The 274,059-nt window shown below is 43.7% G+C and overlaps 1 protein-coding gene and 1 long non-coding RNA gene across 6 annotated transcripts; both read right to left on the bottom strand.

Annotated features, from left to right (window-relative positions):
* Nucleotides 1-52,593: 52,593 nt before the first annotated feature.
* Nucleotides 52,594-182,557, bottom strand: TPD52 (tumor protein D52). 5 transcript variants are annotated; one of them, XM_063327100.1, is made up of 8 exons: nt 182,001-182,557; nt 152,245-152,360; nt 150,418-150,566; nt 149,451-149,552; nt 148,397-148,423; nt 143,871-143,912; nt 142,437-142,485; nt 139,779-141,324 (listed from the first exon to the last, which is right to left on the bottom strand). In XM_063327100.1, the coding sequence occupies exons 1-8, from the start codon at nt 182,020-182,022 to the stop codon at nt 141,208-141,210; spliced, it is 624 nt and encodes a 207-aa protein (XP_063183170.1). In that variant the 5' UTR covers nt 182,023-182,557; the 3' UTR covers nt 139,779-141,207. The 5 variants fall into 5 exon arrangements, with proteins under 5 accessions (XP_063183171.1, XP_063183170.1, XP_063183167.1 ...); XM_063327097.1 differs by lacking the exon at nt 182,001-182,557 and adding an exon at nt 157,526-157,900 and having other exon boundaries at nt 139,780-141,324; XM_063327098.1 differs by lacking the exons at nt 148,397-148,423; nt 182,001-182,557 and adding an exon at nt 157,526-157,893 and having other exon boundaries at nt 139,780-141,324.
* A 71,204-nt stretch (nt 182,558-253,761) lies between these two features.
* LOC134510792 (uncharacterized) lies at nt 253,762-258,492 on the bottom strand. The gene is made up of 3 exons (XR_010069730.1): nt 258,330-258,492; nt 255,713-255,801; nt 253,762-255,600 (listed from the first exon to the last, which is right to left on the bottom strand). It is a non-coding gene; the product is annotated as an uncharacterized LOC134510792 (long non-coding RNA).
* Between the last annotated feature and the right edge of the window lie 15,567 nt (nt 258,493-274,059).

Here is a 274,059-nt window from a genome sequence, read left to right on the forward strand (position 1 = left end):
GGGAAGGGAAATGGAAGCAAGGACCAGGCTAAAGGTAGCAAAAGAGCTGCAGTTAAGAAGATAGAAACAGTCCTGCAGCCACCTCTAAGTAGCTAACAGATGATAGAAATATTCTGTTCCCACATTACATTTTTCATAAATCTATCCTTTCTGCAGAGCTGTAATTAAGCTTGTGTCAGCACTTCTATTACATCCACCTTTCCAGACTCTGTATTTTTGTTATATCACATCTCTGCCTGTACCATTTGCTTTTAAAGGACCAAAAGCCAGGTCAGTGGAAGGCACAGTGACATTGATGCCTTTTTGGCCTGCAGACTAAACATCAGACTTCTCCCACCCAGGCATGTCTTCTTCATACTATGGGGGAAAAATACACTGTAAAAGAAATTACTTGGTGTCAACCGTTCATTGCTTGTGAGTAGAGATCTGGCCACCCAGGTTCCCAGCAGTCAGATCCTGGAGCTGACCCCCATCCTTGGCTCCATGAATGACTGGGGACAGACAGTCTCCGAAGATGCTTTCGGAGCTTGTGTAGACACTGACTTCTCCGAATGACTTACAGGAACGGGCAGGTAGAGTGGAGCTGGGCCCCAGTGTGAGCAATTGCAGTTGGGAAGATAAGAAATGTTTGCCAATGTGTGGTTTCGATCCAGCACTAGGAGGAACAGAGAGCAAAACCAGCTTTAAATTACTGTTGTGCTTTTCTGGTACTGGGCAGGGCCCAATCCTCAGCGTTGGTCTAATTGCTAACCGTGGCCCAAAGTGCAGTTTTATTAGCCAGAAATTACCAACACGTTGAGACAGCACTGTCATGCACCTCTCTTGCCAGAAGGGCAGACGGGAGAGCAGCCTTTTGCTCACCAAAGTCCAAGGAAATGAAAATGACAGTGCACAAGAAGGCGGCGCTTCTCAAAAGTGCTTAATTTCAGACACCACTGTTAACTTCACAGCAACGAGGCCACAAACCTTAGGAGACGACAGCCTTCTCTCCTGTCCCCTACACCGCCACGGTGCCTCCCTTCCCCCCGCCTCGCATTACAGTGTAAGAAGCCTCTCGCCTTCTGCCTGCCCACCTCTTACTGCAGCCATGCCCGTGCCTCAGCCTCCCCACCGTCCAAACATTTTTGTCCCACAGATGCACCCCACACCCTCTCCTGTCATACACACCAGCACGCTCGCCTTCCCCCCACCCCCCGACTTCCCCATCACTTCCAGGTCTGGCACAACTCCGCGTTTCCAGATGCAGGCTCCGCAGCCGCATCTGGCTGCCCCAGGGCTGGAAGCAGGAATGGCAGGACAGTGTAAAGTCAGCACAGGGCAAAGCAGAGACTCGTCTTTGAAACACTGCAGGAACTGTTGGTCACGACTGTCCCTTAGAAGGGAGTGGTGTCAGTTTTTGTGTGCACCCCCCAGCGTTTTTCTTTGTTGAATGCCTCCTACAGTGATTTCGGTGCTAGTCAAAGTCCCACTGAAAGGGAGTTGTTTATTGCCACTGCAGGCTTCCCTCCAGCAGGGACCTGCCACTGCTGACCCTTGCTCTAGTGTGTGCGCTAAATTAACTCCCATCCCCTTCCTTTAGGTCTTCTCTCCCAAGGGAGCAAGTGCTTTGAAGAGTAATCCCATCAACCTGTCACCCCGAGTCCCGGAAACTTGCCGTTACTATGGTTACGGTGCCCAATTCAACCGGTGGCTCTGGCACTCGAGTTGCAGCCAGGCAAAAACATCGAGTCCCCCCCACCCCCACCAACTCCCCCCCACCCGCCCCTGCATACATCAAGCTGCAGCATCAGCTCTGCAAGCAAGAAGTTGCTGCTCCAAATCTTGTATTTTTCTTTACTGACTTCTGGCTGAATGTGTCGATTGTTGGGTGCCACTTGGCACAGTTCAAAACTAGTTATCATGGATCAAATGGAAGTGAACGGAGCAACAGAAGAGTTTTTTAGACTTCTCGTGTGATGTGTTAGCAGTACTGTGACTGTAAAGGTGTTCTCTCAGGAGATGAACACTGAAATTCACGTCTGCATGTCTCTGAGGTCTAGATACCCCATTCAGAAGTTGGGCTTGGGTGCACTCCAAGCACAGTGGACCCAAGTTCTGCTTGTGCAGATGCCAAGAATCTTTGTGCTGCTGAAGCCAGTTCTGGTTCCATCACAACTGCATTTCGTTCAGTCTCATCAAAGTTCGTTCTTCAGTGGCCTGACTCTTGGGTATGTAGGCATCTACGTGACATACTCTATCCAGGCAGCAATGTCTTGCCACAATGAGGCAGCCCAGATGGGTTTGCCTCTGCACTGCCAGTTGCTCCTGCTTCCATTGCTGTAACCACCCCCACAGAGCATTTGCCACCATCCATGAGTCAGTATAGAGATAAATTACTGGCCATTTTTCCCATTCAGCAATATCTAAAGCCAGCTGGATGGCTTTCACCTCTGCAAACTGGCTCAATTCACCTTGTCCTTCAGTGGTTTCTGCAACTCATCATGTAGGACTCCCCACAGCAACCTTCAACCTTCAATGTTTTCCTACAATACGATGGGACTCATTAGTGAACAGGGCATATTTCTCTTCATTTCCTGCTAATTTATTATACGGTGAGGCCTCTTCAGAATGCATCATCTCCTCCTGCAGTGATACTCTGAGATCTTTGCCTTCTGGCCAGTCCATGATCACTTCCAGAATTCCTGGGCGACTGGGGTTTCCCATTCGAGTTCGCTGTGTGATCAATGCAATCCACTTACTCCATGTAGCATCAGTTGCATGATGTGTGGTGGGGACCCTTTCTTTGAACATCCAGCCCAGCACCGGCAGTCGAGGTGCTAAGAGGAGCTGTGCTTCTGTACCAACCACTTCCAAAATCAGCTCGAGCCCCTTCGTATGCTGCCAATATCTCTTTTTCTGTTGGAGTGTAGCAGGCTTTGGATCCTCTGTATCCCCAACTCCAAAATCTTAGGGGCTGACCTCAAATCTCCCCTGGTGCTTTCTGCCAGAGGCTCCAGGTAGGGCCATTCTCCTCCCGCTGCAGCATAGAGCTCTTTTAACATCTTGTCTTGCCCAGACTAGTCCAAGGGCTACCATACTGCCACTGCACAAAGCTGGAGCAACCGCTGCCGCAGAAGAATATAAACATTACACGTTCATACTCACAGGCATCTGTAGTGATGTCCAGGTTCATCAAGTCATTTCTATCTTTAAGGTGGTCAAGGATGGGGATAATTTTTACATCAAAGTCCTTACTGTAAGCAGAATGCCTCAGCTGCAACACTTCTGCACTCATTTTTTGGAAGTAGTGCATAGCTATAAATAAGTGAGACTGGCACTGTCAGCATATTAGCAACAGCAGTGGAGACATTTCTCTTCTGGATGGCTCTGGACAATGCAGGTAGACTTTGCATTTACCTGATTAGGCTTCAGCTCATCTCGAAAACCAGACCTGGGCTATAGCTGTGTACAAGGCTAATCTGTGAATGCACGTTCAAGCTGCTGACAGGCAAAGCTACCTCATATTCAATCAGCCCTGTCTGAGGTGGGAACAGGCAGATTGGCTATTCTATCACTTGATTTCCTTTCCAATTGATTTTCTTTTTCTATGCAAGCCTCCCTCTGAGTCAAGGCTCTTACAGGTAGCAGCTTCCTTCAGACACCCTTTCTTCCATTCCCAAAGCACAGTCTGTCCTGTGCACTGAAGGAGGCCAAGATCCTACAGAGGGAATAACACCAGCTCATGTTAATTAATGGCTGTCTCATAATAGATGCAAAGGGGGGTTGACTTGGGGTGGCATTGTGCGGAAAATTCTGGTTTGATTTGCAACCGCCTTTGCTCTTAATTACAGGAAAATGACCTACCATCCATGTGTGTAAGTGTACCTCATGTGTAAAATCACACAAGAAATTCAGCAGCATGCTCTCGGCAGGAGAGCCTCTCTCAGCATTGCCAAATGGTAGAGGGGACAGTGGTCACAGATGTGTGTCAACTACAGACAGCATCCCACCAAGGTGACAATTTCACCACAGCTGGGCAGTTTATTTATCCCTGTGTTCATTCCTTGGTATCTCACAGTACAGTTTGCACCAGATATCACAGAGTAAAACCATGGTTTTCTTTTTGCTTTGGCCTGCTTTCAAGCAAGCCCTCTGTAGTTTGCCAAAATAGTTTTCTTCTGTTCCTACGGTACTTTTCTCATAATTGGACTGAGGAATAATCATACAGAAACTTGCTCTGGTTTCCTGCTGTCAAAATCCTCGCAGTCCATCAAGGAACAGCCTGACTAGCCATTCTTCCCATGAAATTTTGCAACTTCAGTGTTTTAAGGGCAGTGTTCAAACCATGCTTGGGGTTATAGAGTGATGTATGGAGAGGAAGTCCCTGCTCCAAAGACGTTACAGTCTGAAACCTACTTTGAGTTTTCTTTGCCAGTAAGATGCAGCTTTGAGAAAAATGCGTGTGTGCTATTCTTTCTTGCTAGGAAGCATAGGATAGAAAACAACTCCCAGACCTTCGGCTCCACACAAGCTGTTATTTAAAAGTATGTTATTTCAAGGGGAAAACCTGACTTTTTGTCAAATCGAAAACCATTTTTCCTAACAAGTTTCCTAGAACTACACTTCATTGTGCAAAAATAAAAATTAAAGTTGAGCTGTTGGTAAGTACAGTTTGGGATAAAGCAAATCAAAGTAATAGTTTATTGCTTTTGAAGGTACCAGCTATGAAAATCTTTGATGACAGACAAGTGAAATGAAAACAGTGCATATGAGCTACCTGACGTGTTGAGCGCTAACTCCTGGAAAAGCGTCTCTTTACTTTCTCTCGTGTGATAACTTGTCTTCACCTCACACCTTTCTGCCACAGCATTTACTAGACACCCGCTGTCCCACACCTGAGCAAAAGTTAGATCTGAGGAAATGAATGCTGCATAGGACACCCCTCAATCGCAGAGAAATGAACTGTGAGGGGAAGTTTAGCACATGGGACAAGAGTGAGAAAGTGCCAGGGATTTTTAATTGTCACAAGGCTGTCAGGACTTTGGCTGAGGTTTCATCACGGAGATCCCAGCAAAGTCACCTGATTTGTCTGCTTTAATTAAAATAAAGACTAAGCTTGACTGGTTTGAATATGAAACCTTATTCCAGGCAGGCAGAGTATTTGCACATTGGAGGATATCAAAATCAAATCCTACCATCAGTTGTCTCTTCCATTACATTATGGAATACCAGGATAAAAATAAACAGCAGAAGAGAAGTGCCACTCTGATTTTGCCAGAACTAAGTTAGATACTGATACTTTTTGTTAGGGAAACTTACTTCTTAAGTCATCTAAATGTGTATCAGCATCTGACCTGAACAGTTTCCGAATCCAAACTGAGGCATCATGCAGCAGCGGACAAAGAGAGTCAAGACAATATTGAAGTGCCACGAAAGCACAGTAACAAAATAAGCAATGGCCTGTGCTGACACTGAGGGTATTTTCCTGTGAGATGCCTTATTTCAGTCTTGCTCACAGTACTTAAAAGCCGCAGCATTCCTACAGGTTTCAGAAAAGTCAAGACTTGTGGACCCAGCAGAGCTGACCAGTATCGCAGTGCAGGACCAATAAATGCGGACCCACCCTTCTCAGAGTGACCTTCATTTCATCTGCTTTTAAAGAAGAAAAATTATTCCAGGAGAAATAGTTTAATTCCAAAATAGCGCCCATCTGAAAGATTTATTCCAGGTAATCTCAATTATATGGGAACAGGAGCTACCAAAGCAGCATGCCAGGACAGCTATAGCAGTAACTTCCCATGCGCACCCAGGCTTCTCTTTTGATCCATACAGCTGTAGTTGCCGTAAAAATCCCTTGTGTTTACCAGTTACAAAACCAATGGCTCTCAATACATAACTAAGCACTGTGATGCCGTGATGAGCAGCTCAGTATGAACACCTCCACCGTCAGTATTAATGACGGTGCTCTAAAGCGAGCGCAGTCACACGCTCTTAATGCTTAAACCACAGCAAATGTGTTTAATCCCACACAATAGCTCCGTTCTAATATGTTCTTAGAGCTGTGGTCGGCCAGGGAAGTGGTGACCACTTCTCACATATATAACGTATACCAAACATATTCAGCTTGGCAGGAAGACAAGAAGCTGGAAGTGTCACACTGGAGCCTAGCCCCCTGACAGCATGAGACATGTGCTTGTAAGCTGTCTCAAGGAGGATATTTGATTGCCCTCTTTCTTCTTCTGCCTCTCTCCCAACAAAAGCGGACTGACCTCCCCCATGACCTGGCAAGTGCTGAAATTCCCCAAACACATTTTTCTGTTGTGCCCCAACGCTGAACAAAAGGAAACGGAGCAGCCTCGATATACTTGGAGTATGGAATGAAAATAATAGCTGGCTCTTGCTCGGCCCGCAAACGCCGGTCTTCACCTCCTGCCCAGCAAGGTTTGCGCTGCCTCCGCGCTGAGCCGCTGTGCTGTTGGCAGCTCTTTCGTATTTATGCGCTTAATTATTTATTTATGCCTTTATTTATTTATTTGGAGAAGGGCAGAGTGGGGGGCGGGCAGGGGGGAGGAGGGGGGGTCTATGTAATTGCAGTTTACACTGCGTTCCCACGCTACTATTGTTTGTGACTTTGTTTCCTATTCCCATCACGTGTGCTAATTAGTTGGAGCTGCTGGCTAGCTGGGAGGCGTGTGTCTGGAGTAAAAGCAGAAAGATCACTTCCTGGAGGGATCTAGGCAATCTGAACAATTCTCTGCTTTACTTTCAGCCCTCTCCCTCCCCCCCTCCCCGGGCTTTACCACTCAGGGAAGAGAGAAGAAGTGCTGATTGTCAAACGCTAGCCACGGGAGAGGCACAGATTTTCTCTTCTGAAAAGGAGCAACCTCACAGAGTCAAAGAGAAACGGGCTGGAAAGAACATCTCATCTGTGTTAAACCAACCTGATTTTTATTTTTTATTTTTTTTCCTCCAGAAATCCCCAGTGTCTTTCTGTTGTGGCTAAGAAGGTAAAAGCAGCATTTTTAAAAATCGTCAGGTTATTTTAGCCTGCCCTGAGGAAGTGAGTCAGATTTTTATGGCAAGGCTGAAGCTAGCTCATGCCGTGGCTTGCAAAACAAAATGAGACCCAGAGAGAGAGAGAGAGAGGGAGGGAGAGGGAGAATTACCTGAGTCATGGCATTTGCTTATTTGTGCAGGCGTCAGACAGCAAGGCCAAGTCACATGGCGACACCAAGTACCTGTGCATGGATCAGGTTTTAGATTCAATGTTTGATTTGCTGGGGGTTTTTTTGTTGGTTTTTTTTTTATCATTTAGATCTCCAATTAAATCCCCCTACCCACAGCCCTGGTGCTTTTCAAACGCTGAGCACAGTAGACCCTCCTCAGATCGTGGAGGCAGCGTGCAGCCCGCACGAGCACGGGGGCTGGAGCCCCTCCGGCGGGAGCTGCCAGGGTCCCACCAACACCTGGTGTCACATCAGCAGCCTTAGCTGTAACCCATCCTTCTCATTGAGGCAGCAAGCCCCGGCAACCTGCTCTTCTGGCATTAATAGTCCTTGTCCCACGGGTCTAGAGTGGGTCTAGAGGTCTCCACGTTCTCTGGCTTCACAGGCTGAGGAAAAAAGTGGGGTGCTGAGAGCTGAAGGGAGACTTGTAGCTGGGGCTCTTCTCATTTCAACCACAGGCAAGTAGCGTGAAGTGCCCAATGCCTGTGTTATCATCGCTGCCAGGCTCAGCAAAGACACAGGCGTGCTCAGGGGGAGGCAGGTCCTAACCGACCACATGGAAGGGGGAGTGCTAAGTGCTCACCCAGGAACAGGAGAAGGTTAAAGACTACGTTTGCTTCTCTTTCACCAGGCATGATCTTATGAAAGCAGAGGTTTGCTGGCAATAGCTGTAGTCAGGCTCAGCGCAAGTAGGTATAGCCTGTGCTTTCCCCTACAGCTCCACCAATGTCTAAGGAAAAGCCCAAAATGATGGCTATCCGTCTGCCCTGCCGTTGTGGGATGCATCTAGGTAAAAATCAAAATTTCCATCCTCTGGGAAATTCCAATATTTCTACGCTTTTATTTTGTTTTTATTTGGGTCGGGGAGAATTGAAGTATCCTAAGTCTGTTTGGTTTGGGGTTTTCCCGTCCTGTGGGGAAAACAAGTCCTAGGTTTTGGAAAGAGTGAAACATTCCCTGTGAGTCAGTTCAGCTTTAAAGTGCATCTCTTTGAGTGTCATATTAATACTTGGATGTTGCCGTTTATGTCATCCCCCAACCCTATTTTTCCTTCGAGACCGGGCCCCCGTTCTGGGTTACCTGTCTCATGATACCCTCTTCAGCTTGGGGTACAGGAAAATATTTTGAATTACTGAAGGTACGGGCTGGTTGGCCCAGAGCGAGACTGGATAATTTTCCTGCCGTGGAAAGAAGTGTTTTATAGACACAATGTGCAAGGCTTCAGAGCTGGCATCCTCACACCATCATGCACATCCTGCTTTCTGTTCATAACCCCTTTTGCCACTTACAAACACTTCACATCCACGTGGTAGCTCCAATTGCTTTGTTAGGTAAATTGGGGAAATATTTGCAATCTAGCTTTCGATGAGATAAGGAGCTAGAATTTCGGGATAGATGTGACCAAGTAGCTGGTGACCCAGCCCTCTGCAGATGAGCAGGAGCTTCTGCTGCTCCCGTGTGTCACAGAGCACAGTCTGCCTTGGAGTCAGGGTCACCCACCGTGAAAGTGGAGAAGCCTAATGAGGCAAAGACCTGCAGAGTCCACCCTGCATCACGGCCTGCTTTAACCAGGAAACAGGTGGCCAGCAAGGAAGGCACCCTATAAAAATATGGAAGGCATTCGCATGTGCATCGTTAACTTCATTATTTCCATTAAATAACCCCTGACTTGTCCCCAGGTTTATATCTTTAGCAATCATGACAAGCAAATAGTCCTGAGCAGTGTCCTGTCAGATCTACCTTTGCCTGGTGGAAAGCATCCCTCTTCTTGGGAATGGCTACCGTATTACCAAGGGGAAAACTAGGCTTTAATGTAGCATTAACAGTCTATAGAGTCTGCAGCTTTTGGCACCTGAGGTCTTCCACTGGCCTTAAACATTAAAATTATTTATTTCTTTTATAATACATCTCACAAACTGTTCCAGCCACTGACCTCCCAGAGACATTGCTAATCAGGCAAAAATTGCACTGCAGGGAGTGGCGAGTGCTGTGTTCAGATATCTTTTAAGGATTTGTGAGGACCACCAACATCTTTGCACAAGTAACCTGAACCAAAGGAAAAATAATCTAGCAAAGCAACTCTGTGCACTGTAACAATTACAAAACTTCATCAGGACTTAATCTAGTTAATGATTTTTCAGTTCTTGCAACTCATTATTTATATTTAGAAATGAAAAAGTTCCAGCAAGGACAAAAAAAAAATCCCAGCCCATCAGTGAGTCATTCGAAAGCTCTCTGTTCTTTTTCCTGTTTTCTCACTGGATATGGAAAGCGGCTCATGATTCCTGTCCTGATATGCAAAGCTTATTTGAGACTGGTTTAGCTGCCTGGGGGAGCTTCACTCAGACTTCATGGCCACAGTTGCCTACAACAGCCACTGCAATGGAACAACACAGCTCCAGCTAAAAGAGAGGCTTCTGGGTGCATTGGTCATGGTGATTGCAAAATGCTCTGCGAAGATGCCCACCCCTTTTGGAACTACAAATTAAGTGAACGACCTCATTTCAACTTTCTCCGTGTGTGTACTGGTACAATATACTTGGTTACACACAAAAATTTAAGAAATGGTGCTTTTCCATGGTCAGCAGAATTAATCAAACCTTGTTTCTTATGGAGTAATGCTCTACATCCTGATACTGGCCCAATATCTGTACCTGCCACTTTGCTCCACGGTGCTGCTGCCTGCGCCCACAGGCTGGCATGTGGACAGGAGGCAGACTACGCTGCAGCGGGCATGAAGGCTTGGGGGTGCTGACTACACAGATCGATTGCCCTGGCATGGCCAATGGAAGACTAATCTAGGTCCCTTCTTCACCAGTTTTGCATAAAACCTGTAGGATCTGAATTAGTTTGAATCTGCCATTTGTCAAAGGCAGTGGGTGTTGGCCAACAGGCTTCAATGTTATTGAGTGGGGAGCGACTGATTGATAGACAGATAAAGAGCAAGGCAGATAAATCAGAAGGTTGCCCAGGCTTGGTTACCAAAGGAAATCCCTTTAAAAAGAGCCACTTTTGAGTACCAAAATGTTTCCCCATGGATTAGGAGAAAGAAACTGTTTGTCTCCTTAGAGGTAGTGGTAGCAATGATATTGCTGTAGACCTGATGGTCTAAATAAATGAGATGGAGGATTTTTAGGAAGAGTCAATATCTTTAGATCTAAGGTTTGTGTGCCCAGTTTATCCACTTTCTCAGCTATATCACCTGGTCTAGTAAAAGGTATTCCCTTTCTTTGCAAACTTTGCCTCTCTTAAGGATTTGGAAGGCTCTTAGACATTGGAGTAATGGGTCTCAGAGTAGGTACACAGATTAGATAGTTAATCAGTCACTTGCAGATTGTTTCCGAGATAGGAGAGCTTTCATATGCTCTCTTGGAGAGTTCTCAGATTTGTGATGACTGGAAATGGGGGGGATGGCTTCAGTACTGCATTTACAGCTACAGGAATGTAGAGCCCACCTTTAACTTGAAAATATTTGCATAAAGCATTCAGGTAATATAAAGGAAACTGATTACTTTATACCAGCTGGATTACAGCAAGCCAATATTGACTTCAGGTTCTGGTTGTCAGCAAGATTTATTTTACTCGAGGTAAATATTGACTGTGGCACAGCCAAGGCCGGTATTTACTTTGGAGGAATATCAATCTTGTGGCTCAAAACTGGAAGTCGATATCTTCATTGTTATACTTTTTCATAAATACTAAGGGGTTGGAGGGGGGCTTTGGCTAATGGGAAAAATATGTATGCATAATTTAAGAGAGTAGTTCTGGTGCAGTGAAAAAAAAAAAAAAGAAAATATGGAAAGATGGTTATTACCTTGGACCAGTAAAAGATGGGAGCTGCTGAAAGGAAAAAAACACTTGGAATATTATAACTCCCAGGCAAACACTCCCTGCAGATGCTGCTTGTTGACCTCTTGAAAAGTAAACAGCAAGAAATGTAAGCAGTAGCTGCTGTCAGGAATGGTATAATGTATGGAACAAGAATTTCTGTTCCCAGCCTCCTTTGAACCGTCAGTTGATTTTGTCTTAATACTCTGTAAGCCCTACAAAATACAACACGCCTGCTCTGTTATGGGATAAGTTTAGAAAGCCATTGAAATTGTGCTTATTGGAGTCTTTGTCACTTGTGTCTCTGTAAAGAAACACAGCATCTAAACTGAAACCAAGAGGAAGACAGGGAGTCTGTTTGGATTTGGGGGCACTAATGCAGAAAATGCTCTATGTTGCTTTTCACTCTGTTGGCCAAACTGTGGAGGACGGCATTAAAATCCATTACTATTATGTTATCCATGAAATCTCTTGGCACACGCACACACACACACCATCTTCCTTTAGGCAACGTACAACACTTTCCCAGTCAAAGTGCTACAAGAATATAAAAATAGCCATTACCTGCTAATGTTAGAGACAGTCCTGCTAATTACAGAGATAGACAAACAGCCTGCAGGATCCCGTGGAGATGGAAGAGGAGGAGTGCTCCCCAGCATGGAGCCTAGGTGTAACGGCATGCAGGAGGTGCTAACAGGTAACCCCAGCTGTGAAGAACCATCCACCATCTGGACAAGTCTACCAAGGACTATGGCTGGTTTCACAGAAGCCTCATTCAGCCACCACATTGCTGCTGGTAGCAGGAAGAGTGTGATGCAGGCTAGCTAAAATTAAAATACACCTTCTTAGATAAGAAGCACATGGACTGATTCCTAGCCAGGTATAGCTTGCAGCTTCTGGAGCTGAGACCTCCCTGACCTGGAGCTCAGCCCCCTCCAGATGATACAGGTGTTAATGGAGCCAGAATTGGATCTCTGACCTGGTAATGCAGCCTTGATGTGGACACCTCTTCCAAGTGGTGCCAAAGACAGCCTGTCAAGAGCATGTACCAGCAAAGGAGAGATACATGGCCCTGGGCTTCTTCTCACCTGCCAGCTGCAGCAGGAGGCACGAGCGGCAGCGAGGACACTCACTGAGCCCACAAACGTGACAGGAGTCAGGTCTCTGCAGCAAGCCATTCGCTATCTCAAGAAAATCCTCAGCTGGTGACTTACAGCTGGATTTGCCATCATCTTTTCTTGCCAGCGTTAATGTTTGCCTTTCAAAAGTTCTACGGACTTAACAGCTGTTGTGGCTATTGCTGCGAAGATCCAAGCTGAGCATGTGAGAAATGCCGGCCTCCTTGCTTCATGTGTTATTTGTATTTGTGTGTTGCAGATTCTCCAAAATGTAGACATCAGAGCTGAGAAAACTCATACCGGCCTTCCTGCATCTGTCCACTCCCTCGGCTTTGCTGTGCTTGTGGGAGTGCTAAGGGTCCAACATAAGCAGGTTCCCATCTAGAACCCTTGCTGGGGCCACTCCGTGAGCATTGATGGCTCCTCAAACAGTTTTCAGGGGACTCAAATACCATAGAGGAGTTGCCCAAGTCGTCCAGCAGCAATATTAGCTTAGGTCCGTCCTCTCTTGCAGTAAGTGACTCCCTATATATTTGGGATCAATAAAAGTCAGCCTGTTATGAAATGACTTAATGAGATTAACGTTACTTTAACAAGATAACATCAGGGTAACATGATCATCTATTGCCTTTGACCAGGCAAATTGCTATCTTATCAATTTTTCTTCTTCCTGTATTTTTATGGTTTGATCTAGAAGGTGGAAGAAATTTTGGCTATGGAATTTTACATTCTTGAGGTAATAGATGGGAATTTTGCCCCTCAATTCACATGAAAATAATCCACTCCTGACTGAGGCAAACGCCGAGAAACACAATGGGTTTGGAATAAGATACTCCCCTGCGTGACTGCCTCAGAATATTGTAGGAGGGAACTCTAGAAATTAATGGACAGCAGTCCTTTCATTACAGCATCTACAGGACATAGGGTTGTTTAGGAAAAGATAGTTGCCACGCAGAGGCGTGTGGTCCTCAAGATGAAAAACTGTCACGTGCTGAAAATTCATCTGAGAGCAGCTCGTCTTATGAAAAGCATTTGCTCTCATAGTGACAAGGGGCTCAGTTTTGGCTCAGATAATTGATTGTGTGTGTGTTCGCCTTGATTGGCTGTAACTTATGGATCTCACCTTTTTTTCCATGCGGACTTCTTCCTTTCATACAAAGTGCTGTTTCCAAGGGTGGGACACATCCAACGCCTTCCCGCATGTCAGGCCTTCAGCCTCAGTCTTAAAATAAACGTGAGTTCTCCCGGTGGGCTCATGTGAGGGGTAACCAGGCTATAATTGGGTCCCCCGGGAGGGCTTTACATGAAGAGGAGATGAGGTTTGTGGCTTTGTCCAAGCCAAAGAGCCAAGGGAGGAAATTAAGGGGGACCCAGGAGGAGCTCTCCCTTTCTCTCACCTCCCATGCCAAGAAAGGCATAATGATGCATTTTGGAATGAATATTTGTCTTCTGTTCCTGCTGTTCAAAAATATTTCGTGCCCTGTGTTTGTGTAGTTTTAAGGCTTCTTTGGCTTTAGTGAAATCCCTTCCTTTGCTCAGATTCATAACATTTTTTATAACTGGCCATGCTAGAGGTCTGGAACGCCGTCCGCCTCTTTGGGAAATAATTACCATTTGTGTGGTCTAATAAACGGTCCCAGAGGGTTCTACATGAAATAGCCAGGGTCTACAGGAAAGAAAACTATGTGGAAACTCACGCAGTCCCACTAATCTGCAAGGAACAAAACAAAGTTGTACCCTGGGGTAAGAACCAGTAGCGACTCGCTTAATTGCTACCATGTCAGCGTGTGAAACTACTACCTCCGCACAAGCTAATGCGAACCTGATGCGGTTAGATTTCTGATTAAGACCAGCTAAATTTCACTTCAAACGAGCAGATAATCCCCGCGACAGATCTGCTGTGCAGCCAGGGCTGTGTTTGTTATCTGAGCCTGGTGAGGCGGCTGCTCAGGGGGACACAGACACCCCAGGGCGGTCACCTTTAATGTGCGATGGGTATAAATAGGGCAGCCAGTGCCTCTGGATCTGTGTCCCTCCTTCATCCTCCTCACTCATCCTGCCCATGCAGGGGAAACTCAGACGGGGGGTGATGAGAGCAAAAGGTGAAGCCTCTTTGATTAGACCACAAACAATCCTCTGTATCTCAATCCCGCTATCTTCTTTCCCCTAAGAAGGTGTGCTTCAATGAGGGCAGCTTTACAAAGTCTCCCAAGTCCAGTAGCCTCCACCATGACCACACAAAGAGGGACCATGAGTGCAGAGGAGAATGGATTTGGGCTCAGAAAGTCATAACTCAAAACCCTGCTTTATTCCAGCGGCACAAGCCCCAGTGGGGCCGGTCAGCCCGCCCGGAGGCAGCAATGCCAAGGCCAGGATGATGCCTGTCTCTCCTCCAGCACAGGACACCCTTCCCATGGTGGTTCTTCCCCAGATCCTTATCCCAGACCGGGCCATCTGATGGCCTCGTGCTCCTTGGCTGGGATTTTAGAGAGCAGCTCATGAGCTGCTCCAAGAGCAAAGTCCTGACCCCATGAACACCCTGGCCGCAATCCCAGGGCATTGCTCCTGGTGTGCGCCGAGACGTGCTTACCCTGTCAGGCCCTTCAGCGCCTGCCCAGTCACACAGGAAGCCTGTGGTAAAGCCAGGAATAAAACTACTGCCAGAAAGACCTCCTGGCAGTCCTGCGCCTGCCTTAATCACTAGATTGCACTTCCTTTGCTTCCCCCGTTACACAAGATTTCTTCTTTTTTGGTATTTTTAGTGGGACACTCTCCAGTTTCCAGTGGGTTTTGGCCATAGTAAATAACAAGGCTGCTGTTTGTTTCTTTTAGGTGTACGTGAACACTTTCAGACACAAATTCCTGAAGTCTTTTCTTTGAAAGGAATCAAAATTCAGAAGTGAGGAAAGCTTTTCTTATAATGCTGTAAATCTTTACTATTTTTAACTAAATCTGCAGAAAAGTGCACATGACAGTGATGTAGTAGCTCCCATGTTACACCTTGCAACCCCTGAAGGAGAGATCCCATGGGTGCTTGGTGGTGCACCAGGCAGCTTTTAGTACATGGCAGAGGCGTCCTTATTGATCACCAGTGGAGATGCTATGGAGACATTGGGTAGGTGCAACAAAGAAGAGCAGTGCCAAGACATTGCCCAACTCTGCGTTCTGCATACACCGTATATTTTAAAGAAAATTAGTTTCTTGCACACTTGCATCTACTCGTTCGATGGTCTCTGAAGGCCAAGGCAGGTTAAACAGCTCATGGAGCATGCATTTGCAGATGTCCACCTTGATAAGCTGTTTCATTGGTGACCTCCTCCCCACCGCCTCTCTAAGACCCGCTTTCCTCTGTCAGCAGCCCACCAGCTCCGATGGGCATGCTGCCCCATGTCTGCAGCATCTCTTTTTGCCTACCCAGGAAACAACCTCCTGCTCTGCAACCTTCTAACGCACGCTAGCTAATCTCACACACCCAGCCAGCCGGAGCCGATAACAGAGTTGACATCAAAGGGCTGAACCCCATGTCTGATTTGCGCTGCCCGGCCATAAATTAACTGAACTCTACCCCCGGCACCCCATCCCTGTGACCTCTGAGGTGCTATATTTACCGGGGCACTCTGTGTGCTAAGTCAATGTGGAAATTGGGTTAGTCATACTTTCCTGGAAGTGTGATCTTGCCCTGCTTGGCCGCAACCCGTGAGCTTCTCCAACGCTACATGCACTTTCAAAACCGAATGCTTTTCCAGTGGAAAGCCTTCCTGCTCCATTGTGAACCAGGGCTGAAATGATTTGCATTGCGAGCTGGCAGGAATTCAGGTTATTAAAAAAAAAAAAAAAAAAAAGAAAAGAAGGGGGTGTGCTGAGGTGACTGAATCAATGTGTTTCACACAGAGGTTTGCTTTCAGCTGAGAAAGGAGTCAGTGGTTATGTGAGATAGGAGAGTCCTGCAGAGATGTCACAGGACTGGGTTGTTCACTTGCTGCATCTGTCATGAAAACTGGAGCAGCCCCAACACAAAACGCTATTGTCAACCCTTAAAGTACCATGAGAATTAAAAGAGAAATTATATTGCAAGCATGCAGCAAACAAGGAGAAAAGTTACCTTCTCCAGATAAATGAATAGTCAGGATCTCATCAAGCTGTGATAAATTCAAATTGCCTGAAGGACCACATCACCCTGTTCCTTGGTATTCCTATTTGGTGGGTCTTCTCTGAAGTTATGGGGTAACCTTTGGAGGACCCTCATGTTAAACATTCAGACTCCAAACTGAATTCTCAGAAATGTTGCCAAGTTGATAATATAGGAAAGAGTCGCAAGTATTTATTTAATAGCAATTCTATTTAAATTATGTTTTAGAGTAAATTAATAAAATATCAAAACTAAATTATATTTCAGTGACTTTGGCACAGCATATTCATTTCAAACTTTTAATAAATTGAATCCTTTTCTGGAAAAAGGTCTTCTGCTTTGAAGAACTTTTGTTTGCTGGTGCAAAACACTCCAGAGAGAGCTCCTGATGGCCAGAGTTTGTGGATTTACACTTTTTCAGCCCTGATAGCATTAGAAATTCAAAGAAGGTGAGTTATTTGCATTATATACCTTGGCCATCCTCTGCAGAACTGCAAATGGACCCCTGCCTCCTGCCCTGCCACACTGCATCAGCACCTTCTCACCCAAGGGCCAAAACCTGTCAAGATATCTGACACTCAAATGCATCTGTAGCTCTAACTTCTTACTTCATTTGATGGTTACCTCTCATGAAAGGCCATGAAAATAGCTCACAAAGTCATGTAAAGTTTTCTGACTTACACAGCATAAAAGTCTGCTTTTTCATAGTCTTTGTTGCTTTGTACAAGAAAACATCTTTCTGTAATGCTCCGCTGTCAACTAGCAGATTCTTCAAAAGAACTCATTTCTCTTTTTTCAGGACAACAAATTGCTTGGCCACATCTGTGAGGAGGTGGAAGGAATCCTGCTTCACCCTGCAGCCCTTTCACAGGGGTGCCTGCTGGTGTAGGCTTACCCTTGAGTGACAGCAGCAAGGACCAGAATCAGTGAGTTATTCAGCAAGTGAGCTGTGCCGAACCCCAAATCAGTCAACAAGTTCGAGAAGCACCTCCTCTCCTCCTTGCAGTCAAGGCTTTTGAGTAATGTAGCACTTAACAAAGTTTTCTACTCCCATGTATGGGTTCAACCCAAAAGAGTAATAACTTCCCTCCTGGGAGTCCTAGGCTAACCTGGGAGACTTCAACAAAAACCATCCATGTGCAAGAAGAAGCATCTTCCAGTGGCCAGCGCTAGCTGGAGGAGGCCTGGCTGTTGGCCGAAGAGTGGGCCACCTGGACCCTATTGCTCTCCTATAAGGCTGTGTCAGCTTCACCAGAAAGTTGGGTTGATCTTCTCCAGCAAGGTTAGGCCTGGCAAAATGACAAGATCAGGCAATGATTTTGGCAGTGAAAGCACAGCCATGCCCATGGCAGCTAGCAGAGCTTGAAGGCAGAGAAGGGGGAGACGCTGCCCTATGCATCTTTCAAGTTCTCGTTTTGTAAGTGTGAGTATGAATATCAAAACCACATGAATTTGGGGTTTGTTGTCTACCAACAACTTCTGGAACAATCCTTACCCTCTTTCCAAAGGTGAACAAACTATAAACAACCATGAAATTGAATGTAGCTGCCTCCCCAAATAATGTGGCTGACAGCACTGTAAGGAACTCTGGATAAGCAGTGAGAAACCCTGCGTGCACGCCGCTTGCAAGCAGCCAGGGCTCAAAGCTCCCTTCATGCTGAGAAACACAGACATCTCTTACAGAAGGCGACATAAATATCTGTCCATCTTCACGTGTCTTTCCCTGACCTTGGCTGGCCTGTGAGCAAGGGGACTGCACAGAAGATGCACCGCGGGGGACACTTTCCTCACAGAGTCTGCCAGGCTCTGTCTTGAGATTTAATTTCCTGTGACCCAAAGAAATGTCAGAGTCTGTTGTGTGGCAGGTTGTCTGTGAACTGGCAGTAGCAAACCTCTGCTGTAAAGCCCTGGGCTTACTTCTACCTGGACTATGTCTATACTAGCAAAAAAACAGACCAGGGCTCAAGAGGCCAAGTGCCACAACACAGCTTATATCCATATAGCTAAACTTTCTTCTGCATATTGGAGACTGGACTAAAATTGTGTGAGACAGCCCAGATAGAATGGTAGCCTGGAACCTGGAACATGGTAGAGTGGCCAAGCCCAGTGCCAGCCAGCTTGAACTTCTGGTGCTGAGGGACATCCTGCTGTGAACAGGGATCCTGCAGTTGGTCTGGCTGTAGCTGAGACAGCTGAAGCAGTTGCTGTTCAAAGTGTATCGTCCCTCCCTCCCACCCGTCTCAGCAGCTCTGCCACCATAGCCGTGGGCATAATTCATCCAGGCCAGTTCTGCCAAGCCCGCCTGAGTTTGAACAGTTTTGGTAGGAGGTTCTTTGAGGACCTGGGTCATTCAGAGAGACAAGAATTAAAGACTGATTTTGCAATCAGCTGTGATGTCTGTAGGAGGTAAAACGACCCAAAGCTGGGGAAGTCTCCCTCTGGCTGACTTGCAGGCAGGGGATGCATGGTGGCCTTCTGTGTGCCCTTCACACTGAACACAAGACATTCACCGCTTGCTTCAGTCTGATGCTCAGTGTGACAAAATGTGAAGGCGCCAGGGGTCTGCCTTTACTGGGAGCATCCTACCAGTGGAGACAGTAGGGCTCCAATCTGGTCTGTAAATCCCCGGGAAGAGCAAGAGAAAAATGGCTCTGGTTTTTATATTGCAGGGCCACTTGCTACAAATCATAGTGTACCTCTATGTCTTCCCCAGTTCAGGACCCACAACTGCGTGAGCTCGGCGACAGTCTCTCCCTGCTGCCAGCCACACTGGTTTTCTGGGCTGCACAGATCAGCCTCCCAGTAAGTCTCAGAGACTTCAAGAGCTACAAAGCATAGGTCTGATCCTGCCCCGTCGCTGGGGGCAAGCTGCCCTCTGGATCTGCAGAGTCTGCGGAGCCCTGGCTCCACTGTCAGGCATTGTCTCGCTCTTTGGCTTGCTTTTTATTTATGAGAATTAGCCTGGAGGTTGAGAAATTACAAACGGACTGGCCAGTGTTTGTGAGCAGAGTTGGGCAGAAAGGGGATTATGCAAAGCGTGAGACACTGGAAAAAATCAGATAAAAAATACTGTCCTGAAAAATGGGTTGCATAATAAAAATAACAATTAAAAAAAAAAATAATAATCTGGTCTCTGGACACAAGCCTTTATGGTCATTTTCTGACCCCTGCTCACCCAGCCCTCAGGGAGATGTGCAAACACAGGCGATTAAAGGGGAGGCGAGGAGGCTGCTGCTTCCCCGGCGGAGCGAAATTCCTCCCGCGGCGGGGTGGCGGCGGGCGAGGAGGGGTGGCTGGCAGGCGAGGAGGGGTGGCTGGCAGGCGCCGAGGTGCGATGGCCCCACAGAAGGCCACGCATTGTGCACGGCACGGCGAGCCGGCGCTTCGGTGCCAGCCAAGAAAACAAATGCCTTCCCGCTGTCTCCTGGAAATGCTTCCACCGCTCCTGCTGAGCGAGTTCATTTCAAAGCCAGCTGACTTTTTGCCCTTTCTAATAGAGCTTAAAATGTTTCTGTTTTCCAGCCCTCCCCGACCCTCAGCTCGGAGGCATTAATACCGCAGGTTTGTGAAATGCCAGCGGAGTATATGGCAAATCAAAAGGATTAGGAGGGCGATTGGTATCTGAGGGGGCCGGTAGGGTCTTAAGATTCTTCCCCACAGCGGCAGTGAAACGCTCTAAACCCGCAAATCTTAAAAGGTATCGCTTAAAGCCAGCAAAATCCCCTTTGGAGTCTGCCCCCCCCACCACCACCACCACCACCACCACCCCCGCCCCCTCCCCTCCAGCTGCGGGGCTGCCATCCCGCCTTTCCCATCCTGCCCTTTTCCCTTTTTTTTTTTTTTTTTAACGCCTTTTTTTTGTTTGTTTGTTTCTTTTTGGCTCTCCTTTCCCGCGGAGGAGCGAGGAGGGAGGGTGCGGAGCGGGCCCCGCGGGGCGCGGAGGAGCGGGGCGGGAGGGCGCGGAGCGGCTCCCGCGGGTCGCGCTGCCTCCGCCCGTGGCTGCCCCGGCCCCGGCCCCGCAGCTGCCCGGCCGGCGGTCCCCCGCCCCGGCCGTGTGTGTGTTTAGGAGGTGCCGTTTCCCACAGCTCTGATCTAATGCAGCTGTAATTCAATCTCCGTGTGACCGACACTCCGCCGGCGCTCTCCCACCCGCCGGCAGGCTCCTCTCTCCCAGGCTGTGTGTGTGTGTGTGTGAGTGTGTGTGTGTGTGTTACGCATTTACGCTGTCAATCTGACGGGCTCCCCTCAAACAACCCCTTCTGTAGAGATTTACCATGTCAATCAGGCGGGCTTCGGGGGCCGTCTGCGGCGATGGCTCCCGCCGCTCCCGCCCCTCCGCCTCCGCTTGCGCCCGCAGCACAGTCACCCTATACCTGCCACTCAGCCCCGGCAAAGGGACTTTTGTTCCGCGGCATTTGTGTGCGGCCACAAAGAGTAAAGGCAGCTGAAGCAGATAAGGCTGAGAACCTGAAACAGATGTAAAAGAGATCAGATCGAGTTTTCTGCGGATCCTCAACTCCTGTAGAGATTTATGACCCCTTTTAACCCCATTTTAAATAGGTTAAACTGGGCTTGTTTTATGCGGACGAAATGAGACCGGTGCTAGTACAGAAATTTACCCAGAGGAATGGATCAGCCCCCCCCGTTTTGCTCTGTTCCTTATCACTAAGCCAACCCATTCGGCCACTGCATCGCGCATCGTTTGAACACTTTTCTGTGATCTCATTATAACTCACATCCTCCGAAAGATCGCAAAGCTGCCAGTTGACCTTTAGCCCCTGAAGAGTCCTAATTTTGGGTTGGCAACTTGCAGCTCAACAAGCAAGGCAAGGCAGGGGGACAATAGCGGCGGCCGAGGACAGGGAGCACAGCACAACAATAAGCTGTCCTTGGAAGTGCTAGGCTGCGATTGTCATCCCAGACACAATCATGGGAGACTCGGTTGGGATCGTTTTCTTTTGGCAGACGGCTTTGAACTCTGCTTTTCCCTTCCTGCTTCTCCGTTAATTATAAGTTTCTGCTTCTTCCCAATGACAGATGGATCCGCCAGGGGTGAGAAAAACCAAAGGGACAAATTCTGCTCAGTTGGCGCTGCTGAGCCTCCATTGACTCACACCAGCATACTCCGGATTTACACCAGAGGGCCTGAATTGAGGGAAGAATATAGCTTAGTAGTTCAGCCAGTGGTTCGTACAAAAGGCACAAACCAGTTTCCCTTGCAGAAGGTTTGGCAAAGCGCTGTGATATTCACTACGGATAACAGCAAAGCTTTTCTGCTCACTTACTGCCACAGAACTGCCCTCCTCCTCCTCATCTTCCTCCTCCTCCTCTTCCCGCGGGCACCAACAGCACCAATTTCTAGAAGATCCTGAGGGTCATTTCTTGAGGGCTACACCAAAACTGGAGCCCCCAGTAAGACCCATTCTGCATGTCGCATCCTCAGGCTGGGACGCCTCCGGCTGAGCTGGGGCAGGGCAGTGCTGGTCCCTGGGCTGTATTTTGGGACCCACCAGGCAGCATCAGCATCGCTGGGCTGAGCCTTCTACAGAGCCCTCCAGCTCCTGCACTGCCCAATGGAAGCGGTGGTGGCTCTGCAGCCCCCTTACAACTCCAATACCATTGCCCTTACCTGTGAGGTGGCTTCATGATTTTTTTAAATAAGAGTATCAGAGTTCCACTGGTATCAGGAAGGGGGCTTTTAAAAAAGTGCTTTTCCCACTGTTCCCCTAAAATGGAGGCTGAAAACAAAGCAGACCTAGAAACACTATCATAAGAAGAACCGTGTCAATTATTTTCCTTTCATGGGTATTACTGACTCATCAGAGTTTTCGAGCGCACTGAGCTTTTGAAGCCAGCTGTAAGAGGTGAAACGTATTTCATTTGTGTCACACAGAACTACTTCTGAACCCCCATGTTTGCTGTGGTTGGGGATGGAGGTAAAAGAGGAAAGTCCTCTAACAGCGAAGCAAACAGGGTGCAACTTGTGGCGGTGCCTTGGCTCTCCCACGCATGCACCTGTGTCCCCAAGCCTCTAACAACAGCACCAGAGCTAAAAAAAACTTTGCTGTGCTCAAAGGAAAATAAGAAATGTGACCATGCAGCCCGGGAGGGAGAGAGAGAAAACTTCTAACTAGAGGTCATGTCTCAAGCCAGCATTAATAGGGCACATGCTACTGGAAGGGGCTCCAGAGAAGAAGAAAGAACACACAGATAAAAAATAGAAGTGTCATAAAATAGAAATGGAGGCATCTAAATTTTCCCACTTTTGGGGTGGGCATTTTCTGCTGAACTTCTGCCCAGCACCTGACTCACACTCGCACAAATGACCACAGAAACCAATACTTCTTCCCACATTTTGCACACACATGAGAGAATTCAACGTGCACCAAGGGGGCAGAAAACCTAGTGTTTGCCACAGCTGCTGGCGCTGTGGGTTGGTGTCCCCAGAGCTGGGGAGAGGAGGCTCCGCTGGCGGGCAGCTGCTCCCCGTGGAGGCAGCGTACCCTCCACAGACCCCCACGTCCCGCAGCCCCTGCGGGGAAGGGGCTCAGCCCAAGTCCCGGCCTCTCCTGTCCCTGGGGAGGGTTGAAGTTCCTCTGGCTTTGTGCAAGCAACATCCCAAGTCCAAGAGAAAGAGGGCACAAGGAGGCCAGGTAGAGCTTAGCCTAACTCCCTGCTCCCATCATCTCTGCCTCAGCCTGCGAATTAACACCATCACCCTAAATCCACAAGCTGAGCAGAGAGAGTTGTTTTTATTTAAAGGCAACATAAAAAGCCTATAAAAAAGGTTAAAAGCCCCATATAATTATCTTATTTTATTTTATTTTCAGTCCCGTGGTATTAATTAAAAAAACATTACCCAGCTTGAGAATTTGATTCCTCCTGCCTGATATGGGGAAGGAAAGGAATCTCTCTTGAGAAAGGTCTCCAGAGTCCTTAATCACCATTTAGGGGCCCTGCTCTTTGAAGGGCCATAGAGGAACAAAGTGGTTTGGGGATTAGCGAATGGCTTTTATTTCTTCCCTAATGATGAGAAAAGTGCAACGAATGCCTAGGGCAGATGATAAATTGAGTCAGAAAATGTTGCACGAGTGCCCTTTGCTAAGCTAGAGGATCAGTGTCAACAATATAAAAAAATGCCTCTGTTTGCTCATAAGAAATAATGTTTGAATCATTAAACAGTAGGGACGGTATTGCCCATATTTAACCGCCTCGTACCTGCAGCCCCTTCGCAAACAACCCCTTTGATGTGACTTCAAAGGGTCTGTGCACATAAGGAGAGGCTGCAGTACCAGCCACTTCATTGGGACTGTGGAGCAGAGCACAAGAGAGCGGAGCTGCCTCTGCCCAACAATCCCATTGAGGGATGGGAGTGAAAAGGAAGGCCATCCAAGAGAGAACATTTTACTCCAAAGAAGGGTTTCCTTCAGGCATGGGAAAAAAAAATAGCTAATTCTAGGAAAAAGAAAAAACTTAGAGTCATGATGCTCTGTAGCATGTTTCTGAAAGCATCTGTGGTGAGGGTGAGGAATCCAGTATGGAGCCAGCGTCCCCAGAAGTCACTGGAGACGCTCCCTGGTTTTGGAGAGTGCCAAGCCAGCCTTAAGTCGAGGCCAGCAGGCAGCAGGAGTCAGAAAGCTCTGGGGGCACGAGGGGTGCAGATCGGGAGCTGACTTCATAGAAAACAACCAAATCTGCAAACCAGACTGTAATTTTTTTCCTTTCATAAGGCTGAGAGACAGCTCCGTTTCAGGGTGCAGACAGGAATTAACCTACGGAATGATATGGCGGGATTTGTGGATGTGCCTTTTCTCCTTTCCCTCTCTTTATAGACAATTTTCCCCTGTGCACAGACACCATATGAGTCATAAAATTCAAACTGTCCGTGCTCTCCAGATAGGCAAAAATGGCATCAGGATGCTACAACTCCTTTTTTTTTTAACTTGGAGGAATGATACAAGTTCCTTGGGTAGATCTGGAGCTCAGATCATCTTCGTTGGAAACTAGTGAGATACTGAAAGGAGGTTAATTTTACATGCTCATTTTACCTCTTTGTTCATTAAAGAGAAAGCCTATGAAGATAAGATGCTAAAAACTGCAGTGTTTTTATGTCTGGAGTTATACATTTCAATGATATATACATTTCAAGTCCTTCTTCTACTTATTACGGCCATTCAGAAGGTTCAAAAGCACTTTCTGATGAAAGACACAATATAGATACATACTAAATGATTTTATTCTGCAAGATATTGTTAGTAAGAAATCCTCACCAGACATGTGTAAACGTTCTTCCTTTTTTAAAAATCTGAAACCGGTTTTTAGGTTTTTAGGTTTAGAGGATTTCATAAGGATCTTGGGCAGGATGAAGACTCAGGCAGGAACCTCAGGATTTCTGAGATAATTAGTATCTTTTAACGATGAAACAGCATGAATAAAAGTGCCAACAGTTTATCTCCATGGAGACAAATAAATTACCTGCTACTACAGAAAAGCAACCTGGTTAGCACCTTGGATATTTGTAAGGAATGAAAAAAAACAATGATAGGGCAAGTGCTCCCCAATTAACAGCTGGCAGACAAAGAAAATACGTTGTAATGGAGAGTGAAGGCTAGCAACATGCTTTACTGCACGTTACCCAAATACATAAAATAAACGCTGAGCTAGCATTATTATCTTCATTAAAATACTGATACTGTGCAGGTGACATAAATGGATGAGGCAGGAAAATTACTGAGGAATTTTAAATATAAAGAGCTGGAAAGCTTGTGTTTGCCTCTCTTGTATAAAACTAAACAAATGTGGGAGCGATAGCTTTTTGTTAAGGTTGAAATCGGAAGCAAATACTTCAAGTAAGCCAAGGAAGTGTAGAGATTAGGAAAACACTGTGGTCAAGAAATGTAAGGGTGGATGCTATATAGACCTCCAAAGATGCTGAGGAGAGAAATTTAGGAGATGGTTTTTACACATGCCAAGAATGTAACGGTGCCAGCCTTTAGGTCTGTGGAAAGGAAAAGTGGAAACATGTATCAGTGGTTCAAAAGGGCTTCTAGAAAAAAACAAAAATGTGGTCAAAAAAGGGTTCGGGCAAACTGCCGCGGCTGGGGGGAGAGGAGGGAGGAAGGGAGAAGGAAAGCTTCATGGTGAAAAGCAATGCTGCAGCTTATGAAGGCCTTGGGTCATAGGAGGGTGGAGGAATGGAGGCTTGATTCCCAGGGACCGATTTCATCATGGTCTCCTCGCAAGCCCAAAAAAAAGGGAATGCTGCCCTTAGTGAGGAGCAAAGTGTAGGATGTCTGCCTCAGACATACAACTCATGGGGGAGTAGCTGGAGGCAGCTTCAGCTTTGGAGCTAGTCTTAGGAAAAGGGATCTTTCTGCAAGGTAAGAGTTAACCCTGGTAGCACGTTTGTGATCCTGGAAACCGCAAACACATTGTGAATAGACAGAAAAGCTAAACACGCAAGGAGAGAGAGGATCCATAAAGAAAGCAAAATCAATTGTAGTAAAGTGGAGATGGGGATGAGGGCGAGAGGTTCAGTGTTGCTAAGTAAAGATGCAAGAGATTAGGATGAGCAATAAGCAGAAGGCCTTCCAACTATAAACAAGCTGGGGAAAGAGGACTCTGGGAAAGCCATACAAATAAGCAGAAGTGACTTAAAAAGATATTTGGAGGAGCAAAAATAAATCTTGAATAGAGTCGTCCTGAGAGTGCTTCATGGCAGCACCGTCATGCGGCATCAGGCGTTCAGAGATGGGCACGCAGCCCCCCCCACAGACCCCTGCTGCCGACAGGCAAGGCCATACGCTGGCATCCCTATAGAGCATGACTGAGGTTTGGATCTCATTTCTGCAGATGCCGGAGGTTGCGTGAGCTCTTAAAGAATAAATACCAGAAACATTTGGCTAAAGAAGGACAGCACAGGACAGAGGAGCTGCCTGGGCAGTCAGGTTTTGATTTCATCTGACTGAAAGTCAAATAGTGACATAGAAAAAAAAGAGATAAGCCAAATTTACTCTATATTTTATTAATATTTTGAAATGTTTTTTTAGATCGAGTAGATGAACACATTAATAGAAGACAAGCCAGGATATGAAGCTTTATGCTGTCAGCTACCGGTGTTTCATAGACAACTTTTCAGCCCTCCCAGTCATGATATTGTATGTATTTACATAAGGAAACAAGAAGTTGAAAATCCTGATAATTTTAATCTTCTTATAGCCTGAATTGCTGAAGAGAGAAAAAGGGAGAAAGATGCTTTTTCATTATTTCCTTTCGGGAGAAAATCAGATACCACATGGTCATAAAGCCCTGAATTGAGAGCGATAACAAATCCCCTTTCCCAAAGAGCTTACAATGTGGAGAGGGGAAAAAAAAAAGTGGGTTTGTGTGTAGAGGGGATAAATGGTCTTTTCATATCCAGAAACGCTTTATTTTCGCATGAGTCATAGCGGGTTTGAGTAAGTCCTTCAAAATGCCTCACATTTTGGCTCTGGGCACGGAAAGCCTCTGTCAGAAGTCAAGTTTCTTAAAGTCACTCAGGGGATGTATATTTGCTAGGGGAATTCAGAGCCGCTTCTGCCACCGCGGACCCTGTCCCAGGTCACTGGCTCTGGTGGCGCTGGGGACCCCGCAGCCATCACCACCATGGGAGCTTCAACACGTGCGTGTAAGCTGGCTTGGAGCACACCAAAGTGATACGGCTTTCAGATGTGAGCAGGGACATGCCGGCCCATCCATGGAGCTGGAGACTGAGGGGCACTAGCAATCCGTTTTGGGGTGTTTGAGTGGTTTTTTTTTCTTTATGTTGTGTTTTTGTCTAGAAAGCATCCCTAGGGATGGCAAGGGTGGCTCCTGTTGGGGAAGTCCTTTGTGCCAGCATTTAAACAGGATCTGTTCAGGATGCTCACACTTAATTCATACTGCTCCACATTTTCAGAGCCTTTTTCAGTCCTTTTACCTAAGCCTGAAAGCTTTCAATTGTTTCCTCAACATTTCAAGATTGGAATCAGCTCAGGTCTCTGGGTGGAGATATCCTCTGGGCCGCGGCATTGTTGGCCTGTCCCCCCCGTGAGCGGCCGTGTTTGCTTGGACACCCAGCAGGCCTCCCCAGAGCCACGCAAGCGCCACTACAGCCGCCATGGGGGTATGTGGCCAATTTCAGTCCGAGTTTGGGGGCAGGAAGGAAAACAGAAGTGATGGGAGGCTTTGTAGCCCTCTTGTCTGACTTTCCACCAGCCAAAAGCATTTGCCCATCCGTCTCCTTGGGAGAGGTGGGGGAAAGATGTGGGAAAAGCCTCCAGAAGCACGGCTATCTGCCACAGCTGTTGTTACAGGGCTTCTGAATCACTTCACATGTTTCCCTTTTATCATGAGGAGCCATGCCTGAGACGTGGAAAAGCACCCCAGAAAACCTGCTCCCAGGGCTTTCCTTCCACAATCAGAGTTGCTCTGGATTATTCTGGGGAGAGGGGGGTGGATTTTCAAGCAGAGACTTTGGAGACAGCACTTCAGATGATGAAAATAATTCCCTTACCCAGTGGAAGAGCTTTGCGCCTCCTCTTTGGCCTTTTAGACCTCTTCCAGGGCTGAATAAGAGTCATTAAAACTTCTGACAGTTTGCTGTAAGCCAGGCCCGATTTTGAAGCAAGGCTATCCCTGAGGATTTTATTGAACTACATATAAAAATAAATGATACAGTCAGTATTATAGCCCTGCATTGCCTGTTTGATGCTAAAAACAGCTTTGTCCCATCTATTCACCTTCCAGTGCACTTTGAATACATCTAATGAGAGATTTCCACCAGGGAAACGATGGGGAGAGGCTGTCCTGTCACTCAGACACCTTTCTCTCATTGCAGCCACCAGCCTATGGCTGGATTTGATCCTGACATCTTGGTGCCACGTCTACCACATATTCACATCCATTAATGAGCCTCTCTCCTATTCTGAATGCTACTTGTCACACGAGAAAGATGAATCTATTAGAAGGTAAGTCACAAAACAGTCAAGACCAAGCAGAAGCCACAGAGATTCCCTTAACATGCAATGGCCACAGGATGCAGCCAACAGAAGACAGTCTTCAGCAATTATAATGAAAAAATCATAGCCAAGACACCAGTTAGATCTGAATTTGTCTCTTTATCTCACTGCATGGCTCTGAGGCCATGACATCACCAAATTTAACCAAGTCCATGGTCACCCTGCCATTAGGCACTGGCGAGGAGCTGCAGGTACCCAGCAGGGCTCAGCGCAGCCCAGAGGGAAAACTCCGAGGGTGCCTTTTTGCTCCATTCAATCAAACCAATTTGCTGCCAGGCCAACATGCGTGTGACACACTTAAAAGCCCTTCGACCTGCATGCCCTAAGAGGACAGTTCCTGAGTTTATAAAGATATGGCACAGCCCAGTCCTGTTGGTATTTGATTGCCAGCACACTCTGTAGTAGGTACCACACACACCAGGTAGCCCCAAAACTAGCACCAGGGCTGCTCATCCCACGGGGCACCCCACCAGGGGATGTCCAATAGGAGGAAGCAAATTGCAGTTCAAACTGGGGGGTCCTGGGGGTCCTGTGGTTGATAAGGAGCACAGCCCAACCTGCCTCTCGTGGTGAAGAAATGGCTCAGCCTCCAGACCTGTCAGCAGGGTCAGGTAAGTCTCTAAATTATTCCAGAAAACAAAAATGTCTAATACAATTTGGAGAACAGATTTGCCAGAAATATAACAGAAAAAGCAGTAGTGAGGCCAGGACACCATCAGGTTTTAGGAACAGCCCAGCATGCCTTCGGCATCTGATGGGTCCTCAACAGCACTGGTAGTTTCTGATCTGACTTCCTCAAACCCTTTTTTCACAAAGAGGCATGAAAATGACCGTGCAAGCCAAACAAAGAAAACATCAGTAGATGACTTTTCTTCCAACAACAATGCATGGTTCCCATGTACATGTTTATATCTGCTCCAGTCTGCATGTGGGTATCACTGTGAGAGAGCATGGAAGGGAAAGGAAGAGCAAGGAGAGACCGTAGAAGGCAAGGCAGGCCTGAGAAGATTCTTTACCCCCCAAAGCATCACCTTATCTGACACTAACATCACCTCTCCTCACTTACCTGCTTTGGCAGAAATACCTCACTCTCCACCTTTAAAAAACCATTTGAATGAGGTAAGAGACCATCAGCCGAAGCTGGAGATTGGGGTAAAAAGAGGTGGGTGGGCTTTAGCCCCTGCTGGTCTATTGTAGTCTGTGGTGGTGGCCATGGTGGCCATCATGCAGGGTTGCCTGAGGTTAGGCATGGTGGATCCCAGGGCTGGTGCAAATGCCAAGCCTCAAGCCAAGATGGCTGACAAGAAATGGTGAAGCAGCCAGCAAAGTCTCTGGGAGAACTGGTCTCCCCTGTCGTGATTGAGGGGCAGCAGTGGGACTTGTTTTGGTCTATAGGGGGGAAAAGAGAAAGACAGTTAGGTGAGAGGAGGATCAACCACATCGAGGAGTGGGAAGGAGAAAGGGGCTCTGCCTGAGCCAGGTGACTGCTGGATTTTTATGTACTTTCTCCCAAGTCTTGGCACAGTCAAGAGAAATCCTTCTCCAGACCCTGCAAGTTGAGGTGTTAATCAAGCTCCTTTCCATCCATCTGTTGACACACACAAATGGAAAGAAGTTTCAGAAAGATCTAGTTAAACTTGATGTAAACCACAGAGTCATATTTTCTACAAACCTCCCACAAAGCCTTTCAAACCTAACCTAAACTTAACGTTGCCAACTCTCCTGAAAGTTTTTCTTGATGTCTTGTGATAACGGGTGTTTTTCCTAAAGCCACAGCTCCCGAACGGAAATCATTATGTGAGAATCTCAGCTTTCATTAAAAAGTAGATTTCTATCCCTCAGGGCCATGAAAGAAAGCACAAAACTGAATCAAGCAAATCATACTGGCTTAGAAAACAGAAGGCAAATAAAAGAAGCCGGTGGTAACTACCGTGCCCACAGCTCAACATAGCTCCTGGTCCTGGATGGTTGGGGCAGTCACGGCAGGGCTGTGACTCCATTCTCGGGTGAACTGTCCTGTGCCACCATGACCTGCAAAATAAAGGTGTATAAGATTCAGTTTGGTAGTTGTTGGGTGATTGGATGCCTTCATTATGTTTTATTTTGGAGTGCACAGAGGTAAAAAGAGATTCACCAATACAGGCGCGCGCACGGGCACATACCCACGTATCAGGTTTGCTGGCGTACACACAGTCATTTCTGTTACACTGACGTAAAACCCAGAAAAATTCATCAGCCTCACAAGAGCCCCACTACAGACATTACTCAGCTATAACGAGGCTACAAAAACAACCCAAAGAGTCTTAGTTTTATTAGGAATAAATGTTACACAGCAAAAAACAAGAAGTGCTGCCATATTGCCTCCTGAGTTTTCTAACTAAAATCCTCCGAGTACAAAAAAGGAGGCAGAAAGAAAGAATTTAATCCTCGTCCTAAGGTGGAAACACATTCAAAAGGAGCAGGAAGAATAGGACCTGCAGCTTTAGCTTGGCATCTCTGTCAGTCTTTTACATAGAGATTTCGCTTCAGTGCATGCTTAACCTCTTGTATTTTAATTTTGAGAACATAAACATCTTGTTTTCAGTACAGAAAGAGCTGGTTGTTCCCAGCCAGGAATGCTTTGGTGATTCCTTTCGGCCAGTGAAGGGCAATGGTTTTCAGAGCAAGTACATCACTGACTTTGCTGCCCGGAGCCAGAGGTAGGTGCTGCACTCCTGCACTGCTGCTGTTTTCTTTGGGACGGAAGTGAACTGCTGTAGAAAAGGAGCAGGGAAGAAAATTTCAAGTTGATCAAAAGGGCAAAATGTTTTGTGACCTTTGAAACAGGACTGCAGCAAACCAACCCCCTCAAGCGAGCACCAGCCACAGCAGCACCAGCCGCACCAGACACAGTTTGCGTCGTGGGGCTCAGTCCGAAGGTTTGCTTGGAGGGGAAAGTGCTGGTTTAAAGGTTTTTAAAAGCTCAGCTCACAAGTGCGCACACCCTGCTCAGCAAAATATATTCTGAGCGCCTTTTCTCTTAACACTTCTTATTTTCTAACTAAGATAATTGAATGACTCAGTGAACATGGCTGGCATTAAAATCTTGGGGGAGGGAAAAGCAGAGGTAGCAAGCTCTAAATCCTCTGCCAAATCCCCTTTTCATAATTTATAGTCTGTCACCAGTTTATCACCGAGAACTGTCCCTCTTTTTCTCATTCTCCAGGCTCCTTTCCCAGTGGACAGTCCATGCCAGCTGTCTCGGCAGCAGGAACGTCCTTTTTTTCCCAAGCCTCGACCTGTGGGAAAATCTTCATTGGCCAGTAATTGATTCCACCCTGCCAGCTCCATTACTTTAGTCTACAGTCAAACTGCCAGCAAGCTGGAGACAGGCAGCCTCAGCCCTCCCCTGCTCCCACTATTGAAGTCCGCTCCTCGCCGGGCCGTTAGCTACCGGGGCTCCCAGTTGATGTGTCAGCCCGCCCTGCAATTAGCACTAATCTGAAAATTGGCCTTTGCTAGCAAAGCCAAGCACCTGACAGCTAATTGTTGATGTCAGATTGATGTGCATTTAATATGGAAAGGTTATTTATCAAAGGGGACTTTTTTTTTTTCTTTTTTTTTTTCCTGTTGGTCTTGGTTTGTCTCTGGATTGCCACAGGCGCTTACAGCCCACAAACCAATAAAGATCTTATACTTCATTTAACTTAAGGAGCCTTCTAAATACCCTTTTCAAACTCTCGGTGTAGGGCAGTGCAGTACTCATCTATTTATATTGTTTATAAAGAAACTGCCGCTAACCAAGCAGTTATTGTTTTTAGTCTCTTTTTTTGGAATCAAAATATTGAGGGGCGAAAAAAGGTTGATAACAGAATAGCAACTGCCGGCTGGCCCTGGGATTAAAAATGAATTAAGTTTTGACTCATCCCCAGAGTCTTGCCAGCCTTTCTTCACACCAGGCTACTTCAGTGTTTACAGTATCACCTACGCTTTCCCTGGCTGTGTGTATCGCAGGAAACACGCAGGGAAAAATATTGGTCCTGTTGATTTTAACGCAGGTTTTGCCACTCGTTACAACAGAGTGGGGACTTCCCTGGTGGCTTTGTGGAGACAAAGGGACACGCTCCGTCAGGTCCTGGCCCTGTGATCCGGTGGCAGAAGGCGAAGCTTCGTGAGCACGGAAACCCCCGCACGCTGTGGGGAGATTGGCTGACATCTATTTAGCGTAAAATGAGGTCTCTTGCTGACGAAGGCCATAGCTAAATGTTTTCCAAAAGTGTAGGGCAACCACTAGGCTAAAAAGGCACTACAAGCCTTACCATTGGTGCCTTACCATTATCTGCGTGCTGCTGCACAGGTTACCATCTAGCACCCCCATAAATAGCTTAAAAAAAGCAAACCCAGCAGGTATTTAAACAGAATCACGTTTTTTGTTCAGATTGAACACGCATGATGCAAGTTGTGCTAAAGTCCTGCTAAAAAAACCGTAAGGTTTTGCAACTGCTCAGAGGAAATGAATATATCCTACGGAGCCTAGGAGGTCAGCAAAGATACTAGTGGCACACATAAAACTCTGGCACACAAGCTACAGCAAGAAAAAAAGCGGATGGTTTTCAGTGAAGCAAGAGAGGACAGTCTCCAGCACCAAAAGTATGTATGAAAAGTGGTAAATCAGATAGGACACAAACACAACAACTGCTTGATACAAATCATATTCTGACAGGGAAACGAAAAGTACCAGTGTGAGCTGTGTGAAGCAATTGCTTGTATTCATTCCGCAGGTGGAGGGAAAAATTTTCCATGTGTATCGAATGTATCTCCTTTTTTGAATGAAGGTAGTCAAATATTTCACGGAGTCTCTGTCTTCCAAATACCATGTTTTAAAATATAAAAATACGTAATCTGTATTCTTCCGCTAACTTCATGCTTTAAAAATTTAAGCAGAAAATATTCAACTGTGCAGGATCTAGAGAAGGACTTTCGTACCGAAAAAAACCCAACCAACATTTAAAATAAAGTATTAATTAATTCACATTTCATCATTCATTAGGCTTTTCCTGGATAACAACACCTGTGCGTTACCTTCAATATTAAATCTTTTCCTCTGCGGCGAGGTGTTTAATAAACTTGAAAAATTAAAAATTGGGGGGTGAACGGAAAACACAGTGGCGTTTACTCAGAGCAATGAATGGAGCGACGTGAGCAGACGAAGTGGAGGTACCCGACGTACTGGGGCTGGGTGCTGGGGCGGGCAGGAGCCGCTCTCAGCACCCAGCAGAGCTGATGGCAAAGTCCTGCAGGTCCTGCTGGTCCCCGGGCAGACGCCTGACAGACAAAACTTTCATCACCGTCAGGGCTGCGGCTGTGCCAGGCCCGCTGCACTCTGCTGAGACCAAAAATCACGTCGCTTGCTCTGACGGGTCCCAGGCACACTGACCCTCTGGGGTAGAAATTCCCGGCCACTGCAGATTTAGGGAGAGCAGCCCCTGCCCGGGTGATGGGCCACCGGCAAAGGCTCGGCACATCCCACATGCATCCGCCACAACGTGTCCTCCCGACCCCAGACTCGAAGCTCCCTGCCTGGCATTCCTGCAAGCCGCATTTAAACTAAGCAAATGCTTCATTTTAAATACGTGCTTAACCTCCTCTGGGTTGGTCCTCGGCTGGGATTTAAAGATGTGTCGGAAAGTTTTGGCAGCGTTGGTTTCAACTTGGCCAGCGAGGAGATGTTGAAAGCTACATGACTGCATCCACACTGGAGTTTTGAAATGTGTTAATTAAGACATTCTGTTACCAGCCCTTTCCTTCCTACGCAAGACAAAACCCACCGGGTGATAAACGTGTCTGAAATGATTTGTATGTTTTAATGCTTTCCTGAATATGGATCAATTTTAACACTTTTTATGACGCTTGTATCCTAGCCAAGACAAAGCCGATGACTCCAGCCTGATTCAAGCACACGTTTAATGCCCTCCGCTGAATAGGTCCTAGAAGAGGAGAGAGTTCAAGAAGTCATCTCGCTCACTCCTCTGCTCAGGGCGGGAGAGCAGCCGGGTAGATGTCTGCCTGAGCTGTCCTTAAAGATTTCCAGTAACGAAAGCTGCGCAGATTCCCTCAGGCAATTTATCCTACTCCTTCAGTTTCCTTACTGATAGCAATTATTTTATGAAATCTAACGCAACGCTCCCCTACTGCAATTTTTACCCTCCCTTTTTTTCCTGCCTTCCATGGACCTGGAGAACGCTGCTTCCGGCAACTGACGCATACGTAGTTGAAGCCCTCATTGTATATTCGTTCGTCCAAACAATGCCGATTTTTCAACATTCCCTCAGAAACATATCCCAGGTGCCTGAGCACTGTTTTCTTCTGCATGCTCAACAACTGACTCACCTCCCTTTTGCAGCACTGAAACTAAAACTGCAGCTCATGTCCCAGTGGAGGCCACACCTGTGTGAGCAGAGCGAAAGGATGAGGCTGTAGGTCCTACCAAACTCTTCTCCCATCACATGTCCCAGTAGGACACTTGCCTTCCCTGACACAACGTGATAACACCAAATTGTTACCCTCTGTAATACAATTTTTGCAAAACTGTTGCCTCTCCTGTACCTGCACGTCAGTGCTTCACAGGTTAGGAGAGCCCAGTTGCTTACCCCTGCCCCTGTGTAGCACTGCGGTTTTGGGCAGAATTCCTTCAGACCTGCTATTCCCGAGGGGCAGCCTCTTCTCACCTGTCTTTCCCCAACCTGGATATCTCTCCACGCATCACCTCACATCATGGGGACCTCCCTCTCCCCTGCAAAAATGAAATTCCCACCCAGGTGAACCCTATCTGCAGAAGTCCCCCCGGCACCCTCCAGACCCCACATCACCCTCCCTCCTGGCAGAGCAGGATGGAGCTGACACAGAGGTGATGAATGTGTGATGTGACTGACCCACTAAGGTGTCCTGCGTGTGTAAAACCATCCCTGACTCCATGGAGGGGCTCTTTGGGAAGGGCCAGTTTCATGAGAGCATCATTACCTCTATTGATATCAAGGCAGAAGCACTGTCTTGGAGAGCATCCTCCTTCTGCAGAGCTGAGGACAGCCAGCAGACTCAAGAACTGAGGTGCACATGCAAAGGACATGCTGGAGTCTGACTCCACTCTCCTCACCTTTGAAGAGAAGGAAGCTTTGAGCCCAGCTCCCTGCTCTCCCACCACTCAGTTGGTGAACGCGGGCACCTCTGGGGTGACTGCAGGTGGGTTTCTTTCTAATTACTCCATGACAAGCCTCAAAAGATGGCTCTGGTGACAGACTGTCCTAGCATCATTCTTGTCTGCAATTTACATAATGTAAGCATCATTTAGCATACATCCTGGTATGGCGTACAACAGCTACTCATTCAGCAAGAGTTTCAGCCAAAAAAAGGGGAAATTTTCTATATAGAGTTTTGTCTTACTTAGGTATTAATATCACTAGCTAATACATATCCCTGTAATCCAGAACAAGGGTTTACTTCTTAGGATGTAAAAGCCTCTTTCTATCAGATTGGAACACATGTGTGTCTTGGTTAGCTTATATCTTGAGTTACTTAAAAAAGAAGGGAAAAAATGCAACCCATTTCATCAGCTAAAATGAGGAAAAGATCTCAGCCTGTCCAACCAAAACAATGACCTGATGCAGGACTCAAGTCTATCAGGTAATGCTCAAGGGAACATTTTAAATAAGGAAAAAGGAGTGGAAGTGGGGAAAAAAATATCATCATTGTATTCTTATTCGGTAATGTTCCTCCACTAGCATTAACAGCTTATCTTGCCATCTAAGCACTTCTAGATAACAGACTGGGTTTTATGTTGAGTACAGGCTGTACCAAGCCACTAAAACCCTTCTATTGTTAACGATTATGTAAAATGGTCAATCAAAGTGTCACTTCTTCCTGCCCGTCCCCCAGGCTGTTGTGTTGCATAGTTTCTTATAAAGGCCAAGCATAAAGAGGGAGGGCTGGGAGCAAAGTGCCAGAGAGGTAGAAAATGGCGCCGGCAGACACATGGGACATCCCACCGCTGCAGAGACACATTTCAGAGGGTTGTACCACAAGGTCACCTAAGCGAAGAGAGGAAAATATCCAAATTAAACTTGCTCAGGGAAAAAAAACATTTGTGGTTAGCAGTCTGTGCATCTGCAGCGCTGCTGAGGACCTTTCCATGGCTTGGCCGGTACAACTGGTCCCAGCACGACACAGACGTGGAAGATGAAGCTAGAATAGGCTCGGGAGAAGTACGCTTTTCTAGCATTTCAAATGAGATTTTTAGATATCTACACCAAGTCCATCCTTCAGAAATAAGTTGTGTCAGCTCAAAACAATGAAAAATAATGAAATCTGATAACTGAATTCAGAAAGTTGCTTGTGGCTTGGGTTTGGTTTTTTTTGTTTTTTTCCCCAAGTAGGTTTTCATACCTATTTTAGTGCAATTTTGAAGGTGCTTTCCAAGGAGACATTAACTGGTACAAGGTGGCAGCTGCAGTTTGGAGCTCCACAGACGGGGTTTAGGTGCAATGGGAACCAGCTCCTCTGAGCCAGAGCAATCCCGCGGGCATCACGAGCAGCAGGGCTTCGGGGACAAACTCCTCCTCCGCATGAGGGCGATGTAATCACCTCATCCATGGAAACACCTGCAGACCTCAGGGCAGCTCTCACTGAGGGAAGATCGCTCAGAAGAGTCAGCAGGAGCAGGGAAGTGATCGTGCCTCTGTACTGGGCACTGGTGAGGCCTCACCTTGAGTCCTGTGTTCAGTTCCAGGCCCCTCTGTACAAGAGGGACATTGAAGTGCTGGAGTGTGTCCAGAGGAGAGCTACCAGGCTGGTGAGGGGTCTGGAGACCAGGTCATATGAGGAGAGGCTGAGGGAGCTGGGCATGTTTAGCTTGGAGAAGAGGAGGCTGAGGGGAGACCTCATTGCCCTCTACAACTACCTGGAAGGAGGTTGGAGAGAGGTGGGTGTTGGTCTCTTCTCCCAGGTGAATAATGACAGGACCAGAGGAAATGGTCTGAAGTTGCGGCAGGAGAGGTTTAGATTAGATATTAGGAAGAATTACTTTACTGAAAGAGTGGTCAGGCCCTGGAACAGCCTGCCCAGGGAGGTGGCTGAGTCACCATCCCTAGAGGTGTTTAAGAAACGTCTAGATGTGGCACTTCAGGGCATGCTTTAGTGGCAGAGATTATAGGTGGTTTGGTTGGACTCGTTGATCTCAAAGGTCCTTTTCAACCATGAAGATTCTATGATTCTATGATTCTAAGAGGTGTGTGTGCCAGGCCTCAGAGAGGTGGGAGGTTTAGGTAAAGAGGACATCAAATTCAATATGCTGTGTCTTCTTTTTTTTTTTTTCCTTTTTTTCTGGGGCAGATGTCCATTTCACAGGCCAGCTCAAGCAAAGTGATTTTTCAGGCCGGTCACTGCTCCTAGGTTAAACGCAGGTAGGCATTGATAAATGCCTTGGAGGATACGGGGCTCTTGAAACACATCCAGAGGAATGGTGGGGTTAGATGAATGTCATGGATTAAGCTCAGTTTTAGCCAACAGCAGCCGGTTGACACAGCGTGTAGGATGTGGCCCAGACACCTCATCTGAGAGCAGATCCCCTGTTTGGGGTGGATGACCGAGACGAGAACAGCTGTACCGGGTCAGACCAGCATTGTCCAGCTTCCAACTGTCGGCAGATTTGCCTCGACCAGCAGCAGCTTCTGTACATTGAGAAACCCTTGACAGCTTTCCCCTCCTTTGATTTGTGCACGTTTTCAGCCTCCCCAGCATCCTACAGCAAGGAGATAACTATGCATCATCTGGAGAAGGTTTTTTTCTTCTGCTTGCTCTGAACTTGCCTCTTGCTGGCTTCACTGGATGCTTCTATTTCTTGCACTGGAAGAACAATCCATCCTTACAATAAAACAGTGTTACAGACCTCTCACACCTGCCCTCAGTCATCTCTTTTTCTCAGCATCAGGACACAAACCAGTTGCATCTCACCATTAATGCTCATATTCCTGGGAAAACTGAGCAGGCAGGAGAGCTGAATACATTTGTGCAGGGTTGAAATAAGCCTTTCTTAAGTATTTGCTTAACTTACAAATGCCTTTCACGTTTCAAGATAGACAAATCAAGCATATGTTCTAATTAAGGAAGGAATCAGATGATGCGTCTTCCCTCCAGCAGAGATTTTCCAAAATTTTTGCCTGGATTCAGCTGTGTATTCTAAGCACATGGATTGACAGGGAGGGGAGATGCATAACACAGGGCTTGTGATATTTGTGATGTGTGCTAAAGAGTACATCAAGAAAAGGAACAAGAAAAATAATTCCCACTTCTCAAATGTCCAAGGGCTGGTCAAGTCTAAATACAGTTTGTATCAACAAGAACAGCAAACCACCAGCACATCTCCTTTTCATCTGATAAATGCAGGGGCCTGACATGATAGAATTAAAGGAAACCTGTGTATCATTGCACCAGGATATATGTCCCCTTATATACAGCATGGACGCGCACACAGGCATAGCTATATCATGTGCTGGCAAGTAACGGAGAAGTTTAGCAAACATACCTGGAATAGCTCACATACTTAGAGATGCCGAACAGGCTCGTTACACCATTTCCAGAGGGTTTTTTTTCCCCAGCTCTCCGCACCCCCCCAGCCATTGAAATGACAGTTGTTCCTGTGGGCTTGCACTCTCACGCAGTCACCAATTAGAAGGCGACAACTTGAAAAACTATCATTTGTCATTGCAAGCCAAAACGAGCAGCCCTGCTCCTTCATGCCCAGCTCTGATGAGGAGCTTCCCCAGGCCTGGGCTTGCTCCAGGGCTGCGCCTGCTTTCACCCCACTGTCCCGTCCCTCTGCTGCCTCCTCCTCCTCCTCCTTCCCTCCCTGTCCCCTACACGCACTGTTGTACGCTGTCCCTGCTCTCCCAGGCTTTTGCAGGGAGGAAAGCTTTTTCTTTCCTCTTTCCTTCCTCTCCCCCTTGCTCCAACTGCGTCTGCTGGCAATCCGCCCTCCTGGGCACTCACGACGGCTGCGACAGCTGCCCAGGGAAGTGGTTGAATCACCACCCCGGAGGTATTTAAAAGACAGGTAGACGTGGTGCTTAGGGGACATAGTTTAGCGGTGGGCTTGTCAGTGCAAGGTTAAGAGCTGGGTTCAGTGATCTTAAAGGTCCCTTCCAACCTAGACGATTCTATGATTCTGCAATAGCTGAGTAGCAGCTACAAATACCCCAATACAACAGAACCACTGTGTTTCGGGAGCTTATTCCCCTCATTGCAAAACCACTCAAAACTGAAAGTCTAGTTCGTTCACAAAGAGTTGATTGATAAACAAAGAAGACTGAGGACCAAATCTGCTTTGCAGAAGAATCTGAAGGGCTTGTGGGGCAGAGAGGGAACCTGAGCAGAGCAGAGAGGGTGTCTGAGTGATTGTATGGGACAGCCCAGCTAAGGGTGGGGATAATAGGCTGGAAACAGCACAGAAAAAAGGAAAAGAGAAGTTGGGCTGTCATGAAGAAGCTTCTAGGCCAGGCTGGATGGGGCTTTGAGCAGCCTGGTCTAGTGGGAGGTGTCCCTGCCCAGGGCAGGGGGGATGGAACTAGGTGATCTTTAAGGTCCCTTCCAACCTGAGCCATTCTATGATTGTATGACTCTAGACAAGACAGGGAGTGGATACTCCTTTGCTTTAGTCATTAAAAACTGGACTGACGGGTGTGCTAGACGCCACACTGCAGAGAGGCGGGGAGGCTCTGAAAGACGGTGCCCTGCCAGCCAGATGGAGCTGGTGGCCTTGATCCCCTGCAGCGGGACTTGTGCCGGGAAACCTCTTCTCCTGCAAGCACACGGTGTCCTCTCCACCACCGGGGAAGCCCTCACAAAACCCCCCATCCCCAATTAGGGCCCGAAGCAGCCGTGTTCCCCTGGGGCAGGGGCTTCTCCTGCCCTGCCTGGGGGACACAGCATATGGGAGTCACTGGGTTCGGATTTGCAGTACAATTAAATAAAATAAAAAAAAAAGAAAGAAAGAAAAAAGCCCTAGCCCCCTCGCAGGGGAGGGCGAGGAGGGGGATGGTCTCCCTGGTAGCTGCCTAATCACTCACAGGGTGACGGCCCCGCTCCTGTCAGCACAAACTAGCAATTACGATTAATGGGCTGTGGCAATCGGATCCGGGCACTAACGGAGACGGCAGGTCCCACCATTTGCATGCAGTAAATTATTCAGGCTGTCAGCTGTTCGGATGTGAATCGGTAATGTTGCGGTTAAACGCTGGCCACATGGCTAATTTGAGGTGTGCCCACCAGCCCCGGCACTGGGGAGCGTTGGGTCCGTGCTGGGGTGGGCGGCACAGCTGCGCCACCGGCACGGCCCCGGCCTGACACCGGCTGTCACAGCACACGCACGGCTAATGGCACGTCATTCTGGGAGCAAAGCGCAGCAGGAAAAGCCCAACGGCGTCTCCTTTAGCTTAAGCTTCAAGGGACTGTGGGCTTGAGAAGACGGGAAGAGATGGATGCCAGAGAGCGAGTGAGCTCCAGTGACTAAACCTACCTGTGCCTGCAAGTGTTTCTCAGGAATCAAAAGCATGCCCGGACTCAAAATCGGAGTATTTCTATACTAAAAACGAAGCATCCTATCAGAAACTTGGAGTTTGTCAGCTAAACCTTATTTTTAAAAAGCCAAAAGTAGCGCTGCAGAAGAGCCTGCACTCAGGTGAGCACGCAGCAAGTACCTGGCACGAGCACCCACACACGGCTCCGGAGGAACTGCCCCTGCACTGCCAGCATCCCCTTCTGCCTCTCCAGCTGCCAGAGGTCTGTTTTAATGTACCCACCCCTATGGAGAAACTAATTCTTTCAGAATAACCCTTCAGGGTGGAAAGACTTGAACTCTCCTAAGCTCAGCTACTGGGTTTCAGGAGCGCAGCACAAAGAATAGCGAACGGAGGGCAGAAAGGAAAAAGTAATTTGGAAAGCAATGGGAAAAAAACTGGCACGGGCAGTTGTCTGCTGGCACATCCATCCAGTTCTTCATCCCTCTTTTCCCATGAAGAGAAGGGACAGCGAGGGATCCGACACCAGCACAAAGCCAAGGGCAGAATCACCAAGCCATTTCTTCACTAGCACCTCAGTGTGGACAACTGCATCAAAGTCCCATCATTTACATTCAAATCAGACTTGCTTTACACGGGGGCCTGCCCGCATTCATCGGTACGCAGCCTGAGGGGGACTATATTTCATGTCAGGAGCTTGAAACGGTTCGGAGTTGTCCCATATGGCTCAGTACCCCAGAAGTCCCCGTACCCTTGCTAAGCATCATCCCCCAGCGGTACTGGCAGCTTTCTTGGGAGTAATTGGCTTTTTCAAATACGCAGGTCTTCCAGCAGAAAGGAAATATTTGATTAAGAAATATAAATAGTGACAGGCATTCTTCTGAGGAAAAGAAAAAAAAAAAACGTAGATCAATTCTCAGACTTTTGGAGTTTGAAATGAAAAATGAAGAGAAATAAAAGGGGAATGGCAAATAGTAATACGCTGTAAGCACAGTGGCATAAATTGGTAGGAAAGTCATGATAATGAATAACAAAACTATGTTTAAGGGCATGAGGTCACTCTGCTAAACAAGTACCTACCTCTGAATGTACAGGTAGATCAAAGTGCCCGTGTCAGCCCAATCTCTTCAGCGCTGAGCTCACATCTATTTGAAAATGTCTGGGCATATCCTATTCAGTCTGCCTGTATTTAGGACAAGTAATTAAGAGAGCACGATTGTCAGAAGGTCAAGCTATTTCAGATCTACAAAGACTTAAAATGCATTCAAGAGCTCAAATGTATGCACCAAATAGTCCCATCGTGACCAAAGGGCCGTGTAGCAGCGTGGAAATTTAGGCAGCAGTATCGGTTTTTGCACATTAGAGCCATATTTTCATCCTCATTGAGGCCCAAAGTACTTATGCATATATACACTAGCAGTAAAACAACAGAGTGATCCTTTATGACAGTATGACCATAATCTAACTTGACAAATGCAATTGTCAGCATCCCTTAAAGTAAATTATAGCTACGCCCCTTTGGCTAAATCCTGAGCCCTTTCAAATAACAAAACAAACGGCTCTCTCCCAAGAGTTGTGTTCTCTGCATTGTATTTTCTGACATGCTTTCCCACCATCAACCTTTCATCCTGTTGAGCCAATTTCCATTGCAAGCGGCAGAAGGCAGGGAGGATAACTCCCTTTAACTTCACGCTGGTGAAGTGAGGGCCTGCCCGGAGGGAAGGCGGTAGAGGGGGCACATACCCATCAGGGCCGGCCACCAAGTCCCGTGTCAAGGAGCTTGAATAGGGTAATACGTACATACAACTGTGCTTTCCTACAAATAGTGGGTAACAGGAGCTGGGGCTAATGACGTGGAAAAGTTCCTCCCCAGCTGCTCACGATGGTTTGCACCGGTGGGGCATCACAGTGCGTAGTTGCAGCTCTTCCAGCCTGGTGCCCTCCCTGCCACCAGCAAATGAGGCACCCAAAATAACCATAGAACCATAGAATTGTTTTGGTTGAAAGAGACCTTTAAGATTATTGAGTCTAACCGTTAACCTAACACTGCTAAAACCAGTGCTAAGCCATGTCCCTAAAGGCCACCTCTACACTGTCTTCTAAATGCCTCCAGGGATGGTGACTCAACCACCTCCCTGGGCAGCCTATTCCAATGCTTGATAACCCTTTCGGTGAAGAAATTTTTCCTACTATCCATCCTAAACCTCTCCTGGCACAACTTGAGGCCATTTCCTCTTGTCTTATCGCCTGTTACTTGGAGAAGAGACCAACCCCCACCTCGCTACAACCTCCTTTCAGGTAGTTGTAGAGAGCAATAAGGTCTCCCCTCAGCCTCCTTTTCTCCAGGCTAAACAACCCCAGTTCTCTCAGCTGCTCCTCATAAGACTTGTTCTCCAGACGCCTCACCAGCTTGGTTGACCTTCTCTGAATGTGCTTCAGCACCTCAATGTCTTTCTTGTAGTGAGAGACCCAAAACTGGACACAGTAGTCGAGGTGAGGCCTCACCAGTGCCAAGTACAGGGGGACAATCACTTCCCTAGTCCTGCTGGCCACACTATTTCTGACCTAAAATAAGGTCAGAGACGTTGCAATTGGCCCTTTTATAGCAGGTACTTGGCTGAGCTCTGGATCTTACCACGATGCTGAAGGGAGATGCAGCAAGGTGCTGCCAGAGGCACTGCTGTGGCACAGCCAGAGCAGCACGCTTTTATCTTTCTGTGTAAATTGAGGAAATATGCCTTTTTCATTCTATTTTCTCCACCCAGTACCCATGCAACGTTTGTACTCCATGCTGTACACTACACACCTCTCTGGGCTGCACAAGAGACCACGCTCTTGTTCCACCCAGTTTTATGTCTGTCAGACTCAATCCTGCTCCAGGAAGACCTCCTGCCCTTTCAAAACCATGAAACATGGAACAGTAATGGCACTTCTTTCTCATGAAGACAGGACCCCTTGCTCTGTGCGTCCCATCTGGACCCAGCTTTGCCCTCCAGCAGGACTGAAATGGCAGCGATGCTCTCAGGGGCGCGCGGGTGCTTTATTGCAGGGAGACTTCCCGTGCAACACCATACACCTGCAGGGAGGGCAGATAAAGCCTGGGATGAGCAGGAGTTTTGTTTGCTATGTTTTCACTTTATTTTCTGTATTTTCTTTACTCTTTGGTTTTCACCCCTAAAAATCCAGCCTTTGCTTCCCTTCTGATTTGTGGGTCAGTCACAGCAATGTGTGAAGCTGTATTGACATAAGTATAACTCACAGAAAATTTAATTCCACGGCCTTGCCAGAGCCTAAGCAAGGCTGTCGGGGCTGTCACGGCTTCGATGGATAGGATGGCTCAAGGAAAATCATTCTTATAATTGGTGGCGGTAATTCATTAGGTGAAACCTTCTTTCTGCGTCAATGTTGGATCGCAGCCCCAGCCTGTGTGTGGTGACAATTTCAGGGGAAGATGAAGGCTTGGGGTCCTCCTCACATGTAGAGAAGAGCTCCACCAAGAGAAGGGCTGGACCTGCCAAACCCTAACCCTGGGGTTTCATCTGCCCCTCAGCTGTGCCTGGTGGCCTCACCCATGGGTGGGCATCCTCCGCCCCAGTGCTCAGCAGCGCTGTTCTCCTGGAGATGGAAAGGCAACTGCCCCAAAATCTTTCCAGATGTTCCTTCTTCCCTCCTTCCCACCCCCTGCCCCTGTAAGCACATCTGCCAAACACAAGCAACCAGAACGACCAACCAGCCTTGAATTGTACAAACAGCAGGGTCAAAGTTGGTTGGAAACTCACCCAGGAGTGATTTTCTGGGGTGGGAAGTAGCAGAGCAGCTCTGGAAGAGCAGCAGCCTCTCCAGATGGCTCAGCAGGAGCCCAGGGAGGATGTGTCCGTGGCCTTAGCGCACTGCATCTATCTTGACCTTGGAAATCATCTTAGTTACAGACCTCTCCCGCCCACATGCGTTGTGTGTGCATCTTTCAGCAACAGGATAAAAATCCAGAGGACTAACAGATTTATCAAGTCATGCTTTAGTCCCCGCTGTACATGTCAGCTACTGCTATCGCTGCCAAGAGACACGGCAAGAGGGTTTGTCAGCCCGTCCAGCTTCCAACTGCTGGCATGTACGGCAGGAGCAACAAAAGCACCCTGCCGTGCTGCCTCTGCATGGCCCTCACCCAGCCAGCCGCGGTGCACAGCTCCCACCCGCAGAGGACAAGTGGGAGTCACCTGAAATCCTTCTTCCTTGTCCTAACAGCCAAGGCTACACAAGACAGCCTGATGTGCGTGGTCACCGCTGCCTTTACCCCATCAGGGGTCTCAGGCGGACAGTATCCAGGCACAGAGAGGAGACCTTCACCACGTCATCTAAACAGAGCCCCGGTCAGAGATCTCGAAGACATAGGCCGCAGCTATCTGGATGTGGCTAACTGCAAGGGTGAGCCCTGACCAAAGTCAGGAGGGATTCAACCGACCAGCCTGATCCTGCACACCATCCCAGGTCTCCTTAGGTGACTTGGGATCAGCGGTGCCCACAGAAAGACTCTGGGGGGTAAACATTGACAACTGCAAGGCAGCTTCTGCTCACCGCTGCCTACAGGGCCTCAGCAGACAGAAAACAGCAGGTGCATTAAGCTCCAAAATAAGATCATAACATGCTGTAAATTAAAATACGCTCAGCTCTCCGCATACAATCAAATAAGGAATGATGCATGGAAAACAACGGGGGTTCACATTCGTCTCCGGATGATCATTCACAGGATGCACAACAATACAATTTCACACACAGAAATCAAAGAATCTCTCTGAAGTGAAAGATCTGCTCTTTCCGGATGTTGTTTTTTTGTGGGTTGTTTTTTTTTTTTTCAGTAAAGATTTCCAATGTGCTGAAACCGTTTATAATAATAATTGGTGAAAAAAAAAAAAAGTCTCTGGGAAATTATTGGCATGAACTTTCAAGGCTCTAAATTAAGGCCAGCCTAATTTTCCAATTAGGCAGCTTGATAGGCAAGATGACATGTGCAGAGTAGAAGGGCAGGCTCTAAACGGCATTTTTATGAACATTTCTCATGCCTGCAGCAGCCTTTCTATACCCAACAGCTGAGGAGTGCACTTTCCCATGCCGTCAGGGGTGAGGAGGTTACGACTCCAGCATTGTGCCCCTTGTTTTTCACACAAGAACCCGGCGCGCCGCAGCTCGCTTGAAAGGGTCCAGCGCCCCGGAGAGGGGCGGAAACCCCCCCCCCTGCCGTGTGTGTGTCCCCCCCCGGCGCACACTGCTGGCTCCCCTGCCTGCCCCCCGGCTCCCTGCCTGCACCCCTGCCTGCCCCGAGCCCACCACTCGCGCGGGCAGCTCGGTTTAACCCTCCATTGAGGCGGACGACTGGCAACGCTAATTGGGGACGAGGATGGGGAGGATGGGGGCTGGGGGGGCAACCTTTTTCAGAGTCGCTGAGTCGGTAAATGAAACTTCAGCTCCCCGGTGATCCAGCGTGTGCAAAGAAGCCGCGGCCCGCGGTGCAAAGGGCACGGCTGAAAGATTTTGACCGACGCTGCTCTTTCACAGCTCGAGCTGTCGGGCAGCCGCCCGCCTTCGCCAGCTCCGGCTCTCGCCTTCCCGCTGCTGGCCCAGCAGAGGGGAACCCCCAGCACTGGGGCAACGATAACACAGCCGTCCTGAGCTTGCTGAAGACCCCGCTGGCCCAAATGCAGCGGTGGTCTTCTGGGAGCAAACAGGAACCCAAATCGGCGTGAGCCTCTCAATCACAGACAGCAAAGTCTGGCCCTCGAGAGACAATGAAATCACACGCCAATGCCTGCTCAGCACTTACGTGATCCTGAGCAAAGCACACCAGGCCAATTTAAATGTCCTTCTCTTCTAGCAATGTCCTTGCTCTTCTAGCAATTCACCAGCTAGACCCACGCTAGCTTGCAACAAGCCAGGGGAGCCCACGCAAGGGCTTTGGGAGGTGGGGAAGGCGGGAGTTAGCAGCGACTAGCAGGAGTGGACATTTAAACATAGGAGTCCACAGACCACCGCCACTCTGAAAAACCCTCCTTGAAGAACAGCTATGCCAGCCGCAAGAAGCTTCTGGCAGCCACATTAACAAAATTGCCCTTTAACTTGGTGTAGCTGATGCCAAACTCTGAGCGTATGGACACCCTCACCAGATTGCACCTGGTGATTTACAGGACACTGACCGACAGGAAATCTAAGTTGTGCTGAACCTATTCTCGGTTTGCCCATACAGGCAGTAGGAATAAAGCAGGAGGAACAATACCTTCAGCAGAAGTGGGAGATGGCAGTAGCCACACGCAGTAGCCACAGCCTCCCTTCCATTGCAGGGAAGACCGCGCTGAACAAACAGCAAACCAGCCGGGAGGACAGGCAGAAGGTACCAATTTCTACCTTTGCCACTTCTGGAGAACCCCAATTCCCTGCAGCCCTTTATCAATTGGATCCCAAAGTGAAGAATGTGCCCACCCAGCTGAGGAGCAGATCATCTCCATGTCAGGGCACATAGAAGCTTTCAAAAACTTAGAGAAAAGAACAGGGTAGCACCAGAAATAAGATGTCAACATATCACAGAATCACAGAATGGTTGAGGTGGGAAGGGACCTCTGGAGGTCATCTGATCCATCCCCCTGCTCAGGCAGGGCCACCTAGAGCTGGTTGCCCAGGACCATGTCCAGACAGCTTTTGAATATCTCCGAGAAGGAAGGATCCGCAGCCTCCCTGGGCAACCTGTGCCAGTGCTTGGTCACCCTCACAGTGAAAATTGTTTCCAGATGATCACAGAGAACCTCCTGTGTTTCAGTTTGTGCTCATTGCCTCTGGTCCTGTCACTGGGCACTGCTGGTGTCCTCCTTCAGGCCCCTTCTGAAGATAGGAGTGAGATTTGCTTTTTTCCAGTCCTCAGGCACCTCTCTTGGTCACCATGACCATTCATGTTCAATGTGATGGCCATATACTCATTTGTGAGGCAGGTCAGGACATACCGTGAACGCTCTTCTCTAGTGTCTCTGTTTGTATATTTTGGTAGTTGGCACATTAGATCATAACCTTCAACTTCAGTTAGTTTCATGTTTTATTTGTATTCAATTTAGTCATTTTGAAGAGAAAATGACAACTCCTCTCCCTGGGAAGAGAAGCATTACGCCCTTAACTCTCTTCTCCATCCTAATGGACTGAGACCATGAAATACCACTTAAGTTCCCGTATGTGTCATGTCTTAAACACAAACCAGGTTTGAGGCTGAGAAGACAAGCAAAGACGGAACCAACCGAGCTGCTGTTATGTGAAGAGAAGGCAGTCAAAGGGGAACTGCCAGCTAACAGAGGTCATTATTTCACATAGTTCTTTGATTTCTCATTAACGTCATGAGAAAAAGAAAAAAATCAAGAAAAAAAAAAACAACACAAAGACCTTTTTCACTACTTTAGATATCAACGTTTTTAAAATAATTTAAATAAATTGCCACTTTCAGAAGTTAACCCAAAGCTGCAGAGTGACTACAGCATCCAAAGGGTTCCTTGGATGGATTAATCCATTTGGGAAGCATCACTCTTGGCTGTACTTGACACCCAGGCTGCTCCAGACGGGCAGCAACGTTAACGAATGGCTGATTGCCTCGTTACAGCTGCCCTGCAGTGAGGGCATCAGCCTGCTTAACCCTGATTGAACACGACACAACCCAGAAGGAAACAAGAACACTTTAAGAGTATTTAAAAACTTACTGATGTTCGCCTAATGCAGTCATATGAGGGATAATATTTATTTTGGGTTACGGCCAGATGACAACGTAATAACCTCATTTGGGCAGTCTAGACCCTTCATATGTGATAAATGCTTCCCCAGAATTCATAATTTACTAAAAGACACATGTAGGGTGCATGCTTGTATCTAGCAGAAACGCTCTCTAGCCAAAACTGAAGATTTGAAAAGCTTTCCCAGCATAAGGGAATAATGCTATCAGAAAAAAAGCTTGAACAACAATTTGCCTGATTTATAAATGTGACAGCATTAAGAAATGAGGAGGAACCCAAATTTTCCAGAATGCCCTAAAGAAAAGTAAAATGTGAAGTATTCTTTTCTTTAGAAACGAGCTCAGTGCCAAAGCTTTGGTGGCAAGATGCTAATTTGCTCTCAATAGGGAAGCCTGATTTTTTCAGCATTTCCCTTTTTCCCCATTTCATCACCTAAAGGCCTGGAATATGCCAGGGCAAACAAGCCCAGGGGGTTTCACCAAGTCTTGTTACAGCACATCAGCCATCAAAAGAACATTTAAGTATTTTCCTTTTTCTTCCAAATCTACCTTATGATAAAACTAATTTGCTTTCCAAGTATGCATAGGGTATTTCAATGTTTTGTTTGCAAAATAGAAGGTAGAATTTTAGAAAAATTTATTAAAGCCTTCATAACAGGAACTGAATAATACAAAAGCCAGAGTATTGCTTCAGCTAAAACCCAAACCAGCTTTGATTCAGTTCTTATGAGAGGTAACTTTGCTCATATGCAAAACCCAACAGCACTACAGACATTCGGGTATAATATTTGGCTGGAGCAAGAAATGGATGTGGGGTAGGGCGAAGTTCATGGGCGCTTCAGTTACAGGCCGAGAAAAAGTCAGTGTCCTAGCAGAACGTGCGTGTGGAAACGTTTCTTGTTTGTGTAGCAGTGAAGATTTGTACAGGCCCAACAGCTACTTGCTACTGAATCGCCCCGCACCTTATTGCCAGCGCCCCCAGCCCAGTGGGGATGGTGGGGCTGCGAGGGCAGCCAGCCCTCTTCCTCCTCCTCCTCCTCCTCCTCCTTCTCCACCTCCTCCTCTCCCTGCTGAGGACGCAGCCCGCGCTGGCCTCTGAGCACCCAGCGTTACATCTCCCAGTGTCAACTTTACTCTATACCGAGCACGAATTACAGCTACGTGAAGTGAATTTGTCACGTTCATCCAGACTTACGTGATAAATTTGTCAGCTAAGAGACGTGGGCGGCACGCAAAGCAGTATCTGATAGAGGAGGATGGAGAATTGAGTAATCTGCTAATGAACTTGGGGTCTGTGCTGTCACCTGAGAGTTTTCAGAGAAAAATAAACCTTAAAACACTTTCAAATATCAAGACTCTTACAGGAAAAAAAACCACCTCTGAAAAACAGACTGTGATCTGCTAGCACCAAGCGTCTTGTCAGTTGCATAATCGAAAAAATGAATTGTGCAAGATTGTCCATGTGATTTTATCAATTATCTTTGCTGATCCGGTCAGTGCTTCAAAGTAAGTCAAAATTACAACATTTAGAAGGAAACGCAGCATGGCATATAGAGAAATTCCTGATTTTGGCAGCCAGATGAACACAGTTGCAGAACTTGGCTTATACCAGCCTCAGGATTGTCAGCAAAATGATGGATTACGCTTACAGCTACAGTCTCGGTATGCTGAATCAGTGGCATTCATTTGGTTAATACCAGTAATACATGTAGTATGCTTAAGTGTTAAGAGTATTCCAGGTGGTGGTGCGGGCTAGGCACTGTGCCGCAGGAGCTGCTGGGGTGGCTTTCCCTTTCCTTTATGCTAGTAGAAACAACTCTCCTTATACATGAAATAAGAATGATCTCCAAACAAGAAGTCAGTTGCATGCACCTGCCCAAGCCAAGGCACATCCAAGGCCGCTCAGGAATCTGAACTACGTGGACGAGGAGACTTCACTGTGCATTGCTGAAGAAGAGCGTGTTGTACGTACCCTTGTGGGCGTTTGGCAGCAGAAAACGCAAAGAGAAGGAGCAAAAAGGCATTGGCCACAAAGAAAGAGGGAACTCCTGGGGACGGGTGGCAACCAGCAGAAAAGTGTCTTGTCTTTGTTATTCTTCTGTCTGGACAGCACTAGAAATACCTGTTTGCATTATCAATTTCTCCTCTGATAAAAGACTGGAGTAAAAGATGAGAACAGTCTTATAGACACAGGGCCGTGCAATTGTGCCACCGTGGTTGTTCAGTAATGAGCAACACTGGTGGTTCCTTACGTTGCATTAGGGACATGTAGTCTACACACATTCTCGGCATATGTAGGTATTACATATATGAAACACAACCCCAACAGCCCACCACAAAGGCATTTCAGAATTCCCTGCTTTAGCATGGTAATTCTGCATTTGGGAGTGGGATAGAATTGAGGCGATGTGTGATGGGCACAGGCTACCCCAAACAGAGTCTCCTCCATGGGCCAACTCTTGCCTGAACAGTTTAGAGGTCCAATAAATAACTGCCTTGAAGGTGACCGAAGACGAGCTGGGAGAATAACCGGTTCTCCCAAAGGCCAGAACAGCTAGTGGCAGCCTAAAGCTGTTGAAGGTTCAACCGCATGATTTGTAAGACTGGGTTGGTTTAGGTGAGCCTGGGGGGTTCCAAATAAAACACTAAGCTGGATTTGACATAGCAACCACTACAGTCTCCAAAAGCCACTTATCTAAAGGTTATCCAGATGAAGATTTGATAAAATCCCTATTTGATACTTTACTGTGAAATAACTCTTAACCTGCCCCCATAACGTTAACACATAGATTTCCTCCCAAATCACTCTTACTTAAGGTTGATCAAGCATGAGTTACATTTAGCAGTCAGGATTTCTCTTTGGTATTTTAAAACCCTTCTGGCTTCTTAAAAAGGGCTTCTTTTCCTGCTCCAGTGCTAAGATAACTCTTTACCTGGAGGCTAATATCCAATGAAATTCCTGTTCAAACTACTCTAAGATCACCGAGATGAATGAGCAAATTAAAGCAACAAAATAAGCTCATATTGCTTGTTTCCTCTCTCTTGCTTGGATCCCTACTGATTTCAGAAACTAAACTTTAGTTTGCAGAACTATAAAAGGATCTGCTAAAACATGCCCATCCCCTTCAGGATGATTATGCATTTTCCACATGACTCCTCCTAGTATTTTGGGCAAATAAATACCTTATATTAAAAATATGCTCCTTGACAGATCATGCATGAGATGTATTTTGGAGACTACCTGTAGCAGCTGACGCCTGCACTACGCCTCCCTTCTCAGTATTCCAAAAGGGCAGAGGTCGGAAAGGAGTTTCCTTTTGTCAAGTTTTTGCAGATCGCAAATGACTGTCCAGAATTCAGACTTGGATATATCGGAATCAAAAGAAATGCTCTCTGATAGCAAATGCTCCAAAAAAGGTATTGGAAACACCACAGAATGATTTTTTGGTTGCACGTTCAAATACCCATTATATATATCTTAAATACACTTACAGAAACCTAAGACCTACACTTGGCCCACGACATTGAAATAGTTTCTTTTCATTTATATGAACAACCAGGGAAAATTTATTAACATGCATTGGAAATGAGAGCTCCAATTAAAGCAAAGAATTATCTCTAGTTCTTCATGCAGATGGAGATAAAAGCACGATGTGTTATAACAGAGATTAAAACCAATCTGCAATAAACACTCTGCACTGCAACTTGGAAATCAGGAACCCTTGACGTTGTTCTGTATGAAACACCATACTGGAAGGAGCACCACGAGAGCAAGCTTTGGACCTCCTCCATGGAACTACAATGTCTTAGACCAACACCCCTTTGGGATGGAAAGACAAACTCTGGAATTCTTTATGCAAGAATATGTAAACATTCAGCTAATATTACTCACAAAAGCTCAGTTAACCTTTCACATTTAAATCTAAAGGCAAAGAGCTAGAAAGATGAGTGAATAAAAATGGAGCAAGAATCAGGTAAGATGTGCTTATTGACTTTTATTGATGACATTATTTACATAAACAAGCAGACAGAAACTTTTCATTTATTTCCTGAGGAAACATTCTGTTTGTATAATTTGCAATAGAGCACAAAGTGCATTTATTTACACAAAATTTACTCCTTTTGCTTTGTTTGCTTGCTTTCTGCAAGCCCTAAAAGCACCGCATCGGCTTCCAGCAATGTTGTATCAGTTGTTGCACCCAAGAACCTAGACGTGAGTTCAAGATCCAGCAGCCTCAGGCGCACTCGGGTTCCTCTCTGATATTTTCTGTGAAGAAAAGGGGAGAGGGGGAAGAAGGTAAGTTTTGTTAAGCGATGGTCTTGCATCTCCTAAGGCTGCAGCCCCATAAAAAAACAACTTGCTGCAATGCAAGTCCAACACTGTTGTAACGCATCAGAACTGCTGGGGCATGCTCTGTACCACCACAGAGCCAACCTCTGTTGATAGAGTCCTGCCCACGGAAGAGCAGACACCACCAGATCCTGCCGAGGGAATGCAGGCTCGAGAGAAAAGCAGTTATTATACAGGAAACTATTCGTGTCTTCCATCAAAATATTTTACTGTATCATCTGCTATCATGCACACAATTATCTGCAGGACAACGTATCATTAAAGGGGAGGACAAGTCATCATTAGATCACTGGTGACATTGCTATTATCAAAAAAGTATAATGCCAGCTAACTATGGTTTATATTTCCAACTCTGGGCCTCAGGCAAGGGAACTTCTCTTACCCCCTCCTCCAAAGAGCTGGTATCATCTGCAAGTTTTTTACCACATATAATTAAAAAGAAACCTCACAACTATTGTAACGAAACATGCCGCCTAAGGGGTCGGGGTTTATTGTTTTATGCTCTTTTTTTTCTTTCTTTTTCCTTTTAAGTCAGAAGATGCCAGCATTCAACATGTTTTAAAAACAGACCCTGTGTCACGGGGGTCTGCCAAATGCCAAATTCGCAAAATTTTTGAAATACTAGCATCTTTTATAATGCACCTGGAGAGCTACCGATCAAAGTCCAGCAATAAATCTGAGAATTATTCTTCTTTTGGAAGTTCAAGCCGTGCCCCTTTTTTCCTAGTCAAAGCATAAAGAGCTGAAGATGCCCCGAGCTTGACCACCTTGAGCAAAAGCAAAAGCAAGTTTGAAACATTCTCCAGTTACAGACTGGAGAAAATGTCACACGGAAATCTGGTTGAAGGCATTCCCACCTTGCTCATTTTCACCTTCAGCCTGGGCAGACAATCTTTACTGTCTGACAACTGTTTGCCAGCATAGAGCAAAACGGAACTGGGTTCCAACTTTCTTCAGCACAACAAAACAAGATCCTTTTGGAAAACAAGCAATGTTTACATTATAAGAAAGGATGCTGGGCTTGCTTTTTTTTTCTTTTTTTTTTTTCATTTTCTGTCAATTCTGTCTAATTTCCTGTGGCTCTTGGTTAACCCCAGGTAGAATGCTTGATTATGTTACAAACTGCAAAGGAAGACCATTTGATTCCTCCACTCCGAACAAGCAGCTTCACTGAGTACTGCAGTGAGCAAGGTTTCTGCCCACCCTCATCTCAATGAACTCTGTGATGATCTGCATGAATCAACACAGTGCAAAAATTGCATGTTTTCTTAAAAACATGAAACTGATGTCCTTCATCTGCCCAAAACGCAAGTAACCACCTACCAAAGACAGAGAACAGCTGATGTTTGGTTGTTACCTGCATAGCTGGAAAAGATCGATTCTGTCTCTTTATAAAAGAAATACTTACATTTCAATTGTTTCAACTTGCAATTCAACAGTTTCACAATTGATGACAGTAATTCATGAAAGCTAACGTGCAACATTTCAGAGGAGCAAGGCAAGGGCAAAACAAAATTAAAAGACAATGCATAAGATCTTAAAAATGGATGGTATTCTCCAGGATTTGTTACGCTTATTTAAAAGACGAAGTTCTCCAAAGAAGTCATGATGTTTTGAGCTAAGAAGGGGTATGAAGGGGAAAGTTCTTCACTCCTTCTAGCAGCCAAAAGTGGAACCTTAAATGAAGACGCCAGCTGACTAACGATTTTAGCCATTTGGGTATATGGGAGAAATCTACAGAAAAGTCTTTAGCATGAACCCAACCTTTCCCTAACTGACAGCCACAGGCTAGATCGGTTGTCTTAGCATACAACCATAAAGTTATCCTGATCCCTAATGCTGTTTTTAGCACAAATTATCAGACTTTTCGGCCTTTACCAATGTGTGTTAGGAGTGGGTGGGGCAGGAGAAAAGAAATTTAAAAAAATGAAAACGGAGAGAGAAATTACTTTTGAGAGAAGGCAAAAGAAGAGGCAGAGAAAGAAAACTGAGGAGCACTAGTCTATGGAAACAGAAAAGAGGGAGCTGACATCCTACAATGAGAAAAAAACGTGGCTTGGGAATATATGAAAGAGAATAAATGGTAAAGCCGGCGATGAGAAGGCACTGAAAACACTGTAGGCAAATAGTGTAGAAATTAAGGAAACAGTACACAGAGTAGAGACAAAGAGGAGGAAAAAGTCTCTGAAAAGTAAAGACTGCATGAAAGTGTTATAGCTTGAGTGACGCTAAACTCAGACCTTGTAAACGACAACATTCTGTGCTGCCTTTAGAAAGATGAAGGATGCATTTTAAATAAAACACAATACTAAAAGTAGTGGTTCTGTGACAAATTTTAAAGACCAGCAATCCCTCCGCCTTTTACTTCTCTCCCTTCTCCTAGAGGAAACACAGCTCACCAGTAACGGAAAGCGGGACGCTATTGCGAAAACTGGCTTCAGGGCCCAACACTTTCCTACAGAAGATCGAACGGAACGAGGTTACATTGAATTGGAAGTCTTCTGCCTACTCAACAGCACAGAGTAGCAGAGATATTAAGTTCCATCTTTGTCGCTGAAATACAAAATATTACTTTCGTGATGCAACAGCTCCTTTTGGGCTGGTTGCTAGAGGACAGTCGTAAGTGTTGTGCAAGTGAATAGATGAAACTATTTTTTCCTAATAAAATTGGTAAAAGTGCCTTTTAGAACCAGGACAGTCAACGAGGAAAATCAGTGAAAGAACTGTACTTCTCATGATTAAGAAATCTAATTTAATAATAAAAGAATAATCTTAAGTGCGACTCCCCCCCATTTTAGCATTACAAAGACTTTGCTCATTGTACAGTTTGCAGAGAACTTTGCTCAAACTTCCAGACGCAATTTAGCATATATTTGTAATACAAAATCCAAGCAATTGTATTTTCGTAAAAAGCACCACAATCTTCAGTGCTGCTTCCATAACTCAAACCAATTCCAGATGCTTTAACCGAACTTAACTCAATTATTAAAGAAGGTTTTCCAGTCACAGCACATCTGTTTACAAAGAGATCCTGAAGAACATCACTTTAAGGAGCTGACACAACTGCCAATTTGTGTGAATATAAACATTTGGGTTTGTGACAGATGTTCCCTACAGCTAAAACTCTTCTAAACGAGACATGGAAAACGTAGAAAAAGTAGAAACATGAACGCAACGTGCAGTGGTGGTCTATCCACCACATTTAAAGCAAATGATAGGCTGCCCTATGCATAGTAAGCATATTCTACCCACAAAGGTATTTATCCTTAAACCAGATAAACTATCCCACGGTTAAAGCAGAAGCTTGAAGCAGGACCCAGAAACAAAGCAGGCATTTTATTATTTTCAGGAACAGCGTCCTAGGAGACACAGGACACCAGCATAAAAGGAAAGAAACCGTCGACTCCATTTTGCAAAAGGACTTGCTTTATTTTTAAGTAACAATGCTGGTATTCAAGATCATCCAATCTCATGACCCTCCGCAGGAACCATTAACCTTCACCCAACCCCCAAGCACAGTGTTTGTCGAGGATGCACGTTGTTCTCCTCCTACCACTTCCTACTGCCAGGTAAGAGTATGAAGTTCACTTTGACGTAGACAAAGGTAGTTTGGTTGCATACGTAACTGAAGGTATAGGAATATTCTACAGAACTTAAAAAAATTATTCTGCAAGTAGAGACAAAGCTTTCTCCATTTCTACAGAATTTATTTACAAAAGCTACCAATATTAACCCTTTGGGAACACCAGTTTTGCATGGAAGGACTCCACCTAACATCAGCTTCAGAGGTGGGAATCCACCGGCTGTTGTTGCTGAGCTGTGAGCCTGTCTCAGGCCAGTGTCAGGAGAGCACCCACTGTCAAGAGAAACCTTCTCTTGAACTTCAGCCAAGGATCAATGAGCTCCAAAAAGCTTTCCTTAGTTTGAATGAGTGCTTGCAGGCTTCTCTCCATCGCTTCTGGAGAGGGCAAAGCAGTGGGTACAGGCACAACTTTCCTCAAACTTCCAGAAGATGACTTTAAGTGAAGTTGGAGGCAACCCAAAGAATTGTTTCAGCGCGCTTTGTAATTTTCGGAGTGTCATGGAAAATAATTTGAAAAGATGCAAGATGAAAATATTTTTTCTTATTTGAACCATAAGTCTGTACAACTGTACATCACCAGTATAATAGAGTACGAGCACAGAGAAAGCAGACAGTACAGCCTTACCAACGCTGCTTAAAAAAACTTTAAAAGCAAATAGAAAAATTAAAGTATATGTTCTCTTATTACATTAAAAGTGTGGCCTTTCATATTCGCACACAAATATCACACTACTGCCTCTTAACTTACATAAAGTAGGTCTTCTCTTTGCTGAACACACATAAATAGCACAGTGGGCACTTCCAAACTTAAGCAACTTGGAAGCTTCCTTCCGACTGACTGTATCCCATTTATTGCAATTTGGTCCCTCTCCTAATTCTTTCACTTTTGCACTGAAGCTTTAAATCTCTCAAAATCTTAACGATAAACTAAAGGAAACAGCCAAAACCCCACAAACTCTTCAGTCAAGACTTTAAACTTGTAATTTTTAAAAAGTAAATAATTTTACTATGTCCCCTTAAAACATATGCATAAACAGCCCCACCCCATCCCCACAAAATATTTTTACATAATAAAATTGGAGGGAGAGGGTATGGAATACTTATTTCAGTTCTTGCTAACTTTCAAGAAAGCTGGGGAGGAAATGTTCTTTTTTTAATTTAAAAGTCATTTCAGGAAAAAGGTTTACAAAGGGAGTTAACTTGGAAAGCAGTGAGCACGTAAAAACAAGGAGGCTATAACTAAAAATGTTTTTTTGATCCTAATTATACCATTTGCTACCAAGAAAATGGGACAGTAGTTTTGCAGGTGTGCAATTTCACATGTAGAGGAAGCATCCCCATTACTTCCCAGCATTAAGAATTTTATTCAAACTCTAAATTATAGGCATAAACATTAAAGCATTTTGTTAAACTATCCAATATTTAAAACTGCATGTGATCACAAATTAGCAAGCAGTCCTTTTTCTATTAAAACTACTCAAGTCATTATTTTAAAATTTAAAGCAACAACCCTTCTATTCTTGGAAACAGTGCTACAAAAATAACAACGTCACTACAGAAACAGTTAAGTCTCACCAGGTCTTGACTGGTATTTCCCACTCATTTTAAAAATGCATTCACAGATACCATTTATTCCATACTACAAAAATACAGGGCTGCTATTTTGAGACAAATGGAGTACTTAGACTTATATTCTCTCTATTTGGTTACTGGTTTTTAGTCTCCATTGCTTCCCACAGCACTCTCAGAGAATGCCATGAGAAGTCTTGACATCCTTCATTTTTGTACCGTGAGAATTTCAAAGGGGTTTTTTTTTCAGATCTGTTATTCACAAGGTTTTGTTTCAGTGCCTTAACAGAGTACAGTACAGAAGAGTTTAAGATTCTTAAGTGTCTCGTTTCCTCTTTTTTTTTTTACGTGGAAGACATCACATTATCAACCCCACAAACAAATACCACAACAAAAAAGGTAAGGAAGTAAATTTGACCATCACTTTTTCTCCAGATTTTTTGTTCATCATTCTCACCGCCACTCGAATCCACTCAAAATCTCCCTGTAGCTCCTCACTAGTGGTACCGAAACCAGAATGCATCCCCAGAGAGCAAGCCCACCTCTAACTAACCCCAGCCACCAGCAAAGCAGTGCAGTTGGGGTGGGAAAAAGCTGTGTCCGGAGCAATTCATCCTGTTTCTCCAAAATATTTTGAAGCACTCACAGATGCTTCCCAAGCCTACACTGGTCTCAACTTTATCAGGAAAGGGAGGCCATACGACCAGCTTACAGAGCTACCCTGGCACAGATGTCTATGATTTTTGTATAGACCACCCTCGGGTGCCCTACAGCCAAGGAGCTCAGCAAGAACATACCACTTCCCAGCAACCCCTCACTCACTGCCAATATATATAAAATTCTTCTTCAGAAGACATATGGACGAGACAGAGATTAGCAGATTGCTTTCAAGTAGAAGGCTGCGTAGTTTTACGCAGTGATCTACATTTTGCTGAAGTGGCTTTTTCCAGCGAGGTGCACATTGCACATCTAGTGACGGGGGGTGGCGGTGATCCTGCTTCCAGCAGCTCGATACAGCAGCCGTAACACCTCCCCCCGGCAGTATGAGCTCCCAGGCAATGCTGGGGCAAAAAGACCAAATCCCAGCTTTGTATGTATGAGCAAGACCGCAGAAAGTGGCAGCAGAAAGCTAGCGTGAATTCTGCACAGAGCAGAACATGGGATGGTAAAGAAGATACTAGGAGAGCGTGTAGTATCCTGCTGCCCACCTTTCTGCAAAGGCTATTAAAGAGAGGACAAAGAACATGCACAAAATGGATAACCATGTAAAGATCTGGATCTGTTAAGTTATTAAAAAGACTGAGCTGTCTATACCTTTACAGAAAGAAAATACTGGTATTAAAAGGCACTTAAATCTATCTGGGAAAAGCATGTACTGGCAGGAAAGTGAAGTCCAACAAATGCAAATGAGAATCGCAATTTTGCCCATAATATTGACGAACCACTAGAAAAAAACTCCAAGCACTGAGACTTTTCAGCCATTGACAGCTTCAACCGAAGGGATGTCAGAACAGATGTGTTAGTTCAGTTCAGGATAACACGCTGAAATGTCATGTCTCCTGATACAGTGAAGTCCTGAGAGATGACCTGAAGGTTCCTTTTGGCTTAAATTTCATTCATCCATTATTTTTTATCACAGCACCCAGTCATTCAAATGAAGGATGGATGCTCAAAATAGGATTTTCAAAGCATCTCTGTTCTCTGCAATCACACACTTCACAAAAAATGCTCCAAGGTTGCTGGTTATACTCCATCAGAAAATGTGATCTTTCTTCTCGTGACTCACCAACCCATTGTCACTTCAGCTGTATTTGTTTCCTACTCAATTTATTTTCCTCTTTCCATGAACTAAGCAGGCAAATATGCTCTCATTTCTTTTGAACATTTACTGTTTGTGACACCTGCTTAATAATTTTTTCAGAATATTTTTGCTCCTTGCGTCAAAACCATCCTTTCACAAGGAAAAAGGCTACATACTCTGTTAAATACAAGCAGAGATCTAGATACTCTGCTAGATAAAAGCAGATAAAAGCCTCTTACATTCTTGGAAGCATTTAGCAGAATGCTGTAAGCCCCTGTGAAACCATCAGCTTAAAGAACAGTCATTGTCACCTTGTGTTTTCAAACAAGAGTGTACAAGTAGAGCTTATGGCAAGCATCCTTAAAACCAGCAGGTGCTTTATGCACCCGAGGAAGTCCAAAGTTAAACCCCGCTTTGCTCTGACTGCTGCTAAAGCAGAAATTTGAAATGAATACCAGAAAGAGTTTGGGGATATTCACTAGATCCTCATGTGAAAAATACCCTGAAGCACGTGAATACAGCCCTGGCCAAACGGAGCTTCCAGAAGCAAGCGCGCACATGAACATCGATGTATATACTGACACTTAGTGAGAAGATAACTACCAAACAAAATAGTAGCACAGTTTTGGGGTCTCCCCATCATTAGGGGATAAAATATTATGCTTATGGAGCTGCGCAGAACCATTACACATTGGTCAAGCCCTGGTACCTTCATTCTGCAGGACCCAAGTTCAGGGACCTTGTCACCCTGCCAGCTATTGAGACGACCAGCAGCCGACCAAGTGTCACAGACGTAGGTGAATGAAACATGGAAGTTTCCATTCCTATAGCTAAAAGCAGGTAAATGCAAAGCCTGACAAGAATTGTTGTATCATTGTCACAGAAAAGCCCCGAGCAAATCACTGTGAAGACACTGTCAAGCTCTGCAAGTACAATGGTATCAGTAATCAATAGCATTTGTTTCTATGACAATGAAAAAATACAGTGAAAGGTGACAAATATTTAACTCTAATTCTGTTCCACTCAGTCGGGACATTTAGACTCCGAGTAGAATTTCTTAGTTGTGAAAAATTGCTAAAAAGTAACACGCTTGCCTTCAATTCAGACAAAAACCAAGTACCCAATATTTACTAGATGGACACAAAAAATCTTGTTGTAATTTTTGCTGCAGTCTCTGCAAGAATCGATTTGCATTCCCTAAAACTTTTGGGACAGGATCGTTCCCTTTTTAGAGTAGGAATCCACAGACTAATCTATATTTCAAAATATATCACATCAAAGATGAATGCTATAACCTTTTCTCTGTGGCATGGTGAGGTAAGCTTTGACAAATGAAACTTGCAATAGGTGGCTCCTGTCATCTAAGAACTTGTATCAGATATAGTTATGTCATCATACAGTAATTTATGCCATGTGCTTTCTCAGTCTATAACGTAAAACATACCCTTTAACTTGAGAGGAAACATCACTCTAAAGGAACCAAATAAAAGAAATCTGAGTCTTTAGTACAAATTGTTATATTTTTTTCTGCTCTTTAAACTATGCAGTAAACTATTTTCATTAAAATATTGCTTTGGAACTTACAAAATGCTAAAATATAAAGATTATTACATACCTAAATATATAAAAAATTTAGCCATTTATACTACAAAACATTAAAAAAACCCCACAGCCCTTCATCCTCACAGCCACCAGAAGCCAGACGAACTGCTTAAAAGATGAAAGAAGATACCTAAGTGAAAGAAAGCAAACTCATGCAAAGGATGCTCTTGCAGATACTCTTCTGTCCATCTTTCTGCAAGTGATGTCTATCTCAGCTCCAGTCCCTTCTCTTTCCCATGCTGGGAACTTGTCTGAGTCAGATACTTTTCATGTACATAGTCCTAAATCCTCGGCCTTCCAAATTTCAAACAGTTGCCACAATACTGTTCTAGTGTTCCTCTTCATACACGTGGTCTCAAATTTTACTCTCCTTTCTGTGCTTACTCTGTTTCCCTAGCACAGCTCCTCCTCTATCTCTCGCTGTCCCCCTGGGATCTGACCAGGTGTTTCCAGGTTTCTTTTTCTACCCCAGGAAAAGCTATTAGACATTTTTTCTTGTCCTCTCTTACTTACTGCCTCCTCACTGATCCTCGTCCCAGCCCATGTGTCCAGCCAACCTCATTCTCTTTTCAGTTTCTTACCCCATCACAGGTTTCTCTTGCACCAGTACCAATTAAGTTCAGTCGTCTTTTTTTTCTTGCAGTGCTTCTCAGTTTTCTCACTCAGCTGATTCCAGTGCCCTTGCACCAGCCATCCTGGCAGGTCTCTTATAAGGGATTAAAAATAGTAGGTTTCCAGAGACGGTTATTATCAAAATTCAAACCAGACTGTTTCTCCCCCTTGCTGTCTGGGAAATGACACTAGCTATGGGAACAATGACAATGCATTTAAAAACCTGCCCAGCCTTGGTGCTCAACCCTCAAGCTTTGTACAGCTTGGAGAAGCTGTCACACAGGAAAAACTTCAGCAAACCAGGATAATTCACGTACTGTCAGCAGGTTTTTGCAGACACGTCTTCTAACCCTGCTCTGATGCTCCCATCTGTGCCAATGGTAAGTACTGCCCATGTCCTTTCTCTGTCTTTAAACTCCATCATAGCTATAAATTGGATTTATTCTTCTCTTGGGAGAGCTGGATGCAGAAGACGGGTGGTGAGACTAGAATGCCTCATCCATTGGCAGTGCGTGCTGGTAACTGTGATAATGTAAGGGCTGGCATACACAGACAGACAGAAAACAGAGTTGCTGAACAGCTGAAGCAGATACCTGAAATCTCAGCTGCACGTGAATCCAACAGGTGAGATGGGAAAGGTGCTAAAGATGGGGGAAGGCTGAACACTAATGCTTTGGGGTCTCAGAGAAAGACTGGGAGAGGACAGTGGGGTCTGGAAGAGATACAGGTTGAGGAATACAATTTTGGAGAACGTGGGTGAGGTCTGTGGAGAATACTGGGTTGGTGAGAGTTGGTGGGCTAGAGCAAAAAGGAGGAAGAAGTGGATGGGGCCATAAGACAAGAGGAGCTGGAGGTACTGTATGGTTCCCCTTTATCAATAACTAAGGCTGAGGGAGGACTGCTGAAAAGTACCAGTCTCTTCCCTGAACCCCCTTATTCCCATGTCTCTCCCCAGCTCTCCTTTTGGCTGTTGGTGCCTACACAAAAGCACTGCCTGTAACATCTGCCCTCGGGCTTCCTCACTCACTCTTACTGTTCTTACTGTTTGGCAAAAGTCAAATCACATTTACCTAACAGTTAGTCTATAAGATGCAGCATACGCAGATTGCTCAGACAACTGCAAGACACTCAGTGAAGAAGTAATCAAAGATTTTAGCTAAAAATTTCTGACAGTATCAACACTATGGTCTGACAAAGCTGAAAGAGGATAAAATGCGATCGTGCAGGGAAAAAGCACCACTGTAACAGCAGATTTTAGACCTAACTATTTCCAGTGCATACAAACCATCTTGAAGCATCACTGAGTGGCAAATCTAAAATATATGCCTGCATCTAAATACCAGAGAACATTACTCAACATTTTATGGCACGTCAAATAATACTTCTTTAAGTTTTAGTTCCTTGCTAGTCTCCATTTAATGTGAACGTCCCAAGAACAATCTCAGCTACTTACGTTATGAATGAACAATACAGACTAATACTGAACAGACTTTTTGATGAAAAAGAGGTCATGGTGCTCCTGTAAAAGGGACATTTTCAGATTTGGTCAGGAACATTTCTTTGTAAGCTAACACTTGCATTATTCATTCAAATGGATTTCACAGTTAATAAAAGCCTATTCAGAAACAACATGAAAATCTTACTGGGGAGTGGCGCCTTAAAAATACAACTGGTTTGACATTGTCAGTTTGATTTTCAAGAACTGGCAAGGAAGAGTGTGAAGCATGGAGAAGGCTCACTTCTCTGCAGAATGCCGTGCACCTGTCTTTGAGAAAACCCAATATTTGATGGTTCCACTTTCTGCTAAAAATAACTAATGCTAAGAGATCTTAACTGGAGTCTGGAGAGGGACAGTTTTTGCAAAGGTGTGTTTCAGATTTTAAAAAAATGTGTTTCACGAAATACATTAAACAGGAAAACGTATAAAGAACATCCATGAATAACAGGGTGGGTCCAGGGAAGGAGTTAACAGTGAGACAGCTCACCTAGCAAACCACCGACCTGACGCACACCACAATGTCAGGAGTGAGCTCCGACTGCTAAGGGTAGCTTTTAGAAATACTGAAGGGAGGCAAAAAGCATACAAAATAGCATGAAACAGAGTATTACCAGACACTATTAAAATATTAGAAATTACAAAGGTTATCCTTATGCTATAAGGCTTGAGGTTAAGGAAATATCGACAATGACTAGGTTAAGGAAATATAGACAATCCCTGAATAAACTATCAAAAGGAACTTAGAAGAACTATCAAAAGGAACTTAGAAGGTCTGTCAGAAAAATTAGTTTTTGAGGCAATAAAGAAGAAATGAACAGTTGGGTACGTATCAAAAGAGACATGCAGGCAGTTGCAGGTTGGAAGCAGACAAAGAGGGATCTCCAGGGAAAGCTCAGAAAAAGAAACCATGGTGCCGGGTACTGCAGAAAAACACGTCCTGGGTTCCTGAAAGCAAAGGCAGCAGAAGGGTAGGAAGTGTTTCCAAAGGAAATTCTTTTCAAGAGACACCGATACAGAAACAGGAGCATGCTCATAGTTTTACAAGGAGGAGTGAAAGAAGAGGGAAAAGCTTAAAGTATGATCTAAGCAATTCAGTGGAACTGGAGAGACAAAGAAGAAATAGACCTATGGACTGAAAAAAGCTTATTTAAGAATAGTGAAAAGTAGGTGTAATTCATGATAGTAGATCCACATCCAGTATGTGGAAAATACCTAGAAATGAACTAGCAACAACTGCCATGACATTGTACCGGGAGAAGAACCAGCTTCCCAATCTACTTGTTTGGCTTATGCATTTTTTTATAACCACTTGATCATCTTCTGGTTGACAGAGAAACACTGCTAAGTTCTCATTAAACATGGTACACAAACACGGACTGAGAAAACACATACCAAATGAGGCCGTGGTTCTTTTTTTTCCAGATGTGGAAAGATGAAAGCTCCACAGAAAATTAAATCATTACATCTTTCTCCACAGTGAGGAAACTAGAGATAGATAAAAAGATCTGGGCAAAAAGGAAGGAACTTCTTCTGTCATTAGAGAAACAAATTGAGAAAGAAAGTAATTAATGGTTATCACAGAGAGTCGGGTAACTTCCTCACCTCCAAATTCTCCCTGCAAGCAGCTTCTTCAAGGAATTTTTCATCTATAAGCTCTTTCTTGAGACATTTTGAAATGGCGCCATACCTCATTTTCTCCATTTTAAACTGTGCAATCTTTCAACTGGATCTGCATGAGCAGATCTTTCACATCAGAACGTATTGATTATGGGGGTACAAAACTACCAATCAAAAGACAAAGTCATGACAAAATCTGTGCGCGTTTCAGGGATGGAAGTGAAAAATAACATGATATGGGCAAAAGGAACTTAATCTAGACCCCAGCTGGCAGACCTGTGTTTCTCTTGCTCGGTACCACCACCAACAGAAGAGCTGGATTCAGAGCTTTAGGTTGACAACATCATCAACTGTGCCCAAAGCAGCACCATGTTCTCCGACAGGCTGTAGCACAACAAACTATTTGAAAGGGCTATTTCCTCTTCTGTACGAAAGCTCAGGCAAACACTTCATGCTATTAGTTTTTAATTTTAAGTTGTTTTCTTAGAACCATTATAAAGAAAACCCTCAACAGATGTCCTAAAAAGGATTTAGAAGGTGGCATGTATCGTATCAGATCATCATACAGTTAAAAAATGCAGAGCTGAAAGTACAACAGCTCTATCTTCACAGTCAGATCACTTTTGTTAGCTCACCAACTACGGCTGGTAAGACTTCTACTCTATGCAGCAGAACTGCTGCCCATGCCTGGGAAAAACCCCGTGACCATCCAAACTATGCCAACCATACCTTGTACGACTGCTTGCCAAGGAGAGAGTGTTATTAGCCAGGCTTGGCTCAAACAATTCACTGCCCACAAAGCTACTTTAATGTACTGTCTCTACTGGGGGAAAAAAACACAGTAATCCAACAATACATTACGATACTTTCCCATCACTGCAGCAATTCCCACCACAGGCAACACTTTGTCTCCAACAAAGAAGCCTCACATTCTGCGCCGGCAAAAAAACCTATCCATACTGTAGGGGTGCCAAGAGGAACATCTGTGTGCTCAGAAGGACACAAAACTGGCTTTTTGTGTGCGTGTGTGTGTGTGTGCGCGCCTGTGTGAAAGAGATGGGGGCGGGGAGCTCACAGACAATAGCTTGTGTGACTGCCTGGTAAGGAAATGCTCTTTCATTCCCTTCCTCCTTCCTTTAATTTATTTTTTAATCTGAACAAGGGAGTCAAACAGCCACAGCAGTTATCGACTCCTTCTCCAAGCCCAGTGAAAAGGGTTAAGTTTCTTCCACATTACTAGTTTTAGCCTGGATTTATTTATTCCAAAAAGGATTTCCTTAGGTGTTAAACACATATATCTACTTTTCAACAAATAATCTGAGGATTCAGGGTCTACATTTCCCTTTAGTACAAATTATTATGACTGTAATGTAGATCTCATTCGTGAAACGCTGAACTACGGATTGTAAAACATCTCCTACAAGATGGATGCTTTCGTGGGCTTTGATTATGAAGAAAATGAAGTTTAAAAAGCAGGGGGAGGGGGGAATCAGACATAAAGAGTACAAATACTGCTGACTTTCTGAACGTTGGGTCAATCACTTGGAGAGCAGCATCAGAGAATGGGAACCAAGAACCTGCACTACCACAAAATTAAAGCTGTAAAGCAATGAAAACCAGCCCGATGGAAGGAAGTGATTATAGAAAGACCCTCTACAGAGAGGGCAAAGACCATTGCTTACCGATGAGTATTTATATTTTGTTTTTATAAGACCTACTTAATCAGCTATTTAAATAATCCAACAATTCTTTACTGATGGACTGAAAAACACTGTTTCTTCTCCACTTTAGAAGGTATTTTCCGGTGGTGAGACTGTCCTGGCCCAGTGACATTTAAATATGTTGAAGATCCTGGCTACATGCAAAAATCAGAAGAAACTATAAGTTCTTTTTCTGGAGTTATGCTTCCTAACACCATGTTCTCCTTTTCTTCCTGCCCTTTCTCCAGCTGCTCCTTCCCAACCTGTGTGGTGCAATCTAATCATCTGACAAGAGACCACTCACTTGGACTGCTTCATGCCTCATCTTTACTACCTCCAAAACTGGGAACAAGCGGCCCAGGAAATCAATTAGCAGCAACTTATCTGTTTCCCCAAATATTTGTAATTCTTTAACCAAGGGTCTGAAATTACATCCCCTTCCTTTGGGGAAAACGGAGCCAGGAGATGTAAATCTGGAACAGAGCTCCGCCTTTCAATCAGCCTCTCAAATACTCACCTTGCCGGGAACGTGCTCGAGCAACACCACAGGCAGGCTTTGACATACACATCGGACAAAGAGTTTGACATTTGCTGCTCTCAGCATGCAATGGTACCTGTGTGCGCCTTCTCCAGAGAGGAGACTCAGTTACAGCAGCTCCTGCAACTCCTGTCCGTGGGGAAAGGGAACAAACCAGCTGCATCATCTCAGAGAGATGTCCATGGCATTTTACTCTGGATTTGGAGACACTGGTCCAGCACTTCCACTTTAGGAGGCTCAGTGCAGAGGGGGCTCAACTCAGGCATGCACAGCTCAGCTCTAGCAGGGCTCCCTGGGTGCGAAAGCAGCCCAAGCACCTTTACTGGGCAGATCTTGACTACCGAACCATGCAGATCTAAACTGCTTCTCTATGGTGCCAGATCTGATATGGCTGCACTAGACACCATCAATTCCTGCACTATCAGGAACTCTGAGGAGCATAGTGAATGTGGCTTTGCAGAAAGCCAGCTAAGGACAAGAAAGGGTTTTCCGCTCATGTTTTGCCCAGACCTTGCCAAATCTAGACTGACTGTACATTTCTGCACTGGGCTCCAATTTCCAGAAGGTCTTATTGACCCAGGTTGAATGCTACTTGAACGGGAAGAGTCAGCTCTAGTTCAGCGTTGCACTTAAGCCAGCGTGTCCTGCTGCAACTCAGGATGCCAAGGGCTACAACACAGCACTGCAAGAAACCAGCCACTGTCTGAAGGGGCCCAAGGTGAGCGGGTACCAACATCTCCTGCTGACAGCATGGCACCACTCGGGTGTCCTTCCTAGTCCATTACGCGACAGCCATGAGATCCCGGCAAATGGAATAAACTGTGTGTCTCCACCTCAATCACCTCGGAAAAGAGGTGATGGCAAAGAATGTAGTTCAAACTAGGACTTATTTAGATAAAACACAACTGAATACTTGAACAAAGTTCGAGCATTTACTTGAGCTTAGTACTCTGTGAAAGAAAAATGTTTCACCTGTTCTATGCATGAATAAAAATTACCAAAGAATAAAAATAATTGTTTGATACAATCCCTGTGCATATACAGAAAATGTATTCTCATTCTCATTTGACAGTCTTGCAGGAAATGAGTTGATTTAAATGCTCATAAAACCACACTAAAAGTGGTTGAAGTCAGTCAAATAAGACACATACAATTTTTAGAGAATTTTCCTTTTTTTCCTCATTGTCACTGCCAAATCCCCAACCCAGTTTGAGAGTGTGACTGTACTAGGTTTTGTGCAAACATGTACAGACAGCAAATCCTGAAATATCTGCAAAGTGTTTGGATTCTTTAAGAGATCCGGTCCATGTCATTGACATGGATAAGCTTTCTGTGGGACTACATAGATAGCTGTGCAATACGCCTGCATGAGTGATTGATGAATTGAGGCTAAAAAAAACCAAACAACCCAGCCAAAATAATGAAAGACATCTAGAACAAAATAAGGAGACAACATCTCTCATTGGCTGGACTTTTTTCAGAGCAATAACTCTTCTTTACAAATGCAACGCTAGCATTCCTACTCTACTTTTCATATTTTCCTCCAAACTTTAGGCAGTCAAACTGAGACTCAGCATCTAATTTCCTTCGCCTCTCCTTATCAGCATGCATTTGCTTTAAAAAAAAGTCACCAGAAGTTTCTACAGCTGCTGTCACAGGATACAAGCATTCAGTGACATCGGCTCCTAGCTAATGCTCTCACTAAATCCTACAAGACCAAGCACCTTGGCCTATTTTCCTATATTACTAGAGTGCAAAAGGAAAGCTGTTAAGATCTGTCTCATTTTCTCTCTGTTACCTACCACTGCTCTACACTCTACACCCAACCCTTGACAATATGCAAAAAATATTCAAACCGGGTATCACAATCTCCTTCATTCATCACTGTAGTTCCTTTGTAGTGCCTCCAAGTCCTGATCTTCAAGCCCTACTGACAAACTCCTTGCTACTTAAGAAAATAAAAGTCCACATCTAGTTTGCATGCAGTAATTCTGCAAGGGTCTTCGCTTGTTCAATTAGAATCTATTTACACTGCAGCTCTGAAAGGTTTCCCACAAATTACCTGCAAAATCACAGGAACAGACTTCAAGCCTACTCCCTATTTTTCTTTTATCTGCAAAATATTCTACTGAACATTTATGTTTATATTCTTAAAAACACCAAAAAGATATTTCAAGGCTCTAAGGATTTCAAATGCTTATAAAATGCACTATGCCTTTTTATAAACACAGGAAACCATTCTACAGCAAACTGTAATTGGATGTTCCGTATGTTCGCCTTTAGTTTCTGACAAGTAAGAACAAGTTTTGTATTTTAATAGGTTTTGAAGCTGTTCAGGAGTAGTAAACTAAATACATCCTTCCAGTCAATTACTGCAGACTTACAGTGGTGGCACATATGAACGAAAAGGAGTGTTTTTGGAAATATTTGCAAAGCAGCCCAGCACGTCCACCCATCACCCTTCCACACGCTTCTCCAGGTGACGCGCTCTTTTGTTTTCCATTTCTAACCTTTTACTCTCTTTTTCTTTTTCCAAAGCTGCCTTGAAAACCTCTACTGTTTAACTTACCACCCTCAAACTCCTAGGAACTGTGCTGTAGAGAGCTGTGGTAGAGGCTGTGCATGCACCGGCTTTGCTGCAGTGCATTATCATAGAAACGTAGAATCAAAGAATGTGGTTGGAAGGGACCTTTAAAGGTCATTTAGTCCAAGCCCCCTGCAGTAAGCAGGGACATCTTCAACTAGATCAGGTTGCTCAGAGTCTCATCAAGCCTGGCCTTGAATGTCTCCAGGGATGGGGCCTCCACCACCTCTCTGGGCAACCTGTTCCAGTGTCTCACCACCCTCATTGTAAAGAATTTCTTCCTAATGTCTAATCTAAACCTACCCTGCTCTAGTTTATCTCAACAAAGCTGAAGCAGAAGGCTGCACTCATCTGCAGTTCTTATTTTTGTCCTGCCTTGCATGTAGCAGGGATGTTGGGAGTCTATGGGGCTGGGACTGCCTGGTCATACTCACAGACCTGAGTTTCCAGAAAGCTGAGCTGCTGAAAGGGCAGTCTGAGCCTTCTTCCTTCACCCCCACCCGACCACTCCTGATGCTGTCCTTGTGACAGTGCAAGCTCTCTGGCTGCCAACCTTATCACGAACTGGATCCATTTGACGACTAATAAAAGGAAAAGAAAAAGAGCAGTTTTCTTCTGCCTCAGCTCCCTGACCCAGCTCTAAATGCAGCTGCACAAGGGAGGTGGCCAGTGCAAGCAGCTGAAGATAATGCCAATGTGGACCCTGCCTGCTTCTGCTCGCAGCAGAAGACCAGACCATAAAAACGACTTGGGACCCCTCCATCCCTTTGTCCACCACTAACTGAGATCAAGAGGAACGAGTTAGATGGAGAATAGCATAAAAGACAACAAGCCTTGCCAGTGTATCTTATTGGAGGGATTTCATTAAAGCAAATGAAATTCACAGTTTATAAGCCTGGAAAAAAATGGGCACCTGAAATGTTAAAAAGTAGTCTTGTAGTAAAGGCCCCTGGTTTAAATGCCAACTTTGTACTAAAGACCCAGTAATACTAATAAAACAAAGAATGGTTTTGTCTTAATCAATGTTGAAATAAGCTTGGTCATTGAAAAGGGACCTGTTTATCACTTCCATCTATCTCAGAAGTCAGAGCCTGTGGTTGTGTTTGTTAGCAAAAGTAAGAGAGATCTCAAGACGGCTTCCGTACCTTTCACTTGTCAGTCTTTTCTTTCTCTCTATCGTTCAAGAACTTCAGCTCCTGCTATTGCTTTCCCTCTGGTGGAGTACGGTAAGACGCAATTAATCATGATAACAAAATCCTATTCTCGTTTGTGAGTAAAACTAATTGTGGTACAGTATTTCTTTTCCATCACCTTAGAAGGTGCCTTGCAGCTTTCCCACAGTATCGAGTTCCCGATACACGCACACACACAGAGAGCGCCTAGGTGACGACTCATTCCAGCTTAACCTACCTTTTCAAACAAACTTCTCCAAACAATGTATTATCTACATTTTAAATGCAGGGTGAAATTCTACCACTCTCTCTATAAAAAGGACAGGGAGCTTTATTGTACTCCACAAAAGATTTGAGGAAAGTATTGATGGTCCAAGCAATCCGTAATACTCTTGTGGTGGAAAGAATCGTTCTGAAAGTTTTCTCACACCGGGAAATGGAAAAAACTACATATAAACAATTTTGCCTATTAATGTGTCAATTCCATTAAAATATTCTATCAACTCTGAAAAAATTTACTTATGCATTTTAAAAGATCATGCCTGCAGTAAAACGCTTTTGAAGCCGCTGGTGTTAGTTATAATAATAATAATGACTATACAAGGCAAAAGCAGGCATTCAGTCACCCAGGTCAAATTCTCTTTCTCTTATGCTTGGGGAAAAACTCGGATTACCTGGGTGATAAAACACCCACAGAGCCCAGAGCGTGGCAGAGCACCAGGAGGCAGGTTCAGGTTTACGTTGCTACAGGACTGATCTTCAGTACCTGCTTGGCCATTTACCACCTGCAGAAATTTAACCTGCAGCCAGGACACACAGCGTACGTCCTTCCACAGAGAGAGGTACGGTCAGCACTGTTACACCACCGTACGGCAATGCTTATGGACCAAAACCTTAAATTTAACTCCAGTGAGGCTGGCAGTATTTCAGCAACTCATCTATCTACCAAGTTCTTTAAGCACGTTGGACTTGCCACCTTTCGGACCGTGTCTCACACCCACACTGTCCCATCTCAGCATTAACCACACTTACAAAGTTCAGTGAACTATTAGAAGAAACTTCGAAGAAAGCGTGCTGGTGAAGGTGAAGTTAGTTAAACTCAGTAGTGAGGGATGTGCACAACTAACACACAAAGAAAACTGTCAGTTAAAAAGTCACTATTTATTCCACACTGCAATTAAAAATTCTTAAATGGAAATGTTTAATTACTTGAACTGACTTTCCTTTTACAAGACATGATGAATTTGTTTAGCCTTTCATCTGTCGGCAGAACAGGTTCGAGCAAATCAAATCAACCCAATAATATGACGTGACTAAATAGGAGTAATTAACTAAACTTTAAAATATCACTTTTGCATGGGAATCATTTTAATATATGAAAAGTCATATTGTTTATAGTACCTAAGTAAAACTTATAGAAACATACATAAAATTTAATAGATAAAAAGTCAGACTTATTTAATGTAGGATTTTAGCAACATGCCACACTTAACACCCAATAAAACAGCAAATAAATGCAAGAATGTCGGCTTTGCTTCATCAACTGCAGTAAAAATCAGAAAGAAACCACAGAAGTTTAACAGTTCAGCTAGCACTGCAATTATTTGTTAGACGGGATTTGGAAACCCCTGGCAGGGGACTTAGATTTGTCTGTGCATTGGATTCTCTGCCCCAAGAGCAATTTTTGTGGCCAAGAGAAGCAGGAGCAGGATTTCTGAAGGGCAGCGGGGGACCAGGAGGCAGACTCACCCCCGCAGAGCCGGGGGAATGATAAGGCAGCAGCCACCGTAACCTCGCTGCTGCAACGGCGACAGTGAAGTGGCTCTGGGAAGTCCAAGGGTTCCCCTTCGCTACGTGAACAGTTAATTCCTCACACTCTTGACACGTAATGATACAGAGAACAGATTTAGCTCCAAATAATTATTTCAGTGGTTTTCTTCCAGCTTTATCAGGCGTAATTCTAATGTTTCAGCCTTACTTAAGAAACCAAAATAATTTTGCTGGAGCAACTGGAGAAGAGACCGGGGAAGTATTTACTGAATGTTCCTGGAATACCATTATCACAGTCTGCATGTCAAATACACACTCATCCATCTTTGCGATGGAAAAAGAACAACTCATAATAACACTTGTGTCATTTCATATTGCAGTATAAGCATCACTCTGACTACAAGCAAAATTTTATGTGCAAACATAATAAGTGCAAAGGTAACACTGGACTAAAAATGTCTTACAAAACCAGTATTTTGTAGAAATTTGGATAAAGTACAAAAAAAAACCCATAAAAAATGAGGACTGATAAAATTAAATAATTTAATATTCAAACACCCAGGTTTTATCCTTAGTTCATGCCTTGGATATTGCAAAATAAATGTTTCACCGCAAACTGCTTTGCACAGTAATTGTGCAGGCTGTGCAGCAATATGCAGGTTAGCTGTTTGACATCAGGTAACTAAACTGCATCTCCAAAACCACTAAAAATATTTAGATTTTTCAGTGAAGCAGTATAATAGTCTTAAAGATGCTATCCTCCAACTCAAGGGAGTGAGACTCTGCTGTAACTCAAGCTTCTACAGTGTGTAACAGTAAGTGATGGAAAAAAAATAACTCTTCAGCATTTTCAACATTTATTTCCTGATTTCGATATCTAAGTAACTTCTACGAAAATGACTCACTGATCCATTTGGCGATTACAAGATACCTTCTTAAAGAGTTTTCCTTTCAGGAGTCAACTGGTCTGTGCATGTGCACACATGCAAGCAGTCAAGCAATGACAGATTTTAATTAAACTATAGTGTGTGTGTAGGCTCATACCAAATACTTCAATATGATGGTGATACTGGGCGTTCACATGTTTTTCTATTTTTTTTCCCCCTAACATTGTCTAGCTTCAACAGAAAACAACCCAGGTACAAAGATGTAAGTACCATATTCATTCTTCAATAAAAACCACTTTTCTTCGTAGCACAGATGAGAAAACCAGGAAATTAGAGAGCCAGAAGTTGAGAAGGCACATCGCGAGGTTACTTCTTGTTAAACAGTGCAAGCTCTTGGTGAGCCAGAAAATATATATTTACTCAAGTTACAGTTTAGAAAAGCCTGCTAGTAAATTGTTTTAGAGATAAGGTCGTATGATTGACCACCTTAGCTTCTTCCAACAATTATCAAGCAAATGGAAAGGAATGAGAGCTAAGAAAATGCACAAAATGAAACTGAGGTGGCAGAATCAATTCTGGGTAATAGCTGTATCAGTATTTCAGCTACAGGCTTCCCATGTTAATCCTAATTATTTAATGGTCATTTACAAAAGAAGCTGAGCAGATTACTTTGAGACTGTATTTATGAGTACTAGTCATCCGAGTCACTTATAAGGGAACACAAAATCCTGGAAAAAAGACAGTATTTTACACGCAGCACGCAGAAATATTTATTTCAGGAATTTTGAAGTGTTTACTGACACCTACTGTATTGGAAAGCTGGATTTTCCACTGTACTTGCCTTAAAGTGTGTCAAAGCAAGTCATCTTCAATGATCAGCCACTTTTAAAATGCTTGAGCAAAGTCAGAAAAAGTAAAGGTGGGAGGAGACTTCCAGTCTTACCTTCTGCACTGGAGGAGGCTACCCCAGACAAATATTTATCTAACTTGCTTTTAAGAAACCTCTGTGAAGGAAAGCGTTTTTTAAACAGCCCCTAGGTAAGCCCTCTCAGAGTTTCACCATCCTAACAGTTGAACTTGTTTACCTAATATCTAAGCTAATTGTCTAAGCTAATTGTCTAAACCAAGACAACTTTTTTTTGTTCTTCCTCCAGCAAAGATCAAAAGATATGACTGAATCATTTTCTATACTGGAAATAGGTTTCGAACTGATTTTTTTCATAGGGAAATGATTAAAAAAGAAATGATGAAATACAAGACTTCCTTTAAGATTTTGTTAATTCTCGGATTTATGACATGAAGGAAAGCTATAAGAAAGTTAAGGTGGCAAAAACAAGCTTTCAAAAGCTAAAGATAGAAATTAAGGTTCTCCAACATTCGCAATTCAGTCCCTTAGGTATACATTCAAGTTTCATTCAATATAACTGGTTTTACTGCTAAAGGACACATATCATAGAGCAGAAAAAAGCACCTAACTTTTCTAAATCCCAGCTCAGTTTTCTCTTCTTCCCCTGAGAAGATCATCACTACTACTATCTGTTACTCTTGGCGCTAGCAGAAAACACCCCGTGCAAACTGCCTATTATCCAACACAAAAAATGATACTTGATTCTCTAATCATAAGACTGATGACTGGCACAGTGATCAAGGAACTGTGAAATGAAAATTATTCTTTTTCTGCCCAGGAGAAGTACAACATGAAGAAGTCCAGAAATCACTGTTTCTTCCTGACTACTATCCATCCTCCCTCACTGGGCCGCAGGACGAATTTCTGCTGTCAGAGCTCAAGTTGCCTTTGGTCTGGGAGAAGAGCCAGTAGACGCTAAAGGGTACTGAAAATAACGGAGAATTATCTGGAGATGAACATTGCTCAGAGAAGCTGATGCGTTTGAAGATCCTCACCTATCAAATCTCTACACATGTCCAAACACCTCCTATCTTAGCTCAGTCTATGTGGATTATAGAGCAAGTAGCACAAGGCACCTCCCCGAGGAAGGCTACCCCTGTCAAATTTCAAGGTTTTGCCCAGAAGCAGAGCAGGATAAAACCTCCATAAAAAACACCCACAGCAACATATTTCCAGAAATGCTTGAAACAGTTCTGCAATACAGAAAGTAAATTAAACAAACAGCAGACTCAAGGAAAAATGACAACGGATAATTTAATACCAAGCATTCAAAATCCAACAGAATTCAGAGTAACAGGAGATATAAAACACGGCGTATGAGGCAAGCTCGCTTAGCACCACAATCAGTTTTGCCTACATAGTATAAACAGATGTATTCATTTAACAATTGCTTGCTAATAATGAACTGCACTGAAGAGTTGCTTTGCTATGGGAACAACTGCCCCACATCAAAAGAACCTCATTTGTACATCAAAGGAGAAATTACACTCCATAATAATGTTTCTTTGAATTGACACCTAAAAATAGTGTAGGACAAACTTAACTTTTGGTCTGAAGACTTTTGAAGGGAGAAGAGATTTTCATTACAGCCAAAGAAAAAAAAGAAAACACTTTGACTCTGCATGCTGTAAGTATCATAGGAAAGAACAGAAACTAATTTTAACTATGTGGTGTGAGGAGGTGGGTGTGAAAAAGAGGAAGACTACTTCTTACACGTACTCCAAAACCTCTCAGCAACATCAAAGGGAAGCACGCCACGTTCTTCCAAGAGGTGTTTGTTTACCCTCCAAGAGCAGCTTATGGTGCGTAGGACTCCCAGACACATGGAGGAACGCGCTCCTGTCAACACCAAGATCCCCTCACGCTTTCCTATTTACTCCTCAAACACCTCCTTTATTCCACTAGCCCTACATGAAGGCTCGCTAGAGACTCAAGAGGTGCACAGTCTTGCGCCATTGAAGCCTGCTTTGCCCACTCACAACAGAATTTTAAATATTGCCTTGCTCGCTCGCTCTCCGCTGCTCTCCTCTTTCAAGAAACACTTTGGTGCACCCTGCAGAATTTTGCTACTTCATTCAACACCATCCACAAAGTCTGAAGTAGCTTAGTGGTGGGCTTTATGTCATTTACCAATGATGGCATGGCTTTATGTCAAACACAGCACTTTCAGGCTTTTCACTAATCCCCATTCTTCTTTTCTTCTAAGCCTTATGTTACTTGAGAATTTGACAGGAGGAAGTTTCATATGGACAAGGCCTTCCAAAACCAAGCTGCCACTGGCTGTTGATGACCAGACGAAATACAGCAGAGTAGAGCTTTCATCTGTCAAAGGCTGCACAAACCATAATGCAAGCTCTTATTCTTTTGCTCTAAATAAGGACAGAAGTAAAAGCTCCAGGTTCAAACCCATTTGAGTCTTTACGCCCCACAGAAGTACTCTGAACAAACGGACAAGTGCTGCAAGGAAGGATGGCCACACGCTACTCTCCATTTTACCTCTATGTGTATGGAAGTCACAAAAAAATGTTGAAACTTTTGTGGACAGATCCTAACGCCAATTGTACAATTAAAAGAGATAGTGTCACAAGATTTTAAATTCAGTATAAAATTGCAACTCAATTGGCTAAAAATAAGCAATAAAAACATTTCTGCTTAAAAAAAAAAAAATCAAGTCACAGGGTGACTTTGTCACCAGTCTAAACCCATAAAATGCAGAAGAAAAAAAATGGTAGGTAACTCCAACATACCCAATTACTTCCATTAATTGTTTACACTTCCTAACGAAATCAAACAGTTTCGCGGCCCTAAGCAATATAGCTTCGAGATGAAAAAGCCGGCCATACCCTCCTTGTTTTGAAGTCTCTCCACTCTCATGAGCTGTTCCTAGTAGGAAACACCCTTCCTCCAGCTGTAAGGGCAGGCGAGCAGCTGCCTTAATAACCAGTGCCAACTTCACATATTAATACATAAAAGCAGCTGCCTGCCTGCCTGCCTATGCAGCTGAAGGAAAAGCGCTGGAGGCACAGGCTAGTATCTAATGCTGGCACTGATTGCAAAGGCAGCTGCTCAGCTCATACAGCTGCAGGAAGAGTGCTAGGTATCAAAGTCAGAGGAGAAATGGAAGATGGAATGGCTCAAGCTGTGTAATCATAATTCCCAGAATTTATAATAGATACTTGCATCCTTAATCTCTGATCCTTAGCTGCCCATTTGTGAACTAGGATAAATATGTCTCTCTGCTCATAGGACCCTGAAAAACTAAATTAATTTGTGACTGTGAAGCATATTAATATAATGATATCATACCAATGCCAAGAAGAAATAGGGAATTCTACCTTCTTTACGAACTATTCAAAGCATGGCATAGCTGTTCATTACATAAATGCCATTCATTCTATGCACTAAACAATATTAAAGACTTAGAAAAATTCAAGATGAAAATTAAGCACAGGCAGGCAACTTAAGCACACATCAACTTCTAAGTGCTAGCTAGATTTTTGTAAACAGCTATAGGGATCTTTCCTCTTCGGTTGCTTTTCAAGCACATGTTTGTGCATGAGAAAGGAGTGCACGTATACACAACACTTACATACCCGAGAAACATGCCCTGGTTTCCCTGCTCTGACTCAGCAGGCATATGTAGCAGTCTGTACTTCACTGCATAACATAAATACTGTATGCAGCTTGTACCGCTTTTGGAAAAAGCCATGTCCATTGATATTCTCCAGCAGACAACAAACACCGAACGAGCTATATTCTCAAACCGGTACAGAAAATGCATGTAATTACTAGCACAAGGGGCTTTCAGATCCCCTTCCTTGTTGAAAGGGCAACTACAGGGCTAGCAGAACTGATCAGACTCTTTGAGTTAGAAGTGGGGAAGAAGTGGGAAGAAGAGGAGAGAACTGGAAGGTGTTTCAGAAACACAGGATCTTTGCTGGTGTGGACTTCAGCATATAAGGCACCAGGGAGGGACCAAACAAAGGACAAGAATCAGAAGTGGAGGCAAATCTAGGGGCACAAGATGGGATGAGGAGCTTTGCACAGCACAGGTTCTTCCTCTGTGCCACCTCTTAACTTCACGTCTCATTTCCAGAGTGAGATCAAGGGTTAGAAAGCTCTATTCAGGAGCAGAGAATCTCCAGTGCCTCTGTGGGACCCAGCACACGGCTGGCACAGCTGGCAGTCCATGCAGTCAGGTACCTCTGATTCGGGTCCACAGCACATTCTGCAGTATCAACACCATGCGTCCTCCTGTTCTCCAGAACATCCCAGACTTCATTTAGCTTAAGCTGAGATACCCACCCTTCCTGTCATTCTGGCTTAATTTCTGAACAAATGTCTGGAGAAAGGAAAAACAACCTCAACCATCTGGGAACTGCCACCTCTATTCTCAGGTAGTCGTATACAATTACTGGCTATGCAATGGTATAAAAGCAATTTAACAGCTACTACAGCTGCTGGCAGAATACAGTAACAGCCAATACTTGTATACTAACTTACTAGAAAGTGTCTCTCTCGAAAGTTCCCATAAGAAAGAAACACCTGACACACAACGGAAACCATCTACCTTCAAATCACCAGAAATGCTCTATATCCTCTTGGATTACTCCATACAGCACTATTAAGAAAAAATAAATTGATCAAAGATTTTTTTTGATAAAGAAGTCCTACGTTTTTATTCAAATACATTATTAAAAAAGACTAGCAGAAAAAAAATATAAAGAAAATGAAATGTCACAGTATTACTAACTACCCCTCCGCAAGTTCTCTAGGCTTTTGGTAAAGTTTAAAGATCAAACACTGAAAACGGTATACTAAGAAAGCGATCAAAGTTACTTTGCAGATACTTTGTAACCCAGCATTGGTCATCTGTAAAACATTCTTCCTCAATTTTACTGTAAAATCACTATGAGTGAGCGAGCTCTGCAGGCTGCTACTACAGCAATCCATGGCTGCTTGGTGACACATTGTGTAAACTACTTTGGCTCCTCTTGCTCATCTGCTGACAGGAATCACGGAATCACGGAATCTTCAGAGTTGGAAGGGACCTCTAGAGATCATCTAGTCCAACTCCCCTGCTAGAGCAGGACTGCCTAAAGCACATCCCTCAGGGCTGCATCCAGGCGGGTCTTGAAAATCTCCAGAGAAGGGGACTCCACAGCCTCCCTGGGCAGCCTGTTCCAGTGCTCTCTCACCCTCACCGTAAAGAAGTTTTTCCGTGTATTTGAACGGAACTTCCTATGTTCTAGCTTGTGCACATTGCCCCTTGTCCTGTCGCTGGGAACCATTGAAAAGAGCCTGGCTCCATCCTCCTTAAACCCACCCTTTAGATACTTGTAAACATTAATCAGGTCCCCCCTCAACCTTCTCTTCTCCAGGCTAAAGAGTCCCAGCTCTCTCAGTCTTTCCTCATAAGGGAGGTGCTCCAGTCCCATAATCATCTTGGTTGGCCGACGCTGGACTCGCTCCAGTAGTTCCCTGTCCCTCTTGAACTGGGGAGCCCAAAACTGGACACAGTACTCCAGTTGTGGCCTCACCAGTGCAGAGTAGAGGGGGAGAATGACCTCCCTCGACCTACTGGCCACACTCTTCCCTATGCAGCCCAGGATGCCATTGGCCTTCTTGGTGACAAGGGCACACTGCTGGCTCATGGATAATTTGCTGTCTACCAGGACCCCCAGGTCCTTCTCCTCAGAGCTGCTTCCCAGCATGTCCGCCCCTAACATATACTGGTGTTTGGCATTCTTCCTTCCCAGGTGCAGGACCCTACACTTGCTTTTGTTGAACCTCATTAGGTTCTTCTCTGCCCAGCTCTCCAGCCTGTCCAGGTCACGCTGGATGGCAGCACGGCCCTCTGGAGTGTCGGCCACCGATGGCAGCACGGCCACCTCTGGAGTGTCTTCGGGTTGAGCCCCACAAGAGGTGATGTTCTTTTCCCCAGTGGTGACACCACAGCATAATACCTTGGGCTATTGCTGAAAGATGCCACATTTCATAGGGAACAATAATATTCACTTGCCTACATCCTGCTCAAGAATACCATCACTGCAGATAAACTGGCACTAACATAAATGTTAACAGCTGTATACAAGATGTCAGTGAGCAGATAACCATGCTCACAAGTAACCACTGTGCAAACATGGTGCAACTCATTCCACTGAGAAGCCCTCCCCACCAAAATCTCTCAAGGGACAGAATTACAGAATCTCAGAATGGTTTGGGTTGGAAGAGACCTTTAAAGGTCGTCTAGTCCAACCCGCCCCATGTAATGAGCAGGGACATCTTCAACTAGATCAGACTGCTCAGAGCCCCATCCAACCTGACCTTGAATGTTTACAGGGATGGGGCATCTACCACCTCTCTGGGCAACCTGTACCAGTGTTTCACCACCCTCATTGTAAAAAATGTCTTCCTTATACCTTGCCTGACTCTACCCTCTTTTAGTTTAAAGCCATTACCCCTTGTCCTATTGCTACAGTACCTGCTAAAAAGTTTGTCCCCATCTTCCTTCTAAGCCCCCTTTTAAAGGAGGAGGGGGAAAGGCCACCATAAGGTCTCCCCAGAGCCTTCTCTTCGCCCTGCTGAACAACCCCGAATCTCTCAGATTGTCCTCACAGGAGAGGTGCTCCAGCCCTCTGATCATTTTTGTGGCCCTCCTCTGGATTTGGTCAATAGGTCCACGTCTTTCCTGTGCAGAGTGCTCCAGAGCTGGATGCAGTACTCCAGGTGGGGTCTCAACAAAGCAGAGCAGAGGAGCAGAAACAATTCCCTCAACCTGCTGGCCACGCTTCTTTTGATGCAGCCCAGGATGCAGTTGACCTTCTGTGCTGCACACGCACATTGACAGCTCATGTCCAGTTTTTCATCCACTAGTACCCCCAAGTCCTTCTTGGCAGGGCTGCTCTCCATCCCCTCATGCCCCAGCCTGTACCTACCAGGGGTTGCCCTGATCGAGGTGCACAACCTTGCACTTGGCCTTGTTGAACCTCATAACGTTCACACAGGCCCACTTCTTGAGCTTGTCGAGGTCCCTCTGGATGGCATCCTGTCCCTCAGGCCTGTCAACTGCAACACTCAGCTTGATGTCATCTGCAAACTTGCTGAGGGTGCACTTGATACCACCATGTCATTGATGAAGATATTGAATGGTACTGGTCCCAGTACGGACTCCTAAGGGACATCACTCATTACCAGTCTCCACCTGGACATTGACCACTCCCCTCCAGATGCGACCATCCAACTAATTCCTCATCCACCGAACAGTCCAACCACCAAATTCATCTCTCTCCGATTTAGACAGAAGGATGTTGTGGGGGACCATAGCAAAGGCCTTAGAGAAGTCTAGACAGATGACAACCATGGCTCTTCCCTTGTCCACTGGTGTAGTCACTCCATCATAGATGGCCACTCGAGCTTTATATTGTATAAAATTTAAATGTACATTTAAATGACTGTACCATGATGTATGCCTTCAATGCACTGTTTTAATACCAAACAAATTTTAACACTGGTATCAAATTGTGTGAACTTGTGAGGACAGCTCTTCGTTGTGCTGCTGGCTGTGTTTTTATGTTTCAGAACTGAAGCGCGCAGTAAACAAACCACTCGCGCTTCTCATTATGGGCCCAATTATACATGAAACTGGCTGATAATTAGTGTTTCCTACTCAATTCACTGTCATTCACACACTACTTCTAATGAAAGGGAATATATCAGTGTGTGACATGCTGCATTTTTATCAATACCCTATACACAAAGGTAAGATTAACTCACTACCAATAATGTTACCTTCCACTGCTCTATTATTCAAGAATTTCCTTGCCCCCTCTCCAATACTCAGGTAAAAGAAGAAATTCTTGAGATTTCTTCCCAAAATGCTAAAGGCATTTGCCTCTTTCTGGGATACACCAGTTGTGGTGAAAGCCAGTGTACACTGAAATAGCTGAGGAAATGAAGCAAAAACTCTCAAAATATCTCCAGACCCAAAGATTTAGAGCAGAAGAGAAATGACAAGCTACACAAGCTAAAAGGCAACATTAGTTGAGGAGGTAGAGGGAGGTGATTCTACCCCTCTGCTCTGCTCTGGTGAGAACCTGCCCGGCTTTGGGGTCCCCAGTACAAGACAGATAGGGACCTCTTAGAGTGGGTAAAGAGGAAGGCACGAACACGGTCAGAGGGCTGGAATACCTCTCCTATGCAGAAATGCTGAGACATGGCTTTGTTTAGCCTCGAGAAGAGAAGGCTCCCGGAAGACCTCATTTTAGCCTTACAATACATAAAGGGGGCTTATAAGAAAGATGAAGAGAGACTTTTTACCAGGGCCTGTACTGACAGGACAAGGGACAATGGTTTTAAAATGAAAGAGGGTAGGTTTAGACTGGACATAAGGAAAAAAATGTTTACAATCTGAGGGTGGTGAGACACTGGAACAAGTTGTCCAGAAAAGAGGTGGATGCCCCATCACTGGAAGTGTTCAAGGTCCAGTGGGATGGGGCTTCGAACAACTGACGTAGTGTAAGATATCCTGCCTGTGTCAAGGGGCTTGGACTAGATGATCTTTGAAGATCCCTTACAAATCAAACCATTCTCTCATACTATGATTCTCTCAGCTAAACACCAGACTCCTAACGTGGCAGCCAACACAAACCAGCGCTATGAAAAGGATGACTTCCACCATTCACCCAAAACACCAGTGAAGGATCTGGAGATTTTAGCACATTATAAGGTTTTCTTAATTTAGTTCAGTTTAGAGAAATAATGGCTAGAATATCCTGCCATTAGGTACTCTCCTGACTTTCTAAAGACTCTCCGTTTGATTCCTATCAGACAAGGAGTGGACCATCACATCCACAGCACCTGAGGCACAACAGGAAGAGTGGCTGGTGTCAAACTGGATGATGTACAGGATAGGGGGGAAATACAAACAAAACCCTCCTGCCTGTCTCTGAAACAATGACCGTCAGTAGAAAATGCAGTCCTAGACATTAAAACCTCACGTAAGAAATACTCCTAGATGTACTGTAGAGACGGAACAAATCCCCAACAACAGTGTACACAGGCAGTATGCACTCTGGGGAGAAGATAACAGTCTTAAGCTGCTACTCCTCTGTTGAAGGCATAATTACTGTGCCACTTCATACCGGTTGTTTTCGTTATATTCTACAAGCAGCAACTCCAATCTGTACACAAGCTGGGTTTTTCCGTAGGTACCATGTGTTTCTACATATCTCAAAGGAATCCAATACTATATTATAGAAAATAAAAGCTAAATAAGAAAGAATTAAGGTTTTAACAGGAACCTTTTCCTATGAACAAGTCATAAATAGAAAAAGCCCATTAAACATTTGCAATAGACAACACATACTGGAATTACAGGAAAATCTACTTTTTTTTTAAACATGCAATTCTCTATACATCTTTATCCAAAGCATAAGAAAAAAAAAAAATCTGTTTTCAGGACCATATACAGCATTTTTACCTTCACATTCAGCATTATCTGGTACATTAAGCAAAACACCAATCAATGTTTAACTTTAGCAACTGGCTGAGGCATGAGGATGTAACTACCTGCTTTTATGTATGTTATGCACATTAAACTGTTAATCCTCCTAATTTATTCTTACAGAGCTCACGTAAGCAAAATAAGAATCTGAACACTAAGGAAGAAGGATGTGTGGAGTGTTTCTTCTTGCTGCAAAGCAGAGGAGAAGAAACCTGCTGACACCCTCCACTACAGCACAGTTCTGCAAACTGGCAGAAGCAGAGAGGTAGATGCTTCACTAGCTCCAAGCTGCTCCACAGCCTGACTGCCAAAAAACAGATGTTGGGAAGCCATAGCAACATTTATGCCATTTATCAGAAGAGTCCTTTTCAATTATGATTTGAATCAACAAATTTCAGCCACCAAGAATACTGTCTCCTGGTTAAAATACAGAAATAACCAATTCAGTTACTAACTACTCCTGCCAAAAGAGTCTGTATTAATGGGTACCTTACAGTTTCTATGCTGTAATTTTTTTTTCTTTCATAAAACAGGAATAATAGTTTATTATAGCAGTGGAATGTTGAAAAACATGTTTCATTAATATTTATAATGGGATTGAGGATTCCAAAGTCAACAACAGAAGTTAGTAATCTGATATGACAACTTGAGCAGAGAAACATCGTATTGACGGTTATTCATACAAACTAGGATATATACATGCAACAGGCTGTTTCCCCTGTAATGTCATCAACCCTCCATATGAGCCTAAGATCATGAATAGGAACAGGACCTTATTACAGGGATGCACAAAGCAGGCAAGATGATACAATTCCTACACTGAAAAGCCTACAAACTTATTTTTGATGAAAAATTATTTCAGCTTAAAACAGCAGAAGGGAAATACAAGTGAAGATGAAAACCAGGCCATGAGGTTACTCAGGACCTATTTTAAAAAGTACAGATCATGATAATTCAGAACAATTTTAAACAAAATAAATACAGACTGAGGTTCATTGTAGGGATTATCCATACCACAAGGAGGTTACAATTAAAATGGTAGCAAAAAACAGTCCTAAGAACAGTCAATAAAAGAAAGGCAGAGAAAAGGTAAAAGACAAGGACAGAAAAAAACCCAATTTGTTTTGCAGTGATGGTAACTGGGCATATGTCTTTAGGGTTCCTATGAACGTGTAGCCATATATTTCTGTACTGCACTCTCTGCTGGTCTAATGTGACCTAAATATTCAGCAACTCACCCCGCAGGCCAACGAGCTCTCCTTAGCCTCCTCCCTAGTCTCCTGGTGGGAAAATGCCCTTGGACAGGAGCATCACTCTCGGGGGGTTTGGCTAAGTGGATGCAGTGGCTGCAGGTCACATCTCGTACAGGGCTGTGAAACCCAGCGAGTGCTGCCATGTTTCGCCTCCCATGTCCCCACTCCCACCGCAAGCTACGCAGATAAGCATTTAAATGAGTGAAAAGGGGTTTAACCTTCAAACACTGCTTTCCTTACAGGAAGCTTACAAAGGAGGGAACGCCGATACATTTTGTGAAGTTTGAAAAGCTATTCGCAAAATAATTGGGTTTTCAGGAAATATTTCAGCGTGCGGTGGGGTCACAATTTACAGCAAGACACCGCCGGTCCCAGGGGAAAGCAGGAGAGATCCAACACTTTTATCCACAACCAACTTGCTCGACTTGGCTAAACCACGACACTTGGCTTGTGCCCGCAGTGCGCTGGCGCGGCGGGCTGGCTCTCCTCGCACAACAGCACTTGTGTCTTCCCAAGGCTCCTCAAGTTCCCACCAACCTCTTACTCCACAGGAGAGAACAGCAGCGCGCTTGTTCACTTCAGCATGCTTTTTCATTAGAGGAGAAACGCTGATTTTGGGGGACGTCGCAAAAATGATTATGTAGAACAAAAGCATCTCTTCAGTTTGGGATTACTACCTATGAAAACTTTAAATTTCACTTCCGCGTGCCAAAACACAGACCATGTAGAATATGATAATACCAGATACAGTGCTTAGATTACAATTCAAATCATCAAAATTAAACCTACGTCTGTTACAATAGGACTGCTTCACTACAGACTTTAGTTTTAAATAAACTGTACTTCAAAATAAAAAAAACAAAGTACTGAAACAGGCAATCACAAGACCAGAATCAAAGCATACCAGCCTATGTAAAAAATTATTCATAATATTTTGTATGCCACCCTTCACCAGCCCCCCTGCTACGTCCTCTCCAGTTGCAACATATGTTTGCGTCTCTGCTTGAGATAATTTTCGATAGCAGGCAAACTAATTAAACATTCTTTAGAAGCCACAGGGCTGAAGTCACCGCGCGGTGACTAAACACTGCAGCTGTCAGGAGAGGCAAAGTGGGTTCCCATCCTAATCCCGCGCTGACCTCGGAGCCGAGCCTGAGAACCTGTCAGAAAGGTGCTCTCACAGCAGAAGACAGCAAGCAGCAGCTGCTTATGCTCAGCAGGCTGCAGCCAGTCTGGGTTTTTTTTCTTTTTTTCTTTTTTTTTTTTTTTTTTTTTTTTTACTGTCACTGCGGATACTGGCTGCACAGGGCTCGCACACGCACAGCCCCGCTCCTGGCGAGAAGGAGCCGCCCGTGAGCTCAGTTTTCACATGCTCAAAAGTTGCCCATGCCCAGACTGAGATGAAACCCAACGTCCTCTAGTCAAACTGCAGGCAGCGAACCTGCACCCACCTTGTGCGTGGGACGAGAAGCATGACAGCTATATTTAAAGGTATTTCCAAATCCAATTAAATGGAGGTATTTGACAATGTTAGTTCTTTTATGTAATTAACAAAAGTATTAAGCTTTTCTCCCCCCTTGAAAATAAAGAAAATTAATTTGTAAAGTACATCAATAAAATAAGCAAAAGGGAAAGAAGGATTCTTTAACTATACTCAATTAGTCACTAAAGCACAAATACGTGGCAGAATATCTATTCTATCTATAATTTGAAGGTGCGATTTTTTTTAAATACAAGGTAGAAGGCGGAGAGAAAGGAAACTTTGTTTGTATTTTAACTGAAGTGCAATGCAGTTATAGTATTAACTCACAGTGAAAAACATGACAAAAAGCCACACCTGCCAGAGACGGAAAACTTGAATAATGCCTCTGAATTAGGCATTCATTCAAACAAACGAACCTCAGTGATTCAATCAGGTATGGTCTGTCCACAAAGGCTCAAATCACTAAACTGACTGGAGGACAACAGTATTCTGTCTGCAGATCAATAAAGGAGGTGGTTTATCAGTGGTGACAATACTCTGGTCACTACGCTTCTCATCCCAGTGAGCCCCTCATGACACCTTAGAGCAGCCTAATTTTCTAAAATAAAAAAAGAATGCAAATGTGATCACCATTTATGGAAAGCTAATTCTGAAACCAAGAGACTGCAAAAGGGACATTTTTTTTTTTTTTTTGTATAAGTTACTAAAACATAGTTTAAAGAATTATTCGGCACCTCAGCATTACTCAGCACTGCTGCATCAGTTTTGCCTACAGTTTGCTGCAGAGTCTAGCCCACTGCACTGCAGAGACCTGTTCTCATCACAGGTATCCAAAATTTTCCTTTGGTACCGTGAGCCCATCCTTCCACCACCAATTAAACAACTCCTCAACTTTCCTTCCAGTTCAATCCTTGCAAGCATAAGGAAATAATGAAGAAGTCTAAAGGGATTTCAATCCAACTTTGCAAGTTTGCCCCATGTGTTTTCTGGTTTTGTACCAGTGGGGCATTTACTGACTGGAAGAGTAGATCCTGGTTTCAGTGAAGAAAAACTGCTCCACTACAGGTACCAAAGTCCCACCTGCACTAAGGTCTCACATAAAATTTAATATAATACTTAGTGATATCCATGACCAGATACTGAAAAGAATGTTGTGTCATGACTGATACTGGCCTGACCTCAGAAATAAATACATCTTCATTTCTTTACTTTAAACTAGACAAGCAGGATTACTGTCTTTTTTTGAAGTCCTTTTCAGACAGTCTGCCTTCTTAATGTTTCTCAGAGGTACCAGTGCTTAGATAACAGAACGGTTAGGCCTCCTCTAAGTGGTGGGAATTGAGGAGAGCACCTGAATTCCACCTTTTCCTCTCTCCCATGAAGAACCTTTTTCTGCAAATTTCTGGGACTGGACCAAACCAGCAATACTCAGTTTACCAACTGTCAGGGAAACCGGTGAGAATCAGGCACTTGGACAACAGCATCATCACTTCTCTGGGCATCAAGCCACTCTTGAGGAAACAACAGCTACAAGTTCCTGGGCAAAACAGGTTATCAGGAGCACATCAAACCCCGCTCTTTGATCAGCACACTGACTTATAAAAGAGCGCACTGTATTACAAGATCTTCATCCCTTGGACTCAGCAGTACTTCCAAGACACGGGGCTTGAATATAGAAAAGATCTTCTATTGGGTAGATTTCTATTATTTTAAAGTATTTTTGCAGTTGAAGCATGTGGAGTTACTTATTCACAAATCACAACTTAAGTCTTCAAGACACAGGCTGTTTTCTAAGGGCATACGCATGAAAAGAGAACCTACGTGAGAACCATCCCGCGGTACACCCTTGTGTTTCAAGCACAAGCTGCATTCCTTCAGCTGGGGCTCCTTCTAAGAAGTAAACTTAACAAATGAGATACGAATTAAAATCTGTAAAAACAAAATTCCGTATGAAATTTTACCCCTGGGAAAAGGAAAGAGAAACAAAGAGCGGATTGCATGCGACAGATGTTAGCCATGCCTCTCACAGCATTGCTGGAATGTACGTAGACGGTGATGGGTGCAGGAGACGGGACATTACCAGAATAAAACTCCACTGTCCCTAACCTACAGAAGGACACAGGCAAAATTTCGCTTGTAATCTTCAAAGTGCAGTTAGGATCATTATCCCATCCTACTTAACTGATATTCAAAGTGACTAAAACCTTAAGGGAATAGGTTCATAAACTATGACAGGCTGAGCCTGGATACACTGATGATACAACATGAGCATGAGACTCTCTGCTATGAACAGCCCATAAAATACTCATTAAAACTGTGTGTGAGAAGTTTTAGGTTTGATAGCATGAGTGAGAGCACAAGAGCTCTGTTAAATAAAAAAATTTTCTTGTCATAAGTGAGAATCCTGAGTAAGTACATAGACCAGTTGTTTCCAACCAGGGACTTTTAACAACCCCATTATCACCTGAATTAGAAGATGCCTTTCTCATGAATCAAAATTTTGACTGTAAAAATACTTTATTATCCTAGAAGTTACCTGATTTATTGATATGAATATTGGGGAAAGATTTTATAGTTTTGTCAGTACATGTCACTCAGTTCACTGTATAATTAATGCTTTCTGCTGGGATTAAAGTTGGCTACAAAGCAACCTTCCGCGAAATGACTAGAAGTTGTACTTTTAAATCAAGAAAGGAACAGGAGATGCTCCGTTAGGGGAATGATTGATTGATAAAATGGTACATTTGCTATATAGCCAGCTGCTCCAGGTGGCTGCCTTCAGAGAAAGGCTGTACCCAGTACCCACAGAACTATACTCATCTGCCACTGTATACCCGACAGGTGCCAATTTCAAGCCCAGTTAAAACAAAAGCATTCTTACCAGCAGTACTTCTGCGATCACTTCGTTCTGTCAGCTGCAGGATGCCAAAAGCTAAAATAAACTATTCAGGTAGAAGCTCGACACACTGCTAGACTGCATGTTACACGAATCAATTGTCAATTTGCCCGGCCGGAAAGTTTTGAGTACATTTAATGTTTTAAGGGGAAAAATAACTGATGGGGGAGGCAGTATCCGGGGGTGTTCTTTCCAAAATTTAACCTTCAGAAACCTGATCTTCTATTCATGGTATTAATTGCCTAATTACATTTTACCCCCCTTCCTCATCAAACAATAGCAACTCCTTACTTCATATCCTCACAGAAACAGAGTAGCGTTCTTGTTCTCCATCTGCTGGCTCTGCAGCAGCAGTTGACCATGATTTCCAGAATGCTCCCACTGCTGATAAGGCAGCGAGGAAGAGCAAGGAAACAGACACAAAGGTTTTATCCTATGCCCCATACCATTAATATTTGATGAAGTTGTGTCTGTAATGAAATGAAAGCAGACACAACAGAACCAGAAATAATCCCAGAACTAATCAGACAGAAAATATGAAGGTGATGACCTGGGCTTTATGACTGCAAAGAATTCACTGCTTTAATCATACACATTTCTTCTGAGCAAATTTACTTCAGACTGGATATCTGTTAAGAATGCTATTTATTTTTATTTACTCCATTATGATTATTGTGATCATCATTGATTTATATTACTGATCTCACAGCTTATACAGTGCCATATCCTGCAGTCCTCCTACTTGATATAAGTGTTAATTTAACAGTTATGTTCAAAATAATCCCACACAGAGAGCCCAGCACGAGAGCTGGTATGCAATCTCTTACCTACAGTTTCTAATAACAGTTTCTAAAACCAAGTTATTTTAAAAAGCTAATAGCAAATTAGAAGTTGTAGATATATATTTGCACCTTTGCAAGTATATGAGAGAGACACGTACTCCAGCACGCACACTTGCGCAGAGTGGGATGCTTTAGAAGATGGACTCCTGGACAGGCTAGCCTAAAACGGCAGCCAGCAATTAAATAAGGTGGCTTCGTTTATCCAACAGCCTCTGATATGCAGCATGATCAAACTCCCAGTGGAGTTAATGGGACTACTCCCAAGAAACAGCTTCTCCACCTTCCCCAAACAATCCCATATCATTCAACATCGCTCAAATTGCAGACAAGAACAGCCCAGGTGCCAAGAAAAAGGTTACTTTTAAAGAACACCAACGATCCCATTTATGTCCTCTTAAGTCTTCACATATCTCATGTCCCACTTGTTGGATTTACCTCAAATTTCGGTTTCCTCTGCCCCTAGCACTGGTTACTGTGTAAAACCAGCACAACCCAGTCTGGATGGCACACTGAGAGCCACTCTGGCTGCCACAGGAAGGAAGAGGGAGTCCTTAGATGCCCTCCTGCCGCTCTTTTCAGTGGGAAACCCAGGAGAGACTAGGCAACTGGGAAGAGATGGTTTGGTGCGAGGCTGAAAAGAGCAAAACCACTGACCTGTATCACTCCAGAATAGTTTACTTCGAGTTTTCAGAGGTTTTCAGAAGGTCCCTTCCAAGAAGATCATAAAAAAACACTCCACACTGAACACCATACTAAGTTGTCATAGGATAAGAAGGATAATTATCACATCAATGAATACAATGGGAAAGATGGGAAACAAAATGAATAAAGTGGTTAATTTTCTCAATAAAGGGAAGTGAAGTCCCATAGGAATCTAATACTGCAATCTGTATACAAACAGTCTCCCCTAAAAATGAATAAGGAGGTTACAGGATTTGCTCATAATATTATTTATATTAGTAAAAATAAAGCCAGTTGCAAAGAACTGCGTAAGCACCTCACAGAGTAGCATGAATGAGATATAAAGTGAAAAATTCAATTCAATGCAGATAAGTATGAGGCATTGCACATTGAGGGAAAAACATTCAAACTTTACACGCACACTACATTTACACTAAACTACTTTCTACTGCTCAGAAACAAGATAGCGGGGTTACAAGAGATGATTTAAAAGAAAACACCAGCTTCAGCCTCTGCTGCAGTCAAAAAGCAAATCGAGTATTTGGCTTTACATAAGAACTGAAAATTTTTTATGCTGCTGTACAAAACCATGGCCTTAAAAATTGTCCCCTGGATTCATCCTCTCTCCTGTAAAAGGATATAGTTAAACCAAGAAGTGTTCAGAGAACACTGGAGAAAATTAGCTAGGACTGTTCAGCCTCAAAAAAGAAAGGACTGACCAGGAATACATTTGAGTCTTGAGTCACGGAAAGCATCGAGTGGGTAAAAGTGTTCACTGTTATTTCTAATACAAGAATAAGTGGGCATTAAATAAAACTGGCATGACAACCTAAGGAAAAGTAACTTTATTTTATCACACAGGCTGTGATACTCTTGTCGTAAGTTATTGCAGATGCTAAAACAGACGACAGAAGTTCAAGGAGTGTTTTAGTGGGACAGGGGAGATCAGTGAAGGGCTATTAACCATGAGGACACCACCTCATGCTCAGGAACCCCCTGCAGCCACAAGGTGTTGGAAGCCGAACAAAAGCACTGCTCTGCTACTGCCCTGTCATTAAAGCTTCCCCAGGCATTGGCTGCTGCTGGAGACCAGGCACTGCAAGAGGTACTGCTGTCTTACCCAAAATAGTTGTTTTTATATTCGTGTTTCTGCCACCAGAAGCCACAGGCAACCACAACGAGAGGCTCGGTTTTGGGGGCAGGAGATCGGTCCCCAGGCAGGCTGGAGGATGTGACAGGAGACTGAAGTCTTCAGCTGGGAAGTTCCTTCCTTTCCCCTCAATTCTGTGTTCCACATCCATTCAAAACACCTTAAAAACCTCAATTATTTTCAAATATTCCCAGACATGATTTAAATAGTTGTGATCAGAGGGAAGTAAAGTCTTTAAAAAGTACCCTTATACTTAAACCAAAAATACTCAAAGACCAGGAATCTCATCACTTACCTGGAAGCAAAACTTAGTCACTGAAAAGGAAAACATAAGATGCCCTGGAAACCTTCTGTTGTTCAAACAAACATGAAAAGGTTTTAGAAATCATTGGTTTAAAAATACTGATGCAAAAAATAAGTCTGAATCTAAACTGAAGGTAATTCAGCAAAAAGTTGTTCTTTCTTCTCACCAGGAATGCAACCTTGCTTTAATTGGTTTAAATTTTTTTAAATGGTTTACATTTTTTATGCTTGTACAGCCTCATTCATTTGAAGTAATAAAACCCTAAGAAGTCGCTGAGAATTGCAACTGAGCAAACTTATTCCTTTCATGTATTTATACCTATTAAAATGCATGCAGCTGACTCAGCACTTGGTTAATCAAAACCAAGAGATTCTACATTAAAAATGTAGATTTTCTGTCACTGAATAGCTGTAGAAAAGAGTTTATCCAGAGCTAAATCTTTTCTACTGAAGGAAACCCCCAATAACATACTTTATACTTTTTACTATGAGGGTGGTGAGGCACTGGAACAGGTTGCCCAGAGAAGTTGTGGATGCCCCATCCCTGGAAATGTTCAAGGCCAGGTTGGATGGGGCTTTGAGCAGCCTGGTCTAGTGGGAGGCGTCCCTGCCCATGGCAGGGGGGTGGAACTAGGTGATCTTTAAGGTCCCTTCCAACCCAAACCATTCTGTGATTCACTGAAAACGCAACGTGACTGAATTTCATCAGACACGGCAGGAGGTCACGCACAGTATCAGTACTTCAATGAATTAAAACTGCTCACAGAGGGGCCTGAAAGGCCACAAAAGTGTCTTTTGACCAGTGACTATCTGTCCCGACTGCAGGATATCACAGATACATCGCAATGCAAAACAAGGCCAAGTGCTGGGTCCTGCACTTGGGTCACAGCAACCCCATGCAGCGCTACAGGCCTGGGGAAGAGTGGCTGGAAAGCTGCCTGGAAGAAGAGGTGTCAGTCGACAGCCGGCTAAATATGAGCCAGCAGTGTGCCCGGGTGGCCAAGAAGGCAGCAGCATCCTGGCTTGTACTAGACACAGTGTGGCCACCAGGACTAGGGAAGTGATCATCCCCCTGTACTCGGCACTAGTGAGGCCCCACCTCAAATACTGTGTCCAGTTTTGGGCCCCTCACTACAAGAAAGACATTGAGATTCTGGAGTGGGTCCAGAGAAGGGCAGCAAAAGTGGTGAGGGGTCTGGAGAAAAAGACTTATGAGGAGCGGCTGAGGGAACTGCTGTTGTTTGGCCTGGAGAAAAGCAGGCTGAGGGGAGACCTTATCAGTCTCTACAACTACCTGAAAGGAGGCTGTAGCCAGGTGGGGGTCAGTCTCTTCTCCGAAGTAAAAGGTGATGGAACAAGAGGAAATAGCTTTAAGTTGCATTAGGGGAGGTTTAGACTGGATATTAGGAAAAACTTCTTCACTGAAAAGGGTTGTGAAGCATTGGAACAGGCTGCCCAGGGAAGTGGTTGAGTCCCCATCCCTGGAAGTATTTAAAAGACATGTAGATGTGATGCTGAGGGACATTGTTTAGTGGTAACTTGGCAGTGCTAGGTTAATGGTTAGACATGATGATCTTAAAGGTCTTTTCCAACCTAAATGACTCTACGATTCTAAAACAAAGTCAGGACAATGCCACCTTCCCAATCCAACACGTTTAACAACACCTATGAATTTGTCCCATCACCAGGCCTAAGAAATCCTCTCAACAGAAGGACAGACTCACTGGTTTCACAAGATAAAATGCGATTAAGGAAATTATTTCATTTACCGAAACAAAACAATTACAACTATCATACAGTAAATTACAGTATACCTCTAAAAGTTTACAGTCACCTATGATAGGCTGAGTGAGATTCTATTAGATTTAAAAATTAATTAGATTAAACGTAGATAGATCCACTTATCGTCTCAAACTCTATTCCTTTTAATTTTGCTGTCCTTCCTTCACTTATCTGATTTTAAACAGAAAATGCTCTGGACAGGGAAGAATTCATTTTCTTTGTGGAGAGAAAACTTGCAGCAAGAGTGCTATATGAAATACTGTGCAATTACAGAACAAAGCCAAAGATCAAATGTTGAATTTTTTACCTATGAATTCACTTCCCCTTAACATTAACTAAAGTCACCCAAATACAATACTACAAACCCCACAGCTCTATGAGAGGGCCAAATCTGCTCAAGTTCATATGTTGTGAAGCCTCACTGAAGTTAAACAACACTAAAATTGCAATACCAAGACAGTGTTTCAAGTACTCAAGTTTGAGCCAGACTGGTCCCATGCTCAGTTATACCTCTAGACGTATTTATTCCATCAGTCTCTGAACCGTATATAATAAAACACAACATACATAGGAACCATAAAATGCAGAAGCACACTGCAGAAAGTACGCAGGCTCTTTGCCAAGAAATGTCTGCTGATGCTAAATACCCACACTGCACATAGGATCTTGATCCCTATTTCATTCTTGCAACTTGTTGTGCCCTGTTTTACCATGTCAAAAGTAGGTGAAGATGGCACTAAGATGTGTTTTCCACCCACCATCAAGTTTTACAAACCTACATGACTACACTGCTGCAAACCAAGAAATATGAAAGTGTGCAATGCCCATTGCAATTTAATAGTATAACTGACCTGTTCTCTTACCTGGCAACAGTTTGGCTGTCACCATCCTCTGTTCAACTGAGCTCAAAATAAAAAACAACATAACCCAAGAAATAATACCTGAATTGAATACATTTACATATAAATGTATATATGCACACATACAATTCCTAGCCAGTTAACTGTACTTCTAATACAACACAAATGATTTCACTACAACTCCAATCAATATATATAAAATGAGCAAATCTAGTTCTCCGACAAGTGTATCTAAAAAGCAAATGTTTTTGCAAATGCTTACTTTTCTCTTCAAGACTTTTTAAAAGTCAACCTCATTCCTTAACGTATTTTACAAGCTAAGGCTCAAATATGAAGCGTTCTTCCTGGTCATTACGAGCAAAAGGATTTTACTAAAGAGAGTGACATTAACCATCAAAAATATCAGTGAAACACATGTACTATATACGTAGTTTTCAAATAATTTAGACTTTAAATATTCATTATGCTTTCCAATATGTGTTTTCTCAGGTAGATGTTAACTGATCCTTAGCAGTCCTTTCATAAAACAACTGCTCTCAGATAACTGGGTCAAACTGTTATTTTTACAAGTGTCTAAATACAAATTTACACAGACACGTTACATTCCTTAGAATAAACAAACACACATGCAAACTGTCTACAGTAACATATTTGAGTATTGACTTTGCTCTTCAATTTCTATTTAAAATAATTGCACAAACATTCGGAAAAGCAGAGCAGATCATTGACTATCCAAATATTTCTCCTAGAAAACATATGCAGAAAATGTAAATGCACAACTCCTGCAGCATAATTAACTCTGCAGTAGCTGCATGTACCCAAGACAAGTCTGGTCAGAACAAAACATTTCCATGCTCAAGGACATCATCTATTTTCCCATGCAGCTTCTTTGGAAGGAATAACCCACGCCTTCACTAGGCAGGGAAGCGACACTTCAGCTATCCGTAGCATACAATTAAGTGCCCACACAAGAAGAGCTGGCTGTCTCAGAGGCATAATGCAGGTGGATAAATCCAAGAAGCTCAATTCCTTATATTCCAATCAGGTACACATACTGGGAAGTCTTCCATGGGACCCAGGATTCTTCACTATCTGTGTTTACTATAAATTAAAAGAGATCACCTTTCACAAGCAGAAGGTAACCCTTCTTCATGCAACTAGACCTAAGCAGGTGTTGTTCTCCAGAAAGAAGATCCTTCTCTTCTGAAGCAGCCTGCGCTATGATTGAATGCTACGGAAACAGGTCCTGTCCTCCGCTTTGCAGGATGGACTTTTACTGCTAGAAGGTCCTGATGTGTTCCTCTGAAGTGATGCATGATCCCAGGCAAAAAGTCAAAGTTGTAAGTAGAAAGCATAAAACGGGAGATAGTCTTTCCAGGGCCATTACCACCTTATTCCAAGAGCGTTTTTATCAGAGCAAACTGCAGACTGTAATTAAGAGCTGTTTTTTTTTAATTTAAATTTTAAATTTAAATAATTTTTAAATTTCTCTCCATATATCCAAAACCTACTCCAGCAGTGCAGAACAGGTCTGTAACGGTACCCATCAGCCTGGCACACACAAAGCCAACATTAGCATTGCTACTTACTCAATAGGCAAGGGTAGAGTTAGAAACTCAAAAAATGCTCCAGTGAGGTGTTAAAGTAACAGATTATTGTTATGCTGGCATGGATTAAATGACCATACAGTGCCTAACTAATTAGCAAGACTTCCACTCTGCTGTGACCTGCAAGCCTCCTCTGATGTGATTTACTGTGTAATGCAGAGTCACACTGAAGTTTGACTAGGTAAACACTAAGGTTTACCTAGAGATTTAAAGATACACACAAGTATGGTTTTGATTCGATTTTATTACTTATCATTAAATATTAATATCAGTAACAACTATTTTTGTTATTGTGGTTTTGTAGAGTCAAACTGCAATGCATTATTAATGTCGTTGTACCTAAAAGGAGATGACTTTCAGGCCTCCACTGACTGGATTTAGGTGATTAATTTCCACTGAAATTCAGTGAGGGACAGAAGAGCTTAATTGCTGTTGCTACCACTGAAAAATCCCTTAAGCTTACAACACATTTTTCTTCTTTTCAAATACAGGTACAGGGCATTTCAACATTCACACAGACCCCAAGATGCAGTCTTTTATGTTTGTGGTTTTTTTAAATTGTGAAAATACATGCCTTTCTACACACTTCACAAATATACCACCTTGAGGAGTACATACCCTACTGTCTGAATATGTGTCTCTACATACACAACGTTATCAGCTCAATTTTATCACATCTGTATCTCTGTATTTCCCATTGTAAGATACAGCAACCTAGTCCTGAAATTATAAGTAGTTTTATTTTTTCATTTTTAAATAACAGGTTTGATGTTTTGGTTTTTTTTACATTTAATCTGCGTCGTCCATCCTGTGACAGTATATCATTAACTGGGCAACCTGACATTATACTTTTCCCCATCAGGACTGTACATAAGCCATAACCTTGGGAAAGCAGTATCTACTAATAATTCTTACAAGTAAATCGTCATCATTCTTCAAAACAATGCAGTAATTCCCAGTTTGAAAAGCATCACCACAGGTCATCAACGTTTTAAAATCTTCTCAGCCTCAAACTTCAAATTCTTCTATTTTCCCATTTTAAGGCAAGTATTGGACTCCACAGTGTGCAAATCCAGATTTGCTCCACAGTTTTCACTAGCCCTTCCTTCAACTGCGGGCCACTATGTACAGCGAGTGGCCGCAAAAGCTGCTTTTATTGACAGGTATCTCCCCCCTCTCCGCATCCCCACATCCTTTCTTTTTGTGGCTACAATGGCGAAGCTGGATGGGAAAATGCTGGGCTGCTTTGTTTCGGGTCTGGGCAGCATCTTGCTTTCCCACAACAGGTAGGCACAAGCAGAGAGCGCTGCTGAATGCAGGAGACCTTGCCAGAGGCTCAAGCTACTAGTTATTGCTGTCGTCTCAGGCACGGCGTATTTTTTTTCTACTGACAGTGGCTCTTTGCCAAGCTCTAATTAAGACACTTCAGTATGTCAGAGAGTTAACCCTCTGCTGCACCTACCTTCTCCAGAAGCAACCAAGGCACACGCATCTTCTTTCTAGAAATACCTGAGCAGCTCTTACATTACCAGTACCGTGAGGGCTCCAAGCCCTCCACACATTTTTACCTCACTGATTCTATAAATGAAGATGAATTAATCAGGTAGTCAGTACTATGACTTTTAGCAGCGTTTCTAAAATCAAGTAAGCATTCCTCTTGCATTAATTTGGCGTGAACTGCCATGTCTCTCCTCCTTCAAAGAAAAACAGACAGATCTCAAATTATCAAAGAGCAGAAATTCCTTTAAAAAAATAAAGCAAGAACAGGTTGTTGAAAATTCTTTACTATCCAAGTAGTTTTTTTGTTTCATTCTTGAAGGCTGCAGAGCAACGATTATCTCATTAGGCTAGTGAGGAATTCTGAAGGAGCCAGAGCTCCCTTTCTGTTTTACAAGAGATCAAATATAAACACAACATTTGCCAATCTATCGATACTATCTATTGGTCTCACGCAACAAACAGCCACCACCAAACTGAATGAGGGGAAGCTGTGACAATAGCCAGGGCGGGTAAAAGGAAGCCCGCGTCGAGGCTGACTTGCACCAATTGTAATCTATATTTTCTTGTTCCAAAACCCTGTTTAACCACCGCATCCTGCCTATACATGGAAATCTTCCCTAATGAAAAACAGTAAGTTACGATGTGACTGAGAGATGAACTAAATTAATTTAATTCTAGTAACTGGGGAAAAAAACCACCCAACCTTAACTTGAATATGAGAAATGTCTACATGCAATAAAACCAATAGGAAAAAGCAAACTGTTTCAACTTCTAAAAAGTTACAAGACCAGAAAATTCAGCTGACTAGCCAACTGCCCTCATATTACTGAGTATAACGAGACATTCGTAATGGAGGCTTTGATTACTTTGGGGCAATAAATCTGGACTTTACACAGTCTAAATGAGATAATTTGTAATCCAACCCCACTTCTTTGCTCTTACTGTGCATTTGCCCCCGTGACAGGAAGAACAGCGCTGTCTTCCAAAGCCATTACTGATCGGAACTTGCTTGCAGAGTCTTCCTTTTCTGAAGTGAAATTCTCTGCTTTAGACAGTATGTTAACAACTCAAATACCTGATCCTCCCTATAGCTGTGTTTATGTAAAGCAACATCTGAGCTCTTCATTTTGACGCATGCAGAAAACCATGCATTACATGAACATGCTCCTAATGTTGTCTCAGCATTAGATAATATTGTAGACTTTTAAACTGAAATGAATAAGTACCTAGTGGGCTCTAAATGAATTAATATTTTTTTTTAATTTCACAAAAATAATTTCAAATGTTTTGCGCTATTCTCTGCTGAGATAAACACAGTTTTTTAAACCTGAAAAAACCTTTATAAGGAAAATTGTTAACATTCAGTTGTTTCTATTGGGAGCTCACAGAACCGCAAATCTTTTCCCACAGTCTGTACAAAGACAAATCCTAAAGGAAGCACCAGTGACTGGTTAGCCTTCATCTACAAGTCTTGTCCATTCCTACACTTCACTGCCGTATTTTATTTATCGCTGTAATCCACAGACGCTATGTATCGGAAAAGGGCTGTCCTACCACGTGCTATCAGAATGTTATTTCCAGTACTCAAAGGGTATGCCCTCAAATATATTTTTAGAAAGGTTATTTCAGTTTCCATAAAGTTCTTTTGAACTTGCTCAGGCAATGCGTGCCAAGCGTACTGTTGTTTTTACACATAGGTTATGATACCCTGGGGCCTTTTGTTGAAAAAAGTCAACTAATTTCTCTTCGAAACCTTTTTCTTTTTTTTGACTCACACTTCATTCTCCTTCTAAGAAACATACAGGAACTATGCCCATTTAGATTATAGCTATGTATGCATCATAAATAAATTGCATATATATGCATCATATTTAGGGCTGATTTTGCCAGTAAGTATACCAGTTTCAGAAAGAATATTATTCATTTCCATTTCCAATGCAGAAAGAGAGATACCGATTGACAGATAATACTGTTGCATTGTGAATAGTCTCACATAGGCTAACTCATATTTAACTAAAATAGAAACAGAGGTATACTAAAACTGAAACAGAATCTAATTCACTACATAAACAAATCTTAAAAAAAAAAATCAAGCAGAATTCTTTGTAAAAGGTATAATAAATTACTATTAGTTTTTCATTTGATACATGCTGCTACTGTGAAAGACAAAGGAAAACCTGCTAAGCATTGATCAGAGACATCTTGTTTCCCATTTAATCATAAGCATTACATACAGCCACCTCCAAGACAAAAAAAAAAAAAGAAAAAAAAAAGAAAAAAAGAAAAACCCCTCATTGTTCAACCTCAGATTTCAAACCCTCATGTTTCAAATAAATTGCCTGGTTTTACCTCTGTACGCTCTTACTGCTTCAAGAAAATTAATTAGACCAATGAAGTCATTATGAATTTTTCATTCTAGGAAAACCTAGCAGCCCACACTGAAGTTGTCCTCTGTGATGCCGAGTACACATACTGCATGTTTTCATCAGTTTTCAGTGCGTATCCAAGAAGTCTACATTCTCTGCTCTCTTATTTTGCCTTGAATTTTAAAAAGTTTGTCTATAATGCCTTGTTTGCTGAAGCATGAAACTAAGCTACATATGCCATGCAAGGTTTCCCCCCGATTACATTGATATTACTACCTTAACGCCCCAAACTACTGAGTGCATAATCATTTCTACAACTGGTTTTCAGCCTGCCTTTCATTATACAGCAACACCTTCCAAAGGTATAAGAATGCCGCAGTGGTTAGTACCTATTTCAGTAAGTCCGGTGACACGTCTAAAGAAGTCATCTTTGACTCTTTGAAAAACGCATTCTTATAACTCCTTTTGAATTCCCTAAAGAGACACTCAGAATTACAACTGAGATATCACAGAATGCACATGGCATCAAAATGGGAATACCCAATTAAAAAGTTTGCTCAAGTTTTACTTATTAGGTAAGTCAGGTAAAACAAACCATTTAGCCAGGAAGCTTCTTGATCTCTTTTGGGAATTCTCATTTCAAGTTCTTCCTGACTCTTCATATTTGGAGTGGAACAGGTTTCTTCTTAGTTATAAAAGTAAAATATTTTAAGAGTGCAAAGCACTTACAGACTTCTACAGGATAAGTCTTCAGTCTCATTTATCTCTTCTACAGGTAACACAGCTGAGAAGAATACTGTTTTAGACAACTGAGTCCTTTTGAGTCCTTATTTAAATATAATTTTTTGGTATTCCCTTTACAGTAGAAAAAACAATGGGTGGTGAAGAGGAAATACTCTGGTTTGAATATTTTCTTTTTTCTTTTCTTTTTTGTTAAGCAGAGAAATGGGCAAATGGTTTAGGAGACAGAGTTACATAGGTGAGAAACAACAAATTCCTAAGACTACCTAGTATTTTTATGAAGTTAATGAATCTACTGGGAAATGCACAAATAGAATTTTCTGCATATCTGGAAAAATTTTTCTCGACACACAGCAGCAAAGAGACTGTATATAGCCCTGGTACATCCTAAAAAAGTCCCTAAGGAAATTTACTCCTTCCTACAGCAATAAGTATTGGAGACACACAGGATCAGATAATTGTGAAGATGTAATTTAACTGTCTTTTGCTGGTAGATGGACTTGGTCTTTCCTTACTGCCCTGTGCCTGAAAAAGATGCTAATGCCAACACATTTCTGGATACATTTGAAATATTTTTGGGTTTGGCTTTTTTACCCTTGCTTCTTGCATAATAATCAGTAAGTTCTATAGAGGCCTGTATGGAGTAGAAGAGGCAGAAATCAAGTAAAAAACCCCCAAACCCACAGAAAAAGAGCACAAGCTAATTACATAACAAGACAATTTTAGAGATCCACAATAAACGCAGGTTCCCATGAGTCCGAGCAGACCAGCTTTTCTCCCTCCCTGCTCCATGAGTCAAGAGCTCCGAAACAGCGGACATGCCTTTGCAGGATAAAGTTTCACACTTTTAGCAATTACAGGCCTCCCATAACCATGAAGGATTTTTTATATATATATATTTATATATGTTATGTATTTGCCATAACACGTAGCACCTACTCTCCCTGTTGCATTACACACTGCATTGCAACAGCTCTTCAGAATAATTGGCTCCTAAGGAGCAGCGCTGGGATGCAAATGCAAGGAGCAGCAGCTAACCATTCATTCCTGCAGGAGATCCCTTAAAACAGGAATTTATCAGCTGGCTGCACTCCCCTCCTACCCTGCAGGCAGGGCTGCCCAGCACCCAGCCTGCTCCCAGCTTTGATGTGCCAGGGAAGTCACCCACGGCCCTGTAACCCTCTCTCCTAATTTCCATAGTGGCTGTTGTCTACCCCATCACCAAAAGTTGCACAGGCCAGAAAAGCACACTGTTTTAATCATTACGTGTGTTACGTAGAGACCTCTTCCCTCCCAGCAGAAGGGGGGAGCAGAGGGGGATGACAGAGAAGATGTGTCACACTAATTTACATGCAAATACTACGCCTCAATTTCAAAGTACATTAAAAGAAAAAGCAGTTGCCCTAAAATAATTTATGGCCAGCAATGTTTTATTACCCTTGTACACTTACCACTAAGTTTTGAAATGCTGGCCTATTGATAATGAAGGTTTGTTATCTGGAAATCCTGGCGACCCGGCCTCCAGGGACAAGGGCCATTGTAAGCCACTTGGTTTAGAAAAAAAAAAAAAAAAAAATTAGTTAACGTGGTAGCTGTTTGCAGAGCTGTTCTGCACAGACAAGATAACAAGAGTATTTTGCAGCCTCTCCTGATCTAAAACCGCTAAATAATAACTGGATCTAGAGGAGCCCAACCAAGCCTGCAGCTATGGGAAAAACCTGATGTGTAAGGTAGCAGAAATACCCAAGCAACTGCACTCGGACTTATTTCTGCCTACATGGATAAAGTATCCACCTTGTTGACCTGTCAGTCTCGCTAATCCACCCTCTATTTTCAGTTAATATCATTACAGTTCAGTGCTTGAGAGCCTGGAGGGAGAGGCGAGCGCCCCATCCCCTTTTTCCACGGGGCGGTAACCAGATGTCAATGGCCGCAGCTGTGACTACATAATTACCTGTTTGCATGAACGCGGCCCGCAGTTTAGATTTAATAGGTCAGACGACAATGCAGCAAAACGCATTTAGCCCACGATTACCCCTTTTCAAACATTCTCTTGCTCGCAACTTCGACCCTGGGAACATTGCGGGCACAGACTCGGGTCAATAAGAAACATTGGCCGGCACAATGGGGCTGGCCTCAAACAGCGCTGTTGACAGACACCGGCACAAAGGCGGTGAATAGAGTCCCCCTCAGTTCTCACACAGAGCGAAGAATGAGTCAGTGTACTGCCGCTTTGGTGCTCTGTTTGTACAGTGTATACAGCTTTTGTCCCCCGCCACTGTTTGCCGCTCAATGGGGGCTAAAGAGCCGAGGAAGTGAAGGCGGAAGAATGGCTCCGCGCTCGCCCCAGCAGCCAGCGGCGGATCCCGCCAGCGCGGGAGGGCTCCGGTGGGAAGCCCACGGTCGCCGGTCACGGGGCTTCCACCATCCCATCCCACCCCACCCCACCCCATCCCGCTTCTCACTTCTGGCCACAGGCGAAGCCTGCATACGAAGACAGCGTCGCGGTTTTACGGAATGTATTTTATCTCCTTCAAAAACAAAACCACCCCACACCCCGTCCCTCCCCACCGTGACACAATTCACGGCTGCGCATGAAAACTGAGCATGGGATCCAGAATTACAGCAGCCCTGCATCCCTTCAAAAGGCACATGAAAGGTGATAACAAGGTAGTCGTCATTTTAAATCCCCACTGCAAAGGCTTTTAAAGGAACTGAGAAGAGTAACAAAAGATAATCATAGTTATACATCTGTATTTCACACAAAATATTTAGATTGTACAAATAAAGGGTCAGGGAAAATTTATCATATACATAATATTGCATATGCTCCTGTATATTAGTTACCTATTAGCAGAGGAAAAAAACCACTTCATATAGATTACTGCTACTCCTCAAATAATTATTTTGTCAACTTTCCCTTTATGGAAGCCATGCTTCTATTACTTACATCACCATCCTTACAAGCATGTTTAAAGAACAAAAGTAGCCCTCTTGCACAACGTCACAACTGTTACCTTCACCTGCTTTATATACTAGAATATAAAACAAAATATGCATGCGTTATTCTAAGTCTTTGCTTGCAAAAGGTATTTAGACTTTAGAATGATTAGCATGAAGGTAACATGGGAGTTAGCAACTGCTTTAACTCATGAAGCCTGTACTACAGATAAAGTCATACATGACAAAGTTGAAGTGAAAGAACTGTTTAAAATGTTTTACAACTGTGAATTGGTTAAAAAAAAAAAGGGGGGGGGGGAGAGAGAAGAAAATTGCATTTTAAATTAAACAAATCCCTGGATTTCCATGAATGGAACACAAAGAACACTGTTCATTTTATCGCTAACAGCCAACATAGCATTAGCATGCTTTCTACTGCTCTTTCAATTTCATTTTTTAAGCTCAAAATACTGGAACATTGTTATTACATTAACCATCTACAGGAGAAAGCCCCAAAATAGTAAAGAAAAAAAAAAAAGAAAAATTAATATGTCTAATGCCAAGGAAAAAAAAATCCCACAAATTGAAAGTTTCATTATGTGTGAGCTAGTCAAAGATTTTGGGAGTCTGAAGCCATGACTTCCAACTCCTGGCAAGCGAGTTGTGAGCAAATAACCTGAAAGATATGCAAAGACCATCACCTTATTCTCAGATACTTTATTTTATAATGGCATAAGAATTCCTACTTTTTATATCAGGCCTATATATATATGGCCTTATTTAAATAAAGCAGGCCTGCCTGCTTTGAACACTAGCTATAAGACATATGACTGCACTTGAATATACTGGCACTGAGTGTGTAAAGTAGGTAAACATTTGTACGAATGCCAAAGCATGCCTGCAAGCCTACCAAGGACCTGATCAATCACAATCCTGAATGGACAGTTTTTAGTTCACTTCAAAGGAGGAAAATCCTCACCTTTCAACTACTATTAGGGTTATTACATACCCTGCCACAAGAATACTCATAGATCTAAAGGCTGATCAAAGCAGCTGGAAGAATTAACATCTAGCACAATTTTTATTTTTTTTTTTTTATATTGAATGGGAAATTCTCAGCAGAGAAAGACCTTTTAAGTTTTCCCTATGATGAGAGAAGAAAACTGAGCAATAAACTCTGCTCCACCAATTTTTTCAACAGAGTGATTTTAGATCACTGCAAAACTCCTTTTTTATTTTCTGTAAATTTATATCACTGCTTAGCAAGTTGAACCCAGCCTAACCTACTCCAGCCATGCGTTATTTCTTTCCACTGGCCTACTATAACTTAGTTTTAGCTAAATGCACCGCTGGTGCGTACACCAGGCCAAAGCTTAGCATATTCCTAATACATCTTGCAGAAGCAGAGGAATATTTCACAAACCTTCGCATTACAGCAATGTGTGAGTCAAGTCACTGAAATACTCAGAAAGGGATATTGTATTTGCTGCCACGCATCACCGCTGCTCTGTGTCCCGCCCCCCCATTCTCGCCCCCCGAGGCTGGCAGCAGTGGCAGCTCTGCCTCCTGCCAAGCGGAGGATCACAGTTTGTTTACCGAGCTCTGTCTGGAGGAAGGAGAGCGCATTTCAGTCTCATCTCCAGCAGCCCTGTCAAGCCAGCTGCCAAGAACAGTCTTGAAAGGCTTCGGAGGGAGCAAAATCTAGTATTTGGGTGGTAAGTAGACTGGTCTGGCACCAAAAGATGAGTGAAGGGGAGCAGGCAATACCTGATCTGAAAGATTAAAACACTTTTAGGCAACTTCAAATGTATAAAGTCATAGGAAAAGAAGTAACTGAACTCCCTAAATGGAAGACAGATTAGCAATCAACTTATAATTACCACTCAGATTAAGATCTCTACCTGAATACTTGAAGTTAATGAGTACAAATTGCAAATAAATTAAACTTGTATGCTACTTACATTTCCTTACGATATATGGAAAAGACCTGAAAAGTTTCATTGGGATTTCATGTTGTAGAAGATAAAAGTTTAAATAATTAAGTTTTTAAAATTAACACTCCATTACTTCCAGAAGATTTCAGCAGGGTTAAACACGTGAGCTTTGTGTTTCTATAAAGACATGCTTTATATAGCTTTACACGAACCGTGAAACTGGTTCATAAGATCTCATTGCCTTTGGAAGAGCCCGCTAACTACTATGAAAATAAAGAACAAAAGGTTTTACACAGAACAAGTAAGCAATCCTTCATTCCTTCTAATAAAATCATTAATCAAAGAAAAACTGCTTAAGCCCTTTTCCTCTTACCCTACTAATGGGAAGTCACCAAACACTAATAAGTGATAGGCATTTTTCATTGTACCCAATGGTTATTTCCCCGCCTTTAGAGTCGTATCTCAATTTCTCGGTTAAGTGGGTACGTGCTCACGCAGTGTGACCACATTATGCGCACTTTTCCATGTCTTCAGAGCCTGCCAAGCCTCAAAGCAGATCATTTAAAATACAGCTTCAGTATTTTCAGAACAATCCCTTCAGGATTTGAAGGACTGGGGGGTGGTTGTTATTTCTCGCCCAAGCTGGGTGGCGGGATTTTGAGTTCTTTAGATAAGAAATAAATTGTTGTAAAATGCTAAAACAGGAAAACAGAAAATTTGCCTCTCTTGACAGCTACCACAAAAGGAAAAAGTAAAGTGCTTTGGTTTAGTTAAAAAAAAAAAAAAAAAGAAAGAAAGAAAGAAAAGCCCCATGATTGACTATGATCATACTTCATACTTCAGTATCCATAAATCATGGCTGCGTTCAGCAAGTTCACAAAGCAACAGACATCTGCATCCCTGCTTGGCTGTTATGATGCTTAAAATGCTGACAGAGCCACGGCAGCAGTGACCACACACAGACTCCAAAATTTATTAAGGCAAGTTTTAACAGCTACTGAATACTCTTAGAAGAGTAACTCCTTTTTCTTTTTTTTTTTTTCTTCTTCTTTTTAAATACAGGAGTTTTTACTTACACTGCAGTTCTTCCAGCACAACAGCCATACCTGCCTAGGATTTTAAATTTAATCTTGAAAGTTTTAGAAAAATCAGGCAAGCAAATACAATAGCAGGGATTGTGCTGTCAGATGCTCCTTATTCAGTAAGAGCTATTACATACAACCTAAGTGTTACTTTAGCTCTTCCATTGCTTCTGCCTCTTCCTCCAAAAACGCTTCATATAAAAATTATACTCAATTGCTCTTCCCATCTTAGTTCCACACAAGTGCATGCAAAAAGAGAGGCGGCAAGGACTGTGTAGTTTTTGTTAGCGTATTAGTGAGCAGAAAAGGAAAATTAGTTTTAAATAGTAGACATGCAATAAAATGTTATTTATTTTTGCCTCTAAACACTGGTTTTTTTCTTTTTATTCAGATTTGCTGAGCTGCCTAATAATAGCAAAGCAGCTGAATCACCTACACAGCTCAGAAACACTCGGCCTTAACAGGCTTACCTTGCTTTGTAGGAATTTACCTGCTTTTGTGCCCTGGTTGGATAACGGCATCGAAATAGGCTGACAAGGAGTTACAGAAAGCATCAGGGGAAGCAAAGCATCTGTCAGGAGTTCGGTGTGTAGGAGTAACAGAATTAATTCTATCAGTCTTTTTGGGCCTATTCCAAGCGGCAGTCAACACCCACTCCTCCCTCTGATCAACCATCCCTCTGTACAGACAGTTGACCGCAAATGCAACTGCGTGACTGAATCCTCGATGGCCACCGCCTTCAGTTGGGCAGACAGGTCTTCTATCAAGTTATCATGTTAGAATCACAGAACAGCAGAGGTTGGAAGATGCCTCTGGAAGCCACCTGGTGAAAGCCCCCCCAGCCTGCTCAAAGCAAGGTCCTCCAAGACTATGTCCAGGCTGCTTTTACATATCTGCAAGGAAAAAGGCTCACAACCTCCCTGGACAACCTGTGCCAGTGCTCGGTCACCCTTCACAGTAAAAAAAAGGCGTTTCCTCATGTTAAGAGAGAACCTCCTGTGTTTCAATGTGTGCCCATTGCCTCTGGTCCTGTCACTGGGCACCACTGAAAAGAGCCTGGCTCTGTGCACCCTCCATTCAGGTATTTATACACATTGATGAGATGCCCCATGAGCCTTCTCTTCTCCAGGCTGAACAGTCCCAGCTCTCTCAGCCTTTCTCCACTGGAGAGATGCTCCAGTCCCTTCATCATCTTAGGGACCCTTCACTGGACTGTCTCTTGACCTGGGGAGCCCAAAACTGGACACAGAACTCCTGGTCTGGCCTCACCAAGGCTGAGTGGAGGAAAAGGATCGCCTCCTTCCACCCTGCTGGCAATACTTTGTCTAATGCAGCCCAGGATACCATTTGCCTTCTTTGCGACAAGGGCACGTTGCTGGCTCATGTTCAGCTTGGTGTCTACCAGGAGCCCCAGGTCCTCTCTGCCAAGCTGCTTTCCAGACTGGTGGCCCATGCATGTACTGGTGCCTGGGGTTGTACCCCTCCATGGGAAGGACTTTGCACTTCTCTTTGTTGAGCTTCATGAGGCTCCTCTCAGCCCATTTCACCAGCCTGTCACGGTCCCTCTGGATGGTAGCACAACCACCCTGTGTAACAGCTACTCCCCTGAGTTTTGTACTCTATGCAAACTTACTGAAGGTACACTCTGTCCCATCACCGAGGTCATTAATGAAGATGTTAAATAGGACTGGATCCAGCATTGACCCCTGGGGTACACTGCTAGTTACTGGCCTCCAGCTTGAGTCATCTTAATATTATATAGCAGACTGAGAAGAATTATCAGTGAAATAATTCTGTACAACATCTCTAGCTTTGCTAATATTAACAATTTTGTTATATCTTTCTGATATTTAGTGTGTTAAAGTCTTGGTTCTTGCAGTTACACTGTTACACAAGCAGCTCAATTGCCTTTTAAAAAAAAAATTGGTTTAATTAAAAATTCCTATTCTGCCAAGTTAAAAAAAAAAAAGTGATGTGAACCCAAAGACTAAAGAATCCAAAAAGAAATAAAACAAAAAAAATAAAAACTTTAATATCATGATTTGTGGGAGGCTTGACTCATGCCTTCTGAAGAGCTTGAGGTTGATATATTACCTGCAGAGTGTTTCCCTCACTGTGTTAATTCCCTTCTCAGACTTGCTTACTGAAACTATTCCAGAGGGATGAATAATTACCACTCCATGGTTATACGATAGCATTAATTTTCCTGAGTAAGATCTATGTTATATGAAGACTTATAAGACATTTGGTCCAAACCATCATTAATTCAGTTTCTCAACTTAGAAACTAAATAGCTTCTGTCTTTGGGCAAGTCTACACCTCTCAGTGGATTGCCATGCAGAGCCCATGAGCTACTTTAGACCAAGCTGGCTCCCAAAGTGAACTCAAGCGACCACACCAGCGCAGCGCTGCAGCTCAACTCATTATGCTAAAAAGAGGGTTTAGCGCAGTTACACCCAACCTAATAAAGTAGTTATACTGCTTCGGTAACCTGGACTGTTTTTTCACCTAGCCCTTACCTCTGTTACAGGAACAGGTCAAACTGAGCAGACTTAAAGCCAGAATCATCTGCACCTTGCTCTGCAGTTCAGTAACGTACAGCTCCCTGTACCCCTGAAGAGTATCAGACACCACGTCCCTACCTCATCCACTGTCAGCCAGAGTCAGTGAAACGTGTTGGGGAGCATTAGGGTTTTCACTAAAAATCTTCTGCATCTGGAATGGCTAAGATTCCTACAGCCTTTCCTAGCTATTGAGGTAATTAATTATACTTTGCTAGAAATATTTAAGTGAGAGAGCTCCTCCCCACATGCAAACTACCAGGCTTTCTCCAAAGTGTGTGTTGGGGGGGGGGGGGCGAGAGCGGGGGGAAGAGAATTTCCATATATGCTACATGTAGAGATTCAAGCCATTTATTCTCATCAACTTCAAAACAAAATACTAGAAACAATTTTAATTCTTCTGCCAAGTTATGAGTTTGTAATTCTAGTTCCTACAGTTCTTGACATCCAATACCTGAATTAGAGGAAGAGAGAGTTAACCTGCCTCATCTTCTACAGACAACACTCAAGCCTTCCAATACAGTAATAAGTTTCCCAAGCCTTTTTTTTTTTCCCTATCGTGTATGTGTGCACGTCCACATATGAGAAAAAGTGTGGTTTAACGAGTATTTACAGACTTTGACACTGCCAAAAAAGCTCCAGGCCACCTATGGACTGCTTTGTTCTCCCAAGACGTTTCATACAGCATATTCCATCTCCCATTTATCATGATGCCCTGGGAAGACAGAGCTGGCACAAAATTTTCACCAGTAAATGCTACTAGTTTTGTGTGGTTTTTCTCCAAAGGCAATCAAATTCCATAACTCTCTGCTACTTCAAACTCATGACAGAAGTGAAAACAAATATGGAAAAAGTGATTTGCAGGTCTGCATGCACTGGTGCAGCCATAATCCTAGGTCTACGCCGCATACTCCATACCAAATGCTGCGCAGAGTGCCTCATTAATATGGATTAGTTGTGCTTTTGACAACAAACACCTGTCCCATGCTATTATTACATTAACTAAACTCTGAAGTATTTATCTGGGATGAAAAATTTACAGTATCCATCCAAAAAAGAGACTGTGGGCTCTGGGAACTCTGGAAGCACAGTCTTGTGTGCTACAGAACCACACAAAGCCAACACCTCCATTTGTGGTTGAAAATAACCGCTGAAGAACGATATACAGTGGGTGGCAAAAACAGTCACAATTGTAAAGTAACCAAGCAAATAATAAGCTATGTCCATAGGGGATAAAAATGCTGTAATTTCCAAAATGCACGCTGCTATAAATAAGTTAAGAGGTTATTTGCTGAAGTACACAGATTAAGTTTGCAATCACACGGCTACTCTGCATGCTTATTTAAAAAAAAAAAAAAAAAAAAGAAAGAGATGAAATTGTTTGACAGCAGACAGAGTGGCACCGCGTGCATTGTTTGGGCTCGGAGCAATGGCGTATTGCGCTGTATGGAAGCTTTGTAGAAAAAGGAGTTCATGCCACCTCCTTGAATTTAGCCCTCTTCAATATAAACAATAAGGCCTCCTTTTTAAGTTGCAGTGTTGGTATGTGGGAACAAGACAACAACATTAGTCCCGCTTACCATTTCTCCTTGGAATTTGGGCAAAGTTTGAGACCAAAGGCTGACCAGAGTGCCAAAACCCAAGTTTGCTGATGACTCGTGCAAACCACCTTGGTCCTCAGAGAGTTTCAACATGACATTCTGGTAATTTTAATCACAGAAAGAGACTGGTTTTCACAGTGCGGAGACCAGCTGTCTGGTTTATGTTTTCCATAACAGACACAAACTGGAAGAGACTCAGGAAAGAGTGTGTGCACACTTTGTTTTATACTCCAGCAAATCTGACCAGGTCATAATTGACCAACAATTCAAAAATAATATGGTCTAAGTTCATCTTTCAAAATGCAGAGGAATTTTGCCCTCCAATAAGTAGGTGCTTACCTGATAGGTAGGACAACTTGGAAGCTAAGGAGGGTAAGGAAGGAGCAAGGAAGTATGAAGATTGCTTTGATTTCAGATACCTATTTAATATTACAAACGTATTAGTCAGCGATGTGGCAGTGATAGACTCAAATCATTTGAAGTTACAGACACAAAGGAAACCACTGTCATATAAACTTACCAAATTCTCCCAGGTTGCTTACTTATGCCACTACTATTTATTTTGACAGGCAAGAAATACTTTACAAACAAACAAAAAAAAAATAATCAGAGCTGATAACAGAAGAATATGACAAATTTTCTACGAAAGCCAGGTAAGTGTTCATGCTGACTAAATAAGATTACGTTAATAGATATTTTAGTAAGTTATGCAATTTCTGCTTTAATTATGCATAAATGAGCAAAAATTATTTATAAAACTTTCCAAAAGCATTATTAGAAGTAACATATCATATACTGCTGCAATACAGCCACCTCTAAAACACAGCGACTGCTTAAAAACACACAACAAAACTGCACATTCTAACAGTTCAGTGGGAAAACAGTGGTAAAAAGGTGAGCAATAAAGCTAAAAAGGCTTACTAACATGTAATACTGAATAGATATAATAATATAAAACTGCAATTAGTTATAAATGTAACTACATTATATTTATATTTGAAATATATATTAGCAATCAATATTGGAAAAAAGAATACAGAGAGCAGCCTGGAAGGGGTACAAACAGTTAACAGAGCACATGAACGAGGCAACAGCAGCAAAAGATGACGGAAGGAAGGAAGATAACGTGTTCCCTCTAAGAGGCTAGTTACACATTTTACATTCATCATCTTATGAGATTTTTTTTTCTACAGTGTGGTTACTACTAGAAAGACTTGTGAGAAAAAGACTGATCTGTTGGGAATAAAAACTACAACAGAAGAATAGAAGCAGCAAAGGAGGAAACCACTGATTTAATTCTGATGAGCGAACAGCAACAATTTGAACATACAACTAGAATAAGAAAACGCTGCTAGTATAGTTACTGTGTTCATGCTCCTCACTTACCAAAAGTAGCAGTTAGAACAGTTTTCCTCAGCAGACCTTCAGCCTGTTCTAAGCAAGAACTACACCATGGAAATCAAAAGCAATTTTGCACACCGGCCCAGCACCGTGTTCATTTTATCAGTACCTTCAACATGCATTAATAATAATTTCAAAAAATTACTAAGTTTCTACAGGTTTTCAATCTCTTTCTTATGACACGTTTTTTTCTGCATCTGCATGAGTTTGAGAATTGTACTTGCAAAAGCATCATTTATTATATCACTTGTACTGCTGGTTAGCAATTTCCTTCTTTCCCCTTGAGAATTACACATTACAGATAGATGCTATTTTGCTGGCAACAGACAGTAAAAAGGAAGTAGACTATCATAAAAACAAATGTAAAACTAAAATCGGCATTAGTGCAGCAAGAAACGTTTCCTTTATGTATCACATTAATTACCCCCCCCCTTTTTTTTTTTTTTTTTAGCAGTAATAGTTCCATCAACATTCCAAGTTTGACAGGAAAACTGTGGGATGTGCCAGGCTGCCAGCACAGCCCCGCTCCAGTCAGCAGCGGTACAGGAGGATAGGGAAGAAATACGTACTCTGACGAAAACATCAGTAAGTCACTCCACTGCCACCAGCTCTGTGTCCTACGGGTAGCCCCTACTGCTACTCAAAGACTTTGCTCCTAGTTAGTCACAGACACCAGGTTAAGTGTGAATTTGATGCTTGTGATTCTTCAGGCAAAGAAGGAGCAAAGGCCCCGAGGAAGAGAGTGGGGTACTGGGTCTCTCTATCAGGCCAGCCTCCTGACAGTTGTCCAGTCTTTATTCAATTTTAAAAGGAAGAGTTAGAATGATTATGTCTTTAACATCATCTCTCTAAACCTTTCCATAGTAATCTTGCACCATTACATACACAACAGTCAGGGAAACTAGGGTTCAGCACGCAACAGGTGAATTTACCACACGCTGACATCTTCCCTTCAAGTATCTTTGCCGCACACCGAGAGTGAAGTACCTTTGTGTGAGGTTGCTCATTCTGGTTGAAAGATGCACTAATCGTTCCAAGGAGCATATTCACATGGCATCAAAATAGAATAGTTAACTACAAACTGGAACCAAACCAAATAGTGTCTTATTGAAATCCTCCCCCCTGCAGAGCACCTCTCTCCATGCACCTCTTTTTTTTCAGAAATTGATTTTTTTTTAATCTTACAAGATCTTTCAAATAATTTCACCTTTCAATGTTAACTTAAATTGAAGACCGTCTTAATAAAATGAAAATGGTAGAAAACAGCCAGCCTTATTCACATTACCTAGTCTAAAAGTCTATTTTTAACTGGATTCCATTCTGCCCTTATCTATAAAATATTTAAAAAAAAAAAAAATAACAAAAGGAGAAGAATTTAAAATGTTTCCCAAATAAAATTCACCTTGGCAACCATTCAAACAGTATAAATATTTTGATACAATTTACAGAAACAGCATTAGGTAATGTTTTATGATGCTCATTAAGCTGTCATGTTCTAAATCACAACCAGCATCAAATGATTTCTTCCCTTCTCTACTATTTAAGTTTGGCAAATACGCACGGTATAAAAGGTGTCAAGTAAAATCGCCACAGGATATACTGGAAATCCCTGCACCAGCTGCATACTCAAACATAAAGGAAGTGTCTTTCTGATCCTACAGCCTGATAATACTGGAGTTGCTGGAGGGTTACAGCAGTCTTTGAAAATAAAGCTTCATTACACTGGCATGGAGAGGTGCAGTTTAATCCTCTTTGGAAGCTGGTCCCACAATCCTACATTTTAGAAAATTGCTGAAAGCCATTGTGCTTTTGATGGGAAATGGTCATTAACAGTACAGGTGCAGACCATGCAACAGGCAGTGTCAGCACAACCCCTTCCCACATTTTCTGGTTCTTAGGAATTCCATCTGATAATGGCAGAAGCAGGTTGTAACAGCACCTTTTTGCCATGGATTCGGTTGTTGTTCATTTGGAGATCTAAGGCAGACACTTTCCTCTTTAGGATTTAATTTCTTCGGCATGTTAAAAGAAAGAAAAAAAATACACCACTTTCTTCCTATAGCTGAAAAGTTACTGTACACTTACTTTCCTACAGACCTTTTCTCATTTGTATAAATTCTGGATGCTTTACAAAACTGCTATATGTTGTTAGCATAAACCACAAATTTAATACAGCATTTAAGTCAAAGTGTATCAAGAAACATGTTTTTACTAATTACAGTATATATTAAATAAGTACAGCACATATGGTTTCATGGTCTTATTAAATAAGTGTAATGAATACTCCTGTCATTTAAATAAAACCCAAATAACAAAATGCTGTTGACATTTATAACCAAATACATCCTTGCCTGACCCCAGGGAGGTTTTACCAACAATATCTTTGGTCTCTAACTAAGCTGATGCATGCTTCCAATCTCAGTACCATCAATGCCAGTAATGAAATCTATCTTTTGCATTCCTGTGAAACAGCTTTCCCGAAGAGGATACAAAGAAGTAAAACAATCAGCAAAAACCAAAAGAAAACAGCTAGCAGGTTCTTCAAATGTTTATTCAATTTAAATTTTGTATCATTACTGGTCTGAGGTTTCTTTCACTTAATAGTTTGTGGTGTTTCATTCCGTTTTGGTTTTGTGGGGTTTTTTTTCCTAAAAGGTTGAAGTTTACTTTAGAAGAACTGATGGGAAAATGTATTTATGTAGCTACTTCAAATTTTCCAAGTGAGGGACACCTATTTTTGTAGTTGCTTTTTTACCCAAGACAGTCTTGAGGGTGGAATCTTTTCTTATGGCCACGTGGTGGTAGCACTACAGAGTCTTTCCACTTGGACATCCCAAGAGATCACAACTGTTAGGATCAGGACTGAGCAATTTAAGAGAACAAGCTTTACAGACAAGAACCTCTTGTAGGATTTTTGTTTCTTTTCAAGTAACTTCTAGCACTTTCAAAGAGCAAAGGATATTATATAAGAAAAAGAAAACTGTATTACAGTATCATGAAAATAGTTCAGTCCTGGTGAGAAAAAAGCTAGATAATTGAGGAAATATCGAAAGCACATGTCCTCATGAAGATACCTTCTTACATAAATGGCAAGAGAGAGGAGTTTTTCCTTTAAAGATGCTAACCCAATATTTTGGAGGAGTTGACAAATACCCGAAAAGACAAAACATTAAAAACAAAGATCAGGATCAGAATACATGTACTAGAAGTGCCACGCTCTCAAGACTGACTTCCTAAAAATGGTATCATGAATTTCCATGTCAGAAGATTAAATCTGGCTCTTCTGTCCTGAACTGATGGCCTTCAAGAAATCCTCTGTTATCTGTAAATTAAAACGCCCATTCTTCCCCTTGGCACAAACAATAAACATTTTGCAAACAAAACAGTAAACAGTTCTACTGATTACACGCACGTACAATATGGTGCTGAAGTCACTTTTGTCAGCAAGTGAATTAACAGAAATAACAGTAACAAAGTCTTCCTGCAGTCACCAATGTAAGCTGATACAGATATAAATACACACTGTAAATTCTATCTAGTTACTTTCAAGCTTTGGTAGAAGATACTCCAGCCTTTAACCTTTATTCTGGTGATCAAAAGCAGTTATTGCCTTCCAAAGAGATAGAATCATAGAATTGTTGAGGTTGGAAGGGACCTTTAAGATTATCGAGTCCAACTTTTAGCCTACCCTGACAAGAGCCACTTCTAAACCATGTCCCTGAGTACCACATCTACCCGTCTTTTAAACACCTCCAGGGATGGTGAATCCACCACCTCCCTGGGCAGCCTATTCCAATGTTTAATAACCCTTTCAGTGAAAAAATGTTTCCTAATATCTAATCTAAACCTCCCCTGACGTAACTTGAACCCGTTTCCCCTCGTCCTATCACTTGTCACCAGGGAGAAGAGGTCAGCCCCCATCTCTCTGCAACCTCCTTTCAAGTAGTTGTAGAGGGTGATAAGGTCTCCCCTCAGCCTCCTCTTCTCCAGGCTAAACAACCCCAGCTCCCTCAGTCGTTCTTCATAAGGTTTGTCCTCCAGACCCCTCACCAGCTTTGTAGCCCTTCTCTGGACACGCTCCAACACCTCAATGTCCCTCTTGTAGCGAGGGGCCCAAAACTGAACGCAGTACTCGAGGTGGGGCCTCACCAGTGCCCAGTATACAGGGGGATGACCACTTCCCTAGTCCTGCTGGCCACACTATTCCTGATACAGGCTAGGATGCTGTTGGCCTTCTTGGCCACCTGGGCACACTGCTGGCTCATATTCAGCCGGCTGTCCACCAACACCCCCAGGTCCTTTTCTGACAGGCAACTTTCGAGCCACTCTGCCCCAATCCTGTAGCGCTGCATGGGGTTGTTGTGACCCAAGTGCAGGACCCGGCACTTGGCCTTGTTGAACCTCATACCATTGGTCTCAGCCCATCGGTCCAGCCTGTCCAGATCCCTCTGCAGAGCCAACCTACCCTCAAGCAGATCAACACACCCGCCCAGTTTAGCGTCATCTGCGAACTTACTGAGGGTGCATTCGATCCCTTCATCCAGATCATTGATAAAGATATTAAAGAGAACCGGCCCCAGCACCGAGCCCTGGGGGACACCACTTGTGACCGGACACCAACTGGATTTAACTCCATTTACCACCACTCTCTGGGCACGGCCATCCAGCCAGTTTTTTACCCAGCGAAGAGTACACCTGTCCAGGCCATGAGGAGCCAGTTTCTCAAGGAGAATGCTGTGGGAAACAGTGTCAAAAGCTTTGCAAAAATCCAAGTAGATAACATCCACAGCTTTTCCCTCATCCACTAAGTGGGTCACCTTATCATAGAAGGATATTAGGTTTGATAGGCATGACCTGCCCTTCACAAACCCATGCTGACTGGGCCTGATCACCCTGTTCTCCTGCATGTGCCGTGTAATGGCACTGAGGAGGATCTGTTCCATGACCTTTCCAGGCACCGAGGTCAGACTGACTGGCCTGTAGTTCCCTGGATCCTCCTTCCGGCCCTTCTTGTGGATGGGATGTGTTCATCAAACGACTCTACGCCTTCACAGTTACTAAGGCCACAGAATCATAGAATGGTTCAGGTTGGAAGGGACCTTAAAGATTATCTAGTTCCAACCCCCCTGCCACGGGCAGGGACACCTCCCACTAGACCAGGCTGCTCAAGGCCCCATCCAGCCTGGCCCTGAACACTTCCAGGGATGGAGCATCCACAACTTTTCCGCGCAGCCTGTTCCAGGGTCTCACCACCCTCACAGTAAAGAATTTCTTCCTAGTATCTCATCCAAGTCTACCCTCTTTCCGTTTAAAACCACTACCCCTTGTCCTATCGCTCCACTCCCTGATAAAAAGTCCCTCCCCATCTTTCTTGTAGGACCCCTTTCAGTACTGGGAGCATGCTATAGCGTCTCCCTGGAGCCTTCTCTTCTCCAGGCTGAACAACCTCAACTGTCCCAGCCTGTCCTCACAGGAGAGGTGCTCCAGCCCTCTGATCGTCTTTGTGGCCCTTCTTTGGACTCACGCCAACAGGTCCATGTCCTTCTTATGTTGGGGACTCCAGAGCTGGATGCAGTACGCCAGGTGGGGCCAATGTATGAAAAGATTGTACTTGTTTTGGTAAGGCAAACTTTACTGTCTAAATCAATGAGCTGCTGTCTTTACCATGGAGGCAGATCAAAGCAATTGTACAAGCAAAGGCATAAGTCTTCCTACTCCTTTTAAATAAGCAAGGAGATCCAAACTCAGCAGCACCTGAATACTATTGATGGCATACGCAGCTAGCTAAAACAGCAGTTGTCCATGTTTATTTTTGATTCCACCAGTACTTTACAAATTTTGTGTTAAAAATCCCAGTTAGAAATTGATTGGTACAACTATGTTATATGACACAGCACCTTATGACAAACTACAAGCTAAAAAAACAGAACAAAAGATTGCCCGTGACTGCAATTTTTTGTATATCCAGGTAAATTTTAGAAATTCCAATTCCAAAAACACCATGAATTGGAAAAAAGTGTCAGGGTCCATTAGATATAGAGTATCAACACTACTACTTCCACTGCCACTCCTCAACGTTGAGGAACTCCTCCTCAATGAGGAAGAGGAGTGGATGAAACCTTATTTAAAGAACCAAACACCACCTCACAATTGCAGGTGTTAATTCTCACAGGGGACTTCAGACGTCCTGATGTCTGCTCAAGTAGACATGGAGGGGCACAGGCAATCCAGAGTGTGTGTCCTGGTAACGTTTCTTTGACAGAGGTGCCAAACAGGCCAACTAGGGCAGGTCTGCTGGATGTGTTACTCACTGGCACGAAAGAACTGGTTGGGAATGTGGCAGCTGATGGCAGCCTCGGCTGCAGCAGCGACCAATGACAAAGCTTAAACCCTGAAGGAAAGTAAAAAAGGCAAGTGCCAGAAGAGACTCCTGAGTTTCAGGATAGTAGGCTTGTTTAGGGCAGGCAAGACGCTGTCCTGACATGAAAAGGTGCCCAGAAGAGGCCATTGATCCATAAGGACAAACTCCCCAATGCTCTAGATGCATCTTCCCCAATGTGCGTGGGGAAGTCAAGTGGGCCTGGCAGAAGGACAGGTAAGCTGAACAGGGAGCTTTGATCTGAACTCTACCACAAAACCAAAACAAACAGTCATAGATTGAGATGAATATAGAAACACTCCTCAGTCATGCAAGAACAGCATTGGGAAAGAAAAAGCTCGTCTCAGCTTAAAATTAGCAAGAGAATCAAAGAGCAACAAGGGTTTTACCACCACAGCAGCAGCGAAAGACTAAGAAAATCTTCACCTGCTGTCAAACGTGATAGGCGCAAAGGACTCAGTTTATCCTGAGCCATCAGTTACATTTGTTTTGAAATTCATAGACCCGTCAAAAAAAGAAAGTTGAGTATACAAATGCTCTGATAAAATACTATCACCAACTTGCACACAAATGTGTTGTTATTTCTAATAAATCTTTCCTTTAAAAAAATCAATCATTTCAGAACTGTTTATTGCAGGAATTATACTTAATATTTTAGACACAGTGATCTTGCAGATTAACAAAGATAGCAACAATGCAAACTTGCAAAGGAATCTGCATTCTAGACCATGATGTCTGAGCTACGCAGGTCTGTTTGTGATCATACTTTCATTCTGCACAATATGTTAACTTCCACAGTTTAAACCATAAAATTCATATGAATTACCCAAACTCAATCCAGAAGATGGTCAAGTGCCACTAGCTAAGCCTTTCAGTATGTCAGTCACATATAGTAATCGCTTACCGTAAGTTTATTACTTACTTTCCATCTACTTCTGGTCTTTTGCACACACAGTGAAACTTGCCACCAAAATCTATATAAAGATCATCTTCTACAACATGGAATATTCGACCAATGGCAATTTTATCTTTGGCAGGTCCCATCTGAATTAAGGGAGAGCGCCTCAACAGGGATGCAAAGGATTCTGATTTCTCTGAAGGAACCTACAGATTAAAAATAAAAAAAAATAAATCGCAAAACATACTATTTGGAGAAGGAATTAAATTAAACTTGTAACATACAAAAAGGGTTTTTTCAAGCCAGAAGAACTAAACAGAACAAAATAAACAAGCAATTAAAGGTTGAAAGACCTTTTGGCTTCAGCGACACGCTTTCCCATTAACTACCTCAAGTATATGCTGAAAAACCATCTATATTTTATACAAACAGAGAAAAATACCATAATTTTCCACTTGTACATTTGTAAACTTTTATTCTTGGGGAAGTAAAAACAAGAGACAGTTTTGAATTCCAGCTCTGCTGGAAGGCACAAACAGCGCGGGTTGTTCTGACGTGACCTGGCCCCAGGAGTTGTAAGCTAGAGATCTAACGTGTGGTAAATCTGCTGCTTCAGAAACAGGAACTGTTAAACGTAGCATCCCAAGGACAAGAGCTGAAGAAAATGCAACATGCACACATATGCATGCACACACACCACAAAAAGGAAAGCGGCTGCTGATGGTAAACCACCAACACAGAAGTAGGATTTTATACAGGAAAGCTAGTATCAGATAAGGTTCCAAACACAGGATTGTTTGAATGTCACAATGCAGTCTAAATTCAAATACGTGAAAATTAATTGTAGAAATGCATCCTGTAACTGCTCCGAGAATAAATGCAACATAGTGGAAGCAATAAGAGGGAAGTACTTAAATGAGATTTATCATACGAATTGAGGGGGCAGCAGCAATCTAGAAGAAACTTTAACTCAATGTATAAGCCATAAGCTAAAAGTAAATATTTCAAAATTAACATCCCCTCAAAATGACTCCGTCTGGGCAGGAGATTACAAATCAATCCTCATATTGAAATGCCAAAACCTGTTTTAAGGGAAACTGAGGTACACCAAAGTGCAAAATTCAGTGGTCTTCCACTGACTTTCTCCCTATGAACTCACTAGAGTTCACATAATCACTCAATTGCCTTGGAATTCAACTGCTTGCCTCTGTAAAGTAATAAACACTTTTCTGTCATCACTATGCTCATGAACATTGTTTTCAAAGATGATACATCTCATCTTAGTTATACCTTGTCACCCAACACCAAGTTACAGCAGTCAAATACAACGAAACTCCACAGCCAACTACTCTATCCACCGAATTAATCGTTCAATTCCCTACTTCCCTAACCAGCCTTATCCCATTTCTCCATCCTTTACTGCTGACCTAACTCAATTCGTCTGAGGAAGATGATGCCAATGAAAACAATCATCCAGAAAGTGACAGGAACACTCACAGCAGAGGATTTCCAGTGGATGTTCAGTCTCTCAAATGGAGCAGCTGAGTGCTACATAGAAAAACAACTTTCCCAAGTAAGAGGTAACATTATGAAGGGGGGATGCCTGCAGGAACTTAAAAAATACACATAATGTAAATACAGAAGGGCAGCATGTATGATACTGAAGGGACTAGACACATGCACAGTATCATCAACTGGCAGAGATGCTGCTTTTCAGAAACTGGTGTTTTGGAATAGATCATCCTTCCAAATACTTCACCTGCTCCATCCAGGAGACCAAACATCTGACAAAAATCTTTCTGGGGCCCTCCAAAAACTCTGTTAAGTCTTTTTAATTTAGGGCACAGGTCTGTAAGCGTTTAAATCAACCAGGCTGGTACTGCCACACCTCATCCTGCCCTCTCCACTCCCTCCCGGAAAGAACTCCTGTCCCCTTATGCCACCACTGAAACTTGTCCTAACCTGGAGTAAGCCTGTTTCAGGAATGTAACAAACAAAAGCCCATTTACTTTCTTGTACGGACAGTTTTCTGTTGGTCTAGTTTCCAAACTAAATCACCAAAGGACCAAGTGAGCATCAGGATGAACAAACAAGACTGTGAGAGTACCCACAGATAAGGGCAGAGATAAGAATACGGCAGCAACATATAAACTCAGGATGATAAGGACTGCTATCATTTCATCCCAGAATATTTTCAGTTGTCCTTCATAGCAAGGCAAACTAATAATAAAATTGGTTTAGGAAAAAAAACAAAACAAAAAACCCAAACAAAACCAAACCACCAAAAACCACAAACCACAAAGAAAGGCAGATGTTACCGTTTGTAGGCTAATGCATACATACTCCACAGCTAAGTTCAGGTCTCAGGTAAAAAGCAGCTTTGTTTTCATATTTCAACAGGATGTGAGGAAGTCCATTTATAGTTTGGATGAATTTAATGAATGCCAGTGGAATCAGACACTACACTAGATGACCCATTTCCAAAAACTGAACTGCCTTTTCTTATATGTAGATCAACTGGAAAAAGCCTGAGCTAGTAGAGAGGACCAAGAGACCTTCTGAGTTTGGTTTGAAGGAGACTTTCCCAAGTTATCTACAAAGATGGTATTAGTAATGGACATTGAACACACTAAGCAACACTGAGCTTTTTTTAAGCAGTAATACAATTCACAGTAAATTCCTTCATCTCTTCGCAATTACACTCGTTAAATGGCATTTACCTCACTCTTGCTGCCTTCACACAATGGCACACACAGTAGGCTACACTACAAAAACTTGTTGCTTGTGAAATTTTTATCTCCACATCATGAAGCTGGGTGCACTAACATCCTATGGATTTCCCATTTTTATGGCCTAAAAATCACAGGATCATAGAACAGTTTGGGTTGGGAGGGACCTTTAAAGGTCATCTAGTCCAACCTCCACCATACAATGAGCAGGGACATCTTCAACTAGATCAGGTTGCTCAGAGCCCTGTCCAACGTGACCTTGAACGGGGATCTCATTACATAGTAATTTATCTCCAACATTTAAAGAGATTTAATGACATTTTGAGTACTTTCCTCCACAATTTCTGAATGTCCTTAAGAAGATTCCCCACAGTAGCACTACAGAAAAACAGTAAGACAGTAAGATAACAGGGCAGCATACTGTATTAAGCACTCTACTTTTCTGATTCTCAAGGAGTGTTGGCCATGAAGCTGTGACAGATAATGCATCGATAACACATCAAGTTGCAAAAAATGGAGAATATTACAAAATTCATAAGCACAAAGGGCACATTCTTTTCAAGAACCTGTTGCCCCTCCTCCTTAAATGCCTAACTTGTTTGATCTTCCTTCTAACTTTTAGGTTTTAAAGTTGTTCACAAATATTTGGATGCCTTTCACTTTCCATGCATAGTTCAATAAAAAAAACAGTAGCTCTTTCAATAACAGAATACTCTTCAAGATGATATATACTAACCAGAAAGTGGAAAAAGTCATAGATTTATATCCCAGTAAAATCCAAACGAAAGAAGTAACTCCAATGGAGGAATGTAACATACTATTTCTGGAGCACAGCCTATGACTATACAAGCAGGGTGGTCCTATCCCACCCACTGAGCAACATGTCTTTAAAACCTTAGCTACGTGGTTTATGTTTGCTTGCAAAGGCAAGTAGCACACATGTTGGAATGCGAGAGATATGGATGAAACATGGAGAAGTGAGATGGGAGATTGGTAATCTGACTGCTACAATTAAGGGGTGAATGACATATTAACATCAAGCAGCATGCAAAGAATGCAACCCTCTGTAACTATCAAATTTGTTTTCCTCAGCGCTGTCATCCATAGCTAGAAAGATTTTTCTGTTCCAAGTTAGTTACACAAAACAACAAAATGTGAAAATTTATTTGCAATAACAAGTCAGTACAATGCCACAATAGCTAATGGTCCAATGGCTTAGAGATACTCAAAACTTCAGTGGAAAAGACCCTGAACAACCTGAACCAAGTTTGTCCTGCCTGGAGCAAAGTGTCTGAATAGATGCCCTTCTGAGATCACTTTCAACACGTATTATTTTATTTAGGAAAGACAGAAGACTGGGAGCCTGCTATAAAGAATATTAAAACAAAACCCAATACATTAAGCTACTCTCTGACCAAGTATATATTGATAAGGCACTTATTTCAACCAGCAACCTAAAAAAAATTCGCTATCCACTATCCCACCAGACCTTAATTTTCCATACCTTGTAACTACTAAAAGTGTGCACTGTTGCTTAGATATAAACCTAAATCCCAGGATTTTTTTAAAAATTGTTGTGGGCTTTACTGGGGTAACAGGTCACAGTAATTCATGCAGTTCATTTACTGAATTCCTCTCTAGCATACTTTCACTATTTTTTACTGAAACAAATGCAACAAGCTCTATTTAAGTCAAAACTCCATCATGCAGAAGAATATCACCTTAAAGGCAACAGGACAAACTCAGACAATAAACCGCAAAACCTGACATCCAACAGTTAATGCCCTTCCATCCAGAAGCAGCATGACAAGCATTGCCAACTCAAGAGTTCTCCTAAATCTATCAAACAACAAGCACCAAGCTTTGTTTTCACCACCACAGTTTCCCTGCACACTGAGTTTCTTCCAAGAAATGAGGGTGAAGCCTCAGAAAGAGCACCGAGAGGACTGATATATGACTACAGTGACTGACATTTCCACATAGAAGCAATTACAGCTCCAAGTAATTTCTCTGGGTGCCACCTTCTTTTTATACATTAAACTATTTGATCTAATGCTGATGACTCTTTATGGAGAAGTTCAGTATATCTTATTCTGGTCTCAATATAATCACTCAAGTTTTAGGCCTCATGCCTTTAACACATCTCAGAGATGAGCAGCACTCAGCCTCCCCTTGACCAAATAAGTTCAAGTACCTTCTATAACTCCAACTTTGAACATGTTCACAACTTTGTGCCTAGCAGTAATCAGTGATTTTAGAGCCTTCTCAAACCAAAAGCTCTGCTTCGTGTATTAGTAGGAAAGAAAAGTTTAGGAAAAAAAATATATATTTTTAAAGTTAAGAGCTGACATTAACGTTTATTACCTATTTACTCTAAAATACTGTCAACCTCTATTAAGTGCCTAATCTAGATTTCTTAAATCCAGTCTTGCATCTTCAGGCTCATTCCACCGTACAGCTATTGTTTACCAAGACAGCATTCCCACTAAACCTGCAGAGCCCTCCAAACCTCCTGCAGTCACAGACTTTTTGTCTCCTCTTCTAAAGTAGCTCTGCACTGGGCAAAATGCCCCGCACTGCCCACCTCAGGTCTCTACCACTCACATCTCTACCCAAAGGACAGGCTGACACAGGGCACAGGTTGCTCTTTTTCTTTCTTCAACTTTTTAAAATATTGTCCCCCGGTTTACATACATCCTGAGATGCAGAAAACAGCACCAGTAATTGCCTCAATATACAGCACTGACTACAGCATTATGCTACTCCTCTGCAGAAGGCTTGTGCCTACCATTATTTTTTCAGACAACACAAGCTATAGCTCTGCATGCCAGGGCTTCACCTACTTATTTATTATCCACAGATATGTAAATGATAAATAGAAACAAAATCTGATAAATAGTTTTAGTTGTCATATACAGTACATGACTTGCTTATATTTTGTAGTACTGGGAGAAATGTCTAAGATGAAATATGACTCCAGAGCATCACTTAGACTTTCATCTAAACAGTAATGTGAAGACAGGAACCACCTCTTCAGTACGATACATACCTTATCTTCTCCATCTCCGCTCTACTATTTGAAAAAGAGACATTTGCAAAAAATATCAAATTATCCTCTTACTTGCAAACAGCATGGATCTCAAGTAGTATTAAAGAGGACAATTTGCAAATTGCTAGCCAATACACATTATTTGCACATGGAGAAAACATACCATAGACACCAGCTTGATGCTCCAGTGACTGAGAGATGTACAAGGCTGTTTTAGCCTTTTTTGAAGCCTGGCGTTTAACTCTGCAATATGTACCAAGGCAAATATTAAAATGCTATTATTTAAAAAACCCAAATGCTTATGAACAAAGCAGACGCGAAACTATGCACACAGTAGAAAATGGGTAGATTATTCCTATATAGCTCTCCATAATGCAAAGTAGTACACAACTTTCAGCTAGTATACAAGTAAATACAACTGCCACAAAATTCACCTACTAAGGCTTCTAACTAGCTTCACATCATCCCACTCACAGGATGCAGTTATAATCAAAGACAGCATGAACTCAGAGATTGTTCTTTTAAAGTCCACTGTCTGTTTTACATTTTTCCCTACCATTATACAGCTCTTTTTCCTCCCCGATTAGTGGCCTGAGGTTTTGTCCTATTAAAAAAAAATAATAATAAAAAAATAATAAAAAAAAAAAATCAAATAACTGAAGTTCATACTGTTTCCCAACAGCTTCAACTTCCAATACAAATTAGGCAACCACAAAGACAAGGAAGATGCCTTCAGTTCCCTTTAAACAAGAGACTTTTCCATTTTATTCCATAAAAACAGATAAAAGTGAGGAACTAATATAAACTTCTTGCAAACAAAGGGTTTTGAAGATTAACTACTGTATAAAGCTGAAACAAAAGCAAGATTTGTGTTATTTAATAAAACTACTGAAGGAAAAAACAGTCCAAAGAGAAAGCATAAAAGGAGGATCCGTGATTCAAAGCAGAAATAAAAGCAGTGATTTAGAGAAAAATCTAAGATTAATGACTGCAAAGTCACAAAGGAGAACTCTGAAAGCAGTCAAGGAGAAAACTGGAAGCTTCCCTGCTAGTAAGCAAGAAGATATTTATAAAAAGCTTCATATGAGTCACTTCCCATGCACCAAATTTCTGTAGAGACAGTACTTGCACACCAGATTACACTATGATGAACTGAATTCTTCAAGGTAATTATTTTAGTTATAAGGATTCTAATGTATTCTAATATTAATTATTTAGTATCTATAGTCCAGTAGAAGAAATATCAGTATAACTAAAAATTCCAGCAAATACCATATTCATTAATTTCCACTCAATTACCCAAGTAATGATTTGAATTGCACCCTCAATGGCAGCAAACTCCAAATTATATAGTTTGGTATAAATATACATACTGTCTGTACCTATTTTTTTAAAGGTAAGTCTTGAAGAAAGCAGGAGAGGGCAGAAGAAAACAGAACCACTTTTTAACACAATATGGTACTACAAATCTGGTATTCAAGAAGAGCACAGTGAGCACTGAAAGCTTTCCCTCTCAAACTTTAAAATTTGTAGGAAAAACCCCTCAGATTTTATGATTGGAAAAAGCAAAGGAAAACAGCTCTTTTTGCCTAGAAGAGCATGAGGAAAACTGACTGCTATATTTTAATTCTTACATTTATTAAGTCTTTATTAACTTTCAGAAACTTTGCATACTTAGGGCTTTAATTGTCTAGTTATTTCCCATCATAGCCTTAAAACTTCAAGCACCCCCAAAGCAAAGCAAACTTCTGCTGTTTCAACCAAAAGAGGAATATCCATACATTCTCCTCAGCCCAGTGAAGAAAAGGGGTTTTATTTTAGAAAGACAAACAAACAAAACTCTTCAGCCAAAAAGGCTGGAAGTAAAAAGCTGAAATCAGGCATTTAAGCATCCCTTGGTGAGAAGCGGTGCCTAAGTGTTTTGGCAAAGCATAATTTAAATTTCACTGTAGATATTAGGATTTTCAGCAACTAGTTTACTGTGCGAGTAATAGTATTTTGTAAATACCTCTTCATTAAAACTCTGACTCCTTATTTTTTTAAATACTGCAGGATTAGGCTTTAAGGAGCACAGGTACAGAAGTTAAGATATCTCCATACTCACTGCTAACTTGAAGGCAAAATGCGTCAATGACTTCGCTGCATACAAGTCTCAGTGTCCCAATGTGACTTAGGAGCACACCTGAACTGAAGTCCCTGGAGAAGAGCACCCTTTGCCCTGTGGAACATTGAGGGAGCATGATCTATTCCATAAACCTTCTACGCAGCTTGGACAAAACAACCTGACAATATTTTAAACCTTAGTTGTAAACCGGAGAGCTTAAAGCTGCTCTTGACAATCCATTTGAAACCAGCTGAGCTATAAGCCCTTGGAAATGAAGAATATCTTCCTTTATTTTTCAATTTAGTCCTAAATAAACTACAATAATACTGAAAAAAGCCTCTAGGAAATCCCATTTAGATAGTTACATTAAGTGGATATCTAAGCTGCCCTCATAAGGCAGAAAACGCCAAAAGTAATACTGGAATAGAAACTCTGATGTTGCTTTCTTACACACAGGCATTACAATTGACATTTTTTTCATAGAATGGTTTGGGCTTGAAGGGACCTTCAAAGATCATCTAGTCCAACATGGGCAGGGACATCTTTCACTAGGTCAGGTTGCTCAAAGCCCTGTCCAACTGTCCCTTGAACACTTCCAATGATGGGGCACCAAGAGCTTCTCTGGGCAACCTCTTTCAGTGTCCCACCACCCTCACTATTCTTCCTTTTATCCACCCTAAATATAGCCTCTTTCAGTTTAAAACCATTGCCCCTTGTCCCATCACTACAGGCCCTGGTAAAAAGACTCTCTCCATCTTTCTTACAAGTGCTCTAAGTATTAAAAGGCCACAGTAAGGTCTCCCCAGAGCCTTCTCTTCTCCAGGCTGAACAACCCCAACTCTCTCAGCCTGTCCTCATAGGAGAGGCGTCCCAGCCCTCTCCGATCATTTTTGTGGCCATCCTCTGGACCCGCTCCGTCATTCTTGTACTGGGGACCCCAGAGCTGGATGGAGTACTCCAGGTGGGGTCTGATGAGAGCAGAGCAGAGGGTACTTATTTATTTTTAAGTTCACAAGTTTATCTGAAAGACAAGCTTGCTGGGGTAAGCACAAGGGTCTCTGGCTGAAATTCAGTGCCTTATGTCAGTCGAATAAGGCCTAGATGGCCACAGTGATCCTTTCCAGCCTAAAAACCAATTGTTTAATCTTCAGTTACCTAAGTACATGTTATACTTTTGACAATGCAGATACCATTTTTCCAACGTCTATGCAAGCAATAAAATCTTCTGGCACATGACTTGTAAAGAAGATCTGTAAGAGCTGCATTGCTTCACTGACTTCCACCTGGGAAGAATTGTGACTAATTAAGAGGCCACTACACAAAAATATCCACAAAGCTATTTTGAAATGCATGTAATGCAGAAATAACAGATTTTCACTGAAGAATATCTTCATTTTGTCCAAGTTACAGTTCCTACTTACCAACCTTTCTCATCCCAAAACGTATGAAAAGGACTAAACTTCAGTTTTACTAATAATAGGACTACTCATATTTCATAGCATTATCCAAAGGGAAACAAACATGGTTACAGGAAGTTGTAAGGGTAATAGTTGTCATACTTGGCAAAGAGCACTGGAAGATTTTGCTTGGCTACAGATGCAATTTTTAAGCCAACTTCACATATTAAAATGACACTTTAAAAAAAATGTTTAAATTGTTTTTTTATTAGAGATTCAGAAAGGATTACACTTATATTTTAAAACCAATGAAAGATTCATCGTGCAGTATTTTATATCAATTTGTGTTCATCAACATCCTTTCATCAAGCTCCATATTTTGGTACTCATTGCAATGCTGACTGATGAATATCATATATTCCAAACCTAACTTTATTTTTGCATACAAAATAGCTTGTAATTAAAAGTATCTCAGCTGTGCAGAGAACACGCAATATACTTGTATGTATATGTTTGTATATATATTGTCCTCATAGTAATGAACAATGTAATATTGTGACATAAGCATATTTTTAAAAGAGATGCAAATAACAATTAAACAAATACATGTAGCACTTAACTGGTAAAATACCATGGTGAAAACAATCTTTGTCTCTCATAATTACATTTTTCAAGTAGGATCATGCAGATCTCAAAAAACAAGATCACAGGAATAGGATTTGTACACTATGCATAATATTCAACAGGTTTTCCTGAATTGCACTTTTAATATCAAAATTTCGTTGTTATCTAGAGATCTCTTTATGTTGTTGTTAAGGCTATCTGCAGCTTTTTGAAGATAGATATTTCTTAGACTTACTGTCAAGACGCAGTACACGAACTGTTCTTCAAACTCATGAAAGAGCATAATTATTTAGAATACTTTGTAAGATGAGGTAAGTTACCAATGTCTTATTACATGCTGCTAAACCAGATGTAGCAATACTGTTCACAAAACAAATGTAAATTTTTTCAATTAACAGACTAACCTCCTATAACAAATACTGTGCTATCACAGTAAATCCAAAGATGGGTGATTTTTTTAGTCAATTAGGCTATGCCTGTCCCTTATTAGATGAGTCAAAGCTATATTCTATTTCGTTTGCGTCTGAGTTTTTTGGTATTATACACAGGGATACCCATGACTAAAATTTAAAATTATACTTTTTTTCCTGTGACTTTTCGCAACTGTGCTTAGGAGGAATAGCATAAATAATAGAGTACATCTCGTCAGGGGAAGGACATCACAGCTGTATCAAGAACATTAAGCACCTACAGCTGCTTCTAGACCCTTTTGTGAAAATTCATCAATCAGCCATTTAAAATGCCTGAAAGCAGCGAAGTCATATTGCGCACACATTATAATGCTACCCAAACCACCAAGGCTTACCCAACAAATCTTACAAATGTACAATCTCCTGCACTGGTTGACACAAGACCAACTTCTTTGTGTCTGTAGTAAAAGGAAGGCTTTCCAGTTATCTTCACATTTTGATTGGACATACAGTGCAGAAACTGCAAAACAAGACTTCTGTAAAGAGTTTCAAATGCAGCTTTGAAAATACACTGTTGAGTAGCCAGAAGGATCATTTACTAAACTAAGAATTTATTTCATAACACAAAATAGTAACTTTTTAAAAATTTTTTCTTGAATGTAAACAACTTCTACATATAGATAAATACTTCATGTTTTAAATTGTATCTTTCTTTCAAGGATTGTTGTATAGAAAAAAATTAGAACATTGCAATGGTAACTATTCAATTAACAAAACACAAAGCTTTCAGAGAGGTGGAAAGAAAGAACAAATGAAAACAAAGCTGTGAAGACAACAGTACAGATAAAAGTTCATTGATGTTCTGTTTTAAGGAATAAAAGGAGAGCCAAGTCTTACTGCAATTTCTTCACCAAAATATTTTTACTACTTTATGTAATATAGGGAAAGAAAAGAAAAAACACAACAAAAAAACAACAAACCAGAACCAAAAGGTGATTCTTACAGTGCCCTGAACCTGTATGTCCACAGTTTTTCATGCTTCTCCCAGCTACCTCCAATTCATAAACACTCCTCCCCTGTGCCTGCACCAGGTCCTAAATGTGCTGGGATCAGCTACTTCAGTGGCAAGATTCCTGCTCGCTCTGAGGAGCACACAACCACCAGGTCACCTGCTAGTGTGAGCTTACCAAAACTCACAGCCTGCAGAACACCCAAAATGTCCAACTCTCCAGTGCAATTCTGAACAGAAATCACCTAGTCTCTCAATCAGGAAAATTGGGCGAACCTACTGCACGGATTATGTCAAAATCACAGCAGATGAGCACATGCAGTCGGTGTTTTGAGCCCAGCACCTGCCTGTGCAGCTAGATTGCTTAGACAGAACTCTGCATCATTTCTCTGAGCAATTTAGGTTGCTGTACAGGGCTGCCATGCTGAAATGGCACACTGGCAATCCCACACAACAGCACTGTCTTATCTTCAGCCCAACAATTTCTCCACTTATCACCACCCTGCCCTTCCAGGCTCTTTTTTCTAGGCTCCTGGAGGACAAGATGCTGTTTCAATAGTCATATTCAAGAGAGTAACTGGGATCTCCCACAGCAATACTGGATGTCAATATCCTGTTGATAACAATAACCACTAGGAGGGACTTCAATTCCTATGTAACCTTTACATTATGGTTCCGTGCACCTTCTTTCAGATACCTCACATGCGGCCAGCCGATCAAGGGCAGGCAGCTAGCATTCACTTGTTTTTCTCCATGATACTGGTGGTCCTAAAACAGTTCGAATTTTGGCATTCCACTCTGACATATCTGGTAGGCATATCACATATGCCTACCACTCATGGACCTCCAGACATGCCAAAGCAATCAGGTGCTGACCCAGAGCTACCTGAAGAGGCAATTCTAGCAGACAACTGCAGACACTGTTCTTCGAGCACCTCAGTCTTCCTCACCCCGAGGACGGAGGTGTGCAAGGTGCTCAGGGCCTTCCCACACAGATTTGTGTTCCTGAGGCGCTGCTGCCCTCACAACTGTGCAGAATTTTATCGAACTATAATTATGTCCTCCAAAGGCACAGCATGCGTCATTTGTCTGCTGTTCACCAACAACATCCAAACTCCTGTCTACTTCATTTCCGAGAATGTTGTTCCAACACCATGTGAATTTTACAAAATCCCATCATGCAAGCACTTCTGCCATAAGCAAAACAGGTCATTCAACAGACCCAGCTGGGCCTACAGCTGGGACAAGTCCAGGTCAGAAGACCCGTTTTGGAGCATTCACAGGCTAAAACTGCTCCTTTGGAGAGGTGTCAAGGACAATCGAGCTCATTCCCGCTATAACGCAAACCAGCATTTCAAGCAGATCCAGCCGAGAGGATGCTGAGAAGTCCTTATCTAGCACGAGCATGAAAGCACCAGGACGCGTTCACATTGCAGCAGAAGCAGACATAACCCAAGTTTCTCAAACGCAGACGTACAAGCTGAAAAAGTAAGAGAAATTTCCAGGTAAAGAAAACTCATTCCAGCTCCTGCAAATCCCACAACTGGCAAGTCCCCCTCTCAGTTAGTCAGCAGTTTCCAGTACTTGAATGCTGGCCAGAAGGTAATCTACCAAAAAGAGTAATCTCTGTGCTTGGCGTACAGGTTTTTTTTAAAATCTTGTTACATTTGTAATCAAACTAAAAATGTTTTTAAGTTATTTACTAACACTGGAAAATCACTCCATCCACACAAAGATTATAGATGCCCTAAAAAAATTACACAATTGAAAATTACAAGTGAAAATTGCACTAAATATAACTAAGCATTTTTTTGTTCTCAAATAACTATAACTTCAGTTAAATTGTCTTCTAACTGTTAGCTTAGGTGGGAAGACAGAATGAGAGAAATACTTCCTATCAATAGTTACATTAAAAATAATTCTGATTTTTGTTTTAATGCCAAGATACTGCATCAGCAAAACAGACACACATCCTTTATAAAGAATACCCATGTAGCTTTCAGAAGTGTAATACCTTCCTTTAAAATTATCACTTGTGTTTTACTTTATAATGTCTCCCCTAAAACATAAGTAGATAAGGCAACTCTTTATATCACCTATTAAAATAGTTTTTATTTTCTTCTCCTTAAGAATATTGGTATTTCATTGTTTTAACTAGTGACAAGAAATTTAAATACACGGACACCCTCCTCAAATTCCTGAATCCTTTCAGGAAAGAACCTCTGGCTGAGTAAGCAAATTTAAAACAAAATTATTCTTCCAGAAATGTATGTAATTTCTCTATTTGAGAAATTAGTTATTATGATGTACTGATAGCAATCCAGTCCCTTCCATCTGAACCTTAGAAAAAGTCAGTTACAGTTCTTCCTAATAAATGCTTTCCCTTAAAACACATTATTCAAGGAACTAAATAGGAAATTCCTCAAACGTGCTATTTCTCCTGCGTCATCTAGAAACAAGCAATGCCCTCTGCTGTGCCGGGCGCGGAGGTTCACCTAAACCCCAGCACCGCATCTCTCCCGGCTGCCTCGGCGGGACCTGCAGCTGGAAATCTCTGCTTCTGAGCAAAGACTACGTTTCTGCTCATATCTCTGATTACTGACACACACCTGATGGTTCGTACCCTGTTACTATAAAGTAAAAAAACACTAAGAGAAGTTTTAACATGCTGTGCTACATACTGCAGCCCAGTGGCAAAGCTATCATACTGATAACCCATTTGTACCTAAAAATGTATTTGAGAAACTTCACCATTCATTTTTTCCACAATATTTTTAGACTATTTAGTTCACAGTGCACAAGAATATGCAGTTTATTCTTAATTAGTTACTTCATTCTTAGATTTTCTTCTTCTTCTTAGTTGGTAACCCAGCTAAGAACACAGCTCAAGAACCACTATTCTACCCATATCAACAAAAATCATCACACCCTACCTAAAAGGCAAGGTTTCCTATTTTGCTAGGCAGGCAACTTCAGTCTGCAAATAAAGGTAACACCTAAAGCATTTCGTGTCCTTCTAAAAGATTTCTTTATTTAATTTCATGGAGAAGAAAAGACCTTAAAACCTGTCTTTTTTTGTTGAGTTTAAGAATGTAAAACTGAAATGTTATAAAAATGCAAAAGGAAAAAGCAGCAAGAAGTAAGCTGCCTGCTGCAGACAAGGTTAAATATCATGTGGGTTTCTGAGATCATTTTGCTTACCATGTTGCTACATTTTTAACAATTTTAATCAATATTTTAAGTGCCTGCTCTATAAGTTTGAGTATTTGCAAAACAGAACAACAGTGAACCAAAAGTGAAAAATAAAACACAAGCCCCTAAAAAATTACCAACATAGCAGAGAATAACACCAGGCAACTACGAAGCAAGGTCAGCAGTATGCATTTGCTGCTGTTCCCAAAAATCCTAAAAAGCTACCTAGGAAAAATATCATCACGCTCTTTGAATTATCTTAGACAAATGCATGCCAACATGCCCATTTATCGAGTTTCCTGCTATTCATATAAAATAAGCCACTGCCTACCAAATACCACAGCATTCACCCAGTTTCAAAAACGAGGGAAAGCCAGCTGACAAAGGAAACCAGTGCAGAAAAGTCATCAACCCTCTGTATTTTTTTCCTAAAGAAACAGAAAGACTAAGGACCCAAATAACATCTCTACTCTCACAGGCCGTAAGTCGACCAGAAGCCAGACAGTGCTTTGTACTTGTCTATTTGCCAGCAGAGATAAGGAACACAAGCTTTCCTCCTGCTGTGGCTCAGGTAAGGGATGAGCAAGAGCATGTTCCTCCTGCTTGGAAGTGCAGATCCTGCAGACGCGCGGCACCCCAGAAAAGGACTGCAGCTAGAGCCACTGCACCCTCTCCTGAGGGGAGCATGTTGTTCCCCTTGAAATGATTTTCTCGAAAGGTCTTCTAATGCTTGGAGTTCTTCCAGCTGCATCCAGTACATCCTCCCATGAGTATTACCCAGCTCAGCGTTGCTCCCAGCTGTGGAAAGTTTATTACCAAATAATACACTTCCTAGCAATCAAAAATCAGTTAAAATTGGTGAAAAGGTGATTTCAAGAAAACTACGCAGAACCAACAGATTACACTGCGAGTCAGACCCCTTTCATCTTCCTCTTGTTTCAGTATCTCATTCTCACCAAAACCCACTCCCTCTTCTGCACACTCTTTTAAGAGCAAACAGTGAATAATCATCAATCACACTTGGGCTCACCAAACAGGGCTAAGAACAGCATGAAAGTAGGCTCACGACAATCGTCATCTCATTGTTATGTTTTTAACGTCACCATGTCACTGCAAAGCAAGCTACTGGTTTCCCCCCAGTTCAAGTGAGAAAGTAATTCAGCAGAGCATAGAGAAATCCAGAGCTGTAGTCCAGCTCTTCATTTTACATTCCTACTTTGATTTCTGTGTTGCAGTATTTATATAATATGTATATGTAATTCCATTTAGACACCACGTTGTGAATACTGTGTAACATTAGTTAGTTCAGAATCTTTAAAAGCTTGATGACAACGTATTTATAGATAGAAACAAAAAAAGACTACGTTCCCAGATTCTTACTTCAACAGAAAAAAAATATAATCAACCCCCAAATCCAGAAGTAGCGTTCAGTATCTTCTACAGCTTGATCACCTGGATCTCTTCTCAAACTCTTTTGTGGACATCCCCCTTGAACACCACCTGCGCCAGCAGCCTGGGTTAGACCGACCTTCGATCCTAGCACAGCCAGCCTTTTCAGTGTGGATATTAAACAGAAAACAATGTGTTACAGATTACACTGTAATTTAGATATCAGGTGACAAATGACAGAGGCATTTCTAGTTCTACACTCCCAGTACCAAACCAGTCCCGCACTATTAATCCACAGCATTAATCTCCACATCCTACCGGGCACACTCCAAGTAATCCCAGCCCCTGATGTGGTCCAACAGAAATGGAAAAGTTAGAAAAAGAAGAGTGGCAAGGATGAAGAACAGCATGGAACCACTTCCACCTGAGGAAAAATTAGAGGTCAGGGGTTTTCAGTCTGGAAGAGATATCCTGGGATACATTAGTACACACACACCACTTTTTTCTGTTTCCCTAGACGTCTGTTAACAGCCACTGGCACAGCGGACACTGGGGGAAAATCAGCACGACAAAAATCAACGCAACAGCCAGAGAAAACGATGGTTATTCACAAACTCTCTACAGTCATTTTACCCACTCACACTCATTCTTTTACAAATTTCATCCGCTCACATTCTCATACCCACAGACTCACAGGAGGCGTATACTGAAGTGTTCTAGGCAGGACCACTTGGGTGCAACACGAAGCACAAAGGATGGCAGTTATCACTGTCTTGCCACATCTCTCACATTCTACTTGTTTGGCAATTATGAACTATTTTTTGGACAAAATCCCATATACTCTTCAGGAGTCAACAGTTGTTTACAGGGTGGTCCTTTGCTCCAGAATCTCACTTCCTGCAGCCTCAATAAATAGCAGACTACTGCTTACCATCTATCTCTCCATTTTTGTTTTCACAGGGGAGTAATGCAAAAAGAAATGCCACATAAGATATGATACAAGCCTGTTGCCCTCCTGTTGTTGTTTGGAAGTAGGGTCTGCTCTTGATGAATTATCTATACTCCAGGCTTATCAAAGTGCAGGCCTTGACAAGAACATCATGATCCTCAATTTTACTCCTGAGAACAGCATCACAGAATTATAGAATCATTTAGGTTAGAAAAAACCTTTAAGATCATCAAGTCCAACCATTAACCTAGCACTGCCAAGTCCACCACTAAACCATGTCCCTCAGCACCACGTCTACACGTCTTTAAAATACCTACTCCAGGCACAGTGACTCAACCACTTCCCTGGGCAGCCTGTTCCAATGTTTCACAACCCTTTCAGTGAAGAGATTTTTCCTAATATCCAATCTAATCCTCCCCTGGCACAACTTGAGAACATCTTCTCTTGTTCTATCAGTTGTTGTTTGGGAGAAGAGACTGACCCCCACGTCCCCACAACCTCCTTTCAGGTAGTTGTAGAGAGCGATAAGGTCTCCCCTCAGCCTCCTTTTCTCCAGGCTAAACAACCCCAGCTCCCTCAGCTTTTGCTCATAAGACTCATTAATATACACTATTCTTTCAACCCCTGTCCTGCTGTTTCTTTTGACACCTTCACACATGTATTTCCAGATGCGTTTAATTCATACAAGACTTCCTATTTCCACTACAAATCTCTAGAGTACTGACCTAACTGGTCTTTGACCTGACTTGCCAAAATAGTTTTAATTAAAGATTCTCCACATCCTCCCTGCCAGACTGCAGTTTCACCCACAGAGCTATACTTCACCTTCTACGCACCCAAAACTACTTGTACGCTTTCTATGTTAGATTTTTGTAGGAATATGTTAAGAAAAAAGCATAAGAACTGTCCAAATTTCTGTGGGATGCTTACTAAGCAGGGTGAAGCGGTGAGAAGAGAGATAAATGCGCAGAAGCAACCAGGCAGGCAACCAGGAGGGCTGTGCATGGAGCCAGCGTTTCAAAAACATAAAGCGGTGGGGAAGCACGCCTCCCGCACGGGCCAAGAGGCAGAAGGCGGCGGTAGCGGGGCCGCAAGGAGGCCCTGCGGGGGCAGCCAGGCCAGGACCGCCCCCAGACACTGCCCCGGCCCGGCCCCCCCGCCGCGCCCTCACCTGCCGGGGGCCGGAGGCCGCGGTACCGCTGCCCGGCCGCTGTTCCGTCTGCTGCGGGAGGGCCCCGGCATCCGGCGGTCCCGCCGGCGGGGCACCGCTGCACCGCCTGACCGCCGGCAGCCGCGACCGCCACGGCCGGAGCCCTGCCCGGGCGGCGGCAAGGCCCCAGCTCGGCGCCGCCATGACTGTCCGCGTGGAGGGCGGTGCGTGAACTCTGACCCCGCGCCGCGCCCAGGTCACCGGCACGCGCCGGGCGCAGGCGCGCCGGACGGGACTGAGGCGGGGCGGCCGCCATCTTGGCTGAGGGAGCGGCCCTCAGGGAGCCGGGCGGCGGCCTCCCTCAGGCGGTTGCCTCCTTCCACCGCCCCGGGGGGTGAGGCCCGGCACGGCAGCTCTTACTGAGCTCTGCCGAGCCAGCTGACCGCGGCGCCCGCTCTCCTCCGCCGGCCTCCCGCTGAGGCGGCTTGTGGAGGTAGGGGGACAGCGCAGGGAAAGCCTTCCCCGGCCGCTCTGTCCCGCCCGGCGGAGGGGCGAGCGCCCACCCGCAGGGCAGGCGGCTGAGGGGAGCCGGTCTGGCCGGCCGGGACTGGAGGCGGCGGCCGTCCTACCGCAGGGAGCGGGAGGTGGATGCGGCCGCGATATTAACGCGCATAGCCCTGGACGTAAAACTGGAATTGCAACAGGCAGCCTGAGGCTGCTTACGCTGCCGCTAAGGGGGCTGGTGGATGAAGATGCAGCTGCAAAGCTGAGTGTGATGTGTTACAGAGCCAACGATGTAGCCACTTGGCTTTAAAAAAAAATAATAATAATTCCTAACCCACAAAGCCAAACTGTGGACTGGATGACCTTTCAGTTCATTAAAAAAATCGATACAGCAAGGATCACCTTCTAGAAGGACCTGCCTTACCTGCTACTGACCCTATAGAGGAAGATCTCTGTTCTCACTGTCATTCAGGTCTCCCTTCATTAAGGGGTAGCTGTCAGAGGCTGAGGGTACACTTCAACCCATTTTCTGAACTTCCCAAGGTAATCAGGGCGGTTTAATTTTATGTAAGCTACTAGAAGTCAACCTAGTCGTAGTCTTCTCTAGAAATGCCAAACTCATCCATGCAGATACCCCCTCATACAGTAGTATGTATTTATCAGCACTACTTTGAAACCAAACTTAAAGGACTTTTAATTAGAAATGAAAATTTCTTATTTATATAATCCTCCATATTCACAGGACAATACATTCCTCACATACAGGTTTTTATTAAGCTTCTCACATGTAATTAAGCATATATACTACATCTGACATGCTAACAAGGTTGTCAGGAGCCAAGATTTTTTTCCTCCAGACATCTGTGAGCGGCTGAAGTTTCATGGATTTCACACAAACGTTTCAAAACTTGTTTCCAGTTCTAATCATGGTGATAAAACACTTGCCAAAAGTTCTAACCTTACTGACACCATGTGTCAGAAACATACAAAATGCAAGAAATTTGAAGAGTACAACAGATAAAGCAACATGTAGGAGAACAGATCTTGTAAGAGAGCTATGCTGCGGTATGACACCGTGCACCTCTCAAAACAGACTTCTGGGGCCTTAAGCAGGAACAGCAGTGCGAGTGGTACAGGCTTTTCACACATCAAAAAAAAAAAAAAAAAGATGGTGTAACAGATGTTTTTGATGGTCAGCCTACAAGAGAAACAACGTTAGCATTTGAGAGCATTTCTCTTGAGGCTTAAAAAAAAGAACTATTGTGCTCAGGCTTATTCTTACAGTCCATGCTTCGTTAGTGTAAATGGGACACCACCACGTGTGAATTAACATGAATCTATTCACAACTGATCAAAAGTTCAGAATATCTTACCACATTAACATCATTTACAAAAAAAAAAACAAGACTGAAAATGTTATTGTAACTGAACCAAACCAGTACTCGTAGGTATCTTGCTTCCATTTGCGATGGTCAGAAGTTTCCTAGATGGACAATCCACAGACAAATTAGTAAATTTTAGATGTTACGTATTACCCTATCTGCATCTGTTGTATGAGGAACATGCTCGTGAGAGAGTACGCTCCTACTCATGTGTAATCCTGCTATGAATAACTTGTTTAAAGCCTGCTGAAGCAGAAGTCCTTTCTTTAGCTGGGAGTGATCCTCCTAGTCTGGTGTCCCCCATGCAGGCAACACTTAACTGAAATAATCACAAGGGAGTGAAGTAACAACCTTCATTTTGGCAGCAGCAGTAGATTCATAATGATTAAGTTCAGCAGTAGTTACAGATTCAAAAGAAATGATGTATCCACAGTATATGTACAGTATAATTAACTTCTCAAAAGAGTTTTTTCATTGCTATATTTTAAAGGTTGCCTTCAAATTACAGATAAGTCCTTTGAATGCTTGAAAGGCATAAAAATTCCCCTTCCCACACAAAACCCCAAACAATGTATTTTAGTTTCAAAAATATTTGGAACCCACGAACAAGCTTGGTATCAGTTAATCTGGTAAAATAGCTAAGTGCTAAATAAAAGCACATCTGGTGGAAAGAGCGCAAAGAATGTTACAAGTGTGCTTGGTTCTTGCTTGCAGCATCTGGCAGTGGGTAGCAGGACAAAGGCAGGAATCTCAGTGGGTCTCCTCCTGCGTCTGTTCTGCAATAGTTTCTGTGGCACTGGCATTGGCAGCAGAGTTGAGAACGTCACCAAAGTCTCCGCCGGAAGGTTTGCTTCCTCCAACTTTAGACTAGAACACAGAGAGAGCCTCAACATAAAATTGCATTTACTTGGCATATCAAAAACGCTTAACTGTATAAAACCAGTACCTCCGCATGAATAAGTTTAATAACTCTTTTCAGCAGAGCAGCTTTTCCAGGACTGGGCTACCCCCACAATACTCAGAAGCCTAAGCATCATGTGGAACACAAACAACAGCAGCAGTTTAACATAGCAGTCTCCCTTTGACTTTGAGATGCACAAAGCATGAAGCAGCCCCAATTCCAGAAGTTTGAAGGTTGACACACGCTCCGTTAAAAATGGATACCGGTAAGCAGCCTTTCAAGCCATTCAGGCTTTGAAAGATTCCAAGTTAAAACTCACTTCTGTATTCCTCAAGCAGGAACCCTGAACAGTTTTCAGTCTCAACAGCAATTCCTGAGATCTCTAGTGGAGCATGGCAACTATTTTACTTCTTCCAGGTAATGTGTTTGCCTTTTCACTTCCCTCTACAGTATATACCCCATGGGATGGCAGGACTGTTAATGCCAATTAGTTTGTAAAGGAATGCCTATTTCCCCATGCTATCACTTCATGCTTCTTCATCCAACCCAGCATGCCCACAAGAACAGTCAAATCTGGTTCCAATTACATGTATTAGTTATTTTTGAAGTGATTTTTTTTTATCTGGAGAAGCTATTAATGGTTGCTTCTAGCACTTGAAGCTTTTGTGAGTAAATTGTAAATTATGGTACAAAGGCCTTCATATTTTATGCCAGAAATAAGAGAAACATCCCAAGCTGTTCTCCTGTGTAGGATACTAGTCCTTAGGAAGGCATAAAAATAAAAGCCTAGACCATTTTGGAAACATAACAGCAGGTATATTACACTAGCTATTTGTGCAAGTTAACTAGCTGTTAGTCCTTCTAGGTAAAGGCATCCTCCTGTAATAGGTGCAGGAAGACCATTTTTTATTCTCAAATCGTTAGGCCGAGAAACCATTTCCACAGTACTTAAAAAGATGTCATCTAAGCACCTTCAACAGTTCACCAGTAACTAGAGAACAGGCTACCCAGAGTCCACTTCAGTCTTTTCTCCACATCCCCAGCTCCACAATCACCAAGGCATTTTGGTAATGCTTACCTTTAAGTTTTCAACTTTTTCCTCAAAAGATTTGAAAGTAGGAGAATTTCTAGGAAAATAAAAAAAGAGAACCACAGAATTAAAAACATACCTGGTTAGTCTTTAAATATCAAAAAACAAGCAGACAGTTGCTTTTTGCAATGTCAGCATGCGTTTGGTTTGTGTGGGGCTCTTTACTCGTTTTAAGGGTAGCCCAAAAATAGTTTAGATCTGGATCTCCCCAAGTACTACAAAACTAAAATCCAAACACCCTCAAGTTGCAGCTCATTTGTATCTTTGGCAACTAAGCATTGCCAGGCTCAGTGTTAGGATCTTTCATCACAACATGGAAGGGAGAACTGGCAAGTATTAGGTTTAGCGTATTACTGCCAGTGATTTCAAACAGGTTTCTGGCTTAAAGGATTTGTTCAGAAAAGCTTAGTCATCACTTTTGGTTAGCCTAGTACATTATTGCTGAAGAAAGCTTGCCATCAGAGGTTTTCACTTGTTATAGGAAAATTAGTTTAATAAGCTATGTGTTCAATCAACAAAACATGGTTTGCAGTGTCATTTTCTGCTAACGTGTTAAATTTAAGGGAGACTCCCCCTTGGCTTTTAAGCGCTGGAGACAGCTGTGATTACAAATGGTAAGTTCTGCATATGAAGAGCAGGGCAGCTTGGGATTTTCAATGCTGAGGGCCAGTGTATTATTTATTAGGGTCAGAAGAGTGGCTTAATGCTCTGACTAGCTGTCACTGCCATTTGCAGATTTGTGCAATAGCTTGTACACCTCTTCTGCCTTTATGCAGGATGGAAAATGCTTGCCTTCAGTGGACCGGACTAAGGATTCATAGCAGGCTCAAAAACAAATTATAGAGTTGAAAGACAGGAGGTTTTTTTTCAAAATAGGTCTTAAGCTTCCCATCCCTCTTTGCTTGGTATTTGTGTAGGTCACCCACACTTAGCTGCACTCTTTCGTTTGGGAAAGCACGCAGTGACATATATATATCAAACCAGACTCTCTCAGGAGATGGAGGGACACAGTGCCAAGCAAGGGGAGAGAAAAGGCAAGCACTTCAAGTCAGCAGGAGGCTTTCTGTGAAACCGCAGTATTTTTTACTCTTTTTCATTGTCCTAAAACAGATGCCGAGCTATTGCCTTTTGAACTTGGAAACATTTATTAACATTACATTTCTAACAGGCAGGGAAAAGTTGTTCTTGTTCTCCAAACAGCAGGGAAGTGCACTTGGTCACATTCCAGATGTGTGATAACCACCACCATTAAGCAGAAATAAAACTAATTTTATCCTATATGTTAGTACAGGAAACCCATGACAAAGTTGAGTGGGTTTTTTGGTTTTGTTTTAAATCTATGTGAGTTGACTTAAGTTCAGTTTGACTTGATTCCACACATGAAAATAAATAAACCCAACAGCTGGATTATGCATACATTACCTCATAATAGGCATGCTAATTGAATGTTGTATGGAGCGTATACTAAATGCCAGCATTAAGAAAAAAGAAAGCGAGAAGTTAGTTTAAGTGACAGACTGAGAAGAAATTGGGTTAGAGAGCTGACTTCTGGATACTATCTTTGGTAAATAGCTGAACAGTCTTACACAGTTTTACACAGTAACTGCTTGGTTTTGCTTTTTTTAAATTGCTTAGCCATGCACGCACACAAGTACAACAAAGCAAAAGCTGCAACAACTTATTTTCCTTTTTAGAAAGATTCAAGTGCCATGCTTGTTAGTACATATTCTGCTTAGCTGCAACAGTCTGTCTACTCGTCAACTTTCTCAAGCAATGAGAGACATGCTGCATTTACAGTTTTGACAATATCAAGTAGAAAGTGAATGCTCAAAAGTCTTATCAATCCACTGAAAGAATTATTCCCACATTCAGAAGTCTTCCATTTCAACTCAGTGTTAAGATTTCCATACTCATCAATACAAATCATCTACTCATCAATATAAATTATTTAGAGAAAGCAATCACATCAATCTATATTCAAGGTCAGGTTTATGCTGGGGACAGGGAGAAAGTCCTAGTCTCAACCTTGTTCCAAAATTCATGGAAGATTTCTGTAACCTGCCCATGTTGCTATGCAGTTACTGTTTGTTTAGTGGCAACACACATCTACTAGAAGGTGACTGGATATAGATTAAGGAGCTCCTAAATTACTTCAAGACCATCTGGAATCTAATGTAGTTCCACATTCTAGAAAAATCCCTGTTTACTCTTGATACAAATTAGTCTTATGTGTTACATGTTTCTTGTCAAATACCACAATAGTAAGTCAGAAAAACTGATGATCACATTTTTTCATAACTATATTTGAAATGTTAAATTTGACTGGGCTTTATAATGTCTTTCAAGGGAATACTTTCCAGACAATTGCTAGGGGGAGGAAAACAAACAAACAAACAAAACCAAACAATCAAAAAACCCCCTTCTCTCACATTTTATGTACCTCCAAAACTCCAATTAGTATTTCAGCACAATGGAAGATATGTTGACAGAAGCAAAAAGGTCCCATGTTATTGCAGAACAAATTTTAAGAGATTCTTTTGGGAGGCTCATCAGCAGAACACAGTGATAGGAAAAAAACTAGAGGCATAAAAAGTTCCCTTAAGGCTGGGATCCCTTAAGGCAGATGCACAACTGACATCCCAGTACCATGTACTGCGAACCACACATGCAAAGGCCAGAGGCTGTCCTGACACACATCAGTAACATGTGGCCGTGTTTCATCCCTTTCCCCAAACACACTTCTGCTGGTTTTCATCTTCATGAATGGTTTCACTTCCAAAACTTTTCCAGAGCACTTAGAAGCCGATTGTCTTCTGGAGCTCTGTGACGCAGGTTACTACAAGTTCTGATCTTGCTCTACGCCAAGTTTTAGTACAGAAGTAGGCTGATACAAACTAGTTCTCTTTGTCCAGTCATGCTCAGTCACTTCCCCTCACCCTGCAAGAAGTGCCTCCCTACATGAAGTTTAAGGCTGAAGAGGGTGAAAGTTACCTTCTTTTCCCCTTACACATTTACAACCTGTAAACCTGCCCACACAGAAAAGCAACAACCTATGGTGTATTGCAGATTTTTTAACAGGTGCCTAGGGTTATTTAGTTTAATCTCATAGAGATCATTTAATGGAAGAACTATTTGTACATTCGTGAAGGATTTACTTGCTGTTGCACAATATACAGTTTCGTACACTCAGTATCCGTTTTATAAACTGTCAGCATAAGATAGTATATACTTTTATCACAGCATGATCTGGTTTGCAGGAGAACTGGATTAGGTAAGTGCAGTTGATCTTTTTTAACATCAAATCACCAGTTCTTCAAGTAGTGCAAAGAAGCACGATGAAGCCTTGAAAAGCTTTACAAACAAAAGAACTTGTATTTCTTTCCACAAACGTCAGAATGCCACATCAAAGCACACACTCATAACTAGGCCATCAGGTTGGGCGGTTTGCAGAAGCAAAGCCCTTTTTTACAAGGCTCACAAGCAAACCCCTAGGTTAAAAACATATATATATAAAACCAAAAAAAGGCACAAGAAGTTGCTCTCCAGCCTTCCATGTATTTTGTATTCCATTAACAGCTTTCTTATCCTTTACATGATTATTTTTCTAGCTAGTACATTGCCTCACATTTTGAAAATGCACAAGGAGGTATGCCAGAGACCCTGTCTGGAAAACATGGCCTTAAGAGTGCATAAACACTAGTTAACTTGCTTTTATTAATAGGTTTTCAGCTGATATGCTGATAAATTATGATATTTAGGAGTCCATGATCATATCAGGTTTTCAAAGCAAGGAAAGAAAGTTATTCTGCAATCTCAGAACAGGGCAAAGGTGAGGACTTAATACGGATGCAGTGCAAGAGGAGCCAAGTGCAAAGTCATGATTGCTCAGGAAGTTTGAAGAGCGCTACATCTTGGTACTGCTGCTGGTTTGCATGTAATACTGATGTTGCCTGCACAAGGGTGGCTAGCTCATCAAAAGTTCCAAGACGTTCTTATAAAGGAGAATAAAGGTATTCAGAGAAACCTAAGAAGGAACAGAGTTCATTTTCAGCAAAACAAAAAGCAGAGGAAACAAACACAAAAAGGAAGCAACAACACACTGACTTCGCACTACCAGTCCCTTCTCTTCCTCTCTATTTCAGTACTTTCCAAGTTTACACCTCCACCAGCTGCTTTACTCCCTTTTGCAACTCCCTCCAAAATAGCTTTGCAGTGCAAGAATGAAGACCCACATGTGATGTTTGCTGCGTGGAACATGTGGAAATAGTCCAACACAGAAGAAATTGTGCCATTACAACTGAGAGGTCCCTAAGCTAAAACAAGAAAAGCGAAGCCACAATGAAACAGCCACACAAGAGTTTAAGAATAAAAACACACCTGCATATTCAGTGTTTGTTCAAGTAAGTATCAGGCCCATCGATTCTCATTTCCACGAAAGAACTTGGGCATGGAAAACTTTCTAAAGTTCAAACTTGAGCAGTCTTAAAAGCAGACACCACCTGAGTAGTCACATAACCCTGGGACCTGAATTCACTGGTTGAATCCCAGATGAACTTGGTCCTCATGAAAGCAAAAAACTCAAAGATTTTTAATCTCCTGTTTAAGTGCAACTAAGATCTTGAATGGCAGTAATTCTTCACGTTTTGTTTTGGTTTTTTAAACCCAGCTGCTCCTGAATTTGTAACCATGCCCTGAATTTCCATGGCCATGATTCTCCCCGAGAAGCACACCAACAGTGTGGGCTCCTCTGGCCCTGTTACATTCCCTCCCAGTGGCCCAGTTTCTGATACAGCGTACTCAACACCCACCGAGCCACTAACTTGATTAATTAGGACACTCTTCTTTTGAGGTATTACATTCCTAAAGCTAGAAGAGAGCTATGAGTCTGCGCTTCTCCTTGTCGAATGCAATAGTCTAAGACTAGCAGGGGAAAACCATAGCCTTAAGGAAGAAAAGTGAACCCTGTTAAGTGAGCAGCCAAGCATCCAAAAGGTATAGAGACATCTTCCAGGCTCCCTTTGTCTTACTGGTGCTAAAGGGGAGACGGTTTAGACAGGCTGCTATTCTTATACTTGAGCGAACCAAGCTCACTTCAGAGCCTGAGTTCTGACAGCATCCTGTGCTGCTGCCCATCTCCTCCCCACGCTCCTCCTGCCCCCGGGGCTACAGCTCCTCGTTAATACTCTAGGAGCCGGATCCCTACCTCTTCATAGAGATCCTACTGCTGTCTTTAGCTACTTAGTGAGAGGGCAGAAAAGATGAAGCCAGACTCAGAGGCGGGTATAGACAGGCTGAGAGGCAACGGACCTAAGTTGCTACACAGGAATTTTAGCTACTGAAAACTTAACATTGAGTATTTGCTTAGACTAGGCAGATAAAAGGCAATGCAGACAAGGTAACTAAAATACTCAGCGTCTTGGAACTGCTAAAGTAATCAACTCAAAGATATGGGCTGTTTCACTGGACAAACTATGAACAGAGAATGCATAAACTATTTTACATTTAGACTCTAGTGATTTGATTAGAGTCACAACGCTAAACAACCATTGGAATAGACACAAAAAAGGGAAAATTTCTACTCTGTCAAAGCAAAACACTGTACAGACAAAGAGAAGGAGGAATTCTGCATGCCATTGACCTCAAAACCATATTCTGTCTTTTTACAAAAAAAACTTGCAGAATCACTTTAACAGATGTCTGTCTTAGAAGGAAGAGAGACTAATTGATTATTATGTACTCTAAAGATTTCATGTTCTGTGATAGTTACCAGGTGAACATGAAGAAACATCTTCCCTGACATTAAAAGCGCTTCAGTTTTACATTAACTAACACTGGAGGAAAAAAAAAAAAAGAAATTACCTTTTACAGACAAAACTTATTTAAAGATTTTAATGGAGACAGTCTGACTACATGCTTAGTTTCATAAACAGTTCTTGCGCCCACCTTACCTAAAGGAATGTGAAAATGCCTGTAGTCTGCACAATGCCAGAGTAAGCATTAAAGAGAGAAAGGAAGTTCTGATAAATCTGAAGAAAAATATGTAAATGTGTAGCTGCACCTAAAAGGTGTTTTCTCACCAGACTTCAAAAAGCAAGAAAGAGGTTAATGGCAGCACTTTAAAACAGAGGGCTGATTTTATTACACTGCAGCAGTATTCTGTTATAATGTGTGATTTTTTTTATGTGTCCAACAATTGAAAAATAAGTTTGATCCACTATTCACAACAAGTTAGAAGCAGAGACGAGTGGTTGCATATATTCCAGTAGTAAAAATTATACAATAAAACAAAGAATTGTAAGCTAAGCAGATGATTGGATTGCATCCAGGAAGAGTTCTGCATGCAGCTCACAATAGTGCTAAAAATGATCACCAAACTTACCTAATTTGCATAAAGGGCTGTGTCATTAGACACAAAATCAAAATATGTTGTATGCCAATATTTAAGAATTTAAAAGTGCCAATAGTTTATTTGAAAGGTAATAAAATCAAGCCACTGCTATGACGTAGAACAGCTTACAAAGAAATAAAACACACCTGAAGGGAATCCACACACAAGACCAAAAAAAAAAAAAAAAAAAAAACCAACAAAAAAGCCAACAACAAAACCAAACCACAAACAGCTAAAGACATCAGTAGTTTAAATGTAGTGTTCCACAAGCTGAGAAAGTCAGAGAACAGAAATGACAGCGCTATGTGCATCACACAGAGGCAGAGACACTGCCACCTGCAATCCTAGCAAAAAAGTAAGAGTAGCGGTGAAGGTAATAGCATACATTGCTTCTCTTGTATATATAAAATACACACCACAGAACTCTTCTGCATCAGTGAGGACATACAAGCAGATTTTGCTGCAAGTTGCTCAGCTCACCTAAAACACATGCTAAGGGTTCTTGATAGATTAACTTTTAGAAATGCTAGATACGTTAACAGCATAAATTCATTTCAGTCATCACCTGCTTAAATCAAAAACGCAACTACTTGTGAAAAGCGAAAGAAACCTACCTGACATCTTCAAACTTCTTGGTTATGACTGAACCAACAGTTGAAAAAGCAGCAGAAGCCTTCTGACCAGCCTGAGAAAGGGTTTCTGATGTTTTCTTGTATCTGTGTTCAAGCAAAATTAACTCTGTAGTTATTTTAATAGAACACATAAGAAACATTTTAGTATATGTAAATTTGTATGAGACCCAGAGGTATACTTAAACTTCGGGGGTCAAACGGACAAGCTACTTAAGAGATTATTTTGAGCCGTTGCAGTCCCTTCTGGCTACAGCATCCCTGCCACCTCAGACTTCAGATGAGGTTCACCAACATACACGTACTACCCCACCCCCAGAACAGATGTTCTCTGCTATTGTAAGACTTAAAAAAAACAAAACCCAAAACAACTCAACAAAACAACACCATGCACACACACTTAAAAAGAACAGAGGCCTAATTTTTTGTGCCAAGTGTCTAAAATCTTACACCGAATGGTTTTGTCAATAAACTTCAACATAAGTAGTTTGAGGTACATCCTTTTACATTATGCGTAGTCATTAATTGCAGAGCGCATTTCACTCTAGACCTTAAGCTAACAGTTGTATTTGGCAAGAACATTAACTGTGACTTTGCCCTCTTCCTGCATAAGCTCAGTTTACAACAATTTTTCAGGCTGGAAAAGAAGGGCACTCTGTTGGACTTAGGGCACCTCTGTATCTCAGTAATGGTATCTCAGATCTGTCAGGCAAAAAGTGTATCAGAATTGCCCATATTATGGTTAATCGTTCTTATTTTGCATGAGATGGTATGGTTAATGTGGCCTTCTTGAAAGAAATCTATGTTGATTTATCCAGAAAAGTTTTAGTGCAACTTAACTCCGTGTTATCTACACTCATCTCATTGCACAAGAACAAAGGGTTTAGACATGACAAGAACTACATAGTTTTCACCTCAACAGCTGAGACAATCATTGTGAACTGATACATACGCTGTGGTTGATGTAACATCTTGCCAGCTTTTGGTAATGTTCTGCCTTAGTTCCTGTAATGAGTTAATTCCCAGCTTTCTCTTGATTTCTGCTAGATGCTTCTCTTTGGCAGCTAGCACTTGTGAGAGCGTCTGGATTTCCTCTTCCACCTGTGGCAGTGGAGTTGATGAGAGGCAAGTTAACAAGCGATATACCCAGCCATTTAACTATGTATTTATTAGAACAACTGCTAGACATTAGTAATGGGAGGGCTAACGCATTTTTAACATTACCTCACATTTCTAAATACTAAAAGGAAAATCCAACAGAGTCTACATTAAGAGCTAGGGAGAAAGTAATCTACCTGCAGCTATCTCTGTTACTGGAACATGCACAAGGAAGTTGGTAACTAAAAGACTGTATAGTTAGAAATCATTACCTTTAGACAACATTAGCCTATGTGAAGCTTGAAGATTAGTCAAACCTGGGACAATTGCCAAGCCTTCTTCCACGTCAGAAGAGACACCAATGTATAACCAGTATCAGGAAACTTAGAGCCTGTCTGATCTGCACACAAGTTCTGCCTCCTTGCTTAAACAGAGAAGTTCTTTTGTGGCTTAAGACAGCAACTGCAGGCTGGATCCAGCCACACGAGCGCCTTCCCCAGAGCAGGGGAAGAAGGGTGGCAGACTGAGTAGTTTAAAACAAAACAAAGAATGTCAAAAACAAAAAACCCAAAAAACCACAAGAAAACAAAAACACAGCACCTGCTCAGCAACTAGAAAACTGTATTGTTTGTACACTTCCTTCTTTACACAGATGGTCACTTAAGCCTCTCACAGAAAGATGACCAGATCACGATCAGAGATGTCAAATCCATTTTACAGTGCCATTCTGTGGGTTATATAGATGTGACAGAGGTACTAAGGTAATAGGTACAAAGGCAAAGGCATACATCCAACCCTACTTCCTCACCCAGACTGCACTTACTTTAAAGTATCAATCTGCCTGCTCATTTAAGCTCCTTTAAGGAAATAACAATATCTTCAATGCATCTTGGTTTTGGATACCTGTCCGAAGTCCAGCGTGATGTATCCTAGCAGGACCAGATCTCCCTCACCATCTTCAGCTGATTGGTTTGGCATGAAATAATACTCAGGACTACCAAACCCCAGACTGTATTAAATGTGCTTATTTCACAGCTATCCTTCATTTGCCAACCTTGGGCTTAAGTTAGGGTCTTCTATTAGGGTCCTAAAGTCACATAAAGCTAAAAAAGAAGAAAGACTGGCAACTCAATATAGCTTGGCTTTGACAACTTTTGAAATGCATGTATCAGGTTTGAATATTTAACTGTCCTTCAAAAAGTGCAACTTCAACTCGCTCTTAAAAAAAAATCTGCTATGTGAACTATGGGTGAGAATATTTACATGGTTAGATGTTAGCGAAAAAATGGATATTACTACAAAGCATCCTTCATGGAAACAACACCTTTAGTCACTGCAAACCAGTTGAGACAATACTTGGTTTTGGCTTTCAATCATGTTCTCATTGATAGCTTATTTACCCCCTTCTCACTTGAGGAAAACAAAAGGGCTAGACATTTATGCATCTTTGTTTAAGATCGGTACACTCAGCACTTCTAGCGTAATTCCTCATAGCTAGAACTGGCTGTTCTTTTCTCCTTGACACCCTCCCTTTTCCTCCCCGCAATACACAGGGGTGCCATACCCAGCTTTAGACACTCACAGAATAAATATGCAAAGCATTAACTGTATGTTCAAAGACAGCATTATCCCAGATTTTCATTCTCAAGAGCAGTTTAAGAGCTATTTGCAAGAAATTTACCTTAGCAAGCTCTTTTCTTAGCTCATCCTGTTCTTCTTCTGAGAGTGTTTCTGCCATACCAACTGTAGCAGCAGCATCCTCTCCAACCTCAGGTATAGAGTCACTTCTTAGCAGCCCTGGAGAAGAATAAACCATTAAAAGTCAGATCACATCTCTGCCAGATAGCAGCTAACGTTAATATACAGCCCTTTTGTGCCACTGCACAAAGAAAACTGATGAGAGGACACCAAAGTCACGCTCCCAGAGTGCTACGGTGTACAGGAAACCAGAGGCATTTTACTGGCTATTTTGTTCTACCAAATTGTATTAAAGCTCAATATAATTGCAACTGCTGCTATAATTGGAGGCTGGAAACATGTTGAGAACAATGGATCCCACTACTCTAACGGAAAACAAGGCGCAGAACGCTATGTCCCAACCAGTGACTCCAACACAACCTCTGCCCCTCTGCCCAGGAGTCGATGCACTCTCTGCTCTCTCTCGTTCATGTGGCACAGAAACTCTGGAAGCACTGGAGGTGCTCAAGACCAATGCAGAGGCCGCCCTCCCTCACTGCTCTCTGGATCAGATTTTAAAAAAATGCCCATTCTCGGCATACTGGGAACGGTCATCGCGATGAGCAAGTTCAGCAACAGCAGAGAAAAGGGCTGCACTGCAAGTACGAACTCTTCCCCCATACCCTACCCAACTTCTCTGTCCCTAATAACTGGTACCACTGTGGCTAGAAAGTCGCAGATATCATGGAACTAGAAGTAAGCTGCTTTTTTGCACCTGGATAAGAAGCACAGAGAAGGAGCTGGGGAACAAAAGGCCGTAATTTCAGACAAAGTGGTGGCACGCTGAGAAGGGACTGATGAGGATGCGCATCCACTCACAATGATACCTCTTCTTCCAAATCCAGAAACCAAAACTCTGCAAAAATCCTCTGTATGAATACCAAACATCCCTATGGTCTTCCTCAACTTTCACCTTCACAGCTTCAGGGAAAGGAAGGAGATTATTATTTGTATTACTAAAATACACTCACTTTAAGATTCCTTTATTCTTAGTCCTTAGTGCTTACGGTAAGATCACTTTAAACACCTTTTTACATGACAAACGTATTTTCCAGCAAAAGATTTCCCATTTTGAATCTCTGTAGCTGACACTTAAACATACAGTTTGCCAGAATTAAGGAATCCTGTTCTAATTTGCAAAGAGAGCAGTTTGCAGAAATACTGCATGCTGGAATGGTTGTGGATTCCCAGAACTAATTCTCTATTCAAGAGGTAAAATAGTTTTATAGATAGTAAAAAAATAAATAAGAATCTTAAAAGAGAAGAGAAAACCCCGTAAGGATTGATGGTTTGTAAGGAGAGAGGGTGAGAGTGTGCATACATATGTATATAAATATATAATTCAGATAAGTTGAGAACATATTAAGTAATGTTGCCTTACTAATCACTATAGTAATTAACCAGATAAGATTCCATCCTCATTTCAGCAGCTTCTGATGCCCCTGCACAATACCATTTGGTGTGGGAATCCAAAAACTCATTAATGTGCAATGAGACCACCACTATGATTTTGTTGTGAGACGCGATATCAAATAGCTACATCGCAATCAACAGAAAAGTCAGGGAAAAAAAGATTCTGTGAGTCTGTAATTAGCTGTAAGTGTTCTATGAAACGTACTCCTAGGAGCTGTCAAGCATAAGAAAAGAAGAGGCCTTGTCCTTGATCAAGTGACTGAACTCAGGAAAGCTCAATTCTACAAATTCTTTCCAAAACAGTGTATTTTCTGCCTGTATTTGTGCCCAGAATGCCTGTAGTTGTGTCCTCTAGAAGCACACTGCTACACGGGCAGAACATTTGTAAATGGTAAGTTACCACAGAGTACGCTGAGAAGAAAGCATACAGAAAGCAACTGAAAACCCATTCTGCATTTATTTGTGAAATCTATATCACGTTTTCCCAGAGATTTACATCTGTCTGCTACACAAACATAATGTAGTTCCTACAGGTTTCCCAATAAACTATTTTCTATCAGGAATGTAGGGCAGAAAAAAAAGTTCGAGTCTAATGCCCAAGCCAAAGCACAGCACTACAGCACCAGGAGAAAAAAAAAGGAAGAAAAAAAAAAAAAAGAAAAAAACCAAACCAAAAAAGGATTACAGCTCATGTCTCACAATCAGATAATTTAATTTTTGGTTTATACATCAACCTATTTCCTTAACATCAGACAGTTAAGAATGCAATATCTTTTTGTCAAATTGCTATTTATGCTATTAATTACATATGCCTATACTGAAGGAAAACTAATAATTTGAACTGCATTTTCCCCTGACACTCTACAACGCCCAGTACGTTAACCTCCAGCTCCTGACCTTGTTCTCCATCTGCAGCCCCTTCAGGGACTACAGAGTTTGCAGTTGCTAAAGCAAGTTCAGAAAGTTTGCAAGTACCAAAGACCACGCTGACTCCAAGAGCATTAGCACATCCAGCTGAAAGTCTGCTCAATCTGGTTATGAAGAGTCATCTGGATTATCTCACCAAAAATAGATCGAGTGAATCCAGCAGCAGAGAAACATGCTGGATTGTCTCCCGCAGCGATTGCTTCCATTTTGGGAATGTACCTTCTCTTTGGAAAACTGGTGTTTCAAGGGAGTTTGTGCTGCTTGTTGGCTACATCGAACTTAAGACACAATGCTAATAAGCAAGGGAATGATCTCTCCTCCCCTTCCCATTTCTAGATCTCTCAGGAAGACAGGCAATCACTGCTACTCAGAGTCCTCCATACCTCACCCTGTCCGTCTAACCATGCCTTCTCCTCACCTTCTGCTCCCCTCCCATTAATTACTTTTTCTTTAGCTCCATATGAAGTACGCAAACACCTTCCCATTGTTCTCTATTCTGGCACCTCCCCTCCCTTGTTTCTGTTCACCTTTCTGATCACTTTTTTCCCATTCCTCAGTTCACTTCAATACTTCCAGGACACGGGGTTCATCCGTGCTACGTGAAGGCTGTGCTAGGCAGCCTGACCAAGAAGCAAACGTCTGCACAGGTAACAACCCACAAACCTCCACAACAGTGTGGCTATAAGCCAAATATACCCCATAAGCTAGCGCTGACAAGACAGTAAGATCCTGGCTTTGAGCAAACTTCGTAAGGAAAGGTGCACAGCCCACCTTAGAAATTTTTGCAGTGTGTGGGACAAGAAACCAGGGACATAGCAATCATCCAACAAATGGAAATACTTCGGCTCAATCTGTTATTAAGAGAGCATTTCTCCCTTGTGGTCTTCTCTGTTTACCAGCAGAACCATTGTTATTGGCTTCCAACTTGTTACCTTTCATTACGTTAAGCCTCTTTATAGAGTTGCAACTCTTCATAGAGTTGCAAAGGTCTTAAAATTCAGTCGCTTGGTACTCTGATTGCTATAACCAAGTTTAGCTGAGCATTTTATGTCTCTCAAAGTCTTAAAAATTCTGTTTGGGGAAAAAAAAAATGGGAAGACTTATCTAGTATTGGAAAAACTTACTTAGTTTTAAGGTCAGTTTTTAGATGTCTGTATTTCTAAGATTAACATATTATCCCACCACTTTATTAGATCTACTTAAATGAACCAAATAAAGACATGAAGAAGTTAGTTGATTAGGATTCCACAGATCACATTCAGGGGAACGGCACTCAAGTCTCTATTATTCTGCCAGGGAAGGCAAAGCGTTAGAGTCATTCAACTAACACACAGGTTTTCTGGTTTGAGGTTTGCTTTGGTTGGTTTCCACCCAAGTTCGTGCTCTATTTTGACCAGAAGCTCCTACCTCTTTCTGGCCTGAATTCAGAGATCAGCAGTAAACATTATCAGTTTAAGGAAGTACCAGTCATTTCAGCTGAGGAGCCTTTGGGGTGGGGAAGGGTTACCCCTCACAAAGCTTTATCTTTAGACGGACATGCTCTGTGTTAGACACTCCGAATGAGCATTTTGGCTGTCACTATACAGTTGGCAAAGCTAAAGAAAGCGGCACTTGTTAAGAGTTCAAGAGAACAAGCTGTTATAAGATCATAAAATCACTCCAACATTTGACTAATGTACAGTGCTACAAAGGATATTTATTTTGCAATATATAAGAAAGATCAAGTTTAAGTGCTTCCCATTTATCTCAGTGAAAATGCCAAAGTGAGACATATTTCTTCAACTTGGGGGAGAAAGTTCTTGGGCTTCTCCCAAACACTAATCATACATTCATTCAAAGTGAATGAAAAAGGGGAAAAAGCAGCACAACAAAAGTTGGTGCTTATGGTGATGCATCACCACCACATACAAAGGACTGCTCCCCTGCCTTCAGGAGAGGTGGGAGATGCAGTAATTGCAGAAGTGAAAGCTGACTGCGGCTCCCCAGAGGCCCCGAGCTCATCAAGTTCACAGAGGGGTTTGTTTTAGTTCACACAGAGGTTCCCCAGGGGACACACATTTCTTTAAAATTTTAAAGAACAAGTCCATCAAAAAAAACCCAACTCGCCACCTTTGTAGCTTTGCTTTGTCACACCTGAAGTAGGGGCTAAGCTTTCTATATTTTTAATTACTCTGGAAGATCACGTCTGGCAGCACGGAATGGAAAGGAAAGGTGGTAAAACCAGAGCAGGATGTGTTGGGAGGCACAGCTGTAGGTGTTCTCTACAACAGGTTACCAGCTAGAAACAAGTAGGGTTAAGCAGCAGACGGATGCTGCTGCAGCACAGCACAGCAACAGCCGCTTCAGGGGAGCACAGGTACAGTTAGTGTCTGCAGGCAGAAGATCCACAGCACTTTAATTGCTAGGTGGAACAGAGTAAAGGTTTTAGAGAGCATTTTCGTTAATCGGTGATATTTTCAGTACTAAGGCAAAAGCAGACGTCAGACTATCCAGAGGTCTGAAATCATACTAAGCATGCAATTCCTACCTCCGCCCTCAAAAAGCTAATAGTCAAACTAGGCCAATTACTTCAGTCTTGTAGAAGTTGACCTTTTGTTAATAATTTTTTTTTTGCTCACTTCATTTTCCCTCAAACTGCCTTTCTACTGAATTAAGAAATAACAAATAGGGTAAAGCTGGTAAATGCATACCACATGAGGTATTACCTACATGACACACCAAAGCTAATAAACTACCGGAGTTAACAGCAAGTCTACTTTTACCTTCATTTACACCTGTGTTTCAGCCAAATTGTAAAACTCTTAATTTGAGAAGTTCCTTTTTACAGATATTAATCACTAAGCTTTCCATGTAAAGGTTTTGAAAAAGAAAGAGAAAGAAGTTACCAGACTTCACCAGTGTAGGTGATCCAGGAGGAGAAAGGTTTATGCTAGGCGACAGGTAAAGATAGTTTCTGTTCACTCCGGCATTGAAATCGAAGGGCGATTTATAATCCTCATACAGATCCATGCCAGAAAATTCAGAGCGCAAAGGCGTCCTCGTCTTCCACCAAAGCATTCATCTTCACTTGCTGGGACGACCCCGACAGCAGGATTCAGAAACCCTCTGTTTTCTTCACAACACGCACTATACCTCCTCAGAAAATTCAGTTCTCTTACGCCTCTGTTAGATTTGATAGAGCCGTCTAGCAGGTGATTTCTTAGCCATCTTGTAGCTGCTGCTGTTTACATGGCACAAAGTTAAGTTCCTGTAAATTTGTAACTGGGGCTGGAATTAAACAGACCGTTCCTTTAACAAACATTCACAGCGCACCATTCATGGCTTCTGGAAGAGCCTTGGTCCTCTGCAGAATTGCATCAAGAATTTTCAGTCATTTAAATAAAAAAAGGTCAGCTGACTGCAGCTACACCAGGATATCCTTAATCTTCTAGGACACAAAAGGATTACTAGCCGTAATCTATCCTATATACCATCTGTGTAGGACTTTTTCCTCTGATTAATGGAAAATTCTGCGTGCGTAACTATTTCTCCAGCTGCTTCCACCAGCGTAATAACCAGTAGCCAGAACCCAGTCTCTGCTGCCCAGGTATCCCACTGCAATGCAAGCTCAGAATAGGAGAAAGCAGCATCTCTGAAGGCTATGCTAGAAATGCTACCTAGGTTTTTTAATGAACGTGCTAGTGTGCATTATGATTTTTGCCCATAAAGCTAAACATTTCTGGGTATGAGGGGGTTGTTTTTTGTTTTGTTTTGTTTTTTTAAACATTGATGTGTACTGCCTTCAGCCACCGTCATTTAGAGCAACCAGTTATGCCGGGAACTGGTAACACTGGAATCCATCGCCCTGATGAACTGTATTTATGTTTTGACACGTATACCATGAAGGAAGATCAACTTATGTAAGCCATCTGAATTCATGCTGGGGGTATAAGATTTAGCCCTGGGAAGCAGAAGCTTCTTACCTAAAAAAGGCACTCAGCACAGTTTTGCAGTGCATCACTACTATTTTTTTTCTTCCAAGGTCAGCATCTTTCACTGAAAAAAGAAGTTTACTAGCAGTGTAGATAACCTTTAAAGCTAAGCAACAATTACCTCCCAACCCCACACCTTCACCTGGGCTCTTCACTGTAGCCTGCACACAGAGGAGCATAATCAAATGGAAGTTAATCTTCTCCTCCACTGTAAGAGTGATGTTTTAAGACAGAGCTGATCAGAGACATTACGCCACCCTCCGCTCAAAGCTGTAGAAGTGAAGGAGCCTTGCAGCATACCCAAGCCAAGCCTGTGCAATGTATTCTCCGGGGATACGAGAAGAAAGCATTCCATCTGAAGTTTTAACTTCCCACTTCCACTGCAGTCACTGGGTGCAGGAACAGACCTTCCAGCTAATTAAAGAGCAGTTCCTTTAGACTGCAGACCTACATTCGTTTCTGGTACAGACTACCTGCAGGCTCATAACAATGAGCGTGCCAGAGCCTGGAACACAGGTCTCTGCTATGTTCCCAACCCACCAAAAGAAAAAATACAATGCCCCTCTGCATTCCTGACATGTGGCTGCGGCATCTGCTAGAAATACTGCAAAGTTCACCTGACAAAGGTGAAAGCTTTGGTCACAGATTCTCGTTAAAGCATCCAGAGGCAGCAGAGAACTGTAACGTGGCTATAGTAATAATATACTCTCTATTAACCAAGCACACTAATATGCATAGCTACCGATTTTGCTTTGCAGCTTTCCCTCGTGTAGGGGGCTCAGCAGACGAGGGCTGCCTTGTGTACAAATGTTCAGGCAGTAGTTGTACTACCTGGATTAGGCAAAGTGGCAAGTTATCTGATGTGGCACACTGGAAGAGCTGGGTGTTTTCTACCATCGCTCTCCCAACAGAGAAAGAGAGTGCGAAGGTAAGGCTAAACCACCTAGGACTGTTTCCCAACACCAGAGAACCATTCAATGCAACACCAGTCCGTGCTCGCAGGCTACAACAACTGAAAGTAGCTATTATAGTAAAAAGAATCCTTTATGAAGATCTGTTCATCACTACTAACAATCAGGAATACCATCTCCTGGCCAAGGGTGTTTACTGGAGTCAATGCTTATATTCTTGTCATTGATGGGGAACTCCCTGCACTCAGTTTTACCCCATACCATCCATTCAAAAACATCCAACACTCTTCCTGTATCTTTATTGTGCAAAGTTGGTTTCATGTCCCTAGAGACATTTGGATTGCCAGTCTAAGACCACTGACAGACAGAAGCATGTATGGGCCAAACTCTCCAACACATCTTCAGTGTAGTCGGAGAGACAAGTACAGGACATTGCCCACCACTAGAACATACCTTTGGCTTACAGGGAAGATTTGCTGAGTTACAAATCCAAGCCCACACGTGAGAGGCTTAATTCTGCTTTTGCCCTGGCTTAGCCTGAGCACGAGCCCTGAAGTCACCCAAGACAATTCTCTAGATTTTAGAAATATTACTGTCCTAAGATCAATGCCAAGAGAGGGACCGCGGAAGAACTCCTTACTTACAACTACCCTCTTTGCTCAGATTAAACTATCTTATAGGGGCCATACAGCAGGCTTGCAATAGCACCTCCCAAGCAAGCCACCTAAACACATCGGACTCCTGATCTCTTACCTGCAGGAGTTTACGGAAGCGTCACTCCTCACACATTCTCAGCTACAAATCCTACCTGGCAATGAAAGAAGCTGTCTTGCTGAACAAGCTTCTTCCTCATCACCTGGGGAAGTTTGATGGTCTTCACCCTGAAGTACAAGCCAATCCGGCTGTAAGGAGAAAGGACTGCAGTCCACCCTTCCAAACCTGCTGTTGGACAACATCTAGGCTACCTGTCATCCCTAATTCATTCACTTCAGGAAAGACAGGTAATCCCCTGCCAGCTGCAACAGTCAGTTTATCCAGTTCTTGCGCAGTAGCTCCTTAGCACAGCCAGGGATTCAGGGCAGAGCAAGGCAGCACTGCCCCTACACTGTCTAAAGGCAGTCTGGGGATGGGCCCTGCGAGCTGTTAGTGTGGGGCATTTGGAAGAGGAACGACTTTCTCTCCAAGGGACTTTCCAAATTAAAGTGATGGTCCCAAGGAAACAAAGCAGGATGGGGATGACAGACAGCAGCCACACGGAACCGCAAAGAACGGTTTTGCTCTGATGCATGAAGCTTTTTGACAAGTCTAGCAGCTCTCAACGGCCTGAGTGGCAGTGGCAAGAAGCAAGATTTCTCAACACTATGAAAACAGGCTCATTACGAGGCCTTTCTAAAGGGCCCTCCCATGACCAAAATATCCCACCCCATGGCATCCCTCCTCCTCATGGTAATTAAGAGTACATGGAGCTGGCTCAAGGTGCAACTGAGGCCACAGAGCCATACCATGCTAGATGTACCCTGCCTTCCCAGTGCAAGACACACATTTTAGAGCTGAAGCTAAAGTTTAGATTTGTTATGTGGCTTAGAGTAGTTATTGTACGTGCTCAAGTACCTTTGTTCTCTGCCCTGTCTAGCAAATTCGATTGTTACAGGTGAACCTTGGTTCTTACTGCAGGTTATCAGCTCCAAGCCAGTACCTGAAGAGATGCTGAAGCCTAAGGATGCATCTGCTCCAGAGACAAGTAGCAGTGGGGTTTTGGTCAGTATGCAAGAGATTAAAACTGAAGATTTTGCTGTTCCAGAACAAGTGCTCGTTTGCCCTTAACAACTCAGGATAACTAAGAGGTTGGTACTTAAGTTATCTATGCCATTTTAGAAGCTGGTGTTTGAGAGACTGGTGTGAAGGTAGGTAACTTCTGTCAAGGATGCTTGAACCAATTATTGACAAGTTCAACTAAATGTCGCAAAGTGGCGCAGGAAGGCTTGGCAAGCCTCAGCAAAGCATTACCATCACACCTCCTACCATTAATCATGGTGTAATCTCCTCTGTTAAGGTTAGAGAGTGTGCTTAAAGCTTTCCCAGGTAACTATTTAGCATCAACAGTCAGCACAGATTGTGCATGTCGTGAATCATAAGGGAGGGAACTTCCTGCACAGCTAGAAAAACTGTTAAGTTTGAGCAAACACCGTTAACCAGATATTTGCCTGCCTAGTCTCAGACATTGTTCTTTCTTCAGATACCACCTGCTGCCCATGTCTGCAGCTTCCACCTTAACCTAAGGCTCTAGTAGCAATTTAAGTAAGGCAATATAGTATTACAGCACTTCTACCCTGTTGCAAGCTACATGAGGATAAGATGTTATGGTAACCTTGCAGAAAAGCTGCTTTTCCCACATTTAGGTCTAGCAGAACAATAGTTTGCTTATACATGAAAAAGTCATATCCCTCTTTCCCTAAAGAAACCAAACTCAGCTCAAGTGAATGCCATCTCTGCATTTTGAAGAAACTAAGCTATGTATTCAGGAGTGTTTCATACAAAGAGTTAAATTCAAAATTGAAAGGCTACCACTAATGCCTCGGGACTGGAGGAATGCAGAGGCTACCCTAGGACAAGATCCAAGCAATACTTTGGATAAAGATACCTAATTAACCAACCCACAAAATCTGTGCCTAATCACATTAGAGCTCTGCTGCTACATAGGCACCTTCACCACCTTGGGACATCCTGTGTTTGTGTCCTGTGTAAGCACAGAGATGCAAAACTTGGGCACCACAGCCTATACTTTTGTCAAGCCTACCATGACTCCAGCACTTAATTCAGCAAGCAAAAGAGGATGGGGGAAGATGAGGGAAGAGTTTGTTGCGAAAGAGGCACTTGCTGTTTTGGGGGCATAGCAGAAAGATTCAATCTTTTATTTCAAGGTTGATTGTTAAGATTCAGCTACCTGCTCAGCCTATACCTGGTTTGAATTTGTATCTTCTGCAGTCTGCTAACAGGCAAGACTGACTGGGAACCTTCCAGTAACTGCGGCTGGGGTAAAGACTTCCAGCCAGGTCTTCCCCCACCCCCACCTTTCAGAGGTAGATCCCAATCAGACAGCAACAGTCAGGCCCCTCTCCCCACCCCAACTGAGTTTTATAGGGCATAAGCCATTTTAAGAGCTATAAAGCTACTTAAGCATCTTAAGCCAATCTAGGTTCTGTAGCATCCATTTGATCTTCAAAGTCTTACCAGTTTACAGATGAGTAAAGCCTTTCAGCATCTGATCCACGGCCTTAAAACTGCATTAAGAGAATACATGCCATGAACCAACAGGACAGAATCCCAAACACTAAGCAAGCCTTTAATTAGTACATGCCTGCTCCTATTTCCACGTTGGGCTCTCTCCCCTGCCCTTAACGGCAGATACCTCCTTCAGCTGCCAAGATTTGTGCATGACATGAATGGAGCTGCACAGCTATAAGAGTTTTTGAACATTATGAATACAGGCTTCTACAGCACCGTCAGTAATGGTCAGCAGACTGTGGCTTAAGGGTTTAAGCATTTGCTGCCTTCTAGCAGAGCCCAACTCAACACCACCATATTAATCTCATTACTTCGGCCTCCCGCCTCATGCTTTCTCTGGACTAGCTATCCCTGATGCAACAGCATTGTCCAGTATGGTCCTTTGTAAAGAAATATCTTCTCCAGCATTTTCTTAAGATTAAATGCTGCCTTCATGTACTTATATTTAAAAAACAAACAAACAAACAAAAACCCACCAAACAAACAAAACCCTCTCAGAATGATCAATATTCTCCCCCAAGATGTACCACTCTACAACACAAACACTTATGTGTGCTACAGTTAAAGATTACAAGGTTGCTAGTATTGTACTTTTCTGAAACCAAAGTCTCAGCCCACAGCATTTCAGAGGGCCGACACATGTCTTCGCGAAGGCAGCAGTTCTGTTCTCTCCTCCTCCCAATCCAATTATAAACTCAGACTAATTTCCTGAGATCTTGTGAGGGAGTAGATCCGTGCTCCGGCATATTTTGCTGCCAGACAAGCTGATACCACAGTAAGACTCTTAACCCATTCATATCAGAAGTCTATGTATTTGCAGAGGTTCTCCACTACCTTTTGAATACAACTCCTCCAGCACTTACAAGATTCTCATTAGGCAGAAACCCCTGACTTACAGCAAAGCTTTGTGTCTCAAACAGAGGTCAAAGCAGTCACATTTGTCAACTCCATAGCAGGTGAAAAGCATTTCCAATCTGTGGGAAGAGTCCAGGTCAAAGGATGCAGTAGTCAGCACCCCAGAACCAGTGATCAGGTAGGGCATTGCACTGACTTTGGAAAAGTCAGGCCAAATTCTGCAAATACAGAGGAACATTTCCAAGTGAGATTAACAGGTAGATTTTAGAGGAATGTATTTAGTTATTTGACTTCATCCGCTTATCCCATTTACGCTGCCATTCTCTAGAGACTCCAATCCCTGGTAAGAGACTGAACCTGTCAAAAACGCTGGAGAAGTAGCGCTGAGCTGCAGCCAGATGACAGTTGGAAAAGATTAGGAAGAAAAGGCTATAGTGCAGAACGGGATTGTTTTAAACAAAGTTTTAGTATATAACCTTGCAATCTATTTAGAAGTTTTACTTGAATGAGTTTGATTGGAGCAATTCCCAGCTTCCCTCGGAAGAAAATTCTGCTCTTCTGCACTCTTAAAGCAAACCTCCCTCTTTCAACACTGCACCCCAAAGCTTCCACTTCTGAAAAGCAGCTCCAGAAAAGCCCACCATTCCCACTCCACATCATCAGGTCTCACCATTAAAATGATACTGAAGTTTTAAGAACAAAGCAGATCTGATTACATATTAGGCTGAATCACGTACTGTGATACCTGAAAGGATAATCACCAAAAAAGGCATCATCTGTAGTCTCAGCAATACCTTAATAATACCAGCAAACACACTTCAGTGCTTGAGGTACACACTAGCTCCTACCACGTAATTACCAAGTTCATGCCTGGATTTGGTGTAGCACAGAATTTGCACCATTTACTGTCAAGGACAGAAGTACAGAAGCACCTAAGCAACCAAGCAGCGCGCAATTTTATGCAAGCAACAGGGCTTAGGATAAGTACTTCATAAAATCCATCCTTGGAGATATTCAAAAGCCGTCTGGACATGGTCCTGGGAAACTGGCTCTAGCAGTGGAGTTGGACCAGATGACTTCTAGACATCCCTTCCCACCTCAACCATTCTATGGTTAAGACAATGGCTCACTCAGATCCTCCAAGGTCTGCAACCCTGAAGAGACTGCTCGGGAACACAAGGAGTCCTGGTGGCCAACCCTTCACCTTGTGAATTAGATTTGCAAATATCTACCTGCTGACAGAATAAAATTCAATTTTCTCCCATACTTTCTAAACTGAGGTACTTCACAGGGGACTTGGCACTTCCACACAACTCCCCAGTGTATGGCAGTTTTATGACAGCTGACAAGCAAGGCAACAGCATTTACGGCAGCAGAGAGTATTTTGATTTCAGTTTGGAAGGAGTCTGCAGGAAAAAAATAGCTTACCAGTCCAGTTGGGCCAGATTCTGGGGAAATAACATCCTGTATTTGCATAAAAGGGACTGACTGACGTTTTGCTTACAAGATGAATGAAAGAGCAACTTCTTGAGCCTGACACGTGATTCCAGACCTTTAACACAGAAGACGCTCCTGACTAGTATGTTTTAGAGAGCCATTTATTTCTCCCTGACCCCCCTTTCCCCAGCAGGGAAGCAAATGTATGCCTCTGCAGCCGGAGGAGTTCACTCTTGTATACAAAGAAAAGTCTGAAGTAGACAAATTAGCTCAGTGTCACTATGCTAAAGCTACCTTAGAAGCAGGAGCCTCTCCTCCTCTTACCCTTTAATCTATCGATTAAACAGAGCCCAGGGAAACTAGGCTGAAGTTAAGTCTTTGAATTCCCTTCTCAGACTCCTCAATTTATTGTGTACCCACTCCTGTGCAGCTTCCTTTACTACTCCAGCAACCTTCCCTTAATGCTTGCTCTTGGGTTCTCCTAGCAAAGCCCTTCAGTCCAGACAAAAGCTTCCAAACGTGTCGGTTCAGCTGGAGATGTTACCTTGCCCTTCAAAAGCACTGGGAGAGTCACTTCTGCATTCAGGACATAGTAGTTTTTAATGTTGTTGTACAAGTTGCCCAGAAATAGTCAGAGCACGGTAACCTGCAGGTGGGCTCCCACAAAGGATGCACACGTAACACCAACTGGATTTAAACGTGTTAGAAGCACTGCGAAGTTTACCATCAGAAGACAAAGTATGGAAAGTTTCATCTTGTCAAAACAGCCTTCTCCTGTTGACATAATTCCACTCCAAACATCCCTAACATTAATGAAGGAAATAGCTAGCTGCCTGTGCTCTCCTAAGACCCCACCCAATTTTCTAAATGCAGGCAGTGTTCAGATACCTTCACGCCTGGCAACCTCACTGCAGATTTGATGGGACTTAATGGAAGCACCATTTTGACTTCTGTTGTTACACATACACACACTACTCGGTGGCAGCCTTCATATGGAAGCCTGGCAGCCAATCTTTTGCCAGGTTGTTTGGACAAATTACTTTTTTTCCTCTGCCTAATCCCCTCATTGGGCTACCCTCCCCTCCTCTAGGTTCACAGCATCAGACAGCTTAAAACAGATCCAAAAAATAGGTACTTGATACTAGCCTGGAGCCATTTCAGTAAGCTACAAAAATGTACAACAGCCCAGGCTTCGAATTTATCCTTTTCCTCCTCAAACTCAACTCCAAGCTTACCGTAACTTGGGAGGGAATTACACCCCTCCAATAAAGGCATATTAAAACCTGGAAATTAATTTGAAAACTTACAGCTGAATCTAGCCCTCATTGTACAGACTTTTACCAGAGGTGGCTATGCACAAGTTCCTGGGACACCAGTTACTTTTAAGTAGACCCTCCTGAGAAGCAACCTTTCTGATTTCTCAAGTCTCACAGCTCCTTGCAGTCACATCATGTTCTTGGAAACTGCAAAGCTGTAAAAACGTGCAATTTTTTTTTTTTGCCAGAACTTCCACACACAAGTTATTGGTTGTATGGCTAAGCTTCTGCTGTAGTCTGGTTCCTTATTCAGTCATCCACAACAAACATAAGCTTTTTGCTTAATAATTCAACATGATGATGACAAGCACCAGGTTGATACTCTCTTCCCCTCTCAGGCCTTGACTAACCAAGTTTAAGATTTAGACTGGTACTGTCAAACAAGTGTAACTGCGTAACACTGAAAAGTATGATTTCTCCAACACAAGCAACTGCAAGTAGCAAGCTGTGCAGAAATCCTACTAACATTTTTGCTCTTGGCTTATCCAAGAAGATAGTGTGAAATGTCCATGAAACTGTAAAACCCTGCCTAGCCAGCAGAAATAGTGCACTGGTACAATAAATATGCAATCATGTATGCCCCAGAAATCTCTCAGGTCATCAGAACACACTCCTGATCCCCCTTCCCCACCCGGCCAAATCACACCTTCAGACTAGTAATGCTTTTTGCCACAAACCCTTCAGAGAACCAGCCTGTCCATGAAGTACTTAAAACCCAACAATAGACATTGAGCCGGTTACGTAGCTTATCCAAGCAGGTGAGCCCATAACAAAGGCAAGCCCATATTATTCATCTACATTTCTCACCCACTGAAGAATTTTGGCGAGCCCACCTAAATTTAAGAAAACAAGACCTGACACAGGAGTGCTAATGGCACACCAACAGATTGCTGGTATGAAGTACTCTTGCACACCGATGCAGCAGTTCCCTATTACTGGGTATCTCTCATTCAAAAACACAGAATAAGTTGTGGTGTTTTCTCTGCAGCATCAAATAAGATACATTACCTATTCCTTTACAGCCCAGCACTTTACAAGTCACCCATCCAACCGTGTAGTACTTGAAGTGTCCCATTCCAGATGAACTTTGGCTGCTACTTGCCCGTACTGCTACACCGCATACCCAGCTGGGCAGCAGCAATTCCTGCGGCACTTCCGAACTGATTTGGAGCAGTGGCTGTCACTAGCAAAGGGACCTTGAGCCGCATTCTGCCAGGGCTGCAAATTGGTCAAACTCAAGACACAGGTCTTGAATATTTCTGCACTGCTCTTAATCTCATTTAAGAGATAAGAGGGAGAATCCTGCAACTGCACATGCAATGAACCAGGAGCCATTCACTAACAAACCAACTGCATTGACTGGATTATTTTTTTCTAAAAATAATGCAGATAATGCATCTACCTTTGAAGTATTATGACCACTGAAGTTCCCATTATATTAATAAGTACTCTGAGGTTTTATCTGATTGATATGTCCTTGAATGACTTTTAATGCTGCTTGAGCTGAGTAAATCCTGTTAAGAGACATTTGCTCCTACTCCAAGTCAGACTAGAACAGTAAATTAAATGAAACTGTTAGCCTACAGAGATACTGCTGTCACACAAATCAACAGAGAGTCATAAAACACTAATCACTCCAAAAGCAGAGCAAGGCAAAGAGAAGGGTCTAGAAAGTTTGTCCAGAGATAATTCTCCACAAAGAAATAAAGCTTTCAATGATTTCCAGGTCCTAGAGAAAGTTGAACATACCCTCTTCCATCAGATCAGACTTTGGACATAAGACATCGCTTTTCGCCTCCAGGTGACATTATAGGCAATCTATGTTTGCTTTTTTACAACCTACACAGGTTCAGATCAGAAAAGGATGATCTCAAATCACAAAAGTTCTGATCTCAAATCATAGAAGTATGGATCTCTCCAAATCTCCAAGCAGCATTCATATATTTACGCGTGATTTAGTTGTATCCCAGTCCATTCCACACAAAGGTACATTTTCCTAAACATCAGCATGCTTCGATAAGCTGATCCCCAGGCTCCTCACTTATATTTCACAGTGAAGTAAGAAGAGCAAGTTAAACCATTTATTTTACTGAAGTATATGAGAGTGGACAAAACTGGAAAGACATCTAGATGAATACAAAGTCAGGCAGACATTTTTCCTGATTCCGGTACAGTTGACACAATGGAAACTACAGGGGGAATGACAAAGTCCAGTGGGTTTGAAGGATCAAAGTTTAAAGGGTGTGCCTTGAAAGAAATTGAGCTTCAGCTCTTAAACTTGGGGGGAGGGAGGGAAAGAAGGAAGGGAAAGAGGTTTTGTTGGGGGTTTTTTTTGTTTGGTTTTATGTGGGTTTGGTTGTTTTGTTTGATTTTGGGGTTTGGGGGGTTTTTTTAGGGTTTGTTTTTTTTTTAAAGAACGCACATTTCCACTGCTTTTACTGAGCTGCTGGTCCAGAACTGCACTGCACTGTTTCTACAAGTTGCTTCCTCGCAGTATTTGACCTGAAACTCAGCATCACTGCAAACCCTAAAAATAAAGCTTTGCACTGCCAAGTGAAGTCTAAGTTTAGCATCACTCCCTATCGTACAAGCTAACCCATCATATACACCATTTCACAACTGTAAACATCAAACAAAAAAATACATGTATTCATAGCCACTCTAAGTATTGGTCAGGCTCCAGTCCGAGTTTAATGGATCGGTTCTGTTTAATGGATTAGTCTGGTAAACTTTTCAAACTTTATGCTTAAAGATTGGTTTAGCTGATACCCAGCAGGTTACCCAGCAGCTTTGGTGCATCACAGCTCAGCCATCAGCACAGAAACCACTCAGAATAATTCACAGCTTAAATAGCTATTACTGATGCAATTCACAATGTTTCATTCTGCACTGCCAGATAAGAACTGGATCGGGATATTGAAGAGGGGAAGGCCCAAGCACTGACTTGCATACTGCTTGTTCCCAGCAGTCAATCCCCAAGCACGCACTTTAGCTGGGGAGCTGTGACACGGCATTATTTCTAAGGAGCCATCTCAACCCTCAGAAATGCTGCTGCCACCACCTTGCATGAAGGGGAACCAAGACCTCTCTAGTGACATGGCCTTGGAACAGGCAGGCTACAGAAGTTTAGTTATTTTACTTGATGCTTGCTTTGTGCTCAACTTATCAGTTCTCCCTCCCAAAGAGCTTAAGAAGTCTTCTCAACTTCTCTTGACGACACATAGATGAATTCCTTTGATTTCTGTATCTCTCTTCCCATTCCATATTTTCACTTTCTCAAAAGATGTTTCTTGAATAGGAAAGTAATTTTCATTGGGGATGGGAGGGAAGTACATTTCTGTGATTCACCAAGGTGAAGTTTGCTCTTGAATTGTAAATAAGAAACAGAAGCATATTAAAGATTTCATGTACCAGTGTGCTTGCGTGGAATTAAAGATGACTGTAAATTTATTCCAGTAAAGCTCTCCCTTTTGCCATTTACTCCAAAAACACTCCTTCACCACTGCACGAAGCACTCAACAGGCTGCTATGCAGATTCCATTGACACTCAAGTTGCTTTCCTTCTTATACAATCTCCAAAAGTCTTTCACACCAAAAAACCTGCTCAGTGACAGGCATGCAAACCAACCAAAACCATTCAGCTTCCGGGCATTAATTCCAACAGTTTTCACTTGCTAATGTTTAGAAATACGCAGAAACTACTTCTCCCTGATCACCGCTGCTCTTGCCAACCATACTACTCATGTTCATCTGCAATCCACGCAATCCACAGTATCAAAGCAGAATGCGCCAAATACTCTTTAAGGGTGGCTTAAGTTTCCCAATTAAAGGTTCAGACAGTGTCTGTGATTTATCATAGAATGGTTCGGGTTGGAAGGGACCTTTAAAGGTCATCTAGTCCAACATCCCATGCAGTGAGGAGGGACATCTTCAACTAGATCAGGCTGTTCAGAGCCCCGTCCAACCTGACCTTGAATGTTTTCAGGGATGGGGTATCTACCACCTCTCTGGACAACCTGTGCCAGTGTTTCACCACCCTCATCATAAAAAATGTATTCCTTATATCTCATCTGAATCTACCCTCTTAGTTTAAAACCATCATCCCTTGTCCTATTGCAACAGGCTGTGTTAAAAAGTCCGTCCCCATCTTTCCTGTAGGCCCTCTAAGTACTGAAAGGCCACAATAAGGTCTCCTAGGAGCCTTCTCTTCTCCAGGCTCAACAACCCCAGCTCTCTCAGCCTGTCTTCATAAAAGAGGAGTTCCATCCCTCTGATCATTTTTTGCAGCTTCCTCTGGACCTGCTCCAACGGGTCCATGTCTTTCCTGTGCTGAGGGCTCCAGAGCTGGATGCAGTACTCCAGGTGGGGTCTCACCACAGCAGAGCAGAGGGGCAGAATCGCCTCCTTTGACCTGCTGGCCACGCTTCTTTTGATGCGGCCCAGGATACGGTTGGCTTTCTGGGCTGCGAGCACACACTGTCAGCTCATGTCTGGCTTTTCATCCACCAGTACCCCCAAGTCCTTCTCGGCAGGGCTGCTCTCAATCCCTTCATCCCCCAGCCTGTATTGATTCTGGGGGTTGCCCCGACCCAGAACAATTTGCAGGAACAAATTATACTCTTAATAGCGTGAACAGCTTGCAGCTCACAAGCTGTTCTTTTAGGCAATGTACTCAGAGGTGCATTAGGCAAAAGGCTCACCTACTGTCCCAGCTCTCAGGGCAACAACCGCCTTTCCTTCAGGATTGCTGGACTGTTAAAACCAAGTCTTCACAACCATGACTGGTGGGGAAACATACTGAACAGGTACCCCACACACACTCCAGCAAAGCCATGAAACTCTTGCTTCTTTACAGAAGTGCTTGTTCTGTACTGTCTAACCAACTTAACCAATGGGCAGTTTGTGTGGCACTGCACATGGTGGCAATGTCCTGCAACGCATGCAGCGTCTCTCTGGCAGTCGTTACATGCCTGGTGAGCTGCTGATTTTTTCCTCCCTTGGTGGGAAACACAACTAAGTAAGTTTATATTGAACAGCAGCACTGATTGCTAGAACTAAGTAATAAAGAATACACTTGCAGGAGATTTATTTCCCTGAACAAATTAACTGTTGGAGACAATGCAGTCCAAAACAGAATTTTGCCCCTAACACTACATACTTAGAGATTCCTCCAAAAGAGAAAAAACATAGTTGACTGAGCATTTAAAGCTTAACACGAAGGGCAGGAAAGCAGGACTTGTTTGCATCTAGAAATCAAGTTCTTATGCAAAAAGAGATGTTCAGCTACTGCGTTTTACTTTTTCAAAGAAGTTTACTACTACCTACTTAGGTAGTAGTAAACTCGTTCTGCTAAACTAAGTGAAGTGCTAACATATTTTCTAGCAAGGCGCTGAACCCAGAAAAGACCGTTATTTAGACTGATCTGCAGTCCTGGCAGAGCATCAAGATCAGTATACAAAACTCAAGTAGCAGTTCACAAGATACAGACAGGTCCCACTGCTGTACCTCAGCATTTGCTAGAAGTGCTTTAAGAAATGCAAATGTATTTCAGAGAAGGCTAATATTAAAGACTGATTCCTAGAAGCAGTTATTTAAATGTTAGCAGCGACTGTTTATTCCTACCTCAGAGTCAGGAGGTTTAAAGCGGGCATCCAGAACACACCTTTGCTGCAGTTAAGGACTGATTTATTGGAGAAAACAACAGTAAAGCTTTAAAGTCTTCCCCTCCTTCCAAATTACTGCACTTAAATCATGCAACAGTAGTAGCCAGCTAGAAGCCGCAGGAGAATTTTTAGCAGTTAACCTTCATAAATTAAAGGACAGTTTCTATGGAGCACAGGATCCTACACCCATACATCCTAATTTGGGTTTGGGGTATGTGTCCCCAGCCCAAGCTTGGGGTTGAGGTCCCCACGCATCCTGGAGCGAGAGCTAGTGGGAAAATAGTGTGCAGGGGTCCAAACATGGCTGAAACCTGGGAAAAGTAGGGAGACAGATCCATGCTGTCCTCAGTTTAGCTCAGTAAAAACATCAGGAATGAGCAACTGCTTGGCAGGCAGCAGCACAATCCCAGCTTACCATTTCAGACACATCACTTGGCCTTCTTCAGATGTCCAGACAGTTATCTCTTTGGGATCCTCTACAGTAACTTCTGTTCCCTGCTCCTTCGTGTGACTCCAGAGGTGGTGATGGACCACAAGGTGATGCTCTGGATACAGCAGGTGGGTGCATCCAGGACGTATCCCTTGCTCAAGGGCCCATACACTACCTACTTGGGGCACTATAGCTGCATGGCACCTGAAGAGCCTGCCTAGGCACAAGGAACAAAGGGCTGTCACAACCCAGAGGACAAGAAAGGAAAACAAATACCTGCCAGGCAATCCTGGGAGAAGAATCACAGAAACACAGAATGATAGGAGTTGGAGGGGACCTCTGGAGATCATCTAGTCCAACCCCCCTGCCAGAGCAGATTCACCTAGAGCAGGCTGCACAGGAACACATCCAGGCGGGTTTTGAATGTCTCCAGATACAGAGACTCCACCACCCCTCTGGGCAGCCTGTTCCAGTGCCCAGAGAGAAAGACAAGAACTCACTGCAGGTCTATCCTTTTACTCAAGACCAAATCCCCTCTGAAACAAAAAAAGTTTTGGAGCACAACGCTGCAAGTGGCTTGTCCAGGAGATGAAACGCACAGTGTGAATCGTGCTTTTAAGAGCTCACGGCTCCAAGCAAAGCATGTTGCAGTAAAACGGCCTGTTTTCCTTCTGCCAAGAGAGTGACATCTGGCAACAGGAAAGTCAATATTTAAATAAGGCTCCTTCCCTACCCAGTGCACCGGGCTGGTACTACTCCTGATGTTCCTCATCCCTGAACGCACATCAGCTGCTCAGCAAGCCTCTTCAGGGACTGCCTAGCACAGATTTGAGTGGTGCTATGGAAACAGCACGCAGCAGCGTCTGATCCATTCATGCAGACTGAAGCCTGTCTATGTTCAGGCATAAAACTAAGCTTTGCAAACAGTAATCAAAACGCACAGAAGAGTCAGCAGATTAGTTAAAAACAGCAATTGATTTGGGGGCTTCTGCTCTGCCTTCGGCTTTCTTCTCGAGACTCCTCAGATGTAGGCAAAACACACTTGAGCTGTGCTGAAGGGATTTGTCTTTTACAGAGCAATACAGCGACTTGAGAGCAAGACACACTTCAGCCAGTTTGAGTTGTGCGCATTTCGTGTCCCCGACCCTTCTTTTGGGTTGGAAGTACTGGTTCCTACGTACAGGACAGCTTCTTTAAAGATGCTCACAGGCAAGTCCTTATACAGCTCCACCCCTGGAAGCTTGCATGAGGAAAAGCAGGGAACATATCAGGACCCTAGACTATTCTGCAAAGACTACAGAGGACCAGAAGATGCAAGTTTAGAGAAATGGCCTTCTTCAAAGGCAGCCCTTCCTGCCAGCGGCTGTACATGTCCGCTATTATATGAGATTCGCAGGGACTGGACTGCTGTAGAGCACTGCAATGACTCAAGTAGAAGCATCAGGGGGGTTTCTTTTAAATTCTGCTATCCTTAATCAAGACTTTCTAACGCCATGATGTGACACATGTTTAGGCAGAGAACAGTCAAAGAGAGAGGGATAAGTAGGATTGCTTTTTGTTCATCTTAGGACTCCTGCTAGTAGTTTAATTAAAGTACTTTAGAAAAAAGTAAACAAAGCAAAACAGATATGAGGAACATCCCCAATGCTCGCAGATGAAACATGTAGTTCTGCCATGCTAAAGAGCAGCTAAGAAGCATTACTTACAAAGCTTCTTTTTCAGTGTTTTTGAGGTTTTTCTCATGAACCAATATGACTGCCAAGCATGGGCTCTGATGCTAGCAAAGCACAGGGGAAGCACATGACTGAAAATAACAACTCTGGCCCAGGTTGCCTCCCTTGGCACATCTTTTCATCTGTATCCCAGGCTTAGGGGGCTCTGACGAAACTCCACTCCCCTCTAGCTGCTAGAGAAGGGAAAGCAAAACAGGAATAAAACCTGCTGTTCTGCCTCTGCCAGCTTCTCCCACAACCCCCAGCAAGCTGCGGCTGCTCACCAGCCTCTTCCTTACCCCACCATACCATATTGCCATTGCTAGTAACCGGCCATAAGCTTTGAATCGAGTTTGCAAGGCCTCAGGACTAGAGGCTTGTCAGGCTTGCTCTGTCTGAACTCTTCTTGATTTGCCTGCAGCTTTGTTTTACTTGGTGTATCTCAGAAAGTAGAGACATGGGATGTGACAGTACAGGCACGGTACGATAAGTAATAGGGCACAGGGTTGACGCTGGAGACCCCACAGCTGTAAGAAAGTCATCAATTGCCAATGGAGATCTGCAGCTGGACAAAACTATTTTAGAGGTAACAAAGAGAGCAAAGAAATAATATCTAACATACATAAAAGGCACTTTTTATTTGGATGCAACACGGAGCTTGCAGAGCAATGAAAGAAAGAGCAAACATGTAAAAAGTGAAGATAACAGAAGAACAGCAGTGTATCCTACAGCGAGGAAGAAGAAGCCATCAACATCCTATTCCTCCCAGCAAAGGAGTCACAATATGGACAACTTGCTATAATACTCCTGCCACGACCAAAATGACACTACCAGCCCAGAAGCCAGGGGAAGGATGAGAATAACTCCAAGAAAAGGTGTAGAAACTAAGTGCATACAACATTACCTTTATTATTGCTAAGACTTCATCTGCATAAAGTCTTTTTCTGTAATAAGATCTAAACTAATAATCATTCTTGAATTAGATCATTAAAATTTCAATTACGCTAAAAATAAATTATTTGCTTTCTTTATATATATATATATATATATACACACACACATATATATACACACACACACAAAGCACACTTCCTCTTTGCCTCTCAAGTTTTTAAGCACAGCACACATTTGTTGTGCTGCTGGTAGGCTACAGGCAGGAGAGGGGCAGTTCAGAAGCCTGTCATCCCAAACCACGCGTGGCACAGTGTGTCCCTACAGACCTCAGTTCTGCAGAAATTAATGGAGCATCCCGGGCTCAGCCAAGGCAGGGTATACATTTGGTAGAGCACTCCATTGTCAGTGAGCATCCAAGGACACTTATTGCTCTGCTCTCACTCTGCAATAGAGAAGTCAGCTTGTGAAACAGGAAAGCTGCCTCTTTCAGTGACAGCATTCACACCACAATAGTAGCGCTGGTTTCTCGATAGATAGCATCAATCCACCCCTTTCTGTTAGGGAGCAACTAATAGCACAATGAGCGTTTTTCCACACAACGGCATTTGCTGGCAGCCAGAGCACCCTCCGCTGCACTGCCCTCCCCCTGGGGGCAACTGACTGCAGACTCATGCAGACGATTGCCACTGCTTGTAGCTGCAACAGCAGAAAAATCCATACAGCTGTCTACACCTCTGCCAGAGATACGTGTTTTCATAGCAAGGCAACCATATTCAACGTCAGTTACCCTAGTTCATGGCATCACTCTGTCAAACTGCCAAAGCCAACACACAGCTACACGTTCTTTCAGCTCCCTTAACCAGTGGAAGAAGGGGAGGAGGAGGAGCAAGAGGAAATGGCAGGAGTGATACTGAACCTGCAGAAGAGATCCAGATTAGAAGGTTATGGGTTGCTGGTCTGTTACTACAGCCTTCTTCAAAAGAGAAGGCTCATGCTTGAAAACCTACCCTCCAATACAAGATTTTTTGAGTGAATCTCTCTGGCTAACACACATCCAAACACAAGGGAACTGAAGATGCTCGCTACCTTTAACAGGAGAGAAAGCTGTCCCTCTGAAGTCTTAAATTGAAGCTGACACAGAATGACAGTTTTGGCTGAACAACAGCATTTCAATTTAGTGCTTAATCTGGCTTAATACTTGCTTTCCCTTTCAGTCACCCTTTGTTTGACATTTTTCTGCTTACTCACTGCAGGATATTAAAAGGACAAGGGTACACACCTCCCTTCCTCCATATAGCAAATTTCAAATCAGAAGTGCCCATATTACAAAGACAACAGTGGACGCAACAGTGGGGTCACATCATCCTACCTGGAGGCAAGCTTCTCTTAAAAACATGGAAAACCCCACATCCATCAGATGTCTGCTGCACAGAGTTCAGCAACCAACACTGTTGTTCTTTCCTGTTAAACTAAGAATGGAGTTGTTTGGTTTTTGTTTTTTTCTTTTGAAAGCTGGTCAAGAAAACATCGGCTTTCAAGAAGACTCCCTGCACTGTATCTGCTGCCATGGAAACATCACTTTTAGAAGAGACAGAGCTGATATCCTGCCTTACCTGCAGTAATGTCCAGCACCCTCAGGAAACAGCAATCCACAAAGAACTCACTGATTTTACATAGCAAATCTAGTCCCTTGACTTCACATAAGACTTCTCTGTACTGGCTGAGCACCTCCCTCCCCAGGAAAATTGTCTGGACCCCTCCCTGTTAAAGGAGTAAAGGGTCGTGAAGGAAGAGGACAAAACCCACCCGGCACCCCAGCCTTTACAACACTCAGGGCAGCCAAAGCAGCTTTCAAGGTGCCTTCACCCAGCAGGGTCAGTGCGTGGCCCCAACACCCATCCCCCTGGCCACCCAGCTCCTCCAGGGACTATGCTGAGATCTGGCTTCTGAAACAAAGTCTGTTAGTGAAGGGCTACTGTATTTAGCAGCTGTATCGTAGAACCATAGAATGGTTCGGGTTAGAAAGGACCTTAAAGATCATCTAGTTCCAACCCCCCTGCCATGGGCAGGGACACCCCCCACTAGACCAGGCTGCTCAAAGCCCCATCCAGCCCAGCCTTGAACAATTCTAGGGATAGGGCATCAACAGCTTCTCTGGGCAACCTGTTCCAGCCTCACCATTCTCACAATAATGGAATGAAGACAAGAGAAAAAAAAATGCATGTACAAGACAGACAGGAGCAAGAAAATGAATACAAATAAAATTCCCAAGGCAGACTAGTGCAGTATGTGGTTACTGCCAGCCCCTACAGATGGAAGGGGCCACGCTCCAGGCACAGCTGAAAGCAGCTCAGTAGCACTCATACCCAGGCCAGCTTTAGGAGAGGTGTTAACATATGGCAGCCAACTTCAGCCATAAAAATCAGCTGTTCCCACTTTACCCACAAAGCACCCAGATCAAGCAGCGCAAGGCGCGTGCCCAGCCTGCGCCCGCACAGTTCTTAAACCGGAGCCAAGGCGCAGTGACTCCTTTTGAGCCAGCAAGGTCAGACCGAGCCTCCAAGGTCTCCCGTTGCTTAGACGGGCATTTGCTGTGGGAGAAAGGGGAACCCCTGGGCTGTTTCACAGGGCTTCAAAGTGTGGAAAACTGGAACAAACAGGACTTGCATCAATTTCATGTCACTGGGATTTTAAAACCCCTGAGCAGTTACAGCTTGGCTTCACTGGAGGATCAAAGGAAGCAGATCCTTAGCTAAGCTTTCCCTACCCTGAAAGGTCTGAGAGCAAGCTTTACTCTTGCGGGTGAAGGATTGTCTTGACAGCATGTGACAGCGCTGGTTATGGAAACAGGGACAGAAGATCCATGCATACCACAAGCAACAGACTCTTTCCACTGTTGGAGAGCCAGGCGGGCACCTTCCTCCGTCCTCTCCTGAAGCAGGTGTGAGCACAAATGAAGAGTTAATGTTGCCCTTCGATGCCCAAGCGTTGGGGAGGGCAGGGACAGTGGAGGCTGCTCCAGCCTCTGGCTGCCCACCCCGTGCCAATGCACAAGCAGCTGCTTGTGCATCAGCTGCTCCAGCATCCCTCCAACGCAGTGCGCCCATCCCCTGCATTTCAGTACCTCATTCATGCACCGGCCGATGAGGGAGAATAGCAATGCCGTTAAATAACTCACGTAACGCCACCCTGTCAAGCCAGGACCCTCAGCCTGAGTCAAAACAATGAGATTTCCCCCTTGCATGAGAGGAGGAGACTTGCTGCTGTTCAAGGGACCTATCGATGTTAATTTATTTTTTTTTACTATTTTTTTCCTCTTTAATCTTCAAGTCACTGCTACAGACACTCAATTCAGTGAAATCATTCTTCCTTTGCAGTTCTGACAACTGCTGTCCACTCTTATTTACTTACAAGTGTTTGATTTCACAATTGCACTTTAAGAAAAAAAAAAAATTTTACCTACAGTACTGCAAGTACCTAGTGATAAAGAAAACAAACAAAGCAGGAGAAAGAGGTACAGCTTCGTCCATTAGGACAATGGTGGAAATCTTGTCCCACTGCCAGCGACAAGTTCTTTCTGTGCAAAAGGAACATTAAAGTCCATTTTGTCAGCTCCAAAAGCGCAAGTCAAGGCTCTAGGAAAAGAAAGGCTTACATACGCTCTCAAGGAATCATGTGTAATGTTTTGGGACTCCTAAGTCCCACAAAGCCAGAAGATTTTGAAAGACACCAGGTTATGTAAGTGAAGAGCTGCTGGAGCATGAGATGAACCCTCTAAACACAACGTCGGAGATGCAGCATTACTAGAGAACTGTCTGTGCCACGTTGCACGTCTTCAGGAGACTGCTCAGTGGCACAGTCTCCTCACTCAGAGTACATCAGCACATTGCTTCTACACTGGCTGGGCCAGCTTCATCCTTATTTTTCCAGTGGTGAACCATACCAGCACTAACAGTAACAACGGCAAGGCACCGAGAGACTCTTTTTGCAAGCAAAACCAAGTACATGATTTTTTATGGAGAAAAAAAACACAAAAAAAAAAAAAAGCCAAAAGCTCTGTGAAAACACAACTGCAGTTATTAGTCCGTTCAGCAACTGAGTCCACGCAGTGAAAGCACAGATTTTTGTTCTTGGCAACTTAACGCAAAGCAATAGGACAAGGGACTCCTCATCTCAGGAGAACATTATATCCATTTGGCTGGTGCCGACAGTATTGCTTTGGTGCTTGTAATCACAAAGTAAGAGACCCCAAACGCTTGCAGCCCAAGCTTTCCGGAGCGGCTGGAGTGCACTGAGCTCTGTGTAGAGGCATACGGCCAGGCCAAACATCCCTTACCTGAAAACAAAGACACTTCAGGTGAAAACCTGCTCAATCGTTCTGATGCTGCTGATAGTAGGCTAGTAACAACCCTTTAAGGACTGCTGCCATGCCTGTCCGCTCAAGAGAAAGGGAAGATTTAAACACATTACACTCCTGGAGGATTAGCTTTGTCTAGTCTGGCCCCAGTCTTAACTATAACCTAGATTTTCTTCCCACCTCCTAACATTCGCTAGCTGAGAAAGCTGTCATCCTAACAACGAAAAGTGCAACCTCTGACTCACACTTTTAAACAAATGAATTTCTGGTTGAGGAGGCAGTCGAGGATGTTTAAGCCAGTCCCAGAGACAGGACCTGGAAGGCTGGATTTTAGCCAAGTACATGGCTTTGGTGAGTAATACCGTATCATCAAGCACAACTTCCAATGCAAGTGCTCCAGTCTGCCAGGGAGATGGGTCTTTGAGGGCTAACCAGCAGGGTATTAGAAGCCATTCACTAAACAGGCCCAAGTGTGTTAGCTATTTTAGATTTTCCCACTGTACCTGCAGGTCTTCAACTCACCCAAAAGAGAAAATAGCATAATCACCTCCAAAAAGAAGGCAGAGGAGGAAGGTGTTGCACCATGTTTGCTCCATAACAGTCACTTGCATCACACTAGATACGCTATTTTGATACACAACCTGAGGTGCACTACCCTCTTCATACAAAGCGGTATTTATATGAAAAATCAGTTCAATAGCAAAACAAGCCTCTAGAAAGTGTCAGCATCGTTACCAAAGCTTTTGAGGAGATCACAGTATTTTACTCTCTTTTTCCATTAGAAGTTGCCCAAGACCCTACAGCTTCAATAGAAGTGTTTGCCTTTTAATAGGCTCAAACACAAAGAAAGAACTTCAGGACAAATACCGAAATCTGCGTTAATGCTCCTGCAATTAGAATTAAAATCCTGATGGAACTGACAGTTGTGCTGTTTTCTGGCTGAGCAGTTCTGTTTGTTAGTCCCCAAGAACAGGGTTTGGAGGTTTGTTTTCTGGAAGCTTGTTGTTTTGGGTTTTTTTGTAATGTATATTTTGAAGTTACACACAGAAGTTCAGAATGGTTGAAAGAACATCCTGCCCCTCCCCAGATTATCTTCTGCTCCAGCAAAGACAACTTGCCCTTTTCTCTACATACAGAGAAAAGCAGAAGTCACTACTTGTACAAGTGCACCACAGCGGCCTCAAAACACTTACACGAGCATGGGGACAGATGAAGGTTGGTGCTTGAAGCAGCTCACCTGGCCAAGTGGAGACCTCGACCATGCAGAGCCAGGGTCACACTCCCAGCACCTCGTGTGCCTCCAACACGGCTGCAGCCCCAAGGGAACACTTCCTACTGCCCAAAACAGGATCCGCAGGAAAAAATAAATCAGCCCAAGGGCGCAGACGCAGAGCTGGGCGAGCCCCACCAGCTTACTCAAACAAAGTCGCTTATTGACCCCAGCCTGCCTTACTGTCCTGTGGAAAGCAGCTGGTGTATAGTTCAGCACAATACCATATAAAAGAACTCTGACTGATGCATGGATCAGCAGGATATATGCAATGTGCTTTCACGGGAGAAGCTTTTAGAGCAAGAGACCCTGCTTTGCACGCAATCGGGTCAGGCCCCATCAAGGCACGAACCATTCACTTGGGCAGTGGTCCCAAGGTTTTATTCTTCTACATAAAGCACGAAGTTTCAAGAAGAGCATTGCCACCGCGGCAGCTAGGGCAGACAACAGCCCTCCCCAGGCAAAACGCACATGAGAGAAGAAGCTCCACCGTGGCCTTTCGCGGCCGACAAGGGCCACGCAGGCCACCGCCCGGAGGTGCCACCGCTCAGGGGCCGTGGGGCGGCTGCCAAAACGGAGCCGCCAGCTGCTCGGCAGCCCTGGGACGGAGGGAATTCAGAGGGAAAGATCCCCACGAGCAGTGCCGGTTAACCAAAAGTCACACGCTCGTACAATGGGAGCGCTCCACTTTTACTCCTGGCTGAGATCAGAAAGTTTATTCTCCCCCCCACACCCGGTGGGAAGGACGGGATTCCCCTGCCCGGGGGGCGGCGGCACCCACAGCCGAGGGGGGGATCGAGGGGAGTACTGAGTTGGGGGAGCGCGGCGGGGACCGAAGGGGGCCGCCCCGGCGGGAAGCCACCACCCGCCCCCCGGTTCCGCATTTTCCGAGCCGAGGGCGCGACGGGAGGCGCAGCTGTGCGACAGGCCGGGGGGACCCTCTCCCGCACCGGCCCCGCTCCGCTCCCGCAGCCGGCCCCCGCCCGCCCGCCACTGGAGTTACCTCCTGAGGGGATTCCCGCTCCCCGCTCCGGCCCGGCCCCGGGGGCGCGGAGGGACACAGCGTGCCACGATCCGCGCCGGACCAGCCGCGGGCTGGCAGGGCTGGGCAGGGCAGGGCAGGTCGGGGCCGGGCGTGCCGGCGGCGGAAGGGCTGCGAGAGGAACCACCGTCCCCGGGCCGTACCGGGCACCACCAACCGGCGCCGCCTGAGGCGATGCGCGGCGCGGCAGCAGCCCCCCGCTCCCCCCCCACCCTACCTTGATCCCTCGGGGGCTCCATGGCTGCCCCGACGCCTGTCCCGGCTCTCCGCGCCTCGGCTCGGCAACCGCCGCCGTCTCCTCCCCCCGCTGGTTGGCAGCAGAGGCGCCGCCCGCGCCCGCGGGGGCTGGGCCGCCGCCCGTCAGTCAGCGGCCCGGCCCGCCCCGCCCAGGTGAGGGCGGACCGGCCCGGGCGGTGCGGGGAAAGGGGGGTAGTGCAGGGTCCCGGGCGGTGCGGGGAAACGGGCAGTGCGAGGCCCCAGCCGGCCCCAGGCAGTGCAGGGAACCGGGGCAGTGCAGGGTCTCCGGGCAGCGCGGGGACCCCGGGCAGTGTGGAGCCCCCGCCCGGCCCCGGGCCCAGCAACCGCTGGATCCTGGCGCGGTTTAGGAGATGGAGGGACCTGAATCGCCCGAAGGAATTCGTCGTGTCTCGGATCTGCGCCTCAGCCGGCCGCAGCGCTTCGAATCCGGCACTAGGAATCCCCAAGCTGGGCTCGGGGGCTTGTCCCGCCGCAGCGCCCCCGTCTCTCCAGCCGTAATGTTTTCCCCGGGGTCGAGCCCTCGTCTGTGTTATTTTTCCCTCCGGGCAGCGTGCAACTAGTGCCGTGCTGCCATTGGCTTTTGTTAACGCAACTCTGCACGGGCTGGATGAGGAAAGAGGAGAACAACCTGCTGTCTGCAATTAGCACCGCTTGCAGGGGGAGGCTGCACAGGCTCAGGCACCGAAGAGATCAGTTGTGGAAGCTCCCATTGCCGGCGGTTCTCCCCCCTCTTCGTTAGCATTGCTACCGAAGCCTGTGCACCCTCACACATTGCACTGCGTTACAGAAATTAAACTGTGATTTTATTTTCGTCTTCCGAGATTCCCCTGTGAGACTCGCAAGCGCTTACATCTGGCAAAGCGATGCGTTGTGGCTGCATTAAAAAGACTTTAACGGTTGAAACGAAAACGAACAACTATCCTATCTGCGAGCTGAACTCTTTCTATTAAAATACCACAAAGTGTGGAGAAGTTTTCATTACGTACTTTGCCCAGCAAGCCGCTTCACAAGACTACCAGGGATATTAAGCTACCAACTAGATCTTTCACTCCACCCGCTTCGAATCCCCAGCCTTGACATCCATGGATTTGTTTGTTTGAAAAGATCAATGCGCAGAATGAGCGGCAAAGGCCTCCACGGCGTGGGGCTGTGTGAATAGCCAAATTGTCACCAGCGTTCAGCATGCACGGTCACATGCTAAAGCAGAGCACAATAGAGAGTCAGGAGGTGCCAGCTCAGGATGTCCTTGCTTTGGATAACAAACAGCAGCAGCAAATCCAGGTATTTTTCAATCTATGAAGCAGCTGAGGAACGTGAGCTTTTGCTAGGGTAAAGGAATGCTTGCTTATATTCTAGGCTCTGCATAGCTGCAGCAGGGGGCTGTTACAACGGTGCCATAAAAATAGCAAGCGGATCAGAATATATCCCCGCATGTTTATGCCTTGTTTCATCTCACAGCACAGAAATTACTTTGCTCAAATATATGATTCTCACCACAAGCTCATCCCACATATCTCAGTTATGTTTTATGACTGTTTCAAAAAATAAATAGATATTTGAGAAGGTACATCTGTTTTTTTAAAAAAAAAAAGAAAAAAGGAATATTTTTTTCCCCACAGTACTCCACTTGAAGTCCCAAGCTTTCCCGCTGAGCAGCTGATACGTGATACATGGTCTGTAATCACAGTGGAAGAATATCAACAGCATTAAAATTTGCTCCCCTTTGCAGCTATTTTACTGAAACGCCTATCAGGCACCAACCTGCAGAGCAGTAAAGCTGTCAGCATCTCGCTGCTTTTTTTAGGGGCAGGGATATTTCACCAGCACATCCCAAAAAGCAAGAGGGATATTATCTGGAGAGCTGATTCAGTATCTTCTGACAGTGAAACTCACACCAGCACTGCTGACTGTCTCACTGCCCGCCGCGCTGAGGAATGCCCTGTTCAATACAGGTGTAGCCTTGCACCAGTTTCGCTGAACTTGGTGTCTAAGTTTAGAAATTCCCCATTCACTGTTCCCTTAGGCACTCTGCAGTTCGGTTTCCCTAGCTGCTGTGGCCCACTCCAAGTGGCAACGGGGCTACCTGTGGGATGAGAGCCCAGCCAGGCCCCCAGCTGTCTTGTCCAGAAAGATTTTACATGGGAAAACAGTCAAACCCACCATCTCCAAACACGATGATGTATTGCCTTTTTACACATAGCCCTGAGTAGTGAGGAGACGGAATTGCTGTAATGAGCATCTGTTACTCCAACCAATGCTTATTAAAAGTTGTATGAATATTGCCTACGGGCTCCAATTATGATCACAGAACATGAATTGAGAAGAAAAGACTGAATCTGTCCTGAACGTCTTGTTGTATTTATGAAAAAGGACAAAAGTGAAGGACAACGGGACTAGGGGTGTGCTGAGCTATTGAGCTTTGTGCCCGGGACTTCTTGTTTCCTTCAGTTACAAAACCAAAACCAAACATGTACATGTACAGAAGACAAGCCCATTCGAACTTGAAACTACCTGCCTAAATACAGGACTTCAAAATACTTTGTCCTGAGTGGGACTGGGCCTGTCCCATGCAAGGGACATTTATTGTGTGGGAATACGAGTAGAGCAGCAAATGCAGAAGCAGGTCACGTTGTAGCTGAATGTCACGTTTTGTTTCGCACTCCCAGCACTTGAGCCTCCCAAGTGCTCTGCCGCACAGATAGGCCAGATCTCCCGCTGGGCAGGCAGGGCCCAGTTTTAAAATATATTCCCCCTCCACCAGCTGTTTATTGCACATAACAGGCAGGGCAGTCAGAAGTGAATAAAGGCCAAGGTTTCAAAGAATTAATACCGCCAAGGTTATTGAAGAATCCATATTTAAGACTTTAAATCCAAATTTAAGAATCTGGATTTAAGAATCTAGATTTAAATCCCATTATTTTTCAAAGACCCTAGCTGCCCTTTAGCTTTCCTGCCATAGTTACAAATGCAATTACCTCCAAACAGATCCCTTCCTACGTACACAGAGCTGAATCGGATGATGATAGCTGTTATGCTGATCTAATGGCAAACACAAACAACATTGTACAACTCTAGGTGCACTGAGTGGGCTGCGTCTACCAAGAGAGCTAAATCCCAAAGTATTTTAGACCTGAATGTCTCATAACCTAAGCACTAGAAAGCGCTGAAGGAATCTGTCCCGCATCCTTGTCTTGCCAGGGCTGTAGTACTTTACTTGGCACAAAATGTTCTCCATTCATTCACAGCCTGGAGTCATCTTCTGGGAGAAATCCATCCTAAGGAACATGTCCAACGTTTTATTTCAAAATCATAGAATCATAGAATCATAGAATCGCTGAGGTTGGAAGGGACCTTTAAGATCATCAAGTCCAACCATTAACCTACCCTGACAAAAACCACTTCTAAACCATGTCCCTGAGTACCACATCTACCCGTCTTTTAAACACCTCCAGGGATGGTGAATCCACCACCTCCCTGGGCAGCCTATTCCAATGTTTAAAAACCCTTTCAGTGAAAAAATGTGTCCTAATATCTAATCTAAACCTCCCCTGATGTAACTTGAACCCGTTTCCTCTCGTCCTATCACTTGTCACCAGGGAGAAGAGGTCAGCCCCCATCTCCCTGCAACCTCCTTTCAGGTAGTTGTAGAGGGTGATGAGGTCTCCCCTCAGCCTCCTCTTCTCCAGGCTAAACAACCCCAGCTCCCTCAGTCGTTCCTCACAAGGTTTGTCCTCCAGACCCCTCACCAGTTTTGTAGCCCTTCTCTGGACACGCTCCAACACCTCAATGTCCCTCTTGTAGTGAGGGGCCCAAAACTGAACGCAGTACTCGAGGTAGGGCCTCACCAGTGCTGAGTACAGGGGGATGATCACTTCCCTAGTCCGGCTCACCACACTATTCCTGATACAGGCTAGGATGCTGTTTGCCTTCTTGGCCACCTGGGCACACTGCTGGCTCATATTCAGCCGGCTGTCCACCAACACCCCCATGTCCTTTTCTGCCAGGCAACTTTCGAGCCACTCTGCCCCAATCCTGTAGCGCTGCATGGGGTTGTTGTGACCCAAGTGCAGGACCCGGCACTTGGCCTTGTTGAACCTCATACCATTGGTCTCAGCCCATCGGTCCAGCCTGTCCAGATCCCTCTGCAGAGCCAACCTACCCTCAAGCAGATCAACACGCCCGCCTAGTTTAGTGTCATCTGAGAACTTACTGAGGGTGCATTCGATCCCCTCATCCAGATCATTGATAAAGATATTAAAGAGAACCGGCCCCAGCACCGAGCCCTGGGGGACACCACTTGTGACTGGACACCAACTGGATTTAACTCCATTCACCACCACTCTCTGCAGCAAAAGAGCTTGGCTTCTTTGCAAGGCAATGCCTAGAAGGATTTTGTTAACCTAAACCTGAGTTCCACTCCCTCTTCTGTTATCTCCCATAGACCTGTCCCAAGCTCAGGGGGAAGCATCCTGCCATGGTGTGGGAAAAGTTCAGTCCCTCCAATGGAAATGGTTCCACTGTGTATGAAAAAAAAAGGTCACAGAATCAAGATTCTGACGTTAAATTTTAATGAGAGAAAAGAGCAGTCACTCAGATGCGTTCTATTAAGGACATTATTAAATAGTGTGACATAGCTAAACACAGAGGGTTTTTTTTTCTCCCCAGAAGCCAGCCCTGATGGCAGGGTGGTATTCACACAGCTCGCTGGCTCACCTGGTAGCCCCTTCCTCATAACCTGCTGCCCTCTCCTGCAAAGTGCAAATTCAAAACGGGAGGGGAGACTAGTACATAGTGAACCACCAATATCATGGGCAAATAAAAACTGTAGCTACTCAATGAACCTATATTTCCCATATCCTAGCTGAATGTCAGTGGGATATTAGGGGAAGGAAAACAGACAAGCAAACACACTCCCTCCCTCTACGTTATTGCCTGATGCACCAGGCATACCCTGAAAGCACTTACTGGATCAGAGTCCTGGCAGCCAAAGAGGGGCATACATTGCGTCAGAAATCCTACGCAAATATGTCCCACCTGAGGCAGCATTAGAAATCCCTAAAAGCAGAATTGCCTGTGCCTAATTAACTGTACTGTCAAAGAAAGACACCGAACATGTAAGCGCCTCTTTAAGGTTGGGCAGCAGCTGGTCGTCAAGTCAAAGAATCTGTATTTTTGACTCATGTATTTCCTGCTAAAAGCCTTTTGCGGAAAATAAATCCTTCACACCCCTTAGTGTCTACAGGTCAAGGTCACACCTATATACACACTGGCATAGATAAGCAGATGCCTAGTGGGATTCTAAAATCCCATGGGCTCCCATCTCACCACAAGCTAAGCGCTGAACGTTGCTGAAAATATCTGTGGATGCCTTTCTGCCTCTTTAAATGCCTGAGTGTCTCCAAGTTCAAGGTCACTTTTGCAAGTGGGAGATAAATTCTGAATTGGTTAAAGGCTTCAGAAGAGAATTACCTTGCAGTTCTAATCATTTGGGTGCTGATACATTCAGGACAGGGCTGTTGGAGATGCCTCCAAAAGAACCTGGAGCTCTTCAGCTGCATCGTACACCATAGTGAAGCTTCCCCAAGCATTGCGCAGGGGTCATCTAGCTGTAAGACAGTTAGTTATTTGTCCTAGGCCAAATCCCCAAATCCCTACAGGAACTAAACATTCCATCAAAGGAACAGGCTTCATGACACCTGCCTGCATGAAGCTCATTTCCTGTAACTAATCCGACTGGGTGCATGCAAACGGCCATTAGCTGGGAATTCATGCCGCCCATCTGCAGCAGCACTTGACACCCACTCTGTACAGCTGCTAGCAAGTGAGGGATAAATAGACTTGGGGGGGAGGTAAAAATAAAAATAAATAAAAATATAATTCAAACCCCGTGTATAATCTGCTGCAGAGGCACTAGAGGGAGGGCTAGAGCACCCCATGGGTTTGGATTTTGTCTGTCTCCTGGTTATTTCATCATTTCCCAGTGAAGGACGAGTACCTACGTGCTTATTTTCATTACGACCCCACAAGCCCTAAGAAGGCTTATTTTGCATGAGATACAAGAAATTTGTCATAGATGCACACACAGATGCACAAATGCTGTAAACATCATCACATAAAAGACAATGATATAATGCAACTATGAATTTGATGTTAAAGTCACTACTTTTCCCTTTTGCAAAGTTACTAAAATTCATGTATATCTAGGAATACTTTGTATTTCTCCTTCCCTGCCCCCCTTCTTTTCCCACCCCCGCTCTTTACTTTCTCTTGTGAGCAGAAGACATGTTTCTAACTTCTCATTACTAACTTACTTTTGTACCACAGCTTCCTTTGATAAGGATTGCTCAATTACAGGACTGATGTGATAAAGTGTTCTCAAGCCTCCGAGCTGTTTCCAGTTATGACATAAATATATTGATTGGGGAGCACAGTACTTTCTTTGTCACATGCATTACCATCTGCAGCAAGCACCTTTATTGCTGTAGTAAATATACTGTAGATAAAGCTTTAGATAAATTACGTCCATGTCAACTAACTGCTAATCAATACTCTAGTCTAGAAAATGGACTAAATGGAATATTTTCATATTCTAAAAATTTTTACTAGGAGTAAAATGAGGTCATGTCTTCAGTAACTCATTACTAAATTATTTGTAAGGCTGCAGTGCTGTACGGTTACTACATGGTAATTAAGAACCAGAGGATCTAGGATTGCTTCTCAAATTGTAGTTAACTTTCCATATACTCTTGTGAGATGACTAGGTACTACCAGGTCCACTTTATTACTGGTAAACCAAAACACAAATGTTATAAATAATTTGCTAGAAGCAGACAAAAAAAAAAAAAGCAGAACTGGAGCCAGAAAGAAACATACAGGGGTCCAATTAAAAGGTTACAAGAGAGAAAAAAAAAATGCAATGGCCCAATTAATTAAAACTGCTGCAAATTATTTATGGATTTTACAAGCAGAAAAAGACTATTGCAAAAGCCTGCTTACTTGCGTAACACAAGCAACAGAACTCCAGCCTTTAAATTCGCTCAGCAGACATTTTCTCCTTCCCTATTTTGCAAACAGAAGATCAAGCCTCATAGTTCCTCGATAACACAGCATCTAGCCTCTTGCGGACAATCTTTGGTTCAAGCTTGTAAGCATATCAGCTGTTCTCATTGATAAGGCATTTCACTGAGCTAGCCAATGTGAAGTGAAAATAAGTGCAAAAAATTAGACTATGAGCACTGAGATTAAAGATTCATTCATCTCATCAATCTTTTACTAGTAACACTGTGTACTCCCTGCTGCCATTACTCAGCCACTAGGCAGTTCCATCACAATCTCACTTAGAAATATGTTTCCAACACACGAGATACACAAATCAGCTATAACTCAAGTAAATTTGTTTTTTCCTTCAGACTGTTGTGAAGCCAATTTCGCTATGTCTCTTAAAACAGTTCCTACCTGATCTTCCAAAGCTCACTTTGAAACTCATCGCAAAATCCTACCTTGAAATTTCCCCAAACCAGACAGGCTGTAATTCCCATTTCAGCCAGAGCAAAACAGATCGAGCAGACCTTCTCCGTTCCTTTCCTACTGCCTGTCTATTTGTTTAAAAGCCGCACGGAGTTCTTCTGGTTGCTCAGTGAACCTGAACTTCCACCAGAAGTTCTCACCGACGGGGCAGCCCCTGCCCGGCCCAGCAGCAGCAAGGAGGCACAGATGTGGTTCTGCAAAGCCTGCCCTCCCTGGCCTGAGCGGCTTTCGCTTTTAGATTTTCTCCCCTCAAAGAGAAAATCCTGGTAGTTGTTTCATTTGCAAAAGCCTGTGTACTCTGTGCCCACATTATACCTTGGTGCCTGTGCTAAATGCGAGCATGAGGGTGTTATTTGCCCATGCAGTCGCTGAGGGGGTAGGTGTGTAAGCTGTGATAAAGCAATGCTGCCAGCGATTGCAGTCTACGTGCAGTTATCTGACCGGTAACCGAAAGGAGAAGTTAAGCCTCTTAGAGCAGTCCCCTGCCCTCCTACAGCACTAGCTGGGCCACATATAGCCCAGTTTACGCCCCCATTCCAAATTTGCATCTCTCAGGTCTTTCTTTCAGCTCAAGATGTGCTCAGCTGATGGTTTGAGAGCTCCAGTTTCAGTCCTCGCCGCAGCAGCAGCTCTCCAGATCGATAAATAAATGCAAACTGGGTGAATAGCTGTGAAACCTCTGTGCCTGAAAAATACCCCTACTCTCTTGTATTTTTGCATTACACATTTTTCGTTTCCATTACTTTACTAAATAAACAGTCTGAGTTTCTGGTATGAATCCGATTAATAGCCAGACTTGGTTTCGGTACAGACTCTGCTCCCTTCATAGCTGCAGAGGCTGTTGAGCATTCTTTGAAGGAAAGTCATTGCAGGCATGTTGATGTACCACACTGCAGGGTGGCTGCCTCTCGGTGCTAACTGGAAGTGACTGCAAGATAAATAATGTAAAGCTCTTTCCAGAACTCCTGGTGTGCTGTACAGCAGGGGACGAAGCTACAATCTGGATTTGTTTAACCTCCGTGCCTCCCTCTGTAATGTAGCCGTTCCCACACCCGTCCAGCCCCTCGTATGTGCACTGGATCACCTTCTCGTTTGCATATGCATCAAGTCCCAGCTGCTCCATTTCTCCCTCACACAGCCATGAGCACACTTGGTCACTCCGACTCACGGTTATTCTTATTTCCCTCGTCCTCAGAGTCCAAGATGGCAGCTGGTGGATCTTGGTCAGGTTTGCATGGGCAGGACCCCGCAATGCAAGCCAGAACCTCGGTCACAGCCTTGTCCTTTTAAACCTCTACCAGGTGGGTACGTTGGGCTCCTCGCTCAAAGAAGTGACATGTTACGCTTAATGCCACTGGCTTTGCACTGTGGTAAGGGACTACTACCAAGAGCAAACCTTAAATCCGTTCTGTTCAGTCCTGGGAGTATGCAAAACACAACAAATAATAATATCCTCAGCACTATTGAGGAGGTCTCAGAAGACAGACGGTTGCCTGTTCTTCTGCTGAAAAGATTTGTGTGTACCCCCTTCCACACAAGCAGGAGAAGTCAATGCACGACAGCCCCCCAACACACACACAGATCTCAGGGTGCCATGGTTTGAGGGTATAAAGGAGTGCTTGAGCTCAAAAGCTATAAGGCAGCATGTCCTGCAATTCACCTCCTAACACACCCGTGATAATTAATCACTTAATCAAGGTCTTCACAGCAGCTTTATGAGCAATACTGTGGTTTGCTGTGAAGGAAAGAGGCATGTGAATAGTTTTGCTGCTCAGCCTGGAGCCAGCACCTACTTATCTGGGTGAAGAACTAGTATTTGCAGCTGTTCTCTCTGAACATTGAACTCTGGATTTTTATTTCTCTTGTGATGACAGTACACAGTGGTCTCTCCGGTGTGCTTTCCACTTCATGTATTATCTATTGCTGTCGACTTAAAACAGCCTACAACAAAGCCCGTAATTTCTTTTGCAGCTCTTCTATGCTTTATCCATAGGGTTTGTGAAGTAAATCCGTATATGTCTGAGTATCTCCAGCCAATTTCAGCGTTAAAAGAAAATATCACAGATAACGTGCCTAATTCTCCTCTTTCGTGCACCAAGATACACTCAGAGTCAACTCATTGGTGTGAAGTGTTCACTGCTATCAAAACAGAAATTGAGAGGGGAATTGGGCTACCCGTATAATATGCATCTTGAAGAAATTAAAGAAGTGCTGCATATCCTTTTTCCTTATTGAACAGAGCAGTAATATAAAGAGGCTTATTTAATTGTGAAAAAGCAATTAACTTTTCAAGATGTTTCCTGCTCCTGTGAGGAAGCTTGATTTTGTGCAGTATATTTCTTTCAAACTAGAGTCTCCAAGTGCCTTGCAGTATTAAATGTGTCAGCTGAAGAACTAAATAATGAATAAGGCCAGGGGAAGACAGACCTTTTAGCAAAGCTTCCTCTGTCTCTAAGTGATCATTTCTTTCATCTTTAAAGAGGACATACACTTCCCCCCAAAAAAATTAAAAAAAGAACATCTCAGACTGGCTAATGATAAATACTCCACCTATTTACACGCTCCATCTACCTGCACGTGAGTGCGTGCAATACGAGGAGGTGGGGAAGTTTAGGAAATCAGTTTACACATGGGTGATTTCCTTGGCTTTTACTTGCCTAATTGCTTGGCTCCTCCAGCGACCTGTTTCTGTAGCAAGTGCCACCTCACTCTGCAATTACGCTGTCTCACGGTCATGGGGCACCCTCTGGAAGGTACACACGCACATCTATCAAAGCCGAGGAAAACGATGGTACCTTCCACGTGATGTGTGTGGGTTTCCCCCAGAGCACCTCCAGGCGCTGTGCGATGAATGTTTACAGGGGCTGTAGTTCAGCAGCCTGGTCTGCTGATGGTGAATTCCCTCCTCGCTGCTCATTATGCATTTCTTGCAGCCTCACGGCCTGCAAACCATATGGATCCCTCACCCAGGGCAGAGCAGGAGGAAAGGAGAGAGCAGCAGATCAGAGAGCAGAAACAACCCCTGAGCCCGGTGGCTGGAGGTGGGCACTCCAAGGTAGCTCTCTTGGCAGAGAAAAAAAGGCAAAGATCCAACAGTTTTCCTTTCTCACAAGACTTCTTACATGGCTTTTCTTTGCTTATCTTGTGTTCTTCATGGGCAACAGGACTATAAATACTAAAAGGAATTGGCAAGAATGTGCCTTTGCATGGCCTTAATGTAATTGTGTGTGCAGGAGAAGTAAGCAGTGCAAAGTGGCCAGGCTTATGCCTCCTTCTTATTGCCACTGTTGAAGACAGGATAAGGTCTCCAAAATCTTTAAAATGGTGAAGAAAAATGGTGTTTGATATCACTCTGATTCTTTTCACTTTCTTTTCTGATCCAGAAGCCTGAGGGAGCACGCTGATCATGTCCTCAGACTCCTGGTAAGTTTTAACGACACGGCGCTGTCCTCATTTAGATCATGTGCACATTGGAGTCAAAACAGCTTAATTAACTCTGCTCCATAGAGAAAAGGAGAATAAAAAAATGAGGTGAATACCATACATAATCAAGAACCAGGAGACAGCCGGATTTAGAGAAAAAACACCAAATACTACGGCTCGCATCAAACTGCAAGAGCTGCTCACCACAGATCTGATGCCTTGTGCTCGGAACTCATTTTCCAAACCTGTTCCCTAGTTACCATTTTTAGATCAGTCCTACAAACTTATGGCTATTATCTCTGCTGGAAAAACAATGCCAGAGTCAAATGGGAACACATTTTGCAGGCCCAGTCAGTCATGGTACTCTACTGCTGTCCCTCCTGCTGTCCATCGCCCTGTGTCATGGCAGGCTGAAGGACCGGCTGTGCCACATCACTGCAGTGACTCCAGGCCAGCTCCACAGGACCTGGCTTTGGGGTTTTCAGGAATGTAGCTGTAGAGCGAGGAATTGAACTGCAGGTTGTAAAATCTACCCCAGGAGCAGCATAAATACGGAGTGCAGCATGAGTCCTGGGCTTGCACAGCTGCACGTAGTCAGTCGCTGAACTAGTCAGGGTGTGCCTCCACCAGACACGCTTTTGGTGGTGAGTCCAGTATGCAAAGAGGTATCTTTGCTTTTTGTGAGGTACACGCTGCAATGGGAGGTGGCCGAGTAACCTCCACATAATACATCACAACTGAGTTCAGAATTGAGTCTTATAAAGCAGGTCAATCTGAGAGCATGCATTCACACGAGAAACAGAGTGAAAATGGTGGCTCTAAATATTTGTTTAGCATTTGATATATCTATCTGGAAGGTAACACCGCTCTCACACAGCTTGGGAAGTCATCTGTCGTGTGCCTTTGCACACTTTGGTCACTCACGAACCAGGAGGGGTGGATTTGAGTTTTGTGGCCCCCATTCCCTTCTCTCTCCGCTGGCATGGTATCCTTACAGCCGCTGCAAAGGAAACAGTGGAAACTGAGACCGTCTGCATATATGACACTGCTTCACTGGAAGCTTGTGAGGATATTTACATGTGACATTGTATGACAGCTGAATAATACTTTTAATAAAAACATAACTCAGTCGGCATCAGCCTGCTGACTCTGCTTTTTGTAACACACTTTGTCAATGTCAGGAACCTGTCAAGAGCTATAAAAGGCATTGAAGGATAGTGCTAATGTCACTTCCCCAAGTCTCTGATCTGCATAATGGGAAAATATTAACTCGGAGATATTAACAGCAGATATTTCTTGTCCTAAAGGTGCAGGGATTTTACCTTGACTGAAGTGTTTAGAAGACACGGACAGATTTCTCAGCCAGCATGAATCAGTATAGTTTATATTGACTTCAGCTTAAACAAGCTGACTTTTACTGAGGATGCAGTATAAATATTGACAAATCTGACGTTACTCATTGGAAATAACGAGGCGGGCAGAAACAGTTTCATCACGTGGCCACAGAAGGCCAGTTCAGTCTCACTTGGGTTTTGCATTGGAGGGAACAGTAACAAATGGGGTTAAATCCTACTCTGAAAAGCCAAAAGCAAGTCGGGGCACAGCGAGGACCACGGTCCTCACTGAACAGAGCCCTCACCGAGAAGGGACCAGGATGCTGAGCAGCAGGTCCTTGAGCATAGGAAGTTCCACCTAAACATGAGGAGGAACTTCTTTACCCTGAGGGTGGCAGAGCACTGGAACAGGCTGCCCAGAGAGGTGGTGGAGTCTCCGTCTCTGGAGACATTCAAAACCTGCCTGGACGCGTTCCTGTGCAACCTGCTCTAGGTGACCCTGCTCTGGCAGGGGGGTTGGACTAGATGATCTCCAGAGGTCCCTTCCAACCCCTATATTCTGTGATTCTGTGGTCCGGGGCAGGATCAGGTGTGGGGGAGTGATTGGGGTCAGACACAGCTGGGTGGCCACCAAGCAAGTCTGCAGCGGCCAGACATGTCCAAGGGCAAGCCAAGACGCTGAGCCAGTGGAGCTGGGTCAGGGCCAGAACCACAGCAGCAGGAGCCCGGGAGCGGGCATTGCTGTGGCACAGCAGCGATGTAGCACAGGTGGGGGCCAGGGGTGAAGCCTCAGCTAAAAAGCAGCTCCCACGAGACAGGAGAAGCAGGCTTCTGTGTTTCTTCACAGCAGCTCTTATCAGTGGATGAGCCGAACTTGGACGCAGCCAGCTACGTTCCAGAAGGGGATGTGCCCAGCACCCTGGCAAGGAGGTTTGGGTTTTCCATCCCCATTTAGAAACATAATTTTCTCCAACTTCTTCTAAGCTCCTTGCACAGATAGCACTCAGAAGAGAAATATATCTCATTAGTGTGAATTAAAATTTTCCTGCATTTCAGCAGGCTAATTGCTGAGTGACTTCGTGATAAAAGGAGAAAGAAAGCATATTTTAATTTCAAGACTGAAACTGGGGGATTAGGAGAAGAAGACAGGTTTAGAGAAGCTACTGGGAAGAGCTTTTTAACGTACTGCTCTCTCTTCTTTGCAGGGAGTGTGAAAACCCAGGGGGTTATCCTTGTAGATTAAAGTAATCCATTTAGAGGAGCTGGTCTGTCCTTGGCAAAAAAACCCCCACAAAATACGTGTCATTGCTACTGTTGCTCCCACTATTAAACACATCTGCCACCTTATCTGGACTGTGTGGAGGGGCCATGCTGTTAATGTGGCTTTAATGTCAAGTGAGGACAGGTATCTCGGGGAAGCTTGAAGCCCTTTGAAGTTCTCCCACACAGAGAAACTGAGGAACAGCTCTGCACAACAGTGCCAGGGCTGGATCTAGCAGCACTGGATGGAAATGTTTATGGAGCAAGCTCTCCTTCCCCATTTCTCTATACAAATGGTAGCATCTGGGGAAAGAAGCCGAAAAACTCCAGTTAATGCAGTTGCTTTCATTTTATGCTATGTACTGGCATAAATGTGTGTGGTGATAAGAAAACAGTAATGGAGAAGACAACAGGCACATTGAGATCCAGAGAGGCAACATGTGTCCCAATTATAGTATTAAATATACTAACTTTTCAGTGCTTATCGTGTTACTTAAATATCAGCAATTTGGAGGTGAGCAGTCACATGTTGTAAATGAGATGGAGCCTAAGTTAGAGAGTGTGCAGAGTCATATAGGAAAATTCTGACCCAGAGGTTAATTTTGATGTTTCACAGGACTCCTTACTGGCAGAGTAGCCACCACTGGTCCCAAGCGACTGCCTTGGGAAGAGGGAGCAACCCACCTGGTTGTGGAGGCCAGTAATTCCCTCCTGAACCAGCAGGTATCTAACATCACTTGTCTGCCTCTGAGGGTGGGAAGAGATCTGAACCTACCAGAGAGCAGTTTTTCAGCCATGGTGGCCTGGAGAGCTTCAGGGACTTCTGCAGGGGACAGCAGGCAGTGCCTTAGGGGTGTATGGAGCAGAATGTCCAAGGGAACGTTTGAAGCAACCTCTGTCAGAGCATTTGGACCTGAAATGGTTGAATGCCCAGGGCTCTTCTTTTCTAGACGTAGCAGTGGACATGTGACTTGTGATGGAATGGGAGATCGGGAAAACTAGGGACATTTTTCCCCATCCTCATTCCACACTTTGCTAAGAACTAACAACAGACGCCCACAACCAGCTCTATCTCAGCACCACCCTGAAGCCTGGACATTGCCATTTGACGTTCAGATCCTACGGGGATCCTACGTCTGTGTAAGTCAGGATAAGTATTTGGTCCGTGCTGGCTTTTTACATGAGATAGATACGAGGGAACTGCAAAGTTTTAGCTGTAAAGTAATACAGCTCAGGAGTATTTCAGGAATATATATTTGAAAAGTTACATGAAATGATCAATGCAAGAGTGTCCAACCATTCAGCTTTTGGACATTCACTGAGCTAGACCTGTATTTCTGTGTGCAAAGCTTAAAAACCTGACTATGTATATTTAGTGATCTAGCAGTTTTCATGAGTTGGCAAATTGCTGTGGGAAATGAGCAGTTTGAACTTCTCTCATCCAAACTCTCATATACTGGTCGCTCTGAGCAAAATTCACATGTGGCAAAGAGGCTTGTCCGCTGCAATCTCACATAGGGAATATGTGGAGAAAAAAGAGACAAAAGCGTGTGTGGAGGGAATTTTGCACAATTAGGTACCCTTGAAAGTGACTGTGTTGGCCCTGCATGTGCAAAATGGAGGATCGAATGGATTTAATAAAAAGCAAATCATTCACAATAATTTGTGTCCCATGTTTCTATCCTCTCCCAGAACAGATGCTTTTCCAGCCCATAGCAGGAAATAATGGTCCTTAAGAGAGAAGAAAGAGAGAGGGGAAAGCAAAGCTCTTGTAGATAAAGCTGTTGTAGGTGCTGCTCTGGCGTGCTGTTGGACTCCCCTCTCCAAACCTTTCAGAGCTAATCTGCCTGAGAGTTCGCTTTGATTAACTCATGGGGAATTCCAAAGACATCAAGAAACCAGCTCCTGATAAAGTTCAGGGCGATCGGGCAATGTGATCATTTGAACTTGACCTATTCCACTCTGGGTACCCTGCCTGCCTTAAGATGTTACAGTAAGCTAAGGTTGCTTCCTCAAGCTGTTGGAAAGAGGATTGGCGTGGGATTGAAGCAGATCACATGGAAAAGACTCCAGGGACCAAATGTCAGGCCACCAACCCTTCAGCTGAAGAGAGCTAAAACAAGAAGACATCCTGGCAAATAATTGCTAAGTATTAACAATGTATTCAAGTCACAGAAAGGAACTGACTGCAGGGATCCCTCATTTTACTTTACCTGAATACGCATGTTTTCATTCTTTGAATATTTTCTACTGCTCTGGCTTGTAGCATGCATTCCACTTCCGTGCCCTGGTTTGAATGTTGCATTTCATATGTCGTTTGCAACAGTCTCAAGAAAGAAAACATAGGAAGAACAATTTTAAAGGGAAAAAAAAAAATGATCCTCTAAAAGAAGAAAGAGTAAAATGGACATTTCCATCCCTAGTATCTGGGGCAACAGATGGGGTGATGAAAAACGTGCCTGCAGGGCAAAGTTCTGCTCTGATCAATCTCCTGCCCACAGCACAGTTTTAATTTAAAGCACAGAGGATTATGCACTATGGAGCTACACTTTGTTAATTTATTATCCCTCACGTTAATCGGGTGTGTAAAGCATGGCAACAGGCAGGCGTGTACCAAAAGGTGTAGACTGCTCTGCCCTAGCAAGCAAGCAGAGTTAGACTAGGTGGTTCAAATAAGAAGAAGCCTTTACACGTCACTTTAAAAAATCTCCCACATTTTCTGTGTTAAAATATCCCATCAGCCCACTAGCAGTCTTTCAGAGACAAGGCAGAAACTAAGGCGTACAAAATGGAGAGAGGGAAAGTTTGATAAATAAACTATTTTCAGTATCAAGTCCCTAAGAATTTCTTCGGGTGAGATAAAGAAAGTGGTTCAGAATTTTTGGCCGGCCACTCTTTTAAGTGATAACACCAAGTCAATAAGAGAAAGATGTTTTTCTTTTTTTTTTTCAATAACTCTATGCTGTATTGGGATGCACAGTGATGAAGATTTCCCTTTGCCGTTCAACACACAAATGGACAGAAACCAGCATCCCCATCATGAGTTTCATATCTTTCTGGATCAGGTTTCTGCCATAGGTCAGTTGGCTCACCCTTTTAGGAGCATTAATCATTTACATTAAGCAGCTAAAATAGGCAACGTGAGTTCCCCTTGAGTAGTTCCCTTTTTGAGTGCTGTCTGTGAGCATTCATACTTTTCACATACCAAGCAGGACGTTTACGTCTGATTTCAAGCCAGGTGTATCTTCAGACATAACAAGCTGGCTCAGAAATCACACGGAGATTTCAGAAAAGTGTGCAAAACCTGTTCTTCGAGATGCCTGCTTGGAGATACTGAAACTGTGAAATGATAAAGTAATGCATAAATAAGTTACTGGGTCTACAGATAAGGTGATACTATAAGAAAACGCTGCCTTGCTGGGGGAACAGTTCATGGATGTTTCCTGCAATATATGAGGAATCAAAAGGAAATACCAAAAACTGCAGAAGCGTCTTTGTGGACAACTGGTGTGCAGCCACATACTGAGCTTCTGTCAGGTCTGTACAGTGTAGTAATGGTTGTGTCCACCTATAGGTGCATATATCGTCCACCCAGATGGTGTCCACCTATGGATGGACAAACTATCATGTATATTTAAAAGGCTCTTCTTGTTTGGGGCAGATGAAAACGGGAGCTCCTGCAACACAGTATGCACAAAGGAAGTATTCCACAGAGGTACCGATCAATAAATGATGAATTGCTCTGGGCACACCTCAACCCTACCAGCTGTGCTCATCTGATAGGAAGGCTTCGCTTTAGGATACATCAGTGAAAGCTGCAGGCACAAAGTGTGGGGGATCCATATAGAAAGGCTGGGGGGAGGCATGTAGTAGAGAGCAAAGATAATTAGAGATCCGGGAAGTGTTCAAAAATGTTTGCATATGATTAGAATAATAATAATAAGCCCACAATTTTTTAAAATACATCGCTTACGTGTAAGACTAATTGTTCTAGGGGAGGTGGATCAATGAGTAGAGTACAACATAAGTGGTTGAAGGTTCCTAAAAAATGTGGTTTATTTATGGGCTTCATGTACCACTAGTATAATACATACAAAACCATTTGACTGTCTTGGGCAACGTGCTAGAATTCCCAAGCCTAACAGTTTAAATTTGCTTCTTCATTACAAAAATCTCAGTCCAGTACCTTTAATTTAATAATTTGCTTGCATGTTGCTGGATGCAGACGTTCCCTTATATCTGAATAACTCAGTATTCATCTCCAGTTGATGGGCAGGCAATAAATAGGTCATCCACCTATCCGCAGGTCACTGTCTGATTTAACTAGGTTCTAGGTTAAAAAATTAGAAGATTGCATTGTCAGTAAGTCTTTACCCTCCATTTTTCTGCAGATGTTTGGAGCAACAGTAACATCCAGTGGTCAAAATGTTAATTACATTATATGAGGGCATTGCATGCTGGCAGCATTTTATGACTGCATCTTCCTTGCAATAAAAAAAGCGAATGAGAGCAAGCCTTGAAAACTCAGGATCGTGCTTACATTGCACAAAAGTAAACGTACACACAGTAAGACATCAACCTTCCTGCAAGGTTGGTGTGTTTTTCCTGCTCATGCCAAGTGAGATGTACTGACCTGACCTTTAAGTTTGTAAATACTAAGATTGAGATCTTTCTGGCTGGCTGGATGTCAGTGCACCACGTCATGTTATGAGGCAAGAGGGAGGATGGGGGACAGGAGGAAGGTGCAGTGGCCTTGGGCTGATGTCTGGGGAACGAAGCTCTGAGCACAGGACACTGCAGACTCACTGTGACTCATCCCCGGCTCAGGAACCTCAGGCACCAGGCACAGCTCAAACCAGCACAGAAGCGATAGATGTCCTGGAAATAGGATGCCAGCACTACAGGGAGAATCGGTGGAGCTTGACTCTTATGGCCAGGGAGGTAGGAGGGGGGATGTCCTTAGAGGAAGCAGATACCTACCTGTTCATTGGTGAGGGCACACAGTTTGGGGGGACCAGGGGGGAATCTGCATTCCTCCACCCCAAATGCTCTTTATCTTCACCTGGGCTGGGGGGTGAGAAATAGTGGCAAAATATGAGTGCCACACCAAGAGGGCAATCCTTGCTTGTGCTTTGTGGACTACAAGACAAAAGTGACCTCAAACAAAGGCTCTGCATGTACTCAAGGACATGAAGAAGGGAAGTGACTTTCTGCCCTCACCCAGAAAAGGTTTCACTAATCGCACTATGAGTGAGGGAGCTGCCAGGTGTTTGTGGGGGAGAGCTGGGTTTAATTTTCCCAGCAATACAGGTACTAACCCGATAACAGGGGGCACATTGTCCAGTCAGGAAAACAAGACCTTGAAGACAAGGCAACTAGACCGGGATGTCAGAAATTTAGCAGGTGGTAACTACAGTTAGACATCTGCAGCTATTTTTTCCCTGGAACTGCGATACAGGAGAAAAATAAGAATAAGGATAAAAAATAAAAACAAAAATTAAAGACACAGCTTTTAGGTGGTCCAGTGTTCACGCCCTTGTGCTGTGTCAGCCTCAGGGATGCAGAATCCCAGGAGCAAACCTGGCTGCAGCTTTATAGGTGTGCGCAGAGCTCTGCTGTTCATGGACAAGGTGCTTTGGTCTCCCCAGCACCAGCAGACTTGTTTTGCTGCTCTCCTGTAGTCTTCCAGTGCACCGTTGCTCTGTGACCTTGAGGCCACAAAACTTAGCAGGGACAGTTAATGATTCTCTGAGCCCCATTGACGTTTCCCTGCTCCCGTGCAAACATTAGCCAAGGTAGAGGCTGCGAGGGCTGTCTCACTTTCTTTTCCTCCTCCCTTTTTAACTTTAAGAGCAGAAGTGTTGCAGATCTCGTGCAGAACCATGCTTGCCCAAGGTGCTGGAGAGAGGAATTCTCCCTCGCCGTCTTTCCTGATGTGTATGCCTCCCCACAAAAATATTGTGAAGGGGTCAGATACTGAGGCATATGTGGGGAGAGCTCGCCCCGAGGGCAGGTATGTTATTTAGATTCCAGTGTGCCTCACATACCTGCGTGGATGTGCTTTCAAAATTATTTCCTTCAGGTTCATACTATCTGAAGTGAAATGGAGCATCTCCATGAACAACAATCTTTTACAGAAGAGCTTCTCACTGCTCCCCTGGGAATGCACTGGGAATTTTCCACCACGTATGTGCTCAGTGCGGTGATGCTCACTGTGTTGATGCTGAGCCCTGTGTGCCACGGGATCGCTCGGTGAGTCTCGGTGGGATACCTGGCCCAGGTAACTTCAGTCCAGTCTTTGGGACAAATTGAAGGGTTTTTCTCTCCCCACGCCAGCCAACTGCTCAGGTAGGCTGTGACATTTTCAAACTGCCAACGGATGGCTGTGGGCATGGCAGCTCTTCATGCTGTGATGGTGTTAGGGCGGTAAATGCCATTGCTTGTGTCTCAAGACCACTCAGGTGTTTTCTCCATGGGAGAAGGGAGAATGAATGCCACACACAGCAGGCAGATGTAGTTACAGGATCATGTGAACCTCCGAGACGTGGGCTATGGGCTAGTCCTCATTGGGTGGGAGCCTAAAGCACCGTAACCTCTCCTTCTGTCTGATGCATCTTAACAGAATCAGCCTTCCTGCTCTCATCCTGAGGTGCCCTGTCCTCTCCTACACAAAGCAATGAAGCCTTCTGCTACCGCATAGAGCAAAACCTGTTTAACTCTCCTCTCTGAAGCTGAGACTGAAAGTGGCTGAGAAAATGAGGCATACACGGTACCTATCAATAGGAAGATTGAGGCAACAGAAAAATATGTGTTTCAAATCATGATTGTGCAGTGCATCCTGCACAGCACATGGAAAAGGAAAGGAGAGAGAGCTTTGCCACAGCTGGGACATGAAGGCTCGGTGACTTTCCAGAGGTTCTGAAGTCCCTTCTGAAAACCTGACTACATGGGATACGTTATATGGGATGCATACCTCCCATGCTGCATCACATTTGGCTGCGTTATCAAGCATCAGCGGGGCCTGCTGTGCTTTTGGTGCCCCATGAGTATTAAACGCTGGGGTACAAAGCCAAGGTAGGTTCATGATCCATACAAAGGCTGCCCTGCAAATGCTTTGGGAATCCTGCTTGGGAAACCCAAAATGTTCAAAAAAAAATACCGATACTTAAACAAAACACAACTTCAGAGCAAACAGCAGTAAATGCACAAACACTGATAACATGTACTCTGTGGAAAAAGAGAGGTTTAAATTAATGGATAAAAGTGATTTACACTGAGCTGATGGAAGGTTGGGAGAGGGCTCACGGCCACAGTGGGCACTTTTACAGACTGTGCAGGCACCTCTTGTGCCTGGAGCAGCATAGGCCTGAGGGACAACAAGAGGTGGCTCATTCCAGGTTGCTTAGTTTCCATGGTAACAGTGCTAAAAATCACACCACATCCAATTCTAGGAAGCTGTGTCCCAAGGACGCTGCACAGATACACAAGACCCTAGAGGTAGGGAGTCCTTTTCAGATATTCCTCTCAGGTTTCCTGGTATGCTGATATAGGAAAGCACCCTGGCATGAGCATCTGGTACCTAATGGGCTGCACGCTGCCTGCCTGCTGCTTTGCATTCTATTGATTCTTGGCAGAAGCTGCATTGGTTCTGAGGCTATAGGACTAGAAGCCTAATTAGGAGGATGAGCAAGGGAGATCATCTGGGTGACAAGTGCTCGTGAAGGCAGGCAAACGGGTGTTACGAGTTTATACTCTGCAAGCTTTCTTGCCCATTAGACACCATATTCTGAACCGCATAACAAACAGCAAAGAAAAATGCCCTTATGAACAGTCATCAGAACCAGGCACGGTGGGGTGCTGGTGCTCGTCACACTGCTGCCTCCTGCCAGGGTGCTCAGCCAAGGGCAACACGGGCATCTCTCCCTACCTAGCAAAAAGGAAGATCTGGCCAGCAGTGAGAGCACCTTGCTAGAGCCCTCTCTGAATCTGAAATAACATTTTATCATCTCCTCTGTGGCCATGATCATGTTCCTTGTCTGAACACCAGTCCTGTTTTGGAAGCAGTTCCAGGGTCAGAGGGGTTTGTGGCTTTGCTTTGCAATGTGCTCCTTCCTTCTACTTTGCTTGTTACCAAAATAAGGCCAGCAGTAAATTTAACGCCACATAGGGAAGGCTCTGCTATCAAAAGCTTCTTAGCACAATAATATTTTAACAGAAAGCAAAATAACTTCCTAAGATTTGCAAAGGTAATAAACTAACCCGGGCTCCCTACACTGATTTCCTACAGTAATTCCCAGGGCCGTCAAATAGCACAATTCACAGCTCTTCTGTCTGTAAACACATTTCAAGGCCATTTGAGTAGAATGAGGTGTGGGTGTTCAGGCTGATTTGTTTAGTCTTTCCCAGCTGGTCCCTTCTTCCTTTCTGTCCTTGAGCTTCTCAGCTAGGTCTGAGAGAAAGTCTGATTTCACTCAGGGGTCTCATGCCGAAGTCTTGTTGCAGGGCAGCAGGGGCTGGTTTTGTCCTGCGAACCACCTGCGAGCTGTTTTCCAGAATCATCCTGGGCAGTTGCAGATGTAACCGGTACAGCCTGTGAGTGACAAGTGATGTAGGAAAACACTTGCAGTCAAACGAAATATTGTGGTTTGTAGGTGCCAGATAAATGTTTCCACTTTCTCCAACGCGAAGTTATTCCCAAACCAAATAGCAATAAAATCTCTTGCCAGGTCTTCAATTCCACGGGTGTCAGGACACGTACACTGTCTGAACATATCTCTGCCTCTGAAATGCAAAAGCCTTTGGCAGAGTACAAGTAGTGCATTTAAAGATAAGCCCCAGGCCTGCAGGTGGAGCGGTGGAGTCACTGCTTAATAGCATCAGACTCTCCTGACACCTTCAAATTCCCACTTATCGTAAATACAGCTGCAAAATAGAGCCCCCCCCCCCCAAAAAAAAAAAAACCAACCAAAACTGGAGGTTGCAGTTTGTTGGGAAATGTGGTGCAACTAATACTAAAGAAAGATGAGCCAAAGAGGAGAAACACTAGCTGCAAATATTAAAAAAAATACTTTCCTGAAATAGATCCTTTATCTAAAAGCCTTGAAAGTAACATTTTATTTCTCCAAAGCTTAAAATTGTCACTAAAATAGTCATGGGAATGCAACACGAAGGTTTTGTTGCTGCTTGTGATTCAAAACAATGTGTAGTTGTTCAAAATCTTTGTACCAGCCCAGGATTTATAATGCTCGTAAAGCTGGTTTAACTAGACTGGCAGAAGGTCAAGGTCTTGCTTTTAGGACTCAAATTTGAGTGTTATCCCGCACAAAGACGTTCCTTCAAGAAAGAAGACTCTGTAGCACAGACTAAGGCTGTTGCTTTTGCTTTTATGAGGAGACACTTTGTGACTGCATGTTCTGTTAAAGGCACCTGGAAGGATTTCATACACTTCTGTTTTCCAGGTGGTCTGTTCCTCAGGGAAAAGAAATTAAGGGAGTAGGGGACTTATGGCAGAGGCTGATAAAATCATGGTCGATGCAGAAAATAAAAGCGGAGAACAACTTTCTCTTACAATACAAAACCCCAGGAGGCATGAAACAAAACAGTTAAAATAATGGAAAGTACTTAGCACCACGCAGCATTAAGTTGTGAAGCTCCTTGTCACAGGACACTAGGAGTCTTGGGGAGTTCCTGTAAGTTCAAGGAGCAATTGGGCAAAAAGGAAGAAAAAGTCATCAAACACTGTTTAATGCAAATCACCCCTTCCATCTAAGGTAGTTCCAAGCTGCAAATGGCTGCAGATCAGGGAAGTATTTTATATAGTATCTCTGTATTTTTCCTGGGTTTATGTTCTTCCTCAGGTATCTTCTGTTGTTCAGTGGCTTTACAAAAGTGAAGGAGGGATGGAGATAAGGATCAAAAGATCAAACCTTTAAAATGATGTAATTGCAGAGCTTGAACAGGAGCATCCTGAACAGTAGCCGTTGTGCCACCTCAGCGAGCTGCTGAAAACTACCGGTGGCTACTGGCCACTGCTATCAGTTTCCCCTTCTAGGATGCCCAGCCCTAACAACATTAAATGCTCCCTCCTCATCTCAGTCCACCCCAAAGAGGGGAAAAGCTGAATCACGGCAATGCGTAGTAGATGACAAACACTGGGAATTCTTCTATTTCCCTTCTCCTTTTTATTTCCTAATTGACTGAAATGTCCCAATTTCCTGAAATATGCAGCTACGACTCCCAGTAATTTAAATTCTTTATTTGTGGTTTGGTTTTTCTGGAAGAGAGAAGCTGGTTCACCATAATGGTCTGCACGCTTCCCCACCCCCCACCTCTCCCTTGCTTCTGTGTCCACTGAGACCTGGAGTTGAGAAGGAAGGTTAGTAGGGATGTGGTATTTTCACTCCAATACATACAGGACATATTGTCTCTTTAAAAAGAAGGGAAGAATTCCTCTAAGTCCAATTGAAACCTTTAAGATTTTACTACCCTTTACTAACCTTGCACCCTTCCCAAGACTAGTCCGTGTTTGTTTTGTAGAATAGCCCTACGCTACCTGGGAGCGGCGTGTTCCTCCCTGCAGCGCCAGCTTAATTGCCTGTATTTGCATTGCAGAGGCACCCCAAGACCAAGCAAGAATGGGCCCTTATTGTACAAAATCTTGATCCTAAGACTAAATTACAAGACAGCTGGTAGCCAGTTGTTTCAGGCCCTTGGTTCAAACAGGTATCTCCAAGAGCAGAATTAAGTTTTCAAACCTCCAGCGCTGGACAAGAGATGCAGGAACCTTCCACGCTCAGTTCAAGGTGACTGTGCAAAAACCACGGTGTATTTTATCAGACCAGTGATTGCAGCTGGTGTCTCTCAGTCACCACAGATGCAGTCGCTCTCCCTGTTCTCCGCAGTCGTTCCCAGCCGGTTCATGATGTGCCCAGGGAGCCTCCCCGCCGTGGGGGTGCCACACGTGCAGAGTACATTCCCCAGCCTCCCTCCTTGGCGTTGGAGCTGGCAGACAAGCAGACCAAAGGCCAGTTTTTCTAGCTGTCAGAGGAAGGTCATTCTCTCCCCTCCCAGCCCTGCAGAGCTGTAACACAGCCCCACCACAGCCTCCACGGTTTCTCAGGCATCGGCTCCCTGGCACGGCTCTGGCGGCGCTTAAGATTGCAAGATGTAGCTAAAGGCAAAATTTGGCTCAGGATCTATTTTTGGTCCTGTTCCTTTTCAAGAATATAATCTGTTAAATTAAATCAAACATTTCCTCCTGAATAAACAAACCACTACATATTTTCCTTTTGCTCCCATTTAATTACAAGAGAAGAGGGCTTGGCAACTCCCGCTGAAGACTGCCCCCCAAGCAAACAAACAAGGAAGTAAATGAAAGAGCTCTTCAGGAGGCTGTCTTTATGTAAGATAGCTACTACTTTTTAACCTAATTTTAAAATTACGTTTATGTATAAAGTATCAAAATAGCAGAGTAGAGAATAAGGAATTTTCTGAGGTTAGCAATAACACACTCGGAAATTACTATTTATACCTGAAACGCATCAGGGGAGAAACTTCAAAGGATCTGATGAAGCCCACCACACAAACCCCCGCTCTTTGAAATACCCCCAGATCAATAGCTGCATGAGAAGGATTATCTGTGTTGTCCGAGAAGGCTGGATACTTCTAGGTCCACTTTTTTTTTTTTTTTCCAAAAGAACAGAGGGAGATATTTTTTGCTTTAAGTGACTTTCAAGCCAACGAGATTTGTTTTGCATTTTTTAAAATTCTATAGAATGTGTTCCAGCATCTAGTGCTTTCTTTAAAGCTTAGCTTCCAGGATTTATTTGGTTGTGAGGATTTTAAACCTTTGCTTTGTAATAAGACTTTGAAGAAAATTCTCCTTCATATTTGATAAAGCCTGAAAATGGGAAGTCTCAGCCACTAGAGTTAAAAATTTTAAGTTCTATAGTCAGATAAAGACTCAATATCTCATTTTATCGCTCAAAAAATATGTGCTGATTTGGGGAGCAATGGGTTTGACTGTTCAGCCATAGTTTATTTGAACTTAAAGCTAAGGTATTTACCAATTCTCATTGAAAATGATTTTACACTTTTCCAAAAGACGAACCTATTCAAAGTAATAAAAATAAGAGGCAAGTTTCATGAAATAATGAAGGAAAACTTTAAAATTAAATATGTATTACAAAATACATGATATAACTCTTCCAATATGTATTTCTAAGTACTGAATGATTTTCAAAAGCGATAAAAACTCAGTAACTCTGCCATTATAGGAAACAATATTTTCCTTTTTTAGAGAACAATATTATAAGCTTGTTCATCAAGCTTTGTTTGGAAAGTCTTCTTAGCAGTTTCTGCTCAATCCTGCACAATACTGACTCAGCAGAGCTCAGCCCTTTTTGGAAAAGTAAACCCAACCATCGCTGGCTCCAGTTGCCATCATTTCGCCAAAGCGCTTACTGGGAAAAAAGTCTTAAAATTATGGCAGTGAGTTCTAGTTAAGTTGTTTTTCTTTAATTGTTCAAATTAAATTGTTTGCGTTGCATGGGTAAGACTTTTTGTTTTGTAAAATAGGTAAAAGAAAACAAAAGGATGATTATGCACTCCTGACAATACATGCAGCAGCAGAGGAGGAAAGCAGGAAATTATTTTGTTATGTTCCAAAACGCTAAGGCAGAATTGGTACAATCAACCACAAGATATACCAAAAAGTAACACAAGCTACTTTAAAGCTTGAAACAATCGGTTCTTTTAAATGCTGGGCTTGGTGTGAAAGAGAAACAAGGAGAAAACAGAATTGAAGTTCCTTTGCTTTGAAATACTTCCCAGTAAAGGTGACTCCCTAATTTTGCCTGCCAGCGATAAGAAAGTATTTAGTGAGCTAATTAACACACCCTTCCCATGAAAACTATCACAACGTAAAATTTCCACAGCCGGCTATCAAACATACGCCCAGCTCCAGGAGCAGGGGCAGCGGGGCTGGGAAGCCCTGGCACCCCATCCCATCCCTGCCATGCCGAGGGATGGGACCGGGTAGGAGCAGGGATGGAGAGCCCTGCAGGGAGAGGGGGCAGCAGAGAGAAAGGAGGGGAAAATGCGTCAGGTTCAAATGAAGAAATAAATCAAACGGGCAGATATGAAAGGGGGGAGTGCACGCACCAGACTGCAGATGGTATTGCTCTAGTTCCTTGATTACTATTTCTTTCACCTTAAAATCACAGGATCACAGAATGGCAGGAGTTGGAAGGGACCTCTGGAGATCATCTCGTCCAACGTCCAACCCCCCTGCCGGAGCAGGGTCACCCAGAGCAGGCTGGACAGGAACGTGTCCAGGAGGGTTTTGAATGTCTCCAGACAAGGAGACTCCACCACCTCTCTGGGCAGCCTGTTCCAGTGCTCTGCCACCCTCAAAGTAAAGATTTTTTTTCCTCGTGTTGAGATGGAATTTCCTGTGTTCCAGCTTGTGCCCATTGCCCCTTGTCCTATCACTGGGCACCACTGACAGTATGACCCGAGAATATGCAAAGGTTTGTACAAAGTAATTGCTTTCATTACAGAATTTGAAAAAACTGGAAGAATAAGCAACCTCGTGCTCCAGAATAATCCCTCTCTCCCCCAGATATTGCCCCTATTATATTTCCACAGTACTACAGCTCCGACACCGCTACGGCTGCAACTCTATGAGCCAATACCTCCTGCATCATCTGGCCTCCCTTCATTTCTTTGCCTAGCCTCCTGCTATCCCTCATGACCCATTTTGAGGGGCTGCCCACCCCTCAGGCTGGTGCCGGGGGGTTGTGGAGCGCCATCACTGAAGGTCTGCTAGCCCCACACGGCCTTGGGGACATCTGGAGCGGGGACCCAGGAAAACCGGGGAAACACTCAGCAGGGGACCCGCTGCCGCCAGCCCCGCTGTGGCCCAGGTCAGACAAGGAGGAGCCACCATCCATCAGGACTGGGAAAAAGGAGTGAAAAAGCTGCATGAAAGACAGCAAAAGCATTTAAAATCCTGGAGAAGATGAAGGGGGGAAAAAAGTGTCGAGGTCCTGAGGGCACCCACAGCCCTGCCTGGCCCTGTCAGTCCCCCGAGGCTCCCCACACACCTGCCCAGGGCCCAGGATCCCATGTCAGCCCCCTGGGGCCACCAGCCCCTGCCCCAGAGATGCCACAGCAGGGCTGGTCTCCAGCTCCCCACAGCCCTGTCCTGCCTGGCCATGGGCCCCACCGAGCCATGCCGATGTCCTGGCCTGTCCCCATGCCCATGGAGGTGCCCAATGCCCAGGGCTGGGGCTCCCTGGTGCCCCCAGCACCCTGCTCCTGGCTGGGGTGGTGGGACAGGCCTGGCCTGGCGAGTGGGTGGGCTGTAAGCCACCCAACGGGGGCAGGAGCCGGCTCCTGTGCTCAGCAGTTTGCTCTGGGATCTGAGGAAACCCACCATCCCAGGGGCCCTGAGGTGGCAGAGTCAAAGAGGAGCTTTGGCCCCATCCTTCAGAACAATCTGGAAGTTGAGAGCTGAGCTCCTGTCTTGCCCCTTCTCCACGTCCTGTTGTTCTCGGCGTTTCCTTCCTTGCCCAACCCCTCACCCCTCGGATCAAATCTGTCCTCTGCTGAAAATGAAGCTAAAAAGTCTGTCCCTTCTGGGTCTGTTTTTTCCTCATGGGAACAGAATTGCACATTCACTACAGCAGTGGAGCTCTAGATGTTTTTTACTCTTTTCCTCCTTATGTATCCCAAAGGAATGCTCATTCCCATCATTAACCACCCTAAAGGCCACACCGAAGGAGGTTTTAATATTCTTTGTGGCTTGAAAGGAATGCTATGAGATTTTATTCAAATGGAAGTGCTAGTAAATACTGCAGATTATCCATTCTATCTGCCTTTTCTTTGTTTACAGGGGTTTTAGTAACAGGTAGAAGGTTTATAATGACGGTTGTCACCTTAGGAATAAGCAGGCTCTCCTCTCTGTATTCTCAATCTCCAATACACACATTCCACTGTAGCAGGATTATGTTTCTACCTTGGACGCTCTGGCACGTTTATCCCATCAAAGTTGAGCCAGCAGAGCACACCTGAGAGATTCGGGAAGTACCATGCTGAAGTCTGATAGAGGATGAAAGAGCAGGGATATCTAAGTAAGCACAAATCCCTTCTGAAATGAGGGTCTGGACACCTCAGAAGATGTTGCTAAAGGAACATAAGAAGAACACTGCTCCTTTCTATCTCTTCTCCCTTGTTTGAATTGTTCTCCTCTTTCATCAGCAGTAGCTCTACTCCAAATATTTTTCTTCTTAACAACACCCTTTCCTTGGGCGTTTTTTTTTCTAAAACCACAGTATTATTTCTTTGAGAACAAAAGCTCTTAAATTCCCTGGGCAGGATTAGTAAAGATGAAGCTTAAATTATCAAAAGTGCTATTTCATTAGTACAGCTAATAGCAGTATCCCTATTCAACTATACTACAAGATAACTTTCATTACCCTTGTTTAAGTCCACACTGAAGTTTTTGCAGATGCAAGTGTGTAAATTAATATGCAGGTTGGGTCTCTTCTTGTTTTACATTTTCATCCATAGTTATGCCAACACGATGCTGCTGATCAACCCATATTTCATAGGTCATATTTAGCATGGCCTTGCTACTCTCTCCCATTAATGTTGGGGGGTTTTTTTATTGCCTTTTTCACAGGAGAACATGGAGCCCGGCACTCTAGCAGCATAAAGTAAGGCCCTTTCCCTTCTGTGTCTATGTACTCTGAAAGTAAACTTTGGCAATATTTAAAGCTATGGTCTCAGAGAACAGACTACAGCCTCCTCACCAGCTCTAATTAATCCCTGTGCAATTCCGAGATGATACAGCTGAAGGCCACACCTGGTGAGTACAAAGGAGCCTCAGTTAAATTGAATGAGGAATGGAAAGGTGGTGAGTGTCTTTTATGATATCCAGCACTGGGGGGAATGTGGAGATCTCTGCCAGCAGGCTTTCCAGCTGTACCTTTAGGACTAACTTAAATTCTTTTCCTTTATATGACTGTAGTGCTGGTCTATACTTGAGACATTATATCAGTCCCCTTTGGTGCCAAAGCTCTAAAGAGCTCCAACTCTACAGCAAGCTGCAAGGTGTAATAGAGACATAGTCTTAATCGGTGCCTGCTGCCCAGCTTTCTCAGCAATTTGGTGGTATGTCGTTCCACCCCGTAGGTGATGTCTCAACACAGCTGAAGCTTCACCATGCTGGGTTGCAGGCAGCTCTGTTAGTTTCTAGCTCTACGGGCTGTCAAGCACATTTCTATCTGCTTTTCCTTTCCCGTCTCCCAGTGCTCCATTTCAAAGCTGATGCTTGTGGACAGACTACTCTGTCTGTCATCCTTGAAGAGGATGAAACCAGAGTAGTGGGTTCCCTGCAGAAATCAGAGGTGAAGGCTAAAGAAAAGGTAAGTTTTAGTCCATACCTTGTTAAGCCATAGTGTGTTCAAGTTTTAAAAAGACTGGTTTTGATCTGGGATGTAGTTTAAAGGTTGACTTGTTAGGGCACAGGGCTTCCAAGTGACAAGAGACGTAGTTCAATTTGAACTTTATGTGCCATGAGAACCTCCCCACCACTTCCAGTTTTCTGAAGCTGGATAAATCCTCTAAGAAGCCTGTGTTTGCAGAGGCCTTTGGCTTGGCACAATGATTTAACTGTATTTGCCTGTGTAAGTTTTATCTTCTCTTTGTTTGTGCAGTATTTAAATGGCTTTGACTTTGTGACTTTCGGGTGCCTAAAGTGCTGCAGCAGATGGGCACAATAACGTTTTTATTAGAAAGCCTTGCCAATTTAGGTTTTAATTCAGACTTTTCCAGCTGCTGATCTGTGGTCCAGTGACTGAACTGGATGTCCAGTGCATTTTCTTTTATATGGGTGAAAACAAGAGGACAAATCCCACACTTTCTGTTTGGGAAAGACCCAAAGTGGGCCTCTGAGAGCCCACGTACAACCACAGTAACATCCCTCTAGAAACATAACTCCTATGGAAGGGCCTGCTATGTGCCCACCGGTGCGCCTGCTTCATAAAGGGTATGAACACCCAAGCTTTACAATCTGCCTCTTTGCTCACAGGTCCCTATACAATGAGCCTTCCTGTTTCATCAATATAAAGTTCCCCAGCCTTAGTCCTGAATGCTGTAAAGTGGGAACTGGACGAGGGACTGTAGAGGGACCTACACTGTTCCCTTACTGACCTGGTATAAATGGCAAATAAATGCTAAGCAGCTTGAAGCTATAGTACTGGGTTTATGCGTGCTTTGTTCGCTAGAAATACTCTTCTTAAGCAGGATCCCAGGCTGGCCTGATACTACAGTGCCCTGGCTGCCAGGGAGTTTGAACTGAGGGAGAGGAAACCCAGCACTGGGTGACTTCAACTTCCCTGATTAATTTTGAAGGGATTTAATCTAAATTGTCTCCAGTCCTACCTCACAGGTCCAGCTTCAAGGAGGTATCCCAGGCTTTCCAGTTTCATTCAGATGTCACTTTGGCTTCTACGTTTTAAAAAGTTTGCTGAGCTAATACCATTACTTTATCTAGGCTAGCAAGTCCCTTTTCATGTAAGCAAGGGATTAATCAAAGGGTTATCTCATTAGCATAGCTGCTATTAGTTTTCCAAACAAAATGAGTTGCACCAATCAAAGTACTTTTTTGGCTAATATAGCCTCAAAAATGACAAAGTTCACCATTCTCGCTACATTTATTGGCTATATTATTTGTCCATATCCACACCAGTACCATAACAGTGATAAACATGTCAATGGTAGACCCAGACTTGGTCTTGCTGCATTTAGCAGAATGCCTGCGAATTCCCTGCAAATTCTTCCCATTCATTACAGCAGATATTGTACGGAAGGGAAGAGCAAACCCGTGAGCACATTAAGATTCATCTCTTTGTGCTTAACCTGGGTACCATACAGCGCCCTTTTTTTATGTTTTTAGCTGCTAGCTAATTCTCTCCCACAATCAGGTGACTTTATAAATCTTTCATGGGTGATAGTAAATCATGCTTTGCATTTATTCAATTATGTTTTTCCCTTATGGCAAACAGTTGCTTAATAGCAACTTTTTACAAGAAGGCGCTCATCTTTTTAGCCCAGGTTAACATTTCACAAATATACAATAAGTGCAGAGATTCCCCTCTGAAATTTCTACCTGAAAGAGAAAAATTTAAAATCATTCAACTAAAAGACAATAGCAAGTCTAAGGCTAAAGGCAAGGGAACAACAGGAAATAAATTAAACAGCACGGTCAGCATATTCCTTAGCATGGTTGTACGATGTAACAGTGTCGTAGTAACTGCCCCTGGCATTTGTCAATGCTCTTGTTGCTTTGTCCCATATTCCACAGCAGTATTTGCTAGTAACTCATTAACAGAACTCGCTTTCTCAAGGCATGGAAACACTTTTTTTAGCTCCTGACATTGTGGACATATCTTGAATCAATAGAGCCAGCCACTTACTGCGATAATCGGAAATAGTGTGGAAGGTAATTGCTTCACAGCAAATGACTTTGCATAATTTGATAATCACTAGGTCCCAAGCATTATTCTTCCTGTTAATCCATTGTGATTTATTGTCCATTTCTACTCTATTTATCATTACATTATTGTTCCAAGGTTCTTCTTGATCTTTGGTTCTCAGAGCCCAGCTGCACATTTCATTGCTGGTGGTTTGAAAAAAATAATAAATTAGATTAAATGTCAGTTGAAACGCTGTGCCCAGAGAATATGTTTCACTTAGAATCATAGAATCATAGAATCGCTGAGGTTGGAAGGGACCTTTAAGGTCATCAAGTCCAACCATTAACCTACCCAGACAAAAACCTCTTCTAAACCATGTCCCTGAGTACCACATCTACCCGTCTTTTAAACACCTCCAGGGATGGTGAATCCACCACCTCCCTGGGCAGCCTATTCCAATGTTTAAAAACCCTTTCAGTGAAAAAATGTTTCCTAATATCCAATCTAAACTCCTCTGACATAACTTGAACCCGTTTCCTCTCGTCCTATCACTTGTCACCAGGGAGAAGAGGTCAGCCCCCATCTCTCTGCAACCTCCTTTCAGGTAGCTGTAGAGGGTGACAGGGTCTCCCCTCAGCCTCCTCTTCTCCAGGCTAAACAACCCCAGCTCCCTCAGTCGTTCCTCACAAGGTTTGTCCTCCAGACCCCTCACCAGTTTTGTAGCCCTTCTCTGGACACGCTCCAACACCTCAATGTCCCTGTTGTAGCGAGGGGCCCAAAACTGAACGCAGTACTCGAGGTGGGGCCTCACCAGTGCCCAGTACAGGGGGATGATCACTTCCCTAGTCCGGCTCATCACACTATTCCTGATACAGGCTAGGATGCTGTTGGCCTTCTTGGCCACCTGGGCACACTTGTATTGTGTCTGGAGGGTTTCCTGGGCAGTCCTCAGTTATCCTTCCATTTTTCAGTCTTTGTGGTAAGTCAAAGAGAGTATGTCAGTAAAACGCCCCTCTCTGGAGTAAAAGTGATTAGATTTTACTTCACTTCCAAGTCTGGCTAGAAATACATAGCAATGTGCCTCTTCATTGTGTAGCTGACAGTTATTTAATGTTTGTCAGAATGTTTTGCAAATATACTATTATTCAGTCCTTGTGTTTTCCATGCTCCTTGGGGTTTAAGAGTTGTTAGATTCAACTGCTTTTGGACATTAGATTAAGACAGTGCTAGCTGACCTGCATTTCCTTCCACTATGTTTTAAGATTTTAATTCTGTTAATATTTCCCAAGTGAGAGTTACACCTTGGAGATGCAGGCAAGAACCCTCAGGTCCTGCTGCAGGTGAGGAGAGGGAAGAGTGGCCACAGAGCAGATTCCTACGCAGCTTGCCCAGAGCTGCGGAGCTGGCAGTGGGCCCTATGCACATCTCAGGGGACCAGGCAGGACAGCCCCAAAATGACTCTTTGCTTGGGGCTTTCTGACCAGAATTCCCACAACGTATTTTCACAATTGTCCTAGCTGCATATGAAATAGGACTTTGCCTCAACAAGGAGGAGACAGGGCTTCCTGGTGCCAAGGTGGCAAGGATTGGCACTAGGGCTCTTTTTTCAGCCCAAAGGCTACAGTGCTTTTGTTGGTTTCTTTCATAGACAGTAAGGCAGGAGGTGCAGACGACAGCAACAGTGCTAAGTAACCTCTAATGAGGCTCCACCTATTTGCCTTTAAATAAAGCTGGAATATCTGGAGCTGAGCCAGGTAAAGCCTCAGAACAGAAGGAGGCAGCATTTCCATCAGGTTGGCCTAAATGACCCTCAAAGCTGTAGGACGACACTCTCCACTGATACCAAAGCACAAGCAGCATTCTAGCCTTTGAGTGACTTGAGTAGTGAGGATAAAACTATATAAAACAGATAGTTTCTGATAAAACTGTGACATAACAATCACCAACAGTAGTGGAGTTGCATCCACAGCCTCAGATGTCCCTATGGCTTTGCTTTCTATCCCTTTTTGAAGCAAATAGTGTCACTGCCATGGTGTCAGCACTTTCTGGTAGGATGGGCAGCATTTCCCCTCTCCTTCTCCCCTCATTCCGAAGCTGCTGGAAGAATTCTTCCTCCAGGCCTGCCTGCCAAGAGCCAGTCTTGTCACCACTTGTTGTCCACAGGCTTGATACAACTGCCCATTTTCCTGAGGGATGAGAGTCTAAAGGTGACAGTTTCATTACCCAGAGACCTCCAACTGGCAGGCACGTCTGTCACTAAATATAGCATTTTATATCCTCTGCCACAGTCATTCTTTTTGCCATAAACCTACCATTAAGCAGGGTGTTTAAAATGGACTTCATTATGTTTTAAACAGAAGATTTATTGCTGCACATACCAGCGAACTTTATGGAGCAGTGAACACTACCATTGTCCTGTGGACACAATCTGCAGGGTCAGTGGGTTTCCACAGAGGACCCTGTAGAAAACAGGACCTCCATCAGCTATGCTCAAACAGATCTGTTTCCTCAGAGGTCATTTATGTGAAAAAGGAACATCCTACTTGAATCATAGAATGGTTTAGGTTGGAAGGGACCTTAAAGATCATCTAGTTCCAACCCCCCTGCCATGGGCAGGGACACCTCCCACTAGACCAGGTTGCTCAAAATCCCATCCAACCTGACCTTGAACACCTCCAGGTGCCCCAGGTGGGACACCTACAACTTCCCTGGGCAACCTGTTCCACTGCTTCACCACCTTCATAGTGAAAAATTTCTTCCTGATATCCAATCTAAATCTGCCCTCTTCCAGTTTGAAGCCATTACCCCTCATTTTACCACTACATGCCCCTGTAAAAAGTCCCTCTCCAGCTTTCTTGTAGGCCCCCTTCAGACACTAGAAGGCTGCTATAAGGTCTTCCCAGAGCCTTCTCTTCTCCAGGCTGAACAACCCCAGCTCTCTCAGCCTGTCCTCATGGGAGAGGTGCTCCATCCCTCTGATCATTTTCATGGCCCTCCTCTGGACCCACTCCAACAGGTCCATGACCTTATGTTGGGGGCCCCAGAGTTGGACGCAGTACTCCAGGTGGGGTCTCACCAGAGCAGAGCAGAGGGGTAGAATTGCCTACCTCGATCTGCTGGACACACTTCTTTTGATGCAGCCCAGGATGCGGTTGGCTTTCTGGGCTGTGAGTGGACATTGCTGGCTCATGTTGAGCTTCTCATCCACTGCTACCCACAAGTCCTTCTCCTCAGGGCTGCTCTCAAGCCCTTCTCTGCCCAGCCTGTATTTGTGCATGCGATTGCCCGAACCCACGTGCAGGACCTTGCACTTGGCCTGGTTGAACTTCATGAGGTTCACACGGGTTCACCTCTCAAGCCTGTCACAGTCCCTCTGTATGGCATCCCTTCTCCTCAGTGTGTCAACTGCTCTACACAGCTTGGCGTCATCAGCAAACTCACTGAGCGTACATTCAGTCCCACCAGCCATGCCAACAAAGATGTTAAATATTACAGGTCCCAGTACTGATCTCTGAGGAACACCACTCATCACAGCTCACCACTTGGACATCGAGCCATTGACCACAACTCTTTGAGTGTGACCATCCAGCCAGTTCCTTGTCCATCAAGTGGTCCATCGGTCAAATCCATGTGTCTCCAATTTAGAGACAAGGATGTTGTATGTGTCCTCCCTCCTTCGCCAACCCCCATTTCATTCGTCCCCCTTTCAGGTAGTGATCAGGCTTAGGCTGTGTTGTCCAAGCCCGTCCCACTCTAGCAGACAGGAGTTTGTTACTAAGCACTCTTCCCTGTCAGACTTACACTGCCTAGGTGAGTAAAGCACAAAGTTTAAAACCACCATGGTAAGATCTGACCATGCGAGTGTGACCCAGCTGACATACACTTGAGAGGAATCTGGCTTTTAGGGCTGTAACTACATGAATACAGTTGACAGGAAAGAAAAGTCTGGAAATGGCTGTCTTGGGGACATCTATGGGAAAATGAATATCTGGTCTTGAGAAGGACTACCCTGGACTACATCCGGGTAAAACTTCCCAGGTTAAACGTGATTTATCTCACTGAAAAGTATTGTATCATGTGGGCATGACTTTTAATTTTCTTTGAAACAGCTGTGGTCTTCCCAAGATAACCTACTCGTGGCCAAATGACAAGGGTTATATTTAGTGTTATACTGAAAGTGAACAGACAGCGAGATTCCTTTAAAGCATGTTATATTATGACTGAATTATGTCAGTAACAGTCTGTTGAATCTAAAACTAAAATATATTTTGCTGGGGCTTGTCAAGAGAGCTGTGAGCCAGGATATGATTCGCACAATCACCCCTGAAGCAACCTGAGCTATGTGACTATCTAACACGTATAGCTTTGGCCTGTATTTTTAAACAGAGCTTTAATATTCTTCGTGTTTTCCGAGTGCCAAGATCTTGATAGCTCTGCAGAGCAATAACTTGGCATACCAAACGAAATTGCGCCTAAGGAGTCCTCTTGCTGATCAATAGTGTTGTGAGGAGTCATGAGTGATGTTTGTAGTGCTCTGGTAGGTCACACCTGAGGGTGCCCCTTTGGGCGCTGTGTGAAGAAGCTTTGAACTTATGCACCCACTGCAGATCCTGGGCACATCCTATACTCTTTGGCATGACACTTTTCTTGTAAGTCTTTGCAAGCTGCCCTGCAAGGCCCTTCTAGTACCATCTCCTCCACCACTCTGACTTACTCATACCACACACACGGAGTGGTGCAAGGGTGGGCAACATCCACAGAGTCCTTACAGCAATACAGGGGGAAAAGGAGCTCCCCCGTACTGGCAAGGAGATAGTTGTCTGGAGTAGTAGCCTCCCAGTGCAGTGACCCCAAAACCTGAATGCATTTGTGTTGTCCTGCATGTAAGCTACAGAGGGCATCCACCTCAGAGGTTCAGCCTAAATCAGAGTCTGTATGGATCAGAAGGCTCCAGGTTTCCTGTGTGGGACAAGATACTATCTCAGGCATTCACAGGCATGTGGTACAGGTACGTACAGGAACAGGTATGTTTGCAGTACAGCTTTGGTATGCCATAGCTCCCTGTCACCACCTCCAGTTCTGGATAAATGCTCTCAGGGGTGCTCAAAGAGGCTTTTTTTTATTTTCTAAGCACTGAAGACTTTGGCCAAAGAGACCACAGCATGAACACATCACAGATACCTCCATACAAGAGGGAATATGCAGCAAGGAGTGGGTGCCCTGTGGCAGGGAGCTGGCAACAGGCTGGCAGGCAGTGTGGCATGAGGTAGGCATGAGGACAACAGATCAGGAAGAAGGGCTGCCCCTTTCTGCCTTGACCACTTGCTTGGCAGACTGTGCTCAAGCCACAGCCCCTGTCCCTGGCAGCCCACCTGAAAGGATGCGGTGCCAGCCTTGCTACCTGCTTTCAAAAGCTGACTGGGCAGGAATGAAGTCTCAGGGGACTAAGGCTTTGCAGGGACTAAGGCTTTGCAGGGACTAAGGCTGAGAGGTAGCCAAAGATGGCCCCTGGTGGGAGGCAGGGACTGCTGAGTAGATGGCTGGTCCTGACCATGGCTGGTCATGGACCCCAAATTGTCCTGTTTTGTTTGTCCCTGAGACATGACCTGTCATTGTAACACAACCTGCCCTGAACTGTGTTTTGATGTATGCTCACAGCCCCAGCTGGGGAGTGCCCAGCCTGGGAGCCAGACATCTTCACATGGGTGGCGTGGGACTCATCCAGCATCGCAGCTTGAGGATGGTGGGGACGGAGGACAGGGCCATGGGGTAAACACATAGGCTGGAGCAGCAGGAGTACCTAGGCTCCACATACCACAGCAAAGGATTTGTAGGCAAGTAAAGAGCCCGTCAGCTGCGGTTTCCTTTGCCTGTGCACAGGCAAATGGAATGGGAATGCTGGTTCACAGCTGTGCTGGTGCCTGTACAAAATAAGGGGCAAGCCAGGCCTGCCTCCCGTGCTGGGCAGGGACTGGGAAGAGACATGGGGGAAACAGCTGAGCAGGCACAAGCCTCAGCATGTATGGTAGATGCAGAGGAACAACATGGTATTAAGCCTACGTAAGCACACAGTGCTCGTCATCTAGGGGAACTAGCTGGTTGGTGTCAACACCAAGCACCAACACAGACCAAATCTGTAGAGCGGCCATCTGACAGGGAACCAAAATTTTGGAGCTCAGTTTTCAATGTTGGAGTTTTTAAGCATGGAAAGGCAGATGGTGTTTGATAGCCATGGAGGAGGCGTGAGCTACAGAGGTTGCAAATGAGCTACAGTGAGTTACTCACTGGGCAGTTTTCTCTTCCTCAGTGCACAGGACTGAGGTAAACTTCAGGGGGGGCCCAGATCTTACAGCTTTTCCAAAATGACTTTGGTGTGAGGTTCTCCTGCAATGTGCAGGAAGCTCCCCTCGGGGCTGTACCGTATTGTTAGCGTATTCTATTGCTAGCAAAGCAACCAGGTTGTGTCTGGGTGAGAGCCCAGCTTCCTGCCTGTGCTGTGGAGAGCAATAGGTGTACTGTGGCACCTAAAAATACTGACCTTCAAGTGATCTTAAAGGTCAAGACCATGTGGACTGTCAGAAAGCTTAGCCTCGAAGGCACTGCAGCAGGAGGATCGTGAGGGTGCTATAAACAGGCTGAGTCCAGCCCTCTGCTCTCACAGCAACCATGTCATAGAAGTCCCTGCACAAATTCAGCAAGCTTACTCCTAAATTAGCTAGATTTCTGTTCCCACCCTTCTGTTGTAAAAGGCTGTTGTAAAATATGTTAAATGTCATGCAGCCTAACAAAACAACCCAAACAAACTCAACTTTCAACAGGAAATTCTGTGTGTCTCCCACGGTTTGCTGAAAGTAACGTTTAGAAGGACTACACCTCCAGCATCCTGCCTGCCCAGGGAAGTATGTCATTTGCAAGGAGATACAGGGAGGATCGTTGTCACAGAAAGTTTCCCTGTTGGCTTCACTCCAAGGCTTTAAAACAGAGATCTTCATTTAGATCAATGACATTCCATAGAAACACACGCTTGGCTTGCAAGGTAGCAAAGCAAACTTCGGGAGAAACAATGGGCCGGGTGCTCAGTAGTTGACCTGTGTAACTGCAGTAGGGCTGTCTCGGACCTTCCTGCTTGGCTGCTTTCTGATCACTGAAGACAAACCTGGACCTGGATATGCAAACAGAAGCCAGTTCCAGATCTAAGATGCTGCTTAGAGACAGGTTGGTGACTTCCCAGACATGTCTGCTGTTGGATCCTGCTCCACCTGGATTCCTGTGCATGAAGGGTCAGATAGAACAATAGAGTTGATGCAGCAGGAGCCAGCTTTCCAACGTGCTCCTATTATACAACTGTTTCAGTCAGCCAGTATTCAATGGCACTGTGAGTTTATTTCTAGCAAGAAGAGAAAATTATTATATGGGTAAGGTTATTCTTGGTTGCTCAGTCCTGTTTGTTTACAGGGAAGTGCCTGCGTCCCCAAAACAACCTGGAAACAAACAGCACGCAGTTGTGTTGCTCACTCTTTCCAAGACTGCTTTTCCTCTCAGCTCTGCTTGCCCAAATTTTATGTCTCCAAGAGATCTGTCCCAGGGCAACTCTCTCCATTACTTTTTCTTATTTTTCCTGGCTTCCAGCCTCTAATATGCTTCCAACAGCCAACCTGCTTTCCTCAGCATTTGCAACTCATTCCATCAGGCCGGGTTTTAGTTCCTGATACTCTTTCCTGCCGTGTATTATATAAGTTCCTACTCTTTTTAGCTATCACAGCCTTCAGAGGCTGTTTTTCTCTTTTCATTTAACTTGGAGAACCCCTGCACGGGTTACCCACTGTTCTTAATGAGGTCTGTGCCTTTCGTCTGTAGAAGATTATTTGATTTGAGATAGAAATAGCCCCTATTAGAGTAGTACGATACACTTTTAATCACTTGTGTGAATGGTAACTAAAAGCCAGATCCAGCAGGACTCAGGAGAAAGTTTACAGTGGAAAATTATTGTGAAATAAGCAGAAGTATGTATTGCTGCACACTAATTATTCTCTACTTCCTCCTGTGTTGTTCTTAACATGCAGTGAGTTCAAAGACGTTTCAGTTTTGAAACTTCAGGTGCCCTAAAATTATATTCATTGCAACCTGCTCCACCTCCATAGCTCCACCTAAGCCAGGAAATTCCTAATTTCAGGAGTTGCTTTCATTTTCTCTCCTACTTTATCCTGTCACAAACACCTAAAGTGCTACTTCAGAGCTCTGCCTTGTCAGTGGAGAGCAACTCAGCACCTACCTAATGAAGTGCCTGAGTTTGAGAAACCAGGTTCTTCACGCACATACCCACGCAAAGGACACCATCTGCTCTGAGCACGCCTCGCACACCCACAGGATGGGCTCTCTACAAAGGCATTCCTGCTCCCTCTCACCAAGCCCGTTTCTCCGTGCAGAAAATGATGGCTGGGCCAGGGAGAGGAGGAGGACCTGCCAAGCTGGGCAACAGGAGCACTTTGAGACCCAAATTTTCTATGTAACTCTGATTCTCTGAGCTAAACAGAGGCATTTGGTTATATAGCGTATCGATATGGCTGATCATATGCAGGTATCTAATAAAGGCCTGACTGTACTGATGCAAGGTAGTTGGGATTTGCCAGAAATGTCGTCTCCCATGTACTCCTGTGTTAATGGATTGCTGGGAGAGTTCAGAGAGTCAGTGATTACGCAGCAAAGGGGAAGTGAAGCAGATGCATATTAAACTTTTTAAGACTTTTTTCTCACCAATCAATAAAGTGCTGATTCTCCCTGTCTTTTCCATAGCCAGGAGACTTGTTATTCACCTACCTGCTAGTATTTGATTTGCACTTTACAGAGATAGAATCTTTTTTTTTTTTTGTGCAGCCATTGGATGATTTCTGAAGAGGCAGTTGAACGCTGGTGAAGGTGAGAGCTAGCTGTAGGCCAATAGTAAATGGGAAGCAGAAAAGAATTTCAGTCCAAGCAGCCTGCAGTGACCTGAGAAAAGGGCTCTGTCTACATCACGAGTAATGCAGCATAATAGGAGCGGATCGGCAGAGTGAAACAGTTCATGCTGAAAACCTGACGTCTACATTAGGTGCCTTTTAGGAGGGTTACTTAAGATGAGCTCTTGTCTGGTCCAATGGACTGAACACACACTTGTGGTTCAAGCACATCAGACGTGCTCCCGGAGCACATCTCATGGTTTAATTTAATCTGAAAGGAGTCTAGCTTGCAGACTCCAAGCATGCTACACCGCACACAGCAAGTGGGGACAACTGGACAATTTTGTTTCAAAAGCCCATTCCTCAACTAAAACCCTAATGTAGATAAGGTGAAAGACTGCTTGAAATAGATTCAATTTAGACTAAATGAAGCAAAGTTTGCTTTGTGTGATGCATAAGAACAACGAAGCTGCAGGTTCACAATAAATTGCAGCTGACAAAAAAATATATGAAAGGAGTATACAGTTTCTTCTTCTTTCTGCATCCCTCTACTTCTTCCTTAGTACACCACAAAGGAAGCTTGGGTGCTTAGCTCTGCATTCTGCATGAAGCCAGCCATCTAGAAGTTAGATATTGCAATGCAACCTTACAGCATCTAATAATAAGAACTTTTGATTTAAATTAAATATTACCCACCTCATATTTTAAACAGGGGAGAGCCAGATTTTGCTTTCAGTTACCCTGAATGCATACTGGAACAAGACTAATTCTATAAATATTTAAATAAACCATATTCATTAAATTAGTTTTCCTCCCAGTCTTTCTATTTACTTCTATTTGCTATCAAGAGTTCCATTATGGATTCAGCTCAGTTTTTCCCTGGAGGCTGTAGCCACAATAATATTGTTTGATGTAAATAGGTTGTGGTGACTGAATTTTTTACTCCAGTAAGCATATTGCTTGGAACATGCTGCTTACTCCCATGGTCCAAAAAACTGTGAAGGGATGACTCATACCTGACAACTGCTACTGATCTCATTTCCCTTACTCAAACTCCACAGTTTATATACGATTCTATTTTCGATAGTAGGATGTGTGAATGTGTCTCCAGGCTTTCTTTATTCAGCGTTAGGAGCAGAGACGGGACTTTCTTTCCTTTCTTTTAGTGGACTGGTGCTCATCTCTCTAATGTTGAGTCCATTTACAAGAACAAAATGGAAGTTTTAACTTCAATTTATCCCACAGCAGCTGCATGTGGTATTTTTAGAACTGCTTTCTGAGCATTTTTGTGAATCTGTCTTGCACTAGCCTAGATTTTAAGGAGTTATTTACACGTATGCATTACCCACTCTGAGCCGCTTGCCTCTGTGCATAAAGATTTACAGGCACTTGACATGCTTCCTTCCCGGGATGTAACTAGATTACTGTTGTGGTCTTCCCCTGCTAAAATCAGCCACAAAGATTTTGTGTTGCAATAATCCTTCTCCGGTCGTGTTTATTTTAGTGGTTCTCCCCTTGCCTTCCCCCGTGGCTTTTGCACTGTGCGTGACCAGCTGATGTGTTGGCCTGTGAGCAGCCTTGCTCCGGGGTCACTGCGATGGAAGTCATGGCACTGTGCCAACCTTGGCACAAATGCTGACACAAATGTAAATGCACGCTCCTGCCTCGGGAATAAGTACATCAGACCTCGTCTTCCCCCTTGCCCTGTATTTCTGTGTTGTGTTTCCACCGGGAGCCACTCAGGCGGCTTCAGAAAAGCAGGTGATGCGGGGAGCTGGTATTTTTGAGAAGCAGTAAAGAGACTGGCCAAGCAAGACTACAACTGGGCTTCCATGTGGTGGCCTAATAACCCAAGGCTATGAAGATGACTTGGAAACCTGAAGGGAAAACTATTCATGGTTGAGCCCATATTATGCGCTGGACTGGATTTATTGACATGAGTCGCGTACACTAATCCTCACCTCAAGCATTCCATTTAGCACGGAGCGTTTACTTTTCCGTTTCCACTGTCATCCTATATCTAAACAGTTATTTTCTACCAAGATTTCAGTAAAATCTGTAGTAAAAGCTTTCATCATCCAAGTCAAGAGAAGATAAACAGGTTCTCTTAGAATAGGACATGGTTCGCTGGTGCTTCTTATCCCACATTGTTCGCCATGCTAGCAAAGTCAGCCATTAGGGAGAAGAAAAGAGAATTCATGCATTTTCCAGGCAAGCTGCGTTAATGTTATTAAATCCACAACAGGACTAACTAGGCTTTGGTGGAAAGTACCAGTTTTTATCAATGAAGTCCAAGGTTTTGTACAGGAGAGAAGACATCAAAATACAGTTTCAGCAAGCTACTCCACACAAGCAATGACATAAATAACTTCATGAGGAGGTTACAGACCTTACTCATGCAATGGCACTTGTCGTTTCATAGAATCACAGAATAGTTTAGGTTGGAAGTGACCTTTAAAGGTCAACTAGTCCAACCCCCCCTGCAATGAGCAGGGACGTCTTCAACTAGATCAGGTTGGTCAGAGCCCCACCCAACCTGACCTTGAATGTTTCCAGGGATGGGGCATCTATTTTTGAGGACAACCCAGATGTGGGCTGCCTACGCACGCAATGATCCTCCTGATATGCAATGACAACACTTTTGTAAAAGAGACTTCATAACTTCTTTGCCAGCTGTTGTGCTCAGAATGGCATTACAAAATATCAGGTAAGAGGGAAATTTGTTGGACACAGTAGCTACATCATCAAGGCATCACAGAAAGCTCCACCTCTCTGGGAAACCTGTGCCAGTGTTTCACCACTCTCATTGTAAAAAATGTCTTCCTTACATCTCATCTGAATCTACCCTCTCTTAGTTTAAAACCATCACCCCTTGTCCTATCACAAGAGGCCCTGGTTAAAAAATTCTCTCCATCTTTCTCATATTGTTAAGTATTGAAAGGCTGCAATAAAGTCTCCCCAGAGCCTTCTCTTCTCCAGGCTGAACAACCCCAGCTCTCTCAGCCTGTCTTCATAGAAGAGGAGTTCCATCCCTCTGACCATTTTCGTGGCCCTCCTCTGGACCCACTCCAACAGGTCCATGACCTTATGTTGGGGGCCCCAGAGTTGGACGCAGTACTCCAGGTGGGGTCTCACCAGAGTAGAGCAGAGGGGTAGAATTGCCTACCTCGATCTGCTGGCCACACTTCTTTCGATGCAGCCCAGGATACGTTGCAGGGCTGCTCTCAATCCCTTCATCCCCCAGCCTGTATTGATACTGGAGGTTGCCCTGGCCCAGGTGCAGGACCCTGCACTTGGCCTTGTTGAACCTCATGAGGTTCCCATGGGCCTCTAGCCTCTCTAGCTTGTCCAGGTCCCTCTGGATGGCATCCTATCCCTCAGGTGTGTCAATTTATTGCAAAATGCTCCATTAGAGCAGCTCCAAGAGTTGACCTACCCCCATGAGTTTATCAGCAGCGGTTGGCATTTAGACATTTCTACATAGTAGGGACCACACACTTCTGATCATGGATGTCTCATGTTATGTGCTGACCCTGTGGCATTCATGCAGGTTTGCAGAAAAATGGTGCTGTCACTGCCGATCATACCAACTCTTAACTAGAACCATATCTCACCACATCTGTCGTCTTCAAGATTAATTTGGTAGTGAAACATGCAAAAAGTTGTCAGAAAGCAAACATGGAGGGAACATTCAAAGGAAGGAGAAGATAGAAGGAATCACACTGTACTCTGCAATAGTCCCATTTGAGCCCAAGCTCATCTCCTGTCCATGCTGTTTGGAGACAAACCTATTACTTAGACAGAAGCTAACACAGGCCCAGCTCAGAGGAGGTAAAAAAAAGAGAATATTTTACAAAAGCTAAATGTGTACCCATTTGAAGGGCATCCTAGGTTGGGAACACCGGTTACAGGTGTACTAGTAAAATAAACATGTCAGGAACTGTCTCTTCACATGGAAGCTAGCTGTGTAGGATGACTTACCTCCATGCAGTTAAAGTCTCTTATCCAGATCTTATCCAGATCAGGGTGGCCACAGGGAAAATGTCTGCTAGGGATTAGAGCCGTTTCCTGATCTGCTCCCAGGAACCGCTTGGGATAGCACAAACTGGCCTGGGCCAAACCATGCCTGCACCATGCTCCCAGTGTAATGGTGTGGACAGTCGTTCTCCAGGGCCCAGAAACTGCCGGTTTTCTCTTTGTGGTGTAACTACTGTGTCCAGCTGGGTTGCCCTCATAAGTGGGGCTATAGAGGACCAAGCTACAGGCACTCTATAGCGAGCAATGTGGACATGTAGAGCACACAGCAGTGAGCAACCTCAGCTTGCTCCTTGAGCGTGGATCAGGAAATAAAAAATAGCCTGACCGATGATGGGCAGGGCCTTCTGGGGAAAAGGAAGAAAGGAAAATGGGGAAAACGAAAAGGGGGAAAGAAATGAAGAGGCATCAAGGAAGACCTAAAGAAGACAATGCACTGGAAACTCCGCTACAAACAATATTAAAAAGATTAAAGAGAACTGGCATGATATTGAGGCTTTAGACAAGTATCTGCAGAGGCCGTGGTGAGAGCTCATAGCAGGAAATGGAGCGGGGGAAGCCACACTTTAAAGATTCATGATGCTATTAGAAGAGATTTGCCTGTCTCATGATGTTTATTAAATATCCAATTTTAGACTAGTGATAAGGTCAGACATTAGTACCCAGCTCCTGTGTTAATATTTAATACTTATTGACCCCCATTCTCATGTTTCAGGGGAACATGCTGGAAACTGCCATAAAAATTACATGGGGATGTGGTACACAAACATATGGAAAGACTAGCAGTAGTACTAATTTCTTTGTGGCGTGAAACTAGATTAATTTCCTTCTCATCTGCATCTTAGTAGGACCTGTAGGATACAACAAATATTTATTCTCAGTGAAGCACGTTGCTGCAGAAGGGTTGTGGCTGTTCCTTGATGCTCCCTGGCTGCTGCATCCATGGTGATGCCATTCAGTGCAGACAGAGACGAGCAGGGGGAGCATTCATTTCGGCCAACACCGCCAGTTCACAGCATGGCCTTTTTTCTCCTGAACTACAATACCCCAACGCCAAACACGGATCTCATGATCCCCTTTAAACCATTCTGTAGCCAAAAAAGAGAACGCTATCTGGCAGCACAGCTTCAGTTACCAATGAAATAATGAATTACAGATATCTGATTATTGTTAGATAAATGTGATAGACACAATGTGTTATACACATAATCTGTCCTATGCCACTGCCATTTGCTGACGTTAGCCCCAGAGCATGGATCCTAGATGACCAGTCGCTGCATCTGCTGATGGTTGAAATCAAAACCTTCTAAAAACATGTAAAAGAGAGTTCAACACCTATATTTTGAGGGGAAGGGAGAAGCATACCTGAAGATCGTGCACACCAGCTGGTGACAAGTGGACAGTAATTGTGAGTGAAGGCCTCAGTCTGCCACATGTGAAAAAGCCTACTAAGATGAGAGCGTCAAAAAACTAAGAAGACAGGAAAAATGAATCGTTAAAGTATTCACGTATACACATTCTAACCTCAGAAAGACAGAATGAAGTAGAGTAAGTAGTGAGCTTTAGCACGACAAAATGACCTTGCAGATGCTTCCTATGTTATCATTGATCTGCAGCAGAAGGTTACGCACAACAGCTGAGGTGCCAACATTTGCCAGGTGACAAATTTTGTAGATAGGTTGACATCAGAAAGGACTAATTTCTAAATGAGCTGGGAGACCTGCATGAATCACAGCATGATGAGAGACCGGAAAGGCTAACTTGAACTAATTCCAAAACTATAATAAAATAAAGTGCAAATATGGTGCTTGTAATAAAGGCACATCCTTTCTCTGCAGGACAGATGCCTTACACACAAGTTGTAGGCACTTCTGGGGTGAGACTTTCTTTTTAGTGTTTATTTAGTGCAGGATTAAGGTGCACATCTTACGCATTTCTCACTATACTTGGACCTGAAGTGGCCATTCCCAGCAAGGAAATTTTTTCTGGCACATAGTTTTTCTGCATAATACTAATATTAGAATTAATAATTATACTAATTATATTATAATAATAGTACCTTATAATATATTATAATAAGATAATAGCAGAATAAATAAATAAAATATAATTGTAATAATATAAGTTAATATTATAATATACTGTAATTATAATATAACACTATTAATATATGATAATAATACTACTAATAATAATACTAATGAGAATAAATATAACAAGAATAACAAAGCAAGAATAGCTTTTCTCTCATCTGTGCTGATTCATTCCCTCTTTATTGTTCTAGACACAGGAACAGCATTTCCTGAGCCCTGTATCCTTATACTCCGTGCTGTCTTCCAAACCACAGGGCAGGTTGAAGTCAGCTCTTTTAAAATGCAAACGGAGCTTATGGAAATGCTGTTCTTCCTACTGTAGCTCCCCTCAGGTCCATGCAGATGCGATGAGATCATAACCAGTAGTCACAAGCACTTACAGTTTGTCCCGATTTCTCGAGTGCTGGGTCATTCATCTCAACGCCAGCACAGAAGAACAGATATGGGATCCCGATTGCACGTCACTAACCAGGAGAAGCTGCTCACCAGGGAACACCTCCACATCTCCAGCTTCTGGAGGAAATCTTGGTGGCTGTTTCCATTCAGACACAAACAGCAGGTACTCTGGGGTCAGCATTTCCCTGGCTTACCGGAGCAGTTGCCCGCGTCCTAGCAGCGAGCTCCTGTGCCCTCATGAGAGTCAGAGCTGCAGGCTTCTACACATAAGCATGCACAACCGCTCCTACCTGGGAAATCCCTAGTACTTTACAAAATACACAGCTCTGGTGTCTCCAGCCTATGATTTTATAACACCTCTCTCTTTTTTTCTTCTTCTTTTTTTTTTTTTTACAATTATCTTTTGTCTCTGGCTCCTGGTAATAACTGATTAGATGGGAATCTCAGCTGCCATTGAATCATTTTGTCTTCATCTTCACTATAAAGAGTGTGAAACATGATATCAAAGGCTTAAAGAAATGAGAACAAATAAGCTCAAACGTTCCTTACATTTTTGAGAGCCTAAATTACAAATTTGAGGCCTCATTCATTATTTGGGGGTGTTTGAGGTTAGAAATTATGAAACCAACAAGCCTTTTAAGTCAAACAAGTTCCACAGCTGTAATTACTGAAAAATTTGTACAGAGATCACCTTCAAGTTAGGCATATCTGTCTGGAGGCTATGTACGTGTATATGTACATATATGGATGGATGGATGGAGGTACAGTTTTTCCTGGAAGGTTGCCTCCATTGAAACCAGTGGGATCATTTAAGACAGGGCAGGCTTAATCAGAGTTTTGCAATCAGTGTATTTTATACAGGAGCAGTTATATGTTCTCTACTTGTATCAGTAGGGACTGCAGTACTGGGCCTGGCTAGCTAGACATATATATGTCTGTGTGTGTGTCTGTGAGCACGCATGGGAACAATTTACATGGCAATGGGCCCCCCCCACCCGGCTTTAAACAATGGCCATTGTCACCCTCTGAAGGCCTGCAACGTGCTCATTGACTTGCCCATTCTGCAGGGCCTCCTCTCCAGGGCTCCCTGCAGAATGGGAGCTCCCCATTCCTGTTTTTTCAGGTGAGTTCCTTATGAGGAATTGCAAGTTAAACACTTGTAAGAGAAAAAAAGACAAGGGAAGCCTACTGCTGATAAAAGATAAAACCACCACACATACTTAACTGGGCTAACCTTATCTCGTTATCTCTTAAATTAGCAGAGTTCAATCTAATTAAGTGCTCACATGGAAGAAACCCAAGTTGTGGTGTGACTAATCAGCTTGAAGGCTCTTCTAACCGCAGCGTTGATAGGGCTCTATTGTGCTGGGGGCTGAGGGAAGATACAATTCATGCCTCTAATAGTTCACAAGCTAAAGCCTGGTCTCCACTCAAAAGGGTGGGCAGGCAGTCATTTTACAGATGTAGTTTGCGTCTTTAAAAGGTAATCCTGCCGGGTTATTGCAACTCTTAAAACAAGATCAGCACATGCTTGTGCCTTTTTGCTGTTATCAGCTGCATTTACTATGCCAGGGCTGTTGCCTAATACACTATACACTTAAACTGATAAGTTATATTACATTTAAGGCAGAAGTTTCTATAGTAGATAAGGCCTAGGAAATCAAACCGTATAGAGGTTTATACCTTGATTTATTTATTTATACTTCGAGGTTTATCAGCAGCAGAGTAGTTGATAATCTGCTGTTGTGGATTCTTCAAAAACGCCCAAGAACCAGTCAAAAACATAATATTAGCAGCAGATTTGTATCCCAAAGCTGTGAACCTATAGATTCAACAGCCAACAAATACCCGGGGGAGCAATGTGTCTGGCGTTTGCATCTGATACTTTATTTCTTCCCATTTCGTATAGCTGGATGCCTCCTTATATCTCAGTGGTTTCCTATGCACGCCTACAGCAAGGCAAAGGCTTTCCCATAGCTGGATCCCACAGCAAACTGGAAGCATTGTCACTATGCCCCAGTGAATGGATTTATACCTGCACAGATGGATATAGCAAGTTGTTGTATACAGTCATATTTTGTGAAGCTACCCATTCGTTACTGTTTTTTGATATGTTCATCGAAAAATTAACCCGAGCCTCTTGAGCACAGCATGGGCCTCAGTTACTTGTGGCCAGGTCTGAAGACGGTGTAGATATTGAGAATGCGCATAAACTGCATCAGAGTGTGTCTAGAGTAGACCAAAGCATGTGAGATGCAGTCCGGTGCTGGTGAACATCATCTGCGGTGTGGGACCAGACCTCTCCTGGCAGGTTGCTGGCCCTGGCTCTCTGGTCCATGCAGAATAGAAGCCTCGGGAACGGTGGGAATCAGCACACTTGGCGGGAAGGAGAGCAAGCTGGGAAGCAGAGCAAGCTCTTGTATTTCTCTTCATTTGTCTGGAGGGGGAGGAAGCCTTTGAATAAAAAAGTCAACTGGCTCCTTCATTTGAATGAACTACAAACTGACAGCTTGCAGGAGGCAAGGGAGAGATGGAGGAAGGGATGGGCAGGAGCTGGGCCCCCACCTTCCCTCATTTATTTGTTGCCTCCTTCCCTCACCCCTCCCAGGTGAGAACAAGGCGTTTATGTACCCGTGGGATGGTATGGTGTTACCAAATGGTGAGAAAGTTTTGAGTAAATAGAGGAAAGAGTACATTGGAAAACCGTACACACAGACATCTGTTTCTTTCTTCTTCTTTTTAATGATATCAATGAGACCACACCTCCTCCTAAAAAGAGGAGAGAAAACCAGGATCAAGTAACGTATTAAGGAAGGGACCCTGTGTTGTGTCAGCTGGAGGACGTATAGCCAGATCCCTTTACAGTGGGCGCATAATCAGATGGTCTCTCCACCAATATCTCTGGAACGGAACGTTTAAAGCAAAATAGGCTGGTGGAATTCTTCACTCTAAATAAGTCACTTGGAGGAGCTGCCTAAGGAATATGCGTGCCACCACTTTCCGTTGGATATGGACAGAACTGCTCAGCCATGGACTGCCAGCTTCACTGCCAGCACCCAGCATCGCCAGCACCCACCATCGCTGTCACCCGGCATTGCCGGCTCTGTGTGCTCCCTGGCACTCACCACCTGAAAGCCTGGGCAGCCCCTGGGAACCGTGTCTCTCCTACACTAGCAACTTTTACTGTGTCCCTCTTCACCTGTGGAAAACTGACCACGGACACAAGCTAGAAAACATCCTCTTGCTTTGGGGCACAGACCTTGCAAAAAGGCATTATCAGATTTTGGTGAGCTTTAAAGCAGACACTGTTACTGTAGCTGCTCACCACCAAACTCCTACAGCACTATTTCAGATAAAACGCATGTCATGAGGGAGCGACCGTGAAGTTTCATCTATCTAAATGTCTCTCAGTGTTTAAAATAACTATGCAATTCTTTTTAGATTTACCATATGTCATGGTTTAACCCCACACAGCAACTAGAACCACGCAGTCGCTCACTCACCCACTCCTGTTTCCCCCTCCTAGAAGGGTGGGGAGGAGGAAAAAAAGGAGGGGGGAGAGAAAAAAACCTTGTGGATTGAGATAAAGACAGTTTAATAGAGACAATAATAGTAAAGGAAAAATAATAACAACAACAACAACAACAATAACAACAACAACAACAACATGGATCACTCTCTCAACTCTGTGAATTGGCACCATCCGGAACAGTTATCGCAGATTCCCACCCCCTGCTAACCCCCATTTACATACTGAGCATGACGTCCATGGTATGGAATATTTCACTGGCCATTCCATCCTTCTGTCTATACTTCCATGGGAAGCTGAAAAAAGTCCTTGAACAGTGTAAACATCACTTAGCAACAAACTAAACCCAATAGGTATTATTGACATCCCTTTCACAACAACCACTAGAAAGAAAACGAACTCTTTCCCAGGTGAAACCAGGACACCATACCATGGTTAAAACAAACAGTGCCAATACTCAATAAATTCACGTCCTTTTTGTTCCATTTTTAAATAAAAGGAACCATAAACTGGTGGCACTGGATAGGCCCATAGTCTTGACAGATTAAAATTAAACATGCCATGTAAAGGAAACTGATAACCCAGATGGAAGCATCAGAAACAACAGCCTCAGAAAGTCTCCACCCCTTGGCCATCACAAATGGCCCGGGAGCACAGACCTGGGGCTCCCAGGCAGGGTTTCCAGCTCAGTTGCATGTTACAGGAAAGGCTGCCTTCAGCCATGTGCTCTGTTGGTCTCCTCATTGCCCTCCATCCTCTAACATCACAGGGACCTGGAGGTCCCAGGTACTTCCAACAGTTGTCCACTTATGATGGATGAGCGTTGTTACCACCATGAGGAGCTCTGGTTGCTTCTCAGACACGTGAAGCTGAGCAGGATCATGCTCTGGCAAAGTAGAAAATGTGTTAGAGGGTAAGAAATGGAGACCCTTCGCCAGCTGGAGGGTATCTCACAGTGTGCTGCTTTGTTTGGCACGTGATGACTTCGGATAAATCCTTAGAAGCTGTAGTACCACAGAGAAGATTCAAGGGGGAGCGAGAACCTAGATAAAGCAGGCTTACATTAAGCAGGTTTACCTCCAAACACAAGCCAATGAAGCACTTGCAGAGAGTACCTACGCCAGCCTCAGAAAGCCGGGTGTCTTTGGCAGATGCAGCCTGGCTCTGTACCCAGAAAGAAGAGGAGTAACACTCAGTAATGTGTATGTATAATGCTGCAAAGCCTGAAGTGATTCCCAGGATGAATTATTTCCTCACCCATCACCAAAAGAATGACATTATTATCAGGCCAGAACACGCAGGTAGGTAACTCTCAGTGTAGCTTTACTGAAAAGCAGAAAATAAACCCAAACTCAGCAATCATATTATGGGCAAGGAAAAATGACAAGCCTAGTAGGAAAATGTCATGTAATATAAGTGGATTCAACAGAAACTGGAGGTTTGCAGTTTAATTCCAGACACACTACCGAAGTTTTCTTTGAAAAGCCTGTTAGAGTTAGATGTAAAAGCATGTGGGTTGTTCCTCTGCCCTCCCCGGGGCAGATAAGCAATCAAAACAAACACATTTATCTGAGGGATCTGTTAATCCTCTGCATAAACAACATTTCACCATGCAAGTTATAGTGGGCTTAGTGTTCCCTGAGCACTGAGAAGCTTAGCGCCTCAGTTCAGTCCTTATCCTATGAGCACAACCGCAAAATCCAAGCCATGTTTGCATGTCCTAAGGTTACCAAGGAGGCAGGGATAAGGACCATATTTGATCTCACTCTGCACAAAATCTAGCCCTCCAGTCCACCAAAATCCCTGCTTCATGGTAGAAGTGAGAGGGTGGAGGGAGCCTGGTACTGGGTTTGAGGCAGACAAAGGATGTATATTCACTTTTCCTTAGGTTAGCAGGAATATTCATGAGGATCTGTTTCTTCCAAAACAGAGAAGCTTCTTAGCTTGTTCTCTAAGACTGGAGCAGCAGATCCCTGCATAGCTGCCGGGCAGAGAAGGGTGAAGTCTGGCACAGGCAAAGCACATGCCCTTAGGGGCTCTGGGCTGGAGTCAGGGAGGCAAAGCTTTATTGGGGAAAGGTAAGCAGAACCCTTTCAGAAATGCTGCCAAACCTGAAAGCTCGGGGGATCCTCCACAGAGCATACCTGCAGGGCATAAGCTGCTGCTCACACTACCTGAAGAGTTTGAGAAGTGGATAAAGAGGGTGGCCCTGCTGGGAAGTGAAGGCATCTCCCCCCAGCAGCCTTCCCAAGGGACTTCTGCAAACTGGCCACCTTGTCATCTTGGAGCTATGGACCTTCTATCTTCCTGGCCCTTGCCCTGATCTGCTTTACAGGTTCCTTCTGGATATAGGAAGAAAAGGTCACTGGCTGCACCTGGGGCCATGCAGACACCAGCAGTTTTGATTTGGAAGCACTTTTCTCCACACTGGCCCTGACCATGTCGGTCATTTTTGAACTTTGTGTCGGAGGGGGCTGGTTTTGCAAGTTCAGCTGCAAAGTGCTGGAAGGAAAAGAAGAGCTGCCAAAATATAGAAGTGCTCTGACACGTGCTCCCACAAATGCAGAGGTTTTAACTCTGAAAGAGGAACTTGGTAAGGCTGGTAGGCAAGCTGGGGGAAATCTCATCTCCTGGGCTTGTCCTGAGACATGAGTTGCATGTGATGCCCATGAAAGGCTGAATCAGCTTTAACAGCTGTTAGGTAAATCTGTTCTCCCCTGAGGGCACACTCAGCAGTGGGGTGGTTCTGGCAATCAAAGGCTGCTGTCTTCTCTTCCCTTGGTTGAGGGTGTTACCATCAGCATCTCAGTAGGGAGTGGATCTTCCTCTGAATAAAAAAGAAGACTTGGCTTTGATCATATGGTGTGGACTTATCTTCCTCTGTCAGGCAACTGTTTTTATTTATCGCAGCCTTCTTAAATGCCATTATCCCAATCACAGACACGTTATGTGTCTTTCTTTTGAATACCTGTGCAGAAAGGCAAATTGTTTTCCCAAAGCAGGAATCTGATAACAAGTTTGGGAAAAGACGTAATCAAAAGCTTTTCAGACACTATGTATTTGGCACTGATTAAGAAATTTTATTTGTAGCTACCAAAGGTGATAAAAAAGGTGATAAAAGGTACCTTTTTTCCAGTTTTATAAATGAGATAACCGAGGCATGGAAAAATTAGGTGACTTCTTCAGGGCTGTATAGAAAGCCTTGGCCATGGCTAGGAGCAGAGACATTACTAACCTCCAGTCCAAGCCTTTTAAGTGTCTTTACTACTTTTTCCTGAGAAAAACTCAGCCTCCATTGAAGATGAGAAAATTCTGTGAGAACAACTTCAGAAAGTTTCCTGTAAGCAGCAAACTAATGAATCCTGCTTTTCCTGTGGATTTGCATCCTGAAAGACAAACTTCTCATCCTCAGCAGACTCCCATGATACCAACACCCTTCCCCCCAGCTCCCTCCCACATCTGCTTGTCTCCATGGGCCCAGCCGCAAGCCCCGACAGCTCTGCTGCTGCAGGAGAGCTGCTGCTGATGACCATCCTTCTCCTGGGGAAGGAGGTGACTTTGGGTCTCCTCCTCTTCTTCTGCACAATAGCTGACCTTCATGGAAAACTCAAAAGGTGCTCATAAGAGTGCTGTCTCTTTGCAAGTCCTTCTTTGAAATGTGGTTGGATAGATTCAACGGTAACTGGGAGATCCCAGTTTCTTCAGGGAAGCAGGCTAAAGCGTGATCAGGCTTGAGCTAAAGCGCCTGCCAGTGTCCGGAGCTGTGGGAAGCACTGCAAATTTTCCTGTTCAGCAAGCTGCGAAGTGGGGTGTTTTGGAAATAGTGTAGTTTATTAGTTCTGATCCTGTTTATCTTCTAGGAAATTGCAGCAGGGATTGAACTCTGGTATGGTACCACTTCGTGGATGCTCCTCAGCAGTGCGCCAGCTCCCCAGTGCATGTGTCACTCCCCGGAGGCCACAAAGCCATGACTACCCTTGGCCACAGGCTAATGGCCATGTGATTGAGTGCCATCTTATCCCAGCACAGCCCCTGGGGCAAGCTTCTAGCTGCTCTGAGGTTCACCTCTCACATTTGTAGGAGTTGCACTAGAGTAAAGTGCACTGACGACCAGGATTTAATAACCAGAAGTCATTAAAAGGCTGTTAATTGTACAGGCTGCACTTCATAGATTGTCTTGTTTACTGGCTGAGACTACGATACTGATGGGACAGATAGAAAAGGGGAAAAGCAACCCAGATTTTTCAGCCTGGTCTACCACGTTTGCCCCGACTCCAGTGGATTTTGCCTCTCTCTGGATGTGACCATGGTCCCAGCAGAACAACATATACTCTTTCCAGCAGAAAGGTATGGACTTCTGAATATCAGTGTGATATTCATCACACTGAAAATAGCACACTGTCTAGTGTAGTCCAATAGTAGAGACCATGGCAGCACTTCAGACACATTTTCTGAAAAATAAGGAACTTCTTTCCATGGTCAAAATCCACATTTCCTTCTTTTGCACACTTCAGTAGCAACAGTAATTGCAATAACTGGGCAGGGGGGGAGTTTTTTGCCAAGAGCTTGAAAAACTTTGAAACAGAAAACTGTCATCTGGCACTTGAGAAGCGGGGAATGATGGAGCAAGATCCATACACAGAAGTCAACTACAGAACGACTATGAGACATCTCTGCGGAATGACCATGGAAAAGGCAAACCATGATCCTACGATGCATCTACTGAGGTACGTCCAGGAGACAGAGGGGAATGTGAGCACCATCCTGCAAGGCTTTGCTTAGGCATCCTCTGAAATCTTGAATAGGACTCTTTTCACCTGTACACACACAGTGGGATTTCATACTAGAACACATAAAGAGAGGAACTACCATCATTCTTCAGGCATGGCAGCAGAAACTCCAGCTTCAGGCGGAAGACTGTAATTTGTACAGCCTGTCCATCTGAGGCTTTATCTCTTTATTTTCTTTTACCTTTTATCTCTTTATAATCTCCTACTCCTTTTCCTTGTTTTCTCATTCGTTCTTCCGTTGCTCTCTCTTGTCTCTCCTCTTCCATCTCTGTTGTCCGCTCCACTGAGTGCCATCCCCTCCAGCAAACAGTGCTACTGCTCACCTCCCACTCTACCTGGCATTATTGCCCAGTAAGAAGCAGGACACCCAAATGGCAAAGGGCCCTCCATCATGCAAAGGGACCAGTTTAGAAATAAGATTCAGAGAACAGAAAGTTCTGAGGAGATCCCTGTTCTGGGCTGAAGGGGATACTTGATGCAGGACAGGGTTGTACAGCCTGACAGTGCTGCCTGTGACGTTGCACAGCAATAAGGCAGAGACTCAAGGAAGGTGTGTCGACTCCTCCTTTGGAGGAAAAAGCTTTCTGAGTGAGGATGTGATGGGATTGCCTATGATAGAAAGGGTTAGATTCAGTGATACAGGTAGTCTCTTCCAGTTACAGTTTCTTCACTACCTCTCCCATATCCTCAGCACTCCCAGATTTGCAGTCTGGGACTTTACCACGGGAAAAAATGAGGCCTTTGGTTTAAGAGGCTCTGCCTCCAGTTATTAAATTATTAAGAACAAAACAAAACAACAACAAAACTCCTGCCTTGCCTTTGGGCATAGGGTTGGTTTTTTTAATGTCTACATACTTCTCAGATCCTTCTGACAATCTTGATAGCAATCAGCTCATTACCCATCTAGTGCTTCAAAGACCACTACTAACCTCTTGAATTGCTTCTGCCAATAGAGCAGAAATTCAAGCCCTCAAATTACGCTGTCATCCTAAACTGTATTACCATAGTTGGGAAGGGAAAACTAGTCTGTACCAGACCTCATTTCAAAATGGACTTCAATAACAGCTCAAAGTGGAAGACATTGTAGCATTTAGACCTGCAGAGAACTAAATTTTGTCTGACTACAGCAAAGCTCATCTTAGGGGAGATGGCTACAATCCCTTGCCCCAACATAGCAGCTCCAAGTGATCATGATGGACTCAGCAGGACCCACTAGCTGTGATCTATTTCAAGGGTAATCACAATATATGTCTTTGAAAGACAATTCATACAGAATCACCTTCATTGCATGACTCCCCTTTTAGTTTCTTTGGGTCACTTGTAGTTCACAGTCATCCATATGTCTATCTTAGCCAGGCGCTTTCCATTGAACGGAAAGACAATGCTGGACTGAGTATCTTCTGTACCGTGGTGACAATAGAGCCCCCACAACGTCCTATCACCCCCACTGCCCTCCATTAAATCACAAACAGGCAAGGCAACCACTTACATGTCTCAGGCAGATAAACAGTTGTATCTGCCTGGAAAGAAGATGAAATTCATGAAGGGTCATTCTCTACTACTGGCAAGCAGCACTCGCTGTTTCGCTAGAAGAGGATATTCCAGCACAGCATTTATTAGTGGGTAACTCTTACCTCAGAATGTCCAGAATTACCCATGAAATTCACCAGTAACCAGCACACCTTAGAATGGCTTGTTAACGGCTTGCACTGCCGTCCAGCCCACTGCCCTGCAGTGTCTTCATGCCAGGAACAGATGAATCTAATACGTCTTTCCACTTTGAAGAATAGTCTTTACTAGAAGTAGAAGAAAAATGCTTAGAATAATGTTTCTAATTGCCATTTCAAAATACTATTCTGTGGGTTTGGTTTTTTTTTTTCATAAAACTGTTACCAGATGTGGCTTCTTTCCTAGATATTCCTTTCTCACATTTCCTCTTTAGAAACTTAAGTGCCATTTTAGCCACAGTTTGTGGGCAAATATTGGTTTCCATTTCCTTTTCTTTCATAAATACTATCGTTGGTTTATAACCCAGTTTTGGGTGAGTTTTTTTTTATAAAAGAAAGTGAAAAGAAGCAGGAAGCCCCAAATGATCTTGAAATGCATTTCTTTATGACTGTTTCTTTTCCCGAATACCTCATTTCTCCTCTTTGCATACCTTTGTAAGTATTGAACAAAACAGGGGGAAGGAGGTTATTTGCATAGCATTTGCATAGTTTTTTGTTCAACTTTATGCTTCCTCACCATCCACATGAAACATGTGGATAAGACATCACCAAAAAGCCAAACAGATCAGCTGAGGCAGCTTGAGGTCTTCCAAACCAAAAAAAAATGCATCAGTTTTTGCTGAAGCATCTTGTGAACTGAGGTGGTTCTACTGGTTGGGAGTTTAAAGGCAAGTCCTTTATGAGGATTAGCACGTGCTGGAGAGTGCACAGCTCTCCTTTCCCTTTGACCCAGAAAGAGAAATCCATTACTTTTGTTCATTCACTGGTCAAAAATTCACTGGATAACAATTTACTGTTGAAGATTTTTTAAGCCATTTGCTGCCACTTACTGGATAACTAGACATCCTGCTTCATAAAAAGGAAAAAAGAATCAGAAATGGGCTTACGATGAAAATCACAGTAGGCATCGCCTTAAGCCTGTGTCAGTGTAAGGAAAATGTCAAGGGCAAAATGAACATTAAAGTTGTTCCATTCACTGGAGAACGAGTTCTTCGTTAATGAGTTAGAACTATAAAATGCTTGTAAACTACACTACCCTATTTCACTTCCTCCTCCGCACCGCTCCACACCGCCTGTGCGAATCTCTTGGGAGTGGCAGCGGGCAATCGGAATGGAAGGAAATTTAATCCATTTGCAGGAGTTAGAGATAAAGTAACATCTACCAGGAAGAGAGTGTACATTTTCCTACTTTTTTTCATTTTATTTCCACATGATTTTATTTCCTGAGGATGCCAGTACTTATAGCGTTGCTATTTCCTTAATGAAATGGGAAGTTCGTTTTATTTTGATGCATCACCTGGAGAGTTTTAATCCCAGCTGCTGTTAAAAAACAGAAGGTTAAAAGAACATTAGAGGCCGCAAAGCCAAATATTTACAAATAGTAGCCAGAACTAAGAGGACAGAAATAAGAGAGTGCATTTACACTCCAGTCTAGTCTTTGTCATGCAAGAACATACTGTTTTGATGGAATTACTGCCTATCTGGGAACGGGACAGTGAGTTACAGCCCATGAGTATTTGATCTATCCTCATTTTTCAATCCCACTTCCCTTACCTACTACAGACTACTGAAACCCTGATCCGAAGGCAGGATTATTCATTTCTTCCCAGTACGTTCTGCAGAAGCATTATCTTATCATGCAAGCACAACGCAACCACAAATTAATTTATTTTTCATAGCTCCTCTTTGGGAGGAAGATAATTGCTGTGAATTTCTCATTTCACAGCTGACAGCTGAGACGTAATCAGCGATGTCCACAATATTTTCATAAATGAAGCAGCCAGCTCTCAATCCGGCAGTCTGGAAGGGAGAAGCACCACCAGTAACCACTTCTGAAGTCTGATTTTAGCAATGTGTACAAGGTTTCTGTGACAGAGCCAAGGATAGAGCACAGTTCTGCACCACAACACCAGTTTCCTTGGCTGTGCCTCTTTCAGCTCCTTCAACTAATACAGCCAGGGTCCAACAGCTTCCTGCAGTCGATAAACCTGATCCAACCCCAAAACAGGTCCCTGACAACCACCAGTTGAGCTGGGACCTCAGAACAATACCAAGTGATCACATATTTAAAACTTAAGGACTAGAAAGAGAGCAGGTGTCTGATTTTCCCTTGTGTATAGTAGCCCATGGGCTTTGGCATTTCCCTGGATCTCACTAGCCAAATTTTGAGGTTGCTCTTTTCAATTTCAGCTTCCCGGAGGCCTTCCTGATAGGTCAGAAGATGCCAGGCCTTGCTTTCTGGCGACACAAACCAGTTGAACCGGGCAAGCAGGGAAGACCTTACATCAGTTCCGAATGTCCCCCAAGTCGTTCCCATGTATGACCGGCTAGCTCCATCAGAAGAGCATGGGACTTTCCCAGTGCCTGCCGGTGACATGGTCGTCATCCTGGGAGCTTGATGAGGTTTTGTATATATTGTACATATTTCTTTATTTTCTTTTTATTATTTTATTAATATTTCCATTAGTTTAGTTTCTTTTTAAGCTCTCTTTCTCTGTCTTGCTCCTCTCCCTGGAGAGAGAGGTGGGGAAGACCATCTATCATTCATTTCAGGGTCCAGTCCATCCCAAACCGTGACACCGCCTTTCGATGAACTACGAAGTACAAAAAGTGGGATACAAAAAGTGGTGACTTTGTGGCTCAGTGTTTCCTGTTGCACAGAGGGATGTAAAGTACACATTAAGATACTTCACCGTCATGGTATGACTCGTCACCAGCCCATTCGTCTATATTGCTTTCTCACTAATTCGTCTCAGCATTTTTAATAATTACTGTTTGTTGTTTCTAGCAGCAGCAAATGCTGAGAAATGAGAGAAATGAGAAATCTTGTTTGTCTTCAGGGTCACTCCGTAACAACAAAGCTGTCTCTAGTCCTACTAATACACAACTTATCTGAGTACAATGTTAAAAAACTGCAAAAAGCAAAGCCTGCTGATGCAGAAGGAAGTGTGAGCTTACACACGCTAGACTTCTCCCAGACAGGATTGCGTCCCTCATCTCCATAAAGCGGAAAAGTATTCAGAAGTGAGGCATAACCAGTGAAGTAACCTTCGGGGCAATCATACTGAACTTATTCATTAATTGTTTCATTTCTTCATTGCACGGATTTATTTTTAAAAAAAAAAAAAGAACAAACAAACCCAACCGCAGGGCATTTGCTGGCGCCGTGCACACAGCTGGCTATGGACCAGCTAAAGGAGTGACGCTGTGTTCCAGCCCTCTTCCATGGCCTTCACAGCTCCAGGCAAGAGCTCGTCCAAGGAGCACAGAGTCACTGTTGCCCGCGCTGCCTGCGTGGGCAGGGAGGAAGCGAGGAATGCTGCAGCGTGGCTTGGGGACAGAAGATGGGGAGATAACAGCAGCCACCAGCGGGCATGTGGGGCGAGGGAGCTTCCTTTTCTTCGTTGTTGGGCTCCAGGCGAGCCTCAGGTATAAACAGCCTTGGCTCAGGGTGGCTGTTCAGAGAGAAAAAGCTCCATGTCCACTGATGAGAGAGGTGGTGTTTGAGCTTTGCCCGAAGGCACAGCCATTTTTATCACAGCTGCTGGACTCTTTTCTGGTCATAAAGCGGAGAAGGTCTTACAACAGGACAAGCTTTATCATTTGTTGGGTGCAAAGAAAGCTGCACACTCACTGCACGGGATGCTGCATTTCATGCCTTACGTTCCATTGACCTTACTCATAGCATGATCAAAGAGCACTATGAAGAAAAATAAAAAAAAAAATCCCAAGCTTCAGCCCTCCTAAACTGTCTTCTACATACCTTTTTTTGCTGCTTTTTAAAGTAAATCTTGAATGAAGAATGAATTGCTGCAACTCCACTGAGCTTTAGCTTTTCCTTCTGCCAAAGATGTAGCGGAAAAATGACTCTTAGCAGGGAGAGGCCATGTTATCCAAGGGGAACAATATGTCCATCGCAACTCTCCCCCTGAGATACCTTTAGGAAGCATGTTCTGCCAGCAGATGCCAAAGGTAAATCGTACCATATGCCTGACACCACATCCACCTGGTTAACGTATTAGGATCAAAACTGAAGAGACGGCACATGCTAAAGTACATACATACACAGTCGGAAAATGGCTTTAAGGAACAACCTGACTGGTTAGGGGTATCTCTGTGCATCAGCTACGTTTAAGTTTCAGATTAATATGCAACTACAGCAAACTAGAGGCTCAGGGACCACAGGGAGGATGCATTACCTAGAGAAATCACATGCAGTACTGATGTTTAGAAGAAGCTTGAGGGACTTGGTCTCTGCAGTGATATCATACATGCCACGTGAAACTATTTCAAAACCACACGAGGTCTGAAACCGACAGCCTGTCCTCCGGCAGCTCATGTACTGGTGGGAAAGTCTAGCCGTTATTAAAATTGCAGACATCAAATTGGCTGCCACGTCCGGCAGACTGTGGTTTAAACACCCTTGACAGAGGAAGGTCAGCGTCAATTAGGTTGGATACAGATCTGGTTATGGAAGTGCTAAGAGCTCCGGATGCAAGTTGTTGCAAGGCTAGAAGCAGATGCATTCAGCCCTTCCCAAGGCCGAGCTTAAAAGCCAGACGAAAAGACAGATTCAGTCATTTAGCTGCTCCATCTTAGTGTGCGGCCACTAGGACTTAGATTCAAACCTCCAGTCTGGAGAAGTCCCATCGGTGGGATGTGCGGGGCCGGTCTGCACACACCAGCACATACATCCAGCCAGGGCCAGGCGACTGTAAACACCATGGACGTCAGGAGCCAGGACACAGACGCCTGCCGTTCCAAATACCTCCAGACCTCTGAAGGTATTCAGAGGTTTTTCTGAATTATTCCCTGGGTTTCTCTGTACCTGGGACATTAGGTGAAGGAGAAATTTTACAGAAATGGGACAGCAATGTGCTTTGTTAACCTGTATGACTAAGACTGGGATGTTTGGCTTACTATTTTCTACTCGAGACAACAGCTTTCCTCCAGCAGCTGCTTTCCTTTAGCTCTAGGTGGATGGGTTTGACCATAATAAGCAAACTGTAAACAAAAGTTATTGTTTCTCAAAACAGTTTTATTCTGCCTTATTTGCACTCCAGGTTTCTGCCTTTTAAAAAACTTTTCCACACCAAATTAGGCATCTTCCCTTTTTCCAAGCATGTGCATTTATCTACTTGTGTGCAAACACACATATACAAATACACACACATATATATGCACAATTTCCCTATAGTATTCACTAAACTGCAAATGCTAGCCCTTTAATATGTTATATATACAGCCCATTATACTTTCACAGTGGAGTTGAGGGGAATAATTCATTACTGATGGTATAGTAATTTTTATTTTCTTAAATTAGATTTCCAAGTTCCTCTTCTTTGCAAATTCTGATTCGTTTTAAAATACCAATAAATGTCCAAGATACAGTAGAAACTTTACATGGCTCTTCCTCTATTCTTTTCAGCTCTTTTAGAGGAATAAAACATCTTTGAAAAGCTTGAAATGTTTCAGGCTTTGATTGCTACCTGTTGCTCTCCTCCTTTTGTTTTTTTGCCCAGGACTAATTCCATTTCAATTGTCTTCCATAAAAAGTGAACTTAACAGAATTAACACTTGTGAGAAAAATACTGATGTATGATTTTGCATATTTCCTCTACAAATTAATTCCTATGAATAAATTCATTGAGTATTTCTACAAGTCATCAATTCAGGAGAAATTTTTGATAATATTACAAATCTGAGAGGTAACATTTTGATTGACCACAGGTCACATGGCATTTCAGTATTCTTCTACCTGAGCCTTTACGCTCAGAATTGGATTTCTACTGTAGATTTGTGCTGTTACACTTTTTGCAAATATTCTTGTCAGGAAAGATCTACTTCTTCACAGCTATTTTCAGACCTCAGGTTTCACAGGGAGACGTGTAAGATGAATACACAGCTACTAATCTAGGAATTGTCTTCTCTGCAAACATTGGTCAGTCGTATTTCTTTTATAAGAATTTGCATTTAATAATGAAAACAAAAGAGGAGCAAAATTTAACTAAATTTATATCAGAACTCAATTACATATGTAAAGAATGCTTTGTAATTTCTTCGAATTCTGAGGGCAAGTTCAGAACGTGATCATGGCGATTTTTTGTAGGTTTGTGTCTCTAAATCTCTTCACAAACAGGTTCTAACAGAGAACATTCAGCTGATCTTACATTCCCTTGTGTCCTTGCTCTTGATGTTTCCTATTGATAAGCCACCTCTGAAAGTTCAGCGACGCAGGTGGCATTTAAGCCACCTGCACGTAACTGCTTGAGCCAGGTCCTTTGCTTCTCTAGAACTTGTTTCTGCCGCGTCAAAGTGGCCGGAGTACTATGGGCCAAACACACAAGGCTCTGAGAAACACCCTTGTTCAGCAGGAACATGAGCTGGGACAGGACACGGGCAGTCCCTGCAGGCTGGGGGTGACCTATTCCAGCTGTTATTTCAGCTGAACAGTGGCTGAAATACGTTGCAGCCTATTCATGGGTCTTGGTTCTTCAGGACTGAGTACTTGCTGAAGCACGCCGCAGCTCACTTTTCGCACTTGTATTCGTGCCTTGCCCAATGGGACACGGCCAAGACGTGCAGCCCGCTGCAGGAGCGTGAAAGCAAGCCTGAGTGCTCCAGCTTCCGTGGAGCCTCTGAGGCCACATCAGGGTAAAGAGATGTGACGGGGGTGTTCTTACTCCTTCGCAAGTGCCAGCCGCCTTATTTCACGTCAGGCAGCCCCCCAGTCCCTGAGAAACTGTAAGTTCTGCAAGGCACAAGGACTCTGAACTCCTCCTTCTACGGGTGACTCAGACAAAAGGAACTTAGCCTTACCATAGTTCACGCTCAGTTGCCTTTATAACTTGTCCTTTAATTAACTGATGCATGCAAGAAACCTGTTCTCCTAGCTGTTCAAAATGTGGCCATTCAACATTAATCCGTGGTCTCTTACTGTATCAACAGTCATCAGCGCAAATTATTGCAGCTGCCTGACTTGATCAGTTGGGACAGAAGTGAAGTCACTGTAAATAAAGAAGGAACATTGTTTCAGACTGGCCTCTCCTATGAGCATGATTATAGATTTAAAGCTAATTCAAAACTGACTTCCCAGAATGTCATGGGATACTGAGGTCTGTTAATTACGTACATCCTGAGCTGATGAGACTGTTATCTTAAAGAACAAGCAGGTCTGTTTTCTTGAGTTGAACTCTGGTGGGAGTATTCGCTAAAATGTGTAGCTCCAACCCAAACTAGTGAATAGCTATACACCTAGATAATAGACTTGCGTCTCTTCCTTCAGGATTAGATATTCTCTTCCTCTCCTCCTAACCTCTGCTTTTGTACTGTGTTATTGAATATTGTTGATCGCATTTGATTCCAGAAGTTTCCATAAGATTCGCATTTTATTTGTGGGTGAAAAACACACGAGGTTGCATTTCCGTGTTACATTTTCTTCTCCAACAAAGCTGGCTGACAGGCCTGTCCGGAGCTGCCCATTCCCACCCCCGCGCTGTTAATGGTGCTGCCCTCGCAGCTGTGCCAACACGGGCTGCGTGCAGGGCTGGCCGGTAAACCCCATCATCTTTTAACTGGGTTAAAAGGCCTCCAAAAAAACCCCAAACAAAACATTTCCAGGGCTGCACTGCTCACAAAGAAAATGTAACATGAAACTATGGCCTCCCTCAACCCCTCCCTCAAAATAGTCTCAGTTCTTTGATGAATAAAATACACTGAGTTTCCTCACTGTGGCTGTTTCAATTCTAATTCAGGATGGAAAACGTCAGCACATCAGGTTTTTATAAAGAACAGAAATTCCATTTTCTTATTGGGGTCAATTAAACAATTGGGGTTCTTTCAAAGCAGGAAAAAATTATTTTTAATTGCAAAAAATGAAAATGGTGATTCTTAGTGGTGTTTTTGAACCCTATGTATTTTTTTTTTCTCAAGACTTTCCTTTTTCCTTTCCTTTGTTTATCTTGTAAAGGAAAAGTTTGAAAACACGCAAGTGTAAGCTCCCTATCAATCAGATCTGCCTTACCTCCTCTTGAGGGTGTCCTCTTCTTTGGCAGAGCTGAAAGCAGGAGGAAGCCACCTGCCTCCAGCTGCTCCCCTGCTGCCTCCGCAGCAGTCAGGGAAAGGGATGCTGGCACCTCACAAAGAAGCAAGCACAGACGGACCCGAAAATCTTCTCACCTGACATCAGTGCCACTCCTCTCATCAGAGGAACCCAAAAAAGTTTCCTTCAGCTCTCTTGTTCTCCTAAAATAATCGCAGGTTGACTCCTTATATCTGTCCTCTAGAGTGACCTGGCTACAGCCCCCCTCTCCCAGCTTCCAGCACATTTTACCTCTTCTCCCCAGAACTGCATGTCCCTCCGCCCATCCACCTGAGACCACCAGGCACCAGGACTTCCACTCGCCCACTCCACCTACAGCCCAGCACCCTCGAAATTACCCGCAAATCCTGGCCACTCCTCACCCAGCCCGCAGGCAGCAAACAGAAAACACAGAGATGCCGGGTGCTGCACATGGCCACGCAGTCCCCCGACATCCACCCTTCACTCGGCATCCCCGACTGGAACCCATTCCCACTCTGCTTCCCCAAACTTCACGACTTTGGGCAGCCAGTTGCCTGCCGTGGCAGAGGCGTATGTTCAGACAAATTATTTGCAAATCTGCACATCGGTTCATTGCGAAACCAGTGTAAGACGTCACATGTGGAGCTGTGCAGAATTTAGCAGCCAGACAAGCGACAGCAGCCTGCCTCTGCAGCCAGCTGAAGCAATAGATCCAAGTGAACTGCTTTGGCCAGGTATCTCTGATACCTGCTGCCTTCTCAGAGATGGACAAAGCCCTCAGGTGGGAATGAAGCCCAGTGCAGGCAAGGGGCGAGTCGGGTACACCAAAATCCAAAGCAGGGAGTGCCCTGGGCTTTGTTTTGCTTTAATTCAGACTTGCTGAACTTGGTTTTCCACAAGTCCTGTTCCTTTGAAGATGCCTTCACTCCACCTAGTTCTGTGTAAGGAAAAAAATAGATCCAAAGGCCAAGCTTTTCAATGTGTATTGCAGAACAGGGATTTCTACATGAAGAGGATTGACAGAGTTTGGAAGTACATCAACATGGAAACAAGGACCTTTTACCTTCCAGCAAGAAAAAACATCTTCCAGAGAAATATTTAACTGCTTCTGCCTTCAGACAGACAGTCCAGTGTGGGTGAGGATGTGCTTATTTTGGCAAAACGCTCACAAACTGAGCTGTTTTGTGTGTGGTTAGGAGTGCTAGATGCAAGCTCAGTAATTTGCTAGTGGCATCTTGCGGTAAGTAGCTCTTGCGAGGAGGTTGACCCGACAGCCAAAATGTAGGTCACCAGTGGGTGGAGTTCACAACCTCCCAACTCTGCTGATGGCAGGATGCAGAAGTTCCAGAATTTAAAATTATTGATGGAGCCTGAAAGCCTGGCCACTAAATATAAGCTTTTAGGATGATAATTTAATTGGTTACTCATTTATGTGTGATGGTATATAATGCCCAGTCTATTCCTGGATTACCTGTTAATTAGGAGAACTTCAGGCCATGCGCAAAGACATTGGTCTTACTCTACAGGGTTTAAATACGCATGGGCATTTGCAATTAATAAATGGACAAATTTTGTTAATAAAGTTGAAGATCATTAGCCATATTTCCAAAGTGTGTCCTTCCTATTGCGCTCATGGCAGTTCAGAGTGGTCTTCTGGCTCCTAAGCTCTGATGGCCATTTAACTGGCAGGGCTTTGCAGCGCTGATGGGTGACAGCCATGAGGTTCTCCATCCATGCCTGTCTCTCCATTGCCTGGCCAAGCGTTTAGCAAGGGCAGTCAAGGGAAGGCACTTATTTCTCAAACGACCACTTAAAATGCGTTCTTTATAGCAACGTGCCAGTCTTTATCCCTTCTGCTGCATCTATTTCAGAAAAAAAACTCCACCTTAATAATTTTTCTAAACAAAGAACCCAAAACAACACACCCTTTTATGTTTGCACACGTTCCAGAGCCGCCTTAACTCCAGGCTAAACCGCTTCTGTATATCTGCGTAATCTTAAACCTTAGCAAATTAGAAAATAAATATATGTGCATGCATTTGAAATAGCACATTCTCCTCCAGGCTTTATCTCTCCATAACTGCTGAAGTTGTCTGACAAGGATATTCTTCAGAGTCCTGTCATGCAGATCTGTGGTGAAAAGGTTTCAGCAGTTTGCAGTGCAGGTGTGCCATCAGGATTGACACTGGGATGCTTTGGGGGGATTTGTCAAAAACAGCTGCCCCCGGAGAAGGCTGCTGGACATGAGCAGGTCTCCTCTGCGTGCACTGGCTGCACAAACATAGAGTTACTGCATAAAGCACCTCTGATACACCAAATATCAGACTTACTGCCTAAAAAAACCCGATAGCTTCAGTTGTCTCCATCAATAGGAAAACTGACCAGGCTAGTTAGAAAGTGGCCTGTGTGATGTCTGCGTGAGATGTACTGGTAGGATTCATGAAACAAAGCTGGTGAGGTTATCTGGTGCTTAAGGCTTTAAACACCAACCAAGTAACATAAGGAGAAGCTTGTGCCATAGGGATTCATGTTTGTAGTCTGCTACCTTGCGGGAAAAGGATTAACTGTAGACAAAAGTATTTCATAAAAGGGAAGCACTACTGGCACCAACACCAGCCCTACATCAGGATACATTTTAACGTGAACGCCTGTCCTTGCTGCCGACTCCAGGCAGTCATAGAATCATAGAATCATTTAGGCCCGAAAAGAACTTTAAGATCATCAAGTCCAACCGTTAACCAAACACTGCCAACTCCACCACTAAACCATGTCCCCTAGCACCAGACCTACACATCTTTTAAATACCTCCAGGGATGGGGACTCAATCACTTCCCAGGGCAGCCTATTCCAATGCTTCACAACCCTTTTGGTGAAGAAATTTTTCCCAATATCCAGTTTAAACCTCCCTTGGCACAACTTGAGGCCATTTCCTCTTGTCCTATTGCCTGTTACTTGGGAGAAGAGACACAGAAGAGACACTTGGAAGAAGTGAGTTTGCACAATTTTGTTGCAACCTTGCCACTTTGACAGTTTAGTCTGGTTTCTTCTAGCAGCAAACCCACTTGTACAGGTGAGGTCCCTGTTGCTCAAGACCTACTCTGCATGCCTTGGAAGACATATTTACGTTGCAGCTTTATCTCCTGGAACACGTCGCAGCTCTCCTTGGTGTGCAGGGCGCTCAGGACAGACCATGTAAAGCTGCAGTGGGTCTGGCTGGGATGGAGTTCACTTTCCCCATAGCAGCCCTCATAGTGCTGCGCTTTGTATTTTTAGCTAGAAAGGCGTTGATGACACGCCAGTGTTGTGGCTACTGCTGAGCAGTGCTCCCACAGCAATAAGGCTATCTCTCCAACATTCCACCCTCACCAGTAGGGTGGGTGGTGGGCAAGATCTGGGGAGGGGACATAGCCAGCACAGGTGACCCAAGCTGACCAAAGGGATATTCCATACCATATGATGTCTGCTCAGCAATAAAAGATAATAGAAAGGAGGAGGAAGGCACATTCTTTATTACGACATTTGTCTTCTGGAGCAACCACTATGCGTACTGAGGCCCTGCGTCCTGGGAAGTAGCTGGACAATGTCAGCTGATGGGAAGTAGAGAATAAGTCTTTTTTTTTCCTTTGCTTCTGTGTGCAGCCTTTACTTTTGCTTTATTAAACTTGACCCATGAGATTTTTTCCACATTATTTTCTCCCCCCTTATCCAGCTGAGGAGGAGACTGACAGAGTGGCATCCAGATATGGTCAACCCACCGCAGAGCTGCACCCATGAAATCACTGGGACAATACACACATGATATTTTAAGCACAATATCCCATAGCAACATCTTTTTTAAAAACAGTTTCTGCTGCTTTTGCTGCTTGTATTTCATGAAAGGTTAAGCAGGGAACAGGGTTGTGGGTTCAAATACTGCAGTCCAGGACAATGGCAAAGCCACAGATTTCCCCTTCTGTTGTACGACGAGGGTTTTGATCAGTACACAGATCTATTACTTGTCTGTGTTTCTTACTCGTGATCAAATCCTAGTATAGGGACAGTTCTCTTTGACCTTGGGTTTGCCAGGATTCTTCATTAGTTGTTTAATGAAAGCATTATATCACATCATTAATGCAGGATTTCCAGTGTGTGCTGATGCCCTTCAGCATTTGAGAGCCTGAGCATGATGATTTGGCTGTAACTGAAGTCAGTGCTGTCAATGTTGCCACATTTAATCATCTACTTTGGAAGTGGTTTTCATGGAACTACAGAATCACAGAGATCATCTGGTCCAACCCCTGCTCAGAGCAGAGTCACCCAGAGCCGGAAGCCCAGGACCATGCCCAGTCAGGTTTAGAATACCTCCAAGGATGAAGACTCCACAGCCTCACTGGGCAACCTGTGCCAGCGTTTGATCACCCTCACAGTAAAAAAAAGAATTCTTTCTTAAATATAAACCATTTCTTGTATTTTAATTTGTGCCTCTTTCCTCATGCTTTTTCACTGGATATCACTCAGAAGAGTCTGACTCTGTCTTTGTTATTTGTTCTTATGTTTTTATTGCCTTATGTCATACTAGAACATGTCACAATGTTACTATGTGATTATTAGATATGTTATTACGTCTTATGTCATATTATTATGTCTTTGTTATTAAGTCTTTGTTACACCCTCCCATCAAGTGTTTTTCTGCATAGATAAGACATCCCTCATGCCAAAAGCCTTCTGTTCTCACAATTTGTTTGCTTTCCCTCTGCGAACTCGATGGTTTCCTAAATGCTGGCCCAAACTCCAGCATACATTTGAGCTCCATAGGACTGCCCTTCTCCTTAAAGTTACTTGGATGCATCAATGCTCCATCGAACAGCAATACTGCCCTTATAAACACATTGTGGGATCAAATCTCAGGAACAACACAAGGAACAAGAATATGCTGTTTTAACAAAGTTTATTTTTCTCCTCTCACTGAAGCCCATATGTCTTTTAAATACAGAAAAGGAAACTGCCTTCTCCTTTTGGCAAATCCTGTAGGAAAGGTTCTGTGGGAAGGAAAAAAAAACCAAGAGGAGGAATATAGATGCCAGTTCATCATAAGCACTTGGCCCTGGGAAGCAATCCAATCCATATGACATATTGCTCGGATGCTCTGCACAATCACTGGAGAATAATCAAGTGCAAACACTTCCCCCTCTCCTCTGACAACACACCACAGGGACTATACGCACCCCAGCAGCAATTCAGTCTGCTCAAGTGTGTTGTTTACTTCTTTCACTAACAACAGCTGGAACCAGGGGAAAAGTTATAGCCCTTCATCTGCTCGGAACTGCGGCCAAGAGCTTCCTTGGAGGACGGGTGCCAGAAAGACCACCACTGGAGCTTACACAGCAGTCCTTGAGGTTTAAGCAGTGTTCAAGGTTTAGGAGTTAGAGACTGTGTAGCCCACAGACTGAACCCCATCTCAGGAGAGAGCTTGAATTGCCAGCCGGGGAGGACACTCTGGGTGAGCGTGCTCATGGATGACCTTTGGAAGCCAGACAGCACTTGAAATCTGTGGGACCAGGTAGAAAGCTGGTCAGAGGGATCCCCACAATAGCCCGGCGGTTGGGTCGCTTTGCTTATGGCAAAGCAAAAGTAATGTTCAGATGCTGCTTTCTGTGTCAGACTACCTACCGTGGGATAAAAGACTGTTTATCTTCTGCCACTGACATGATGTCCTATTCTCCAAACCCATCAATCTTTTAAAAACTGAAAGCAGCCTCAAATCCCCACCTCCATCTGTCAGTGCTTTGGCTGTGAAGCTTCCTGGCACCGTGCTTGAGAGGCCTCTCTCCCTTTTTCTGATCCCAAGAGCTACACAAGCTGCATTGATTCTAACACCCAAGCTATTTAAAAATAATGTTGTTTGGATAACAAATTCAGGCAGACACTTAGAAGTTAGGAAATACTAGATCTGTGCAATTTCAGCTTTGTTCTCATTTCCATTCATTCTGTGCTGTCCTGTCAGTGAGTAGGTAAGTTACTTAATTACAGTTCTGACATTAATGTCAGCACCATCCCAAGCATGCAAAGAGGGGAAAGAATTACAGTGGCACAAGCAGCCAAATCATTTCCTCTTCTAAGCACTTGCCTTTGTAACCTAAATAACAATAAACCAGTCTTCCTCCCACCCTTCCTCTGTCCCTCCCCTCCTTTCTCTCTTCCTTCTTTCCATCCTTTCTCCCTTCCTTCCTTCCTTCCCAGCCGCAGTAGCCCTCCTCATTGAAATACCAGCAGCATTTGGGGCTCTGGACCTTGTATATTGTATACTGAACTGAGATTCCAGACTAACACCAACTAGCAAGAAGGAAAGCTATACTCTTAAAGTCATGGAGAATTTGCAGGGCCCCAGCTCAAGACTGAAGGAGTGTTAGCGTAGAGTCTGATCTGGTACTCTTTCTCCCTTGTGCAAAAGTCAGGCAGCTTCTGCTATATGTGTTGCTGCTGAGATACAGGGTAAGTAGGTATTAGGGATATGGGCTGCGTCCACTTCATGTTACTCTGTCCGCTTCCTTGTGCTTAGGAGCTGGAAAGTGAGAGAAGGATTGGTGTCTCCAGTACCACGTTATTCCTGGAGAAATCCTAAAATAGAATCATGTGTGCTGTGTGAAGGAGGTAACCCAAAATATCTCTCTCAACTTGCAGGTTTTTTCCCCTCAAAATAGAGTTTGAGTGTCTTTGTTCTACACAAAAAAAATTCAGTGCTTTATGCTTAGAGAAGAAACACACATTCAGTTGACAAAACATGATCTTCATCAGTAACGAGGTTCCTGAGCACTTATTTTCCTGAGTAAATAGGTTAGCTAGTTTGGCTTACAATTAAGTATAGCTGGACACTTTTAAGCACCTTCCTATCTAAACATCTGTGGGGCATGTTATAGGTTAAAACCTAAGATCTGTGGAAAGCCAGAGAGATTTTTATAAAAATCAAGCATGGACCCAACACCCACTGTTGATTGCATTCATTATCTCACTTCTTCCCCAACAGGTTCCATCTGCAGTGTAATTACTGAAGTCCTTTCTGTTGAGGATTTTTGCTTCTTGATTGTCTGACTTGTGTAGATAAAATCTTAACAAATCTCACGGTACACTTTGCCTGAAGAGTACGTTGCCAGCCACGTGCTCTCTGCCCAGCTCAGCTGGGCGACCCAGCCGTCAGGATCAGAAGTCACAGGGATGGACCTGTGCACAGTCAAACTCATTTCTCCTCTCTCCCTGGTAACTTATTTATACTGGGCATGCAGGAGCAGAATTTTGTATCGAGACATATACCCTTGTATTAAATGTGGTTGAAGCTGCCAGTAGACTGAAAGATGTTAATGCGAGGGACGGACACACACACATAGAGGCGATGACACAGTTTTGCTTCGCCAGAAATGGTGGCGAGTTGCATGTTGCACGCTGGCAGGAAAACAGATGGAAAACACCATCAGAAAGGCTTAGCATTTGATTGCTTCTTTGCTTCCAGGGGTGTCACACCCAGCAGTGACTCCATGGGGTGCTAATTCCATTGGGACAGCTCCTGCTGCCAGCTCAAATGCATCACAGCCATCTGATGAAAGGTGTTGAAGTGCTGCAAAAATCTTTCTGCCAGTTCAAGTGTGTTCAAAAGAACTTTGAAGAAGTAGTTTTGACCCCAGAGACTTTTTTTTTTTTTTTTATCCTGATCAGGTGTAATCAGTCCTCACCCAGATGGCATTAACATTGTTGCTCTGGGTAATTCAACAGAAATACAACCGTGAGTTCACATTAGACCTGGATTAGGGTGGTTAGTGGGTCGTTATCCACAGTTTTAACAAGAGTGGAGCCATGTCCTGATACACAGTATAGCATTTGTATGTGGAAAGGACTCAGAAGTTATGAGAAATAAGCTCTTCTTTCAAGCTCTTTCAACAGTTGTCAGCTTCACCATTGGCAAGTCACTGAATCCGTTTGTCTCCCTTTTCTTACCTGCAAAATGGGAATGACAATTACTTCCACATGTAACAGGGATGATAAATGGGAAGCATTGCTATCATCCAAACAAGTCTTAGCTCCTCATTATTAATTCCCATCTATTCACCTGTTCAGGAGCACCTTGTTAGTCTCAGGAGTTCCAAAAATGTTTACTTCTGCCGTCACAGATGTGGGAGTAGTTCAGGATTAACTCTTCTGGAAGTTAAGAATAAAGCCAGGCTGAGTAGATGCAGAATCAAACCTTCCCAGTAATGAAACACCCCAGACCCACTCCCACAGGAGCTGAACTTTCTCTAGCCATTTTCAGCACCTTTGCAATCTCCTGTGACAAAAGACACCTCTGCTTCACGCTTTCACTCCTCCAGGAACCCGTATAGATCTAACGCTTCTAAATCTGACCAAGTCAAGAGTTTAATTTTCTCACCTGGAGGGCAGTTAGGCCACCGATCTCGGTGTTTTACTCCCATGCGTAACAAGAAGCTTTCACAACTTTTACCAACGATGAAGACCACATACTGAATAAATCCAGCCACTTCACCCCTGCGGTATCTATTTCACTCAACTATTACTGAATGATGGTGAGTATTCCAAATGGAGAGTCCGTGACTGTAGGAAGGACAGTGAGCACCAGCTCTAACACCTTCTCTGCCCACCCAACCATACTGTCTGGACTCAAGCAGTCCTGTTGCGCGCCATACCTTCCAGGCTCCTTCTAGGTTTCATATGCCGCCTTCAGCATCCGAAACATGCCCGGCAGAAACCTGTTATGATGCATTCGGCCTCTCAACACAAGGAAGACATAAACCCTCAGATTTACCTGCAGCTATATTACATTGCTTCACGGAGCTGGAGGTTTCTTTTTAAGGCATGCATTATTTTCTGGGAAGAAACCAGGTAGTCTGTAGCTGTGGACTCTCTATACCTCAGAAAGAAGGCCTCAGAACGTGCAGGAGAGGGACTGCTCCAGAGCACGGATGCATGCAGAGCATCTGTGCCTCTGCATCAGGGATGGCAAACTTTTAGGGTGACTGGCACCAATATACTTGAGAAAAGACTGTAGCCTCCTGTGGCTGGGACCGATCCCAATCTGCCAGTGACAACAACAGCCCCAACTGCCCCCCTATATAAGCAGCCACAGCACAGGTTATGGGCAAAAGGCACAAAGCCAGTTGCATAAGAAGAATTTAACTCCAAGTGCGGTGGGGATCCTGGCTTCTCTGCAGCTCGGAGACCACCGCTGTAGCAACGCCGATACCATTTCACTCAGCCTCTGCTGCTGCCAAGATTTTAGCTTGCAAACTACTTTTTCCCTCTTTCTTCCTCAGCTACGATCCAGCCTTGGCGCCTTCGGCAGGGTGGATGCCGGGACGGTGATGTGCAGAACCCGTAGCTCCCCCTCACCTCCAGCACCCCAACCTTGCTCCAGCATCCAGGCGCGGGCTCCCACTATAGTCACCTCACCCAGCCCCCCTACCCTATTTTACCTAGATGGGGGGAAATGAGTCTGGGGCAGTGTGAGGCTCCTCCACCCGCCTGCGGCTGCCCAGCGGCAGAGCACGGATCATCCCCGCTCTGCACTGCCTTGGCCGCCCAGGAATCGTTCGTTGCCTTATAAAGACCATTTTGTCTGTGGCTGACACCCATGCCCTGTATACATAAATTGAAATGTTCCAGGCTCCACTGTCTTATTACAAGCACAGCAGTAATATAGAGCCCGTGTCTCCTTTTCACCTCATCAGCTGCTTCGGTTGGGTTCCTCTCCCCACACATGGCTTCAGTGGGACAGCCACGGCGAGCCACTGCGCTGGCCAGGGCAGCACCAGCCCGATGAGCCAGGTGCCATGAGGAACTCCCTCAGATGGCTTTGTTCAGCCTTCACAGTTGTCACTGCCTTTTTTTTCCTATGAGTGTTGGTCTAGGGTCTTGTCCTGGTTTGAGCGACACAGGATTATTTCTCTTTCAGTTATTTTACTTTTCAGTAAAGTAAATCCCTTCTAATGCTAGGGAAAACTGCATGTTTAGAAGGCTCTAGTGTCTGAATTTCTGAAAATATTTACTTTATAGCCAGCTATGGTATGCAGGTTTCAAGGTGTCAGTGTTTTCGAGCTAGCCAGGTATGGGGACCAGGAGGAGCGAGAGTCGGGCACTTGACCCAAGCTGGCCAACAGAATTATTTCATATCATGAACGTCACATTCAATATAAATTAGCAAGTTTGCTGAGGAGCTCTCTCTCTTCCTTAATGGATGTGATCCAGAGAACTTCTTGACCCAGTGCCGGACCCCTGAGCCCTTCCCTTCCTCCCGAAGGTGTAGTGCTCACAGTGTCCAACGTTTGCTGTCCACTGCTGGCAGCGCACAGCTTCCTACTGATAGCATTGGCTGAGTATAATCCTTGTATATTTTATATTGGTATTGGGATCAATATTGGTTCTTTAGTATTATTAATGTTAATTATTTAGTATTTTTCTATTAAATCTGTTTATATTTCAACGCTCAGGTTTCCTTGTTTGTTCCCGATTCCCCTTCCCGTGTGGGGAGGGGTCATCAGGTGATAGAATAATTGTCTAAATGACAACAAATTGCTGTGGGTTCCTCAAACCATAACAGCTCTTTGTAAGAAAAGGTCTCAAATTTGTGGTACTAGCAAAAGACTGCGTTGCCTTGACAAGACACAGACCATTCGTACAGTCCTGTTAACAACCATCCATACTTCGTCAGCTACCTGGTCATAAAGCTGTACAATTTGCTGGAGGGAGCTGTAGTGGAAGATCAGCTCAAAATCTCAGCCAGGACAGCTCACGTCTTTCCACTTAAAAATCTGCAAGAGCACAGAAGACCAGCGTTTCATCCTCAGCAGCTCATCCTGTAGTTCATGGTAAGAGAAGGGCAGCACGGCTGGAGGTTGGATACACCATCCCTCAAAAAGGCTGCTGCCACTGAGAGAAATTAATTTGGCCTAATTTCTGTTCAAAGCAGTGGCACAGCTGAGGCTGTGGCATGGGGCAGGTTGGTCAACTGGTTCTTGGCCCATCTCCTCCCTCCTTCTGCAGTTACAGGGGCTTGAAGGGAAAACCAGGCTCGAGGGCTTTACATAGTGCCTTTTCCAGTGAGAAAAATCAGGAAACTCTTCCTTTATTTACAAAAACACTGGGCAACACCTGTTTTGGACACAAGAATATTTGGCTACTGGTGGTAAAGAAATCCTGCCTTTCAGTCTGTTACCGTTCACTCCAGACAAGAAAACCTTGTGAAGTCTGCAACCTAAACTTCTCTCCCATAAGCAGAGATTTAGACAAAACATGAATTATTCCCCTTAGACATATTGCTTTGCTTATGCCAACATATATCCTGCATTCAGTTCTAATTATATGAGTAGTGACCTCTTCTATTTACAGAAGGGGAAGCTGGTCACGCAAGCATTTCTTTTTTTTCCCTTCTTGGCTGCATGAGCCCTTCTGACACAAATATGCTAAAAGCTTCAAGATCAGTTGATTTATGCTGAAAGTCCAGCTTTAGCTTCAGGCTTGTGTTAACTGACTCCTATAGAAGCTGTTCCTGTTAGCCCATCAACGCTGTATTTCCTCGGCAGAGGTGTTTCACAGCAAAACGCCGCTGTAACTTCCCGTATGATCCTTTCTGTCGCTCCCTGGCAGGGCTCCGCTCTGGGACTGATACCTGCAATACAAATAAGTGACAAAAGACTGAATACAAAGACTGAACTTGGGACAAAAACATATATACACACATATATATTATATGTTATATATAAAAATATATGTCATATAGATATATAAAACAAAAAAATAGTTCTATTATCTATCTATCTACATAATATTTCTATAAAATAAAAATATAAACCTACAAGAGGCAAACACTTTCAGGTTCATTTACAAGAGATTAGCTACTTCTTGGTTCAGCGGCCTCAGAAGATCGATGGCATCTGTGGCAACAAGGAGCAGTGAATCAAGACCGAAAAAAAGGCTCCTGACTTAAACTTGGATTTTTTTTTTCCCCACCAGCCATGTGTGTTGTGCAGCCTGGCAAAAGACCAAGAGCAAATTCTGGAGGACAAAGGAGATAAACAAACAGCGGTTTAAATTAGCAAACCACAGATTGATACACAGCATACACAGCTGGAGTAAAAGTGAAAGCTAAGGGAGAGGCTTCAAAAGGCAAGAAGACTGTTTTGCTAGAAGCAGGATAAAGACTTGCCTGCAGCCTGGAAACAAGCTCGGATCAGGAGCACCCAGCTCCACACAGCTGCTATATTTGCAAGACTAAAATTATTTTCTACAAAACTTCAGCCAGGTTAATGTGGTATTTGCAGTTACAGTCCAGACTTTGCAAAGAAAATCTAGGCGTGCCGAATATAGACTAGTAATACTCACCTTTTAGAATGGGGAAAAAACAGTTATTTTGGGGAAAAACATGTTTGTAGTCATTTCAGCTAGTGGGAAGGGCTGAAAAACATGGGCTCGGTAATAGGGACTCAATTCAGTCACCTAAATAAGTCATTTACTGCCCTCAAGATGCCCTAGAGAGTCCTGCCTGACCCCACCTACTGCTCCAGCAGGGCACCGGTCTCCTGTAGGCCCTGTGCTTTATCCATCAATGTACATGGATGTCTCACATGCAAGTCAAGATACGCAGGGGTACCAGTTACCTGTGTCCAGTAAAATGACCCTGATCCCTAGGTGTCATTAACACAGCACTCATGATCGTCAGGGAGTCCCATGAGGACAAAAGAAAATAACACTAAATACAAGTATAGAAATGCTATCTATTCTGTGATTGCACGTGGAAAAAAAGTTACATGCTGTCTCTAAGTTATGATTTCTTCTATCCAGAAATATATGACACAGCTGATGAGCACATTATTGATGTCATAGTCAAGGTATTTGCCAGAAATAACACACTGATAATGGCAGTGGTATACAATGGACCACAGCTTGATTCTTACAAGTTTAAAAATCAAAGCCTTTGCAAACTGTGCAAACATTTTACTTCAAGTGCAGGATATTCACAGTATAAACGTATTGTGGATAGTGGTGCTACAACAACTAATCATCTAAGGATATTATGGCACACAGATTTTAGGGAAGACAGATGTTTTGTGAAAATTAACTAAAATGATGTAGAAGAACTCATATGAATGATAGAAAAGAAAGAAATACTCAAGTGCCAGCAGCCTATAAAATAGCCTAAGGAAAATCTGGAGTGAGTTATACCAGAGGAATGTCTGTGAACGGAGGAAAAGAGAGGGAACATAACCACACAGAGAAAACTTTGCCAGTGCAGGCCATTCAGAAAGACTAGTCAGAAATGTAAAATGGGATTTATGAAAAAGGATATTATCCAACTAAGGAAGAGGCGGACATAAGGAGCCCATGACAGATGGTAGCATCTGAAAGACTGAGAAGGATATGAACAAATGAGAACTTTATTTAAGGAAGAACTGTAAAGGAGATACAATCACATCTTCAGCAAAATGTTTCTTCTTTGCTGAAGAAAGAAAGTCTTGCTCAAGGAGATCTCCAAGAGGAAATAGCACAGAAGAAAGACTGAAAACTGTAAAGCCTCTAACCTGAAAATGAAGGAAGAAAGGAAGATTAGGCAATGATTGTTCAGCCTATGACAGATTCTTGGAGCAGGGAAGAGCCCATCATCCCACTGTGTGAGGAAGATAAAGACAAGGCGGAAAAGATTCAGATGCACATACAAAATAAAGTTTAACTTTTGTAAAGGGCAAGACCCTGAAAAAAGGAAAGGTGTAAAAGCATTTGTTGCCCATGGAGAAGACAAACTGCCACAGGACACATGTCCAGGTTCATCTTTGCATTTGAACTGAGCTGGCTACAAAAATGAGAAGGTGTCTGGGGAGTCTCTCAACTGTTGGGGCAGCTGGGACGCAGGAACCGCTTCCTGGTGCCAGGACCCCCTGCAAGGGACAGACTGTTACCGAGACCATTACGCTGACTCTGCCTGCTGAAGACCTCATTAGAAGAATTTCTTAGGCAACTGTAGGTAGTTTATGATCACCTTATTCACACAGTAATGACGGATGCACGTCCAGGACAACCCAGTAAAATACAAAGGACAAATTCTGTGTCATAAGCCATAAACAGGACAAGACATCACACAGTGAATGATGAACAACAGTTAAAAATGCAGTAAAATGCATCTGTACAACAGGAGACTGAAAACAAGAGAAAGACCTTGGAAAAGAGTGGAAGAAAGGTAGAAAAAAAGAAGTGAAGATAGCAAGTATCACTGTTAGCAATGCTGGTATCACTATCTTCATTAGCCAAAAATAAAAGCCAAAACCTAACCTGCAAAGATGGATTTGATCTGAAGAATTAGGCACTCGAGAGAAGTCTGGACTTTCTCCAGCTCCATTCAACAGCCGAAGGTGTGAGCAAGATGAAAAGCAGAAACCAGTCAATGCTAAGGAGCGTCACAGATGCCAGAATGTGAAACAAGAAGCCTGAAGACAAAGAATTACAGCGGTAAGCCACACAAAGTCCACAGCCAGCTCAGGGGAAACACTCCCTATCCCAGGACACCATGTTATTTGCAGGAAATGCTAGGACAATGGGGTTGATGGAGTATTTCATACAGAAGTTTTTCCAGTCTGTGGTATCACCTAAAAGGAGCTGAACCAAACGTGGCCTGATTCACTGGCCAAAACTCCTCTTGAAGAGATGTGGCATTTTGTTTGTGACCCTGCAGGCCACAGGCCCCCAGAGCAGACCAGAAGATGAATGACACAAATAAAACATAATTTGCCAGCTTTGCTAAAGACATTATGCAAGAGCCCACAGTGAAAAAAAGAAAGGGGTGGGGAAGAGATTTTCTTTCCAGCTGAGCTCCTGCCTCCTTCCTACACAAAATTACTCCTTTCCGTACTTCTCTGAAGAAGATGTGACTGAGGGAACCTCCTCTTTGCAGAGTTTACCAGGACAGGCCAACAAACATCTACTCTAACTGACCTGCACAACAGCCAGTGTCTGCCATAAGTCACAGTATCTGCTGGGACTTCTGGAGAAAATAGCCATGCCCACTAGCACTAAGCTAGTGCATATTAGGTATTGTGAGAGAGCTTGTCTACCATTGCTGGTCCCAGGGCAGAAGGCTCCTAGTCCACCAGTGTTTGCTGACGTGCTCTGCAGGCTCACCACACCTCTCTCCTCCTTGCTGTCCCATATGGATCCCGAATAGGAAGACGATCTGTTCCTGCATTTAGCTACCCTTATAACTCACAAGGATTTAAATCAGACATACAGTACATGAAGAAGGCATGTCAGTAATGACACATGATCAGTGAAGGCAAGTTTTGATGATGCAGTCACATGGGTTTGCTGGTGATGTGACAGACTGAAGACATCTGATGCATGTTGTGACATTTCTGTCCGTGCTAATTCACAACTTTGATGCAGGGTCATAACTTCAGAGAAATGCTGCTCCACTGTCCTGAAACTTCTGAAAGATTTAAGAGCACCTCCAGAACCTAAAGGTGAACCATGTAATCCAATCATCCAACGTTGGAGGCTATGAGGAACACCCTCCCAACTCAGAAGCAGGTTGCTGCTGCTGGCTGGAACCCTGCTAACCTAAATGGCTGCAGCTCGCTGGCTAACCAGCCCAGTACTGGCAAGTCAGCTGTGGGTACTATGGTGGAACATCATGGTCACTTTTCAAAGACACAGACCTGAAAACTTGATGTAAACTATGTAAACAGTAGCACGTGTGCTTTACCCTGTGATACAGACTGGGATATTGAGTAACATCAGAGTAACTTTGTGAGTCCACACGCACAGTGATGAAGGTTCTTCACATTCACTGCAGAGTAAGAACACCCACACAGGGATCAAAGTGCAGCTGAGGCATTGCCTGTTTATATCTTAGCTTGTTTGCAGTAATGTGAACATCTGCCTATACTTCATGCCATTGAATATGTAATTGGAACAGGACACTCAAATTTGCAATTTTATTTCTCCTGAACATGATGGTAGGTCCATAATAGTAACATTATTTATTATCATCATCAAAAACTATGTCCAGGGACCAGGCTGGATGGGGCTTTGAGCAGCCTGGTCTAGTGGGAAGTGTCTCTGCTTGGGGCAGGGGGGTTGGAACTAGATGATCTTTAAGGTCCCTTCCAACCTGAACCATTTTACGATTCTATATATGGATTTGGAGGGGCAGGGGGGCAGGGAGTAGCTAAAGGTTCTGTAGGCCTCTTCTCCCCATTAGCACTACCTGGTTTAACGTGTACTCCAGGCCATGCGATACTAGAACGTTCCTGTGCCTGTGCTTCCAGCTCTGATGGCAGCTGCATTTAGCTGCATTTCAAAGGACTGAGTCTGCATCTCTGTTTACTGGGTTGCATGCGTTGGCCAAAAGCCTTCTGGTAATAAGTGCGAAACCACCTTTGCTGGTAGGTGAGGGAGTGGGAGTATGAAACTTTGTATATTTTTAGTTTCCTATATAACTTGACAATATGATTTTTTTTTCTAAGATGAAGGTAAAACCAAAAGTATACTAGATTTGCAGGAACACTCAGCAATGATTGTTTTCCAGAAGTCTGAAGCAAAATGTGCACTGTGTAAAATCCTACTACTATTGAATGTCATTTACAGATTAGTTATGCCAAATATAATTTTGATTAGATTTTCAGAGGCAGTCACGGATTACTGTAGTTCACAGTAGGCAGTTCTGTCTTGAAAACATTGCACAAACATGAATTAATTAATTCACTCGAAAGAGTAGAAAAAATCATCAAGCGCATTTGTTAATTTAGAAATATAACCAAATGGCTAGTGGTGGTGTTTTGGCCAAGAATTTCAGAAAAAAATACATGTTTCTGTAACAGCCATTTGAGCAATATGGTAACTCTCAATAATACTCACTTATTTCTTCAGACACAGTTCTAGAAATACTAGAAAGTCATACTTCTTCTAGTCACAAATCTTTCAATCTACTTGCCATCACACCACAGCTTACTTTGACTTTAACCTTTTACATTCAAAGTTAACAGTTGTTCAGATTCGTTAACATATTGTAAATGTAATTGTTAACGTATTCAAGATTCAAATAGTTCATATTTACAGAGTTAATCCTGCATTTTTGTTTTCCCACATGAACATTTGTTTGTGAGTTCTATGTCTGTTGTAGATTTAAAATATTGGCTTTGATACAAAACATGCATTATTTATGAAAGACTGGACAAGAGGCAAGTTGCTAGTATACTTACTGAGCTATTACACAAAACGTCATGGAAATACTACTAAAATGCCCTACTTCATACTCAGATCAGCTTCAGAAGAAGCATTTAATACCTGAGGAAAGTTAAGTGATAGGTTTATGCAAAACCTGTCAGGGAAGATCTTGTTTCACATCAAGCTAAATTCAGAATCCCCTTCCCTCAGGAAATTAGGAAGTGTCATTATCTGTTTTCATCTTGTTTTATCATCCCAAAGAAAGTTGACATTTCAACATTTCCAACATGAAACCAGCACTTAGTCATCACCAAGAATTAGGCTTCAGCAATACGCAAGACGTGAACTTCTTAAAGCTGGTGCAGAGGAGGGCCACGAAGATAACCAGAGGGCTGGCACACCTCCCATGAAGACAGGATGAGGGAGTTGGGGTTGTTCAGCCGGGAGAAGAGAGAGCTCTGGGGAAATCTTATTGCAGCCTTTCAGTACTTAAAAAGGGCTTATAAAAATGGTGGTGAGAGACTTTTTACCAGGGCCTGTAAGTGACGGGACAAGGGGCAATGTTTTTAAACTGAAAGAGGGTAGGTTTAGATTGGATATAAGGAAGACTTTTTTTTACAATGAAGGTGGTGAGACACAGGAACAAGTTGCCCAGAGAAGGTGTGGATGCCTCATCCCCAGAAATGTTCAAGACCAGGCTGGATCGGGCTTTGAGCAACCTGGTCTAGTGGGAGGTGTCCCTGCCCATGGAGGGGGGTCAGACTAGATGATTTTTGAAGGTCCCTTCCAACCCAAACCATTCTGTGATTCTCTGAATCTATTAATAGATGTAAATTCTCATGCAGTTTCATTTATTGTTATACCAGTCAATCAAGTTGTTTGTATTTTTCACCAATGGTTACTCTCCCGCTCTCAAAGATATCAATAGCTGCATCCGACTGTTTAAAGGTACTATTTCAAGGTACATCCTGGAGAAACACAGAACACAAATTCCAAAGCTTTCGATTAGGAAACATCATGGTAGAGAATCATGTTGAAACAAGGCTAAAAACCTTTGCTTCCACTCATCTCAATGTTAAACTTTCATTTCCCATTGTGGTGTAGCTCCATAGCTTGAAAGAGCTTGTTGTTTCAAGTAAAGATGCCCCATTCTTTCCCACAGGCACGGCAAGCTGGTCAAACTACGTCTTCCATAACGTACTAGTCAGAGCGGTCAGTGCGAAAGCACTGTGCTACAGCGAGAGTTGTAATTTCCCAGGAACATCAGCCAAACTGAGATATTGTAACAAAATTAAAAATTGCCTATAAAAATTCCTTTTTTTTTTCAGAAAGTACACTTTCCAATGTAAAACACAAGCTTCTAGCCAGCCCTAATCACTTCTAAAACCTAGACCGCTTTCTTGTCATTATCAGGAAAGCGGTGAATGAAGTTCGCCTCTTCCCATTCCTACACGCATCTGGAAATTAGATCCTGGCTGAATTACTTGCTATAAATGAGGTGGGAGCGTGCAGCCTGTCTTTTCTAGTACTTTCCCTTGTGCAAAGGACACAGGGGCAGAGAAAGACTTGACTCCGGGTTTGTCCCAACTCATGCAATGACTAGGAGAGTTAGCCAGGCACCAAGGATGAAATAATCTTCACCCTTCAGGTAAAACAGTAGCGTACCTCCAGGAAGGCTGGGATTCACTGTCCTGTGTATTAATCTGTATTTCTGACTCAGAATACCTCTTTGAACCAATTCTGGAAGCAAGTAATTTAAAAGTCGATCTATATTTAGAGTTGTGACAACAAAGCAATCCAGCTTTACTGAAACACGATTCCAGAAAGCCTCTTGAAGTGAGCTCAAGAAATTAGCTTATTTTACAGCCAGACACAGCTAGAGTCAAGGATTTATAGTAATTTACTACGGTTCCCCAGTCAGGATGACACTGCGGAAGGAAGAAAACAATAGAAGAATCCTAAACAAGTAGTATTCAATTAAAAAGTGAATATATAATGCCCGTTGACCTGAAATGAGCATTTAATTCACATTGGCGCAGCTTTTTAGTTGAGTAGAAACAGTAAGAAATACAGTTTTCTATCACACACTAGTCAATTCACGTTCTCACCCCGTTGCAGCAATACCCAATTGCTTTCCAGTAGTGCATTAAGCAACACGTCGTTTGTTCTCCCTTCCTCTGCCCCAGGGGAGAGGTTTGTAGAATGATTTGCTTTGATAATTTGGGCGCTTTTCTTTAATGTATATGTTGCAATGTATTTATGTCATAAAGGCAGGTTAAAGAAATCTTGTTTACATTTGGATGATGATGTTTGTGATAGCCTTAGCTCCTGAGGGAATTAATTCCATAGTCTTGGACCAGACTTTGAAAGTCTCTAACCTACTGCACAAAGTATATTAAGGACAAAGAATAAATATTTTTTTCTTGATTTTTGTCTTGTTTTTTCGCCTTCAGCTTTAGCCCATCTTCTAGCTCACTGGTTTTGAAAGCAAGGTGTGCCTCACACCTCGAGGTACGTCTTACACCCAAGGGGTGTACAAGACAATCCATTGGGGTGCGGCAAGAAAATACATTTTGTACTGTTAGTAAATAAATAAATAAAATTTAAAAGGTGTTTAGCTTATCCTTTTAAAATGTCTATTTTTGTGTATGTTTTATAATGTACATAATATATAGGACAGTAATATATGTATATATATTATAAATTTTAAAAAAAGGTATATTGGGGGTGCGTGCTTAAATTTTTTTAGTGATAGAGGTACGCTATCAAAAAAGTTTGGAGACCACTGTTCTAGATAGCAGTTCCCTGATGACAGTGCACCCTAACAACACAGACTGAGATCCGATCCTGAGTTTCAATCAGTATTCGTAAGTCAATGTGAAAAAAAACCAAAAATACCTGTTAAGCATATTTAAAAGAACTGCTGCTGTTGTGGAGAGCTGCTGCAACCTTCTCATACCACATGGATTTCCCTGCTGCCAAGAATCTCCTGCAGGAATAGTGTGTAGCTGCTGTCTAACCAAAAGGTGGGAGCGACATGAGAAGAGAGCCCAGCAAATCTGCCAACACAGGAGTCTCCCGGCCAAACAGAGATGACTAAACGTTGACGGCTTCATGAGCTCCTCTTTGGGTATCAGCAAGAAACAAAGAATTGCTCCCAAACTGTGGACTGAACAGACTGTGGGCTTGTGCATTCGCATAAATGAAACTACAGTAGACACATAAATGCTTCAAAAAAATTTCTGTGAGCACCACTTTTGTCTGGCTGAGATTTCTGACCTACAAGCTGATACCATTATGTTGTGCCCTCGAAAACTCAATTGAACTGCTGAAATGAGTCTGTTGATGTAGTTGGGTGACCTGTGCTACATGCTTTAGCATTAGCACCTGGTTTTGAAAATGTAGCCTCCCTAGATTAAATCAAAATACTACAAAGGTGCCAACTGTAATTTTTAAAATCCATATGCATAGATGTGTCTGCAGGGCTTTTTTTGTTTACCCTACTTTAACATAATTAACTCAATTATGAGATATGCCTAATTTCTAGGAACACTTACAGAATACACTGACAGAAAGTCAAGTAGCCACTTTCATTTAATGTCAATAGTACATTCATCCATTTTCTCACACACAAGAACAATTACATGTTTCCCAGCTTACTTACAGCTTCCAGAAAAGCCTGAGCAGTTACGCTGAGGTAAGCCTGAAGTTTTCCTGACTAAACCAGTATTTTACAAAGCATTAGAGTTCACATTTTAGCAATACTATACAAAATGGGGTTTTTTTCCTTTTGAAAATAGACATGCCTTTCTGAAACACTCATTTGGCAACAACATTCCCCACAGCAACATACGGCTGTTAAGATTCAGTAGACTAGGACAACAGCCTGACCACACCACAAAGAGGAGGAAGAGGAAAAAAATAAAGGATGTTGAGCAAGAATGCTTCAGACAGGCACCAGAGGTGCTGATGCTTCTGGGACATGCTCCAGGTTCATGCCATAGAGAAGGGAACAGCCACCCATGGTTCGCCAACCCTTTCCCAGGCCATTAACAGCCTATCCAAGATGGCCATGGGTATTACTACTATTATTATAATTTGTGTAGGGGGATGCAACAGGTATAAGGTCATTGATGCTGGATGTGGGAACCCATGCAGCACTCTGTGGAGAAGACCATGTGGGTATGGCTGAGGGCTTTGACAGTTTGGGGAGAGGGGTGACACAAGGGCAGTGCAAAGGCAGCCAGCGTTGCCAGGGACTCCTTCCCTTGCTTGCACTGGCCTGCTTTGGGAAAAATAAAAAAAGGAGCATTAGGTCAGGGAATGGCTGGTGAAGTGGGCAGGGGACTTTAGGAAGGACAAAACAGGGTGTCAGAGCCGTGAGCCCATTCCCGTCCTCCTGGGGGTTTGGCTGCCTGGGCTCAGGGCCAGCTCTGAGACAGAGCAGCTGGTGACCTTGGGGAAAGCTCTTCCCAAATGCAATACAGGGAGGCTTTGGCCAGGGCTGTCCCTCCTTCCCTTGGGACCTGCTTTGAAGTGGAGTCTCCTCCCCTTGGTCCCTGCCTGGTTACACTGCAGCTGCACTGCAGCCATGCCTGTGCACTGCCTGACAAAGACGGCCAGAAAAAAAGATCTGCATGACTGTGTCTGGCATTGGCAACAGCAGAAACTGCCACATCCTATAATGAGGACATCAGTAATAACATTTGAGAGCGCTAACCCTGTTCCTTACTGACCTGGCATTAGTGTCTTTGCTGACAGATTTCACTCAATTTAAGGAATATTGGTTTAAATTTGATTTTCTGAGTGATTAAAGATATCCTGTAAAAATATTTTTAGGAATCACTTGAATTCCCTCCAGCAAATATTGTTATGGCTGCTGGATTAGCAAAAAAGCGTGCCACAATAAATCAGTTTGTGTTGTTTCTTTATCTCCTCCCAAGACAAGGATTCACAAACGTTGTCCTACAAGAAGGACATTTTACTAAGCAAAATTTTCAGGTTTCACTCCTGATCACCACTGCATGGACTAACTCCACTCAGTGGAGATTCTGCAGCCCATGATAACTATAATAACTGCTTGGTAATGAATATGAGGAAGGTTTAATGGTGATAGATGCTTTCTATGAATTTTGGTAACTTAAGACAAAGAGAGTACCATGAGCCCACCGGCAGACTTAGAAATAAGAAAAATGGCACTGATCAAAGCCACAGGGAAACTGTAAATACCCAGAGGAGGAGTTTCGTTCCCTTCCTGATTAAAGCCTATCTTTCACACCTCATTCACTCCCTGATAAAGCACATCTTGTCCTAGCTGCAAACTGAAAAATAGAGGACTGCTATGGAGGACCAAAGACATGAAAAATCAAGAACATACTACTTTTTCAGTCAGGTTGAAATCCAGCGGTCTTCAGAGCTGACCTCCATTCAGAGTAGTCACCTAACCCAAAGACAGACAAAAGGATCAGAAAGATGTGAATAAGAAAAACTAACAGATCTTAGGTAGAAAGAGGTTACTTTACTTTAAAAGAGGGCTGGAACTAAGAGGAAATGCCTCACATTTGCTAAGGTTAAACTGGCCATAGTTGTAGCCATAGGAATATGGAAAAACAATCCCTCCATCGCTCGAGCACTTGGCCGCAAGGAGTGAGCGGATTTCCACCTCCTGCAGCATGCTTCAAGAGCATGCTGAAGATCAGCTCTTCCAGTCCTACTTCAGAAAAAAAGAGAATCTCTTTAGCAAAACCCTATGTCCTTTCTTTATCGAAGCACATGAAAACACACTTATCTAGAGGTAAACACATGCTCAAGTACTTTGCTGGGATAAAAAAAAAGTATTTTTCATATAGGCTGCAGGTGAGTGACTAAACCAAATAGCAGTGCTGTCCATGTGGAGAATAAAAACAGGGAAAAAAAGAAACAACAAAAAACAACTGTGAGAAACTATAACATTAAGAAGATCGGACTAGGCAGAATGTTCCAAAACAAGCAATATAGTTAGTAGCCATAATAGCAACAACAGCAGCGGATAAAGCACCATCTCTTGGTAAGGATGTCTAGAATCTTGTCGTGGTTTAACCCCAGCCAGCAACTAGGACCACACAGCCTCTCCTTCCTCCCCAGAAGGGCAGGGAGAAGAGGCGGATAAAGCACCATCTCTTGGTAAGGATGTCTAGAATCTTGTCGTGGTTTAACCCCAGCCAGCAACTAGGACCACACAGCCTCTCCTTCCTCCCCAGAAGGGCAGGGAGAAGAGGCAGAAAAGGAGGGGAACGAGAGAAAAAACAAACTTGTGGGTTGAGATAAAGGCAGTTTAATAGAACAAGGACAAAAAAGGAAAATAACAGTAATAATAATGATAAAAGAATATACAAGACACAAGTCCCTCTCACTGCCCGGTGAACTGGTTGCCCAGCCCAACCTGAGTAGAGATCACAGATTCCCCTCACCACCCTGGCCAACCCCCAATTATATACTGAGTGTGATGTCTATGGTATGGAACATTCCATTGGCCGTTCCGTTGTTCTGTCTATGCACCTTCTCAGCTTCTATGGGAAGTTGAAAAAAGTCCTTGACTGGTATAAACATCACTTAGCAACAACTAAAACAATACATCATTGACATTCCTTTCATACCAAATCTGAAAACACAGCAACCTCTACAAGGAAAATTAACTCTCAGCTGAAACCAGGACAAAGCCCCAGCCTGAAAATACAAGAAAATACAAGCTAAAGAGACCAGGAAAATACTGAAAAGGGAAAGAAAACAGAAAGCAGAAGATAGACTCTGCAATGAATATGCCACACAGCAAAAGCTTACCAAAGACAGCGAGGGGATCTGTGAAAGGAAAGAAGCCACTACACATCCATGGGCCTTTCAGGCAAGGTGATGGTGCAGCCAGAGGAGGAGACTCTACAACAGGAAGGACACACCTGGGATGAGGGTGACAAGGATATCCATTCAGAGCAAGGCAGACAAAACTCCTCTCAGAGGCCTGGGTGCAACTGGGCCCCTCTAGGTTTAGGAGTAATGGGAGTCACGCACACGGCAACCGTAAGAAAACACACAAACTGGGAATGAAGGCTGGACCCCTCTCCATGATGTGAACTTCCCCCAGTAGTGTGAATCCAGTGTGACACAGCCGCAAAATGACCGTCCCTCGGCTGAGGGGCAGCAATGCCACCCTGCACATGGGGCTCCCCATGCATTAGGTTCTGTATAAGAAAATTATGGATTTAATTCTGCAAGAATAGTCATTGATATTCACCTGCTAGACCTTTTCACATTGTTTTGCCTAGTAAGAAGGCTTTAACACCTCTGGATGCTTTCAAATTATTTTGTGCTGCCAGAGCCCTATAAAAGTACTTAGTATAAAAGAGAATTAAGCCAGGAATGTGCAACAGAAAAGGCATGGACATGTCTGGAAAAGCTATAATACCCACAGTGCATGCAGGACGAAGTCAGGCGCTGGCACTCAGCTCACAGACAGGTGTGCCAGTCAGTGACATTATCATTATTCCAGTTGTTTCTTACCACTCCTCTGCTGAGAGCATCCACCCCTGCAGCTCTGTTGGCAGAAGGAATTAAGTGAGCGCTCCCTCGTGTGCTTCCAACAAGGCAGATGGATTAGTCAACAAAGAGGGTTTAAACCAACCTGCTCGCTTTGCCTGAAGCAAATGAAAGTGCTCTTAAACAAACCCTTCTACCAGCAGAGCCACGGCAGTAGTAACTGCAGCATTAAAGGGGTAGCATGTAGGTGCAAACTGGCAAAATCTTCAAATGTCACAGTTAGATCGGGAACACGCTGTCTGTCCACAGCTTTACAAGTATGCACAATCTATAGCATCTTACATGCACAACACCTGTCCACGTGTATATTTTACTCTGCAGCAAATACAAAGTTAACGCAATTACGCTGAAAATTCCTCCTCCATGGGCTAGGTTAAGGCATGTTATCTCACACTTGCCATGTGCTAAGAGTGTGCAAGGGGACAGTTATCAGACGGTGGGCGGTAAGTTTTAATTCACAATACCTTCCTAACCTGTCTAAGGTCCTAAGGTAATTCACCTGAAAAAAGGTGTGATTTACCTTTCCAAATATCACTTACCAGGTATTCCAAGAGGAACAACTGCACAAACTCAATCTGAGTTCAGTTTACTACAGAAACAGCTACTGACTGTAGTCCAAACATTCTGCTGACACATTACAAATGCGCGGGTTTCCATTATTGGGAATTACATTTTCAAAAGTCTTCTCTAATTGTAATCTGGAAGCAAGGATTGCGACAGGAACAGATGTGCCTGCGTGAAGCTGGACAGCAATGAAATCTCAGCGCACAAGCCTTCCCAAGGCACTCAGTGCTCCCCAGGCAGCTGAACCCGTGCCACCAAAATCTACTTCGGTATGTTTATGGCACCCGAGCACGCAGCGTAACCATAACTTCAGAGTAGGGATGGCAACGAGGTTCCCGAGTCCTTCCTCGTCAGCATTGATCATTGTATTCTCTCCCTGGTACTTGTTCTGTGGAGCAGCACAGTTCATACTATGAAGTGACAGCTTATACTATTTATTTTCTGCTAAGATCTACTTTTTGCTTTTGGCATATCAGGACAAATGTGCGCTTGTTTCTGCCCCAGTAATAATAAGGCTCCAAGTCCGACACACTCACTTTGCTGTGTGATCCCCACAGCAGATCAGCCTATTCTGCAGAGTAATGCTTTTGCTTGAGAGACAAAAGAGCCACCTCTCCTACCAGTGAACTTCTAGCTTCCAAAATCCCTCAATATGCAGGCGTGTTTGAACTGCAACTTTCATATGCCCAGGAAAATTGATTTCTAATAACACAAAAAAACATGTTAGTGAAACTTGAACTCTTTTTCAAAAAAATCTTGAATCCTCCTTACTGTATGAACATGCATTGCAGAGATGTGCTCTGCGGTAGGACAACAACCCACCAGTTTCAGAAGCTATCTTGGAAGAGTCAGCCTCATCATGAAAGTGTTTTTCAGGTGACAGCAGGAATTTTGGGACACAAATCTTTCCAGATACAATGTGCTGTTAGTACCAGTAGTATTTTGCTGAAAATGCTATGACTGGTGTGCACTGCATTGCATGATGTCTCTCATGGCATCATCTATTTCTCACTCATTTCTGTAAGAGTTAGATCAGACTTTAAATACTCCCCTCAACTGCAACAAAAGGAGACACTGAATGTGCGTAACAAGCTCACGACC

The sequence above is a fragment of the Chroicocephalus ridibundus genome, chromosome 2 (genome assembly GCF_963924245.1).
Source record: "Chroicocephalus ridibundus chromosome 2, bChrRid1.1, whole genome shotgun sequence".
Classification (NCBI taxonomy): Eukaryota; Metazoa; Chordata; class Aves; order Charadriiformes; family Laridae; genus Chroicocephalus; species Chroicocephalus ridibundus.

Excerpts from the sequence above, each read along its gene's own strand:
- TPD52 (XM_063327097.1), bottom strand. The coding sequence starts at position 157,697 with ATGCTTTGGTGGAAGACGAGGACGCCTTTGCGCTCTGAATTTTCTGGC. Across the intron at positions 152,361-157,525 it reads ACCTACACTGGTGAAGTCTG|GGCTGCTAAGAAGTGACTCT; the intron begins GTAACTTCTTTC and ends ATTCTTCTCCAG. Across the intron at positions 149,553-150,417 it reads GATGTTACATCAACCACAGC|ATACAAGAAAACATCAGAAA; the intron begins GTATGTATCAGT and ends GCTTGAACACAG.